General features: G+C 49.5%; 3 protein-coding genes across 3 annotated transcripts; 1 reads left to right on the forward strand and 2 right to left on the reverse strand.

Moving 5' to 3' along the window:
• Positions 1-3,218: 3,218 nt before the first annotated feature.
• On the reverse strand, positions 3,219-4,379 carry SOWAHC (sosondowah ankyrin repeat domain family member C). The gene has a single exon (XM_052648243.1). The coding sequence runs from the start codon at positions 4,377-4,379 to the stop codon at positions 3,219-3,221; it is 1,161 nt and encodes a 386-aa protein (XP_052504203.1).
• A 995-nt stretch (positions 4,380-5,374) lies between these two features.
• Positions 5,375-55,988, forward strand: SEPTIN10 (septin 10). Its single transcript, XM_052648957.1, has 11 exons — positions 5,375-5,473; positions 22,770-22,838; positions 26,767-26,884; positions 27,298-27,493; positions 29,407-29,593; positions 32,757-32,918; positions 34,337-34,433; positions 35,829-35,997; positions 44,298-44,430; positions 53,196-53,383; positions 55,238-55,988. Exons 1-11 carry the CDS (start codon positions 5,447-5,449, stop codon positions 55,251-55,253), a joined length of 1,362 nt encoding a protein of 453 aa, XP_052504917.1. The 5' UTR covers positions 5,375-5,446; the 3' UTR covers positions 55,254-55,988.
• Positions 55,989-73,457: 17,469 nt separating this feature from the next.
• Positions 73,458-233,867, reverse strand: SH3RF3 (SH3 domain containing ring finger 3). The gene is made up of 10 exons (XM_052648940.1): positions 233,346-233,867; positions 154,562-154,816; positions 142,777-142,872; positions 130,777-131,130; positions 125,041-125,114; positions 111,528-111,698; positions 109,791-110,044; positions 100,878-101,188; positions 81,187-81,515; positions 73,458-74,739 (listed from the first exon to the last, which is right to left on the reverse strand). Exons 1-10 carry the CDS (start codon positions 233,865-233,867, stop codon positions 74,571-74,573), a joined length of 2,535 nt encoding a protein of 844 aa, XP_052504900.1. The 3' UTR covers positions 73,458-74,570.
• Between the last annotated feature and the right edge of the window lie 54,491 nt (positions 233,868-288,358).

Genomic DNA, 288,358 nt, shown 5'->3' on the forward strand with positions numbered 1-288,358 from the left:
GACAATTCAGAGGGAAAATCTAGTGTGAATCTTTTATTCTGACAAAACAAACTTCATAGATTTTACTTTCTGAACTCCCAAAGTTTCATTTATTTGAAAAATAAGAGACAAGCCCTTCTGGATGCCAAGATTTCAGACATGAATAAAATAGCACCATATGTTCAGGTTGGATAAGCCAGCTGCACTTTATACACCATAACAGTAAAAGGGGCTGTGACAGACTCATTAGTCTCCACTGCAACTGGAAGAAGCACATGGACATACCTGGATTTCCTAACCAGTTTCATCTCAACAACCTCTGAGTTACTGACATACATATTTCCATTAATGGTAGGCATAACTCCACAAATACCAAACTATATAAATCACTTGCTTTTCATAATCTCAATTTGGAACTTAAAAAAAAAAAAAAAAAAGAGGAACAGAGTTAAGCAGCTGAAAATGCTGTACTTACTGCACACAAGTACCTCATGACAAGGAATGCTAGAGATTGTTCCCCCAGGAATGATTTTTCAAACTTTAAAGTACATTTTATCAGAAAAGTTAAAATCTTTAAAGTGAAAAGCAAGTTAGGCATTGATTCAGTTTCTAAAGATCTAGCAAATTATAGATTTTCTGCAATTAGGTACTAACAACAACCCACTCCAGAACTCCTGCCTGGAAAATTCCATGGACAGAGGAGCCTGGTGGGCAACAGTCCATGGGGTTGTAACAGTCAGACATGCCTGAGTGACTAAACCAACCATACACATTTAGGTATTAACACTGTTCAGGAGAACGCAGAGCTGGTTCTGCAGTGTTTTTTTTGGCTCACTTCAGCTTCACACGTCTGTAAGCCTAAGACTTGGTGACAAATTACAACTTATCCTGTACTAGATAGGAACCTATTTTTAATTTATACAAAAGTAGATTGTTTTTCACCTAAATGTATGGATAACAGTGCTTCTCAAATGTACATAGCCCACTTCCGTAATCCTAAAACAAAACTAAAGGCACATGAATGGACAATACTTTGTTTTATATGAATACTTTTCATTAGCCTTTAAACAAATTCAACTACTATCTAGAGAGGTGTGACCAATTTGTTACAAATTTCTACAATTTGGGAAATTAAAGACTTAAGAACTCTCTAAACACTGCAGTTGTGTATTGTGTATTGGTTCATTCACTCTGCAAGCTGTGAACTCACTCCGTCATCTCCGTAGGCTGCAAAATGCATGTTTCAGGAACTGTCTTTTTCTTCTTACAAGGAAAAGACCAAGGGAGAAGGAGTTTTTGGAATTAGATATCTCTCAAATTGCTTTGAATCCTGTGACAAGTGAATTTAATGTTTCTGAATTAAATTGAACAGCAATTGTAAAGATATTCACCCTAGTATATCTTAATGAAATGTAATTAAGTACACTTAAGTCTTTAATGGCAATGACTGATATTTTTCACTTATATATAAAAGGATTCAATAGCAGCATTTAAATATAGCAAATGTCCCATCTATTATCTTTCCCTTTTTTATAAAGTGCTATTTTTAACTGGGTAGATTTACTAGCCAGCTTCCCAATACCTTCACTCTATGTCTCTAATAGACTCAAAGAAACATGAAAACTAAAAAGATTCAGTATTTTAAACATTTGCAAAACACTGCTACAAAGTATTGAGATTATGAATGAATTTCCTTAGAAAACAAAAAGTGTACCTTATGTGAGAATCATTAAGTTGATTTAATAATTACTTCATAGAAGCATCAGCTAATATTTACATCAATTTTTGCTCATCACCTAAACCAGAAAACAGCTTCTGTAGGCAATTCAACTCTAAGCACAAAGAGGGTCATATCAAGTAGAGCCAATGGTTGTATAAGCCCTGGAACAAAAACTCCAAAAAATTCAGACTTTTACAAGAGCAAAACAAGTTTGTGAGAATAAGAACCAGAGGCAATTATTTTCCTAGAAGTACCATAAGTTGTTACCAGTGTTTTCTTAAAAACTTGTGTAGTTACTAAAGTGAAAGTTGCTCAGTCGAGTCTGACTCTTTGAGACCCCATGGATTATACAGTCCACAGAATTCTCCAGGCCAGAATAGTGGAGTGGGGTAGCCTTTCCCTTCTCCAGGGGATCTTTCCAACCCAGGGATCAAACCCAGGTCTCTGGCATTGCAGGTGGATTCTTCAACAGTTGAGCCACAAGGGAAGCCCAAGAATACTGGAGGGGGTAACCTATCCCTTCTCCAGCGAATCTTCCCCACCCAGGAACCAAACTGGGGCTTCCTCATTGCAGGTGGATTTTTTACCAACTGAGCTATCAGGGAAGCCCTGTAGTTATTAATAATGTACCTTAATACTGAGTGCAGGGGTATTAGAGATAGTTAAGAGGAAACCACCCAACAGATTAACTCAAAAGTGAACGTTGCCCATATCTTCAGTTCAGTAGTTAAAGCTGAAACAGCTTTTGAAGAGTTGAACACAACTTACAAGTAAGGGTTCCAACAGAATTCCCAATTGTATTCACATTATTCCCTAATTAGTATTTGTGCATGTAAACTCTGACCTGGCCATCAGTAGTATCTTAAAGCAAATGAAATTAGTAAAAACAGACGGCGGTGTGTAGTTTTGTTTACACTTACAAATACTACCAGTTTATTACTACTTCCATGTCTTGCTGCTCTTGGAAGAGTGCAAAGTGAAAGTGAGAGTCGCTCATACGTATCCGACTCTTCGGGACCCCATGGATTATAAGGTCCACGGAATTCTCCACGCCAGAATACTGGAGTGGGTAGCCTTTCCCTTCTCCAGGGGGATCTGCCCAACCCAGGGATCGAACCCTAGTCTTCTGCATTGCAGTTGGATTCTTTACCAGCTGAGCAACAAAGGGAAGCTCTTGGAAGAGTAACCACTTTTAAAAAGATACTGTAAAGTGCAACATTCCTTACTTTGCATGGCATCCGGCAATGTTTAAATCAAAGGAACCTGCAATCATCATCTCTGCACCGGATGTAGATACATTACTAGTTCTCCAAAACATCGACTCCAGGGCAGAGAGGCTACAGGGGGCAGGGGGCCGAGGTCAAGGTTGGAGGAAGCCACGGCAGCCACATTGCTGGGGAGACCCCTCGGATTAAGGACGCAGCCTTCAGCGTCTTTTCTGGTCTCACTTGCTTGTCTACACCTAGTATCCTATTCCTGACGACAAACAAATCTCAGAACTTTCTAAAAAAAATGATTTTTACCCAAATACATTGGACTTGGGTCTCAATTTGAAAGAGGACGAGTGGCCTTTAAGAGATCGGTCCTCTTCTTCGTCCTCCCCCTCCTCCAGAGGCTGCTCTGGGTCTCTGAAAGAGGGTGTGGTGTGGATGATCTGGGTTCGGAAGCGGATTTTGTTGAGTCTGGGTTTCATCCGGCCACTAGAGCTGCCTGAGGCTTTGCGATTCGGCTCCTTCGCTTTGCCAGCAGTCAACCCCTCGGCCAGGTGGTGGTGATGGTCCCCGCTGTCCTCCAGAGCGTGGGAGAGCCTGCCAGAGATGAGGTGCGAGGGCAGCACCCTCGAGAGCCTCCAGCGCCCTCCCCCGCTGCTCACCGCGCTCTCGCCTTCGTCCTCGTCCAGGGCTCCCACCAGCGTCCGGATCTCCTCGGCGGTGCTCGGGCTCAGGTACTGCGAGGCTTTCCTGCCGCTGTAATCGCGAACGTCCACATCCGCGTCGTAGGCCCCGACCAGCAACTTCACCACCTCCACGTGCCCGTGCATGGCCGCCAGATGCAGCGCGGTGTAGCCGCCGCTCGTGCGCGCGTTGATGTTCACCGGCAGCCGGTGCTGGCCCGCGAAGCGTACCAGCAGGGCCAGCAGCTCCTGCCGGCCGTGCTTGGCTGCCCAATGCAGGCAGGTAAAACCGGTGATGAAGTCGCGCTTGGCCAGCAGCCCAGGCTCACAGGCCAGCAGCCCCTCCAGGCTGTCCCAGCGGCCGTCGGCGGCTGACAGCATCCACGCGTGCTCCAGCGGGTCCAGCGTCAGCGAGCCCGCGCCCTCCTCCTCGGCCGCCGCGCCGTCCGCGCCCCCGGGGCCGCGCCGCAGCTGAGGGGAGCCTCCTGCAGCTGGGTCCCGGGGCGCGGTGCGACCCGGCCGCGGCGTGGGGGGCGCATCGCCCAGCGCTTCGGGCCGCGCACCTTCCCCCACCGGGCCACCGCGGGGTCGCCTTCCGAGCGACGCACTCGGGGTGCCTTCCACAGGGTCGAAGGGGTCCGCGCGGTTTCCCGCCGCGTCCTCTGGCTCCTTGGGGCGGCCGCGGACGCTGGCGCGCTGTTCGGGCGACCCGCCCAGGGCGCCCCCAACCGGCTGCTCCAGCTCGGCCTGCCGATCCTGAGCCCTGCACTCGGCGGGTCCCTCCATCTCGATAGCGTACCTGGTTGACTCCGGACCTACGCGGCGGGAGCTCCGCAAGTTCCTAGCGCGCGGCAGCCGCGGGACTACCAACCACCGCCCCCTGCCTCACCCGCGGACACGCCCCCGTCGGGGGACCCACCCACTTCCGGCCTCCCCGGAGGCGGCCTTACCGCTCCCGCGGTCCCCGCCCCACTCCGCCCCACCTCTTTTGGGTCCTCGAACCGGCTGCATTCAGTGCCTTTCCTTGGACACGTCTGGCCCCACCCACTTCCGGCCCCTGCACTGGCCACAATGGCCACTCCCTCCAGAGGACACGCCCTGACACGCCCACTTCCGGCCCCGTACTATCCGCAATCAGTGCTTCAGCCCCGCCCAAAGGTCTGAGGAGCCATGGCCGCTCTTCCCCGCCTCTTTTTCTAACTTAGCAATTGTGCTCCATCCTCTCCCAGGCACTGACTGGTCATCCTCTAAAATAGAGGTCCCCAACCTCTAGGATCTAGTGCCTGATGATCTTAAGTGGAACTGATATAATAATAATAGAAAGTGTACAATAAATATGTGTGTATATTTGTGTGCATAAATTATTCCGAAACCATCTTTCCCCTCCCCCATCTGTGAAAATATCTTCCATGAAAGGGTCCCTGGTGCCAAAAAGGTTCGAGACCGCTGCTCTAAAACATCTGGGCACTCTTGTGACAGACCCAATTCGAGGACGTGTCTGGGAGCCCTGACTCGCAGCCCGCCCAGGGGCCCCCAGCTCAATGGAGGCTGCTGGACCCCTCCACTTTCCCTCCTGGACTCCTGCTCCCCGTGCCATCCCGCTCAGCCCCCCACATCACTGAGGCCACAGGACCCCTCCCTTCACCTCTCCTCCCCTCCCGACCAGACCCGCCCCGGCCCCTGCGCCGTCCCGCTCAGCCCCTCACGTCACTGAGGCCGGGGACCCCTCCCCTCCGCTCCTCCCTCCTGTGCCCCCGCCCCGCCCCGCTCCATCCCGCCCTCCGCTGCTGGACGCGCGGCTCGGCCGCCCGCCGCCGCCTTGCTGGCCCCTCGCCCGCCCAGTCGCCCGGACCATGGCCTCCGAGGTGGCGCGGCACCTGGTGAGTCCGCCAGCCCTACGCCCTCGGCCAGGGACCCCCGCCCTCCCGGCTGGGCCCGCGATTCCCGCCCGCTCCCTCGGGCGGCGCCTCCCGGCTTCCCGTCTCCCCAGAGTGGAGTGTGAAGCGGGCGGTTTGTGTAACGGTCCCAAACGCGCGGGAGCGGGACTGGTGGCGGGCGCCCCACTGGACTCGGCCTCCCAGGCCTCCACAAGCCTCCCACCTTACCCAGCGTGGACATCTTTTGGATTGGAGCCTTTTTTCCCCGCCTTGGAGCCCTTGTCCGTTAAAAGAACGGATGCGACTGATGTTTTCCGTTTTCTGTCCCTCCTCTACTGGTCTCATTTCAGAGTAAGCCATGGGAGGGCCACAGAGGTGTTCTCGGCCACACCAAGCTGTTTCTTGCCCTTTTCACTCATTCTCTTGTGTCCTTGGAGTTTTCCCGACGCTACGCCGTGTGGAAGGACCACTTGTCTTTTGAAAAATTTAACTTTTGATACTGTTCATACCAGCGATTGTAATCCACGTAAACAAAAGCTCTTCTGGGACCTGAGACCAAAAAGTGAGACGTGCTGGCCTGAGCAGTCTCTAGAAGTTAAGCTGGTAGGAACCTGGGAGGGTAGGTGATGGGTCCAGAATCACACAGCCAGTTTCTCTGACAGAGCCTGGAGGAGGGTCTTTCTCCTGATTCAGCCAGGTCTCTTTCTTCTGTTTTGTTTTTAGAGAAATCTCGGCTCTCCTCTCTGACCTGCCTTGTTACATTTGTTGTGTTTGTGTGCACGTCTTTGTTTCCGAGTGAAGTTTAATCTTCAGAATTAAACATGGGATTTGTTGTCCGTTGCTGTGCTTTATTGCAGTAATGTTACCTTTAATTAAACTTTTTGAGTTAACTGTAAATTCGTGTGCAATTGTGAGAAAAAAGAGAATTCCCCAGTAACTTTGCACAATTTTCATTAATAGTAGTTGTTCAGTCGCTAAGTCGTGTCCAATTCTTTGTGACGCCATGGACTGCAGCGCACCAGGCTTCCCTGTCCTTCAACATCTTCTGGAGTTTGCTCAAATTCACGTCCACTGAATTTGATGCTATTTTACTATCTCATCCTCTGCTGCCCCCTTCTTTTGCCTTCAGTCTTTCCCAGCATCAGGGTCTTTTCCAATGAGTCCGCACTCTTCTTTAGTAGTAAAATGTTACAAAATCATAGGAAAGGCCACTACCAGCACATGGACACTGATTCTGTGGAGACAGAACTTGCCCCCACCACAGGACCCTCCCCTTGTCCTTTTGTAGCCACACCCACTTCATTTCCACTCCACCTCCTCTTTAACCCCTAACTACTATAATCTGTTATTTCTGTAATTTTTCAAGTCTGTTATATAATGGGATCACCTAGAATATAACCTTTTGGGATTGGATGTTTTTCCTTCAGTAGCATTCTCTGGAGATTGATTCAGGTTGTTCCAAGTATTAGTTTGCTCCTTTTTAATTGCTGAGTAATATTACATGGTATGGATGTAACACACTTTGAAGGACACCTACATTGTTTCCATTGTTGAGCTATTATAAATAAAGCTGCTATAAAACATTTCTGTATGTTAACACGTAACATAAGGAAAATGTTGTCTTCAGTTCTCTGGAATTCACATGGCAGTTACTAGTTTCATTAAGAAACTGCTAAACTGTTTCCCAGTTTCTGCATTTTCTATTTCCACCACCAGTGTATGTGAGATTAGTTTCTCCACATCCTCACCAGCACTTGGGGTTCCTGGTGTTTATTTTAAGACATTCTGATAGGTATGTAATTATATATTGTGGTTTTAACTTGCACTTTTCTAATGGCTTGTGATGCTAAACATCTTTTCATGTGCTTGTTTGCCATCTGTATATTTTCTTCATTGAATTTCATTTTTTATGCCCATTTTCTAACTGGATTTTCTTTTTTTACTGCTGATTTTAGAAGTTTTTAAAATATGTATTCTAGATACCATGCAAAGCAAACATATTTAGTTTTGATAAAACCCATTTTACCACCTTTTCCTCTTATGGATTGTACTTTTTTGTCAAGTCTAAGAATCCTTTGCCTAACTCTGAATACCAAAGGTTTTCTCTTATTTTTTTCCTAAGAGTCTTGTAGTTAGTTTCAAATTTAAACCCATGACCCGTTTTGTTAGTTTTTGTATAAGGTGTAAGACTTAGGTCAAGGGTCATTTTTGACTAATGGATGCTCCAACATACGTTGAAAAGGCTATCATATTCTATTGAATTGCTTTTGCACTTTTTGTCAATAACTAGTTGAGCATGTTGTGCGGATCTTTTTCTGGGGTCTCTGTTAATATGCAGTCTTGAGTCCTATAACTATATAAATAAATCTTGAAATAGAGTAGACTGATTACTCTCACTTTATTCTCAAATTTCAAAAATTTTTGGCTATTCTAGTTTCTATATCTTTCTTATAAATTTTAGAATAGTCGTCTATGTACAAAGAATTTTTCTGGGGTTTTGATAGATATTACATTAAGTCTAAAATTAAATTAAAGAAAATCGTTATTTCTACCTATGTTGAGTCTTCCAAATAATGAACATGGTGTTTCTGTCCATTTCTTTATATTTTCTCAGATTTCTTTCATCAGAATTATATAGTTTTCAGTACACAAGTCCTGCATTTGTTTTGTTAGATTTACATTTCATTTTTTATCAGTTACAAATGATACCATATTTTCATTGTCCTCATATCGTTTTAACACAGAAATACAATTGAGATGTGTATTTTTATCTTGAGTCCTTTGACCTTGCCGAATTAATTTATTCTAGGAGTAAATTCCTTGGAGTAAATTATTGTGTGCATAAAAATTATGTCATCTCAACACAGAGACAGTTTTCTTTCTTTCTTTCCAATCTGTATACCTTTTCTTTTCTGCCATATTTGAATAAGTGTGGTGACAGCAGACATTCTTGCCTTACTGTGATGTTGGCGGGAAAGAATTCAGTCCATCATCAGAGCAGCAGGCTGCTGCTGTTCTTTTGTAGATACTATTTATCAAGTTCAAGAGGGATATTTGTCTGCAGGTTTTTTTGTACTATCTTCGGTTTTATGTCAGAGTAATATTAGTTTCAGAAAAGAAACTGGGAAGTGTCCCCATCTCTTCTGTTTTCTGGAAGAGATTATGTAAAATTGGTATTCTTTAAATGTTTGGTAGGATTCTTCTGCAAAACCATCGAGGCCTGGAGATGTCTTTTTGGGGAGTTTTAAACTTACAAATTTAAATTCCTTAATAGTTACCTGTGTGTTCATGTTATTTCACACTGGGTGAGTTGTGATGGTATGTGGTTTTGCGATCCATTTCCTTCCAAATTGTTAAATTTATGTGTATAGACATGTTCATAATATTCTCTTGATCTCCTTTTGCTTTCTTTAGGGTCTACAGTGATAATCCCTATTTCATTCCTGATACTGGTAAAATTTTCATCTTCTGCCTATCTTTGTTAGTCTTGCTAGAAGTCTGTTAACTTCACTGACCTTTTCAAAGAACTATTTCTGTTTCATCGGGTTTTTTCTGTTATTTTTCTATTTTCAAAAAACTGATTTTTCTTTCCTTTGCTTGCTTTTGGTTTAGTTTGCTCTTCTTTTTCTAAGTTCTTGAGACCTTAGATCATTGACTTGAGACTTTTCCTCCTTTCTAATATATACATAAGGTATTAATGAATTTGCCTTTCAGCTGGGCTTTGGCTGTGTCCCACAGATTTTGGTATGTTTTATTTTCATTTTCATTCCACCTTTATTTTTTAAGAGTTCTGTTTTAAAACTCACTTGAAACTCTTCAGGTTTTCAGACCATTTTTTTTCATAGATGAGGATGTTAAGACTCAAAGATATATTTTACAACACAGGGAGTATAGCCAATATTTTGTAATAACTGTAAATGGAATGTAACCTTTTAAAACTGCATTCAGATTCAGGGAGGTTTAGTGGATACTCAAGGAGTCACAGCTAGTGATGATGAGATACACTTTGGCCGGATTGTGTCTGGCATGATCTCCAGCATGTCCTCTATTAGTCAGTTCAGTCGCACAGTCCTGTTCGACTCTTTGTGACCTCATGGACTGCAGCATGGCAGGCTTTCTTGTCCATCACCAACTCCCAGACCTTGCTCAAACTCATGTCCATCAAGTCGGTGATGCCATCCAACCATCTCATCCTCTGTTATCCCCTTTTCCTCCCAACTTCAGTCTTTCCCAGCATCAGGGTCTTTTCCAATGAGTCAGTTCTCATCAGGTAACCAAAGTACTGGAGTCTTAGCTTCAGCATCAGTCCTTCCAATGAATATTCAGGATTGATTTCCTTTAGGATGGACTGGTTGGTTCTCCTTGCAGTCCAAGGGACTCTCAAGAGTCCCTCTCAAGAGTCTTTTCCAACACCATAGTTCAAAAGCATCAATGCTTCGGTGCTCAGCTTTCTGTATAGTTCAACGCTTATATCCATACAGGACTACTGGAAAAACCATAGCTTTGACTGGATGCACCTTTGTCGGCAAAGTAATGTCTCTGCTTTTTAATATGCTGTCTAGGTCGGTCATAGCTTTTCTTCCAAGGAGCAAGTGTCTTTAAATTTCATGGCTGCAGTCACCATCTGCAGTGATTTTGGAGCACCCCAAAATAAAATCTCTCACTGTTTCCACTGTTTCCCCATCAATTTCCCATGAAGTGATGGGACCAGATGCCATGATCTTAGTTTTTTGAATGTTGAGTTTTAAGCCAGCTTTTTCACTCTCCTCTTTCACTTTCATCAAGAGGCTCTTTAGTTCTTCGCTTTCTGCAATAAGGGTGGTGTCATCTGCATATCTGAGGTTATTGACATTTCTCCCGGAAATCTTGATTCCAGCTTGTGCTTCATCCAGCCCAGCATTTCTCATGATGTACTCTGCATATAAGTTAAATAAGCAGAGTGACAATCTACAGCCTTGATATACTCCTTTCCTGATCTGGAAACAGCCCATTGTTCCATGTGCCATTCTAACTGTTGCTTCTTGACCTGCATACAGATTTCTCAGGAGGCAGGTCAGGTGGTCTGGTATTGCCATCTCTTGAATTTTCCAGTTTGTTGTGATCTATACAGTTAAAGACTTTGACATCATAGTCAATAAAGCAGAAGTGGATGTTTCTCTGGAATTCTCTTGCTTTTTTGATGATCTGATGGATGTTGGGAACTTGATATCTGGTTCCTCTGCCTTTTCTAAATCCAGCTTGAACATCTGGAAGTTCATGGTTCATGTACTGTTGAAGCCTGGCTTGGAGAATTTTGAGCATTACTTTGCTAGCATGTAAGATGAGTGCAACTGTGTGGTAGTTTGAACATTCTTTGGCATTGCCTTTCTTAGGGACTGGAATGAAAACTGACCTTTTCCAGTCCTGTGGCCACTGCTGAGTTTTCCAAATTTGCTGCATATTGAGTGCAGCACTTTCACAACATCATCCTTTGGGATTTGAAATAGCTCAACTGGAATTCCATCACCTCACTAGCTTTGTTTGCAGTGATGCTTCCTAAGGCCCACTTGACTTCCCAGACTTCTCATTGCAGGATGTCTGGCTCTAGGTGGGTGATCACACCATTGTGGTTATTTGGGTCATGAAGATCTTTTTTGTATCATTCTTCTGTGTATTCTTGCCACCTCTTCTTAATATCTTCTGCTTCTGTTACGTCCATACCATTTCTTTCCTTTATTGTGCCCATCTTTGCATGAAATGTTTCCTTGCTATCTCCGATTTTCTTGAAGAGATCTCTAATGTCTCCTATTCTGTTGTTTTTCTCTATTTCTTTGCATTGATCACTGAAGAAGGCTTTCTTATCTCTCCTTGCTATTCTTTGGAACTCTGCATTCAGATGCTTATATCTTTCCTTTTCTCCTTTGCCTTTAGTGTCTCTTCTTTTCTCAGCTATTTATAAGGACTTCTCAGACAACCATTTTGCCTTTTTGCATTTCTTTTTCTTGGGGATGGATGGTCTTGATCCCTGTCTCCTGTACAATGTCATGAAGCTCCATCCATAGTTCTTCAGGCATTCTATCAGCTCTAATCCCTTGAATCTATTTGTCACTTCCACTGTGTAATCCTAAGGGTCTTGATTTAGGTCATACCTGAATGGTCTAGTGGTTTTCCCTACTTTCTTCAATTGAAGTCTGAATTTTGCAGTAAGTATTAGTAATTGCTTACATTTTATGATTCAGGAGATCTTGACTGTATAGTTATGTATTGCTGACTGTGATAGTGGATCTTGTAATGACACTACCTTTTCCTGTTTCCAGAGAAACACACTCATAATTTTCTGTATCTTCAGACTGCCCTTTTAAATGGTATCCAGATCTTTCTATTTCTTGCCTGTTTCGTTTCCTGTTTAAGATGCAGTACTTCTGAATTCTTGTTTTTTTCAGTTATTATTCAGTGATGACATTTTTTATATCTCAGAAGTTTCCTGCATTTGTTTTACTTTCTCTCTTGAAGTTGTGACTTTTAATTCTCTTTTATGTCCTGGAGTTAATCACTATCTCAGTACCTTGTGTTTCTGATCTGGAGTGACATCCCTTCACTGGTCCATGTCCTACAGTTATAAGATAATGAGACCGAGTTTCCGTCCCATCTCCTCTGAAGCTTTTAACCCATGGCCTTCTGTCATTCCACTTGTTTGCCACTAGTCATGTGCTCCTTGCAATACCTAACTTATGTTCTGTATTATTACTTTTTCCATTAAAGTTTAGTGAACCTTGCATTGCCCCTTACCCCGTCAGTTAAATGATCTTTCCCTGTGGCTCAGAGGAAAGCGTCTGTTTGCAATGCAGGAGACCTGGGTTCGATTCCTGGGTTGGGAAGATCCCCTGGAGAAGGAAATGGCAACCCACTCCAGTGTTCTTGCCTGGAGAATCCCAGGGACAGAGGAGCCTGGTGGGCTACAGTCCACCGGGTCACAAAGAGTCTGACACGACTGAGCGACTTGACTTTACTTACCTAGGAAACACAGCTTGTAATATTCTTTGTATCCTCCATAACCATGATCATTTTTGAGTCATTTTATTCTTGTTGTTACACATAGTAGTTATAAATTCTCATGGGCAGAGCTGTTAGTCTGCATTTATGTTCTAATGAGGCTCCTCCTTCTTCCAAGCCTTTGAGCTTTTCCCAGGCTGACTTTGCTCCTGACATTGTTCCAAACTATAACTGTTTTATTTACCTATTTATTTTGGTGTGTGGGAAAGGAGGAAGAAGGTGTTTTAAATTTTCATATTTTACTGCAGAATAGATTTCTTTTTCTCAAGAATACTTACTGGCCTTTTATTTTTAACCATACTAAATTTAATTTTTTCTGATGGACATTTTAAGTATTCTTAATATAAAATACCTGATTCTCAAAGCTTTTCACTGAGAACTTTAATTTTTACACTTTCTTTTGATCATATCTGGGAGGAAGTCTGATTTAGATGATGCTTTAAAATTTGATTTAACACCCTTTATGTTTTGAAGATCACAGAAATAAGAAGCTCATAGGCTCAAACATAACCACGAGATTGAAAGCTATGATTTTAAATACCTTTAAGACCAATTATGATTTAGCATTCTTACAATATTTTATTACTTTTAGTAAATACGCATATTTTGCTTGAGCATTTTTCCTGTTTTTGAAATTTTTTATTTGGCAATTCCATTTATTTGAAATTAACTACTTTTTCTAAACAAGGCTGGAGATTTCTTCACTGAGGATTTAGCTGAAACAGTTTAGATACGATAGAACCCAACGTTCATTACATTATGTGATTCCTTCTAGAACTTGTCATTGTAAAAGTGAACATGTGCCTACATGTTAAAGTTGTCCAAAATTGCTTTAAGTGGCTTCTTTTTCCTTGTTTATTGTTTTGGTTAGTTTAAATAGTGTAACCTAGGCTCCAGTACTCTTGCCTGGCAAATCCCATGGACGGAGGAGCCTGGTAGGCTGTAGTCCATGGGGTCACTAGGAGTCGGACATGACTGAGCGACTTCACTTTCATTTTTCACTTTCATTCATTGGAGAGGGAAATGGCAACCCACTCCAGTGTTCTTGCCTGGAGAATCCCAGGGACAGGGGAGCCTGGTGGACTGCTGTCTCTGAGGTCGCACAGATGTGGACACGATACGACAGAAGCAACTTGGCAGCATCAGCAGCAGGCTCCGCCTTGGCTGTCTGCAGACCTTTCCTGTCAGAGACAAATGAAGATGTGTGGCTATAGGGTTTTACCGGCTTAGAGAAGCTCTGAGAAGTCCTGGGTTCTGTGGATCAGTGCCAGGTATTTTCCCAGGTACAGAATACTTTCAGACCATGTGTTTGGAGTATCTATTTTGCGAAACATTGTGACCAGATTCTCTCAATAGCCATGAGTGAGGCTATATTAGGAATTCTAGAATTTTCAGATTTCTTTCAGTCTGCTTTTTCTGACACTAGAAAAATTTAAATTATGGAATAAATTGTTGGGGAAATTTTTTAAGATGAACCAGATAGTGAGACTTAAAAAGGAAGGCAGACTCAAACAGAGCATGTGAGGGATTTTTGAAATGCAGCCTTTGGGAGAAACGAAGCAAAGGAAGATGAACCCAGGTGTTTCACCCCAGTTTTGTATCACAAGGGAAGATGCCTGGACAAAGTGGCAACTGTGCCACATGGACATGGAGGGTTGAGGCCCTGGAACCTCTGTTAGAGAAGAGGGAAAAAGATATACCCTCTTGGCCGTGTTCCATTTTAGGGCCATCCTAAATCTTCTTCTGTTTGAACAATTCTCAATACTCTGAGGCCTGAGACAGCTGACAGATGGAAACGTAAGCATATTGTAGTTTAGTAGAGGTTGCATGGTAATCATTTAGTTCACAAACCAGAAGTAGAAATCATATAAGAGGAATAGGTTTTTTTCTGGGATGTCAGACCTGAGTAATACAACTTAAGGGGGAATTAAAATTATGCCATATGTTGAAAAAATAAAATATGCCTCATGAGGAATAAGGGGTTAAGGTTGGGGGAAAGTAGAAGAGGCAACTGCTGTTTGAGATGTGGGTGAGGTGGAGAGCCAGAAAGATGGGCTGGCCCTGCAGGTTTCCTGCCAGGTGGGATGGGTTCCCCAGCCCCTCAAGCTAGTTTTAGGCAGCTCTGTTGTCTCACAACTACAGGGCTCACCAGAGATGAGGCGGGAGAGCTGTGGAACAACTTCTCTGGTCTCCTCTCATGCTGCTCTAAAAAGCCAGACCAAGGTCATCTTGCCTCTCTTTGGAGGCAGTGAGGAGGCCTTTTGTTCTCATTAGCCAGTGTGATGTGTGCAGAAAGAGTTCATAAGTAATGGAATGCTAGGTCAAAACATGTTGATAGATACCATGAATGTTCTATGAGTGGTCTGTTCTCCAGTTTTTTCATGGGCAAAAATAAGTAGAACACAGTGATATTTTCACTTAGTCGAGTATATACTTTTTAACTGGAATATTACTTTGAGTTATTAATAAACCAGGACTGCCTAGTTGTTATTCAGTCAGTCAGTTATGTCTGACTCTTTGTGACCCCATCCATGGACTGCAGCATGCCAGGCTTCCCTGTCCTTCACCATCTCCCGGAGCTTGCTCAAACTCATGTTCATTGAGTCAGTGATGCCATCCAACCATCTCATCCTCTGTTGTCCCCTTCTCCTCCTGCCTTCAATCTTTCCCAGCATCAGGGTCTTTTCAGATAAGTCAGTTCTCATCAGGTGGCCAGAGTATTGGAGTTTCAGCTTCAGCATCAGTCCTTCCAATGAATATTCAGGACTGATTTCCTTTAGGATTGACTGGTTTGATCTCCTTGCAGTCCAAGGGACTCTCAAGAGTCTTCTCCAGCACCAAAATTTGAAAGCCTCAATTCTTTGGCGCTCAGCCTTCTTTATGGTCCAACTCTAACATCCATTCAAGATTACTGGAAAAACCATAGCCTTGACAATATGGACCTTGGTTGATAAAGTCTCTGCATTTTAATAAATCCATCAGCAGAAAATTGGATTAAAGATTCACTGAGCATGGCCCTGCCCACCAGAGAAAGACCCAGTTTTCCCCTACAGCCAGTCCCTCCCATCAGGAAGCTTGCACAAGCCTCTTATCCTCATCTATCAGAGGACAGACAGAATGAAAACCACAACCACAGAAAGCTAACCAAAATGATCACATGGACCACAAAATTTGGTTAAGAGTGAAGACAGGTGGGCAGTTGATTTAGGACTGACTTGGGTGAAGAAACTGGAGTGCAGGACAGTGTGGAGAGAGCTGCGGAGGAAGATGGAAAAAGCCACATGCAGACGTGGCCTGTTTCGGGGTTTATCTGAGCAGTAGTTCTCTACCATTTTTCATTACTGACCTTTCGGGACAAAAATGAAATTTAAATCAAATTTAGTTAATAACATTTACCTAGTCTTATGAATTGATCCAGTTAATCAAGTTCTCCCTCATGAGAGGAATTCAGTACTAGAATTCCTCTAGGAGAAATGAGAGGGAGTTGGTACCAGGGAAGAAAGGAGAGGGAGTCGGTACTAAAGAAGAAACTAGGAAAAGAAGTTGTTTTCAGATAAGGTTGACTGAGCTTTGGAAGGCCACAAACCACTGAATTTTTTGGTCCCCCCCAGAACCAATTTCCACTACCTTTATGGTGGCGATACCCCCATTGAGAATGCATGATCTGGAGTAGTCTTTTTAGGAACAGGGCAATAAATGTGCTTTGTCTGCTGCTGGATTTGAAAAAAATTAGTCTAAGATTATAAATAGTATGTTATGGGTTAAATAAGGTGTTTGTCAACCTACCAGGTCTTTAAATGTAATGTCGTTTCTGTGAATCCAAGCAGCTTATTAAAATGAACTTATATATGAGATCGTGATTTGTACTAGCTTTAAATATAAAGAGTGAAGCCTTTTTGGCAAAGCACAGCACTGAGGTGAGTATTAAAGGAAGAGATAGCCATGGATGAGCACAGAGGTAATATTTTAAGCATGAAAAAGATTCATCATCTCATACTCAGCCTGTATGCTCAATCTTAGAATATCACAAGATGCCTTTCAATTGTATTTGCCAATCATGGAAAAAATAGCTGTAAAATTTAAAATATATTTTTTGAAAACTAAAGGAAACTAACCATTATTTTCAACTTCTTTAGATATAGCTTTACGTTCTTAGTGATCTAGGAATATCTAAAGACTTTGCAAACTTTATGTATTGGAGATATATTTTTGTTGGGACACCACTGGGATAACGGAAGTCTCCTGGTGCTGACTGCATCCACTGGGGTGGGTTTTGGCCTTGCGTTACCACATTTCTCCTACCGACCCCTTGAGCTGAGGACTGTTATCTCCATTCTGGGGGGTAAGGGTAAATGGTCTCAAAATTTGTGGAACAGGCTGTGTCTTGCTTTGCTTCTGCGGTGCTGGTACATCTTTGCCTGGACCTTGGTGCATGGCTCCGGCAGCTACTCAGTGCTCCAAACCTCTGTTTCTTGCTGCCATGCACAGTTAACTCCAGCAGCCTTCTTAAACCATCCATTTATACTGTCGTCATGTTAACCGTTCCCTCCTGTGACACAGGTCATTGAGACAATTTCTAGGGGCTCTCTGTTTTAGGAAAAGATAGGCTGCTTGTCATATCGTAACAGATTCTGTTGTGTGGAAAAGAATTATAACTTACAGTTTCCACATGACTCTGAGAGCCAAAAGAAACCAATAATGAACTGTAATTTGAACAGTTGGAGAAAATATTTTAATCTCATTTTGTATTTGCATATTTTGCTGTATATTTTCTTTATTGGTTCTCACAAATAATCATACATGTATCATCTTAAATCATTGTCTTCAGATAATCTAAATTTTTGTTAGCTGCTGCTTTCCCATGTATTAATTACTGTTGGAAAATTTTGTTATATCTTTAAGAATTAACTTTATATTCAGCTATAATTTATGCACAGTAACATTTACTTTTTTAGTATAAAGTTTCACGAGTTCTGATGAATGTATACCATTGTATAACCACAAACACAATGAAAACTACAGAATTTCTGCCTCATCCTCCACCCCACATCCCCTGGTGCTTGCTTCTCTGTTGTCTGCCTCCTCATCCTCTTCTGCCCCTGTGGCTTCGCCTGCACCATAGATGTGGATTCCTGTGGCCTCTGAGCTGGTTTCTTCAGTGCAGAGCAGACCCATCCACCACGTTGCTCACGTTCCTTTACTGCCGAGTGGTGTCCCATTGTGCACATGGGCCACAGTGTAATCTGTTCATCCATTTGCCACTTGAAGACCATTTGGACTGTTTCCAGTTTTTAATAAAGTTACTGTACACGTACATTCACATACAGCTTTTTATTCGAGTATTAGTTTTCATTTTCCTTGGGCTGATGATCTAGGAGTGGGATTGCTGAGTATGTTGTGTGTTTTAACTTCAGAAACTGCCAAACTGTTTTCCAAAATGTTTGTGCTAGAATTTGCATTCCCGCTAACAACTGCTCTGCATCCTTGCCAGATAATTTTTTAGGTCATTCTGGTAGGCATGCAGTGACACCTTGTGTTTTCATTTGCATTTGTTTAATGAGTAATGATGTTGATTCTCTTGCCGTGTGCTTGTCTGCCATCCCTATATCCTTGGTGAAGCGTCTGTTTCAATGTTTCCCTATTTTTAAAAAACTGAGTTATTCTGTTTCTGCTGCTACTAAGTCGCTTCAGTCATGTCCGACTCAGTGTGACCCCATGGACGGCAGCCCACCAGGCTCCCCCATCCTTGGGATTCTCCAGGCAAGAACACTGGAGTGGGTTGCCAGTTCCTTCTCCAATGCATGAAAGTGAGAAGTGAAAGTGAAGTCGCTCAGTCGTGTCTGACTCTTTGCGACCCCATGGACTGCAGCCTACCAGGCTCCTCCGTCCATGGGATTTTCCAGGCAAGAGTACTGGAGTGGGTTGCCATTGCCTTCTCTGGATTCTGTTTCTAGTTGTCCAAGTTTTTGAAAATATATAGATATTTCTTATGTAAGTCCTTTATGAGATAAATGACTTACAAATCTTTTAGCCAGATGTGTCTTTTTTCATTCTCTTAACTGTACTTTGAAGAGCAGAAATTTTTTTAGTTTATTAGGTTCAGTTTATCATTTTTTATCTTGTGCATCACGCTTCTTGTATCTAAAAAATCTTTGCCTAAGCCTAAGACCACAAAGACTTTATACTTTTTCTTCTAGAGTTTTTAGGCCTATGATCTGTTTTGAGGTAATTGGATGTGGCGTGCTTTTTTTTTTTTTTGGCCTGCAGGAGTCCAGTTCTCTTGGCACAAGCCTGTCCTCTTTCTGCTGAGCTGGTCTGCACCTTGCTGAAACTCTGCCCCCACTGCCGCCCTGACTGCTCTGGGTCATGTCCCTCTCTGGCATTTACCACACTCTGCCACCTTCTGACATCAAGGAGGACCCTCTGTGGGGGACAGAGGGCTGTGTGTGGAAGGGATGTCAGGCGCTGGAGGAGAAAGGGGAGGAAGCAGAATCCACAGAGGCTCACAAGCCATGCAGACTTGGCGAGTCTGGGCCAGCCCAGCACCTGCCAGGGCAGCCTTCACAGGGCAGAAGGGCCCAGGTCCTGCCCCCCCTGCCCCCCTACTCTGTTCAGTCCTGGGCCAGGACTGCCTGGGAAGGAGTGGTCTGGGCTCCGGTCCTGCAGGTGCTTACTGGAGGGACAATCTGAGGGGCATACCTTCTGGCTGCCACAGAAGGATGTTCACTGTACTGTTACTACAGTAATGCAATTATTAGAAAGGGTATTTTTTTTCTATAACACACAAACTATTCCTTTTCTACTTAAGGGAGGAAAGTAATTTCAAAATAAATTTCATTTATATTTTAACCCTTATATACACATTACTGTAAAGGGTATGGTTTTTTTGAGCTTAAAATCTCATTATGAATTACTATCAAGAATTTTCCTGTCTTGATGATATTTTGAGGCTGCATATCAGACTCTGTAGTTACCTTCTTTTATGTGTATTGGAGATGATGGTAAAATTGAAGTGATATTTTGATGGAACCAGGCCTACCCCACGCTGTCCTAGACCAAGTTTGTCCTCAACCAAGTCTGTCCTCTGGGGAACAGGAGGCCAACACACTGCTTCTCCTGTGTCAAGTCTTACCGATTCAGTTGGATTCTTTTTTCCCTGGTTGTAATTACCATCTACTTCAAGAATCATGTTCCACATAATCTGAATAAGGTAATTTTACTATTTGTTTTTAGGAAAACTTTAGATCAGCATATTAACATTTATTTAAGCTGAAGATTTAATAAAATGATTTTAAATAATGTATCTGTGGAACCTTTCAAAGTACTGTCTTAAACCAAAGAACCCTGACCTATTGAAACCCATAAAATAGATCCAGTTTAACTATTTTGACCTCTCTGCTCTTTTTTTTTTAACTAAACTCTAAGAAATACCAGAGGACAGTTAGAAAATTTTGGTTCTGTTCCTTGGATTGGCTTTACGAAGATAAATAGTGGGAACATGAAGGTAAAATGAAGCAATTGTAACCCAAGTCATAATTCTGTTCACCTAAAGCTCATTGTTATGCCTAGAGAGAGGCTATCAGGCAGTCACAGGACTGTTTGCTGGAGGGTCAGAAGAGCCTGGGTCCTGTTGTGAAAGAATCACCAAATGCCTTCCTGTAGCTGACTGATAGGAAGAAGGTCCCTACCACCTATGTTCAGAGGACCCCAGAACAGATTGCGTGCCACATCTGTTGTGTTGCCCACACTCCCCAAGCTGATACTTTGAAGAAGGGGAAGAACCTGATCTTCCCCCAAATGTTCTGGCATTTTTGTGTGTGTGTGATTCGTTATATACTAAAACTTCTAAACAATGTGTTAGACTTTGCTAAGAGTTAAAAGTACTGTATCCATTCTTCCTTTCTAGGATGTGGATGTATAGATTTAAATACATGTGTGTGTGTATCTATGATGCATGTATTTAACACAAAAGCTACCAACTGTCATCAGGTGTAGATAGGGACTGTTGGTCTCCCTTTTGCCTTGAAATGAGAGTGGACTGTCAATCATTTGCCTATGTTTCTGTGAGATTAGTTCTTAAGATCAAGGGCCGTGTCTTCCTCCTGATACCCTGTTGCCAGCACAGGGCTTGTACATGGTAACAAGGTAGTCAGCGGTGGAGCAGAGTGGAATTCCACTTCCAGGTTTTTAATTTAGGATTTACCACTAGAGGTGCACTGGGTCAATTCTTGTCCCCTTGTTATTTTACCTTCAATAATGTCTTTGTTAATTTATTAAAAACTTTTCATTCTAAAATCTGTTTTGGAAATCTGACTAGCCAGGTAGTACCAGTGGAAATATCAAGAACAACTATTTATAATAGTTTTATGTGACTCATTTGTACTTCCTCATCAAACCATTTATCCACAGAGATTTTAAGTAGGCTTTCTGGCAGGTGTTCAGAAACACAGGAAATGAATGAACAAAAGTGAATACTTGATATGAACTCATATAAATGACAGAAATGTAACCTTGGTCTTATTAGTCAAAGTTTAAAGTTTAATAATAAAGAAGTACAAAACCTTATTTTTTCTAAGCAAATTTTATATATCAATGATACTGCTTCCTAAGCAGCATTTCACAAAAATTTCAGTATGCTATCCATTATACTAAAAACCCAAGACTACTTACTGTAGTATTTTAAAGACTAATCTTCATTAGAGTCCTATAGTTGATAAAATTGTTAGACATGCAGCACCCACTCCCATCTGATGCTGGCAGACACAGAGGTTCTGCTGTGCTCGCTCGGTCTCCCTCTCCATGGTGCCTGGTGTCCTGACAGCAGGTTCCACCCCAGGTGGACACTCCAGGCCTCATCCTGCAGCGCCCTGCTCCACTTCTGGCCTCTTCATAACTTGACATCAAGAAATGATGAGCCCTTTGTTTCCAGCAAACTCTTCTACTGATGGTTTGCTTTATCCAGATAGGATACTCCACGTCAGTTTCAGGGCTCAGAGACGTTTTCTATCTTAAGTGCCGCCTTGCCTGACTGAGGCTGTCGTCTCCTGGGCCAGTGCAATGTCGTCGTCCCTCTTCTGTGTGTGGCTGTGACCATGGCTGTCTTCCCAGTGCTCTGGCTCCTCTGTGCTGGCTCAGACTGGGGGGTGTGCTCTTCAGCTCACGTGACACATGGTGGCAGGGGTGGGGAAAGTCAGGGCAGTGTGTGTACAGTTAAAGCCACACTAGTTCAGTTCTGGTGGGCTTTGTATCAAGGTGCTTTTCTCTTACACATACACCAGTTCCTGTGTTCACCCCAAGACCTGGCTGTCTCTTAATACACAGTGCATTCCCACTGGCCAGAGCCACTCCCAGCATAGTGCGCTCAGCTGGCTGCTCAAGGTGCCTGGTGAGATCCCAGGGCCCACCTTCAAGAGCTCATGTTACCCAGAAGTACCACGGGAATGGGTCATTAGTGTTCTGCAGAATGCAGTCCTGGCTGCCCCACGTGTTGGGGTTCAAAGTGCCACACATAGCCCTCCCTTGCCACAGCATCAGGTTCCCCTTAGTCCCACGTGTAGGCAAGCTGCTGTTCACTGCAGTGCAGCTGTTGTAGTTAAAGATGGTGCATCTGCATGTTGTGCATTTTATAGAAGTGGCACTGTCCTGGGAGGGAGGGAGGTAGCTCATGCTCTGCTGATGCGGTCCCCACCACAGATTAGGTGGGACGGACAACCACTGCAGATCACCAGTCATGAGCCACAGACACTGTACGTTCACACTCCAGGCCGCCTCTACCCCCAGGGGAGAGAACTGCCAGCTTGCAAGGGTCAGGGGAGGAGGGAACTTGGTCTGCTCTCTGTTCTCCTCCGGCACTGTTTGCGCTTTTTCTTACTATATCCATGTTACTGTTACTTTTTAAAAAGGACATGTTTTCTCCATGTCCTGTGCTGCATGCCAGGATGGAGTGCTCTTGAGGCAGCGTTACTCTGAGAACCCCACAGCTGCTTGGGCCCCACTGGCCTGGGGACGGCTATAGCAGGTGTTCTGTGATGGTAACTTTTACATTTTTGTGAGTGAAGGTGTAAGTGCAATAATGTGTATCATGTGTTGACTATCACATGGTACTGACCTCTGCAGATATACTTCCAGCAAGAAAACCTTGTGGAGATCACAAGTCAAAGCCTGGTGATAATGAAAATACTAGAATTCCTTTTTAATGTAACTATTAATATATTACTTAGATTTAGGTGTTTTGTTTTTTAAGTAACATCTGTGTTTTCTTTTTCAGCTCTTTCAGTCTCACATTACAGCAAAAACAGCTCATACATCCTCACAAGTATCTGACCATGAACAGAAAGTGAGTATGTCTCTTAAGTAGACCAGACCCACCTTGTACTACGGATGCCTCTGTGGTTTCAGGATGCGGTTAGACAGACTTGGTGGTGGTACTCACCTTGAATATGAATTAACTGTTAACATTGATCCAAGTTCAAAATCAGTAATGAACTGAATCACTGTTGAGTGGCCACAGTGTCTCTACCCTGCCTGATGTCAAGCAGATTCAGGTTCCAGCTCTGCCATAGCGGTTGGGGGAGCTGGCCCTGCTCTGGCAGGCATCCTCACAGACTTTGGTGATGACAAGGCGAGGTGCCATGGGATGGCCCTGTAGGAGCCTTCCTGAGCACAGCAGCAGATTTTCACGGTTCCAAGGGGGTTCTGAATGTACTTGCGCAGGAGGATGGGTTTTGGTAGTTTTTTATTAAAAAGTTATTTGAAAAGAGAGGAGTAAATTTAATCTGGTGAACAAGGTAAGTTTTTTTTTTTTAAAAGAAAACTGCAAACGTGAGCATAGGTGATCATGATTGGTTTCCTGTAGTTCTGTGCTCTGTAGTCTCCTCTCTTCCTCCACACATGCTGAAGTCCCCATCATTTTGATAAATGGTGATTTGTTCATTCTTGCTCTCTTACTGGTAACAGTAGCCTATCCATCTTTATTTTACCACCTCACAGACTTTCTGAATTACTCTTAACCTGCTTTCTGACACGCTGCTTTGCTCAATCTACTGTAATTGCTCGGTGACTGGTGCACTGAGTGCTCACGGTTGAGTCCTCATGTTCCCCAGCCCATCCTCTTCATTAAATTGTAGGTAAATAGTAGACAGTCATAATACCATGCTACTTGGTGACTGCAGCCTTAGACCAGCTAGTGTGCATCCTTCAGCTTGTTCTTCTGCACAGTGATTCTGGTGATGCTAAGTCCTCTGGCTTCCCATGTAAATTTTACAATGAGCTTGTCAGTTACTGTATTGACAGCACAGAGTTGGGTCTTGCTCTTTCATCCAGTCTGACAATTTCCTTTTATTTGAAAAGCTTAGACCTTCACTGTCCAGTATGGTGGCCACTAGCCACACCTGGATATTTAAATTAGTTAAAATTAAATAAAATTTGAAAGTTCCGTCCTCAGTTGCAAGTGTCATAACCAGGTGTGCCATGTCTGCATGTAGCTAGTGGTTCCTTTGGCAGCTTGGCATTGTCACGGAAGGGTCTACTGGACAGCTGGCTGGGACCACTTCCCTGTAACCTCAGGCGCAGCTAGTTTCAGTCTGCTGCCTGCCATTTATCTCCTATTTGTCCCATTTATTCTTTCTTTTTTTTTTCATTTTCCTGCTTCCTTTTTAATTAATGGCATATTTTTATGGTTGCATTTTATCTCCATTCTTGGCTTACTAGCTAAACTTCTTTTTTTTAAACAGTAATTGATGTGGGCTTTAACTTACCCCTCACTGCCTTTGAGCAGTGTGATGGCAACTCATGGACAGCGCAGAAGTCTTACAGCAGGGTGACCCCTCCCCTCCCATCTTCTGCGCTGTCATGGTCATGTATGCCGCTTCTCCATGTATCATAAGTCCTGCATCACACTGTCGTTAGTGCTTTAAACAGTCAATCTATATTTTCAAGAAGTTACAACATGCAAAATATTCTCTTCTATTTACCCATTCTTTACCTTTCTGACAATCTTCATCCTTTCTGTAGATCTGAGTTTCCATCTGTTGTCATTTTCCTTTCTCTTGAGAATTTTTAATATTTCTTATCAGGTAAGGCCCGCTTGCAGTAAAATTCTTAGATTTTGTGTAAAGATGTTTTCATTTTGCCCTCACCTGTGAGGGATATTTTTACTGGATACAGAATTCTGGGTTGTCAGGGACTTTCCTGGTGGACCAGTGGTTAAGAATTTGCCTGCCAGTACAGGGGACAGGGCTTTGATCCTTTGGTCTGAGAACTAAGCCTGCACGCCACACTACTGCAATGAGAAACCACTGCAGTGAGAAGCCCTCGCACCATGACTAGAGAGTAGCCCTACTCGCCACAACTCGAGAAAACCCAGCAACAAAGACCTAGTGTAGCCATAAAGAAATGAACAAATTTTGGAAAAATAAAGAATCCTGAGTTGTCATTTTTTTACTTTTGGCATTTTACTGATGTCGTTCTGTTGTCTTTTGGTTTACATCATTTCTTATGCCAATACTGTGATCATTTTATGTTTTACTTGTCTGTAATATGTCTTGCCACCCTTGGCTGCTTGTAGATCTTTCTCCATTCTTACTTTTAAATGGTGTGTTCTGATGTGCCTGGCTGTGGATTCCTTTGCTTTTGTTTGTTTGCAGTTTGCTGAAATTCTTGGATCTCTGAGTTCATGCTGAAACAATTAGAATATTATCAGTCACTATTACTTACAAATTTCCGTCCTCCATTCCCTGCTCCCATCTCTTTTCCATCCAGCATTCCCACTGTAGGTGTGTTAGACCATTTGGTGTTGTGCCAGTTTTTTAAGGTTCTGTTATAATTTTATCTTTCCTATGAGAGATTTTTAGCTTGGACAAAGATATTTAGCATGGATATGATATTGAACAAGTCTTTCTCCCATTGTTTAATCTGCTGTTAATACTTCCTCCCATTGTTTGATCTACCGTTAATACTATTTTATTTCTGATGTTGCATTTTTCCATTCCAGGAATTTCATTTGTCACCTTTTGTTGTCAAGAGCTTTCTTGTTTCTGATTCCGTCACGTCACCTGTCATATGTATCTCTTCTGTAGAGAAAGAGAACATTTTTCTTTTTAACATATTTGTCAGAGTTAAAGTTCTTACCAGCTAGTTCAACATGTGGCTTATATGTGGATCTTGTTCTGTTGACCGTTTTCTTCTTCCTTGACTGTGAACTGTGTTTCTTTTTCTTCTTTCTGTGTAGTACTTTGGTTATACAGTTAGGTGTTGTGGATGACACGCTGTAGAGGTGCTGGACTCTGTCTTCTTCTGAGGAATGTTGGCTCTGGTCCAGCAGGCACTAGCTGAGTCACTGGCTGGTCACACTCCTCTGTTACAGCAGGTCTACTTCAGTTGTGCCTTAAGCACGAGGGAGGATTTCTGAGTGCTGGGACATGATCCTAACTCCTAAAATGAGGCCCATGTAGGTTTTCATGTGTTTACTGAGTCCTTTAACTTATAGACTTAAATCTAAACTCTCCAGGCTGGCCATTCCAATTCCCATTTCCCTGTTCATGTGTAGGTCAGCACTCAGCCAAAGACTTGAGGGGTGTGTGTGTGCCAACTGTGGACTCCCTCCTTTCTGGAATTTCCCCTTTCAGCCGACCTGCCTGCCCTTGTCTCCACTGGCTTCTGAACCCAGTAAGACTAGTTCCCTCCTGAGCTCTGTCTGCTTGTACAGCAGTGGCTGGGTCTGCCTTCAGGGGAGAAGCTACAAGGGTGTGTCCCTCACTCCACAGTCTCTCTGCCTTTGGTTGCAGTGACCTGAGGGAACTGACTGTAACTTACCAGCAAGGAGGTTGAGTGTGATATAAGTTACTCTGCCGCGACTGTGAGCTGGAACTCCATCTGTAACTTTGTGCTGTACCTCTTTCACTTGGCATTGTAATGTGACAATTTATATCTAAAATTCATCATAAACATCTTTCATGACTTTTACACACCACACTCCATTTTGTGAATGATTATGCCATAGTTTGAGTATTTTCCTGTGTGGGGAGATCAAATATTTTAATGTTATAAATGGTGTCAGGCTGTCATCGTAGGAAGATAATAAGAAATACATGTTTTGAGGGTCTAGACACAGGTTTCTCACAAACCAGTTGTATCCTGGGGGAGGTATAATGATCAAAAAAGTCTTTAGCTTTTTTGATGAATTATGTCTGTGCTTTCCAGTGTGCCTATACTCTCTCTCAGTAAAAGTTTTAAAAACTGTTGCCATTGTTTTTGTTTTCTTGCAGCAGAAAGACAGTCCTCGCTCTTTAACCATGTCTGGCCATGTTGGTTTTGAGAGTCTGCCTGATCAGCTGGTCAACAGGTCGATCCAGCAAGGCTTCTGCTTTAATATTCTCTGTGTGGGTGAGTGCCCAGCCTGTCCAGACTTTCTCATCCTGTTCCTGTGCTCACCTCCTTCTTGTGATGGGCAGTATGGTGCCCATCTGAGCAACCTGAGAGCACGAGTACAGATTTTTCTCAGTTATTTAAGTTCTATCAGTTTTTTCTTAGCCGTGCTGCTTTAAGCTTTCTCTTTGCTCTTTAAACAGTACAGTGCCTTCTTCAGAGTTCTGAGTAACTCGGCATACAGGACTCATTTTTATGCTCAGCTTAGAATGAACCACCTTAGCGTGTACTTCTTTCAGGGACAATCCAGCCTTTGCAATATTTGAAATATTTGAGATTCATGAAACCAAATCACTGCAAGAGTTTACCATTCTGTTCTTCATCTATCCTGTGCACCTGTGAATATGAATATGTATCTGCATTTCTTTCAGGGGAGACTGGAATTGGAAAATCAACTCTGATTGACACATTGTTTAATACTAATTTTGAAGGCCATGAATCCTCACATTTTTACCCACACGTTAGACTTAAAGCACAGACGTATGAACTCCAGGAAAGTAACGTTCGACTGAAACTAACCATTGTGAATACAGTGGGATTTGGTGACCAAATAAACAAAGAAGAGAGGTACATGCTTTCCTCTAGTAATAAAACAGTTTTTTTCTTATTACAGGACATCTGCCTTCTTGCTCTGTGTGCTGATTTGACTTCAATCTGTAGAAACCCATGCCATTCTTCCCAGACTTAAATTCTTTAAATAATAAAGCAACATTTTGTTTTTGCTAACAAACTGACATTTTTCTGTCCAGTTGTCTATTTTCTTTAGAATAATTTGAATCACATTTTTATAGTGTGCATGGCAGCAAAAACAGTTTTAATTTTTTCCTGATATGACAGTTTGGTGTATATTAAGTGATTTTTACTAATTTTCAGGCAAGACCCGTTTTGTTGAGAAAAAAAAAAAAAGGCATACATGGGAAATACATAATCACCAAATCCATGGTACATGAATTTTTTTGTGAAGTTCTAACTAAATTAGCCACATTAAGCATTGCAGAAAAGGTGTGATGATTCAATTTTAATTTATATTTTGTATTAAATTAAAAAAATATTAGGTTACTATTTTTTGTCATTATTTCTCCTATGGTATTACAAAGATGATTTTGACTTAAATATGAAATTTAAGCCATAAAAGGAGGAAACAGACTGGGACAATGACTGTTCATTCTTTTTCCTTTTTGAAATTCATATATTTTCATTGTTAGAGGTAGTTTTCTAGGTCCTAAAAGTTTGCTTTAGAGGGAAAATATGTTGCAAAACTGACTCTCATTATGTTTTAACCTGTTTAGCACATTTGTGTGTTCTGCTATAGATTTCAAGAAACAATTTTTGTGGGCTTTCTGGAAGAAGTAGATTAGTGGAGGAGGCAAAGGCCCATGACACATGGCTTTTTTTTTATTTTCTATATAGGAATTATGTAAGGCTTTACTTAAATTTATCCTTAGATATTTGGTATTTTTGATGAGCTCATAATGATATATTTTACAAATATTTCATTTCCCGTTTAATGTGTGGAAATATAATTGATCTTGTACACAGAAACTTCTGTGTCTTCTCTGGTTAATTCTAGTTAATGCATCTCTAATAAGTTTGTTTAGGTTTTCTATGTATGCAATAGTATAGTCTGCAAATAATGGCATTGTTCTTCCTTTCTAATTTGTTTATAAATAAGTTTTATTGATGTAAAATTTATATACAATAAATAAGATGCATTGGTTTAAGTATACAACTTAATTTTGACAAATGTGTAGTTTTCTATCTACCACCAAGATGGTTATAGGAAATGTCTGTAGTCTTGGGTCCTCTCCTCACATGCCCACACGTCAGTTCTTCCCAGAGGGCGAGGGGCTGCTCTGCAGCCCCAGGGCAGTGCTTTCTCTTGAGGTCAGGCATTTCAGGCAGGAGGATGGATCCAGGCAAGGACTAAGCTTGTCGGCTGTGATGGGCCTTCCTCTGCTTGTAAGTAAATGAGAATAAAGTTGTGCCTCTGTCACCAGTTATGATACTTCCATGTGGGTGTGCCCTTTCCTTACTATGTTAATGCTTTCCACACCACACGAATTTAATTTCAGAAACAAGAAGTCATAGAATTTGACTTAAATAACTTTTAAGTTGCTGATACTCGTGTAGGGTTACACGCCATGTCCAGCATGGTTGCAATTAGATGCTTATCCTCCTTCAGCAGCCTGGCAGGTTTGGGGAGCCATGCCAGAGGGCTCCAGGTGTGAATGAGTGTGAGAGGCACATTCAGTGTCATTTCTATAAAATCATTTAAGGCACAGGTTGCTCTGATAGTTTCAAAGTACTGCCTATGTACCTGCACATTTGCACATTTGTTTTATTACTGAAGTTATCTATTTAGCATAGAAGTCAACTGTTTGTTCACTGGTGAAAAAACAGATTTTAAACTTTAAATTTATGCAAATGCTTTATCAAGATACCATGAATATATCATATTAAATATTTAAATACTTTTTCAGCTACCAACCAATAGTTGACTACATAGATGCTCAGTTTGAAGCTTACCTCCAAGAAGAGCTGAAGATCAAGCGCTCTCTCTTTAACTACCCCGACTCCCGCGTCCATGTGTGCCTCTACTTCATCTCCCCGACAGGCCACTCCCTGAAGACACTGGATCTCTTGACCATGAAGAGCCTGGACAGCAAGGTGGGTCTGGAGAAGAACCAATGGTTGCGTTTCAGGATTTAGAGTGGACTATTAAATATATACATCTATTTATGATATGTGCATATGTCATAACTATCTCATTCTATAAAACATTTAGCAAGTTTCAATTTTAGGATATTTTCCAGAGAAATTCAGTTTGGAAGATGAGATACAAAGAAAAAATGTTAACATAAAATTTCAGTCCTTTTTTAGTGATTAAATTACATGTCAGAATATGTGTATTCATTTTAACTACAGAATTTATTTGACATTAATTTTACTTTATGACACTATTAAATGAGAAGAAGCTCACTGATGAAGATTAAGGTCTAAAGTCTCATACAGTAAATTAACTTTAATTTGAACTGTATCCAGAAAACCTATTTTTAATTTCTGAGCCAATGAGCTATATATAAATTCAGGGAGCTGTAAGTAGTAGTATCCAGAAACTAACTCACTTCATGTTTTTTTGTTTAAAGGATAAAGACTACACTCTCACACTAAAAATGTCTCCAAGGTTCCCCTGTGACCTCTGACCTGGCTAAGCAGCCTGTGAGCTGGCACTGGGAGAGCATGGGGTCTACCAGGGCTGCCTTCTGTACAGGAGTCAGTGTGGGAGGCAGGCGGTGGGCATTTCAGTGCAGAGACCAGCACTGTGGTCCCCTGGCTGAGACAAACCTGGAGGAGCTTGGGTGAGAGTCTGTTCACCTGATGGGATATTGTAACTATTCAGCCAGTTATCTTCACAATTGAGTCTGATGTGTGGAAATCCACCCTTACTAAAGGGACATGAATGCAGGGGTGGGCAGCTCCATCTCAGGCAGACAGAGCTCCAGGCTGAGGTCTGTGTGGAGTTGTCAGGGTGACTTTCAGGGCTGCTCTACTTGATCTCCCCGTGTTCTTGGCAAGTTTCCACCACTCTGAGCTTCAGTTTCTTCACTTTTAAAATCAAAACTACGAGAGCATCTACCTCTGAAAGAGAGACGAGGGTGATTAAATCGATAGTGTGTCTTGTTCTTAAAAGATGACTCCACTGCTCTACATGGGGAATTTCCTGTGCAGGTGGTGGTATGTCCCCATCTGCGGGACATCTGCTTTCAGCCTGTGTTGTGTCCTTCAGCTCACTGATGGTGATGAGCTTGGCTGGGAATGCAAGTGCTCCACACCTGCGTTTACTCATAGTGAGCCCTCACACGCTCTCCCACCTCCAGGGACACTGGGCCGGCCCCCGTGGTTCTTAGAAGCCCAGGCAGCACCTCAGCAACAAGCACTGGGGGACTCTGAGGATCAAGGGTTGTTCCTGCAGGATCTGAGGGTACACAGTGCAGCAGGTGCAGAGGGAAGAGGACGGGAGAGAAAAGGGAGAGGGGATCAGCCTCTGTCAGGATCTGAGGGCGGGGCATCTAGGGCTTCTCCAGTTCCCTCTTTGTGGGCGACTTTAAAGCACCCCCGTGGGACCTGGGGCCTGAAGGGAGAGGTGGGTCACCTAGACTTTTTGAAAGGAGTCCTCCAGGAGGGTGGCCTGTTCCTTACCTGATGGCAGCCAGTAGCTGTGTCCTCAGGTGCTGGCTGTTTATTCTAATGGATATCTAAAACAGATGCCTCAGCAGTCAAATGTCAGTCAGATTTTCGCACTACAATGGGAAAGCTTAATGTCAGCTACATACACTGGGGTGCTTCTGCTACTGATCCTGGAATCAATTAGAAGTATAACTTGGCATAGTTTACTGAATATCTAAGTATATATGATACTGAAATCAAGAACTTGGCATCAAAGTTTTATATACTTTGACTAACTTATCTTGAAAGGTGTTTACCCAAAATTGCTGGAAAGTTTATTTCATGGTTAGTTGGAAAAATATCCCCTTTGGAACATATTTAAGACTAATAAATCCAAATGTACACACAGTAAATCAATGTGAAGCTGGAGAAGAAAAGGATGTTTAAGAATAGAAAAAGAATTATTTGTTTTTATTTCTACTCTGAAAATTATACCGACAGTTCACTCTTTTGACACACGTGACTACTCAGCCTAAAGTTTTTCACTAAAAACAAGCTAATAAATAATGAAAAACCTACAAACCCTTTAATCTGTGGTGATATCACTCCTTTGTGGATACATTAATCTTACAGAACTGGGACTTCCCTGATGGTCCAGTGACTAAGACTCTGTGCTCCCAATGCAGGGGGCCCAGGTTCATTCCCTGGTCAGGGAACTAGATCCTGCATGCTGCAATGAAGACTGAAGATCCCACATGCCACAACTCAGACCTAGCACAGCCAAATAAATAAATATAAATAAATATTTTTTAAAAATTTCACAGAACTAGCCTTGCAGGTTAGTCTTCATGTCCCTGCATCTCTTCCACCTGGCCAGTGACCGGACTTTTAAATAATGCTGAAAAACTAATTCAAGTCGTGAATGTTTTTAGTTGGTATCCATAAAACTTCCCTCTGTCAACATGTGGGTAAGATTCTGACAGTAGGGTCAGATCAGATGCATTCATTGGGAAAAGGGGCTTGCTTCAGTGAGAGGCAGAGGAGGCCTATGGCCTGACCCATAGGTCTGCTGAAATCAGTCACCAGATTACTTAGTGCTGAGATTATTAACAGATAAAAATTCTTAGTGAATTAAGCAGGTGATTTCAGCTCATCTCTTACATTCTGTTTATTTTGTGTATGATAGAATTGTAAGAGACAGAGGGGAAAATGTGAGATTTCCGAACCTGACTTCAGATGCAGGATGAATTTTCTAAGAGCTCTGCTTCTGAAAAGCAGTTATTACCAGGCCAGCATTTGCAGGAATGGCTGTGTGTCTGGTAAGAATGAAGTGGTGATTTCTACATCAGGAGCCTTCAAGCTTTTCCCTTGAAGGACCAGGTAGTACATACTTCAGGCTTCACAGGTCATGGGCCTCTGGTGCAACTGCTCACTTCTGCTGTTAGAAGAAAGAAAGTGATCACAGGAAATACATCATGTGTAATGAGTGGGCTTGGCCGTGTTCCAGGAACTCTTTACCTATGTAAACAGGCGATGAGTGGACCACAGTTTGCCTGTCCTAAGGAAGTCTGTCAGAGCTTGAGTGGTTTTGAATTCAGAAACTTTGTAATTAAAAAAAAAAAATCCTCGATCATTAGATTTTGTTTTTCTTTATTCTTAATAGGTGAACATTATACCAGTGATTGCCAAAGCAGATGCAATTTCTAAAACTGAATTACAGAAGTTTAAGATCAAGCTCATGAGTGAACTGGTCAGCAATGGTGTTCAGATATACCATTTCCCAACAGATGATGAAACTATTGCTAAGATCAATGCTTCAATGAATGTAAGCTCTTAACTGAATAATTGTTTTATATACAAAAAAAGTAACATTGCTACTACATTTGTGAGCATTTTTCTTCCCTATTTTGACCTAAATGAAGTGATACATTTGTGAGACTGGGATTCTCCTTCTGTGGAACCATTTTTTATTTCCTTAGCAAGAGTCCTTTCTGTCCTAAGGACAGGAGAAGACGGCATAGCCTCCCTCTTGAGAGACTTCACAGGGAGCTTTCTAATCTGGTATTTAAGCTCCTCCCTTACAGTGTCACAAGTACATGTGAAATATTCACATAACTTTTAATATAGAATATATTTAGTATATATTTTAATTACACATAACAGTATGATTAAAGGTAACTAAGTCCTTTGTGTTACTTAAGGCTACCAAATTTCTTAAATACTTGGTTGGATTTTGATGGATCAAAGGTTTTGGAGTTCTTGTGGAACTTCCTAACCTCCCTGAGACTGTTAACTTACCTATAAATGGGGCTCCCCATTTTCCTGAGACTGTTAACTTACCTATAAAACAGGGCTCACTGTTGCAAGGAGACAGCTTTGTTCACTGCTTGGCAGTGACATTCAGTACCTGTTCATTCCATTTCTCCTCTATTCCTTTTCTGATTTTTTCACTTTGTCCATATTAAGATACTTAAACTAAATATATAAAAAGCTAACTTGTATAAAGGAAGTGATATTAATTCCTGTGTTAAACTCTTTATATCTGATTTTTTGTGTGTGTGCCCACCTGGAATACGTTTTCAGAGGGTAACAATTAAGAGATTACACACTGTCAATCATTAAATATTAAACATAATACTGTTTACATTAGATTTTTCCCTAAATTAATTCTCAGTGTCTGACAGGACAGTCTCCTCACTGCCGTTAAATACAGCCACTGTGTCTTTTTTCACAATCTTCCTCTTGCTATGCTGTTTCTTCCTATTCTGCTTGCTCTGTCTCCAGCTTGGTTGTGTCTTCCTGCCACAGAGGTCTCTCCCTCCTCTAAATTTCTGTAACATTTGTAGTTAGCATAGTTTGGGACTTAAATACTACTTGATATTGGTGTTATGCATGTATGTATACCCTAAATATAGTTATATACTTTAGTTATATGGTATGTATGTGATTTCTTCAACATTGTCTTTTATACCCAAGATCATGAGGTAAATGATATCTGTGCTAGAATTCTTTTCTTTGTATTCTTATAGCAAAGTTGGAATGCATGTGGGGCATTCTCAGTAACTACTTTTCTCTGTAGGGCCTGAGGATGACCGTAGAACAGCTGGCATGTATTCACAGAGCAGGTTTTAAAAGCTAAGGCATAGCAGACCATTTGACTTTAACACACTTGTCATTTAGTAAATGTCCTTTTCTCTGTTGTCATTGGTATGAGATGTGATTGATATGCTGGCTCCTTTCAAGGGACACCTGCCATTTGCTGTGGTGGGAAGTATGGATGAAGTGAAAGTTGGAAATAAGATGGTCAAAGCTCGCCAGTATCCCTGGGGCGTCGTACAAGGTAAAGGAGATCTACGAGGACATGTGTACTTGTCTGACAGTCTAAAGCTGCACTTAGTGCATCCTCTGTGGTGATGCTTACTTTGGGTTCTGACTAGCTGTCAGAAGGGCTGGCTGTGTTCTGTTTTAGCCACGTCTGCAGAGCCAAATCGGAGAAGGCAATGGCACCCCACTCCAGTACTCTTGCTTGGAAAATCCCATGGATGGAGGAGCCTGGTAGGCTGCAGTCCATGGGGTTGCTGAGAGTTGGACACGACTGAGTGACTTCACTTTCACTTTTCACTTTCATGCATTGGAGAAGGAAATGGCAACCCACTCCAGTTCTTGCCTGGAGAATCCCAGGGACGGGGGAGCCTGGTGGGCTGCCGTCTATGGGGTCGCACAGAGTCGGACACGACTGAGGCGACTTAGCAGCAGCAGCACCAGCAGAGCCAAATAGAGCCTCCCCACTTCTTGTGTTAGACCAGTTAGTTACCTGTCAAGGTGTGCTAAGACACTCAGAAGGTGGGAACCACTAGTTGGGTACTTTGAACAGAATTTGAGTGTAAATAGTATTGTTTAAACATAGTACATAAATTAATTACTAGATAATTCTGGAACACAATAAACCTTATAAATTTATATATTTTTACTTATCAAAGTATTGCCAACTATTTCCCAGCCAGCCAGCCAAATGAAGGTTTTTAGCATGTATCTAACACTGCAGTGAGTGTGAAATCAACTCTCTGGTTCATTCACTCACGGTGCTAACTAACGGGGAATAGACTACCCCTGCTGATAATGGTTTCTCAGTGCTGTTTTTTTTAATTGACAAATTTTTTAATTAGTGGAAAATATTTACAAAACTTAACATTTTTAATGTTTAGAAAATATAAAAATAATTGTATTTACAACTATTGGTCACAATTAGGTACCTGACTCAGGACCACAAATGTGGCATCGTGTTGGACAAGGATTTGATAATCACAGCATGCACAGATGGTGTTGTTGAATGTGCAGAATTTACCACCTTGAAGTTTTACTGAAAAAATGTTATATACTCTTCTCAGGTGGTATGTGAAATGTCCTGAGGATGGTTTATAAACTGGTAACAAAATATTAGTGAAATTAGTGGAGCATACAGTACCAGACAGAATGTATTTCTTTCCTGTTTCCCTTGGCTACCAAATTTAAGCCAGCGCTCTGGTCTGTTAATGAGCACTGCCTATAATTTGGTGTGTGTGATACAAGAAGTGCTTCCTTGGCTACTTGGGCGAAACAGCCGTAGCTCTTTGTCAGATTGATCATTTCGCTGTTGCTTATTTCAGTATGTTTTCATTTACTTATCCATTCAGCAAATACCAATTGTGTGTCAGGATTGAAAGTCACTATTGGTATTTTCTATCTCTCTGGCTAGTGGAGAATGAAAACCACTGTGACTTTGTCAAGCTCCGGGAGATGCTCATTTGTACAAACATGGAGGATCTTCGAGACCAGACCCACACAAGGCATTATGAGCTGTACCGGCGCCACAAGCTGGAGGAGATGGGCTTCATGGACGTGGGCCCAGAGAACCAGCCACTCAGGTGAGCAGCCAGCCAAGGAAGGAGGGGGTGGCGGGGAAGATGGTACCTCTATCTGTCCAGGATGACGGGAGACTCTCCCACACATGAAAGACCACTTAATAATGATTTATTATCACGCTTTCTATGCTGCTTGAATCACTGGAAGGCTTCTTGCTCTTGGAGGTCTCCAAGTCCTCATCTGACTCAGGGAGTTAAGTAGAAGGAAGAACACAGGGTAGAATCTCAGGATTTCAGTACCTGCTGAAATGGAAACCAAAGGGAAAAACTCTCATTATTTGATTTTAATTCTGTATTTATATGAAAAAAAAAGAAAGTATATTATTATAAAAAAAGTTGCAATATGAATCATTAAATAAAACTATGAAGCTGTTTTCTTTCATCCTGATGGAAGATCTGGAATGACTAAATTTAGGAAAATTTCTTATAAAGGAAGCATGAACATTTTTGTGGGGAGTCAGAGATTAGACTAAAGATATTACCATAAGTTACAGGAACTGTTAACTGGCTCAGTGGTTAGAGCATGAAGTGTTGTTGGAACTTCTTTTGTTATTTTATATGCTGCTACACTCCTGAGGTCTTTTTTTAAAATTAAACTGTGCAAACGTGCTAAATCAGGTTTATTTTTATGTCACATTCCTGAACAATTCTGCTCAGGACCAGCACTGTTTTAAATCTGCTATGGGACCAAGGGTTCCTCGGCATCTCATTACTGACTTTGCAGCCCCTCCCTGGTGTCCTGTCTGCACCAGAGCAGACACCATGGGAGGGGGGAGCCCTGGAGCCAGCTGCCACTGCACGTGACCTTCGGGAAGGTTTAGTATCAGGTGAGGCTAAACTTAACACTTTTCCATTCTACAGATTAATGACTGTTTCAGCTCTGACAGCATAATAAACTAAGAATTCTATATATCTCACCCTCCTCACCAATTTTGGGCATGCTATAACAGACTGGTTCTAGTAAAGTGATTTTCTCTGCTGAAGAGAAATTGTCCAGCACTGGCATCCCTAGTGTTTCCCAGAGGCAGCTTCATTTCTCATTCTTCCAAGTCTGAGGTTACACAGAGGTCTCTGTGTGCACAAAGGAGAAGAGAGAGATCAGTCATCAGTCACCTGTGGATGATGTAGAAATACAGGCTCGGAATTTCTGGATATGGAGCCTAAGAATCACATTTAAGTTAAAATCTGCATCCAGCCCTTTGTCAGGTATGTCCTGCTGGTCAGTGGGTAGATGTGCACCATGGGATAGAGAGACCCTGCCTGTGGAGGGCCCCAGGGTGGGGCGGGAGGAGGACACTCCTGCCCTGTTATGATGAGCAGAAGCTGGGCATGAGGGGACCCAGGCGGGAGGCTTCTGTGGGCATCCAGGCATAAACACAGGGGCTTGGTAGTGGTGGGGGGGGTGGAGTGGTCAGATGCATGTTTACCCTTCCAGGGGAACTGGAAGGTGGACTTAATGGGACTCAGGAAGGGAGAGGTGGACCGTATAGAGGGGGACCGGGTTGTGCTGTGGCTGTACAGCAGTGTGATATAGTCCAGTCGCTTCCTTTACCATTCTCAGAAGAGCAGGTCATGTCAGTCATGATTACGGTGCTGGCCAGGGCTTGCAGGTTCAAAGGGAGAAAACCAGTAGTTTCATTCTACTGCTGGAGTGAAAGAATGAACAGACCATTTCCAGTCTTTCTTCCAGTAAAGTGAGATGTCTAATGGGCCCAACTTAGGACCTGTGCCCATGTCTTGGCAGGGTGGGCATAAGCCTGATTGGCTGTCCCACCAAGACACCTCCTGTGGGGAGAAGTAGCAATACAACAGGAGACAGGTGGTGGGCAGGCAAGGTGAACAGCCATTCTTTTAGTATTTCTTCAGTTTGGGGAGCATCTGTCCATTGGACAGGTGGAGAATGAGAAAGGAGGCTCTTCAGTGGATGGTAGGTAAGAGGGCAGGAGCAGTGGCTACAGGCTGCTAGAAGAGGATGGATGGTAGAAGCAGGAAGGATAAGGACTCCACTCGGGGAGGGGGGGGCCTGCCTGCTGCCCAGGAGCCAGTGGGCCTCTACCCTGCCCTGGCCTGCAGTCCTGACAAGATGAGATTCCCTGGGCCAGGCATGCACAGTATCTCTCCTCTTCATGCTTTCTCATTTGTGGATACACTGTTTGATAAAATTTCTGTCATTCTTTCTAGTCTGGGGTCTTAGGAAGAATTCAGGAGTGTGGTTTCAAGAACTTATATTCCATCTTTTGGGGAATCTTCCCATTTACTTCGTGTGTGTGCAACAGCAGTCACTATAATTTGGCTGGCATGTAAAATCTGTCCCTCGATATTGTATCAACTAGAAAAATGAGCCTGTCTGGATGACCTCTTCTTTTTAAGGCCCCGCTTCCTCCCTGCAGCATCTTCATTTCCTTTCACTGACTGGTTGTGCAGAGTTGTGATTCATGTCCCAGTCTACCCACGCCAATCTCGTGCTTGTCATGAGGTTCAGGTAATGGCATTGTGTGTACCCTGGAGGTCTTAATTAACTGATCTTTAATTATTTAAACTACATGAAACATGCTTTTATAAACCTCAAATCCCTAAGCTACTTTAGATGAATGTAACAGTCTTGTTGATTATCACTGCTCTAGAGTTTGGAAGATTGATTTGTGTGCTATTTTAGAGTTCCTTAAGTGTCTGGCAAAATTTCTGTGTCATACACTTTGTTTCTTTGGAACTCTCAAGAAGAAGTTCCCTTTCTGTGTTTGGCCTACAGCAGAAGTGGGGGCGCTCAGCAGTCCTGGGAGAACTGGACCCTGAGCTCACGGATGAGGTCCCAAGAGAGGGATACAGTGGTTTTCCTGACAGACGCAAGCACCTAGGGTGCTTTTTCTTCTTTGGTTTTCAGCTTTGCCTTAAATCAGTAATGTTTGCAACTAGCATATATGCCACATTAAATACAGCAGCAAGAGAGCTATTTTTCATTCCCAATCCATGGCAGTCAACAGTGGTTGCATAAGTTTCACAACACTAACTGTATAGACCATCCTTACAGATCCTCTCAGGGTTTCGTTACCACCTTTTGAAAGACAGTGTGGTTCTTTCCTTACAGTTGGCTCTGTAAGCTTCCATGTCACGGTGGGCACGTGTAACAGATGGAGAGCACATCAGAGCAGTGTTTCCCTTTACCTTCTGCTGAGGCATCATTATAGGCAGGATTTATCGGGGTTAGGAATGTGGGCTTTGGAGTAAGTCTGACCAGGTTCCAGCTCCAGCTCTGTCCTTGCTAACTCTGTCCCTCTGGGCAAATGACCTTACTCTGAGCGTCAGCACACTAACCCTGCAGGACAGTGTTGGTGTCTGTTCTTCAAGGTGCCACAGGGATTAGTGAGAGTCCAGACCAGTCCCTGCTGGCAGCAGCTATTCTCTTAAGTGTCTGGTCTTTTCTCTTTGTCAAGTGGCTTGACTTTCCTCCTGAACAACTCAAGGGCTTGTATAAATAAATTTCTGAGAACATTTTAAAAGTTAGATTTGACATGATTTAGATACATTATTTAAACCAAGTTATGTCTTTAAAAGCTATCAGACCAGTGTAGGACCACTGAAATGTGAGTGAAGGTGGCATGACTGATTTAGAGGCTTCTTTAAAATAAGACCTAAACAAACACAGGAAAAAAAACAAAACAAAAAAAAACCTCATAAGAAATAAGATGCCTCCTTGAGATCAGAGGCATTGATGTGATCATCGAGAACACTGTGTATATTTATAAACTTTGCTCCTAAAAACAATGTATAGGATTGTTCCTCCTTGGAACACATGCTGTAAGTACCACACACTCATGCTCAGCTGTGACAGCTAATATGTAACATTTCTTACTCTGATTTTCCTTCAGTTCAGTTCCGTTGCTCAGTTGTGTCCACCTCTTTGTGACCCCATGGACTGCAGCACACCAGGCTTCCCTGTCCATCACCAACTCCCAGACCTTGCTCAAACTCATGTCCATTGAGTCAGTGATGCCGTCCAACCATCTCATCCTCTGTCATCCCCTTCTCTTCCTGCCTTCAGTCTTTCCCAGCATCAGAGTCTTTTCTTTCTTTCTTTCTTTTAATTTTTATTTTTACTTTATTTTACTTTACAATACTGTATTGGTTTTGCCATACATTGACATGAATCCACCACGGGTGTACATGCGTTCCCAAACATGAACCCCCCTCCCACCTCCCTCCCCATAACATCTCTCTGGGTCATCACCGTGCACCAGCCCCAAGCATGCTGTATCCTGCGTTGGGCATAGACTGGCGATTCGATTCTTACATGATAGTATACATGTTACAATGCCATTCTCCCAAATCATCCCACCCTCTCCCTCTCACTCTGAGTCCAAAAGTCCGTTATACACATCTGTGTCTTTTTTGCTGTCTTGCATACAGGGTCATCATTGCCATCTTTCTAAATTCCATATATATGTGTTAGTATACTGTATTGGTATTTTTCTTCCTGGCTTACTTCACTCTGTATAATCGGCTCCAGTTTCATCCTCCATCTCATCAGAACTGATTCAAATGTATTCTTTTTAACGGCTGAGTAATACTCCATTGTGTATATGTACCACAGCTTTCTTATTCATTCATCTGCTGATGGACATCTAGGTTGTTTCCATGTCCTGGCTATTATAAACAGTGCTTCAATGAACATTGGGGTACATGTGTCTCTTTCAATTCTGGTTTCCTCGGTGTGTATGCCCAGCAGTGGGATTGCTGGGTCATAAGGTAGTTCTATTTGCAATTTTTTAAGGAATCTCCACACCGTTCTCCAAAGTGGCTGTACTAGTTTGCATTCCCACCAACAGTGTAGGAGGGTTCCCTTTTCTCCACACCCTCTCCAGCATTTATTGCTTGCAGATTTTTGGATTGCAGACATTCTGACTGGTGTGAAGTGGTACCTCATTGTGGTTTTGATTTGCATTTCTCTGATAATGAGTGATGTTGAGCATCTTTTCATGTGTTTGTTAGCCATCCGTATGTCTTTTTTGGAGAAATGTCTATTTAGTTCTTTGGCCCATTTTTTGATTGGGTCATTTATTTTTCTGGAATTGAGCTGCATAAGTTGCTTGTATATTTTTGAGATTAGTTGTTTGTCAGTTGCTTCATTTGCTATTATTTTCTCCCATTCCGAAGGCTGTCTTTTCACCTTGCTTATATTTTCCTTTGTTGTGCAGAAGCTTTTAATTTTAATTAGATCCCATTTGTTTATTTTTGCTTTTATTTCCAGAATTCTGGGAGGTGGATCATAGAGGATCCTGCTGTGATTTATGTCGGAGAGTGTTTTGCCTATATTCTCCTCTAGGAGTTTTATAGTTTCTGGTCTTACATTTAGATCTTTAATCCATTTTGAGTTTATTTTTGTGTGCGGTGTTAGAAAGTGATCTAGTTTCATTCTTTTACAAGTGGTTGACCAATTTTCCCAGCACCACTTGTTAAAAGAGATTGTCTTTACTCCATTGTATATTCTTGCCTCCTTTGTCAAAGATAAGGTGTCCATATGTGTGTGATTTATCTCTGGGCTTTCTGTTTTGTTCCACTGATCTGTATTTCTGTCTTTGTGCCAGTACCATACTGTCTTGATGACTGTGGCTTTGTAGTAGAGCCTGAAGTCAGGCAAGTTGATTCCTCCAGTTCCATTCTTCTTTCTCAAGATTGCTTTGGCTGTTCGAGGTTTTTTGTATTTCCATACAAATCTTGAAATTATTTGTTCTAGTTCTGTGAAAAATATGGCTGGTAGCTTGATAGGGATTGCATTGAATTTGTAAATTGCTTTGAGTAGTATACTCATTTTCAGTATATTGATTCTTCCGATCCATGAACATGGTATATTTCTCCATCTATTAGTGTCCTCTTTGATTTCTTTCATCAGTGTTTTATAGTTTTCTATATATAGGTCTTTAGTTTCTTTAGGTAGATATATTCCTAAGTATTTTATTCTTTTCATTGCAATGCAGAGTCTTTTCAAATGAATCAGTTCTTCTCATCAGGTGGCCAGAGTATTGGGAGTTTCCATTTCAGCATCAGTCCTTCCAGTGAACACCCAGGACTGATCTCCTTTAGGATGGACTGGTTGGTTCTCCTTGCAGTCCAAGGGACTCTCAAAAGTCTTCTCCAACACCACAGTTCAAAAGCATCAATTCTTTGGCGCTCAGCTTTCTTTATAGTCCAACTCTCACATCCATACATGACTACTAGAAAAACCATAGCTTTGACTAGACGGACCTTTGTCGGCAAAGTAATGTCTCTGCTTTTTAATATGCTGTCTATGTTGGCCATAGCTTTTCTTCCAAGGAGCAAGCGTCTTTTAATTTCATGGGTGCAGTCACCACCTACAGTGGTTCTGGAGCCCCCAAAAATAAAGTTCTGTTTCCATTGTTTCCCCATCTGTTTGCCATGAAGTGATGGGACTGTATACCATGATCTTCGTTTTCTGAATTTTGAGTTTTAAGCCAACTTTTTCACTCTCTTCTTTCACTTTCATCAAGAGGCTCTTTAGTTCTTCTTCGCTTTCTGCCATAAAGGTGATGTCATCTGCATATCTGAGGTTATTGATATTTCTCCCAGAAATCTTGATTTCAGCTTGTGCTTCATCTAGCCCCACATTTTGCATGATGTACTCTGCATATAAGTTTCAATAAGCAGGGTGACAATACAGCCTTGACATACTCTTTTCCCAATCTGGAAACAGTTCATTGTTCCATGTCCAATTCTAACTGTTGCTTCTTGACCTGCATACAAATTTCTCAGGAGGCAGATAAGGTGGTCTGGTATCCCCATCTCTTGAAGAATTTTCCCCAGTTTGTTGTGATTCACACAGTCAAAGGCTTCGGCATTATCAATAAAGCAGAAGTATGTTTTTCTGGAACTCTCTTGCTTTTTTGATGATCCAACGAATGTTGGCAAATTGATCTCTGATTCCTCTGCCTTTTCTAAATCCAGCCTGAACATCTGGAAGTTCACAGTTCACATACTGTTGAAGCCTGGCTTGGAAAATTTTGAGGATTACTTTGCTAGCGTGTGAGATGAGTGCAATTGTGCAGTAGTTTGAACGTTCTTTGGCTTTGCCTTTCTTTGGAATTAGAATGAAAACTGAACGATTTTCCTTAAATGTATACAGTTCTAGCCATAAAAGATTTATTTCTCTGGTTAGACAAGATTAGTAAAATTCCTAAATTTTATCACATTTTAAATCTATTTAGCTATAAAATATTTTCATAAGCAGTAAAAATTTCTAATCATGACACACCTGGAAAGCCAGTTTACTGTATTCCCTGTTAAACGTTGGGACGTTCTCTCAGTGAGCTGTGATGGAAGGGCTCAGCGCTTCTGCATGTGAGGAGGTCTGTGGTTCCTCTGAAATTTCACAGGTAAGAGAGGCGCTTACCATGGAGTTCCAGGAAGTCCCTGCTTTGTGGGCTACACTGGCCCTACTTCCCTGCAGTCTCTGATGAAGAAACCACAGTGTCAGAGAACTCTGCTGGACAGCTGGATTACAAAGATGCTGAGCTGGTGGAAGAGAGATGCAGTTGGGGTGGGAATGCCCGGGAAGCAGTATAAACAAAGAGCCATGGAATTGTGTGGAGGGAACAGGGGATTCCACCAAGGGAGACTAGAGGTGGATTCCTGGAGGGATAGGACTTGTGGGGCAGAGTGAGGGCAGGGCAGCAGGCAGTGGCTGGAGCAAGAGATGTGTGCCTGAAACCTGAGGAGGAGAGGTCTGTTTGCAGGATTCTGCAATTTCTAAAGTGCTCTCATTTTGCAGATAATATAACTAATGCAGAAGGAAAAGATAAAAGAGATCTCTGTTTTTGGTGGAAAAATCTGAGGAGTGGCAGGAAGAACAAAATGAAAGAAAGATGAACTCAAATCCTAGAGCTCAAAGATTATTATTATTATTACAACAGTGAAGGCAGAAAAGCTCAAAGATCAAGTTGGGCTGAACAATGTGTCTGTAGAAATCAAAACATGGCTGGACTGAGATGATGTTGGGGTCCCAGGCTGAACTCCCAGATCCTGGTGATCAGACATGGTGACGAATAGAGGGGAGGAGTCCTGAGAGATGGATGGAGGAACCCATGTGGGGTGAAACGAGCACTCTGGGAGTGCTGGCACAGCAGGGACCCACAGACAGACCCACGCTCCCTGAAGGAGGTGGGCTCTCCCTGCCTGCAGCCCCCTGGAGGCACACACGCGGTGACAGTCATGAGGCCTAACCTGGAAGTTTGAATGTTTGCAGGTTTCTACATCATCTTGCTAACATGAGAGTAACACAAGTAACTTTTCAGTCTTCAGGAGACCTACGAAGCCAAGAGACACGAGTTCTATGGTGAGCGCCAGAGGAAGGAAGAAGAGATGAAGCAGCTATTTGTGCAGCGTGTGAAGGAGAAAGAAGCCATCCTGAAAGAAGCTGAGAGAGAGGCAAGTGTGCTGTTTGCTGTGATTTCTATTTGGGGTGTCCTATTAACCTGGGGATCTATCTCAAGAATTAACAGGTGGTTTTGAAGATGAGCTGTTCTTTAAGAGTAGCTATTCTAACACGTAGTCTTTGGATGCAGAATTTTACCAAAAAAAAAAAAAAATCACAGGCTGAAAACAAGAAGTTTTGCCTTTGTGAACAAAGTGTCTTTGATTAGAAGTGGTTTATCGAGTGCTGGTAGAGGACTACATTACCAAGAAGGGTTTCAGCTATCTTAACTAAGAGGCAGAGATGCTTTAGCTATGGTTTGATAAGCCCTTTTGAGTTTTGAGAGTCACTCACACTGTTGTTTGCTGGGAGTGGGTGGCTCAGAGCTGTTGAGTGTGAAGTTAGGCTTTCTGGGCTAGGTGGGTGGTCCAGGTGGCCTTTGGGTGGCCTTGGCACAGAATTATCTGCAATGAATTTTGTTTGGTTCTCTTTAGTTTTGTCTGCTTGTGGTTCTTCAAGGATAAATTTTACTTTTACTTGAGTTAAGGTATCTTCTGTAGACTTAACTGTCATGGCTGCATCTAAGTAAACGGATTCTAAGTTAAGATGAGGATCAAAAAGGCAGAGCCGCAAAAAAAATTTCTGAGAGAAGACAGAAATGTTAATACAAATGAACTTGCTAATATGAGAGTTCCTGAAGAGTTATTTGTTGTTCTTGTTCAGTCACTCAGTCATGCCAACTCTTTGAGAGCCATGGACTACAGCACAGCAAGCTTCCCTGTCCTTCACCATCTTCCAGAGCTTGCTCAAACTTCTGTTCATTGAATCAGTGATGCCATCCAACAATCTCATACTCTGTTGTGCCCTTCTCCTCCTGTCTTCAATCTTTCCCAGCATCAGGGTCTTTTCCAGTGAGTCACTCTTTGCATTAGGTGGCCAAAGTATTGGAGCTTCAGCATCAGTCCTTCCAATGAATATTCAGGATTGATTTCCTTTAGTATTGACTGGTTTTATCTCCTTGCAGTACAAGGCACTCTCAGAGTCTTCTCCAACACAACAGTTCAAAAGCATCAATCCTTCGGCCCTCAGCCTTCTTTATGGTCCAACTCTCATATCCATACATGACTACTGGAAAAACCATAGCTTTGACCATACAGACTTTTGTCAGCAAAGCAATGTCTCTGCTTTTTAGGCTATCTAGGTTGGTGATAGCTTTTCTTCCAAGAAACAAGCATCTTTTAATTACACAGCTGCAATCATCATCTGCAGTGATTTTGGAGCCAAAAGAAAATGAGTTCTGTCACTGTTTCCATTGTTTCCCCATCTATATGCCATGAAGTAATGGGACTATATGCCATGATCTTAGTTTTCTGAAGTTTTAAGAAAACTTTAAAAAGTTTTAAGCCAACTTTTTCACTCTCCTCTTTCATCAAGAGGCTCTTCTTCACTTCCTGCCATAACGGTGGTGTTATCTGCATATCTGAGGTTACTGATATTTCTTCCAGCAATCTTGATTCCAGTCTTGCTTCATCCAGCCTGGCATTTCACATGATGTACTCTGCATAGAAGTTAAATAAGCAGGGTGACAATATACAGCCCTGACGTACTCCTTTCCCAATCTGAAACCAGTCTATTGTTCCATGTCCTGTTCTAACTGTTGCTTCTTGACCTGCATACAGGTTTCTCAGGAGTCAGGTAAGATGGTCTGGTATTCTCATCTCTTTAAGAATTTTCCAGTTTGTTGTGATCCACACAGTCAAAGGCTTTAGTGTAGTCAATGAAGGAGATGTTTTTCTGAAATTCTCTTGCTTTTTCTATAATCCACCAGATGTTGGCAATTTGATTTCTAGTTCCTCTGCCTTTTCTAAACCCAGCTTGAACATCTGAAAGTTCAAGGTTCACATACTGTTGAAGCCTGACTTGGAGAATTTTGAGCATTACCTTTGCTAGTGTGTGAGATGACTGCAATTGTGCAGTAGTTTGAACATTCTTTGGCATTGCTTTTCTTGGGATTGGAATGAAAACTGACCTTTTCCAGTCCTATGGTCACTGCTGAGTTTTCCAAATTTGCTGAGATATTGAATGGAGCACTTAATAGCATTATCTTTTAGGATTTGAAATAGCTCAACTGGAATTCCATCACTTCCACTAGCTTTGTTCGTAGTGATGCTTCCTAAGGCCCACTTGGCTTCACATTCCAGGATGTCTGGCTCTAGGCAAGTGATCACTCCATCCATCGTTGTTATCTGGGTCATTAAGATCTTTTTTGTCTAGTTCTTTTGTGTATTCTTGCCACCTCTTAGTATCTTCTGCTTCTATTAGGTTCATACTGTTTCTGTCCTTTATTGTGTGCATCTTTGCATGAAATGTTCCTTTGGTATCTCTAATTTTCTTGAAGAGATCTCTAGTTTTTCCCATTCTATTGTTTTCTTCTGTTTGCACTGTTCACTTAGGAAGGCTTTCTTATCTCTTCTTGCTGTTCTTTGGAACTGTGCATTCAGATGGGCAAAATGATTGTCTAAGGAGGTCTTACAAATAGCTGAGAAAAGAAGAAAAGCAAAAGGCAAAGGAGAAAAGGAAAGATATACCCATCTGAATGCAGAGTTATTTGTAATCAAATTATCCATGAGAACATGCATGCATGCTAAGTCATTTCAGTCATGTCCAACTCTTTGCGACTCCATGGACTATTCCCCACCAGGCTCCTCTATCCATAGGATTCTCCAGGCAATACTGGAGTCAGCTGCCATGCCCTTCTCCAGGGGATCTTCCCAACCATCTCTTGCCTTTCTTGCACTGGAAGGCAGGTTATTGCTAATGCCACCTCGGAAGCTTAATTTAACTATACAAACCTATTTTTAAAAATACTCTGATAGTACTTGCTATTTAAATAAACCCAATAGTAAGTAGTTTTGTAAATTTAATAATGTACAAATATATCTTGTCTATAATTTGATCTTTATTTTCAAAAAGTTCAGACAATGGGAAAGTGAATGTATAGGGTACCCATGTCCATCCCCATACCTAGATTTAGAATGGACATATCACCATCTTTAGAGTGTGTGTTTTCCTGGCTGCCTGAAGGCTGGTATAAACATAAAGGGCACTTCATGCATTCCTGAAGCTCAGGTGCCTTCTCCTCCATAACCATGGTGCCAGTATTACACCTAAGAACAGTAATAGCAATGCCACAATCTAACCTGATCATCAGTTCATAATCAAATTTCTCCAGTCATCCCAAGATTATCTTTTGTTATTCCTTTCTATTTGGTGATTTTTTTGTTTTTGAACCAGAATTCAATCTCAGGTCTAATATTGCATTTAGGTGTTCTGTTTTGTGTTGTCTCTTATTCGAGAACGGTCCCTAGCTTGAGGTTATTTTGAAATACAAACATTGAGGAAGACTGTGATGAGTAGGAAACTGTGCTGGCTTTTCTTCTGATTAGCATACATTTCTTTTGTAAGAGTTTCTCTCTCATATATCATGGGTCTCAGTTTCTCCAATGAGAAGATGTAGAAGTGGCTTACAGTTGAATTTTAATTTTTAAAAGCCCCCATAAGAATATTTGGGCTTCCCTGGTGGCTCAGATAGTAAAGAATCTGCCTACAACACAGGAGACTTGGGTTCAATCCGTGGGTTGGGAAAATCCCCTGGAGGAGGGCACGGCAACCCACTCCAGTATTCTTGCCTGGAGAATCCCCATGGACAGAGTACCCTGGCAGGCTACAGTCCTTGGGGTCACAGAGTCAGACACAGCTGAGAGACTTTCACTTCACTAACTTCTTCAAAACATCTGTTAGTTATTCATAATTATCCATGAGTTACACATTATAAAGGGCTTCCCTGGTGGGTCAGATGGTAAAGAATCTGCCTGCCAATGCAGGAGACACTGATTCGATCCCTGGGTGGGGAAGATCCCCTGGAGGAGGGCATGGCAACCCACTCCAGTATTCTTACATGGAATCCCCATGGACAGAGGAGCCTGGTGGGCTACAGTTCATGGGGTCGCAAAGATTTGGACATGACTGAGCAACTAAGCACAATTTTGCTCAAATGTGTATTACTTAAAAGCAAATTGAAAATTCAGGGTGACCAAATGGTTGAAAGAAAAAGAAGTATTATTTGTCACTAGGTGCTTTGTACATTTTTTTTTAATGATTCAAACACTGTATTGTATTAATGATGAAGTTAAGAGTTTAAAGTTGTCACAAGAGTGACAACTTATAATTATGTAAGCTTACAAATAGTAGATTAGGGGCCTGTTTTATTCATATTACAGTAATATTAAGAAGTTCCCTCATGACCAGTTTCATCCTGCAAAGCTGATAGGTTATCATCCATACTTTATAGAGTCAGGTCTGGTGAAGAAGGGCATCTGGGGTCATCAGCAGTCATGTGAGTGATGATTCACTCAAGAACCATCAGGTGAGCTTCCCTTGTGGCTCAGGGACAAAGAATCCATCTGCCAATGCAGGAAACATGGGTTCCAATCCTGATCCAGGAAGCTTCCACATGCCAAGGAACAACTAAGCCCTTGTGCCACAACTATTGAGCCTCTGCTCTAGAGCCCATGCTGTGCAACAAGAGAAGTCACTGCAGTGAGAAGTCCTCACAGCGCAACTAGAAAGCAGACCCCACTCGCAACTAGAGAAAAGCTCATGCTGCAACGAAAACCCAGCACAGCCAAAAATAAGTAAAATTTTTAAAAAAGAACCATCAATTGAAGTTCAGATGAAGAAGGACCATATAATTTATCCTCAGTGTTCATGCAGTTTTGCAGAGAGGAGGGTTTTTAGTAATGACATTGAACAACAGATGTAAACCAGGATATCTACTGGGTAAACTGGGACATTCAAAGCTAGCTCATCAGTAAGACACTGGCAGGTAACCCACAGGATTATCTAAGTCTGAATTAGCTGACCCTGTTATTAAAATACCCTTGCCAATATGGTTATAAACAAATACCTCCTAATTCACCTTATATATACATTAGGATGATTCTCATGTGGAGTACAGATTTAGCTGAAGATGCGGTGAACATTGGATAGGTAGAGCAGGAGACACACAGGACGGATGTCATGTCAAGACACTGTTTAAATGTTACCTTTTCTACATCTCTGTCCACATCATTCTAGATGTATAGCCCTTCTTACATCACAAGAAAAAGTACAGTATATATTTATCCTCCAAGTGAAGTATATAACCATCATTCAAATGCTGCTGCTGCTGCTAAGTCACTTCAGTTGTGTCCAACTCTGTGCGACCCCATAGATGGCAGCCCACCAGGCTGCCCCATCCCTGGGATTCTCCAGGCAAGAACACTACAGTGGGTTGCCATTTCTTTCTCCAATGCATGAAAGTGAAAAGTGAAAGTGAAGTCACTCAGTCGTGTCCGACTCTTCACGACCCCATGGACTGCAGCCTACCAGGCTCCTCCATCCATGGGGTTTTCCAGGCAAGAGTACTGGAGTGGAGTGCCATTGCCTTCTCCCATTCAAATGCTAGTACTTCCCAATTTTATACGTTAAGTAGGCTTCTCTGGTGGCTCAGACGGCAAAGAATTCACCTGCAATACAGGAGACCTGGGTTTGATTCTTGGGTTGGGAAGATCCCCTGGAGAACAGAATGGCAACCCACTCCAGCCATGGACAGAGGAGCCTGGCTGGCTATAGTCCATGGGGTTGCAAAGAGTTGGACACAACTGAGTGACTAACACACACACACACACACACACACACAGAATAATCTTTCCTGGTTGGGCAGTTGGCTCAGCCATCATGCCCCTACCACACAGAGCTTCACTGGAAACTGTCTTCTAACTGTAAACACCCAGTTATCTATTGGGGCTTCCCTGGTGGCTCAAACAGTAAAGAATCCACCTGCAATGTTCAAGACCCAGGTTCGATCCCTGGGTCAGGAAGATCCCCTGGAACAAGGAAATGACAACCCACTTCAGTATTCTTGCATAGAGAATCCCAGGGACAGAAAAGCCTGGCGGGCTACAGTCCACAGATTGCAAAGAATTGAACATGACTTAGCAACTAACACACACATGTCTATTTCTTAATTGTTCACTTAATATTTATGCCTCTCCTGTTTCCACAATTACTGTAGATACTTTGAAGTAAACAAGTACAGCTGCACTAAAACCCAGACCTGGAGAGTCCAGAGTGAGTATATGCAGTATATATACTAGGTGTGGCTGAGCCATGGTACTGGGTGCTTCTCAGAGACACTTCTGGGACCCCAGCAAAGTACAGAACTCAGGAAAAAGACACTGGCTAGTCTGGCAAAAAAGGAATGTTGTTTCTGGTATTCACTTTTAAAAATAGATACTTTAAAAAGGTCACTGCACAGCAGAATGTATGATGTCCTCAGAAGCTCCTTTATACAAGAGACAGCAGTGTACCATGTGGCCACAGACGCTTCAGAACATCAGCGAGTAGTTTCAACAGCACAGAAGGTCTCCTGCTTTTAACTTTTCAAGTATTTGAAAATGTGTCTGAATTAAAGGCCTTGTAGTGAAAAGTGGAACCACAAGTGAGTGTTTCATGTATGTGGAGTAGACTATTGCTGCCAAAAGCTGTGAATTCCATGTAATGTAAATAATAGTCAGATTCCGCCTACCCCCTTTTCTAGGCCATTTTTGTCTTTACAGTTTTCCTGTAATTTCTAGTCAACCTCATGAATGACATGTGAAGTACTCTACAGCTTTTCAGAATATTTAAGGATATAAAGTATGTACCCTCCATTTACGGAATCAGAGATTGGAGTCTACTCACATAATGTATAATAAACCTGCCCTGTAGCCTCCCTTTCCAAGCATTACCCTCCCTTCTGCTCTTCTTCCCAATTCATGGGGGTGCACACATGCTCAGAGAGCTGCCACTCAACCAACTCTTTGTAACTTTTAAAATTAATTTATTTTAATTGAAGGATAATTACTTTACAATATTGTGGTGGTTTTTGCCATACATTGATATGAATCAGCCATGGGTGCACATGTGTCCCCCCATCCTGAACCCCCTCCTTCCCTACCCTATCCCTCTGGCTTGTCCCAGAGCCCCGGCTTTGAATGCCCTGCTTCATGCACTGAATTTGCACTGGTCATCTATTTTACATATTTTACATGTTTCAATGCTATTCTCTCAAATCATCCCACTCTTGCTTTCTCCCACACAGTCCAAAAGTCTGTTCTTTACATCTTTGACTCTTTTGCTGCCTTGCATATAGGATCACCGTTACCATCTTTCTAAATTCCATATATGTTAATATACAGTATCTGTGTTCTCTTTCTAACTTACTTCACTCTGTATAATAGGCTCCAGTTTCATCCACCTCATTAGAACTGACTCAAATGCATTCTTTTTTATAGCTGAGTAATATTCCATTGTGTTTATGTACCACAACTTCATTATCCATTCATCTGCCGATGGACACCTAGGTTGCTTCCATGTCCTAGCTCTATGTAATATATATATATATATAAAGGCACATGCAGATGCTAAGGCACTGATCTCTCTGGAAGTGACAGTCTCAGGAATACAAGAGTCTTTGGGCCTCACCTCACCTGTTCAACACTATTCTGTCTCTGCCTAAACTCTTCTGTGAGGTTTGCTGGCTCAGTAGACAGCTGCTCTGTATCCAGAGCATTGAATTTTATTAGGAAGCAGCGTAGCTCTCTGCTGTCTCTGCCCTCAGCCTCTAGTTTTTAGCAAAGTATTTCCTCAATGATCATATGCCATCTTTTCTATAAACCAAGTCCTACTTTTTGTATACACATTAGGTTGCTGCCCAGAGCTGAAAATAGAAAATGAAACCAGACCCAGAATCCCCCCCACCTAAAAAAGTGACTTTTTGATGCAGATTCTAGATGCTGTTCTTGTGTTCTTGGCACACGGCTGATTCATAAGGAACCTGCTAAAGTCCCTAGATTTTTTTTTTTTTTTTCAGATAAACAATTAAACCAGGGAAATCTGAAATCTCTAAACTTTGGCAAAACTCATTTTAATGACTGCATCGAGTATATTTAGCATAAATGAATTTTAAAGTGTTATTTCTCTTAGAGACAAAGTTTTTTTTCCTCAATTATGGTGTAGATCCTACTACGGTGAGGGCAGCTAACCCTTAAACCACTGGGGAGTGAGCTGCATAAGCCCATTTATAGGTGGGTGTTTTCACTTACTAAGTTCACAAGACTGCGCTGTCCACACTCAGCTGAATCACAGATACAGAGCTGACTGTGACACACATCTTCAACAGTGTTTGATTTAGTTCAGATTTCAAGAAGGTGAATGACTGTGGAAAAACAACAGATTTTTAAGGTTCTTGATTTAAACTGACACTGCTTTCCACACAGGTTCACCAGTGTAACCAACAGCTATTTCACTAGTACATGGTAAATTTATTTGGAAAAGATGGACTTTTTCCCCTATTTCTGATAACTCGATTCTATAATTTATGTCCCTCACTTTTATTAAGAACAGTTTTAGAAACTTTATTTGAAGAGGCTTTTTGGTGAAAATGTGTAGAGCAACTAAAGAGAAACTCTAAGAAGAGGTCAAATGTTTAAAAAACTGAGGTTTGTTTGTGAGGCTGTTTTTGTTTTGCTCATGTGTTTTTGCATGGGAGCTCATTTCAGTTACTGTTAAAGCAGTTCCACATGTGACCATCTGCCTGGTTGCTGTACAGGCAGCCTGAGCAGGGCTGCAGCGCCAAGAGGCGTGGGTGTGTGCTGCCACACAGCATCCTCAGCAGGAATCTCACTTGGCTTCACAGCTCCAGGCCAAATTTGAGCACCTTAAAAGAGTCCACCAAGAGGAGAAGCTGAGGCTGGAAGAGAAGAGAAGACTTCTGGAAGAAGAAATCATGGCTTTCTCCAAGAAGAAAGCTACCTCTGAGATATACCAGAACCAGACCTTTATGACCCCAGGCAGTAACCTGAGGAAGGACAAGGACCGCAAGAAGTAAGCCCTTCCCCTGGTCTGACCCCTCCAGCCTCAGTGCCCCCTCTTCACGGCTCTTTGCCCTGTCTCCTTATTCCCCTCTGTCTCCTGCACTGAAACAAAAAGCTCCTTGAGAGCAGAGCCCTGGTCCTTCCCAGTATGCGGATTCCCCAGCAGCTAGAAGGGCACCTGCCACGTGTCTAGTGCTCTGTGCACATCTGAGTGAATGTTTGCATAAATGTGTGAGTGAACACAACACAAATTTGCCACAACGTGTGAGGGTCTGTGACCTGAGGGCACTGTCCACTCCAGGACATGTCCAGTAACTACTGACCTCTTGTCAGTTCTGTCGACTTTCATGCCTGACAGAAGCTATATACTTTGCTGGGGAAATTAGAGACATAAGATAATACTTGATAAAAAATTAATTCTTAGGTTTACTTCTTTTAAACAAATTCCGCTAATGATTTTGTGAGAATTTTTATTTTAATAAGGGAACCAAGCTATCGATTGGAACTCCTGTGCTTTGATGTCAGAGCTTGTGAAACGATTGGTGGACGTAAAGATGCAGAGGAAGGTAGAGAGGGACCCCGTGTGCCAGGGTGGCCTTGATAACAGGCGGAGGATGGCGCCAAGGCTTGTAGGTCTGGGGTATGTGTTAAAATCAGTGTAACCAAAGTCTTAGAAAATAAGGTGGTTTTCCCTCCCTTGTATTTTTTTAATGTATTTCTCCCCCTTGAATGTCCTCCTCACTTTGCCTGTTTGCACGCTCTGCTGAGCATCCAGCCCGCCTTGTGGCAGCTCAGATTCTCCTGGGCCTCACAAGGCAGTCTTTGGGTTTCTTTTATCACCATATTGTATTTCAAACTGGTATTATCAGAATTGTTTATAAGTCACCTTCAAAAAGTTAGGAAAATATAACATTGCCTGTGATAGCTTTCCACTTCTGAACTATGGAGAGTTAAATCCACAGGCTTTGGAGTGGATTTAATTGGCCTGTGGACGTTAGGTTTGTGGGAAGAAGGAATTCTCATGTATAATCTTTTAACATAAGCTCTTCCAGGCAGTGGATCTGTTTTGTTGGCTGATGTATCCACCCTCAGTTCCTAGAACAGTGCCTGATACCAAAAAGGCATGCCATTATTTATAGAAAAAATGAATACACTGAATTTAAAAAAATAAACCACCCCATTATCTGTGGGGGGCTGGTTCCAGGAAGACACCAAAATCCACTGCTGCTCAAGTCCCTCATATAAAATGCATAGTTTTTGCACAGAACCTATGCACATTCTCCTGTACATGTTAAATCATTTCCAGGTTTTTTCTAACACCTAATTCAATGCGAACAGAATATAAGTGCTAGGGAGATACTTGCCAGCAAGTGGCACATTCAAGTTTGGTTTTTTGGAACTTCCTGGAATTTTTTTCCCAAATACTTTCGATCCTCAGTCAGGTGTGGAACCTTCAGATCCAGAGGGCCAACTGTTTACATATAATTTATGACTTCTTTTCAGTGTGTCTTGAATTATAAAGCTAAGGGGCCTTTCACCTTCTCATCATCTCGACTTAGTCCAGTTTTACTAGACTTGAACTCCCCCACTTCATTCCATACTTGAAAAACCTTTATAGTCACCTTGTGAACATAAGGTATGGGCTGCTGTTTGCAAAATCAGGGCCAAGCCCACAGTTTAAGAGCTCAGAAAAATTTACCCTCAAGAAATGTTGGTGTTTGTTTTTTCTTTTCCAGAGTCCCACAGCTAGATATCCTATCATATACTAGATGTGTATCTGTAAAAACTTTGTAAAAGAAGTGATTTTTATTTCCTATATAGTTTTCTATTGTACCAAACAAAAGGTTTTTTTTTCTCTTTCCAGCTCCAATTTTATGTAAAACAAAGGTTCCAGATCACAGAAGGTCATCACAAGCAAAAGCTATTAAAATGTTAGAAGTATGCTTTGATTTTCTTGCTGTTTTTATTTGATGTATCATTTATGCTGTACTACTTATTATTTATCTGGCAAATGGCCACAGTTACTGCCATTTATGGGAAAATACTTTTAAGTATGAGGTCAATATATAAGCCAGACTGGATGGTATTACTTATTCACTGTTAGTAGTTTAAGATAAGTTTGTGACAAATTGAGATAATTTCCCCTGATGCCCACTGTCTGTCACTATACTGTGACAAGAGTGTCTGTTGGTGGCTTTGAAAATACAGGACTCATATATATTAGGCTCTGATTGCATATATATTCCAAGATGAATCTTTTGTGTACATACCAAAGGTATGTAAAGGTAATCTTTGGGGAATATGTTTTAAAATGTATTATGTACCTGAAACTCCAGCAGCTCAAAACTTTTAAAGTTTTGATACAATTATCCAGTTGGAAACATGATCCTAAGCTTCTGTATCAGATTACATAATATGTGCATCAGCATTGTGGTCCATATGTTGTGATATGTTTAAGAGCAGAAACACTCAGGTAAATAAGCCCTTTTCTAGTGATAAGTAACTTTAGAACTGGGTGTCCTCACACTGTGTGCATCAGTCTGTATTACATAATTGTTTAAAACTGTCTTCCAGGGTAAATAAAGTTAAATCATCTTACTAAAAATATTTAAGAAAATAGCTATGAACATCTAATATTAAAGATAAAAATGTAGGTAATTCATATTGTAAAGGATATTTGAATTCAGTGCCTTAGCATTTGAAGAACAATTTAATGGCTTCTAACTTTTTCTTAACGTTCATTAAGTTTTCACTTTTTGTACCTGAATATTCTAAATGAAACTGATATTTACTCTTGACAAATAAAATGTATCTACATATTTACTAAACTGTATTTAAATCACTTTAACTTTTCTTTTTGCATATTGATCTTAAACACTTTATCAGAACTATGTTTGAGTTATTTTAAAACAGAGGTGGATGATCAGTACTTCTCAGACAACAGAGTATTTTACATGGCAGATGTCAGATTCTGAGCAGTGTATTTTTCACGAATTTCTGTTTAAGTTGCAAAAGAAACCTTTCCTTTTGTAGCACAGCTTATCCGGACCAACACTTTAAATTCCATTTTTAATCTAAAGTTCACAAATGTCTCTTAGCCCTTTAGAACTTTAGTAACATAAGTTATAAGTATCACAGAAAAAGCTCTGCACTTTCTTCTCAGGATCAGTAATGCCCAGCCTCTGGAAGGTGGGAGCAGGAGAGCCGGTGAGTCCTCGCAGGCAGGTAGCCTGGCCTCCCGAGCCCGGCCAGTGCTGCAGCGCTGAGCCTTAGCCCAGGAGCGACGCGGCAAGCTCAGTGACCTGACGCGAGTGGGTGTTGTTTGTAGCCTATGATATCAAACTGTGTATAAACAGCTATCCTGAACCATAATAAAGTTACTTTTAAGTGCCACAGTGGTTGTTGGCATGTTACAAAAAGTTATTCAAGTTCCTAGTTGAAAAGATCATGGACAAATCTACCTCAGACCCTGAGCTGAACAGAAGGGCTGGCGCCTGTGCTGCTGGTGACTCTGCTGTGAAGGAGGCTCACCACGTGTGCATGCCCACAGTGTGAGTCCTGTATCGGCTTCATGTACCTGTGACTCCATGTAAGATTCTACTTTAGAAGAGCTGCATGGCAAAGAAAAAATACTGTTTAAACAACCACAGTACAGGCAGACCTCAGAGACAGTGCAGGCTCAGATCCAGACCACCCATCCAATATAGTGAGTATTGAAATAAAGTAAGTCACATGAACTGTTTTTGGAGTGCATACAAAAGCTATGTTTTCACTGTGCACTGTTTTTGTGAAGTGTGCAATAGCTTATATCTAAGAAAACCATTACACATACATTAGTTAATACTCAGTTGCTAAAAAATGCTAACCATCCCGAGCCCTCAGCAAGCTGTGGTAGTAACATTAAGATCTCTGATCACAGATCACCATAACAAATGTAATAATGAAAAAGTTTGAAACACTATGAGAATTACCAAAATGTGACAGACACACAAAGTGAGCAAATGCTGTGGGAAAATGGCACCAACACACCTGCTTGACTAAGGGCTGCCACATGCCTTCAATGTGTAAAGAACACACACCTGCACAATACAGTGAGGTCTGCCTGGATGAAGCTCAGCTTCTCAAAAAGCATATTAGTTCTCCATGGTTACAGAGTGAGGTATTATCCACTGATGCTTGAAGCAATAAATTTCAGGGAATAAAATAAAGCTAGACCTGTTTTATTATTTTTATTGTAAAGCATTTGAAACATAATTGTCTTTGACTGCCAACCACTAACCTTCATACCAAGGACTGAATTTTTAAGTTCTTTCACACACATTCTGATTCCAGGTTCCAAGCATTATGTGGAAGATTACTACCCCCATCTGGAAGATGAACTGTTTTAAGTCCTGTTTTCCTATTTGGACAGGAAATGGGGGCACAAACCGATGAGGCCCCTGTGGAGCAGCCTCTCTCAGAAAGGCTCCTGCCCAGGAAGCACAAGAAAACACCGAGGTGACTGGCCTTGAAGGACTGAAGCAGCTTCAGATGTAGGAGGGGAAGAAGGTGACCTGGGTACAGGGAAGCCTGGGCACCTGGGGAAGCAGCTTGGTGTGAACAGAGGATCAGGGAAACCTGGGGGGCAGGATGTGAGTGAGGGTGGGGGTTTAGAAGGAGGCAGGGAACAAACAAGGAGTTCATAAACCTAACCCATTGAGCAGGAGGAGTCACAAAGAGGTCTGACTCATGCAGTCAGATACTCATTCCAGAGTAGAGGGAAGGGTGTGATAAGGGATGAGCCAGACCATGGGCAGGAAAACTCAGACTGAAGCCCATGCCAGTAGTTCCTACCACAGCATGCACAGGAGAAGAGCCAGGTAGTGTTTAAATAACACTGAGGCAGAAAGGAATATATAGTTAAAAAAAAGTGGCATGGATCAACCTAAATGAATAATGGCTGTGTAAAGCCCTGAAAATGTCCTCTGGAGCTAGAAATACAGAGGGAACTAAAGTTCAAGACTTCAGTGGCATGCCAGTTGGGAGTGGAATGAATGGAGTAGGAGGGCCTTGTGTTAACTGGGAGCAGGCAGAGATCCCCGTACACCGTAACCATAACTGAGAGGCAGGAAGAGCACGTAAGTGTGGGGACAAAGTGCCTTTCCAGCCAGCAAAAGGAAAACTAGCCTGATAAATGATAACCCAGAAGGAAACGAAATAAAACAGATATGACAGTCAAAAAGCATTTAGTAATATGGTAGATTTAGGCCCAAACCAGTAATCACAATAAATTTTTTTTTAGGCAAAAGTTTTTTAAAATCCACTGTGTCACTTTACAAGAAAGCATTAAAGTTTTCTGTCCTGACAGGTAAAGGTACATCATGTGCATTCAACCAAAAGCTGCTGTGCAGCTGTGCTGTGCCGTTCTTAATTACTCAGTTGTGTCTGACTGTGACTCCATGGACTGTAGCCCGCTGGGGTCCTCTGGCCACGGGGATCCTCCAGGCAAGAATACTGGAGTGGGTTGCCAGGCCCTCCTTGCTGTTCAGCTATATTCTCTATAGAAGGCATCACTTCTGTAGGATGAAGACAGCCTTGCTGGGGGGCAACCTGGCCTCAGGGGCAGGAAGAAACCAACAGCTGGTGTAGGCGCCTCAGGTCTGCAGTGTGTGGGGATGATGTGGCTACAGAAGTCTGTAAAACTCATGCAACTAAACACCTTAACAACCTTAATAATGAAGCCTAATAAAAACATTCTGAGAAAGGACAAAATAATCTAATCTCGTATATAAGCAAAGATACAAAAATCCTAAACAGGTTACTAACAAACTAAATCCAGAAAAATGTATTTAAAAAGACAGTTCCTCATATCCAGGAATGCAATGATGTTTTAACAGTAGGAAATTAACCAGTGTAACTCAAAGCATGAACATTAAAAATCATATGTCATCCCTCCCTCTAGAATCAGAAAATATTGTTAAAATGTAGCATCTTCAATATTTTTAAAAAAGATAAGATTCTTAGAACACTGAATAGAAGGAAACGTCCTCAATTTGATAAAAGGGGCCCACAAACAGCAACCCAGAGCAGGCATCACACTTTAAGGCTGGAGGGAAGGAAGAGTGGCAAGACCATCCCTTCTGTTAGACACATCACTGGAGCCACCAGTCACCTCTGGAGGCAAAAAATTAAGATGACTTCAGTTCTGACAGGTGACACGGCTCTGTCTGCAGCGAGTCCACCAAAAGCAGTGGTCAGAGCACTGGGGTCAGGAGTCCACAGGGTCGCAGACACAGATGCCCACCTGATGCCTGACTGCAGCTGGCCACTGGGCAGGCTTGGTGCCTGAGACTATGTTCTCACTAAGCAGAGAGTCTCAGCTCTTGAAGCTGGGTCCTCAGCTCTGTTCCGCCTACTTTGTATGGCCTCGACAACTGCCCTTCATTAACTGGCTTGTGCTCAGGTTCTGCTTCCCCAGGCCTGTCCAACTGTGGTTCGAAGTCAAGGTCCTCCACAAGGCCAACTTGCTCTCAGGTGCCTGTACATGGCCTGTGCCTCTGTGAGGGAGTCCCAAGCAGTCTTTGCTTCAATTCCTGCCTCTGTGGAAACTGTCACTTGTGTGGGCAGAGTCATCACAGGCTGGGGTCGCCACCACAGAGCCGTGTGGTCCCAGACCTTCAGCTCTCCTGCCCGGGCTCCCAGGGAAGAGCCGACCAAACAAGTAAACCACCCCAGGGCACAGCCCACTGCACGGCCCCTCATGGCTTACTACAGCTGCTCCTCCTGAGGCCTCCCACTCCAGTAGCTCTCGAGACTCTTGGGCTTCTCTTTGAACTTTGGGAAGCAGGCAGGCTGTGCTGCTACCCCACCAGACAGATCAGCAAAGAGGGTGAAGTGAGGTCCAGGGAAGAGAGACCTGCGCTCATGGAGGTGGAACAGGAGTCAGAGTCTGGTCTGACCTGTCTCCCCCTGTGATGGTGGCCATGCCGGGCAAAGGAAACCTGGCACTTCTGAGTCTTTCCAAGCGAACAGTGAAGCTTTCTGTCCACAATACCTGTCTCTGAACATCTTATGCATCAACACAGGCTGCTGCACAGAAAGAATGCCTCCAGGAAGCAGTGAACTGAGGGTCACGTTCCTGGGCATCAGGAAATAGCTTATCAAGCCCCTCATGTCAGAGAACAGGAGCAGAAGGCAGACAGCCTCTGAATCAAAGCCAGGGCCTGCCCCAGATTTCATTTTTACTCCCCTTTCCCTATTTCCCTGTGGAATTGTTGACTACAGTGTTTAAGATGTTACTCCACACGGGAAAAATACTAGCTTTAAAAAGAGACGTGTACACCTGTGCCGGATTCATGTTGATGTATGGCAAACCAATACAATATTGTAAAGTAATTACCCTCCAATTAAAATAAATAAATTTAAATTTAAAAAAAATAAAAGAAAAAGATGCTTGCAAAGAAGAAATACAGATGGCTAATAAACATGAAAAGATGCTCAACATCACTCATTATTACAGAAATGCAAATCAAAACTATCATGAGGTATCATCTCATGCTGGTCAGAATGGCCACCATCAAAAAGTCTATAAACAATAAATGTGGGAGAGGGTGTGGAGAAAAGGGCACCTTCTTACACTGTTGGTGAGAATGCAAACTGGTACAGCCACTATGAATAACAGTGTGGAGATTCCTTAAAAAACTGGAAATGGAACTACCATATGAGCCAGCAATCGAACTGCTGGGCATACACATCAAGGAAACCAGAATTGAAAGAGACACGTGTACTCCAACGTTCATCGCAGCACTATTTACAACATCTAGGACATGAAACAGAGAAGGCAATGGCACCCCACTCCAGTACTCTTGCCTGGAAAATCCCATGGACAGAGGAGCCTGGTGGGCTGTAGTCCATGAGGTCACAAAGAGTCGGACACAACTGAGCAACTTCACTTTCACTTTTCACTTTCATGCACTGGAGAAAGAAATGGCAACCCACTCTGGTGTTCTTGCCTGGAGAATCCCAGGGACAGGGAAGCCTGGTGGGCTGCTGTCTATGGGGTCGGACACGACTGAAGTGACTTAGCAGCAGGACATGAAAGCAACCTAGACGTCCATCAGCAGACAAATGGATAAGGAAGCTGTGGTATATATACGCAATGAAATATTACTCAGCTATAATAAAAGAATGCATTTGAGTCAGTTCTAATGAGGTGGATGAAACTGGAGCCTATTACATACAGCGAAAGTAAGTCAGCAATAGAAACATTAATACAATATATTAACACATATATATGGAATTTAGAAAGATGGTAATGATGACACTATATGCAAGGCAGCAAAACAGAAACAGATGTAAAGAATAGACTTTTAGACTATGTCAGAGAAGGCAAGGGTAGGATGATTTGAGAGAATGGCACTGAAACATGTATACTACTGTATGTAAAATAGGTGGCCAGTGCAAGTTCAATGCATAAAGCAGCGCACCCAAAGCTGGTGCTCTGGGACAACCCAGAGGGATGGAATGGGGCGGGAAGGGGGTTCAGGATTGGGGGACACATGTCAATGTATGGCAAAACCCACCACAATATTGTAAAATAAAAAGCCTCCAATTAAAATAAATTAACTAATTTAAAAAAAAAGATGCTTGAAGAAGGAAACATCTTCAACACTCCAAGGAGTCTGAATGGTGGTGTTACCGAGTTCATGCTCATCCTGCTCTCAATACAACGGGTCAATAAATCAAGAGACGAGTTGTTGGGACAAGGAGTAGTGACTTTATCTGGAAAGCTAGCACACTGAGAAGACTTGTGCCCCAAAGAACCATCTTGCCTGAGTTAGAATGCAGGCCCCTTTTATACCAAAGGGGAGGGAGTAAAGTCAGACACTTCCAGATTCCCATCAGCCTCCAGAGGGAACATGTGAATTTCATCCTCCTACAGTCACTCACAGGTAGGCCTGGTCAGGAGGGTTCCTGGAAGGTATTTTAGCTTACTGCTCATTACCTGGGAGGTGGGGTTCCCAGAGATGGGCCATTATGTAGAATTTAGGCTTATAGTGAACATCCCTTTAGTGACTAACATAGAATACAAGTTAATTCTATTAAGAGGTTTTTTCCTATTACTAGAGAAACTAGGTTAAGAATAAACAAAGATCTCATCGAGAACAGTGCCAACCAATAGACAATACCTTTTCAAATGCTAAATGAAAAAAGAACCTAGAATCCCATGCCAGTAGAAATATCTTTCAAAAATATAGGCAAAAGAGAGACATTAAGACAAGCAACAGCTGAAAAATTTCACCCCTAACACACCTGGATGACATGAAATGTTAAAGAGGGTGATTCAGGCAGAGGGAAAATGACACCTAAAGGAAATTCAGATTTACACAAAGTAACTGGAAATGGTAAATATGTAACTTAAAATCTTTTTTTCTAGTTTAAAAAGTGCTTTGATATCATACTACTATGTATAAAATAGATAACCAACATGTACCTCCCACAAGGAACTATACTCAATATTTTGTAATATAAAGAAAAAGAATCTAAAAAAAAAGATATAATTTTATCTCTGAATCACTTTGCTGTACACCTAAAACACACACAATACTGTAAACCAACTATACACTTCAATATAAAAATCTTTTAAACTGCTTTAAGATAATCAATTGTTTAAAGCAAAACCAAAACAGACTATGGGCTTTTGTGACACACACAGAAGAAAAACACATGAAAACAGCAGCCTGGAGACTGAGGGCAGAATTGGCATATTTGAATAATAAAAATGCACAAAACAAGTGAAGAGGCATAATATGTATCTTTAACACCAGAATGACTTCATTATCAATGATAACTAAATATACATATTGTAAACCCAAAGCAATCACAAAATTTTAAAACAGAAGTATGCCTGGAGTCAAAAAGGAAATAAAATTCCTTTTTATTTTAGGAAAACAGAAAAATAACAAATCCAAAGCAGTCAGGAAAAGAGGGAGAAAAAAGAAATAACGAACAGATGAAAAATAGCAAGACTGTAGATTTAAATCTGATTACATTGTTGTGACCAGTCAGAACACTCCAATGTTAACAGGCAGAGACTGTCAGGTTGGATTTTAGAAGTAAAATACAGTTATACACTGTCTACTAAAACACTACTTTAAATATGAAGACAGAGTAAAAGGATGGAAAAATATATCTCCCGAAAACATGAATGAGACAAAAACTAAAATGGCAGCATAACCAAAGGGGTTAGTCGCTCAGTAGTGTCCAGCTCTTTGTAACCCCTGGACTGTAGCTCGCCAGGCTCCTCTGTCCAAGGAATTCTCCAGGCAAGAATACTGCTGTAGGTTACCGTTTTCTCCTCCAGGGAGCTTCCCATCCCAGAGATTGAACCCAGGTCTCCTGCACTGCAGCCAGATTCTTTATCCTCTGAGCTACCAGGGGGGAGCATAACCAAGACAAAGTCATTTCAGAACAAGGACCTGCATAGGGATAAAGGGGTCATTCTGAATGATAATGGGGCCGATTTACCAGGAGAATCTATCAACCGTGTGTGTTTGCACCTAATAACTAAGTAAAAGTACATGATGAAAAAACTGATAGAACTTGAGACCTGCAGATACCACAGACGTTAAAAGAATAAACCCACCCTGTAACAGGAAATGCCAACAAGGTTCTCTCAGTAATTCATACAACAAAAATCTACAAAGCTCAAGAAGACTTAAAACAACACTATCAATCAGTTTGATCTAATGGACATTTAGAGGTCACTCCAAACCCCAGGAGAGGACACACATTCTCTTCAAGAGCACACAGCACATTCACACAGAACATTTTTTACCATAAGATCAGCCTCAGTGAATAAACCTAAGAGGGCTGAAATTGTGTAAAGTATGTTCTCTGACCACAATGGAATTAAACTAGCTATCAGTAATGGAAAGAATACCCAGGAAAATACTAAATATTCAGAAATTAAATAATATACTTCAAAAAAACCTACAGCTCAAAAAGAGGCAAATTTACAAAATATTTTTAACTTAATAAACACAAAACACACACAAGAAAATCGTGCAATGCAGCTGAAGCATGTGACTGTGTTTGATGCAGGGTCTGTAAAAAGGTCAGTCAGTCAGTCACTGAGATGTGTCCAACTCTGCAACTCCATGGACTGCAGCACACCAGGCTTCCCTGTCCATCACCAACTTCCGGAGCTTGCTCAGACTCAAGTCCATCAAGTCAGTGATGCTATTCAACCATCTCATCCTCTGTCATCCCTTTCTCCTCCTGCCTTCCATCTTTCCCAGCCTCAGGGTCTTTATCAATGAGTCAGTTCTTCGCATCAGGTGGCCAAAGTATTGGAGTTTCAGCTTCAGCCATCAGTCCTTCCAATGAATATTCAGGACTGATTTCCTTGAGGATTGACTGGTTTGATCTCCTTGCAGTCCAAGGGATTCTCAAGACTCAAGAGTCTTCTCCAACACCACAATTCAAAAGCATCAATTCTTTAGCACTCAGCTTTCTTTATGGTCCAACTCTCACATCCATACATGACTACTGGGAAAACTATAGCTTTGACTAGACGGACCTTTGTTGGCAATGTCTCTATAAAGTGGTAAGTCAGGTAAATGAGGTCATATGGGTAGCCTCTAATCCAATAGGAAGAGATCGAGACACAGGCGCCCTGAGGGAGCCACGTGAGGACCCAAGGAGGGGATGGTGGTCTACACCAAGGAGAGAGGCCTCAAGAGGAACCAGCCCTGTTGACACCTTGATATCAGACCTTCAGCCTCCAGAGTTGCAGGAAATTAAACTTCTGGTGTTTAGGCCCCATTTGTGGTCCTCTGTGATGGCAGCCCTCACTCACTAAAGGGCCCCTTCTCCCAAGAATCATTCTGTGATGCCCATGTTCCAATATCCTGTGTTTTGTCTGGTTTTCTAGCTATGTTAGGTGGCAGGGTAAATCCAATTCTGTTTTTCCATTATGTCCATAAGCAAAAGTCAGAACTGGCTTTTGGTCACTCAGAAACATCTGCTCAATCTATGATCCATTCATAGAATGTCAGATTAGAAAGCAATCTGGTGAAGACTGATGTCCTCCCAAAAATAAGTCCACAGGTTTACAAGGAAAAGGTTGACTATTATAATAAGAGCCTCCCTGTGACAATGGCTTAAATAGACAGTGTTTCCTTCTCTCTCCTGTGGGCAGGTTGTCCACCGAGGCTTTGACTGGTCAGAGCCCCCACCTCCTCCTCCTCTTCCTCCATCCTGTAGAGTTTGCTCCTGTCTTCATGGCCAGAGACTGAAGTCAACACATCCACACCCCAGCTCTCAGAAAGATGGGAAGGAGGAGGGCATCCCCATTCAGGATCAGGCCTGGCTGCAGGGCAGTCTGGAAAATGCATTTAGGGGCCATCCTGCCCTCAGAGGAAGGAGGTAAAGCCACTGTCTATCAGGTGAGGCTTTTCTATCGAGAGAGAGGATAAGAAGCCCTTTCACTGAGACGCAGGAGTGAATTAACCTCCATGGAACCCAGTTTTCCTGCAGATCACGGCAGCTGTAGCTGGGCTTCCATTATAGCTCAGCTGGTCAAGAATCTGCCCACAATGTGGGAGACCTGGGTTTGATCCCTGGATTGGGAAGATCCCCTGGAGAAGGGAAAGGCTACCCAATCCAGTATTCCAGCCTAGAGAATTCCAGGGACTGCATAGTCTATGGAGTCACAGAGTTGGACACAACTGAACAACTTTCACTTTCATGACAGCTGTGTGGCTTAGGAGGCAGGAGCCCCAAGACCGTGAAGTGGCCACTTAGGGACATCCCGTGACAGTGGTCCTTAGACTAAGTAAAAGGAGAAATGAGCAGATTGGAGACACTGGGCCCAAAACAAAATGTTGAGGCTTTCTGGGAGCATAGCCTCAGCTGAGTATGATGGACAGGACTGAGTGTGGTCACTGAAGGGTTTGACCAAACTTGGTGATTTCAATTCTGGATACATTTCTGGGTCTAAACATTCTGAAAACACCCTCAAGGAATTTAAGAATAGCAGGCCCTAGCCCACCGATGGCTTGTTAGCTGTTACAGAAACAAAGTATAGAAGCTCCTGTTTGTCTGGGAGACCCAGAGGGCAGTGGATTGTGGGGGCCTCCACTACTGTTTCAAGAAAAGCCCTTCTTTCATCTGGTTTGTATGCTAGGTTTCCAGATAAGATTTCATTTGAACAAAGAGTTCTGGGGATTTGAGGATATAAAGTTTAAAACAATTTTTACAATTTTACTTGGTTGATGCAACCTGACCTTGTCTATTAATAAACGATTAATTCCAACACCTGAAAATCACCTGGTCTGAAACTGAGGGAAGCCTGCCTGCCTTTCCAGTCCTGCCTAGCCAAGCTGGGAGTCCTCTCCCACTCCTGATTCCTGAAGGCAGCTGTGTGGTCACGAACCCTTCCCCAGGCCCCACCACTGTACCTGCCTTCAGCTAGACTTTTGGGGGTGGGAGGCCCTCTCCCTGAACTCACCTTGGCAGTTTGGGACTTACTTATGTCATGTCCTGCTTATGGAGAACCCAGTCATGCTGGTTGGTCAAACACAATAAACCGCACATTTCTGGAAATACGGTTCTACAATCACTTGAATTGTGCATGAATCTCTTCCTTTGAGGAATGCGTGTCGGTGATTCTGCCGTCTTGTTATATCTACATGTGTGGCCAAGCTTTAAGCAATTGATAGATGTGGTATTTAATGCCTTGACGCCTTCATCTGAATTATAGAATACTCAACTGGGCACAGCCCTGTGGTATGTCACTAGACCTCCCTGCGGATTGACAGTGGGCCCCACAGAAGATTGTGAAGCATTTGATCAGAACTGTAGGTCCTGGGCTTCTCTGGGGGCTCAGTGGTAAAGAATCCGCCTGCCAATGCAGGAGACGCAGGCTCCATCCCTGCTCCGTGAAAATCCCACAAGCTGAGAACAACTAAGCCCGCGTGTGCAGAGACCATGCTCAGGAACAAGAGAAACCACCACACCGCAACTAGAGAGCAGTCAGTCCCCGCTCCCGGCGACTAGAGAAAATCCATGCAAGCAACGAAGTCCTATCACAACCAAAAATACATAAATTACTTAAGAAATAAATAAATAAAGAGTAGGTCCTTTGATGAGTTCGCTGAAAAAACATAACTCTGTGATGGGGCAGGCGAGCAGCTGCGAGGTCATTCCCAGTATGATTTACGTTTATTGGAAGGAATGATGCTAAAGCTGAAACTCCAGTGCTTTGGCCACCTCAAGCGAAGAGTTGACTCATTGGAAAAGACTCTGATGCTGGGAGGGATTGGGGGCAGGAGGAGAAGGGGACGACAGCGGATGAGATGGCCGGATGGCATCACTGACTCGATAGACGTGAATCTGAGTGAACTCCGGGGGTTGGTGATGGACAGGGAGACCTGGCGTGCTGCGATTCATGGGGTCGCAAGAGTCGGACACGACTGAGCGACTGGACTGAACTGAGGGCTCTGACGCACATTTAAGATGCGTATTAAAGGGCTGAGTTCAGAGGGACGTACTGGACGTGCCACAGTGTGGGTAACTTGGTGGTGTTGCAGGGCCTGCCCCTTCTTCCCGTGATCAGTCAGCGTTCAGGCCACAGAGCTGCCCTACGACGCCCCGAGGGCGGCCGCCAAACACGATCCAGCATGGAGGGTTGAAGGCCTCAGCGTCTGAAACAAGCGTCAGGACAGCGTCTACGACCGTACACAGGGCGCACCCACACCCAGGCCGAGCCCGCAGGGCGGCCCAGCTCTGCTGTCCAGGGTCCACACGCCCGGCCAGGAGAGAAGGTCCGGCCGAGTTGGGGTGAGGAATAGGGGGAGGTGTGGCGGAGGGGCCGCGGGCAGCCGGAGGCGCAGGTTCCCCCTCCCTCCTCCAGGCCCTGCCCCGCGCCGCCCCGTTTCCTCCCCTCCCCCTCCTTCGCCTGCTCAGAGGCTGCCTCCCGCGCCGCGCCTCAGCCCAGGCGTCTCCGCCGGGTGGGCGCGGACTCCGGATCCCTCTCAGTAGCCCCGAGAGGCAGCAGCGGCTCAGCTTCTGACTTTCATTCAAAACGGGTCATTGGCAGCAAAAAAGACACAGATGTGTATAACGGACTTTTGGACTCAGAGGGAGAGGGAGAGGGTGGGATGATTTGGGAGAATGGCATTGTAACATGTATACTATCATGTAAGAATCGAATCGCCAGCCTGTGTCCGACGCAGGATACAGCATGCTTGGGGCTGGTGCACGGTGATGACCCAGAGAGATGTTATGGGGAGGGAGGTGGGAGGGGGGTTCATGTTTGGGAACGCATGTACACCCGTGGTGGATTCATGTCAATGTATGCAAAACCAATACAGTATTGTAAAGTAAAATTTTAAAAAATGCAAAAAACAAAACAAAACAAAACGGGTCACTGGACTTTTACACTGAAAATTAAGTTTTAAAAAAGCCAGTTACTTAAGTGGTTACAGAAACCAGCACGCCCTGAGAGACCTCCAGACACGGCCCGCCCACCGCCCGGTCGCGCTCCCCGCGTCCTTAACCTTCTCGTGTGAAACACGGCACGAACGAAGCACAGCCGTGTGCCCGTCACTGTCACACACACACACACACACACACACACACTCACTCCCCACGCCTCCCGTTTCTTACAAGAACGCGCGCCGTCCACTCCTCGTCTGCCTCTTCAACCAGCTAACGAGAACCGCTGTAAACTTACCTCCCGGGCGGGCACAGCTGCCGGAGCCTCGAGTGCGAAACCCGTGCGTAAGCCCGAGCGTCGACATGCCGTGCGTGGGCCCCGTGCGTGAACGTACTGTGGACGTGTGTCCCGAGCGTCGACGTACCGTGCGTGGGCCGCGTGCGTGGGCCCCGTGCGTGAACGTACTGTGGACGTGTGTCCAGTGCGCCTGGGACACGGGTGCGCCGAGTCCCCTTCCCGAGCCACACCTGCGTCCCTGCGACCAAGCAGCATCCGCCTGGGATCCCCGTATTGCCTGGACCCCGTTTTTCTGATTCCGAGGGCGGCTGCACGTCTTCTCTTAAAGGGGCCGTTGGTGTTTCTTTTTGGGAACCGTCACGGCAAGAGCTGCTTAATTTTCTTATTTAGAGAAAAGGGCAGTTAGGTGCCAAAAAGCCGAGAACCTGAGGTGCCTGGCACGGGAGAGAGTCATTCTGCGAACTACAGAGCGGGCAGGGCTGTCTCCCAGCTGGGCTGCGGCTTCACCCAGGGCGTGGGGTCCCTAGGAAGGATCCTCGTCCCCACCCCCAGGTTGAGCCCCGGGGCGAGAGGCAGAGCCCGTCGTTCCGCCCCTCCCCACCCCCTAAGTCCCCGCTCGTCGCCTTCCTAGGGATCTGCGCTCTTTCCTTGATCCGTGTTCAGTCCCCACCACTGCCGGGTGCACCCCTCTCCTCGCGGGGCTGGCGTCCAGCCCAGTCCCAGCTGAACCGCCCCCTTGGTGGTCCCTCCGCGGCGCGGCCCCGGTGCTCACCTCCTTGGGGGCCTCCCGTTACCTGGAGCCTCTTCCTCAGCAGTTCCTTCGGCTCTTACCGGGACCCTTACGGACACTTCCTTATAGGAGACCCCTCTCCTTTTGCCCGACTGGCCGACTCCAGCCCTCCTGAAACTGAGGCCGGGGCCTGGCGGCTTCCCCGGGTCACTCAGGACCCGACCTGGCCCAGAAGAGACTGTGGCTTGTCCAGCTTCAGAGCCAGCCCTGGGCACCGAGTCCTTCCCACGCAGCGCCTCTCCAGCCTACCTGAAGTCCTGACAAGGACCGTGTGATCACTCTGGGCCCACCAGGTGGCCAAGAGTGGCTCCCAACTCCTGTCCGCTGGCTAGCAACCTCAGCCCATCTCTGTCATTTATAACCTGAGAGGGATTGGGACACTGGGGGCCGTGGCTCTCCATCCGCAGCACGCTTGACTCACAGCCCCTCGCTGCTGCCCTCCCAGTCCCCTTCCTGCTTTAGAGGGGGACGGTCCCTTCTGTTTCACTCAGGGGTTGGGGTCCCTGGGAAGGAACCTCGTCCCCACCCCCAGGTTGAGCCCCAGGCAAGCACCGGGGCAGGAGGCAGAGCCCATTACCTCTGCGTTTTCTTTCTGCTTTCCTTTTCTTGTTACCTCGCCCTTCCCCACAGGGGTGAAACCAGCAAAGGGAAACCTGCCAGGACTTAGATGTGGCTCCTGGAGTTGGTGGGGGGGGGGGGGCGGTGGTCGGTGGTTGATGTGTTCCTCTCTGCTGTCAGGACCCCACTAGGTGGCCTGCAGATCCTGAAGGCACTGCCCTCCCTTTGCCCTCATGCCCAACACACTCTCCATGGAGGTCCCGGCTCATTGCCCAGCCTTGCGAGTTGGTCTTGGAGGTCCACTGAGCCATGAGATCTGGGCGCTTCATTTATCTTCTGAGCTCTATTGCCCTTTCTTTGGGATTGGAATGAAAACTGACCTTTTCCAGTCCTGCTGACTTTTCCAAATTTGCTAGTATATTAAGTGTAGCACTTTAACAGCATCATCTTTTAGGATTTGAAATAGCTCAACTAGAATTTCATCACCTCCACTAGCTTTGTTCGTAGTGATGCTTTCTAAGGCCCACTTGACTTCGCATTCCAGGATGTCTGGCTCTGGGTGAGTGATCACACCATCATGGGTCATGAAGATCTTTTTTGTATAGTTCTTCTGTGTATTCTTGCCACCTCTTAATATCTTCTGCTTCTGTTAGGTCCATGCCATTTCTGTCCTTTATTGTGCCCATCTTTGCATGAAATATTCCCTTGGCATCTCTAGTTTTGTTGAAGAGAGCCCTAGTCTTTCCCATTCTATTTTTTCCTCTATTTCTTTGCGTTGATCACCGAGGAAGGCTTTCTTATCTCTCCTTGCTATTCTTTGGAACTCTGCATTCAGATGGGTATATCTTTCTTTTTCTCCTTTGCCTTTAGCTTCTCGTTTTCTCAGCTATTTGTAAGTCCTCCTCAGACAACCATTTTGCCTTTTTGCATTTCTTTTTCTTGGGGATGGTCTTGATTGCTGCCTCCTATACAATGTCACAAGCCAGGTTTCAACAGTACAGGAACCGTGAAATTACAGATGTTCAAGCTGAATTTAGAAAAGGCAGAATAACCAGAGATCAAATTGCCAACATCCGCTGGATCATCGAAAAAATAAGAGACTTCCAGAAAAACATCTACTTCTGCTTTATTGACTACGCCAAAACCTTTGATGGTGTAGATCACAACAAACTGTGGAAATTCTTCAAGAGATGGGAATACCAGATCACCTTACCTGCCTCCTGAGAAATCTGTATGCAGGTCAAGAAGCAAAAGTTAGAACTGCACATGAAACAACAAACTGGTTCCGAATTGGGAAAGGAGTACATCAAGGCTGTATGTTGTCACTCTGCTTATTTAACTTATATGCAGAGTACATCATGCAAAATGCAGGGCTCCATGAAGCACAAACTGGAATCAAGGTTTCCAGGAGAAATATCAATGAACTGAACCTCAGGTACACAGATGATACCACGTTTATGGCAGAAGGTAAAGAACCTCTTGATGAAAGTGAAAGAGGAGAGTGAAAAAGTTTGCTTAAAACTCAACATTCAGAAAACTAAGATCATGGCATCTGGTTCCATCACTTCATGGCAAATAGATGGGGAAACAATGGAAACAGAGGCTGACTTTATTTTTGCGGGCTCCAAAATCACTGCAGATGGTGACTGCACCCATGAAATTAAAAGATGCTTGCTCCTTGGAAGAAAAGCTATGACCAAACTAGACAGCATATTAAAAAGCAGAGACATTACTTTGTCAACAAAGGTCCGTCTAGTCAAAGCTATGGTTTTTCCAGTGGTCATGTATGGATGTGAGAGTCAGACTATAAAGAAAGTTAAGGGCCGAAGCATTGATAACTTTTGAACTGTGGTGTTGGAGAAGACTCTTGAGTCTTGAGAGTCCCTTGGACTGCAAGGAGATCCAACCAGTCCATCCTAAAGGAAATCAGTCCTGAATATTCATTGGAAGGACTGATGCTGAAGCTGAAACTCCAATACTTTGGCCACCTTATTGGAAGAACTGACACACTGGAAAAGACCCTGATGCTGGGAAAGATTGAACACAGGAGGAGAAGCGGATGACAGAGGATGAGATGGTTGGATGGCATCACCAACTTGATGGACATGAGTTTGAGCAAGCTCCAGGAGTTGGAAGGACAGGGAGGCCTGGTGTGCTGCAGTCTGTGGGGTCGCAAAGAGTTGGACACAACTGAGCGACTGAACTGAACTGAACTCCATTGCCCATCTGGCCAAGTGTCTTTGGTCTGGTTTCCTGGAGAGGTGAGCGGAGGCTTCATCATGGCAGTGCAGCCCTCCCCTCCCCTCCCTTCCCCACCCCCAAGTTCACTCCATTCCTGTAGAAGAGAGAAATAGCTCTTGGGGCTAAGCTCCCCTCCAGCTCAAGTGATGTGAAAGTCCGAGGTTCTGGGCAGTAGTCCAGGCCAGGAGAGCAGCTCTGAGGCCGTGGGCAGTCCTCCACCTGCTGCTGGTGACAAGCTCCCGTTTGGAAATCGGCAGCCTCCTGACACCCCTCCTGCTAGTGGCTGTCAGGCACCCCACACCCAGTATTCCAGGACAGGTTTCCTTGGCCCAGACGCCTGAGGCAGAGCCATGAGTGTGCTCGTCTAGAGGCTGATTCCGGGCGCCCTGAGCCCACAGGACCTGCATGACTCCTGGCATGATGGCTTCTCACAAGCAAGGGGCGGGGGGGCATCACCTATAGAAAGCCATTCTGCCCTTCCAGGCAGGCAAGACCCTGCAGGGCACCTAGAGACACCCACGCCCACCCAGGCTCAGCTCTGCTGGCCCAGCAGTGGACTCCTCCCTGTGCCGGGTGTGGCTGTCTGGTACACCCATACCCTCAGTGCCCTACCACCCTACCACACAGACAGGTTTCCCACTCCAAGGCTCTTGGCGGTGGCAGGGCTGTGCACCCACAGGCAGTGGAGGGGATGTGGGGGTCTTCTACCAGCTTAGCTCCCACCCAGCCCGGCCCCACCTGACTGCTCCCCCAACCAGAAACCAGACTTCTCCACGTTCAGTTTTATTTAAAGACTCGGAATCACAGGCATCATGGTTTGTCATCAGTTCGTTCCTCCAAAATCACACACATCTGTGTCTAACAGAACAACGGGTGCGTGTGTGTGACTGTGCAAAGTGCCAAGCATTTCCCAGCCAGAGCCCGCATTCAGCGCATGGCTGCCACCCCTGACTCTGCTCCTGTGGGCCTTTGGTGGCCCTGGTTAGCCCCGTGTCTCTGGTCTCAAGACCAAGGTTTGCACTGAGAACAGAGTAGATATCTATTTAAAGGAAACTTGGTGAAACCTCCACAAGGTGGCAAATCTGAACTGCAGTGACCACTGCACGTTTTGACAGTGGAAGCCTTGGGTGTGGTCTCCTCTCTACAGTGACAGGAGGGCCTCGTGGCCTGGGGTCCCCCCTCCTGTTCCTTCACTGCCATCCCTGTCAGAACATCTCCAGATGCAGCGGGGCCACTGGAAGGGCTAAAGAGACAGGCTTTTCCTAACTCCCACCAACACTGAGGCCCCTCTAGCCCCAGGAGGACCGAGGCTGTGAACACCAGGCTCCTCAGGCTCACAGGGTGCCTGCAGAAGTTCTGCCCATTTGCTGTCTCCCCAGAGATCTTTCCAACCAAGTCCTACTAGTTTTACAAAAAGGCAGCACCAGATGTATGAAAAATAGGCAGTGTACGACCTGTTAGAGATTTATAAAGTCTAACAGCTTTGCAGTAAAAAGGTGTAAGAAAGAAGCACGGGAGCAGGACCGTGGTAGCAAGGCAAGAAGCACTGTGTACACCTCGCCCGCGGGAACCGAGCGCTTCCTCAGGGACCTGGCCGACAATGACCTGGGCCAGGGCACCATGCTAAGGGTCCTGGTGGTGGTGCCTGAGGTATAGATGGGGTGAGGAGCAATCCAGACCCAAGTGAAGCCCGGAGCTGCCTTGAGAACGCTCTCCAAATGCGCTGGGCCTGTGCTCCCTGTCAGCCCCATGAGTAGAGGGCAAGAAGGGTCCTGGGAGCAAACCACCCCACAGTGTGTGGGTCCTGCCGCCTGCCTGGAAGGACTGGGGCCTCTGGTGGCTGCTCCCCTGGGGTCCCTGCACCTCTGTCCCTGGGGGGCAGGCACGGCCTCAGAAGCTCTCCACGAAGCTGCCAGGGAAGAGGCCCGTGCGGCCGTTCCTCTGCAGGGTCCCCTTGTACCAGCCATCCTCACGCTTCTTGTGCACGAAGACCACATCCCCCTCCTTCAGCTCGATCTCTGCCTCGCTCTGGGGTGGGTATGAGACCACCACACGGTACCTGGGGAAACAGACACTGGGGTGAGCGAGCAGCCCGCCCGTCTCCAGGGTTCCAGGGCCTCCCACCCGTTTTTGGACCAACGTGCCATAAAATCCACCTGGGTCTCCACTGTGGGAGCTTCTGCCTGCTGAATGCCTGGGCTCTGATCAGGAACAGACACACAGGCCTCAGCAGGTGGCCCCCTCCCCCCGAGGGCTCCCCAGATCTGAGATAGCCCTGCCTGGCCAAGGGCACAGGGTGGGTCTGCACTCCACACCTGATCGGAAAGCCTCAAGGAGGCAGCTCTGAGGACCCGCCTTCTAAAGCACCCCAGGATGAGGGCGGATGGCTGTGATCCGGCCTCCCTGCCATCCAGACCAGCAGAGCTGCTGGTCCGCACCCCTCCAGCTGGGGGCCACACAGGCATCCCACTGGTTTCCCACTGGCCCTGTGCCCACTGCCCTTCCGGGGGTAATGACCGGGCAGGGGGCTGAGGACTCCATGCACGCCCCACTCTGGGTGATCTGGTGGCCAGAAGAGCACCTGTTCTCACCGTCTGCAAACCGCAGACACCACGGGCTGGGAATGTAGGGTCAGCAAAGTCTCCGCAATGGATCCGCCAAGCGCTGGGCCTCGCCATGCTCCTCATCTCTCCCCACCCCACCCCCACCCACCAGCCCACCATCCACACCACCCTCCTGGGCTAGCACCACATGGCTCAGACGAGAAGCACTCTGGGAAGAGGACCTGTGCTTCCATCTGTCCCCACTCCCTCCAGACCTACCTCAGCCCCAAGGCTCCACCTCCCAGCTCAGCTCCGCCCACTGGTCTGGCCCACAGGTGACCCGGACAGGGACCTCCTGCTCCTGGGCTCAGTCTGGCTCACATCCCTGCTGTGGGCAGTGGCAGAGAAGGAGTGGTCGAGGCTGGGCTGGGGAGAGCCATTCTCAGCCAGGCCACCCTCTGTTCTCCTGCGAGTCCCACAAACCCCCAGGTGTCCTCCCTGGGCCAGAGGTGCAGACTGTGACACGCTTTCTCTCCAGTCACCCCCTGCCCCCATGTTCTCGGAGCTCTGGGCCCTCCCTCCCCTCTCTCTGAGGAGGGCTGCCCACCAAGAGAAAGAGGGGCAGCAGCTCGCGGCACAGTCCTGGTGTCGTGCGTCAGACACACACAGCAAGTCTGCAGAAGGGGCTCAGCAACCACTCAACTGCTGCAGGCGCCATTGCCTGGCGTGCGGGGTGGGGGGCATCCTCTGTGTCACATGAGGGGCCCTGGTGAGGACTAGGGGTCCCAGGTAGGGACTGAGGTCATCACAGCAGTGCCTACCAGACCTTGGAAATGATAAAAATATATGCTGGACACCACACCTAAAGGTCTACATGGGCCTGGGGTCCCTGCGGCGTCTGACAGATTCCCACAGACAGCACATAACAATGTACACATCTGGCAGTTCTAAAAGCCTGACGATTGTCACAACCTCACGGGGACACAGTTGAGGGTCTCGGGGAGACCCCTCCCCCGTGGGGTCCCTCCCCTTTTCCTGCCCCTAGAAGCTGCAAGCATTCCCGAGGAGCATTCGTCCTTCCTCTGACTCAAAGCCAGCACGGCAAGCTGAACTCCTTGTCTGCCTGTGAGGACTCCTGTGGTCACACAGGCACGCCTGGGTCTGGATGACCTCTCCACTTTAGGGTCAGCTGCTTGGTCCATCTGCCATCCTATCCTTGGTGTGGGGATTAAGGCAGAGATGTCTTTGGGAGCCATTATTCCACTATCATGACCCACAAGAAATCAAAGCAAGAAATTTCTAAATCCCAACAGAGCTCGACAGCTGACAGGCCAGCAGGAGGTGAGGACATACCAGCTATGTATGTGAACATGAAGGACTGTCAATCAAAGTGGGGAGACCACCACCCCCACCATGATCTCACTCACTGTCATGTACGTGATGTCACACGACACTGTCACACACGTCATCTTTTGTGTTGTTATGGTTGTCCTTGCCCTTGGTGTTCACTGGGAGGAGAAGAGGGCAACAGAGGATGAGACAGTCGGATGACATCACTGACTCAATGGACACGAGTTTGAGCAAACACTGGAGACAGAGGAGGACAGAGGAGCCTGGCGTGCTGCAGTCCATGGGTTTGCAAAGAGTCAGACATGACTTAGCAACTGAACAACAAATTTGTTGGTCCTTTCCTGGGTACTAATTCTGCTGCTTTGCAAATATAATAACCCCCAGGCACCATCATCCTCATGTTGTGTGTGGGGACTGGGACTCAAACAGCAAAGGCACTCATTTGGGTGACATGGCTGTTAAGCGGCGGATGGTGGTGCACAGGGGGAGGACGGAGAGGGAGCGCAAGCCGGAGCTCAGCCGACCCCAGCAGGACAGCCGGACAAGAGCTTTCCTGATCCCTAAGCAATGTCCAGAAACGCAACTCCCTGTACACTGCCCAGAGGCTGGGGTGCTGCAGACCACCCAAGGCTAGGTTCCTGGAAGGGCAGTACCCTGGCTCCCAAGGCCTCCTCCTGAGAGCCTGGGGGGTGCTCCCCATGGTTCCTCCACACACACCTGGGCAGTCTCCCTCAACAGCACCCTCAACCTAAAGGTCCTTCCTCTGAGATCACTGTCAGGAGAAATGGCTTGCACACAGGCGGCACCAGACAGGCCAGTGGCAGCACCCCTCATCCACACATTGGGAGTGTGGCCTGAGGCCGGGTGAGCTGCCCCAGCCTGAAGGTTACATTGCTGTCATCATGTCCTTGGCTCCAGCCTGTTGGGGGCCAGGACCTGGTGTCCTGAAGGCTGCTCAGGGCTGCACAGGGCTATGCAGGGCAAGGGCCATGTTAGGCAGTGCTGGTCACTAACGAGCTGTACAGGATGCTGGGCAGGAGGGCATCCAGGTCCCCAGGGATGACACCCAGATTAGCCGGGACTGTCAGCGAATGGGAGGAATTCCCTGAATTTTCTAGTTACTCAGAGACTCCCGAGATTTTTCACAGCAGGGTCTTTTAAGCCCCGCATGGAGTCTGGAGGTTGAGAGAGCTGAGAAGAAAAGAACTCGGAGGAGATGTGAGGGCAGCTTCAGGACCTCCAGGGCCTGTCACCCTGACTGGAGATGCTCCAGGAGCCCAGCTGTGGGCCTTGGAGAAGCCCAAACCCCTGCAGAGACCATAGCAGCTGGGCTGGTCTCGGGTAAGAAGGAAGGCTCTGATGTGGGAGAGCGGCCCCAAGGTGGAGGGAAGTGGAAGAAGAAAGGCAGGTGTGTGGTGTGTGACGTTGCGGGTGGCATGTATGTGTGTGTGTGGTGTCTGTGTTGTGTCTGGTGTACATGGTGTGTGTGTGGTGTCTGTATTGTGTCTGATGTACACGGTATGTGTGTGGTGTCTGTATTGTGTCTGATGTACATGGTGTGTGTGTGGTATCTGTATTCTGTCTGGCGTACATGGTGTGTGTGGTATCTGTAGATTTCCATGGTGTGTGTGTGGTGTCTGTATTGTGTCTGATGTACACGGTGTGTCTGTGGTGTCTGTGTTGTGTCTGGTGTACATGGTGTGTGTGTGGTGTCTGTATTGTGTCTGATGTACACGGTGTGTGTGTGGTGTCTGTATTGTGTCTGGTGTACATGGTGTGTGTGTGGTGTCTGTGTTGTGTCTGGTGTACATGGTGTGTGTGTGGTGTCTGTGTTGTGTCTGGTGTACATGGTGTGTGTGTGGTGTCTGTATTGTGTCTGGTGTACATGGTGTGTGTGTAGTGTCTGTATTGTGTCTGGTGTACATGGTGTGTGTGTGGTGTCTGAGTTGTGTCTGGTGTACATGGTGTGTCTGTGGTGTCTGTGTTGTGTCTGGTGTACATGGTATGTGTGTGGTATCTGTATTGTGTCTGGTGTACATGGTATGTGTGTGGTGTCTGTATTGTGTCTGATGTACATGGTGTGTCTGTGGTGTCTGTGTTGTGTCTGATGTATATGGTGTGTGTGTGGTATCTGTATTGTGTCTGGTGTACATGGTGTGTGTGGTATCTGTAGATTTCCATGGTGTGTGTGTGGTGTCTGTATTGTGTCTGATGTACACGGTGTGTGTGTGGTGTCTGTATTCTGTTTGGTGTACATGGTGTGTGTGTGGTGTCTGTGTTGTGTCTGGTGTACATGGTGTGTGTGTGGTGTCTGTGTTGTGTCTGGTGTACATGGTGTGTGTGTAGTGTCTGTATTGTGTCTGGTGTACATGGTGTGTGTGTGATGTCTGAGTTGTGTCTGATGTATATGGTGTGTGTGTGGTGTCTGTATTGTGTCTGATGTACACGGTGTGTGTGTGGTGTCTGTATTCTGTTTAGTGTACATGGTGTGTGTGTGGTGTCTGTATTGTGTCTGATGTACACGGTGTGTGTGTGGTGTCTGTATTGTGTCTGGTGTACATGGTGTGTGTGTGGTGTCTGTATTCTGTTTGGTGTACATGGTGTGTGTGTGGTGTCTATGTTGTGTCTGTTGTACATGGTGTGTCTGTGGTGTCTGTGTTGTGTCTGGTGTACATGGTGTGTGTGTAGTGTCTGTATTGTGTCTGGTGTACATGGTATGTGTGTGGTGTCTGTGTTGTGTCTGATGTACATGGTGTGTCTGTGGTGTCTGTGTTGAGTCTGGTGTACATGGTGTGTGTGTGGTGTCTGTATTGTGTCTGGTGTACATGGTATGTGTGTGGTGTCTGTATTGTGTCTGATGTACATGGTGTGTGTGTGGTATCTGTATTGTGTCTGGTGTACATGGTGTGTGTGGTATCTGTAGATTTCCATGGTGTGTGTGTGGTGTCTGTATTGTGTCTGATGTACATGGTGTGTCTGTGGTGTCTGTGTTGTGTCTGATGTACACGGTGTGTGTGTGGTGTCTGTATTGTGTCTGATGTACACGGTGTGTGTGTGGTGTCTGTATTCTGTTTGGTGTACATGGTGTGTGTGTGGTGTCTGTGTTGTGTCTGGTGTACATGGTGTGTGTGTGGTGTCTGTGTTGTGTCTGGTGTACATGGTGTGTGTGTAGTGTCTGTATTGTGTCTGGTGTACATGGTGTGTGTGTGGTGTCTGAGTTGTGTCTGGTGTACATGGTGTGTCTGTGGTGTCTGTGTTGTGTCTGGTGTACATGGTATGTGTGTGGTGTCTGTATTGTGTCTGATGTACATGGTGTGTCTGTGGTGTCTGTGTTGTGTCTGATGTATATGGTGTGTGTGTGGTATCTGTATTGTGTCTGGTGTACATGGTGTGTGTGTGGTGTCTGTATTCTGTTTGGTGTACATGGTGTGTGTGGTATCTGTAGATTTCCATGGTGTGTGTGTGGTGTCTGTATTGTGTCTGATGTACATGGTGTGTCTGTGGTGTCTGTGTTGTGTCTGGTGTACATGGTGTGTGTGGTGTCTGTATTGTGTCTTGTGTACATGGTGTGTGTGTGATATCTGTATTGTGTCTGGTGTACATGGTGTGTGTGTGGTGTCTGTATTGTGTCTGGTGTACATGGTGTGTGTGTGGTGTCTGTATTGTGTCTGATGTACACGGTGTGTGTGTGGTGTCTGTATTGTGTCTGGTGTACATGGTGTGTGTGTGGTGTCTATATTGTGTCTGGTGTACATGGTGTGTGTGGTATCTGTAGATTTCCATGGTGTGTGTGTGGTTTCTGTATTGTGTCTGGTGTACATGGTGTGTGTGTGGTGTCTGTATTGTGTCTGATGTACATGGTGTGTCTGTGGTGTCTGTATTTGTCTGATGTACATGGTGTCTATGGCGTACATGGTGTGTGAGGTGTGTCTCAGGCCACACGGAAGAGCTGGCATTGGTCAGTGTGGCCAAGTGGGGGAAGGATTCTGACCAGGACTATGTTCTCAGGAGATGCCCCTCCTTTTACCATTCACGCAGCTCTCGGAAGAGGAGGTGCTCAGAAAGGAAAGTACTTCCTCCCTGCAGGCTCCCGGCCTGTCTGAAGCTCTCTAAGGACTGATGAGTCAAATGGGCCTGCTCACCAAGAGGACGCTGACCTGTGGCCCTTCCACCTGATGCCTTGGTGAACTCAGTTTCCTAATCTAGAAACTCTGTGCTGAACTCTGTGAAATCGCTGGCTTTGGTGAAAAGCAGACGAATACTGGCCATGTCATATGGTTTAACCCTGAGTCAATCTCGGGTGAGGACGCCAGGCTTCCAGGAGAGTTGCCTGGGGTGGGATCACTCCAGGTTCCCGAGGGGCTGGGGGCACAGCTCATCTCTTTGGGTTCTGAACACCTCAGTTCCATCAGATTCTCCTTGTAAATCCAAACTCGGGTTGCACATGGACTCAGAATTTGAGACCTGCTTCTGTTCTACCCAAGTCTCTGGGACAGTGAGGGACACCAGGCAGGTTCACTCCCCAGGAATCCCATCGTCCCTTTCCCCAGAGTGGCTCCAGACCTCAGAGACCACTGCACCCAGGCCCGGAAGCACACAGCTCCCCCCGTTACCTCTCTCTGGGAAGTGGCTTGGGCTCAGGGCGGACAGCGATTGTGGAGAACGCGGCCGGTCGGGTGGGTGATGGGAAGCTCAGATCCAAAGAGCCCGCCTTCCTGTGCAGTGGCTCCATCCCCAAGGCACCCTGCATCTCGCCTTCGATGGGACAGGACCCAGCCCTGCTGTGGATGGACAGCAAGGACACTTCGGGCCCCACCGCACCCTGGAGCGAGGCATCCACTGCCTGGGGGTCATGGGTGGGAGAGGTGGATGGTGGGGAGCGCGACTTCCTCCTGGTGGACGCACCGGCCAGCAGCTTCAGCAGCCCACTCTTCCTGTCTTTCTAGAGACACACAAAACGAAGTTGGGTAAGTGCTTCTAGCGAGCGGTGCGGCCCTGTAAGGAGACTCTGGTCTGGTCAAGTAAAGCTGCCTAGAGGGGGGCAGTGAAGATGGAAAGCTTTCCCATCTCCCTTTCTTTCCTGAGATGTGGAAAACACGCCAGCACAGACCTAGACCTGGAAGTGCCAAACCGACAACCCCCTCCTCAGGGCCACCCCCTCCAGACTCCTGCTCTCAGGAACCCTGACCTCAGGACCCCCCATCTCAGGACCACATCCCAGCCTGGAAACATCACCAGTGGAGGGCACCATGGGTCTCCTACAGTGGGAGGGGGTGGTTATTCCACATTAGTACCGAGTATCCCGCACACTTTCAGTTGGAGGCCCTGACAGCACTGTTTGTGGTTGTACCACACGGGGAGCCGAGTTCCACGTGTGTCACGTGTGTGCATGTATGAGTGAGGGTGTGTGGAAGAGGAAGACGTGTACACGCAGAGGTGCTTCCATGGAAATGTGCTGGCCTTGGTGTCCAGTTTGGCAGCTCTCCTGGAACTGGCTGTTCTGACGCTGGATGAGGACTAGCTAGCTGGCAAGGGGTGTGGTGTGAAACAGGTGGCATTCTGAGTCTGACACAGAGCCCCAGGTCGGCGATGGCCACCACAGCGTCTGATTGGGTCATGGGGCTGGTTGGACCCCACAGTGGCCCGATGGGGACTCTTTTTTCCACCCCAGCTGTTGGGGAGTCAGCAGTGCTGAAATCGCCATAAAGCACACTTAGCAGGGATGTGTGCCTCAAGGTAAATCAATAACACTTAAGTAGGAACAAATCTGAAGTTTTTCTCTACTCCCAGCACTGCTACTGATAGAAAGGATTGGAGCTGATGTCCCGAATGCACACCACGGCTGGCATGGGCAAGCCCCAGCCCGGAGGGGAGCAGGCATGGGGGCAACGTGGCACAGGGCAGCCTTGATTAGCATCCACCAAGAGATGAGCGTGGGACACATTCAGGAGAGCTTTGGTCAGTTAGCCACCAGGGGGAGCCATGCAGCTGGCTCGGGAGTGTTGCCACCCTCCAAGTAGCCAGGTTCCTGAGGCCACCAGCAGAGGAAGGGACTGCCAGGATGACAGCCTCCTAACTGAGACCAGCACGGGGAGGGCACCGGCTCAGGTGCACAGAGGGTCCTTGGCGCTCACTTGGGGGCTCTGGAAAGGAAGCCAGGCTGGCAACAGATCCCCAAATACTGTGGGGTCTCTGGCAAAAACCCACCGGCTATCAAGTGGTCAAGTGGGATCTGGAGATGAAAACTCTAAAAGTAATCTAACAGTATATGTGTGTGCCTGTGTGAATGTGCGAGCCTCTGCATGAATGTCTGTGCCTATGTGTGAATGTGTATGCTTATGTGTGACTGTATCACTATGTGTATGTATGTATGTGTATGCAGGTATATGGGCATACGTGTGTGTTTGTGCGCATGTGTATGCATGTGTGTCTGTGTGCGTGTGTGTGCAAGCACACACAGGTGAATAAAATTAAGATCCACGTGATGGGTCCCCAGGCCTGCCAGTGGCCCCGTGGTGCCATCCACAACAGAAGGAGGGGCATCACCGGCTCAGCCCGTATCCCAAGGGGCTGAGGGCTGACTGCCCTTCCTGCTGCTCTGCTGGGCCAGCCAGGTTCTCAGAGCACAGGGACTGAATTCTGGACACTCACCAACAAACCCTGCTGGGGACGCTGGACCACGTGGGCACCAGGGCAGGGACAGGGGTTCCAGGCATGAGCTGGGTTATTGGTGGCATCATAGCCAGAGAGTCCTGCTGGGTGAGTTAGCCAGGACGTGCATGCCCAGTGGGGAGGGGCCTGCATGAGACCTGCCAGCGACCAGGGGGAGGGGCTCTCGAGCCCCGGTGAGGTCTGGCTGTGCCCATTGCTAGGTCTCACCCAGCTCAGAGCTCTGGCTGCTGCTTCATATAAAATCAAGGTGAAGGAGACACAGTTAGGACAGGCCCAGGGCAAGTAGGCAAGGCCTCTTGGGAGGTTTCTTGGCAAAGCCACAGCCTTCCCAGGAGAGTAGGTCACCAGGCCTACCACCAGGGCTGCCAGCCCTGTGTTGGGCTCCCACCACCTGCACCTGCCAACTGGGTGACAAGGACCACCGTAGGAGTAGGGGCTCAACGGGCACAGCAGCCATGCCAGGCACAGCAGACAAAGGAACAGGCGAAGCCAGGCTGTCAAGGTCCACACCTAGGTCAGCACATCCGAGAAGAGCCCAGGGGGACATTAGAAAGACAAACACTTATGCACTCACACACACACACACACACACACACACACAACCTGAGATAAAGTCGTAGCCTACTAGCAAAGAACCACCTGGAAACCAGTATTATAAAAGAGATATACATTCATTACAGGAGAACCGTAAAACATATTAAAAATAATAAAATGATAGCTTCTGTCCCTAGAGGGTTTGTTCCTTAGAACGTTAATGCAAAAGGAAATGGCCAAAGGAAAAAGAAATTTAAAGCTTAAATGAAGAACTGCTGCCAATTAAGTCAGTTAAAATTATGGAAAATTATCTCTGAAATTAAAAGAAGTCAAAGAGAACAGAATTTGATTTATAAAATGTGACATTAATTTTTTTAGGGAGTCAATTCATTTAATTAAACGAAGTAAACCTGAGTGCCACGTCTTCCTCATTAATCCACGGGGTTAGATGGCCCCACCTCTCTCACACAGATGTACCCTGTGTCCTGGCTTCTGTTCACAGGACATTTAAAGCTGCTGGTGGGCACACGCTGGATGCTGGGCAGGTGTGGTGGGCAGCACTGACGTGGACATGGTTTGGTCTGCAAGGCTTAGCCCCCGATCCCCTAGGAAAACCTCAACCTGCAGGACCAAACGCACTTGTGGGTAGGGCAGGCTCTTCCCACCACCTCCGAGCACAGGGCACAGACAGAGCCACACACGTGCACTCTGCCAGATGCCCAAAAGGACATTTCCACAAGCTGAGACAGGAGTTCAGGGTCATGGGTCAAGGGTCATGGACCATGTTCCGACTGCATCCATCCTCAGTGGCCTGGGGGCATCGCTGCCATCGGGGAAGCACAGATCTAGTCCCCCAGACAGCCAATGTTGGCTCAGGAGAGCAGGTGCAGGAGGGGCTCAGCGGTACTTCATCTTATTACATATTTTGGTATTTTCTGACTTACTATGTCAAATGTTGTTTCTTCTTAATTTGAGAGGAAACATGATGAAAGCAAAACTTGTAAAAGTTGCTCTGCTCACAGGGTACTAGACATGATGTACCAGAAAGAACTTTTGTTGTTCCACGGATGGGAAGGGAGGTGGTTTTGGAGGAGTGGGGTTGAGGTGGCCCGAAAGCTGGGCTGGTTGCCAGCCAGCTGGGCAGGTCCAGGTGAGAAGCCAGGAGGTGGGGAGGCGGGTGCGTGTGGCCTGTGAGAAGAGCAACACAGTGGACGGCTCCTCGGGGGCCTGGTTGAGAGGCTGGAGTCGCTTGGTGGACACGGGGTGGTGCTGGAGGCAGGGGCAGCGGGATCGGAGGGGAGCCGGCAGTCTGCATGCAGGATCCCAGCCACTCTCTGACCCCAACACTGCCTGTTCCATAACTGCTGGAGCAGCATGAGCGAGGGTGGGGGAGTTTGCTCTCCCTTCACCCTCCAGGCGTTACTGCCTTGCGCCTCAGGGCCTTACTCAAGTGTTTGCTGACCCACCGGGCCTCCAGCCAGTGTCCCGAGAACAGTCACATGGTCAGGGCTGACCGGCCCAAACCTGCCTCAGGTCCTGGAGCTCCTGGGACCGAGCCCCACCTTCTCCTGCCAGCCTCAGGCTTCCCCGACACATGGCCCCCAGCACTGCGGGTAACCACACACTGCAACAGTGTCCTGCGTACCCCGCTGTCCCAGAGATACCCCATGTTCAGTGAGGGCCATGGTGTGATATGGACTGGCTAGCAGCCTCCATAGCAGGAAACCTGGGTGCTATGTTGAGCTCTAGCTCAGCAGGTCTGGGCGGGGGGGCTGGGTTACCTCCCTGTGGCCCCTGGTCCATCAGACGAGCAAGTGCTGACATCCGCCACTCCTCACCGTCACAGCCTCCCAGGGCCAGGACTGGGTGGCCCGAACCCCTGGGGTGTCAGCACCCTGTGAGGGCCCTGAACTCAGGATTGGACCCTAGTGGTCCCACCTCTGCTGTGTAGCCCAGGACGCTGTCATTGCACCAAGTGGTGTCACAAAGGCCAGCACAGAGAAGGAGGCACTGCGGCCAGGGTTCTATGAAGGCAGGAGACCTGTGCACATGCGCCTGCCCCAAGGGCCCCAGGGTGCAAAGCCAGGCTGGGGCCCAACATGAGAGGGTGGGGGCAAGGGCCACGCCACCTGGCACTCCTCCCAGCAGGTGCCCCTGGGCCTCGTTTCCTCACCTGTGGAGTGGGGGTGACGACAGTCCCTGCTCGGGAGAGCTGCCTGGGGACCGGATGAAATAAGACATGCCAGACATTTGCCTGCTGTCCCTAGCACCCTCTCATCACCATGGTTACCAGAGCCGGCTGGAGACTTCTTTCTGAGGCCACCAGTCTACCCAGTGACACACGGGTGTCTCTCCACGGCTGCATCTCACTGTCTGGGCACGGAAGTGCCACGCTCAGCCAGAGGAACAGTGCCAGGACCTCGTCTCTTTGACAGCAGTCCTCACAGGATGCGAGTGTTGACGCTGTGCTTCCCACAGGCTGTGGTGACATGTGTGGCGGAGGGGGCCTCTTCCCTGTGCTGAGCTGCAGGGGCTGTGAGCAGAGCCAGAACAGGAAGGAGAAGGCCTGAATGTCTTTCCCCAACAGGAGTGTAACCTGCTGGGCCATGAAGGGCCTCACGGCTCTGAACAGAGGTGCTTCCTGGGTTCTCTGAAGCCCCTGGACTTGCCAGGCTGGGTGCAGGTAGCTTCTCAAAGCCAAGTCACGCCCTTCACCAGGGATAAGAGGCTATGGTTTAATTCAGCTGAGAAACGACGAGGTGAAGGGCGGTGGCTATGAAGCTCTGACCGGCTGCCCCACGTCCTGTGAGGTGAGGCTCCCCGACTGACAGCGCAGGACTGCTCGGGTGTCAGGCTCCCAGGGTCTGCCTGTCCCTCCCCTCCAGCAGCCCGAGGCAGATGCTGGCGATGGCCTTCTGCACCCAGGGCTACCCCTGCATCCCAATTACCCCCACCCTTGGTTCTGCAACCTGGGGGCTGACATGACCAGCTTGGAGCAGCTCTGGGAAGCTGGGGCATGATGACTCCATAGTATGTGTCTCCCCAGGGGACGAGGAGATGGAGACAGAATGACCCAGAAGCCCTTGGAGAGCTATGGAGAGGGACTCGGGGAGGGGTGCTGCCCTCCCTGGTGCCAAAATGGGCCAGCTGGGTGGGCCCTGGGAAAGCCACAGGGATCTTCAGTCACGAGTGAGGGCAGGGCCTCATGGGTCAGAACTAAGGTACTTCCTGGGCTCTGGGAAGTCCTGCAACTTCCAGGCTGGGTCCCCACTCTGAATGGCCAGGGGCCCCACACCCACTACCCCAAGGAGCAGCTGGGAGTCTGGCACCCATGGGTCGACTAGTACATATTCTAGGCCAAGTCCCCCTGGATCTGTGTCTCTGAACACCCGCAGGCTCTGAAAACTGCCATCCTGCCAGCCTCACTTTATTCATCCCAAGTGGGAACCACACCCCAAATCTAGGGTGATGAGTCCAAACAGAGGCAAGGAAGGTTCCTCTAGAAATCAGGGGAGCCCCACCCAGGACCGCATCTCTGCGGACGGACCCGAGCAAGCGGGCTGCTCTGGGGGGTGGGGACAAAGTGCCCCCAGGAGAAGGGCGGCTGTGCTGGTGGGATTGGGCCGCACAGACAGTGGTTAGGAGTGAGGGGACTGTGTGTGCTGCCCCAAGTCCCATCTCACTGGCATGTGAAGTGAAAGTGAAAGTCGTTCAGTCATGTTCGACTCTTTGCGACCCTGTGGACTATACAGTCTGTGGAATTCTTCAGGCCAAATACTGGAGTGGGTAGCCGTTCCCTTCCCCAGGGGATCTTCCCAACCCAGGGACTGAACTCAGATCTCCCACAATGCAGGCAGATTCTTTTACCATCTGAGCTACCAGGGAAGCCCTTTTATGATTTTTATATATATAAAATACCATAATCTGTTTATGATTCTTTTTAAGAATCAGAAGACTCAGGAGGAGCCTCCACTAATGCCGAGAAGCAGGTGGGTAGAGGGCAGCTCCCAGAAGGGGCTTCCCTAGGCAATGGCAGTGAGGCCAGGTGTGTGTACAGGGCAGAGCCTGTGGTCGGTCTGTTCAGACGCCGCTCTGTGTCCAGGGTCCTGCCTGGCCCCGCATTTAGCGAGCACCTGCTTTCCCATCTCCATGTGAAACTCCTTCCTCTTCTATGAATCCCAACCCCACCCCCTCCACCACCACCACCCTCCTCCTGTGGCCTGAGCAGAGATGGTGTTCAAGGTGAGGCCTCCCCCATTCTGGTGATTCACTTTTCCTGGGTCTCTCCCACGTGCACATGTTATTAAACTTCGATATCCTCCTATTGATACACCTCATTTAGTTCTTAAATCTGCCAGAAGGACCCAGAAGGGGAGAGAAATGTCTTCCCCCAACAGGAGACACCCCAGGAGAGAGCGGTCGCGGGTGAGCCCCAGTGGGAAGTGGGGTCCCAAGGCCTCCCAGAGTGGCTCCCTCAGGTTCTCTCTGGGCAGCGGGGCTGTTGGGGTGGGGTGGTGGGCTGGGCAGCCCATCCCTGGCCCTTGGTGAGCATTCCTTTCTGGGAGAGCTTGTTTCTCTCTCATCTGCTCTGTCCACTTGCACGCCTTCAGGTCTTCAGCCTCTGTATGTTATTTTCTACCCCCTCCCCTACATGGACCACTACTTGAATTTGTGCTGTAACCTAGCCCCATGGGCAGTGGTGCCTGCACCGGGGAAGTTCCCACAGGAGCCCAGCCCTGGAGCGGGGCCAGACCAGACCTCTGAGCGGTACCCTTGTCCCCAGGCAAGAAGCCACTGGGCAGGACACAGTGAGATGAGGGAGGGTTAAAACGCTGAGCTTTCACTGCATCACAGCTTTCCCTGGACTCAGCGTTCTGACCTTCTCCTTTCTCTTCGCACCCTGATGCAGGAAGGCCTGTTAACTTGGCAGAATTTATAGCTCAACACTAATGTCTTTAAGATTGCTTCTGAGGAGGTCAGGCCAGAGGGCAGATGGCAGAGGCGTGAAGTCAGAACAGCCCTCTGGCTCTAGGCTGTGTCTGGGCTGCTCTCGGCTTCCTCCACCAGGACAACCTTGCCTTGAATGTACGTTTCCAATGGGCCTCTGCTTGTTTTCTGTATAACAAATGTGGGGCCACCACAAAATATTAAATTAAATGAAATGCATTCAGATGAAATCTCTGCAAAACCTGGTATCCTCCAGAAAGGGTTCTGGAATGGAACAAGGAAGATCAAACACATCCTTATCTACTCAGGTGTGCCAAGTGCAGGTACTTCTGAAAATTTTTTTAAACAAACAGATGGGTAGAAACTACCTCATCCAACCAGAAAAACGGCGGCAGGACGGTCGCCACAGGGGAGGGGCCGTCCACACCGGAAGGGCTCTGCCAGCGGGATGCAGGATCTCGGAGGCTCAGGTAGGGATCTAAGCTGTTATTTCCACTAGCACTGACACCCAGCCCTGCCAGCTCTCAGGGACACTGGAGTTGTCTTCCTGGACTCATGTCCTTCTTAGCACAGCTGTTTCCAGGCAATGTCAGGTGACATCACCTGGGCACCAGCTCGGAGTGGCCGGCCTCAGCCCTGCAAATCCCAGACCCTGGCCTGGCTGCTCCTCCCTGAGAAGGGCCTGACTGGGCTCTTCTGCTCCTAAACTCTAAAGAGCTGCCACCACATGCACATGGCTGCTTGTCATCATCACATTAGAATGATTAGGAAAGGACAGAAATTTGGAAGAACTCAAGGTGTCAGGACCCCAGGGAACTCAGGTCACCAGGAGCCCCTCATGGCTCCTCTCTGAGCTGCTGATCTGACAGGCAGGAAGTGGCCACCTCGCAGACGGAGGGAGGGCCTCAGAGTCCACCTCGCAAGCAATCCTGGCAGGAGGATGTGGGAAAGGTTTAACTAGAGCTGCTCACGCCGAAGGGCAGGGAGGGCTGCCTATGGGTTGTGGGTGAGTTTATCTTCCACGACTTGACTCCTGGGGCCATTTCTACTAGGGGTGCCGAAAGCGGAGGCCCTGGACCCTCTCCCAGCGTGTGCCCTGGGGCAGGGACTCAGGCCAGCACAGAGAGGGGCCACAAAGCCCACATCTCTCCCTGGGATGGACTTTGTTGTTCTCCAGTCTTGCCTCAGTGGCAGTGTTTTCTTGCCATCAGCACAGAGGAGGGAGGTGCCAGTGTCCTTCACAAACTACGAGTGTCTCTCTGGCTGGAAGGCAGGCTTCTCTGCACAGGAGGCTGAGGAGCTGCCTGCAGCTCCCCTGTGTGTCTCCCTGCTGCCCTTCGATGGGCCCTGCCTCCGGGTTCCAGGGCGACCTACGGAGCACCCACTTGTTCAGCTCTGAGCCGGGGCAGGAGCCAGGGCTCACCACCAAGCAAGCGCCAACCAAGATTCTGCTGTCAGTGGGTCAAAGAGCACACGGGTGGCTGAGGGCAGCCCAGGTGTGCGGTGAGGAAAAGGGTGAGTTCTAGAAAGCAAGGATTGATGACGTGCTGCCAGGATTTCTGGTCACGGGGGAGTCGGTCTCTGGGGAGGGGGCCCTGTAGGGGTGTGAGTGTGTGAAGCACACTGCCGAGGGTTCTGGGTCCTGCAGACCACCCCCGTCAGACTCCTCCTTCACTGATGAGCAGGGGAGCTCATTTTCATTCTGTGATGAGGTCCTTGGACCCTCTGGTGGGGGTGCTGTCAGCCTGCTGAGATGGGTCCTTCCACCCCAGGGGGGCTCTGCTCCACTGACCAGAAGCAGTTCTGGGCTTGCCCACTGCCCAGACGGGCTGGTGTGACAGCCACCAACAGAAGCGGTGTCACCCAGGCTGTGTCCTTTTCCCAACATGGCTCTAATGACGCTCTGCTGCAGTGTGGCCTGGCACCTCCTCCCTTTACTGCTCTGCTGTCCCTGGTGCCACGCACCAGACATGCCCGTCCCCCCGACCGCCGCCTGACCTCTGCGCTGTGTCACACTCGGAGTCGTCACAAACGGAGCTGCTCTGCACACTCATTCTGGAGCCCATGGGGCAGGAGATCCCCTCTCTCCTAGGAAGACCTCCAGGAGTGAGTGGCTGGGTTCATGTCTCTAGGGACCGCTGGGCTCTCTTCCAGACCGTGTGTACCGTCTTCTACTAATATTCCCCCCAGCAGCGACCGGGAGCTCTCTGCTCAGCCTAACCCTTTAAATACTAGCTCTGCCTCCCATCTTCACGGAATATGGGCACCCCCATCCCCCTTCCCCCCACACATGCAATAAGGAATACAGTTTCTACATAAAAACAGGCACAGGTCTTGTAGACAAGCCCTAGCCTTGTTTTGCACACAAGTGGCTTTCTCATGTCACGTGACAGCCTTCTCTGAATGGGCAGAAAACACAGACGTAACTCATGTCCCGTGTATGCTCCCAGGGGTGACCTCAGCAAAGAGGGGCTCATGACCCATCCTGTGGCCACCAGTCAGCTCTCTCCCCAGCAAGTCCTATCAAAGTGACCACGGTGGTAGGGACAGAGGCAATGTGTGGGCTCAATATCACAGGTGTCCTCCCACCAGCACCTCCTGGCTGCGGCCACTGCCGACTGCCCAGTCTGCCAGAGACCAGCAATGAGCCCCCAACACGCCCCCCACCTCTGGATGGTCAGTGCGCCCTGGCGGCAGGCTGATTACATGGGACCACTTCCACCACGGATGGGGCAGCTTTTAGTTCCCACTGAAACAGTCACTTATTCTGGACTCATGGCTCCTCCCCCACATGCAATGCTTCCGCCAAAACTCCTGTCTGTGGACTCAGGGAATACCTTACCCAGCATCACGATACTTTACATAGCAATGCTTCTGGAAAAAATCAAACTTGATGATGGGCCCCTGCTCGTGGAATTCACTGGTCTCACCCTGCCCCTCACTGTCCACAAGCAGGCAGCCTGACAGAGTGGTACAGTGACCTCTTGAAGATCCAGTGAGTCTGGATCCAGGAGACTCCTTGGGGCATCTCAGTGTCACCATGCCCTATGCTCAGGGTCATTGGGAAATGACAACAGCTCATCCCAAGCAGGACAGCTGATGGCCCAGACCCTTCAGCATGGAGCCCTGGGTCCCCAGATCAGAAGCACAGCAGCTGAGCTGCTCGCTGGAGGCAAAGAGGCAACGGAGCGGGTGGCAGGAGAGGCAGTTACAGACATGACAACTGTGGTCGGCACAGAGATTGCCTAGTTCTGTTGGGAATGCAGCCGTGTGTGTGTACCTATAAAACACCTTTGTTTCTTCACTCTCCCATTCCTCATCATGGAACATCAGCAGTGCTGACTTTATACCTCGGCCTTGCAGTTACAAGACACCACGGAGAAGCACAAACATCATAGAGGACTCGGCATGCCCCTGTGGGGGTCAGCTCGTCCCAGTGGCTCGCAGCACAGTGATCTCACATCAGCAGAAGCAAGCCCCTTCGCTGTCTTTACTCAGAGATGAGGCTGGATCAGAGTTGGGCTCGGGGTCCGGCTAATAGGGTACACTGTGATGGCTGCTTTGTGTGGCAGGTTGGCCAGGCTGTGGGGCCAGTGGTCAGCCCCTCGTCTGGACACTGTGGGGAAGGTGTGTCCAGATGTGGTCAACTCCACAAGCTGGGGCTTCAGGAAAGCAGGCTCCTTGCAGCATGGGCCTTGATGGCCGGGTGGCTGGCGTCACCGGTCAAGTGCCTAGGGAACAAGCAAGGTTTCCTGGGAAAGACCTTCTGCCTCCAGATAGCACCTTGATTCCTGACCTCTGTCAGCCTGTCGGTGCCAAGGTCTTTGGCTTCCAGCCTCCGTGATCATCACAGGACCCAGGCTCTCGGATGAGCGTTAACTCAGGCCCTGAGGTGTGTAAATGTACCTCTCTCTATTTGCTCTGCTTCTCTGTGGAACTCTGATTGAACAAACCAATAATGAAGAAAGACTTTTGTAATCAGCAGAAGACATTAGTCCCATCTTTGTTCAGTTGCTCAGTCGTGTCCGACTCTTTGTGACCCCATGGACTGCAGCATACCAGGCTTTCTTCACCATCTTCTGGAGCTTGCTCAAACTCACATCCATTGAGTCAGTGATGCCATCCAACTATCTCATCCTCTGTCGCCCCTTTCTCCTCCTGGCTTCTATCTTTCCCAGAATTAGGATCTTTTCCAATTAGTCAGCTCTTCGCCTCATGTGGCCAAAATATTGGAGCTTGAGCTTCAGCATCAGTCCTTCTAGTGAATATTCAGGGTTGATTTCCTTTAGGATTGACTGGTTTAATCTCCTTGCGGTCCAAGGGACTCTCAAGAGTCTTTTCCAGCACTATAGTTCGAAAACATCAATTCTTCGGCACTCACCCTTCTTTATGGTCCAACTCTCACTCTCATACATGACTACTGGAAAAACCATAGCTTTAACTAGACAGACCTTTGTCAGCAAATAAATGTCTCTGCTTTTTAATATGCTGTCTAGGTTTGTCATAGCTTTTCTTCCAAGGAGCAAGCGTCTTTTAATTTCATGGCTGCAATCACCAACTGCAGTGATTTTGGAGCCCAAGAAAGTAAGTCTGACAGTGTTTCTATTGTTTCCCCATCTATTTGCCATGAAGTGATGGGACTGGATGGCATGATCTTAGTTTTCTGAATGTTGAGTTTTAAGCCAGCTTTTTCACTTTTTCCCATCTTAGAATTAAACAGAAATTTCCGGGACTTGTCTAAGGTGATAAAAAGCAAAGACATTAGAAGACAGTGGATGCAGCCAGAAATGCAGCCACAACTGCTAGTCTTACAAAGAGACCATGAAGTGATAACATTTTCTTTAAATTGACCCATCAGTTCTACTTGAGATATGGTTGGAAGGAGAGTGAATCCTCTAAGAAGATGAATGTGCTTCATTCCCAGGCCACGGGCGAACATGTCTTGTAATTTATTAAGATGTGGCCCGGAAGGAAATACAGAGCTCATAACAGTCAAGCCTGCCCCCAGAGTGACTTCGCCCTGGAGGGAAGCGCAGGTCTGCAGCTCCTGTCCTGCCCCAAAGTAGGGATGCCGCCCCTGCCTCCACACAGCTGCCCGCACAATGGCGTGTGTGACAAGATGGGAAGGCACTGCAGTTCCTGAGGGCCACCTGCTGGCCTGGCCTCCTGTGGGCACTACCTTCGGTTTATGGGCTGTGCCCAGGTTTTTCTCTTGAACTGGTTACATCAGCTGAGATTCCCTGGGCATGAAGGACTGGAAAAAAAGTCTCCCACCTCTGATGAGGACACAGCGGTCTCAGAAGACAGCACTAGTGCTGGGCTGGAATTTTGTACCAGATCATTCTAGCTGAGGTTGGATCTCTTGGGCCCATGGCCCACGGCCGCTCGGATGTACTTGGACATCCACCTTTTGTACCGCCAGCTCTCCTGGCTGCTCTGGGTGTTCAGGTGTCAAATCTCCCCCATCCTGATTAGTTACAGTAACATTTGCCCTCCTGGGAGACTTAAAAGAGGTGGCTACTACAGGTGAGTCACAAATCTTTTCCATTTGTAGAGTTTACTGCTATTTTAAAAATGAATTTGGGAGACTTCTCTTGTGGTCCAGTGGTTGAGAATCTGCCTGCCAATGCAAGGGACACAGGTTCGATTCCTGGTCTTGGAGGATCCCACATGCCCTGGGGCAATTAAGCCCATTTGCCACAACTACTGAAGCCCGAACACCTAGAAGCCCCTGCTCTGCAGTGAGAGGTCACCACAACGAGAAGCCTGAGCACCACAACATAGAGTAGCCCCACTCACTGCAACTAGAGAAAGCCTGAAGCAACAAAGGCCCAGCACAGCCAAAAAAAAAAAAAGCTTCAACACTCTAAAAAAGTGAATTTTGGTTTAATGTTTTGCAGCAAAAACCCAACTTCTGACTGGAATAGTTTTCTTGGGTGTCATCCATCCTTCAGGCTAAATGTCAGGTGTGAAACTAAGACCTTAAAAACCCCTTTACACCCGTGTTTCTTGGTGGACACAGGAAATGGAGCCTCCAGTGTGGAGATGAACAAGTACCGTTTCACAAACAGAATGCCAACTGGCCCAGGTTCATTTCAAGTAGGCAGCATCTCTTGGTTTGGCAACAGTAAGTGTCCTTTTTCTGAAACTGCAAAATCAAATCCCCTTTTAATCTTTCCTCAGGAGCTTCAGGAATAGAAGCTGTGCATCTATATCTAACCCGCAGTTCGTATGGGGTCTGGCCTTCAGTGAACTGTCAGATACCTAATGCTGCTGCTGCTGCTGCTAAGTCACTTCAGTCGTGTCCGACCCTGTGCAACCCCATAGACAGCAGCCCACCAGGCTCCTCTGTCCCTGGGATTCTCCAGGCAAGAACACTGGAGTGGGTTGCCATTTCCTTCTCCAATGCATGAAAGTGAAAAGGGAAAGTGAAGTCGCTCAGTCGTGTCTGACTCTTTGTGACCTTATGGACTGCAGCCTACCAGGCTCCTCCATCCATGGGATTTTCCAGGCAAGAGTGGCTCCTAATACTTTCATCCAAATACCTATGCTAGGCATGTATGTAAGGAGATCAAGCCAGTCAGTTCTAAAGGAAATCAACCCTGAATATTCATTGGAAGGATCGATGCTGAAGCTGAAGCTCCAGTACTTAGGCCACCTGATGTGAAGAGCCGACTCATGGGAAAAGACCCTGATGCTGGGAAAGATTGAAGGCAAGAGAAGGGGATGACAGAGGATGAGATGGTTGGATAGCATCACTGGCTCAATGGACATGAATCTGAGCAAACTCTGGGAGATAGCAAAGGACAGGGAGGCCTGGTGTGCTGCAGTGCATGGGGTCACAAAGAGCCAGACATGACTGAGTGATGGAACAATAAAGCACGAATGAGCACTTCCTCCTTCCAATGGCATGGTGGCAGGTGTCATGCTGCTACCTCACTGGTGCAGGAATCAAGCAGGGGAAGCCCCTGGAGCCCCTACGGGGGCAGCGACATGAGCCTCCACCCCTTTCACACACATCCATTCATTTGGGCCCTCCTTCTCCAAATTCAAGCTCCACTCACTGTGTAGTAGTTTTGGCTCCTGCCCTCCCCCGCCCCTCACCCCATACCCTGATGCCCTGGGCACCCAGCAGGAGAAGCTGACCAACAGGCCCGAGGAGAGGGCATGGGCACTGGCTGAGCACCAAGGCCTGGCCTCACTCCTGGGGGTTACCAGATGCCTGGCCTTGGCCCCTAGGTGTGCATCACGCCCTGAAAGCTCACCAGCACCACACTGAGCTAAGGCCCAGAAGTTGGTAGATTGAGGCTCAGCCCAGGACAAGGGCCAGGGGCCTCAGAGGGAGGCCTGGAGGTTGGCCAGGCCCTTCTGGGAGAGTGCAGAGGAGAAGGTCCCAGGCTGGCTCTGAGCTCTCCGCAGACCAGAGGGCCCTGTCCTGTCCTACTCAGAGTCTGCGACCTACCCGTGTCACCGGGGGAGGGACGCTCTGATGGCACATTCTCTCCAAAAGTAAGTTGCCTGTAAAGCCTCACTGTTCTGACAGTGGGGACATATGCTTTCAGGATGGGCTCACTGTCTGCCCGAGGAGCACTCATCTGCCTCACGCCCACCCGCCTTCTCCCACCAGCAGTCCAGTTGTAGGGAGCCAAGGTGAAGGGTTGAGGTCATGAGGCCTCCAGAGGCCTGGGGCAGTCAGCAAAGGGCCCTCCACCCACCAGGGCACCAACTCCAGCGCCGCAGCAGGCAGGTCTGCCCAGCACACATGTCCCCGGGAGGACACAGGTCTCCATGGCCCATGGGGGGCCAGACGACCGCCGGACTCCTCAGCGACTCATTTGTGGGGTGAACAGGGTTCCTGAAGCCCTTGAGAATGTGCCTCCTGGGCTGTGTGCTCAGTGAGTTTCCTGTGTAATTGAGCCCCACTGGTGATGCAGCACTGATTGCGGGCAGGATGCCCTGTGTGGGGGCCTGTCCTCCCCGCAGAGGTCAGTGTGATGTTGGGGCCTGCAGGGGATGCCGGTCCTGGTGAGGTCAGACCTAGTCCACTCCCCCACTGGGTAGGATGTTTGCAGGATGCCTCCCCCTGTCCTGCTGGTGGGGTTGGCAGAGCCGGGGGCACTGGCACAGAAAGCCAGGGCCTGTCTTGAAACTGGAAACACTTTGGCAACAACCGATACGCTGGTTACAGAGCTGGCAAAGCCCTCCTCCTAGTCCACATCTTAGAAACAGCACGGGCAGCGGCTTGCTTGGCGCATGGATGCCCAATGGGGGAAATAAATTCACAAACCAGTGGTTCTTCACTTTAGGAAAAGGTGGCTGGTTGTTTAAGAGCTTCAACTTTGGGGCTTCCCTGGTGGCTCAGTGGTAAAGAATCTGCCTGCCAATGCAGGATACTCATGTTCCATCTCTGATCTGGGAAGATTCCGCACGTCACGAGCAACTAAGCCTGTGTGTACAACTATGGAGCCTGTGCTCTAGAGCCAGGGAACTGTAGCTACTGAGCACACATGCCACAAGTGCTGAAGCCTGAATACCCTAGAGCCTGTGCTCTGCCGCAAGAGAAGCCGTGTACTGAGAAGCCTGCATACCACATCCAGAAAGTAGCCCCCATTCACTGCAACTAGAGAAAAGCCCATGCAGCAACCAAGACCCAGCACAGCCCAAAATGAAGAACCTTTTTAAAAAAAGTCCAGGGACAATTCCAAAAAAAAAAAAAAAAAAGCCTCATCTTCAAGATTTCTTCAGATTGCACATTCCTGAGTTTTCATTAAACATGTCACTGTATCCCTCCCATCATGTGTGGTGTACTTGGTCGCTCAGTTTTGTTCAACTCTTTGAGACCTCATGGACTGTAGCCCACCAGGCTCCTCTGTCGATGGGGATTCTCCAGGCAAGAATACTAGAGTGGGTTGCCATGCCCTCCAGGGGATCTTCCCAACCCAGGGATCGAACCCAGGTCTCCCGCTTTGCAGGCGGATTCTTTACCATCTGAGCCACCAGGGAAGCCGAAGAATATTGGAGTGAGTAGCCTATCCCTTCTCCAGCAGATCTTCCTGACCCAGGAATCGAACCTGGGTCTCCTACATTGCAGAAGGATTCTTTACCAGGTAAGTTACCAGGGAAGCCCCCTCACATCATATATACACACAATTTTAATCTGGGGCTGTGGTTAATAAAGGACAGTTCGCCTGCAAACTGGTCACCATGAGGTCCCTACAGTAAGCAGGCCTGCCTGCTCTGCCCTGGTCATTGGCCCAACCACAGAACCATGTGAAGTCATTCAGTCGTGTCCAACTCTTTGCGACCCCATGGACTACAACCTACCAGGCTCCTCTATCCATGGGATTATATAGGCAAGAATATTGGAATGGGTTGCCATTTCCTTCTCCAGAGGATCTTCCGACCCAGGGATGGAACCCTGGTCTCCCACATTGCAGGCAGACGCTTTATGGTCTGAGCCACCAGGGAAGCCACCGGCCTCCATCGGCCCAAACCCACCCCCAAAGGCTTAGCCCACAGAGGCCACACCTTCTGCATGAGTTTGGTCAAATGGTTCACTCTCATGGGACCCCTTCTGGCTGCACTTGAGTCATGTACAACCAGAAGGCAGATGCCCCAGGCTCAGAGTCCCCTCTTCTGGGCCGACCTCAGGGCCTCCTGCCAGCAGTTACCCTGGACTTCTTGCCCTCCAAGTCCTGCACAAGCCAAAAACATCAGCAGTCACGGTCTCATGGAGAGGGGAGGCTACCACAAGTCAGTGCACTGGGGCTGGACAGCCTGGAGACCAGAGTCCTCAGCCTGGCCCCACAGCCAATGCTCTGTGATCCCAGGCAAGTGCCTCAGCATCTCTGAACCTAGGAGGGTCATCAAGAATGAACAGTTTAATGCGAAGATCTTGAGAAGTTCTTTCCAGTTCCCAGACTCTATTACTCTGTGAAAAGGAAATACCAGGGGAAATACTAAGGAAATACCCTTCATCGACCAGGGGAAAGTTAACTTTCTTCCAGCCCATAAAGTAAAGAATTTTCTACAAGTCATGCGGGGGGAACGTTACCGGCAGTTTTTCCAACTCTGTTCAATCAACAAACATCACCAGATGCCCGCTATGCATGAGGCACCTCCAGGGTCAGTCAGGGCTCTGAGATTTCTGAAGTAAGTTTTAAATCAGGACTTAGCACAAAATAGCAACCAACCCCCACACATGCTGACCCTCCTATGTGCTGGGTCTGCTGACCCGCTGCATGTCCTTTTCCATCTAAACACACACTGGTCCAAATCCACTAAGCTGGTCTCGTGACTCCTGAAGGTCGTTTCAAACTTGGGTCACAAGAAGGACCCTCAGCATGCTGGGGCCACAGACAGTGCTGTCTGGAGCCAGCAGTCAGCCTTGGAGTGGATGCAGGGGAGGGAGGCACGTGAGTGTCCCTGGTCAGGTCTGACCCCCATCCTCCTCCCACCTGGGGCCTCCCAGCGGCTCTTGGGCTGCCTCTACTGGCTACCTTCTTTGGCCTTTGCTCAGCTGAGGCTGCCAGAGGCCTCCTCTTACTGACAGGCGCCCTGCTCCCCATTCTCACCACCCTCTGGGGTCCAGGCAGACAGCCTCACCATCTGGATCAGGTGTTGCCCCCAAGGGACCAGAGAGGATGCTGTCTACTTGAGGGGCATGCTCCAATCAAAGCTGGTTTCATACTGAAAGGTCTGAAAACATCCACAGGGACCTCCCTGGTGGTCCAGCGGCTAAGACTCCACACTCCCAATCTAGGGGGCCCGGACCCCTGGTCAGGGAACTGGATCCCTCCCACATGCCACAGTGGAGATCGAAGATCCTGAGTGCCGCAACTGGGATCCATCAGAGCCATAAATATGTGAATGAAATGAGAGTGAAAATCGCTCGGTCGTGCCAACTCTTTGCAACCCCATGGACTGTATAGTCCATGGGATTCTCCAGGCCAGAATACTTTCCCTTCTCCAGGGGATCTTCCCAACCCAGGGATCGAACCCAGGTCTCCCACATTGCAGGCGGATTCTTTACCAGCTGAGCCACCAGGGAAGCCCCTAAAGTGAAAGCTCATTCAGTTGTATCCCACTCTTTGTGACCCCAAGGACTGCAGCCTGCCAGGCTCCTCTATCCAAGGAATTCTCCAGGCCAGAATACTGGAGTGGGTAGCCGTTCCCTTCTCCAGGGGATCTTTCCAAGCCAGGGACTGAACTCAGGTCTCCTCCACTGCAGGAGAATTCTTTACTATCTGAGCCACAAGGGCAACGCAAATATGTGAATGAGTATTTTTAAAAAGCGTACACTAGAGAGAGAGAGAGAAAAAAAATACCCCAGGCTGTAGCAAAGCCAAGAGCATGAGAAAAAGCCACCTGGACAGTGAGGCCAATAAAAGGAGTGACCCCTGCTGGGGATCGGGCCCGCCGTCCAGCACAGCCTGGGAAGCACAGTGGCCTGACCACTGGACACGTCTCACTTGCCCTGAAAGACCAAAAGTGAAGAAAGGTCAAACAGCTCATCAACGATTTTTTTATACAGATCCCATGCTGAAATGACAACATTTTTGGATATTGGGTCTAGTAGATTACACCATTAAAATGAATTTCACTTTTTATCTCATTTTTAACTTTCCACAATGTGGCTACAGGAAGACGGCAAGTTACATGTGTGGTCTGAATTATGATTCCATCTGCGGCACTGACATAGAAATCTGGACTCCCGTCTTGGCTCAGCTGACCGCTAGCTGATGGTGACTGAGGCCAGCTCCCCAGACTCAGTTTCTTCCTGAAATAAGCCCACTTCCCTCACTGCTGGGGAAGAGTTGAGGGCCAGCCACACCTACGAGGAGGCCGGCGCTCTACCCGGGCCTGTGTCCCCACTGCCCTTGTGTGCGCTGTGGACGGAGCATGGAGGGGAGGATGGCAAGTGCTCACATGCGCGTGAGGTCTGTGGACGTGTTATTAGATGTCCTGACACCTGGCAGTGTCTAATCCCAGCAAAGCGAGTAGTTCACCACGGCTTTTCTCCAGAAGGAACTGAAGTGTCTTGAGGAGGGGGTGGGTGTTTTTTTGATGTGCGTGAGCACGCTGGGCTTGGATCGCCCTCCCTAAAAGGCGTCTGATGCCAAAGAAGTAGGACCACCCACTTGGCACTTACCTTCTCGTTTTTCCTCTCGTCTGGTCTGCCTCCCGCGCCGGTGGGGCTGGATGCGGTCAGGCTACCGGCGGGGCCCCCTCCGGCCTCCCCGTTGAGGTTGGCGGCGCTGACATTGGGAGGGGTGACGGCCGAGGCTGCCGAGGCGAGCGGGATGGCCGGCCGGGGGCACTGCGTCACTGGCTGGGGGCTGTGCTGCGGGGACCCCAAGGCGGGAGGCCTGAGGCTGGCGGGCAGGCGAGACGGGGAGTTCTGAGTGCGCAGGGGCGACACCGTGGCGGTCGGCCGGCCCTGGACCTGGGCCGGGTGGGCAGCTGGGACAGAGGGGTTGAGAGGGCGGGGGAAGGTCAGTCTGCAGGCAATCCTGGGGCTGCGGCCTCGCCATCCCGCCCACACCTCTGTCGAGGCCCTCGCCTTGGCCCTTCCCAGGTTCCTACAGTATGAACTGCAGTTGTCTGCCAGTACACGCCAGTTTTACAAACATCCTGTTCAACCCTTCTAGACCTGAAGCCCCTAGCGAAATGAAACGTTTCCTGCTTTACTCTCTACAAGCCTTTTCCAAATGCACATTTCTGAGTCCAGGTGAAACAAAGCCAGCTATTTGGAAGCCATCGGCTGCTTCCTCTCCTGTAAGCGCTGAGGAGCTGGGGGATGTGAGAGGTGGCCACACCCATTACATTCACCTTCTTTGACGGTGAACAAGGAATTAGTCTGTGAACAATAAAGAAGCAGGATTGGCCCCAGATAGCTATGTGCATATGAAAGAAATGCTTTCAGCAATACTGGACGCTTGTATCTTCCCATACAGAGAAGATCATTAAATCTCTTCATGTGAGAGATATAGTTTTCTCTTAATTAACAGTAATCTTTTAATATTTACATTACCTGCCTCTCCCTACAAACTTGTATGTAGCCTGGCTCCTTCTCCTCAAAGCGCTCTTGGGGTCACCTGAGATGCTGTCTCCTGGGCTCGAGTCCTAACGTTCCTACTGAATAAAACCTAACTCTCAGCTTTTAGGTTGTGCGTATTTTTTTTAGTGGACACTGGAGGAGCCTGGAAGAAGCCTGGGGAGGCCCTGGGTTACCAGGCACCACTGAATGTGAGGGGATCTCTGGACAGTGTGGCTGGGCGGTCTCCACCTGGAACTGGAAGTTATGGCCCAGCCCCTGGCTCCCATACCCAGTGGTCAAGCTGGCCAAGCATTAGCCATGATCACCGATGAAGGCTCACCATCCACCTCCCTACCCCAGCGTAAGTTTTGCGTGGTGGGATCTTCACGTTTCATTCACTAACATGTTCCAAACAGCTGGAATGGTGCCTGGCACATAGTAAGCGCTGAATAAAATTGTTTCAGAATATTTGTGTCTGAGAAAAGAGAACTCAGCTAAAACACCTGTACAGATTTCACAGAACTAAACCACTGGAGAAGAAAAGAACACTTCCCAGGAGAGGTGGGGCTCACTTCACAGCTGGTACGAGGGTTAGAATCCATGGGCCCTCAGTCGCCCGCCTGGCAGGACCCAAATGTGTGTCTGTTACTAGCTAAGCCTGCTGGTCTGTGACACCAGAGTAGACGTGGGCTGCTGGAGGAAAGACTGTGGACATGCCATTGCTCTCAGTCTGCCCCCCACTTCTCTAACCTGTCATCTCAGTAACTCTGGGCCCCTGAATCCTGCCAGCTCTCACAGGTCCACTCCACCTCCCAGGACTGGGTTCAGTGGGTGCTTTACAAAAAGCAAGTGAGTGAAAAATGATCTGCTTATTGTCACCTCTGTCCTTCCCTCACTATCAGGCCATCACGTCCTGTCGCATGGAGGAGCGGATGCTGGAAAGTCCACAACTTCAGGGCCATCTCTGTCTGGACACAACCCCTCAGCCTCCAGGCCCGGGGCATGCACTCAGTTTCTCCTGTCCGTCACTTCGCCCCCTCCTGTAGCTAACCCCGCCCTCAGGCCAGAGCTAGACTCACCTCCAAGTCCAGGTGGGGCTCCATTCCCTCCCCTACTCCAGGAGGGGTCTCAGTACAGAGCATGCCCAAGAAGGGCTCAATACTGACCACCTAGAAGGGGGCTCAGTACTGAGCACCCCCCAGCAAGGGGTTCAGTACTGACCACCCCCAGCATGGTCTCTGCCCCTAGATGTCCTCAAGGGGCTGCCTGTTGGTCTTCTGCAGGAGGTGAGAGTCAGCCAGCACCATCAGCTTCATCCCGGAGCCCAGGAGGCCAGCACGTCAACTCTCTTGTGTCCCATTTGTTTACATCCACACAATTGCTTCTTGAAGTATCAAAATTAACTACCCTCTCTGTGCCTAGAACAAGGGGCAGGAGTCCCACATGATTCCCTCTTCCAGGAGTCTCAACTCACTTCCATACCAGAAACACCACTTCTCACCCCATTCTTCCATCATGTTATCTGGACAAGAGCAACTGTGACTCCTGTCTCATCAACTTAATGGACACTTTAATGTTTTCAGAAAAAGTACTTATTGATCCAGTCATTTGTCTTCACACCAATACCACACTGATGACTGCGGCTTTATCAGTCCAGTTCAGTTCAGTCTCTCAGTCGTGTCTGACTCTTTGCGACCCCACAGACTGCAAAACACAAGGTTTCCCTGTTAATCACCAACTCCCGGAGCTTACTCAAACTTATGTCCATCGAGTCAGTGTTGCCATCCAACCGTCTCATTCTCTGTCATCTGTTTCTCCTCCTGCCTTTAATCTTTCCCAGCATCAGGGTCTTCTCCCATGAGTCGGCTCTTCATAGCAGATGGCCAAAGTATTGGAGTTTCAGCTTCAGCATCAGTCCTTCCAATGAATATTTAGGACTAATTTCCTTTAGGATGGACTGGTTGGATCTCCTTGCAGCCCAAGAGACTCTCAAGAGTCTTTTCCAACACCACAGTTAAAAGCATCAGTTCTTCAGCCCTCACTTTTCTTTATAGTCCAACTCTCACATCCATACAAGACTACTGGAAAAACCATAGCTTTGACTAGATGGACCTTTGTTGGCAAAGCAATGTCTTTACTTTTTAATATGCTGTCTATGTTGGTCATAGCTTTTCTTCCAAGGAGCAAGCGTCTTTTAATTTCATGGCTACAGTCACCATCTGCAGTGATTTTGGAGCCCTCAAAAATAAAGTCTGTTGCTGTTTCCATTGTTCTCCCATCTATTTGCCATGAAGTGATGGGACCGGATGCCATGATCTTTTCTGAATGTTGAGTTTTAAGCAAACTTTTTCACTCTCCTCTTTCACTTTCATCAAGAGGCTCTTTAGTTCTTCTTTGCTTTCTGCCGTAAGGGTGGTCTCATCTGCATATCTGAGGTTATTGATATTTCTCCTGGCAATCTTGATTCCAGCTTATGCTTCATCCAGTCCAGCATTTCTCATGATGTACTCTGCATATAAGTTAAACAAGCAGGGTGACAGTTTACAGCCTTGATGTACTCCTTTTTCTATTTGGAACCAGTCTGTTGTTCCATGTCCAGTTCTAACTTGCTTATTGACCTGCATACAGATTTCTCAGGAGGCAAGTCAGGTGGTCTGGTATTCCCATCTCTTGAAGAATTTTCCACAATTTGTTGTGATCCACACAGTCAAAGGCTTTGGTGTAGTCGATTAAGCAGAGGTAGATGTTTTTCTGGAACTCTCTCACTTTTCCAACGATCCAACAGATGTTGGCAAGTTGATCTCTGGTTCCTCTGGCTTTTCTAAATCCAGCTTGAACATCTGGAAATTCATAGTTCACGTACTGTTGAAGCCTGGCATGGAGAAATGCGGCTTTACAATGTGTCTTAAAATCAGTGTTAGCTTTCAACTTTGTTTTCCTTTTCCAGGTTTTTTTGGCCAAGGTCCTCTGCATGCCTATATGAATCTAGGTAGCAGATTGTCAGGTTCTACCAAAAAAATGGGTTAGATCTTGATTGGTACTCCACTGACTCCACAGGTCAGTTTTTGGAGAATAAACACCTTAACAACATTAAGTTTTCTTACTCCTAAATAAAGTATATCTCTGTAAATATTTAAGACTTCCTTAATTTCTCTCTTTAATTTGCAATATTTTGGAGTGTTCAAGTCTTATTCATCTTTCATCAGATTTAATCCTAAGTAATTTATGTTTTTAATGCTATCAAAATTGGTATAACTTTTTAAGTGCCAATTTCCAAAAATCATTCCTGGTACAGAGAGAAACAAAATCGACTTTTGTATGTTGACTTTGTATTCTGTAACCTTTGTGTAGATGCCTGTTCCCACCTGATATGTTTTTCCTTCTTTCTAAAGACAACTGTTTGACATTGTTCATGGTGTGTGATGCATCTTTTTAACTTCACTGTGTCTGAATAATTCTTTATTTTGCTTTCATTTATGAGAGACATTTGTTGGGTGTAGAATCCTAACTTGACAGATGCATTTCTTTCAGGACTTGTTAGGTTTTCCACTGCCTTCTCACTTGTAGTGTTCCTGACAAGAACTCTACTGTCACCCTTGTTTTTTCCCATGCTATGTATCTTTTCTTTATTGTGACTCTCAAGGTTGTCTTCATCACAGATTTTGAACAATTTGATCATACTTTGCCTTGTTGTAGTTTTCTTCATGTTCCTTGTGCTTGGGAGTCACTGAGTGCCACTGATCCATGAGTTTACAGTTTTTATCAAATTTAGAACAATTTTGGTCATTGTTTATTCAACTCATTCTTCTGTCCCACCCTTGTCTCCTTTACTTTGGGGATTTCAATTAAAAATATATTTGGCCACTTGAAATTGTCCTACTGCTCACTGATGCTCTGTTCATTTTAAAAAATCCTCTTCTATCTCTTTGTTTCATAGTTCCTACGGCTAGATCTTCAAGTTCACTACTATTTTCTAAGCAATGTCTAATCTGCCATTAATGCCATCCAGTGTGTATTCTTGATCTCACACTGTGTAGTTATTTTAGGAAGCTTGATTTCAGTCTTTAGAATATCTTCCATGTTTCTACTTACCTTTTAGAGCATATGAAATGCAATTATAACATCTTTTTTAGCATCTTTGTTCTGGGTCAGCTTTGATGACTGGTTGGTTGATCTCATCTCTGTGGGGCATGTTTTCTTGCTCTTCTGCATGCCTGGTGCTTCATTATTGCCATCAGACACAGGTGGGTGAGGTGCGGCTGCCCCAGCCAGGTGAGCTCCTCTGCACGGTGCCTGGTATCCTGGGAGCCGGCTGGTGGGAACAGGCACTTCCCAGCAGAGTGCTTGTGCTCTTGGCTCACGTTGTCCCTCACATGCCTGCTCATCAGTTCTCAGTGTTCTGAGCCAGGGACATTGCACTCTCTGGGGCTCGGTCATCCGGACCCTCATCACCATACCCTCACCCAGGGAGCCTTCTGGACTGGCCCCGTGCTGTCCCTGTGCTGACACCTGGCCTTCTCCCCAGGAGGTGAGCTGGGACCTTCCTCTGTGTTCTCATCTCTCATGGATCACCATCCCTGGTCTTCTAGTATCCAGTGTCTCACAACCACTGGTTTATATATTCCTTGTTTTTTCCAGTTGTTTCTGGTGGGAGGGTAAATCCTGACCTCCTTGCTTTATCTTGGCCATGAGCAGAAACCTAGCTTTATCCTTTACATATAAAAATCTGGTTATATCTATTATTTTAAATCCTCTTAGGAGCCCTGCTGCCCACAGGATAAAAATTGAGGTTCCTTGACCCAATGGAAGAGAAACAGCCTGATCTGCTTCCCTCAGCTTTGTCACAGGGCTCACAGCCGCCAACACGCCTGCTCTCTGGGGCTCAGAGCCTCCCTCGTGCTCCACATTGCACGCTCTGCTCTGAGCTTTAGACCTAACGTCCACCTTGCCTCTGCAGAGAAACTGTCACCAACACTGCTCCTCCTTCCCACCTCTGTCTCAGTCACACTAAAACAGTCATAATCACTCCAAGCACAAACTGTGGTCCTGCTCATCTCCATGCCTTCACGGCCAGAATTTCCCATCTGTTTGGTCCACTCAGGTACTTCCTGTCTGTCCTTTAGGAACCAAGACAGCATCACATCCTCCTGGAGGTGGTCCACAGGCCCCTCCACAGTCGCCCCCTCCTTCCTCCTTGGTCTGAGGGAGGCACCCCTCCTGTTCCCTATACCTTCACACCCCCCAAGCCTCCACCCAGTGCTTTTCAAACTCCACTGTAACCTGGGTCTCCTCATCTTCCTCTCTAAGGTGGGGGATAGAAATGGGTCCAGACCCCAGCAGAGCCCTCGTGCACCCAGCTCTCTCCTAGTGCATTTTGCTAATAAATGAATGGCTTATGTGGGGCCCTTGCCCTCTGGGCACCATGGCCAAGGCAACCAGGCGTTTGTCCATGACTGTGGTTTGGTCTGAGGACACTAACAAGGATCTCCCAGGTGCCGGAGCTGGGGTTTGCTGAGATGGGGCAGTCACTGCAGTGAGTGATCCTCTGCCTGTGCACACTGTCAGCAGTGTGTTCTTGCTCTCCAGACACAGGAGGAAGTGGAAAATGCTGTGGGGACTCCAGATACCTAATTACTGCAATGATGGGGGCATCCTGTATCCTGGCTGCGGCACATGAGTTGGGGACGAGCCCTGGGCTGGAACGCACTCAGCATGCCATTAAACCATCCTGTGCCTCACTCTCCCACACGTGAATTAAACAGATGGAAGAGCATGCCTGTTACCCATGCTGGTTACCATGGTGATTGAGGACAGAGAGTGTTGTTCTGCTCTGGCTTGCCGATTTCTTTGATTCTGCTGTTATTCCATTCCATAAATGAGATGGGCAGATCATATTCCTCCTTGAACTGGTGGGTTCCTGATATGGTGGAGTGTGGACAGGCCCTCGTAGGGCACTTGGTGCAAAGCTGGGTGGCTGGGATGGATGTACACTCCATGAGAGGCAGGCCTGCCATGGCTCTGAGCATCATGGAGCACAGAGCAGGCTGGGGAATGGATGAGGGGGTCACAAGCAGGAGGCCCTGCCTGGGAGCTCCAGGCCCAGGAGACCAGCACCTCAGTGCACGTCTCCCCAGCTGTGCAGCAGCGGACGGGCACTCCCTGGGCATGCGATCTCTAGGCCTCAGGAGCTTCATCCACAGCTGAAGGCTACAATGAGCACCATCAGCTGCCCTGAGCCATGGCCGGCTGGAAGGTAATGGCTGGGCCGAGAGGTCGGCCACAAGTAATATCGCTGCAGATTCTTCCAGGGCAGAGACAACTAGCTCTTCTCCAGGGCCCTACTGGCCAGGTGAAAAACAGACCTCACTTTTCACTAATTGAAGGGAAAAAAGAAACATATATGAAGGACTCTTGTTGTTCAGTTGCTAAGTCATGTCCAACTCTTCATGACCCCAGGGACTGCGGCACACCAGACTTCCCTGTCCTTCATCATCTCCCACATTTACAAAGTGAGTCTTAGCAAACCTACACCAAGGCAGGGCCAAGCCCACCCACAGGGCTTCCTTGGTACAGAGCCCACTGTGACTGAATGAGAACACCCAGCACGAGGCTGGACACCAGGGTGGGGCTGCTGTCGGGGACTTTCCTGGTGGCTCAGTGGATAAGAATCCACCTTCCAATGCAGGGGACACAGGTTTGATCTCTGCTCCAGGAAGATTCTACATGTAACTAAGCCCGTGTACCGCACCGACTGAGCTTGTGCTCTAGGGCCCGTGAGCTGCAACTACTGAGCCTATGTGCCACAACTACTGAAGCTGGGGCACTCTAGAGCTCCACAATAAGAGAAGCCACCACAGTGAGAAGCCCGAGCACCACAATAAAGAATTGCCTCCACTCTCTGCAACTAGAGAAAGCCGGTGCACAGTAATGAACACCCAGCACAGTCAAAAATAAATAAATTGTTGTTGCTGTTTAGTTGCTAAGTCATGTCCAACTCTTTTGCAACCCCATGGACTGTAGCCTGCCAGGCTCCTCTGTCCGCGGGATTTCCCAGACAAGAATACTGGAGTGGGTTGCCATTTCCTTCTCCAGGGAGTCTTCCTGACTGAGGGAATAAACCCTCTCTCGTGCACTGGCAGGTGGATTCTTTACCACTGAGCCCCCAGGGAAGCCCAAAATGAAATAAATAAATAATTTGGGGAAAAAAAAAAGACATTCTGAGAAAGAGATTATTTTTGAGAATGGGGTGGGAGTGGAAAGGAATTCTGAATCATTTAAATGAAACTCAGAAGCACATCCTCCCATCCTGGGTCCCTTTCACCACGCAGTGACAATGTTACTGGCTTATGCGTCGGAAAGTTACTGGCCTGGCTCCCAGGAGGACCACGTGAGTCAAGCTTAGCAGTTCTTCTTAGCTGACTGCCAAGCTTCCAAGCAAGATGCGTTTACCCTGTTCACACCTTCAGGAATCTCGCCACACTTCCTCTCGTCTCATGCTACACAGGGAGCCGCCACCTAGACTGTCCTGACTTCCGGTCGGTCTTCTACTGATGAAGCTGCATGAGGAGCAATGGCCATGACTCTTCAGCCTCAGAGCATATCAGGAAGCACCTCTGTGGATTGGTCTCATTACCAGCTCTGTCCTGGGCAGCAGGGGTGGCGGGGGGGGAGGGGGGGGGGCGGGGCTGCCTCATCAGGAGACCGCTTGGTGCCTGGCATGTAGATGCAGGTGACCCACAGTGGCTCACAGATCCACCCAAAGGTGCCAAGGTAACCTCACTGGTCCAGCCAGTCCTCTTGCTGCATGAAGTGTATAAACATCTGTGAATTTTCTAATCTATTCCAGCTACAGGACAGGCTATGAAGATATGTCAACATGTTCCCCAGGACTAGCATAAGTTCATGATTACAGGGCACCCCTCCACGGACCGCTCAAGACCTGGGCCAAAGGATGCTCGTGTGTCCCTGAGATCACCTTCCTCAAATTTTCCACCAGAGTGAGGTCCCCAGGAGGCTGCTACATACCAGTGGGGCCGGCGCTCCGGGCCTGGCTGGCTGCTGGCTGGACGGTGTGCCTCAGACAACTGCCCAGTGGGGGAGAGGCGGCCTGGTGCTGGGCCGGGACCTGGGCTGTGGTGAGGGGAAGGGCTGGCCTCAAGGCCGTGGCCGGGCTGCTCAGACTCCCACCGCCTGGGTGCATGGTTGTGGCCATCCCTTTGGCCAGGGGAGACCCTCCGACTGCATTATTCCGGGGTGGCCCAGCCCCTCCTACAGGAATCCTGAGGAATTGAACAGAATGAAGTCAGGGGAGGGCACAGACTGATAAAGAACCACTCAACCCCTTGGCTCTGAGAGCTGGAGGCCACGCCATCCAGGACAAGTCCTATAGCAGCCCCAAGATGACCTGGGCATGTGGTGCCCAGAGGCCCGGCTGAACAGCAGAGCCCCTGACAACCACACGGTCTCCCACGTGCGTATGTGACAACCAGTGAAAGAGCCATAGGAAACAGGGAAGTGATGCTAATCAAATATTTTGTTCCAGAGTCACTGCCTTGATTTAGTCTAACAAACAGCTGTGTGTCCCCAAACAGAGGCAGAAGGAACGGGCTTGGCACATCTGGCAGGCAACAGGAGGCAGGGGCCCGGCTCCTTCTGGATGACGGACTCCTGGGAGTCCAGGAAAGGGCACAGACAAGCCTCATGTTTGCGGTTTTACCCTAGACTTTCTAGAGAAAGTGATGTGGAGAGTCCAGGACACACCGTGGAGTACAGGACTCTGAGACAGGCCCTGGTGACTCCTCCCCTGCACGGGCCAGCCTGAACCATGCACCAGCACCAACTGTGTGGGGCTGAGCTGGGGAGCTCCTGGGATCCACTGTCAGGATCACATGCCTTCCATTTGTCCAAGAGCCAGGAAAACTCTCCATCTGTCTCCACTGGATCTCAGCTGTGAGGCTCGGGGAGCCACCCATGGTGGGAGCAGGCAGAGCCTCTGCTGAGCAGCTGTGGGGAGAAGGGCCTTCCTGCACAGGGCCACAGGGCCACGGGGCTCACAAGGTGGGCCTTTCCAGGAGGGCATGGGGGATGTGGCTCCCGGGCCTGCTGCTGTGAAGGTACAAGTCAGGCCGTGTCAGTGCAGTTCTGGGTGTTTACTTTGCTTGGAGTCTTATTGCCAAGAGAGCAGAAGCTGGTGGGGTGGAGAGAAGAGGGGGTGGGGTGGGGGGGTGGTCTGCAGCAGGTCTCTGCAGGTTCTGTGCTGTGAACACAGGGCTGAGGCATCCCGGGCTCCCCGGAGCAAGGCCAACCCTAAATCAAACCTGCAGGGGACGCCCCTCTCCATGAAAACATCTGACAACCCTGGGTCACCTCGAGCTAACTATTAAACTTGCTTTTGCCAGTTTATAAAAATAATGTAACAGTAAATTCATAAAATACAGGAAATGACAAGGAAAGAAAAAACTTAATTACTTATAACGCTCCACTCAATAATAATGGTTAACTTTTGGGAACATGGAATCTTTCCTTCACATGTGTGAATGGCGTGTGCTTTTTGCACACACACCCACTGTACCATACGTGTGCACACGTACATGCATGCACCTGTGCCCATGAGATCTGGCCCTGTGACGCGCCCCTGCATGGTGCTCCAGCTCCTCCCGGCCACCTTCTCCCCAGGATAGCGGGCAGCAGGAAGGCAGGCAGGGCACGGTCCCTGGTCTCCGCACGACTGCAGCCACAGGAGGCGGGTAGCGAGGGCCTCACCTGGAGACCGGTGTCACGTAGTTGCCAGGGAACACGCCCGAGAGTCCGGTGCGCAGGGCCGTGCCCTTGAACCAGCCATCCCGGCACTTCTCCAGGACGCGGTACGTGTCGCCCTTGCGCAGCTCCAGCTCGTCACTCTTCTGGGGCTTGTAGGCGTAGAGCGCCAGGTACCTGTGGGCAAGATGCAGGTGGTGAGTGGTGCCGCGGACAAAAGGGTGCCCTCGAACACTTGGTGGGCAGTCAGGGGCCAGGAGGAGCCCCTGGGGAAAGACCCCTGAAGCCATGGGCTCCACACCCTTCGCCAACCTGCAGGCTGAACTCAGAGAGGCCCTGCCAGGACCAGATGGGGGGCCGGCTCTGAGCCCATTTTGTTCTCTTTTCTCTGATTAATACCTGATGCTCTGGGCAAGAGAAGGCTTTAGGGAGAACTACGCAGCTTTGGGTGGGTTTCCTTGTTTAGTTCCACCTGCCCACTCACCCAACCATGCAAACTGGAGATTTGGAGGCCCTTTTAAAGAAAAACCAGCCCAATTAGGGACTCCTTAGATAGGTGACTAACTGAAATTCTACTTTTAAGATCAGTGACTAACTGAAATTCTACTTTCAAGATTTTCTAACAGTTTGGTGGTGTGAGCCCTAGCTGAAGGCTTAGACACTGTGCTCCTCACTTGCCAGGACTCTTTGAAATGTCCTGAGACCCTGGTGCCACCCTCAGAACCTCTGATAAGTGCTTTGCTACTTTGGGGGTTTGTGGAAGGGGTGATTTGACCTAACAGATAGAATGATTTCAGGCAAATACCCTGTTTGCAAGATTTGGGCAATAAAAGTGGTGGGGGCTTCACTCCAACAAAGAAACGAGATGCATTAAAACAATTTTTTTTGGCTGTAACCATGTGGCATGTAGGACCTTAGTTCCCTGACCAGGGATCGAACATGTGCTCCCTGCAACAGCAGCATGGAGTCTTAACTGCTAGACTGCCAGGGAAGTCCCAAGATGCATTTCTAAAGAAGTATCATCTCCTGGGCCTCCCTTCAGGACAGGCCTGGTGGGCACACTGCCCCTGCTGGGCCCCAGGAGCCTCCTTCTTTGCCTCCTAGCCTCCGGGATTGGGTGACTTCAGGGGCTACCTGCACCGTCCACCTGCCCAGTGGAGCATGAAGCTGTGGACAGAGGGCCATCCGAGGGAGAAGTACTGTCCCTGCTGGAGAGAGTAGGACCTCGGGCAGCGAGCGAGAGGCTCAGAGGTCCCAGTAGCCAGGGCAGCCCCCCTGCCACATGGCATAGTCCCCCCACACACCCAGCAAGCCTCCCCCACACCCAGCACAGCACCCACTGGCACCTACTTCCACAGTGGAGCCAACCCAGATTCTAAAAGTAAGACATGTGTTAGCAACTGCAGCAAAGACCCAGCGAGCTGTGTGTATGTGTGTGTGTCTGTCTGTGATCCAGGGAGGGGCCTTCAGATGACAGAGTGATCTCTGGGGATGAGGTGATGATCTCACTCAAAATCCTGGAATCCCTGAGCCATTCAGGGAACAAGGTTTGTTTTCATCTCTCAGGATCTTCCCATCACAGTGAGAATGAGTTATTTTCAGACTGTGGGCCTTAAGGCACCCTGATTAAGCCTTTAAATCGAAACAGTCTTCTTTCAAAATCCCACTTGTACTTTAGAGAAACACACTGTGGTTCCTAATGAGGTAATAAAGTCAGAAAACAGGCAACAGAAGTGAACTTGGCTGAAACCACCACCCGACTCCCCAAACATGGACCAACTACGGGCCCCCATTGGGTGGGGGCACCTCCCCGCCTCACTCTCGCCTCTGGGACCATGGGCTCTGCTGAGCCAAGTCGTGAGCAGGATTGCAGGCATATCTGGATTTATCCTGTGTCCTGCCTCCTCTAGAGTCATAGCAGTGGGAGGTGATGTTTCCTTCCGGTTTCAGCTGTTCATTCATTTACTAGACATCCAGTGATCTTGGCGCCCTCAGGCGCTAACCATGCAGGGAGATAGGCTTGCTTCCAAGGACCCCTTCACTCCAAGGGACGGGGCACCCTCCTCCATCATCAGTCAGAACTCTGTTTAGGAGGCACTGCCGTCACCTGTGGGACAGCGTGCAGAGCCCACCCCCCTCAGATGTCTGGAGTCCAGGCAGGGTGGGAAGCTGGAGTCTGTTATGGTCTCGCTGGAGCCCCACAGGAGCTCTGAGGCTGGGCTACTTACTCATTTCACAGCTGAGCAAACTGAGGTTCAAAAAGATGGAGTGTCTCTGTTTATGGAGCGAGTTGGAGGCAAGTAGTTGTTCTTGGCCCCAGGGCCTCGTAGGCCCCGTGGGAAGCTGGAGTGAGGCCCAGAGCAGGGGGCCCTGAGGCCTGCCGTCTTCATCTTTATTGTGCATTCATTCTCCGAGGAGCAATCTGTTCTCTGGTCTCAACAGTTCAAGTTCAGTCTTTCTGTGTGCACTGCTGGGGGGTGAAGTGTCAACCAATCTGACTTCACCTGGCACACCCCTGCCCCCAGCCTGTTCCCTTTGATGCCTCAGGGGAACCCAGATTGCCTTGCCAGCGTTTTTCCTGCATGTGGGGCTGCTTGTCTGCCTGCGGCTCGTGCGCAGGCCGGGGATGCTCCGGAGGGGCTGGCGGCTCCCAGCCTGATGTCTGCAGTTCTGTGATCCCTGTAGTGCACTGGTCACTCAGGCCTGGTCTGAGTGTGGCCACAGGGAAGGGTGCATCGTCTGTACCTCTTCTGTCCCCACCCGCTTGGCTGTGCCCGCCAGCCTGGAGGGTGCCCTCGGCTGGGCCTTGGAGCTGCAGGCCGATGCCCACAGAGCCCAGGGCGGGGAGAACCAGATAGCGCCCTCAGGATTCCCAACACTCCACCTGCCGCTCCCCTCTGCCTCCCCTCCATCCTCCTCCGCTCCCTTTCTACTCCTTCCAAAGGACTTCAGCTCTGCACATGCCTCCATAGAGGACACAGCGCCGGCTGCTCCAGAACTGGCCTGGGATTCATTTGTCTTGTTGGATTCACTCACAAGGCTGGTACTGAAGGTACTTGGTTCAGGCAAGAGTGGGAGGTCTGGTTCACAACGCTCTCCCCACAGCCGGGTGGCCGGCAGGGGGCTCTCCTGCCCATTGGAAGAGGCGTCCCCTCCTCCAGGCTGATGCAGCCCTGGGGGAGTGAGTCTAGGGGCACGTCAGCCCCTTTCCTGGCGCCCTTGGCTGGACAGCATGCAGTCTGGACACGCGACAGCTGTGGCCGCCCAGCCTCTACTTGCAGCTGTGTTCCATGAGCAGCCTGCTGGGAACAGCCGCCGCTCACCGCATAACTGCTCTTTTCTATGGAAGATCTTCACTTGCTGCTAATTGTCTATAGACTCTAATCAAGCAGTGATTAAAGAATTTTAGCGCCTTCATTAACTTCACACCCTTCTGCTTCCATATGACAGCTTGCTCATTTCTTCTGAAATAAGTGAGATTCTCTCCCATCCTCCTGCAAAGAGCCTGCTCCTGCTCCTCTAGGTGCCAGTGCCTCATGGACTCAGGCCAGCAAAACATGTGCCTGCTTGCTGACCTTAGATCAGCAGGATCGGCTGAGGAAAGGGTTTCAGATAGTGGCACAGGACACTCCTGAACTTGTCTTTTCCAAGGAACACAGCAAACCCACAACCACATTATGGGACCACCTCCTCAGAGAGGGACCTGAACACTGGATGGACAGAGCCTCCACCACTAAGGCCAGGAGGACAATAGAAAGCACAGGAAACAGAGAGACGGACTCTCCAGGAAACCCCTCCCCAGCCACCACAGTCCAGTCAGAAGGGACCCAACCCCTTGATCCTGCTCAGGAGAGACCAGCCCCCCAAATACCTGGCTTTGAAAACCAACAGAAAATACCAGGAAAACTATAAAAGCACCTGGAATGGAAAACGTGCTCTCATGGGCCTGTATGCAAACTCATTCAACCCAGAAATCAGCATAAAAATACCAAACTGAATAGTGCACAGGCCACTGAGTAATGTGGCAGCATCTGCCAAGGGTCAGGAGCCAGGGGGATGATGATGATCCCTGGGCACTGACTCACTAGCCGGAGCCATTTCAGAAATTGCAGGCTACCTTGCTTATGTCACCCAGTGGGTACAATTTTGGAATGTTCCATCTAACTTGTCATATCTTTTTGCCTTTTCATACTGGCAAAAATATCAATAGCCTCAGATATGCAGATGGCACCACCCTTATGGCAGGAAGTGAACAGGAACTAAAAAGTCTCTTGAAGGTGAAAGAGGAGAGTGGAAAAAGCTGGCTTAAAATTCAACATTCAAAAAACGAAGATCATGGCATCCGGTCCTGTCACTTTATGGCAAATAGATGGGGAAACAATAGAAACAGTGACAGACTATTTTCTTGGACTCCAAAATCATTGTGGATGGTGACTTCAGCCATGAAATTAAAAGACACTTGCTTCTTGGAAGAAAAGCTATGACAAACCTAGACGGTATATTAAAAAGCAGAGATATTACTTTGCCAACAAACGTCCATCTAGTCAAAGCTATGGTTTTTCCAGTAGCCATGTATGGATGTGAGAGTTGGACTATAGAGAAAGCCGGGTGCCGAAGAATTGATGCTTTTGAACTGTGGTGTTGGAGAAGACTCTTGAGAATCTTGGACTGTAAGACTTGAATCTCCTTGGACTGCAAGGAGATTAAACCAGTCAATCCTAAAGGAAATCAACCCTGAATATTCATTGCAAGGACTGATGCTGAAGCTCCAATACTTTGACTACCTAATGCAAAGGGCTGACTCATTAGAAAAGACCCTCATGTTGGGAAAGACTGAAGGCAGGAGGAGAAGGGGATGACAGAGGATGAGACAGTTGGATAGAATCACCGACTCAATGGACATGAGTTTGAGCAAACTCTGGGAGACAGTGAAGGACAGGGAAGCATGGTGTGTTGCAGTTCTGTTAGGCTGCGAAGAGTTGGATGCAACTGAGTGACTGAACAACAAAATCTAACCCGTCAGCATCAGTGGGCGTACCCTGATGAAGCCCACCCACCTCTGCACCTAGGTGAAGTCTCACCCTGGCTGAGTGAGAACTCTGCCCACCACTGTCCAGCAGCTGCTGTGGCTGGGCCCAAACACCAGTGTGCCTAAGCAGTAACTACAGCCCCCTACAACAGGGCGGAACACACCGCCCACAGAGGGGACCCTTGAGTGCCTGGCTCTGGTGTCCAGGTAGGCTGGTGCCTCTAGGCCCCACAGGATGTCTCCTAAACAAGGCCACTCCTTTAAGACATGGGGACACAGCTGATTTACTAACACAGACACAAACATAGAGAATCAGGCAAAATGAGGAGACAGAAGTGTATGTTGCAACTGAAAGAAAAGATAAAGCCTCAGAGAAAGAACTAAACAAAATAGAGATAAGCAATCTATCCATTAAAGAGTTAACAGTAATGGTCATCACGATGCTCACACCAAACCCACAAGAATGGACCCAGTGGACCTGACGGACACATACAGAACAGTTCATCCAAAAGCAGCAGGATGCATATTCTTCTCAAGCACACACAGAAGGTTCTCCAGGATAAATCACACCAGTTTACAAACAGTCCTCCATGAACTTACAAAGACGGAAATCATATCAAGCATCTTCTTGATCACAATTGTGGGAAACCAGAAATCAATCAAAAGAAAACTTGGAGAAAATAAAAAAAAATCAAAATTAAAGAACATGAATGGGCCACTGAAAAGAAATATCAAAGAAGAAATTTTAGAAATACCTAGAAACAAATGGAAATGGAACCACAATGATCCAAAATCTATGGATCACTGCAAAAGCAGTTCTAAGAGGGAAGTTTATAGTGATAGGAGCCTACTTCAGGAAATGAAAAATCTCAAATAATCAAACCGTACACCTAAACAGAAATGATCAACAGATCAACAGAAAACAACAGAAATGATCAGTGAAATTAAGAGTCGGTTCTTTGAAAAGGTAAATTTTCCAACTTCTAGCTAGGCTTATCAAGAAAAAAAGAGAACTGGTCCAAACAATAACATCAGAAAGGAAAAAAGGAGTTATAACTGACACCACAGAAATATAAAGGATCATAAAGACCACTGAGAACAATCATATGCCAACAACCTGGAAGAAATGAAAAGATTTCTAGAAATATATGTTCCAAGACTGAAGAAAGAGAAAATCTGAACTGACTGATTACAAGTTAGCAGACAAAGTTAGTGATCAAAATTCTCCCAAGGAAAAAAAAATCTCAAAGAAATAATCTTAGTTTCACTGATCATTTCTGTTGTTTTCATACTCTCTATTTCATTTATTTCTGCTCTGATATTTATTATTTCCTTCCTTCTATTAACACTCAGTTTTGTTTTTCCTTCTTTTTTCTAGTTCTTTAGGTGTAAGATTCAATTATTTGAAATTTTTCGTGTTTCCTGAGGTAGGGCTTCACTGACGAATTCCACAAAATATTCAAAGATTTAATATCAAATTGCAGGTTGTTTGTGACAAACATAGGTGCAAAGATCTTTAAAAATGTTAGCAAATCAAATTCAAAAATATACTAAAACGTTCACACGTTGTGACCAAGTGGACTTATTCCAGGGATGCAAGAATGGCTTAACATCTGCAAATCAGTGTGATAGATACTCTATATTAACAAACTGAAGAATAAAAACCATATATCATCTCAGTAAATATTGGAAAAAATGTTTGACAAAATTCAATATCTACTTACGATAAAAGCTCTCAACAAAGTGGATACTGAACTAACATAGTAAGAGCTATATATGATAAGCCCACAGCTAACATCAAGAGAACACACTGGTCATAGCAAACACCCTCTTCCAATAACACAAGAGACGACTCTACACACAGACATCACCACGTGGTCAATACCGCAATCAGACTGATTATATTCTTTAGGGCTGAAGATGGAGAAACTCTATACAGTCAGCAAAATCAAGACCTAGAGTTGGCTCAGATTATTAGCTCCTCACTGCAAAAGTCAGGCTTAAATTGAAGGTCATTCAGGCATGACCTAAATCAAATCCCTTATGACTATTCAGTGGGGCTGACGAACTATGATCTAATCAAGGGATTAGATCTGGTAGACAGTGTGCCTGAAGAACTATGGATGGAGGTTCATGCTTGTCCTGTACAATAACATTGTACATTGTACAGGAGGCAGTGATCTAAACCATTCCAAAGAAAAAGAAATGCAAGAAGGCGAAGTGATCATCTACAGAGGCTTTACAAATAGCTGAGGAAAGAAGAGAAGTAAAAGGCAAAGAAAGGATAAAGGGAAAGATATACCTGACTAATATCTGATAGACAGAGTGCCTGATGAACTACGGATGGAGGTTCGTGACATTGTACAGGAGACAGGGAGCAAGACCATCCCCAAGAAAAAGAAATGCAAGAAAAAAAAAAGGCTGCCTGGGGAGGCCTTACAAATAGCTGTGGAAAAAAGAGAAGCAAATAGCAAAAGAGAAAAGGAAAAATATACCCATTCGAATGCAGAGTTCCAAAGAATAGCAAGGAGAGATTAAGAAAGCCTTCCTCAGTGATCAGTACAAAGAAATAGAGGGAAACAATAGAATGGGAAAGACCAGAGATCTCTTCAAGAAAATTAGAGAGACCAAGGGAACATTTCATGCAAAGATGGGCTCAATAAAATACAGAAATGGTATGGACCTAACAGAAGCAGAAGATATCAAGAAGAGGTGGCAAGAATACACAGGAGAACAGTACAAAAAAGATCTTCATGACCCAGATAATCACGATGGTGTGATTACTCACCTAGAGCCAGACATCCTGGAATGTGAAGTCAAGTGGGCCTTAGGAAGCATCACTACGAACAAAGTTAGTGGAGGTGATGGAATTCCAGTTGAACTATTTCAAATCTTAAAGGATGATGTCTGAAAGTGTTGCACTCAGTATGCCAGGAAATTTGGAAAACTCAGCAGTGGACACAGGACTGGAAAAGGTCAGTTTTCATTCCAATCCCAATGAAAGGCAATGCCAAAGAATGCTCAAAATACCGCACAATTGCACTCATCTCAAACGCTAGTAAAGTAATGCTCAAAATTCTCCAAGCCAGGCTTCACCAATACATGAACCGTGAACTCCCTGATGTTCAAGCTGGTTTTAGAAAAGGCAGAGGAACCAGAGATCCAATTGCCAACATCTGCTGGATCATCTAATAAGCAAGAGAGTTCCAGAAAAACATCTATTTCTGCTTTATTGACTATGCCAAAGCCTTTGACTGTGTGGATCACAAGAAACTGTGGAAAATTCTGCAAGAGATGGGAATACCAGACCACCTGACCTGCCTCTTGAGAAATCTGTATGCAGGTCAGGAAGCAACAGTTAGAACTGGACATGGAACAACAGACTGGTTCCAAATAGGAAAAAGAGTATGTCAAGGCTGTGTATTGTCACCCTGCTTATTTAACTTCTATGCAGAGTACATCATGAGAAACTCTCGGCTGGATATAGTACAAGCTAGAATCAAGATTGCCGGGAGAAATATCAATAACCTCAGATATGCAGATGACACCACCCTTATGGCAGAAAGTGAAGAAGAACTAAAGAGCCTCTTGATGAAAGTGAAAGAGGAGAGTGAAAAAGTTGGCTTAAAGCTCAACATTCAGAAAGCAAAAATCATGGCTTCTGGTCCCATCACTTCATGGGAAATAGATGGGAGTGAAAACAGTGGCAGACTTTATTTTGGGGGGCTCCCAAATCACTGCAGATGGTGTTTGCAGCCATGAAATAAAAAGACACTTACTCCTTGGAAGAAAAATTATGACCAATCTAGAGAGCGTATTAAAAAGCAGAGATATTACTTTACCAACAAAGGTCCGTCTAGTCAAGGCTATCTAAGGTTTTTATAATAATCATGTATGGATGTGAGAGTTGGACTATAAAGAAAGCTGAGTGCCGAAGAATTGATGATTTTGAACTGCAGTGTTGGAGAAGACTCTTGAGAGCCACTTGGACTGCAAGGAGATCAAACCAGTCCATCCTAAAGGAAATCAGTCCTGAATGTTCATTGGAAGGACTGATGAAGCGGAAACTCCAATACTCTGGCCACCTGATGCGAAGAGCTGACTCATTAGAAAAGACCCTAATGCTGGGAAAGATTGAAGGTGAGAGAACAAAGGGATGACAGAGGATGAGCTGGTTGGATGGCATCACTGACTCAATGGACATGAGTATGAGTAAACTCCAGGAGTTGGTAATGGACAGGGAGGCCTGGTGTGTTGCAGTCCATGGGGTCTCAAAGAGTCGGACACAACTGAGCGACTGAACTGACTGACTGACTGACCCAACTGAATACAGAGTTCCAGAGAATAGCAGGGAGAGATAAGAAGGTCTTCTTATATGAACAGTGCAAAGAAATAGAAGAAAAACAATCAAATGGGAAAGATTAGAGATCTGTTCAAGAAAACTGGAAGTATAAAGGGAACATTTCATGCAAGGATGGGCACAACAAAGGACAGAAATGGCAAGGACCTAACGGAAGCAGAAGAGATTAAAAAGAGGTGGCAAGAATACACAGAAGAACTGTACAAAAAAGATCTTAATGACCCATGTTGGTGTGGTCACTCACTTAAAGCCAGACATCCTGGAGTGTTAAGTCAAGTGGGCCTTAGAAAGCATACTATAAACAAAGCTAGTGGAGGTGATGGAATTTCAGCTGAGCTATTTCAAATCCTAAAAGATGATGCTGTCAAAGTGTTGCACTCAATACATCAGCAAATTTGGAAAACTCAGCAGTAGCCACAGGACTGGAAAAGGTAAGTTTCATTCCAATCCCAAAGAAGGGCAATGCCAAAGAATGTTCAAGCTACGGTACAAGTGTGCTCATTTCACATGCTAGTAAGTTTATGCTCAAAATCCTTCAAGCTAGGCATTAGCAGTATGTGAACCAAGAACTTCCAGATGTACAAGCTGGTTTTAGAAAAGGCAGAGGAACCAGAGATCAAATCGCCAACTTTCCTTGGATCGTAGAGAAAGGAAGGGAATTCCAGAAAAGCACCTGCTTCATTGACTACACTAAAGCCTTTGACTGTGTGGATCATAACAAACTGTGGGAAATTCCTACGGAGATGGGAGTACCTGGGAGTACCTGCCTCCTAAGAAATCTGTATGTAGGTCAAGAAGCAACAGCTAGAACCAGACATGGAAAAACTGACTGGTTCAAAATTGGGAAAGGAGTAGCTCAAGGCTGTATATTGTCACCCTGCTTATTTAACTTATATGCAGACTACATCATGTGAAATGCAGGGCTGGATGAAGCACAAGCTGGAATCAAGACTGCCAGGAAAAATATCAACCACCTCAGATAGGCAGATGATACCACTCTAAAGGTAGAAAGCAAAGAGGAACTAAAGAGCCTCTTGATGAAAGTGAAAAAGCTGACTTAAAACTCAACATTAAAAAAATCTAAGATCATGTCATCAGGTCACATCACTTCATGGCAAATAGAAGGGGAAAGAGTGGAAGCAGTGACAGATTTTATTTTCTTGGGCTCCAAAATCACTGAAGATTATGACTGTAGCCACGAAACTGAAAGATGCTTGCTCCTTGAAAGGAAAGCTATGACAAACCTAGACAGCATATTACAAAGCAGAAACATCACTTTGCTGACAAAGGTCCATATAGTCAAAACATAGTCACGTACAGATGTGAGAGTTGGACCATAAAGAAGGTGAATGCCGAAGGACTGATGCTTTTGAATTATAGTACTGGAGAAGACTCTTGACAGTCCCTTGAACTGCAAGGAAATCAAACCAGTCAATTCTAAAGGAAATCAACCCTGTATATTCATTGGAAGGACCAATGCTGAAGCTCCAATATTTTGGCCACCTGATGAGAAGAGTCAACTCAATAGAAAAGACCCTGATGCTGTGAAAGACTGAAGGCAAAAGGAGAAGGGGCCAGCAGAGGATGAGATGGTTAGATACCATCACCAATTCAAAGGACATGAGTTTGAGCAAACTTCAGGAGATAGTGGAGAACAGGGGAGCCTGGTGTGTGGCAGTCCATGGAGTTGCAAAGAGTCAGAAATGACTTAGTACTGAAAAACACCAGAAACAAAACGTAATACTCAACAGTGAGAAGCTAAAAGCATTTCCTCTAATATCAGGAACGACACAAGGATGCCCACTCTTACCACTTTTTTTCAACATAATACCGGAAGTCCTAATCATAGCAATCCAACAAGAAAAAGAGAAATCCATGCAGGAAAAGAAGAAGTAAAATTGTCACTGTTTGCAGATGACATGATACTATACACAGAAAATCTAGAAGATGCCACAAAGAAACTACTAGAAATCTTCAATGAATTTTATAAAGTTGCAGCATATGATATTAATAAATAGAAATCTAGCAACAAACTATCTAAAAGAAAAATGAAGACTACAATCCCATTCACAACTGCATCAAAAAGAATACAATATCTAGGAATCAATTTAACCAAGGAGGTGAAAACAATGAACACTATAAGACACTGATGAAAGAAACTGACGAAGACACAATAAATGGAAAGATATTTTGTGCTCAAGGATTAGAACAGTAAATATTGTTAAAATGTTCATACCACCCAAGACAGTCTATAGGTTCAATGCAATCCCTATGAAAATTTCAATAGCATTTTTCATAGAACTAAAACAAATAATTCTAAAATTTGTATGAAATCACAAAAGACATCAAAGATCCAAAGAAACCCTGAGAAAAGAACAGAGCTATATTTCAAAAGATAGAGCTACAGAACACACACATTAAGGTGCAGTAGCCAGTTAAACTCATGCTGGCCACCATCCAGGTGACAACCACCATGACCAGCAGACACATTACTGCCAAAATGCTCATTATCCTTTGAAAGATGGATCGGACTCCCTTCTGTCAGCTAAACGAAGATCTCCACCCAAACAGCCATGCTCTGGGGTGAGGCAGAGGGAGTGGGCAGGGGGCTGGGGACCACACTGACCCCTCAAGCCCCAGGGTGGTGGTGGGGGTCTGGGAGAGAAATAAGTCCCTACATGCTCTGCCCCAAACTTAAGCTCCCTGTGATACGGAGGGTCCTTAGGTGGCTGAGGCCTCCAGAATGTTCTGATGGCTCTCTGGGGTGATACTCCTGGAACTCGTAACCTTCTGGGGTCCGAGGCAGAGCCGCCTTCTTGGGTAGCTGACTGGGGCACAAGAGCAGGGGGTGGGCTGCCACCAGGACCCTCAGCGTCCAGCAGGGGAGGACTGGCTGTCTCTGAACAAGGGAATAGCTCCTGAGAGCCTGCATGCCAGGCACCTTGCTAGGAATGCCAAGACGAAACCCCTGGGCTTGTCCTTGAAGAGCTCTCCTGCCCCGTCTCGTGCTCAGGAAGCGACAGGAGCCCCACTGTCTCCCACAGAACAGGCTGCTTCTTCAGAAAAGTGTCTGGCACCCAGTTTTCAAGAGTGAGATGACTGCCCGCCTGCCCCTGTGCCCTGTTCCCAGGCTGAAGCGGAGACCTGGCTGGAAGGGAGCACCTCTTGTCCAGTGTTGTCCTGAATTTCTTCCTGAAGACTCTAGACAGCACCTACTAACCTGCGTCCCCTCAGGAAGCTGTGTAAAGGGGGAGGGTCCCCAGGCCCTTGGTTGGGTCGGTTGCGGCAAGAACCCAGTTCCCACAGAGCGAGCAGGTAAGCGCGGCGCTCGGGGATTCCCATCTGCCGCCAGAAGAGGGCGCGCGTCGGGACTGGACTCTGAAGAGAAGCCGAGCCTGCACAGCGGAGGGACGCAGTCGCCTGCTGGGAATCCTACCTAAGGCAGGCAGGCTGCACTGTGAAAGCCTCGCGTGCTCCAGACCCTCAGTGTTCCGCAGCGACACAGGCTGACACTCTGGCCGCTCTGGACCCTGGGAGCTTTCCACCCTGCCACGTTGTTTGCCACATTCACATTCTCCACCTTAAATGTTCGTTCAAGTATCTGAACAGCAGTTACTTGACGGCAGCCGGCAAGGTGCTCTTCAGAACGCTCCTGAACGGTGACGTTAAATGACGTATCTTTTAGAAGCTGTCATTTAACAAGAGCAGGTTCTCTTAATAGACAAACATTTCACTTCCCAGCAGCGTTCAACTGGCTCGATTTGGTGATGACGAGCATCTCGTTTTGGGGAGTGGGGCGGCCGGAGGCTGCGTCTGGGCCGTTGGTGGCACCCGCTTCTCCGGTCATCCTCTGCCCCATGGGGCCCACGCACACCTCCTCAGGGGCCTCTGGGGCCCTTTCCTGAGTGATCAGTTGGTGTCAAGTGTCTGGACCACCCTCCTGCTCTCACTGAATGTTGGAGAAGCAGAGACGCTGATAAACCTGCCAACCCGCTCTCCAGGCTGCCGCATCAGCAGTCCTGAGAGCACAGAACCTAGTGGGTGATACACTAGAAAACCCCACACGGACACGCTAGTAGGGTGGGGGTAGGTACTGAAAGCTGGGGCCCAACACATAAACGGCAGCTCACACATTGAGAGGCAGCTGGACTCTGGGAGCTGTGCTCTGCTGTTCGGTCACTGGGGTGGATCCGGCCGAGGAGTCCTGGAAACAGACAAGAACACAGTGAGTGGACTGCAGGCTCCAGGGGGAGCCTGGCAGCCAGTGAACCCTATCCCTCCCACAGCAGCTCAGGAAACTGCTCCTGCCCACGTCTGGTTGGACAGCGGATGCAGCATTCAATGTGCAAGGAGATGGGGGTGGGGGAGAGGGCTGCCTTTATTCTCAGGACTTGCATTAGTTACTCCTGTGTTTGTCCAAGAAAAGCCAGACAAAACTTTTCATGCTTCAAGATGTAAGCTTATTTAAAACCACATCCCTGAGTGCTAAGGAAAACCAGTCTTTCCACAGTGAACACAGCAGCTAGAGCGGACAGGATGTGAAACATGGCATCTCGCCTGACCAGGTGTGCAAAGCCTCAAGGGTCCACTCTGCAAGATGACGGAGGGACGGCCCCTCGCAGGTGATCCCTGCCGAGTGCCAGGCACACGGTGAGCTGCTGAGGGGCTGGCTGAGGCAGAAGGAGCCAGTGCACCCGGTTTGCTACAGCAGCTCCAGGAAACTCAACAGGGGAGGACCCCGGGGGTCGGTCTTGCTTCTCACTGACTCTGGCCCTCTGGACTCCTCTCAGAAGGTTACAATGGCCCAGAGGGTCCAGAGCTGTCTCTTAGCTCCATTTCCTGGTCTCCTGCCAAGGAAGGCAAAACACTCATGAGTTCTGGGGATCAGGGCTGGACATATTTGGGGCTGTCATTCCCCCTCTACCAACAGGACAAGTGGATTCAGGTCAGGAATGGCGTGCAAGACAAGGAGCATTGAGTTTCCTTCCTTAGTGACTGGCAGGACAGAGATGCTGAGTGAAGGGAGTGGGGAGTGTGAGACCCAGGGGAGGTCACGGGGCTGGGCACTGGACACAGAGAGTCTGATGTGCTTGGATCCTGAGGATGACGCAGCAGGAAGCTGACCAGGGGCTGGGAAGTGGGGACACGGCCTGGACATGTGCGTTCAGGATTAGCACAGGGTCCCTGAGCCCTGAGCTCTCAGCCTGCGACCCTAGGCATGTTTCACCCTCGGGCCCTGACTTCTGCCCCGACCACAGCTCAGCGACAGGGACAGGGTGCACCCCACTCAGAACAGCAGGGCACCAGACAAAACTGTGAAGCCTGGTCCCCAAGAATCAAGCAGTGAAGACAGGGCCTGGAGGGGTGAGGAAATGGCCATCGAGGGGCCTCACCTTCCAGGTGAGTTGGAATATTAGACACAGTAATTCACAGCTGTGAGCAAGGAAATGCTGGCCTCATTCTTTCTGCAGCCATTGGAGGTCAGAGGTGAAGACTCAGCCTCGAGAAAGGGCGGAGGAAGGACAGAGGCTGAGCTGAGACTGTCTGCCGACCAGCATGCCCCACACGACAGGGAGAAGGACCTGCACAGGTGGGTGTGGACAGCTGCGTGGAGCACATCGAACGGGACTGGGTGAGGGAGCTGGACACCCAGGTTTAGCTTGTTTCTATAAAAGACACTGTGCTTCCATTGGGAAATTTACATATAGATGATAAAGCCAGTACTTATGGAGTTGGGATTTGAGTTTTTAAAAAATTGTTCAGGTTTTCCATCATTTTATTACCAACAGTGAGTGGTTCCAATACATTTTCAAAGTGAGATACACAGAATCACAGAGTTCAATTATCTGAGGTCTGTTTCAAGATCAAGCTTTGGTTGATGTGACCACATGTTTCCTGGATTCCATACATGCCACCTTTGTGGGGGGCCAGGAGGGGCCAGGAGAGGACTGTGGGGTGACCCTGCTGATCAGCCATGCTGCTGACCAAATCTGGGCACTGTGGCCACAGTGCCATGAGGGCCTCAGCTGGATGGCAAGACCCACAAGATGACTGGCTTGGATGGAGCTAGACTTACAACCCAACTCTTATCAGAGGGCTCCTGTGCAAATAAAGCCTCCTGAAACAGCTACCAGCCAACAGGCACCACATGTGAAGCCGCATGACCTGGCGTGGCTGCTGAATCCCACTGTGCCTGGAGATAGCCTTCCCCAGTGTCTCTCTGCACCTCACTGCTCTCCAGCCACTCCAGCCATGATTCACCCGGAGGAGACAAGCTCAGATGAGACTGCCTCTGCCTCCCAGCTAGAGGAGAGAGAGGCTGGTGTGGCTGAGCTCTGAGCCGCAGAGCTGAACCTACGGACCCAGCCCGTCACTCTGGATGACAGATGCTGGGGGCAGGAGGACAGGGTGCTCACCCAGCATTGGAGCCATGAGGATGCCCTACAGGAGCCACAGGGGAGCAGTGCCGGGCCCTCCCTGGACACCTGGCCCTCAGCTGAGATGGACACGACAGAGGCCACAGAGCAAATAAGTGGAGTTTCAGGGCAGACCCTCCATTAGAGCAGGGATGCAGGCATGAGAGGCCACACCTGTGATAACCTCTTTTCCCAAGGGATGAAGAACATCTGAGGTCGTTCAGTGCAGCCCCATGCCCTCCGTTGTGACCACGTGGAACAGGCTTCCTGCCGGGTCTGGGGCCTGTCTCCTAGCTGAGGGCTGGAGGCTGATTCTGCTTTGATTTTTATAGTTGGACTATAAAGAAAGCTGAGCGCCGAAGAATTGATCTTTTGAACTGTGGTGTGGAGAAGACTCTTGAGAGTCCCTTGGACTGCAAGCAGATCCAACCAGTCCATCCTAAAGGAGATCAGTCCTGGGTGTTCATTGGAAGGACTAATGTTGAAGCTGAAACTCCAATACCTCACCTGATGCGAAGAGCTGACTCATTTGAAACGACCCTGATTGATGCTGGCAGAGATTGAGGGCAGGAGGAGAGGGGACGACAGAGGATGAGATGGTTGGATGGCATCACCGACTCGATGGACATGGGTTTTGGTGGACTCTGGGAGTTGGTGATGGACAGGGAGGCCTGGCGTGCTGAGGTTCATGGGGTTGCAAAGAGTCAGACACGACTGAGCGACTGAAGTGAACTGAACTTTTAAATGATTCTGGACCTGAAGGAATTAGCGAGGGCTTGGTAGGAGTGAGGGAACTGGGCAGGGATGAAGGAAGGAAGTAAACGGCTCCAGAGCTTTCAGATAAAAATTATTGGGAACGCAGCCCTGGGACAGGCTCTTCCTGTCTCCTGGTGACGCCTAGCCAGCCCTCGCCTCGGCCCCGCCCTCGCCCACTCCCTCGCCCGCCCCGGCCCCGCCCTCTCTCCCGCCCGCCCCGGCCCCGCCTTCTCCCCCGCCCGCCCCGGCCCCGCCCCGGCTCTGGCGCCTCCTTCCCGGCCCCGCCCTGTGCCTGCCTGACCCATCATGGTAAGGTGTCGGCTGAGATGAGGCGGAATCTATTCAGTAGACTCCTAATGACCGCGTGCTGGGACTCAGCCCCGGAGGCTAGCACAGCCCGACCAGAGGAATCGCCAGCAGGGTGAGGACGTGGGTGGCACAGTCCTCGGGGCCACTAACCACGGGGGGGCCGATCCCAGTGACCCATCTGGCCTCGTTCAGCAGTGGCCCACGGAGCATTTGACAGGAGTCTAGGACGAGCCCAAGAAGGAGTGATTCTAAACCGTCAGGTTGTTACCAGGCGCCGGAGGCCGTACCGCGGCGTTTCCCGGGGACCCTGAGCAGTAGCCGGGAACCAGGCCTTTAATTTCCCACTGGGATTAATAAAAGGGAAAACGGTCTGTGGGTTGGTGGACTGCACCCCTTCTAAAAGGGGCTCCAAGTCACTTTTCTTGACGCAGACCAAGACCCTAAGAAGAAACATCTCACTTTCATTTTAGTATGTGTCCAGAAAACACTGTCATCACCCTGAGGAGCTGGGAAATGGGCACGTTCACTCATCACTTGCTACCACGCTGGAACACAGGGTGTAAAAGATTCTCAGGAACATGCTTCCCCAATAAAACTTCAGAATAAAACGTTTACAGCCAAACTCTTTGCTTAGTTCCAAGAAGAACAGCCAACAGCCTGCAGGGCCAGGGTGCCCGGAGGCAGGGTCTGGGTGGTGAGCCCAGCCGGGCAGAGCCTGGCCTGGGCTGGCCAAGCTCACACCAGCAGCTAGAGGTCAGAGGCCGAGGATCTGAAGGAAACAGTTTGTCCTGGGAGAAGGAGCCATCGTGCTGTGCCAATGGAACATCCACAGTTCTCTCCATCAGCCCCGGGAAAGCTGGCTGGCCACGCAAGACAGAGGCCGATGGGAGGCCAAGCTCACCTCAAGTGGCTCCACTCACACTTCACCTGAAGGGGCCATGACAGGTCCACAGATTCTCAACGCAGCCCTGAGCCTCTGGCTCCAGGTCCACTTGGGTCCACAGACCCACCCGAGGTCACGTCTGGCCGCTGCCGCCCCTGCCTGATCAACAAGATTCTCCTGGCTCCCAGGGTGGAAGGAAGCTGCAATAGAGACCACGAGGTTGCAAGCTCTAAAAGGCCAAAAAGCTGGCCGACCCACTTGAGTGCCGTCTGCAGAGGACACACCTCCAGCCCCTGCCTTCGTCCTGCTGGGCCACAGCTGGGCCAGGAGCTTGATAGGCCTCCCCGGGTCACTCTGAAGGGGAGGGACCCCTTAAGTGGGAAGCTTGGGAACCATTCAGTCAGGCCCTGAAAATCGCAAAACGCTAACGAGCTGGGATGAGGGAGGCAGTTACAGGACTACTTCTGACCTGTTGGATGTCGTAAGGTTTGACTTTGAGTCAACGGGTGGGGCCTTTTTCCACCAAGAAGCGTCCACCACCCATGACCACTGCCCACGAGCACTGCCTACACTGGCACCTGCCATTCATAGCCCTGTGAGTGAGGGTGCGTCGTGTCCAACTCTTTGCAACCAATGGACTGTAGCCCACCAGGCTCCTCTGCCCATAGGATCTCCCAGGCAAGCATACTTGAGTAGGTTGCCATTTCCTTCTCCAGAGGATCTTCTGACCCAGGGATGGACCCTGCCTCCTGTGTCTCCTGCACTGGCAGGTGATTCTTCACTGCTGAGCCACCAGGGAAGCCCCACAGGCCCTGCCGGCCTGCTCTTAACTCACAACAATCACACCCCTTCTTCCTCCCAACAGCTGAGTGACAAGGGTCCAGAGATGGGCGCAGCTGCTTCCCTTGACCTCTCACCCCTCCTGATGGCCTTACTGAGGGCCTGAGCCCGGTCACAATGTTTGCTTCCAGTGTAACTTAGGAACACAGGTCCCAAGACCCGGTCATCTCTGCTGCTGACCCCAACCCCTCAACTCTTAATGGACTGGCCTTTCGTGCAGCCAGCAGAACCAGTCTGGCTCTGCTAGTTGGCTGTGAGCGAAGCAAATCCCCTTGACTTCCCTGGTAGATGGAGCTGGTGCCTTGTCCCACACAGAAGGGCTCCATAGACCCATGGTCACAGGGAGCACATCAGCCAGGCTCACAACCAGATGCTGAAGACACAGGAGCGCTAATCCAGGCTTTCTCCTGCGTCAGAGGGCTCAGGGGGCTGGGACCGCACCTTCAGAGGCTGTCTCGGGCCCCTGAGAAGTCCCTCATGTCCACCAGGGCTGTGTAAGTGCTGTGGTTGAGATGGAGACTCACCTCCACTGGGACCTGGGGGCCCTGAGGCTTGGGCCCCAAAAGGCACAGGTGCCTGGCCTTCTCATGCCCGTCCAGGGACTGGGGGAGGGAAGTGAGTGGTGCTGAGGAGGGCCCCCAGGTCGCAGGCTGTGGCATTACCTGGGCAGGAGCACTGCGGGACAGGTGCACCAGGTCCCCGATCCTGGCCGCGGCCCTGGGATCGCTGGAGCTGATGAGCACGGGGGCACTGATCTCCATGGAGCGCCTGTGGCCGCTGGCCTGGGTGGACTTGTGCGTCACGCTGAGCGCCGTGAAGGAGTGCCGCTTCTTGGCGTTCTTCTTGCTGTCCACACGCCGCTGGAAGGCGCTGACTGCCCCTGTGCTGCCTGAAGTGGGACCCGGGGCCACGCTGGCCACTGCGCCGGCCTCAGAGGGCAGGGAGGCAAGGCAGCCGGACGCCGAGGCCAGGCCCAGCTTGTCCATCTCCATCAGCTGCTTGGCAGCATCATTGAGCTAAGGAGAGAGGAAGAGGAGGGTCAGTGAGCAGCAGCCGCAACCCACGTCCAGCCTTCTGCTCACGCCTCAAAGCTGCCAGTGTGTTTGGGGTACTGGAACCTTCCAACAGCACGTGCAATAGGAACAGTGTTGAGGAAACACAGTAAAGGCCAGGGTGGCATCTGGGCACTTGATTGAAAACCTGTGTTTCAATCAAAGGGGTCTGCTCCCTTTGCCCCACTGTGGCCGAACTGTGCTGCCTGGGAAACACCCAGGGGGTGGGGAGAAGTGCCCCCATGTGCTCCCCACCTCGTGGGCCAGCAGGACGCACCACCCCCGTCCATCCCCTGTGCATGCAGCCTCTGCTGCGGCAGAGCCCTGTCCCCACAGTCCGGGGACGTGGGCAGAACAAAGGCCCCCCTGAAACAGGACACACCTGTATACCAGGTGGGGAGCAGGGCCCAACAGGAACACAGCAGAGCCCAGGCCTGAGCTCAGGGCCACAGTGGGGCACCGTACCAGGGGCTGGTGCAGAGAAGGGTTGCAAGCCTTTGCTGCTGGATTTGCACAGCGAAAGGAAGGGATGGTGCGTCCACAGGCCAAGCTGACAGATCTCAGGCGCTGGAGTACAGCTGCACCGAATGGCTCAGGCACAGGGCTGTCTGCATTTCCACTGCAAACACCCGTCCTTCACAGGGTTGGGGTGGGGTCGTACAACTCACTCCAGGCCCCAAAACCTGGGATCTAAATCCAGGATCATTTCCTCTGAAATGCTGCCTTCACTGAGGCTCAGCTGTTTTGCTCTATTTTAAGGTTTTACTCATTTGCTCCTTCTACAGTGCTGAATCCCCTCCCCCTTCTTTGCGGGGGCCCTCTGACCCTGGAGGCCGGCCTCTGTACCCCCTGTTCTGCACCTAACTGCGGGGCCACCCAAAGAGCAGAAGCAGGAAGCATGGGCACCAGAACCTGGTCTAAACTACCCGCCCTGTGCCTCCACGTGGCAGGTTTCTGTATGGAAATAATGGCACTGCCGCCACCGCTGGGCTCAACTCCCCCTTAGCCCAGAGCAGCAGCCCTGGAGCCCCTCACTCAGTCCCAGGGACCCTGTGGATTCAGTGTCAGAAACCACAGTTTCAGGACCAGGAAATCCAGGGAAGGACAAGGCAGGTATGTGCACGCCCAGAGCACGTGTGCACACAGCAGGACCAGGTACGCCCTGGCCCCACAGACACAGGCCACTCAGCCACACGATCAGCAGCCCACCACATGTCTGCCCCGAGCTGACATGTCTACCACCCTGCCCCCACAAGGAGAGCTGGGCTTCAGGGTGGCCTGAGTGCCTCCCACGGGTGCTGAAAGGAGGATGAGCCGATGTCCACTGAAGAAGACAGTCTCCACAAACCGCAGGGAGAGTGACAAACGCTGCTTCCCGGTGGCGAAGCCTCTGCATTTCCTCCCACCCCTGCCGCGGGCGAGGGGACCCCAGAGGAGCACCCTCCAGAGGCAGAAAAACGGCGTGGCCTCATGCTGTTCACCGAATCTCTGTTCTATGACAATGGCAGAGGGGTCTGGCCTGAAGGTCATGTGGTGGGGGTGGGGGCGGGGGTGCGGTGAGGAAGGGGTGAGGCTGACAGATCCCTCAGGCCTGTGGGCCTGTGGGCTGCAGAGAGGAGCCTGGATTCATTCTGAGAGTAATGCCCCCTGCCCCAGGGACACAGGCAGGAGTGAGGCCTGAGTCACCTTTGTAGAGATGGTCCGGTCCGTATGTGACAGTGGACCATGGGGAGGTGACAGCGGGTGGAGGGTCGGCTGGGAGATGGTGACAAGATGGCAGGGCTGCTCCGGGAGGGCTGATACCCAGCACAGCTGAAAACTTTTCCTCTGAAAGTTTCTCTTTACCTTAGCTTTATGCTATCAACTCCAGGTAAAGGCAAAAGTTAGAAATGAATGACATGGTTGGGCATAGGGGTCAGTGGACAGAGGGACAAGGGCTGTTCCTGGAGCAGGCAGGGGGGCTGGAGTCACCTACTTCTGATGTGTGGAGCAAACTCTGGAGTCCCTAGAGTGAGCAGGCTGGCCTCCCATGGCCCCTGCCCTCTCCCCACGCCTCCCCACTGGGCCTACTGGGTCACCCTGGCCCCACAGTCTCTCAGCCACAGGCACTGGGGGCTGGCCCCTCACCCTTCCTCCTGTCCCCAAGGTGGCTTCTCTGCGGGTCCCTCTGAGCGGGAGAGTTACAGCTCCTCCCCTAGCTTCCTCCCATTTCCAGCTCCGTGTCCTCCACGGAGGACACACTCCCTCTAGACTTCACCTTCTCTCCATCTGTGTCTCTTCCCATGAAAACCTAGGTTTCAAGATGACTCTCCCAGGGCCTGGCTCACAGCAGTCGCTCAGTAAACGAGAGGCAGCTTGGATGGCCACGTGCTGAAAACCACTCTTTCGGTCCAGGGCTCAGATGTGCCAGCAGACTGAGAGGCATGGAGTCCTCAACAGCTTCACACTCAGCTCCTAACTGCTCTCACTTTGAGGCTTTGGAATAAACAAAAGCCACAGAGGAGAGCTCTGAGCCTCTCTGAGTGGGCGCAGCTCAAATTAGCTGTGTTTTCTCTCTGCAGTAACTGATGGAGTTGCAGCGGTTGCAGACAGTGGACAGAGTACACGCACGGGTCAGGTCATCAGGGACACACAGCCTCTCCTCCACACAGAAATGCTGCCAAAGGGAGCAGGAGGAACATGATGACGGGAGGGGTTTCTCCAAGTGGCCCAGAGAGTTAATCTCAGAAGTAATTCCTGGTCAAGTCTTAGAATGAATGTGGAGGCAGCAGAAACGGCAGGGCCATCTCCCCACAAATGCTCTCAGCTCTGGAGGCAAGAAGCCTGGCGGCCTGCGGCCCTTTCCAGCTGCACAGTCAGCCAAGCCGTTCCTTCTGCACTGAACACAGCCTGAATCTCAGCCAAGCCCGGCTCTGTTGTCACCTTATAAACACCTAGAATCAAATCTCTCCATGCCAAATCTGCTTCCACCTTATTGACTATGCCAAAGCCTATGACTGTGTGGATCACAATACACTGTGGAAAATTCTGAAACAGATGGGAATACCAGACCACCTGACCTGCCTCTTGAGAAACCTGTATGCACATCAGGAAGCAACAGTTAGAACTGGACATAGACCAACAGACTGGTTCTAAATAGGAAAAGGAGTATGTCAAGGCTGTATATTGTCACCCTGCTTATTTAACTTATATGCAGAGTACATCATGAGAAACGCTGGGCTGGAGGAAGCACAAACTGGAATCAAGATTGCAGGGAGAAATATCAATAACCTCAAATATGCAGATGACACCACCCTTATGGCAGAAAGTGAAGAAGAACTAAAGAACCTCTTGATGAAAGTGAAATAGGAGAGTGAAAAGGTTGGCTTAAAGTTCAACATTCAGAAAACTAAGATTATGGCATCTGGTCCCATCACTTCATGGCAAATAGATGAAACAGTGGAAACAGTGGGTGACTTTATTTTTCTGGGTTCCAAAATCACTGCAGATGGTGATTGTAGCCATGAAATTAAAAGACGCTTACTCCTTGGAAGGAAAGTTATGACCAACCTAGGTAGCATATTTAAAAGCAGACATTACTTTGCCAACAAAGGTCCGTCTAATCAAGGCTATGGTTTTTCCAGTGGTCATGTATGGATGTGAGAGTTGGACTATAAAGAAAGCTGAGCGCCGAAGAATTGATGCTTTTGAACTGTGGTGTTGGAGAAGACTCTTGAGAGTCCCTTGGACTGCAAGCAGATCCAACCAGTCCATTCTAAAGGAGATCAGTCCTGTGTGTTCATTGGAAGAACTGATGATGAAGCTGAAACTCCAATACTTTGGCCACCTGATGTGAAGAGCTGACTCATTTGAAAAGACTCTGATGCTGGGAGGGATTGGGGGCAGGAGGAGAAGGGGACGACAGAGGATGAGATGGTTGGATGCCATCACCGACTCGATGGACATGGGTTTTGGTGAACTCTGGGAGTTGGTGATGGACAGGGAGGCCTGGCGTGCTGCAGTTCATGGGGTCTCAAAGAGTCGGACACAACTGAGCGACTGAACTGAACTGAAGGAGGCCCACCCAAGGGGCAGGTAACCCCATATCCATGGCCAAGGTCCACCCTTGGGGCCACATGGAATCTGCAAAAGAGCCTTTTCCCCAACTTATTTCTCAGACACGGGTCCACCCAGACCCACTGTGAGGCTTGGGGCTGAGCGTGGGCTTTCTGGGCAACTTTAATGCTCACTGAAGTTTCTGAGTCACTGACTGGATGGGATGAGTCGGGGTGGGAGGGGGGAAGTCGAGCAAAGGCACCTGTGGAAACCATGGCCAAGGGGAGGGCAGATAGGAGGGTGCCTAGGGCGGCCTGAGGTAGGGGGTTGCTGAGGAGCCTGTGTCCCTGAGCAGAATGCAGAAGAGTAGACGGCAGCTGAGGACACAGAGATTCCAAGCCAGGGGGCATCCAGTGCGGGGGGCTCAGTTGGCTGAAAAATGGTTCCATCTTCATGTGCCTGGTTTGCAGGGACACTGCTGCCCACGCAGGGAACACATGATGGGAAGGGAGGAGAGACGCTGGCACCTGAGCAGAAACAGTCAACGCAGCACAGCTGGCAGCCATCCCCATGCTAGGCGGGCAAAAGCCCCAGGAGAGGCGTGGGCCCCACCGGCAGCCAGGCCGGGCTCCTCCCTGCATTTCAGCCCCAGGTTGCCACACTGTCATCCCGCTGGTCTATGGAAGATGGACATTCACTCATGGCAGCGCCTCTGCTTTCTTCTGGGCTCTCTTGCAGCTGGACGGCTCCAGGGAGGCTGGCAGTTCAAGGCCCAGAGGGACTGGTCTCACAGGACTTGCTAGGTCCCTGTGTACTAATAAGCAGGTGCGCTGAAAGGGTGCCAGCTAAGACCTTGGTGATGGCTGGTGGCTTAGTCCTTATAGAATAGTTTGACTTCTATGGAACACTGGCCCACAGCCAAACAACACTACGCAAATGAACTAACTGCCTCCTGTGTGCTGAGTACTACACCAGGATGAGAAGGGAAAGGAATTGTCATTGGTCTGGCCTCAAACTGGCTACCTGTGCAGCTGTAGAGACAGGATGACAGGGAATCCGAGTCATTACCTGTTAACATGTTACCTCATATGCATCACATTGTAAGATGTAACTTCACAAACAGTTCAGAAAGTGCTACAGGGGAGAATGGTCAGGAAGAGCTGGTAGCTATGCACCTACCGGCCTCTGTGGAGGACCCAGGGCCACATCCCATTGCCCGGATTGTGTCTTGGGGTGCAGACCCGAGGGACGCTGAAGTCCTCCTGTCTCTGGTGGAGCCCCGTCGGCTCCACCCCCATCGCTCCCTCACCCAGCTGCCCTGTGGTGACTGGGCGTCACCTGTAAGGGAAGCCCATTAGGTCTGCATGGAGGCACAGTCTGAACCTGGACACAGAAATGTGGGCAGAACTCATGTCCAGGTCCAGAGGGGGATCCCCTGCCCCAGCTGCCCACTGATGGTGCTCACGATGATGCTCATGAGAAACGGGACATGAAGAAGAAAAGGGAAAAACAAAACGGAGCTTCAAGCACCATCACGTCTCCCCAGCGTTCTACGGCAGGGACCCGTGAGCAGCTCTGCTCTTGTTTCTTCCCTGGGACTTTGTCAGGTCACCTCTGGTGTGGCAGAATCAGGGTGTCGTGAGAGTTAGGAGCTGAGTGAGGAAGCAGGGGTTACCCTGGCTTGGGAGATATGGAGAAGCCCCACCCCCCAGCCCACCTGGAGCGCTGGTCACAGAACAGTGTTTGGATGTGGTTGTAACCTGTCTCCATGGAGAACAATGACCCCAGAGGCTTGCACCTGGTCCTCACTTCTCTGATGGAAGCTGTTTACTCTAGGCCCTGAGCTGAGGGGTCTCAGCATGGGAGAGCCACAGCTGACCTACAGACTTCCTGTTCTGCCAAAAATACCTCTCGGGTATCCCAATTTTATCATCCTTGTTTGTCCCCAACTGCAGTTATATCAATCATTGCAATATAATTGACATACGACATTGTGCTAAAGTATACAACATAATACATAATGTATTAATACATATGTATACACAACATAATAAAGTATACAACTGCTTCCCTGGTGGCTCAGAGGTTAAAGCATCTGCCTGCAATGTGGGAGACCTGGGTTCGATCTCTGAGTTGGGAAGATCCCCTGGAGAAGGAAATGGCAACCCACTCCAGTATTCTTGCCTGGAGAATCCCATGGACGGAGAAGCCTGGTGGGCTACAGTCCACGGGGTCGCAAAGAGTCAGACAGGACTGAGCGACTTCAGTTTCACCTTTCTTTCATACAACATAATGGTTTGTCACCCTTATTTCAAAAATTCTAAACCATCACAGGTTAACAAGAAGGAGCAACAAGGACCATATTTACCCTCTCATCTGAAATGCTAAACACAGATGAAAGAAACACGGCTTTCAGACATGGAACACTGGACAGTTCAGGAGTGAAGAACCTCAAACCACAGGACATGCAGTAGAAAACATAGCTTTAGAAGGGCATCTAATCAGCCCCACACTGAGGCGCCCTAGTTCTGCCTAACAAGCTATGAGCAAGGCACGAAAAGTATCACACAGCCTCTCTGTGCATAGCTCAGTACATCCCAGGACAGGGCCTGCACACACTGGTAGGCATGCAAGAACACCCCATATCCGAGAAGCCAAATTCACAATACCGCATCCCCTCAGAGGTGCTATACATGCAAAGCGGCAGGGAATGCAGCCCATAAACCAACTGGGTCAGTATTCACAGGGCAAGAGTCATCAGCAGACCTAGAACCAGAACCAGAACCAGCCAGAACTCAGTGTCTGTGGGGAAGCACCAGGGGACACCCCGACCACACTCCCCAGATCCGAGCAGCGAGGCCAGTGTGCGCATCAGGAGACACCCCCAGGACACGAGGAAGACACCATCCATCTTCTAAAGACCAGTTCCCTGGATGCCCAGCCCACCCGTCCGTGGCACAGACGCCCTGTCCATTTGTCCGTCCATCTGTTGGGCACATGTTTCCCTTGTGCTACCCCACCGAGGCCACTTCCTGCTTCCTTCCACACAGGTGGGGCCTGAAGCCCCAGAGTGAAGCAAAACCCTCTGTAGGAAAGAATGGGGCAGGAGGGTGGTTGTTACAAGAGGCCCCAGGCAGGCTCTGGGGCCAGTTCCACCCACCCACCTGCTGGCCATGAGGGAGGCCATGGGACGGGAGAGTCTCAGGAATAGCTACCACCACGTGAACCCACCTCGAGCTTCACAGTCAGTCATCCAGATGTGGCTGCAGGCTGCTGGTTTTGAACTGATACCATTCATCAGGCCACTAGCCTGGGGGCCTGGGGGTCTGAGTGGCTGCCCAACAAGGGTCCCATCCCTTGGAGACTCCCTTTGGAGAACCCACCTGGCTGCACACCTTCCCTCATCTTCTAACAGCCTGACGGTCACACAGCCAACCCCATGTCGGCACCAGGGCCACTTCATAGAAGCTGGCAGTGCCGGTCGCTTGTAGGTAGGAAAGAAAGAAGTAGCTAGAAGAGTCCCTTTATCCGAGAGAGCCCCTCTGCTCGGAGTCGCTGCCCTGACTCCCTGGGTGGCTGAGAGAGTGGGAATGGCTGGCCAGGTCCCTCAGATGCTGTGAGGGCCTCCCACCCCTTCCAGAGGCCTCGTTGCCTAGACATGCTGCTCACAGACGCCAGCGGCCGCTAACCATTGCCTCTGGGTGGTGCTGACCACCACATGGGGCTGTGCCTGGTACCTCCTTGGGTCCTCCTGGTGCCCTCTGGACATGGCACCGTCCACACTGGCAGAGGAAGAAGCTGGGTACCAATGTATCACACAGCTGGGTGAAGCCCAGGTAGCCTGTGGGTCCAGAGTTGGACCAGGACAGCAGCCTTCCAGTACCCCCCAACATCCCCCAATGGGAGCAAGAAGTCAGAACTCCGCCCCCTCACCTCCCTACTCCTCAATGGGAGCAGGAAGTCAGAAACCTCCACCTCCAACCCCCCAATGAGAGCAGGAAGTCAGAACCCCACCTCCCAGTGCCATGCATCCCCAATATGCAGGGTTTCTTTTCCAGGAGCTGTGCCCCCCAACCAGGGACACCCCTGCAGGTCTATCCACCTGGATCCCAAATACACCTAGGGTCTGTGGAGACACTGAGGTTTGGATGGGGCTCCGGGCTCCTGTGTCTTTCTGTTTCTCCCGAGCCTGGGCGTGGACCTTCTACTAGAAGCCAAGGACCCTCCCCAGACTCCTCCCTGGAAACACTCTGCCTGCCCTGGGGCCTGAGACAAAGGTGAAGAAACAGCCAGCAGTTACTGGGTCAGCAAACCTCATGTGGGCGGGGCAGCCCGGACCTTTGAAACAGAATAGACAGCTTCAACGCTGTTTGTCTCCAGGGATGTTGGCAGCTCTGAGACCACAGATGCTGATGGACGCTCAGAATAACATGCTCTCTTCATAAGGCAAAGTGACAAGGAGACGACAGTGCTCCAGGAGCAAGAAAGGCCAAGTTCAACATCGCAATTAGTGGAGGCTCAAGCGACTTCCACAGCAATCATCGCGCCGAAGACCAAGCCTCTCACACAGGAAGCAGTTGCCATTAGCAACCATACCATTTTGGGCATTACATCTATTTGGCTAAATCAAGACTTCAGTTTTTGCCTCCATCTTCTCCCGGATCCGTAAATAGCACCAATCAGCCTCAGGGATCAGCCGAGGCCTGCAGCACCACCAGCAGACAGAGGCTTGGATCTGGTCCCAAGGTCAGAACTCTCTGGACACCCCCTGCCCGGGATGAGGCTGCCCCCACTTTCTGGGGCTCACTCAGCTTCCCCACCTCCTCATCCAGGATACAGGCATCTGCAGGTACCCCACGGCCGTGGGAGATCAGGGAGGATCCTGATCCCAGTGTGTGGGGCAGCAGAAGGGGGAGCAGGAGCCAGAGGACAGGCCCACCAGATGCACACATGGCTCCAGGTTTAGGACACAGGCTCTCGACAGACGCCACTACGGACGTGTCCATCCAGCTGCGTGGACGGATGGACACGGGCAGCTCTGATGGATATGGAGGGTCAGTGGGAGGGAGACAGGACTCCTGCAGCACCACTCTGGACACCCCCACCTCCACCCTCCAGCCCCTCACGCCCGCGTGGAGCCTCTCACACCCACGTGCAGCCCTGGGCTGCAGCCTGCAGCCCACAGCCCTCTCCTCTGGGCTATGTCCTCTCCTCCTTGAAAGCCGCCCTCACCAGTCACTGCACCTGCTCTGTGGCTGTGGTGCCCGCAGCCGCACACCTGTCCTCTGGCATGTCCACCACTGCTTGGCTGACCAGGAGCTGCCCAGCCTCCACGTCTTCCCTTGGTTCCTTGCCCCTCACAGGTCTCAACACCTCAGGTGAAGTCCCCATATCACCTCCTACTGCGTCCTGAACACTCTTTCTTGACAAACAACCTTCTGCGAAGAGGCTGAGATGAGGACAGCTGGGCACAGACCTTCAGTGCCCCCTCCTCATCTCTTGTTCCTTCTGAGACCCTCCTCTCCAGCCACCTCCTCCCTGAGGGCAGTCAGGTCAGCCCCTCTACCCCTGGAGTGTGGGCGACCCTATCTGTGATGGAGCTCCTGCTGCAACCATAGGTGGGGCTGACCTCCACCCCATCTGTGGGGACGGTGAGCCCCATCCAGTCCTTGGGGCCCTGGGGACTCAAAGACCTCCCACCTCGGCCTGGTCCAATTTGTTTTGGCTCTAAGACTCCAGGGTCACTCCTAGGCTCCTCGCGCCTCCTCAGAGTCTCCCACTCCCTGCTCACCTCTGCTTCCAGACTTCTCCCCCTCCACAGAGTGGTCTTCTTGGGATCAGCTCTTCTCACTACAGGGCAGGGGTCCCCAGGGAAGCTCCCGAGAAGTGCTGGCCCCTTGGGCAGAGGCGCAGCGGCCTCATCCCTCCAGGTGCGGATTCCAGTGACTGCCCACAAGGACATGAGGAGCCAAGTCAATTGGCCTCCAGGGGCCCAGAGCACAAAACGAGGAAACACTGGACTCCAGTTTGGGGCGTCACGATAGGCTCCTAGGAATGTCCCATGGCTGTCTCTGAGTGGCCCCTCGAGGGTCTGCCTGGGAAGAGGTTCCACTGACCAAAGACATCAAGGGCGTCTGGCTCTGCACATCTGGATGGCATTGTGTGGTTTCTGGGTCTGAAGCAGTAGGATGGAGACCACCCCAGGCAATGGAGCAACTGCACAGGTGAGGACAGGGGTCATACCAGGAGCCAGAGGGCAGAGTGTGTGCCCGCGAGTGCCCCTCATGAGGTACCAGAGAGGAGCATGTACATGCGTGTGGCTTTACTGCTGGGGAGGGTCTCAGAATTTCCTGGGCAGCTGATCCAGAGTGAGTGTGAGAACTGCAGGGGGCAGGACATTTAGGAAATAGGGGGAAAGGGCCAGAGATGTGGCTGGAAAAGCAGAGGAGGCCAAGGTACAGAGAGCCCTGGCTGCCTGCCCCAGAGAGCAGCCTTCATCCTGCAGGACCCGGAGCCCACTGGCCCACAAGGCTCAACAAAGGCAAAGCTAGCCACATCCCGGAACTCATGTGCAGTGCACCCTGAACTGGGGACTGTGGGCTCTGAGTGGGGGTGCGGGGAGCCGAGTCGAGACACGTCCACCTGCAATCACAGTCAGCTCTGAGCCTCTGCTGGCTCATCGGTAGCTTGGGGGCAGGGGGTGCAGTCCTGGTGTTCACGCTCGGGATGTGTGAGAGGCAGGACGAGGACTCCTCAGAAGGGTCCAGGGTGCAGGCACCATGAGCACTGGCTGAAATGATTTCCCAGGATGACTCGGGGGTGCATGGGTGCAGTGTGGAGTCAGGCTGGGGATGCACACACGGACATGCCTGACAAACAGCAGACACACACACAGCCCATGGCAACCAGGACTTGAAACGTCAAAGGTTGTGGACACTCCCCACTTGGCCACTGTCCGTGACACACTCACTGGATACCTACAGCACATCAGCCATCAGCCCCAGAGAACAGGCAGGAAGGCCCAAGTGTGCTCCACTCCAGGAACTGGCCGCTGACCAGCTACCCCAAACCCAGAGTCCGGGAGCCTCAACATCTATTCAGTTGCTGGCAGAGTCAGGGGCAGGGTGTAGCAGGGGAAGGGGGCAGGTGCCTCTGGGGGAAACCCAGAGAGTCTCGAAGAAAGAAATAGGGCTCAGGCTCAGTTGTAAAGAGAGAAGCAGAAGTCCACAGGGGAGCCCTGCCTCCTGCCACATGGTGAGATGAGGGAGTGACCCACAGGTCAACTCCCCCTGAATTTAGAAGACTGTGGGGCAGCTTCCTTCTCTTCAGAAGAGGGGCTCCAAGACCAGGGCACCCCGGGGTCTGATGAAGCAAACCACGAAGGGTAAGAAAAGGGTTGGGAGTCTGGCCTCACCTCTACCTGCAGGGGGTGGGGTTAGTGCACTGTTTCACCTCCAGGTACAGCAGCGGGAGGCGCTGGGGCAGGGCCTCACTTCCAGGTACAGCATGGGGCAGAGCTGGGGAGGGACCTCACCTCCAGGTACATCGGGGGGCGGGGCGGTGTGGGGGTCTCACCTCCACGTATAGCAGTGGGAATATCCCGATCTTGTCTCTCAGCTTCCCCTCCGCCCAGTTGTCATCCACTCTTCTGATTACGGTCAAGACTTCATCCTGGAAGTGGCCCACGGAGACAAGCCCAGGGACATGCACAAAAACAGACACAGAAACAGAACCAAGAGATCAGTCAGTGTCACTGATGCTAAAGAAAGACTCTGAGTGGTGACTCGTTAGGAGATCTGACATGAAAACTGTTCATCCCCACATCTTCACCCGTGATCGCTTTTCCTCTCTGGTATTGATTTTAGAGGCCAAGACCCTCCGATGGAAGTGTATGGCAATTTACAATCTAGTGAGCACTTTAAAATTCGTGTTCCTAATAATTACTTATGGATAAGATTGTTTTCAATAAATATAAATTCAACTAATCCTTTCTGTGTTTCTACCTCTATCAAAACACAAAATATGACCCAATCCAACTCATTTACTTAGAGTCATGGAAGTCTGAACAACCTGTTAAATTCTTGTCATGCCAGACAGTATCAAGGATACAGGCAGAAGGTGGACAGAGGCAGAGACAGGAGGGTCCTGAAGCAGGGAGACAGGTGGCCAGAGAGGGTGGCCCCACCTAATGCCCACACAGGTGCCCAAAGCTGATAGGATAGTCGAGGGTGGCAGAGGATGAAGAGCAAGGGGATGACCTGCCTAGTGCACCCACAGGTGCAGGGACAGCCAACAAGGTGGGGGGCGGGATGAGGAGTTGAGGGGATGACCAGCAGCAGTGAGCGTCGGGGCCCAGGCTGGTGAGGCCAGGGGAACAGAGGAACCATTCAGGGGCGACCAGGAGAGTCCTGTGCCCACAATGAACTCCACTCAGATTCAGCCAAAGGGTGGCGCCGAGATCCTGCCAATGGTGCAAAGGAAAAGACAATCGCAGGCTTCTAAGTCAGCGCTTTTGCGAAAGCAAAATAAATCAAACAACAAAAAAAGACATTTAATTTTGTGAAATTAAAAAGAAAAAATGCCAGATTAATTTTGGTTAAAAAAAAAAAAACAATATCCACGCTGTTATTTGAGACTGGTCAAGAAATTAGACCCAAAGAAATAAAAGAAAAAAATAGGAAGTACAAATACTGGAAAAAAGACCATACGATTTTCTACCTAGAAAAACAGAGTATCAATTAAAAATTAGAATAAGTAAGAACTTGAGAAAGGCTGCTAATGTTAAAATAAATACATAAAAACCATTGGTTTCCCTATCTACCACCAATAATCAGTTAGAAAATGTGATTAAAATTGGCTGATCATTAAAAAAATAAAGTTGATTCTCTAATTCACTGTATATGCCAAAATTAATTCCATAAGTATTAATGATTTAAATGTTAGGGAAAAGAAAAAAAAACCTTGAAAGTCCAAGAAGAAAATATGAATAGATGTTTAATCTTGAACTGGGGATGGTTAAGAAGTAAATAACAAAGCCTTGGCTAGAGAAAATTTAAATTCTCTACGTTAAAAACAGCAAGAACAAGACAAAAAGGCAAATACTCTAGAAAAATACTTGCAGAGAATTGGAAAGAAAGACTGAATATTCTTGCTACATGAGGACTTAGAGACACAGCAGGAAAAAGAGATAAATACCTTAAAAGGAAAACGGGGCAAGGGCAAATCACATAATTCACAAAAAGGAAGAAAAGCAAACTGCTGTTAAATACATTTTAAAATGTAATAACATTCAAAAAGTACAACTTTAGAGAGGAAAATTCCTTCTCTCCCCTTTGTTCTTTGGGTATCTATCAGATGAGCAGGGATGAACACAAGCCAGCCAGCGTGGTCAGTGTGAAGTCTACAGGCACTTGACCACTGCTGTCAGGGATATAAACTTACGGCAGCAGTTTGGCAAGTCCTATCAAATGTGAGACCCTACATACACACTGACCTGAAAGAACATATCTAGAGCCTCTTTCTTAAGAAGATCAAAGACACGCAAGAAGATTCAGCTCTGAGCATGTTCATTACAGTGTTTGCTCAACTAGAGAAAAACTAGAGACGAATGTACTAAGAGGGTTAGTTCGATAAATCATGGTATGTCCACCAATATAACGCCAGTCACCCAGTGCTGCCTAAGGAGGATGGGAAGGTGGAGAAGCTCACAGTCTGGACGTGCAGCAATTCAGAAGATGGGACCCTAGAAACAGAACCTCTCCTCCCCCACTAAAAAGCCAATTTACAGCAGCACCTTTCATGCGATACATTGTGTCTGAATATCAAAAAGGAAAAGAATCACTAAATGTCCTAAAAGGCAAAAACAGTTTGAAGACAAAGAGCAAGCATCAGAACCAGGCTTAGATATGGAAGGAATGTTGGAATTATCAAACAGGGAATTGAAAACAACCATGATTAATATGCTAAGGGCTCTAATGCATTAGGTAGGCACCATGCAAGAACAGGTAGGCACTGCAAACTGGCAGGTGGTACGTCCAAGAAAGAACTAAAAAGAAATGCTGGAGATCAAAAACACTGCAACAGAAATAATGAGTTTTAGAGGCTTTTTAGTAGATTTAACACAGCTGAGGAGACAGTCTCTGAGCGTAAGGATGTCTCAATAGAAACCTCTCAAACTGAAAAGCAAAGAGAACAAAGACAAAAAAATAAACAAAAACCGATAACAGAATGGAATATCCAAAAATTGTGGGATAACTACAAGAGGTGTAATATACACATAATGGGAATATAGAAAGGAGAAGAAAGAAAAAAGTACACAAAAGAAATATTTGACACAACAATAACTGAGGGTTCTATACCCTGCAAAATAACTCCTTCCTCATAGTGAGGGAGAAATAAAGACTTTCTGAGACAAACAAAAATTGAGGGAATTTGTTGCCAGGAGACCTGCCTTGCAAAAAATGTTTAAAGTTCCTTAGAAGAAAAGCTGCATAGGTCAAAACCTTTGAATCTACATAAAGTAAGAACATTGGAGAAGGAATAAGTGAAGGTAAAAGAAAAAATAACTCACAATAATAACAGCAACAATGAATCTGATTAAGTATACCTATGTACCTACCACATATATGTATATCTATGTATACATAAGTATATATTACATAGTATGTAAGTATATTGGAGAAGGGCATGGCAACCCACTCCAGTATTCTTGCCTGGAGAATCCCGTGGACAGAAGAGCCTGGTGGGCTGAGTGACTAACACACACACAGTTTAAGGATATATATTATGTATATTGATATACATGTTAAATGAATATCAGCAATGACACAAAGGACAAGAGGAAGGAATTAGGAATAGTTTATTATTATATGGTACCCACACTGTATAGTGTTATTTTAAAGTGGACTTGGATTAGTTGTAAATGTGTATTGCAATCTCTAGGGCAACCATTAAAAAAATTGTTTTAAAGGTACAACTGATATGCTAAGACAGGAAAGAAAATGCAATCATATAAATTGCTCAATTAAGACTATAAAAGGCAAAAGAGAGTAGAAAACAAAATAGGAACAAAAATCAAAGACAGCAAGTAGAAAACTAACAAAGGTGGTAAATATTAATCCAACAATATCAACAATCACTTTTAATAGCAATAGTCTAAATGTACAAATTGAAAGAGAATGCCATGGTGGATTAAAAATTAACAAGACCAAACCATATGTTGTCTACAAGAAACCCGCTTTAAATATAAAGATACACATAAATGAAAAATAATGAGATAAGGGAAGATATACCACACTAAAACTATTCAAAAGAAAGCTGCAATAGCTATAAATGAGAAACAATACAAATCACTAATATTAGTAATGAAAGAGGGGACATGACCACAGATACCTTGGGCATTAAAAAGATAATAAAGAAACATTATGAACAAATCTATGCCCACAGATTTAATAAACAAAATGGGCCAGTTTCTTTAAAGACACAATCTGCCGAAATTCACACAAGAAAAATACTAATAGACAATTTGAAGAAGTCTATATCTGTCAAAGAAATTGAATCAATAATTAATAAACTTCCCAAACAGAAAGCACCAGACCCAGATGGGTTCACTCGTGGATTCTACCAACATTTAAGGAAGAAATTATGCCAAATTCTCTAACAATCTCCTTCAGAAGACAGAAGCAGAGGGACTACTTCCTAACTCATTCTATGATGTCAGCATTATAACATACACCTCACTAAAGAAGATACACGGCTGGCACATGAAATGATACTCCACATCATGTGTCATCAGGGATATGCAAATTAAAACAACAGTGACATGCCACTGCACATGATTATTAATAGAATGGCCAAAATCCAGAACAATGGCAACATCAAAAGGACTGTCAAAGGATCAGTGGTCACCAGGAGTTGTGGCGGGGAGAGAGTAGTGACTTGTGCAAGCTTCCTGATGGGAGGGATTGGCTGCGGGGAGAGCAAGGCCGCACTAAGTAAATCTCTAACCCAGTTTTCTGCTGATGGGCGGGACTGTGAGCCCTCTCTACTAGCTGTTTGGCCTGAGGCGGCCTAGTCCTGGAGTCTGCAGTCTCTATGGTGAGACTACTGGCTGGGCTGGGCACGAGCAAATGACCAACTTCCTGATATCACTGAGGCTAGTTCCCCACCACTCTGCTCTGCTCCAACCCAACCCATACCAGGGACACAACCTCCACGAGGAGCACTGAGAGCCAAGTGGCACCACAGAGCCGCCAGCACCAAGTTCTATGGGTCCTGCCAACAGTCACACCTTCTCCCACCACCGACACAGGACCCAGAAAAAGATGCCTGGGTCCTCATCAGGCCTCAGATTTGCTGTCATATTTCACAGCCTAGGGCCGGGGTAGGCATCTGCTCTGCAGCCTCTTGAGAATGTGAAGAAATGCACCCCCTGGAACCCTAGCTGCGCTGGACAGGGCAGGCCCGAGTCCAGGGCACAGTGCACTGCTCACAGGGCTGCTGAGGCCTCCGCGAAGTCAGCTGAGCGGCTACGCAGGGACCTCTGGGCAGCACCACTGAAGCTGCAGACTCTCCAGCCTGGGCCAGGGAGTTGGCATCTCAGGATCTGCTGGCCGTACCTATTCTGTCTCATGCTCAACTCTGCTCTTTTAGGATGGGAGCTGCCAGAGACGCAGGAGGAGAGTGGGTGAAGGGGTCTAGGTGAGGGCCAGCAAGACTAGATGGAAACCGCTGCCAGTGGGCAGGTTGGCCGGAGCCTGGTGCCCCAGTGCTGCCCAGGGTGGAGCAACAAGTGTCCTCTTCCTGATGCCAGGACACCAGTGAAGGGCTGGAGAGTAGGACAAGGTCTGGGCCAATCTGGCCGCATCAAGGATTTTCTGGACAAAAGTTGCTCTGTGACATCTTTCCACCTTCAGACACACAACTCTGCTTCCCTTCCAGGCTCCTCGGCAAGCACTCCTCTCGTGGGTCAGTGGATCCCCTAGGCTACCTCCCTGTTCCAAGCTCAACCAGCATCGAGGGCCAGGGCCTAGAGGCAGAGCTCAGGGTGGTCCTGAGCGGCCTTGAACACACACTGGTCATATGACGAGTGGCCCTCCTTCCTGCTCAGGCTCAGCGGGCAGCACACTGGCAAAGGAGTCAGGCCCCACCTCAAGGGGCTTTAACTGCATTTCTAATTAATTCATCCAATTCTCCCGTGTTTGTAGGGCTTCCCTGTGGCTCAGTGGTAAAGAATCCTCCTGCAATGCAGGAGACACAGGTTCAATTCCTGGGTCTGGAAGATCCTCTGGAGGAGGAAATGGCAATCCACTCCAGCATTCTTGCCTGGAGAATCCTATGGACAGAGGAGCCTGGCGGGCTACAGTCCATACGGTGGCAAAGAGTCGGATACGACTGAGCAATGAAGCATGTATGCACACACTCCTGTCTGTACATGACTCCTGCCAGGGAAAAGCCAAGATGCAGATAGATGAATCTGTTAGGAAGCCCAGGCCTGAGGCTTTTCCCCCCGACCTGCCAGGAGACTGGAGTCTCTGCCTGCACTGAAGTCTCTGCCTGCACTGAAGTCCTGGACACCACAGGGTGGCTGGCTGAGTACACTGTCCCTAACACCCTGTCAAAGGGACATCTCACACACTGAGGGCCTGGCCCACACTCAGAGAGTTCCCACAGCAGCTCCAAGAAGACCAGCCCTGGGGGTTGGACCATTTCCTAAATGTGTTGTGGGGTGGATCATACATGGGGAACCTGCCCTTCCAGGGGCCTCCCAGCTCCTCGGCCCCCTCTCCCTGCAGCCACGTGGTCTCCAAGAGGCAACGAGAGGCAGAGACCAGGGAAGGCCCTTCAGAAACATCTTGAGAGCGTCATGACTGCCCTCAGGACAGAGGATACAAGGGGGCCCAGGCTGCTCACAATGGACACAGTGGCCTTGACCTGGGGGCTGAGGGCTTCCACAACCCCGCAACCCTGCCCAGATGCAGTCACCAGGACGAGATGGGCACAGGGGACCCATCTGGGGACTCAGCTCCGGTGCGTGTGTCTGTGGAGGAGGCCCAGCCTCATGGAGTGTCCTGGGCAAAGGCAGAAAGGACAGGAAGCCGCAGGCGTGGAGGTACGCCCCCGATTGGTGCCTGTTTTGAGGCTGGCTCCCACAATGCTTTTGTTCATTGAATCCTATTAACTCCATTTTATAGTCAGAGGTGAAGTAAATGATTCAAGCGAAAGTAAAAGTGTTAGTTGCTCAGTCGTGTCCAACTCTTTGTGACTCCATGGTCTGTCCCTGGAATTCTCCAGGCAAGAATACTGGAGTGGATTGCCATTCCCTCCTTGAGAGGATCTTCTGGACCCAGGGATTGAACCTGGGTATCCTGCACTGCAAGCCCATCTAGGCTACCAGGGAAGCCCTAAATGACCCAAAGTAAGAGATAAAAGTGAAGATGTCACAATTTGAATCCCATCTCGCTCAGGAGCTGAAACTCTGAATACATTTGATTTCTATCCCCAATCAGAACTTGCTTTGGGATTAATGCTGGGCCAATTCACAAAGCAGAAAATCCCCTCATTGAGGAAGGACCAGTAAACAGGAAGGAAGGAAGACCGTAGGGAAGGTTTGGTGGAGCTGCCAGCAGGAGAGGCATCTGCCGGAGTCAGGACAACAGTGGGGCTTTAAATGGGCTTGGCCGGCTCAGAGCAACCAGCCCAGCCCCACCCTGTCACATGGAGGGCACTGTCACACGGGTGCCAGTCCAGAGGAATGGGCTGGCAGAGCGGGATGATGCTCTGCTGTCACCTTGAGTCTTATCCACACATGCCCAGCTCGTTGGAGTAATTGTGCTTTTTATAGCTGCTCTACCTATAAGAAGTAATTATACATTCTCTTCTTCAATGAAACAAAGACTTTGGCTTTAGAATGACTTTAATTAATGCAATTTTAACAAGACTGTTCAAGAGCTGACATCGAAGGTAAGAATCTTGCTTTGATGCACATGCCTCATGCCTTTTAAAACCTCATCCATCCCACCACAGTGATGTTTTTTAGAGGGAAGTTAGCACCATCTGTGGATTTTACATGCTCCATCTTTCCTTGCTGAGTCCAGAAAGGAACATATCCAAACAGCAAAACACTCCCTGGAGGCAAAACCAAGCTGGTCAGAGCCATGTGGTCACTCAAGGTGGTGAGAGGGAGGCTGTTAGAACCAGTATTCCAGGCCAGTGGAGGGAAGCTCAGGCTGTCATGCAGGGTGGCAGGGATGGGGGCAGAGGGAGTGGCGGCTGGAGGGGAGACAGGAGAACGGGCAGGTGCTCAGGCAAGTAGGCTGTGCCCTAACTTAAGGGGTGTGGAGTGGGTGCTGGTGACACGCCTATGTGAACACGGTGGGGAACACAGCGGGGCCACAGTAAGGTCTTCACCAGGAAGCATGCCCTGCCATCTCCAACTCTCGTCAGTCCATGGACTGAAGAGAAAGAAAGTCCTGGAAGAGCAGCCCGAGGGATGCATGGCCCACCAGCTCCCACACCTCTGCTCCCTAATCCGGGCTCAAAGTCCCGGGAAGACCGGGGACCACCTGTCTCAAAGGCACAGCCCAGGTGCCAGGGCCCTCGTGATGCAAAGTGGCAGCAGCAACACCACAAGGCGAGGCTCAGGGACCTGAGTTCGCACCTTCTCCACGAGACGCTTTAATGCCTCTTTTGAAATACCACACACGTTACCCACTGCCTCGACCAGATACTCCGCACACCTCCTGGGTGACCCACACTGCCCGTCACTCTCAGGAACTGTTCCCTGGATTCCTGCCCTGTCTCCCCAGCCGACGTCAGGCTTGTTGGTACAGCCCAGCTCCCAGCGGGGCTTGACTCGGCACGTTTTGTTGGTTAGCAGCCAGGTGCCCCTCTGTCCTTTGTCCAGTAGGCTCTGGACATCCCCCCGGAGGTGAGGGTACCAGGCAGAGGCTGGCACACGGAGCGTGTGATGGAGGAGGAGGACAGGGAGGCCTCTCCCTTCTCTCATGGGGAGGAGACGCTGGCGGCTCCCACACTGCAGCTGTCCACTCAGGGAGCCTCCTCCACGAAGGTTGTGAGGAGGGCCCACCCCAACCCTGTCAGCCGTGATGGGTCTACGTCCTAACAAGGGCTCAATCCAACCCCCGAGGGGCAGCTCTCTTGATCCTTACAGCACAGAGCACCAGGGCCCAGGGGTCTCAGGGCAGGCTGGACAGGGGAGCTGGGCATGAGGGGAGTGGGCACCAGGGGGTCTGCTGCCTGACCTCACTTGGCAGCCCATGCTCCAACCTCAGAGGGGGATGCCTAATGCTGCGTTCAGGGAAGCTGCAGGGCCGGGTGACAATCATAATGAACACTCTGATGGAAGGGAAGTGGAGAGAGTTAAACGTGAATGAAAAGAGATCATTCACCTTTGGGCTGAACAATGGAATGACCTGCACAGAAGAGGCCAATTTTGCTCAAAGTGGAGCACAGGGTACTCATATCCTTGCACAGTGCTCAGCACCACAGGTAAGCTCAGGTCTGAGCAGAGCAGAGGCTCACAGTGAGCTGGAACCTAGCTCTGTGTTTACAACTGCATGCAGGGAGAGACTGGGGGAGGAGACACAGGACAGGACACAGGAGAGGGGCAGGTCTGTGCAGCCTCTTAGAGCTGTGGCTTTGCTAGACACCCACTGACCGGAAACCCCCTCCACAGTCGGAACCTGTCCACTCTGGCCGGGCATGATAGTAACCACTTGCGTTAGTTACCTTACAATAGGTGATACCAACAGGGAGCTTGGAACCAAGAAGTTACCACCAGCTGGAAGAATTTGGGAGAACATACCAGCCCATAATAAGCTCTACAACCTCCCAGGAACCCTGGTGCTGGAATCCATCTTGGCTGAGACAGGCACACGCCACCAGCAAGGACCCTGAGTCAGACCAAACATAGGCCAAGCAAGATGACTGGCCAGAAACACGCCAGTAACTAACCCCATTACCTTAAAACCAGAGATTGCGAGCCACATGGAGAGTGGCTCTCCTGGGGTCCTGCTGTTCTCTGCCTGAGTGCCCTTCCCAGTTAAGTCTTGTGCTTTTTCAGCACATGTATCACCTTGGACAATTCATTTCTGAGCGTTAGACAAGAGCCCACTCTCAGGCCCTGGAAGAGGCCTCCTTCCTGCAACAGCTTCAACATCAGGAAGACAGGCTTCCAGGGACCCTGGCAGGCAGTTGTGAAGATCAACAACAAATTGATGATGTTTCCAAGGTCCAGGTGCTCTGGCCCTCCCAGCCCTGGACTGGGATGAAGTGAAGAAGCCAGGAAGCAGGGATGTTCACAAGCCCTGACCCTCCTACCTCTGCACATTGACACTGCACCCTCAAGGCTGGGAGGCTGGAAGCCAGGCCCCTCCATGTCTCACTTGGTCCCCAAGACAGTTCAGTTCAGTTCAGTCACTCAGTCATGTCCGACTCTTTGCGACCCTATGGACTGCAGCACACCAGGCTTCCCTGTCCATCACTAACTCCCAAAGCTTGCTCAAGCTCATGTCCACTGAGTCAGTGATGCCATCCAACCATCTCATCCTCTGTTGTCCCCTTCTCCTCCTGCCTTCAATCTTTCCCAGCATTAGGGTCTTTTCTAATGAGTCAGTTCTTCGTATCAGGTGGCCAAAGTATTGGAGCTTCAGCTTCATCATCAGTCCTTCCAAAGAACACCCAGAACTGATCTTCTTTAGGATGGAGTGGTTGGATCTCCTTGCAGTCCAAGGGACTCTCAAGAGTCTTCTCCAACACCACAGCTCAAAAGCATCAATTCTTTGGTGCTCAGCTTTCTTTATAGTCTGGCTCTCACATCCACACATGACTACTGGAAACTCCATAGCTTTGACTAGATGGACGTTTGTTGACAAATTAATGTCTCTGCTTTTTACTTCGCTGTCTAGGATGGTCATAACTTTCCTTCCAAGGAGTGTCTTTTAATTTCATGGCTGCAGTCACCATCTGCAGTGATTTTGGACCCCCCAAAATAAAGTCTCTCACTGTTTCCATTGTCTCCGCATCTATTTGCCATGAAGTGATGGGACTGGATGCCATGATCTTAGATTTCTGAGTGTTGAGTTTTAAGCCAACTTTTCCACTCTCCTCTTTCACTTTCATCAAGAGGCTCTTCAGTTCCTCTTTGCTTTCTGCCATAAGGGTGTTGTCATCTGCATATCTGAGGTTATTGATATTTCTCCTGGCAATCTTGATTCCAGCTTGTGCTTCATCCAGCTGGCCATTTCACATGATGCACTCTGCATAGAAGTTAAATAAGCAGGGTGACAATATACAGCCTTGACGTACTCCTTTCCCAATTTGGAACCAGTCTGTTGTTCCATGTCCGCTTCTAACTGTTGCTTCTTGACCTGCATACGGATTTCTCAGGAGGCAGATTAGGTGGTCTGGTATTCCCATCTCTTTCAGTATTTTCCACAGTTTGTGGTGATCCCCACAGTCAAAGGCTTTGGCATAGTCAATAAAGCAGAAATAAATGTTTTTCTGGAACTCTTGTTTTTTGATGATCCAACAGATGTTGGCAATTTGATCTCTGGTTTCTCTGCCTTTTCTAAATCCAGCTTGAACATCTGGAAGTTCATGGTTCAGGTACTGTTGAGGCTTGGCTTGGAGAATTTTGAGCATTACTTTAATAGCATGTGAGATGAGTACAATTGTGCAGTAGTTTGAACATTCTTTGGCATTGCCTTTCTTTGGGATTGGAATGAAAACTGACCTTTTCCAGTCCTGTGGCCACTGCTGAGTTTTCCAAATTTCTGGCATGGTGAGTACAGCATTTTCACAGCATTATCTTTTAGGATTTGAAATAGCTCAACTGGAATTCCATCACCTCCACCAACTTTGTTCGTAGTGATGCTTCCTAAGGCCCACTTGACTTCGCATTCCAGGTTGTCCCCAGGACAAGCACGCAGGAAATATGGCTGGTTTGCCACTGACTGGGTCCCGAGGTCTCAGTGGAGCCTCATATGGCCCAAACACACGCATCCATCCCTAGACCCTCCAAGAAGGGCCAGGCCGTGCTGGTTTCTGGGCCCAGCTCCCACTCCAGGATCTGATAGGGGTCTCTGCCAAGGTCTCCCCAGCAAGTTCCCTCCAAGGGCCCATGAGCCCTGCACACTCATGACCTGGGTAACAGGGGTCCTGCCCCCACTACCAGAGAGTACCTATCAGTTGGGCTGGGTGCCCCCTCTTCCACCTGGCAGACCCTCAGTAAGAAGAAACCACTGCTGTCTCCAACGTGGCAGGGCCAGGATTCACATGCTCACCCAGGCTCCTGGCTGGGGCTGTGGTCGGGGGATGGCTGCATTCGAACCCAACTTACCTTGCTGAAGCTCAGACAGTCTTTGTCCTGGTCTCTGTCCTTCATCTCGAAATCATAGAGCGCTTTGCCCTGGGGCGGGGCCGGGGGCAGCGGCCGCACGCTCTGGACGAAGCCAGCAGGCAGGAGGCCATGGTACCAGAGCTCGTCAGTCCGGCGCTGCAGGACGACAGCGTCCCCTTCACCACACCTGAGTTCCCCAGGCTCTGTCCCCTCGAGGTTGAGCAGGGCTTTGCCGGCAGTTGGTGGGGGAGGGCCCTGGAAACAGAACATGCGTTACTCAGTGGCTGCCTGGCCAGTGCCTGACCTGCAGGGCCCCCAAGTCTCAGAGCCCAGGAGCGGGGATACCTCTGAGGAATACAGGGTACTCACAGCCCACCAGGTACGCACAGCCCTTGGCACAACAGCCTAACTAGACTCATCCCAGAAATATGGGCCACGCCCTGCTGGACGGGGTCTGCAGAGGGTCCCCAGATATGCCCCAGGCCTCCCTGAGGGCTGCCACGCACTGAGCTGGAAGGATGCTGAGGAGGAGCTGGGAGACCTTCATGCAGACTCTGAGAGGGATAGGGCCCCTACCCGAGCTCTGGCTCCAGAATGCTTTGCCCACTACCGTGTTGCTGACTGATCATCCCCTGGGTGCCACCCCCCGCTGCATTCCCGGCCATCACCATTCCACAGGACGGTGACTCAGAACGTGTGTCTGGGGGGTTTCAAGCTGAAAGGACAGACTTGCTGGACTGTTTCACACCCTCCTACATCACCACTGCAGGGCCTGCGGGCACGGGCTCCAGGCCAACCAGGGGGAAAGGCACCCCTAGGGCTGAGAGTGCTAATGAGGGGTCCTGGCCACCCCGCCACTCCCCATCTTGCCTGCCACGGCCCCTGGCTTCTGGAGGTCATGGTGGCCTCATCCAAAAGAGCCTGAGGCAGGTCCTTTTTAGGTCATGGGACGCCCCTGTCCTCCTGTCAACGGTCATCCAGCCCACTGCCCGTCTGATCTGCCATCTGGCCTTGAGCCACTCTTGGGCCCCCTGCTCTTGGGTAACATGGGTCCACTGAGCCCCACACCTCACCCCTGGGGCAACTGCCAACTAACCCCCGGGCTGGTTTGTGAAGGCCAGGGCACCTGAATTTCTCTCCTGCTTCTCTGCAGTGGCCAGTTCCCATGCGTCCCAGCCTCTGAGCGAGGGAAAGACAGAGGCCAGATGCCTCTGGAGCAGGGGCAGGAGCAGGCCTACCAGATGGCTCAGGCTCCTGCCACAGCCTCAGGCAGTCACGCCCATCTGGAGGTCCGAGTGCTGGGCCGGGAGCAAGCACACAACCTTACCAGCTCCAGCCACACCTGCTGAGGTGGCCACTCTGCTGTTTGGTCCTGTCAGTGGACCGGGAGGTGGCAAGAGGAGGCAGACGAGGGGAGCAGGATTGGGAGACAGGGAGACACCCACCTCACTAATCCCCTCCCACCCCTCAGACTGCCAAGACCGGCATCTCCTGCAGAACTGAGAGGAGGGGCCACCTTGAGCTTTGTGGTGGGGAGGGGGAGGTGCACTCCTGGGGGTGAAGAAAAGAAGTCAGTTGGTGCTAGGGGGCAGCTGCTGTGGGAACCTGAGCCTTTCCTCCCGGCAATGCTTGGAGCTGGTGGGTCTCGCACCTCCAGCCTCTCACCCTCTCATGCTTGATGAGATGAACGAATGAGTCCATAATGAGGTCCTGGCAGGTGGACGCAGGGCCAAGAAAAGACTCTGCAGACGTCACAGCGGTAGCCAGAGGATCCCAGAGACCAGCCCCGGGCCCAACCTGAGGAAGCCCGAGGGGGTCTCTGTAGCCTGTCCCTCTAAGCACCCCTTGGAGGAACGGCTGAGTTGAACACTGCTGCCAAGTTCCACTCCACACGCTCAAGACACCCGGGAAACAAGATGAAAGGGGAGTGAGAGGGACACACAACTGGGGTGCCTACACCGATTAACACAGCCACCCTGTGGGGCATCTGTGATAATGAAGACAGATGACGTCAGGCTCACGGCTCAGGACTCAGATGTGGAGGAGCTGCGGGATGTCACCCAGGCACGGCAGCCCCAGCTCTGTCTTCACTGGGATCGACATATAGGTGAGCTTTGCAGACGCACTGCTTGCACTCGGCTGCCCATAAGGCCCCCGAGAGACCTTCCCACACCCAGGTCTCACTGTCTAACCCCCGGAAAGACAGAGTGAAGAGTGTGGACAAAGAACTCATTCAGTCTTCAGACTCCAGGGACTCGCAGGTTCTCCCTCCACGCTGCTCCCCAGGGGGCACGTGTTACCAGTGTGGGGGCCCCCAGGACAGGCACCACCTGCTTCTACATTCGAGGCTACATCCCCGACCCTGGCCTGGTTCAGGTCACATGCTCAAAACACCTACCAAATGGCTGGCGCTGTGGGCCACCAAGACAATCTTCGGACTACAGTTGGCTTAAGGGCCTTGGGCTGGAAGGACTTCTCCCAGGATGGGAGGTCAAGAGTTGACACAGCTCTAAACCTTGTTACCACTGGCCGGGCCCAGATGACTGGAAATCCCCGTGGTCACTCAAAGAGGAGCCAGGCCAAGCAAGGGCTAGGAGCTGCAGACACAGGGCCTGCCTCCTGGGAGAGACACACCCTGGTGAGTTCCCTGGACAGCGGGTGGGCCCCAAGGGGAGAGCACGCAGCCTCAAACCAGTCAAGTGTCTCAGGGTCTCAGAAGTCAGCAGTGACGGCCAATTGTCCCCCAAGTCCACCTGCTCCTCCTGTCAGGAAGAATATTTCAAGTTTCAACTGGCGCCAAGCTCACCACTTAAGAACTTCACCTCCCAGCCCTGCTCGAGGGGAGCCCTGGCCACACGCCAAGATTCCAGTCAATGAAGGCAAGTGAGAGGGACTTGAGCCAGTTCTGGGCCGAGCTGCATTTTGCAATGACATTTAGGAGGAAATTCCATTTCTAGTCCCTCGCCTCCCAACACTTACCCAGCACCTCCCTCCCTGGGGGCGTAGCGGGGGTTGCTGCGTTTTCCACAAAGATGATACTCCAAGCAAAGGAGGAAAGGACCAGGTCCTCACGTTGGGGAGCAGGGCCCAGATGTCACGTGAAAAAAAGGAAACTGTATCCTGATTGAGCTGCCATGTTTTGAGATCTTCTCGGCAGCAGGTTAGCCTGTATCCTGCCTGGGTCTGAGGTGGGACTTACAATTTCTTTGCTCATAAGCAGTTTTAAGTCAAAGCGCTTAACATCGCCATGGAGGTCATCACACACACACTTTCCTTCCAACATGGACACTCAGATTTAGAATTACCTGAAAAGGCACATGTTACTAATGTATTTAACCAGAAAATCCCTGTCTCCTAGTCTACAAATTTCATCTGTAACGAAGCTGTCACTATATCACACTAGAGCTGGGAGGTTCTCGGGTTTCACTTTTATTGTAGGTTAAAATTTAAGCTCCTTCTTCTCTTTTTCTTATTAAAAGCTTCCTTTGGATCCTGGCTGTTTCTTCCTCTCTTTTATTTTGATGGTTGTTTCCTTCTTCATGTTTGGACACTTGTTTCTCCAAGAACTTACGGGATACCATGATACACCAGGTCCTGAAGCAGGCTCTGTGCCTCTGGGGAGTGAAACATCCCTTACCCTGAAGGTCATGAGAGCTTGCAACTAAAGACAAGTGCACAACATGTCCCCAGGCAGGTGGAGTGAGGACAACCCCAGGTTTGCAGTGCAAACACTGGGCTCCAGGCATGGACTTTTCTTCCCCACGCACCTCTATCGGGGCAGGGGTGCTCTGTAATGTGCAGTTCCCAAGGAAAGCCCAAGCTCTTCTGACAAGTATGAAAAGGTGAGGTAGAAGGTCAAGGTGAGTGCGGCCAAGGTCAGAGATGAGACTCTACTCACCCCGGGGGAGCAGGGCACCTGTTACACTGGGGAGCAGCCCCACCAAGCACGTGGGGAGCAGGCTCTGCACTCAGGCCTGGCTCACACACCAGGTCATCAAATCCACCCTCCCACATTCCCCAGGAACCTGAAGAGGATAGAACTGGTGGTACATAAGGAGCTTCTTATCTCTTAATGGAGAACCCTCTATGAAAAAATTCTCACGGACCGCTGACTGAGGCAAACAAGTGTTTCAGGAGCCTGGATGCTGTCCTAGAAAAGGCAAATGCTTTTAAGCACAGAAAACGGCCAATAAGGAGCCCAGCTCTCCAGCAGGAACACAGGTCAGAGAGTACAGTGAGGACACCGGCTGGCCTGACACCTGCACACATTGGCTCTAAATTGCATCTGACAGAAGTGATACCAGAGAAGTAGAACCCTGTGTGACACCCCCTCTCCCTCCTGCATCTCTGTGGGCACTGGCTCAGGGCCCCTTTGATTCTAGGGGACACTCTATCCTGACTCACAGTCACTGTCACCCCTTCACAGTGAGGACTGGCTCCTTCCTCCTGAGCACTGGGCTGCACCCCTTTCCACCCACCAGACACTCACATCAACCCTATGAGGCTGGCCTTATGTCATTGCCACTTTGCAGACAGGGAGCTAAAGCCCAGTGAAGTTCAGTAACGCGTCTGGGTCCCAGAGGTGGCAGAGGGGTAGACTGTCCTCTGGAGCCCAGCATATACCCACCGCTCACGCTGCTCCTGATAACATGACCACTTATCTAGCTGTAGACCCTGAGCCATGCCTGCCAGGCAACTTGATTACTGCTCACAGGAACCGTGAGAAGTAGGAAACAGTCATTACTACCACTTGACAAGTGAGAAAAACTAAGAGGCAAATCAGCTCCTAGATGTCGTGAGGCTGGTAAGAGGGGGCCAGCCCTCTTCTCTTAGCCACCACCCAAACTGGAGAGGTGAGGGGCCCTGACAATTCTCTGTTTAGTGCAGAAGGAAAAGGGAAGGTGGATTGTTGACCATTAGGCTGGGAGGGTCCAGACTTGTGTTGCATTTATCCAGTTTGGAGAATTGTTCATTTGTCCACTCTCGGGGAAAACAAGCAAACAGCAGACTGACTCTGAGAAGCTCCTAGTCATATTCTGGACAGTGGTTACCACATAAGCATATGACCAAGCCCCTAGAGGGTCTGTTTGGTGGTGTGTGCCCCAGTGCTCCCCTAGGAAATGAGGGGCTAGCTGCCTGAAACTCCCCAACAACCCCAGGTCTGTTGTGGCCTCAATCCAGGGATGCTCAGCCAGTCATATGTCCCCACGTTCCACCCGGGATCCTGCGGGAAGGTGACTCACCAGAGCCTGCTTTAGAGGGAGGGGCTTTGTGCTGGGATCTCCAGCCACATATGAAATCTCCAGCCTCGTATGAAAGGGTGTCTAGGTATCTGGGCAACAGGAAGGAAAGCAGAGGCTTCTCATTGGCTCTGTCCCTTCTCAGGAATGAGAGGCAGATGGCTTCTTTCAGGCCCTTATTTTAGCCTTCACTAACACCACCTTATTTTAAATACTTTAGAAAACATCATTGTTTCAATGCTACCAAAAAAGAGCTGGATCATAAACAAGGCTGAACGCCAAAGAACTGATGGTGCTGGAGAAGACTCCCAAGAGTCCCTTGGACTGCAAGATCAAACCAGTCAATCCTAAAGGAAATCAGTCCTGAATATTCTTTAGAAGGACTGATGTTGAAGCTGAAGCTCCAATACTTTGGCCACCTGATGGGAAGAACTGACTCATTAGAAAAGACCCTAATGCTGGGAAAGATTGAAGGCAGGAGGAGAAGGGGACAACAGAGGATGAGATGGTTGGATGGCATCACCGACTCAATGGACATGAGTTTGAGCAAACTCCGGGAGATGGTGAAGGACAGGGAGGCCTAATGTGCTGCAGTCCATGAGGTTGCAAACAGTTGAACACAACTTAGTGACTAAACAACAACAGCAAGGGAAAAATAAGGTATTTATAAATATCCAGGTTAAAAAATAATCAGTTGCCTTAGGAATCCAGCTCCGAAGACCAGAAGGGAGACCACTGTTAGAGCAGATCCCAGGCCCTGGAGGGGTCAGGGGTGACGAGGCATCAGCACGTTTAAGGGCCTGGCTGTGCAGGACATGATGTGTCCTCTCAGCTTGTCCACATCACATGACAGGCAACATACACACTGGCGAGCTCTATGGGCACAAAGACCTTCAAGACATTTCATGTTTTGATGTTATTTGGCACCATCACTACAAGATGGAAAGGGGGGACTTCCGGGGGGACTTGGCTTTGCTCCAAACATGCTCCACGTACCGGAGAACCAGCCAGCTGTGTGCCGTTGTGCCCACGGGAAGTCCCTTCTCGCCTTCACACTCTCATGTGATTTCAGAGTGGACGTAGGCAGACCCTAAGGTGTCTGCCCAGGGCCAGGGCCATACCCGGCTGCTCCACCCAGCCAGGCTCGGCCGCACTTCCCTCCCACGGCACAGGCCGCCACACAGCCCAGCCCCACGCTGATAGCAGAGGCGGGTGCACAAAGGCCGCCCTTGCCTTCTGTCAGAGGCCACACTGAGGCCTGGCTTGACTGTTCATTCCCCCATCAGAACAGCTCAGAGGAACCCAGTGGTTGCAGATCATTTATCACTCATGGCAAGAAATGTCTCAATGCATTTGTGAGAACATGATTAACATACTGTGTAAATTTAAGAGCGTGGTATGCCTCTCCACCCACACAGGCAACGAGCGGCTGCCTGTGGACCTTAGTCTGTGAGACCTGCCCAGCAGGGATGCTGATGCCCCCACCTCCTTCCCGACAGATAAAGCTGGTCCTGCCCACCAGTCCTGCCCACCATGGGCAGCCCAGCCTGCTCAGAGCAGCAGGGAAGTTAAGAAGGTGTCCTGACATGACTGAAGGCACAAAGCCTTCTGAGCAGAGGGGAGCCTGGGGCCCTGCACGCGGGGGTGGGGAGGCTCTGTCTCATTCCCACACAGCCCTGAGAGCAGGCAGGGTCAGAGGTAGCATGAAGCAACTTGGAGGGGCGGCCCTTGGTCAGAGCTGAGCTGTTGGCAAGAGGGAGGCAGCCCTGGCCAGACACTAGGCCTTCACAGCATCTGCCACAAGGCCGGCCTCGGTGGCCAAGGGCGTGAGCGCCTGTAAGACAGGGCCCGAGGACCCAGCAGGCTCAGCCCACAGAGGCACAGAGGCCAGGGCGGGCAGGACTCGGGCAGGCTGAGGGGGCTATAGGCCATAGGCCTCTGGGTACAGAGCCTCTGCTGCTGCCCTTACAGTCAGCCTCAGCCACTACAGGCCACACCAAAGCGCCCGGAGGACAGCAGACTGAACTGTCTTCTCACTGTGGCTGGAGGGAAGGTCACCATCTTGGACCCACCACCGGCTCGCAGGCGCCCGAGGCTCAGTGTGGACGGGCTCAGCCCCAGTCCTGCGTAGGCCCAGATCACCACAAGGCCATAGGGAGGGCCGGGGAGCTGCAGCCCCTTCCGGAGTCTTAACAAAAGACTCTTCAGAACTGTTAGTAGTATTTGGTCTTCTGCTGCATGTACACTGGCCACCTAACATGGGCCAGACACATTCTAGGAACGGCTATTATGACAGATTTTATTTTCTTGGGCTCCAAAATCACTGCAGACAGTGACTGAAGTAATAAAATTAAATGATGCTTGTTCCTTGGAAGAAAAGCTATGACAAACCTAGACAGCATATTAAAAAGCAGAGGCATCACTTTGCTGACAAAGGTCCATCTAATCAAAGCTATGGGTTTTCCAGCGGTCATGTATGGATGTGAGAGTTGGACTATAAAGAAAGTTGAGCGCTGAAGAATTGATGCTTTTGAACTGTGGTGTTGGAGAAGACTCTTGAGAGTCCCTTGGACTGCAAGGAGATCCAACCAGTCCATCCTAAAGGAAATCAATCCTGAATGTTCATTGGAAGGATTGATGTTGAAGCTGAAACTCCAATACTTTGGCCACCTGATGAGAAGAACTGAGTCATTTGAAAAGACCCTGATGCTGAGAAAGATTGAAGGCAGGAGGAGAAGGGGACGACAGAGGATGAGATGGTTGATGGTATCATCGACTCAATGGACAAGAATTTGGGCAAACTCTAGGAGATACTGAAGGACAGGGAAGCCTGGTTTGCTGCAGTCCATGGGGTCACAGAGTCGCACACAACTTAGCAGCTGAACAACAACAATACATCAGAAACAAAGTGGACAGAAAATGCTCCTGCCCTGAGGGGCCACACATCTTGGCATATCTCAGAAGTGGGGAGAGATGTACAAAATAAGCTATCCATACACGCAGCATGCTGAAGACAGAGAGCCCTGGACAAAGAGCAAGGCAAGAGAGTCTAAGAGTCAGTGGGTGGAGGCTTCACAGTTTAAATCAAGTTGGTGGGAGAGGCCATGGGGGGACCTGAAGCCTGCAGCTTAGGTGGACACACTCCAGGCAGGAATGACAGGCAGGGGTCTGAGAAGGTCCTGCCTTTGAGAATTCCTCTTTTCATACTCAAATTGGTTTCTTTATGAAGCAAGTGGGCTGCAGAGAGGAAAGAGGAGGAGGCAGAACTCGGGGTGGTTGGTGTTTCAGTGTCTTGATTCCAATGCTCAGGGCAGCAGAGCTTCAGGCCCACAGTCTGGCCTTTCAGTTTTTCTTCTCTCACCTTCCTGTGCTCATGAGAAAAGCTGAGGCATCCTCTTTAGATTTGGTTCAGAGTCAACCACAGACACTGAAGATTCCAAATCCCAGGCCCTTCTCCTGGGCTTGGACCATGAGCTTACCCTTGGCAGCCCCTGTGCTTGGCACATGTTTCAGGGCTCCCATCACAAACATGCCCAGGGTGCTAGTGACCAGTGGTGAGCAGCTCAGGGACCCTTCCAGAGGGTTCCCAGCCCATCACATGGAGCCCGTGCATGGTGGGTCAGTCTCAGTCTCTCTCTCTCTCTCTCTCTCTCTCTCTCTCTCTCTCTCTCTCTCTCACACACACACATACACATACCCCTCCTCGTGGGGCTGGCGATGGTGGCCTCTGTTTTGCATCTCAGAGCAGACGAGAAGTACTACCTTGTTCCACCTGTCACCCACCTGCTTCCTGGAAGACGAAGCGTTCATTTATACAACAATACGAGGAGCTTACATACTTGAAAAATCTACGGTATAAAATTCTTGATGCTTCTGAGATATGCCAAGATGAGAAAAAGAAAAAAGTAAGGATGGGGCAACATGGAGCAAGAGATAGGGCAAGGAGGAGCTTGCCATTTCTCTTTAGTTTTGCAATAACATTTGAAATCAAACCAAAATTGAGGAAAGGCAGCGTTCTTCCCACCCCTGGCAGTGCAGGTCGATCATACACATTCACTGTGACCGAAGCCGGGCACAGGACGCGCTCCTGCGCTTTCCCTCAGGGAACCTCCCGCAGCCAGAGAGGAGACAGACAGTTGGTATAGGCACATGCAGCTCATCACGCACATGCCTTGAAAACCTTTGAACTCTTGCTTCATTTGTACGAAAAGAGACACTTCTTCAGGGCCAGGAACCTTATGGTGTCCCCTTCTCAGTGCCTGGTTCCATGACTGGTGGGCCAGGAACCCATCAAACCCAAAGCTGCAGGTTCCCCAGAGAGACTCCTGGACACTGTTTGCTTTCACAGGACTTTCTTTTTCTGTTTGCTGAGCTCCACACACCACACAAGCACCTGAAGATGGGTTATGGGATCCAGCCACCAATATAACCACAACCATCAGTTGTTTTTCTATACACACTCAACAAGCAGAGTATATAAGTTTTAAAAATACTTTCTATCTTTGTTGCTACTACAGTGTGTTAGTTGTTCAGTCATGTCTGACTCTTTGCAACCCCATGGCCTGTAGCCCACCAGGCTCCTCTGTCCATGGGATTATCCAAGCAAGAATAGTGGAGTGGGTTGCCATTCCCTTCTCTAGGATTATAAATGGTACTAGGAATATATTTAACAAAAAATATGCATTCCCTTTATGGAGAATATTATGAAAGTTTATTGAAAGACCTTAGCGATCATCGAAATTAATGGAAAGAAATACTATGTTTTTGAGTAGGAGGATTTAGAAAAGCTATAATTTTCTCTTAAATTGATGCATGGTTCAAATGCATTTCCAATGGAAATCCCAGCAGGATTCTGACAAATTGATTCAAAATTCATGTGGATCAGCAAAGTTCCTCTCCCTACTAGATATCAAGACTTTAAAGACGGTATAGCAATTATTAAAACATAATGGAATTAGGGATAGACAGGCGGAGGGGACTGAGTCAGCCCAGAAACAGCACCCCACAGAGAGACGTGATCCTGAGCATGGGTGCTCAGACAGCAGGGGAAGGCCAGGCGTCTAATAAAGGGTGTTGGCAAAATTGGAGCATCCACATGGGAAAAGATAGCCCTTTGCATCATACCATATGAAATTATTTCCAGCCAGATTACAGTCTTCAACATGAAAAGCAAAACTATGAAACTTTTAGAAGCTAATCTAAGGATCTAAGGTAGGAAAAGATTTTTTAGATCAGACACAAGACACACTGACCATAAAATGTGTTCAGTTCAACAACACTAAGGAAATGTCTCTTCATCACAGGACACCAAAAAGAAAAAGATAATCCACAAGCTGGGAGAAGATACTGAGTAGTAGTCCCCAGAACATATAAATGAGTCAGTGGTTAGAGTGTCAGGGGCCATCCCTGACCTGCTCTCACCACCAAGATTGGGCAAGACACTCCACCTGGCCCTTGGTTGCCTCACCTAGGAGGCAGGCATCACCCTATCAGCAACTACTTCACTGGGAAGGATTAGAACCATCAGAGTGTCCAAACCACTGAGAACAGTGGCAGTAACCAGAGATGAACACTGTCTGCTTGTTTTCAAGGAAAAAGCAGGAAATTCCAACAGGCATTGAATAAAAGACAGACATGAATGGTCCATGAGTGCACTGGTCACTGGTCATCAGAGACCTGAAAATTAAGGCACACATGATGCCATTCCAACCCACCAGGTTGGCAAATATTGAAAAGTCTGACAATACCAAGTGCTTGTAAGGGTATAAAAACTAGTGTCTGTCTGCATGGCAGGTGAGAGCCCTGCGTGTAGGCCCAAGAGCACAGCCCAGGGATCACATACATGCAAGAACATGCTTCCTCATGGGCAGGGAATGCCTCTGGGCTTTTAGCAGGAAAAGTCTGACTTGTCCATCATGAACACTCTCCAGTGGGAATGCTGGATGTCTCACATGAGGACGTGGTGAGTCCTTGATGAGCAGAAGGTCATGGAGAAACCACAGCGGTTCTGAGCACAGAACGTGTCCGATCAACCACCCAGACCCTGTGGACATGTGCATCCATGTCCGCATCCTTGCATGGCTTCACCCAAAGGGAACGAAGGAGGGATGGCAGGGCCTCAGGTCCCGTGGGTCTGGCTGTGCAGAAACATCCCCGCCTGTCCCGCTCTCACTCTGTCAACTGCACACGTGAACCCCCTCTTGTGTACAATGCATCTCCCAACAAAAGTGCTGCTAGAAACAAAGCTTACAGACTTTCATCATAACCTAAGCACCACACACATTTTTAACCCTTTGAGCTTTTCAGCAGGAGTGGTTTGGAATGAAGGCCTAAGACGCTCCTGTTGGGATCAGGAGAGGTGTCCATGATAATTGCAGGCCCCACACATGGCTGCAGGCCTGGGGTCACTGGAGGAATGGGGGGCTGCCTGGATACTGGGTCAGGGAGGGGGCAGTAATGGCTGTTTTTAAGTTAGCTGTTTTGATTAAAGTGCTGCCATGGAAGACTGAGCCACGAGTGGCCACAGGCTGAAGCCCAGGCTGCCGGGGGGTGTTCCTGGGCAGCAGACTGGGAGGTCACAGAATAAACAACCTTCCAGCTGAGAAGAAAGGAGAACTGAGAAGAGAACGGGCTGCCTGGAGGTGGTGAGCTCCTCGCTGTCTGGGGTGCAGGCAGACGGGAAACAGCCACTCTGGGGGCTATAGTTAAAGAGGCTGAGCCACTGGGGGTGGGGAGTGGGTACCAAGGAACCAAGCAGGGCAGGGGTCCCTGATGTCCACCTCAGTCCAGAGATGCTATGACTTCTTGTCTTGCTCTGTGGAGACTGACCCACCCACTTGGGCGGTGCCAGCACTGCTCTGTACAGAAGGTCAGACTAAGCGCTGCTTCTGGGCCACATAAGGACATGTGGCCTGCTGGGTGGCCCCCACACTGACCCCTAGGGCCCGCTGAAAGGCATCACACCCTTTGTCAACCTCCAGCAAAAACAAAACCACACACAAGTTTTAAAAAGTTTCTTGACACAAGCCAAGGCCTGTCCCAAGATGGACTTTCCTTGCACAGTTGAGTATCGTATGTTCCTGTATGAACCATCATGTCACTTAGAACTGGGGACACAGAGGACCTGGGGAGGTGACATCTATCCTGCTGCTTCCAGGAGAAGATACATCAGCACATGTGCTTGAAAATGTGTGGAGTTCAAGCTCACTGGGCCGTGGGAAAGAAGATGTGATGGGACTAGAAACGGATTCTGGTTTCTGCACATCTGTCCTGTCCTCAGCATCTCCTTTACCACCAGGAGGTGTCCCCAGCTTCCATCAGGGAGCTCAGAATAAAGGTCAGCTTTGCCTTCTCAAAGCATGACCGTTAAAGAACATAATTTATAAATATTAGTTCACAGGCCATCAGCATGGTTTTCCTTCCAAGGTAAGTGGTGGCCACAACCTTCATCATTATTTTAAAATCTAAAAGATAAACTGAAACCACTTCGCACCCACAAGGAGGGCTATAACCATAAAGAGACCTCGGTGGCTGTTGGCACGAAGGTTGAGAAACAGAACACTTGTAGTTTGTAGGCGGGAATGAAAAATGCTTTGGTAACTCTGAGCAACCATCAGGCAGCTCCTCAAAAGATTCAACAGTTACCATGCTATCCAGCAATTCTGCTCCTAGATCAACGAGGACACTCGTCCACACACAATCTGGACAAGAGCATTCATGGCAGGACTCACCACAGCTATCACGAGGTGATGGCAGCCCAAGTGTTCACGGGCCGACAGGCATCAGCGAGAACCAGAGAGCCTCTCTATGTGACGTGTTACTACTCGGCGTACAAAGAAGGGGGTGCTGACACGTGTGACAGGCATGACAAAACTCTGAAAATGTGATGCTAAGGGAAAGAAGTCAAACACAAAAGGCCATATACTAATCCCATTTATATAGAGTGGTGAGAATAGGCTAATCCATAGAGACGGGAAGCAGCTGAGTGGCCCCAGGGCTGGGGAACAGGAGGGGACCAGAGGAGAGGGAGGGACTGCTTACAGGGTGTGGGGTTCCTTTCTGGGGTGACAAAAATGCTCTGGGATCAGTGCGCTGGTCGCACAACTTTGTGACTATACTAAAAACCACTTAAAAAAATAAAAATGGAAACTCAGAAACTGAAAGGTGAGCCCTCTGAGACCTTTGGGGACCTACACTGACAACAAGCTTGGACATCTGCAAGCCAGGCTGGCCGGCAATCTAGAACAGCGTCCGGACAGTCCCGCCACTGCAGGAGGGCGCGTGCAGGCAGCCTTGCCATCCAGGTTGGGTCACGCCGGACACTGCTGTGTTGGGGGCTTATTTCATGCCCCCCCCCCCCTTCCACTTATATTCTTCCTGGGGGTGGGGGTGCCGCAGACGACTAGCAGATAACCACTGTGGTTGTTCCTTTAAATCTCACGGAACACTCCTTGGGATGGTGTGTGCTCCGTGAGCCCACGTGGGTGTGTGCCCATGTATCCCCATTCATGGAGCACGCACAGAGCCTGGAGTTGGAGTCTCCCAGCCTCTTCTTCAGGGCATTCTCTCTGGCATGACTGGCCTGACGGGGACCTGCCCCTGTGTCAGCCTGGATTGAACACCTGACGACCTCCAGACCAGGACCTGATGAACCAGAGAGTCCGGATGCCCCTCAGAAGTACAGGCCCCCTTCGTCCCATGCCTCATCCACAGAGGCCAAGCCCCCACTGGGGTGCTCAGCTGGGAGCCCAGTACATGGGCAGAATAGAAGCAGCAGAGCGACTGGGAGCCCCCATCTCTGCTGACGTTTCGATGAGACTGCCTGGGGTCAGACAGACACAGACAGTAGAAGAGCCCCCTGTGCAGCCCTGACAGCCAGGTAGCACACCCCACACTGGGCTTTCCTATGAGTCTGTCTACTCATTAAATCCTCATTGAGCCAGGGAAGCGCCACCTCTTGGCCTCATCTGAACATTACAAGGCCTGAGCGTGGAACTTTCAACTGATGGCAATAAAGCTGTCAACCCAGATCTCAATGTGGTGAGCACATAGACCGCGCAAGATTGACTGCCCAGGTGGAGAGGGTCCTCATTTGCATTCTTCTCTGCTGAAAACCAAGGATTGAGCTGACAGTCCATCGCTTAATGAACTGGCGATCACGTCCCTGGGCACTCTTTGTGCTCGGTTGCTGCACCTTTTAAGTGTGATTTCTGCACTGGACTGTCCTTCCACTGCAGATTCACTCATTCGGCAGATCCAGCCTTGCTGTAGCTCTCAAGAGCCAGCACACACATTGCTCTGCAGGCCCCACCATGAAATTACTCACAGCCTTATTTAGAAATGCAAGCTTCCTCAGGACTCACGGTGTTCCTGGCTGACTTCAACTCAACTCTTCACTCCGTGCCCTGGGCTCCTGCCAGCCCTCCTGCCAGGCTGTCCTGGGAGGCAGTTCTCAGGCGTGGCTTGGCCTCCTCTTGGCCTGGCTGCCCTCATGCACAGTGGCTTTACTTGCTTGGGGGTTCCAGGCTGTTAGAAGCCGTGCCAGGTATCCTGTCTGTCTGTCCCTCACCCTATTCAGTCCCTTCCTTCTTTCCCGCCCATCCTCTTGCCTTGCTGTGCCTTCCAGTTGTCAAGGTCCCTTTTTAAGAGCCATCCACTCCTTGAAACGCGGTTTTTGCCTTGGCTTTGAATGACGACTTTCCGAGCTCAGACTTGGAGGATGTGACCCCAGCTTCCACTCCATAGTGGCCTCAAGTCCCAGCTATGTTGGGCTGTGGAAGTGGTGGGTGCTCACTGGAATCTGGGCAGGATTTTGGCTTTCTCATGGCCAGCCTCTGACGTCAGATGTAGACAAGCCCCTCCTTTCACATCTCCCGTGTTCATCCTGGCAGTTAGAGGGAGACCCTCATCCCCTCTGCTCCGGAAATCTGCCTTTCCTAAAGCTGCCCGCAGGGACCAATCTGACACTGCTGTTGTTCACTCATGTTTACCAGGTCGCTGCAACCACAAGACAGCTGTATTCAGACAGGACTCCTAATCTGGTAAAATTTCATCCTCTGTGGGTGTGTCTCATCTCTTGTAATCCATCAAGCCACTGAAGAGTGTTTGTCAAATTTCTATTTTAATAAAAACGCTACTGACACACTTTCCTTCCTTTGTTAAATGGAAACAAAGCACAATCTTATTTTTAAAATATTACAAGCAGATAATCAGGAATCAACAACTCTGTGCCCTGACTCCACTCATTTCCACTTCAAATGCTTCCAGTCCGCGGCGGCTTTGGTAGTGAAGGATGTTCAGAGGAAGAGGCAATCTGCATGCCACACTTGCTCCACCAATTTTCTAAATTAAGTGGCAAGAGAGTTAAGGAGCGGCGTTTTGATGAGAACAGCCTAATTAAAAGAGACTCAGGGGGTGTGAGGCTTGCTCCTTTACTGCCTGCATCATCTCAGGGCTGGCACAGAGCAGCAGTCCTTGATAGACGTGCTCCCGGCCTTCCTTCATGGCCACGTTTCTGTGACTTTTGACTAATGCTTGTCGGCAGTGACACGGCTCTCCTCGCTGAAGCTGGTTGATACCCACAGCCGTGTTCTGAGCACCTGTGAACAACCTCTGATGATGCCTTACATACGTCTGTCTGGTCCTGGTTAAAACCCTGCAAGATGCAACATTATCCTTGGTTCACAGGTTTGTGGCTCAGAAAGCTTATGGAAGTTGTACAGGGCCCCACAGATGATGGAGCAGTGTAGAGGTCCAAGTCTGGTCTGGCCAAAGTCCACGCCCATTGGGCACACAAGCCTGGGGACTGTGATTTTTCTCCAGAAGTGGTCTGTCTGCACGTAGGAGGCGGCTCACCACCAGAAGCACCTGCCTCCACATGGACACTTCATGGGGATTTCACACAGATAACGGTTCTGAGTCCTGTGTGATGAAGAGTGAAATTTTGACATGGGTACTGATGACCTCAAAGCTGCGGGCTGGGAGGTTCAGCTCAGGCTGGCAGGAGTCTCAGTGGCCCCAAAGGACAAGCATGGATCCCACAGGAGAGGGGCCTCCTCTTGACCGTGGAAACTGACCTTGGATTAGGAAACCCAGGGGAATCTGAGGTAGCTGAATTCTTCCTGTTCTTTGCAGGGAAGAGCCCCCGGCTCCTTGTGCTCACCTGGCCCTGAGCTGCCTCGAGGGGCTGAGGAAAGAGCCAGAGCCTGAGCCCTGCTCTCCAGCGGAGGGGCCATAGGTGGTCACACAGGGATGGGAAGCACCTCACCTCTTGACCCTCCCATGCCTCCCAGAGACAGCCACGTGGGCAGGCCCAGCAGGACCAATGCCATTAGGCCATCAGTCACCCTTACCCCAGATGCACCCAGGGCTCCCAGCCACATCCTTCCCATCCTCACCAGATGCCACACAAGGCTGCCCTCAGTGTCTTCATGAAGCCAGGACCGAGACAAAGGGTTAAGAGGGCTTTGTGGAGTGAGGAACTTCTAGACTTGGAAAGACAAGCAGGGGATCTTGGGGGCAGTGAAACTTCTCTGTGTGACATGCTAACAGCAGGCATAGGTCTTTGTCATCATCATTTGGTTGCTAAGTCATGTCCAACTCTTTGTGACCCCACGAACTGTAGTCCACCAGGCTCCTCTGTCCATGGGATTTCCCAGGCAAGAATACTGGAGTGGATTGCCATTTCCTCTTCCAACAGGCCCTTATTCAGTCCAGTTCAGTTCAGTCACTCAGTCGTGTCCGACTCTTTGCAACCCCATGAATTGAGGCACGCCAGGCCTCCCTGTTCATCACCAACTCCCGGAGTTCACTCAGACTCACGTCCATGGAGTCAGTGATGCCATCCAGCCATCTCATCCTCTGTTGTCCCCTTCTCCTCCTGCCCCCAATCCCTCCCAGCACCAGAGTCTTTGCCAATGAGTCAACTCTTCACATGAGGTGGCCAAAGTACTGGACTTTCAGCTTTAGCATCATTCCTTCCAAAGAAATCCCAGGGTTGATAACCTTCAGAATGGACTGGTTGGATCTCCTTGCAGTCCAAGGGACTCTCAAGAGTCTTCTCCAACACCACAGTTCAAATGCATCAATTCTTTGGCGCTCAGCCTTCTTCACAGTCCAACTCTCACATCCATACCTGACCACTGGAAAAACCATAGCCTTGACTAGACGGACCTCAGTCGGCAAAGTGATGTCTCTGCTTTTGAATATACTATCTAGGTTGGTCATAACTTTTCTTCCAAGGAGTAAGCGTCTTTTAATTTCATGGCTGCAATCACCACCTGCCGTGATTTTGGAGCCCCAAAAAATAAAGTCTGACACTGTTTCTACTGTTTCCCCATCTATTTCCAATGAAGTGATGGGACCAGATGCCATGATCTTCGTTTTCTGAATGTTGAGCTTTAAGCCAACTTTTTCGCTCTCCTCTTTCACTTTCATCATGAGGCTTTTTAGTTCCTCTTCACTTTCTGCCATAAGGGTGGTGTCATCTGCATATCTGAGGTTATTGATATTTCTCCCGGCAATCTTGATTCCAGCTTGTGTTTCTTCCAGTCCAGCGTTTCTCATGATGTACTCTGCATATAAGTTAAATAAGTAGGGTGACAATATACAGCCTTGACGTACTCCTTTTCCTATTTGGAACAAGTCTGTTGTTCCATGTCCAGTTCTAACTGTTGCTTCCTGACCTGCATACAGATTTCTCAAGAGGCAGGTCAGGTGGTCTGGTATTCCCATCTCTTGCAGAATTTTCCACAGTTTCTTGTGATCCACACAGTCAAAGGCTTTGGCATAGTCAATAAAGCAGAAATAGATGTTTTTCTGGAACTCTCTTGCTTTTTCAATGATCCAGCAGATGTTGGCAATTTGATCTCTGGTTCCTCTGCCTTTTCTAAAACCAGCTTGAACATCAGGAAGTTCATGGTTCACATATTGGTGAAGCCTGGCTTGGAGAATTTTGAGCATTCCTTTACTAGCATGTGAGATGAGTGCAATTATGCGGTAGTTTGAGCATTCTTTGGCATTGCCTTTCTTTGGGATTGGAATGAAAACTGACCTTTTCCAGTCCTGTGGCCACTGCTGAGTTTTCCAAATTTGCTGGCATATTGAGTGCAGCACTTTCACAGCATCATCTTTCAGGATTTGAAATAGCTCAACTGGAATTCCATCACCTCCACTAGCTTTATTCATAGTGATGCTTTCTAAGGCCCACTTGACTTCACTTTCCAAGATGTCTGGCTCTAGATGAGTGATCACATCATCATGATTATCTGGGTCGTGAAGATCTTTTTTGTACAGTTCTTCCGTGTATTCTTGCCACCTCTTCTTAATATCTTCTGCTTCTGTTAGGTCCATACCATTTCTGTCCTTTATCAAGCCCATCTTCGCATGAAATGTTCCCTTGGTATCTATAATTTTCTTGAAGAGATCTCTAGTCTTTCCCATTCTGTTGTTTTCCTCTATTTCTTTGCATTGATCGCTGAGGAAGGCTTTCTTATCTCTCCTTGCTATTCTTTGGAACTCTGCATTCAGATGCTTATATCTTTTCTTTTCTCCTTTGCTTTTCACCTCTCTTCTTTTCACAGCTATTTGTAAGGACTCCCCAGACAGCATTTTGCTTTTCTGCATTTCTTTTCCATGGGGATGGTCTTTATCCCTGTCTCCTGTACAATGTCATGAACCTCATTCCACAGTTCATCAGGCACTCTATCTATCAGATCTAGGCCCTTAAATCTATTTCTCACTTCCACTGTATAATCATAAGGGATTTGATTTAGGTCATATCTGAATGGTCTAGCGGTTTTCCCTACTTTCTTCAATTTAAGTCTGAATTTGGTAATAAGGAGTTCATGATCTGAGCCACTGTCAGCTCCTGGTCTTGTTTTTGTTGACTGTGTAGAGCTTCTCCATTTTTGGCTGCATAGAATATAATCAATCTGATTTCGGTGTTGACCATCTGGTGATGTCCATGTGTAGAGTCTTCTCTTGTGTTGTTGGAAGAGGGTGTTTGCTATGATCAGTGCATTTTCTTGGCAAAACTCTATTAGTCTTTGCCCTGCTTCATTCCTCATTCCAAGGCCAAATTTGCCTGTTACTCCAGGTGTTTCTTGACTTTCTACTTTTGCATTCCAGTCCCCTATAATGAAAAGGACGTCTTTTTTGGGTGTTAGTTCTAAAAGGTCTTGTAGGTCTTCATAGAACCGTTCAACTTCAGCTTCTTTAGCGTTACTGGTTGGGGCATAGACTTGGATAACTGTGATATTGAATGGTTTGCCTTGGAGATGAACAGAGATCATTCTCTTGTTTTTGAGATTGCATCCAAGTGCTGAATTTCGGACTCTTTTGTTGACTGTGATGGCTACTCCATTTCTTCTGAGGGAGTCCTGCCCACAGTAGTAGATATAATGGTCATCTGAGTTAAATTCACCCATTCCAGTCCATTTTAGTTTGCTGATTCCTAGAATGTCCACGTTCACTCTTGCCATCTCTTGTTTGACCACTTCCAATTTGCCTTGATTCATGGACCTGACATTCCAGGTTCCTATGCAATATTGCTCTTTACAGCATTGGACCTTGCTTCTATCACCAGTCACATCCACAACTGGGTATTGTTTTTGCTTTGGCTCCATCCCTTCACTCTTTCTGGAGTTATTTCTCCACTGATCTCCAGTAGCATATTGGGCACCTAATGACCTGGGGAGTTCCTCTTTTGGTATCCCATCATTTTGCCTTTTCATACTTTTCATGGGGTTCTCAAGGCAAAAATACTGAAGTGGCTTGTCATTCCCTTCTCCAGTGGACCACGCTCTGTCAGACCTCTCCACCATGACCCGCCCGTCTTGGGTTGCCCTGCAGGCATGGCTTGGTTTCACTGAGTTAGACAAGGCTGTGGTCCTAGTGTGATTAGATTGACTAGTTTTCTGTGAGTATGGTTTCAGTGTGTCTACCCTCTGATGCCCTCTTACAACACCTACCATCTTATTTGGGTTTCTCTTACCTTGGGGGTGGGGTATCTGATTCATGAAGGAGCAGGTTTGTCTTATGCATCTAAAGAAACTGACAAATGTATACACAACCATAAGGATGATGCAGAGTGACAGACGCGTGCAAATTAGGATACAGACACTCTTCCCCGGGGCTGGGGTGATGAGAGTGAAGAAGTTAACTGTTCTGTTTTGGTAGTGGCAGTCTGCATGCCAGCAGTGAGGAAAGGCTGAGATTCAGGCCACTGGGTGGTCCACTGACTCTGGGCACCATGTCCCTGCCCTCCTGGCCACACCCAAGCATTGTTATTGAAATCCTGAGCCTCTAGAAGATAACTGAGGATTTATCAATTTAATCATTTCAGGAAAAGCACATTCTTCTAAACAGTATTCTAAGCCCTGCTTTCTTAAACAGGCTGCATGACACACGCGGCCCCTCCTCAGGGTCCCCTGGCTGCTCGCCCAGGTTGCCTCCATCCACCTTCAGGTACCGGCTCAGGCCTGCCACCTTCTGCCTTGGGGCCCCACCCCATGGGCCCAGGTGCTCAGAGGGTCTTCTCTGCTGCCTCTTCCCTCTCCCCTGTTTCAGGGAGGAAAGTCCTGGGGCTCCATCCTCTCTGTACCCCCGAAAACCCTCCCCAAACCTCCTCTCACTGCTCCTCCTGAGGCCTCTTTGCTTCCCAAGCCCAGCACCTGCTCCTGCCCACTAGCACCTGGAAGGCCAACCCCTCTCCTCAGCTCCTGCTGCCATGGTGGGGAGGGTTACCCACCCTCGGTGTCTGAGGTTGACCACCAGAAATGGGCTTAAAGCAAACACCACTACCCATGGAGAACGTCCCTTCTGTGAGCCAGGAGACTAGATCCCCCTGAACACTGAGCTCCAGAGTATTCCCTTCTCACCCTCTTGTACTCACAAAGCTTGAGAGGCAGGTCCATGTCAGCCGAGTTGTGTGGCCTTGGACTAAGTAAGCAGCCCCTCTGGGCTTCAGTCTCTTCAGTGCATCACACACACAGAGGACACAGAGCAGCTGGCACACAGCAAGCACCCAAATGTGAGAACCAGGGATGCCCCAGCTGTGGCTGCACTCCTGGTGACACCATGACCTCCCGCAGTGACCACAAACACAGAACCCCATCCTCGAGATGTCAGGGTGCAGTCTGGCCCTGCCCAAGGAGGATGGGTCCTGATATCGGGCCACAGTCGAGGATGCTGGTGCAGACGAGGGTCCCACCCATTTCCAGGTCCCGCCTGGCTTCTCAGTGGAGGTGATGAACACAGGACACATGACCCTTCCCCGGTGGGCTTGAGCCAGGGCCCCCTCTTCCATCCCTTCTCAACCCTCCAGACAGGCCACCTGTCAGTCTCTCCTGCTTCCACCTTAGTGCATTTGGAAACAAAACCCAAGAGCTGTTGGAGGTTCCTCAACAAGATAAAAACAGAATTACCACAGGACGCAGCAATTCATGCCCCAGAATACAGCCCAAAGAGCTGAAAACAGGTGTTGAAGCAAATGCCCACACAGCAAGTTCCATGCAGCACTGCTCACCGCAGCCCAGAGGTGGAGGCAGCTCGAACGTCCACAGGTGATGGACACACAAAATGCGTGTAAGCACACAGAGTATCAGCCTTGAAAAAGAAGGAAATTCGGGGACTTCTCTGGTGGTCCAGGGGCTAAGATGCCACACTCCCAAAGCAGAGGGCCCGGGTTTGATCCCTGGTCAGAGAACTGGACCCCACGCGCTGCAGCTAAGAGTTCACATGCCATGACTAAGAGCTGGCTTGCTGCAGCAGGAAAGATCCCACCCGCTGCTCTGGAGATCGAAGCCTTGCATGTAGTATTCAAGACCCGGCACGGGCAAATAAATAAATATTATTTTAAAAGAAGAAGAAGGGAATCTTGCCACAGGCTACAACACAGATGAAAGTCATAAACATCATGCTGAAAGAGAGAAGCCAGACGCTAAAGGACACAGCCTGAATCATTCCCTAACCCCAGAGAAGGGACTTCACAGTCCGAGAGCAAGTGTTGGGGGCGGGGGTGGGGCAAGGAGAGTGACAGCTTCCGGAGTGCAGGTTCCCCCTGGGGTGACGGAAGGCCCTGGAGCCAGGCAGGGGTGACAAACGTACACCTGAAAACGGTTCTGACAGGGCATTCATGTGATAAAAGTCAGTGAAAGATAAAGGGCCAAGAACTGAACTTGCTAGAATTCTAGCCACAGGGAAGGGAGGATTGAGACCTGAGCAGCGGTGCACTCTGCCCCTCAGGCTTATACATTTTGTTTGCTAAAATCTGTGATTCTGTGTAAGATTCTGAGTTTTCAAATAAGCAAGGTGCCAGTTCTGAGTAACTGACATGTCTTTCAACCAAGGAGCACACTGCAGTCTTGCCCTGGCTGAGGTCAAGCTACGGGACTGGCCACATGGTGCCCAGGTCAGCTCCACAGCAGTGCCAAGCTCTTCCAGCCTGGAGGCACCACCATGAACAAGCATGGTTGCGGTTTACAGCAACACCAGCTCGGGGGTCTGTGCGACTCTATCCACCGCTAGGGGCTCCGTGTTAGCCCGCACCATGGCTACACCTTCTGTCCGCTGCTGACAACAGAGCAGAGCGTGAGCAAAGAAAGCCTTGTGAGGGGGTTCTTCTGTATTTCCTGTCCCTCTGACTCTTAGAATATAATAAGTGGGCAGAAAATGAGGAAGTGGCATTGGGGCGCAGGTACAGAATGGGACAGGTGCACAGAAAGACGAAGGGTCTGTCTCAGTGTGACCTGCTCATCATGCGAAGTCAGGGCTGCTCCCAAAGCCAGAAAAGACAAACACAAGCTCCCTTCGGCTCCACCAGTCAGAGGGAGCTTCCAGAGATTCCCCTCTGACTGGGTCCCAAGTCACCCCTCAACCATCCATGACCCCAGGAAGAGCTAAACCAAAGGGAAAACACCCCTGTTTCAAGTGCTGCCTCACAGAAGAGGGGGCTCTGGGCAGAGAACTGGCATTGGTCTTGACCCCTAACCCCAGCCCCTGACACCTGACCCCACTGGGTACCCCTGAAGATGCTATAGTAACAGGTTTCAGATGGCATATGTGATGCTGAATTTGGGGATGAGGGCAGTTTGCCAAAGGAAAGTTCAGTCTGTGAAAAGGTTCTTTTGTACATTCGCTTTCCCAACAGGCATATCTGAGCAATGGGAGCTAAACACCAGTGTCACTGGTGAGCAGGACGCCAGGCATGAATACTTACCTGTCTCAAGTCACAGTAAGAGAGAAATAAAGACCTCATGCTGGTTATACAGAGTCGAGAAAGACATAGCCTCCCATTTACAAGTCACAAGCACACCACAGAGACCTGTGTGCCCAGATCAGTGTCTGGAGCCAAGCGCAGACCCCGGGGTCCGAAGCACACGCGGGACCATACGGCTCTACTGCAGCCGCCAGAGCTCTTGTCCACCCTCCTCCACTGGCGTCTTCTGCCTGGGGACCAGACCTCTCTTCACTCATCCCCTCACTTCCTGTGGATCTCAGTGCAAAGCATCCACTCCCCATCCATCTGTTCCAGCTCAGTCCAGGCCCATCCCTTCTCCTTCAGGACCCCCTTGGCCTCCACTTGGGGGCCAGGCCACCCTCTAAGCCCTCATGCCTGCAGAGCCAGGAAAACACGTGACCACTTAGCTGTCTGCAGCCTTTAGACAAGTTCAGGTCTCGAGCAGACCGGCCGGCAGCTCACAAGGATGAAGGCAGTAGCTGTCAGTCACTGAGAATCGGGGAGCCGGGCGCCCCATGCACAGGGCTAGCAGGCTGCCAGCATCCCTGAGGGGATGAGGCCAGAGCCAGAGCTCTTGTTCTGATTTCCCAGGAAGGTGGGGGGCAGTGGGCACCAGGTTGAGCCGGGGGCCGGTCCTGCTAGCGTCCACGCCCTGCAGGCGGGAGGGAAGGAGGGGCCGGATGGAGGAGAAGGAGCTCCTGAGGCACGCGGACCTGCCACCCTGAGCTGTCCACGTGGAGACCAGACTCTGGCACCAGGGCCTCATTCAAGTCCTTCCCTAAAGAGGCCTCAGGGTGGCCAGCCCCCGGCTGGAGACACTTGCCCTCATGCCTACCGCCAAGCTCGTCCCTGTCCTCCGCCCCGGGTGAGCTTCCCTGCCTCCCTGCCTGCTCAGCGGCTGCACTGTGGGCCATGGTGCTCCGACTCCAAACTGTTGGCAGGGGGGCGGTGGCCCTGCTGGCTCTGAGTCCTTCCCTCCTGGAGCTGCTCTGCATGGCCTGCTCGTCACCCAGCAGTTCTGAATCTTCTTTGCAGGCTTTTAATTGAATGTTCAGCCTGGCTGTACACGCTGGGCTTTGTAAGCATTTTAATCAATAAATAAATGAGCCCGTACCACGACCACATCCTCCATCCGGTGCTGACAACACAGCAAAGAGCCTTGCATGGGGTTCTTTTGTACTTCATGTCCCTCTGATTGTGAGAGTATTCCAGGCAGAACTGGTTTAAGATTTACCAAGTGCAGGTGCCCTAAAGTCAGGGTTTCCGTGTCCCTGAACACACGGAAGCTCCCAGCCCAGCACCGGGTGTCCCCCACCCTGGTCCTCCCCAAGGAACAGTGCCTTAGGGGACGGTGCCTCTCCATCCTGGAGCATGCTCGAGGGCCAGCTCAGGAGGCCAGGTGCTGGTGGGGGCAGGCTTGGGGTTCCTCCCCAGGGGCCGGTCAGCTCTGGTCACCAGGCGGCAGAGTCTCACCTCTTCGTCCCCTTCCCCTCTGTTGTGGGCTTTCTTTCAACTGTTTTACAAAGGAGTCTCCAAGAAGGCAGGCAGAAAGCAGTCTTTCCTATGATTTACAGCACTTGAAATAATAATACTATTATGAAATTGGGACTGACTCCTCCTGGGGACTTGGCATGTCGGAGCCACACCCTGACCCCTCAAGGCTCCACCCCCGATGCCCCCACTGTGGACATGTGTCTGGGCAGCTTAACGCCCCAGCTGTCTCTCTTGCCTGGACCAGAGCTCCTTGAGGGCAGAAACTGACTGTCCCTTTCAGCTGCTCACTCAGGGCCAGCGCTCGGCATGCAGTGGACACCAGGAAGCAGGTGGCGTGGACATGGCGAGCGGTCAGACCCTGGGTGGCTCCAGGCCTCATGTGTCCTCACTTCAGCCGAACTGTTGTAACATTTGAGGCAACAGCTCCTCCCCTCGCCCACCACTAAATCCTCCTCATCGCCTGTGAGGCCCCTCTTCTGGGCACCCCACCTGTGGGCTCCACGTTGGGGTTCGGCTGAGGCCTAGTTCAGCCAGCACCTCCTCCAGGTGGGCCTCCCCGTGGGACCAGGGAGGTACTCAGCCGTTTGCTGATTGGACAAAGGAACGCAAAGGAGACAAACTCCTCCTACAGAGCACCCATCTACCTGCGGGGATGTACTGCTGAGGCTCCAAGAAGCTGCACCTACATCCTTGACTCGACAGGAGAAAGGATTCTGGCTGGAGTGACCTGTCTCCTGGGTGGGGAGGGGCACACAACAATCGCAGACCACAAACACCAACCCCCACCACCACCAACAAACAGCAAGACAAGAAGGCTGTGACACCCCCAGCCACTGGGCTAGGCTGGACTGCGGGCATGAGACGCCCAGTTCCACCGACACAGAGCAGCAAAGCTGTGTTGTGTCAAGCAACAGGACTCTGGACTGAAAAGAAACCCCCACATCCTACCCAGACCTGGGCAGGGAGGGCTCTGTCCCCAGGGATGCTGTAGAGGGATTTCAGGATGGCAGTGGCAGCGCAGGGGTGCTGAGACAGGACGCTTCCTCTTTGGTGAAACCCAGCCCCACTCTGACAGGGCACAGCCCAGGAAGACAGAGCCTGGGAAACCGGGCTGATGGGAGGAAAGGGCTCCCGGGTTGGCACGGGCTCCCTGCCTTCCATCCCCTACTGGTCAGGGGGCCAGGTGAGCAGATGGGTTGCGGGTGAGGAGATCAAGCCCTCAGGTTTCTGTCCTTGGCCTGAGCTGGTGATGCTCTGAGGCTCAGACCAGCAGAAGCAGGGCCAGGACCCACGTGCTCAGCTGTGGTGGCCTCTGACTCCACGTGGGGGGACATGGTCCAGACCTACAGGTTGTGATGCATGCTGGCAGGAAAGAGCAGACTCCAGTCAGCTGTGAGGGTCTGCAAGTCTCTGCTGCAGTGCTGGGTGTTCTTAAAGGAGGGTTTTCCTCACCAGTCCCACCAGGTCAACCCAGAGGCCACACAAACCACAGGCATGGCAGGTTTGGTGCCATTTCTGGGAGTTCTGCCCCCAGCCTTCTCCCCACCTGCCCTCCTCAGTCACTGTGAAGTGGACCCAAACCCTGACCACTCTGAGGTCCCAGCCCAGCCAGGCAGGTGGGCGCCCTGTCGTGCCCTCACCAAAACAGGTCCTGCCAGACAGCACATGCAGCTAGAAAAGTGACAGAAGGGAAGAGAAAAAAGACCAAAATAGAAGTGAGGAAAAATACAGCTAGAAGCAATGAGATAAAATATTATTTAACATAGAGAAGAATGGGACCAAGCCCAGGTGTCTAACAGGAGACTTGTTCCACAATGTAGGGAAATATCGGCAATGATCCGTTTCACAGTCATCAAATATTCTGCCTTTAAAACATTCTAAAAAAGTGAAAATATTCTAAACAAAGGATGAAGCGGAGAGCCCAGCACACAAACGTGACTGATCATGTTTGGAAACAAACGCGTGTGCAGAACAACAAAGGCTCGACGAGGTTCACTCTGCATTAGGGGAAGGACAAGTTCTATTTCCTTCTTTAAACAGTACTTTTATACATTTACACATCCTACATTTTCTGTAGTGAGCATAAATAATGCTTCTAATTAGATGCAAACATTTAAAAATACATATTACTTTCAGACTGAAAAGACATCAAATACGGCTCAGCTTTTGGTGGTTTCTCTGCAGGACTGAGACAGGAGAGTCACTGGAAATGGTGTCACTGCTGAGAGGGGTGCCGGCTCTGGAGCCGCAGACGCCCTGAATAGGCAGCTACTGGGAGTGGGGGGCTCACCTCCCCACCATGCAGGGCCTCCTAGGCTTAGCAGTGCATCCTCCATGAGCATCACGGGATGAGAGACCCCCAGGCCTCCCGGACCTGAGCCCCCACCCCCAACTCCCACAACGGAGAACCCCTCCCGTCCCGAGTGAACACGCCCCACCTGCCTTCAGGCACATGGGCCTCATCCAACCAAAGCCGGTGGAGGCAGCTGCACATGAACACTGAAACTCCAAGCAGCCTCCCTGCCCCTCGAGCATAAAGCAAACCCAGAGATTTCTCAGCTTCTTTTCTCTCCTGACAGCCTTCTGTTGCTGCTTTCCTGGCAATTCTCCACATCATCTTGACAGCGTCTTCAAAGGCTCATGTTCAATGGAGCACCCTGCTATCCCAGATTCAGGAGAACAAGAGGCTCAAACCAGGCTTCATCCGACCATCAGGAACGGTCCTGGCCACTTCCCAGGTCAGGGAGCCATGGGCTCCATGGGCACTAGATGAGCCAGGAGACAATGTCAGGTCATCACCTACTGTGCACCCAGCACTATGCACCCAGCACTCTGCACCCAACACTATATCCAGCACTCTGCCCCTAGCACTGTGTACCTAGTACTCTGCACCCAGCACTCTGCCAGCCACCCCAGGGAAATGGGAAATGGCAACAAGATAAGTAGCCACATGCACGGCCCCCTGTCTCAGCAAGTTCACCATCTGGCCAAAGAGGAAGAAAACATACACAGAAAGAATGAAGGTAATATTTAAGCCCTGAACCAGGTGAGCTATTAGAAGCTCAAGACTGCACATTGGGTTTGCAGGACCTGAAGCCAGGGAGGGTGTGTGAGCAGAGCAGTGGGCGTGGCTGGGCTCCTAGGGTCAGGGAGGCTATCAGGGACAAGGAGCTAGGGGCTAGGCAGCTACAAGGAGGAATCTGGGCTGAACTGATACGGTAAGTGACGAGTTATGGGGATGTTCATAAAGGAGACACTGAAAAAAGAGAGGCTGTGTTGGAGGGTAAGGTGGCGAGAACTGGGCCTTGGGGCTCCTAGCAGGGACCTGGGGTGTGCATATGTGCACGTGTGTGCAGGGGTGTGCTCACGTGGACACATGCTCATGTGTGTGCCTGGGGGAACTCTGAGTGTTGCAGGCCTGGATATCCAGCCTGCATACACAGTCTGGATACAAACTTCTTTTCCCATCAGTTAACTAATAAATGTTGATCAAGTGGCTGGTATGATGCATCGGTTTTGCTCTGCATCCTTATGTGTCTTTGCTGCTGAGGGAAAAACAAGAGGAGCTCCGACAATTTACAGATGAAGAAGGACCCAGCGGCCGTGGCATCTGCGTCCATGGATCTCAGAGTCAGATTCTGTACTTTAACAAGCCCTCAGCACACAGTAAGCATCTCAAGGTGGGAAGCCAGACCCAGGTTGAAAAGCCTAGGATCCAGCCCTTCGCTGGTCTGGAGGGCAGCTCAGTGGTCACCCGGCTTGACCCACCATGTGCTGGACGAGCAAACCAAGAGTTACTGGACTGAGACCTGGATGTATCATTCCGTAGAGTGTGGTTGTTTGTATACAGATTCGCCATCTAGATAATGTGTCTCAGCTGAACCTTGGCTGTGGTGGAAATGGGTGCAGCGATCAATAACCATGATGACTACGGGGCAGCCCTGGGATGTGCTCTCTGAGAGTGCTAACTGGTTTCCCAGTGTTCCCCCTTTTAAGATTTCACTGTCACCCAGTTTGGGGCTAAAAACCCCAAGCCATCATTTCCTGACTGCAGGTTCCCCACCCACCCTGCCCCCAGCACATGCTCTCAGTGTTAAGAACCTGTCACTTCTCATCATGCATGTTGTCACATGAGGCCACGGGATGGAAATCTGCATAGCTTCCAGTATGTTTCAAAACCAAACACAGAGACACCTGCATACTGGGCACATCCCAGGGCTGCCCCATGGTCATCGTGGTTACTGATCGCTGCACCCATTTCCACCACAGCCAAGGTTCAGCTGAGACACATTATCTAGATGGCGAATCTGTATACAAACAACCACACTCTACGGAATGATACACCCAGGTCTCAGTCCAGTAACTCCCTGAAATGGTGGTTTTTAAGGTTCTTTTGTGTAGAAGCAAAAGATCTGAGATCTGCTCCAGTTGAGAGTAAATAATAAGCCTGGGCGGTGACAGTGCATCATCACCAGGTGGCATGGAGCCACATGCCAAGTCGTGGGCAGCAGGGAAGGGCCTTGTTCCCGGGGATAGAGAGAGGATGAGAGAAGGGTAGGTAGGATTTCTTTTCATTTGACAGCTTGGAAAACTCCTATTTCGTCTGGATAATGCCAGCTCCTCGGTTACAATTTAACACCTATTCCAAGAACAGTTGACGACCGAATGTTAGTGACAACACGCCAGTTTCATGCGTGGCCAGATGATTCCTTTATGTCCTCAATGAGCCCACAACAAGCTTGTCAATCTGGCCACATGGGTGTGGGCTCTGCAGACGGCCCCGCCATCTGCTGTCCCGCATGCGCCCAGAAAGCGTCTTGGGAGCTGCCGAGCACGGAATAGCTCTCCAATCACTGGTCGCCTTGCTGTGTCCTCCATCACCCTTGAGGCTCAGGGACGGTGAGGAGGAAGTCGGCACCAAGAGCTTAAGGATGTCTCCTCTGGGAATGGCACCTTCCTTGCAAAACTCGCAGCAAGCAGTCAGCAATGCAGGCCCACCCTCCACAGACAGGAGGCTTCTGGTGCCAATGACATGGGGCTTCTTTGTAGGGAACCCTTATGTCTGGCTTCATCTTGTTTTCAGGAGCTGGTGTATTCATGTTAAAACCCTCCTTCCTGAACTGGGCTGAGGGACCATCCCCCATGTGTTCGTGGTCCCAACACACTAAGAACTCAGATGGCCTCTGGCCTCCAGGCCCCACTGGGACACCGACTGGAGTTTGCAAAAGCAACTGCAGTTAAGATAGCTGCCCCAGCTATTAGTTTCCTTTTCTCACAAGGCTGAGATTCAGGTTCCTTGCCTTCCCCAGGTTGCACGTGGGGATGTCTGGCTCCCTGAGTCCCTCTTGGAGCCTCATCTTTTGGGCAGAGAGCTCAGGGCCACAGACTGATGGGCTAGCATCAAAAGGAGCAACGTCACAAGGGGCCACCAGCCAAGGGGTGTGGGGATGCCCTCGATGGGGCTCCAGGGTGTGTGGGTAGGTCAGGAACCGCGTCAGCATGGGGCGGCCCCGTGACCAGCAGCAGGGAGTGGGCGCGGCATCCTGGCTGGGCAAGCACCCAGCAGAGTCCCTCTGGGAGGAGGCAGTGCAGGCAGACACTGGACAAGTCTGACGTTGTGGTCCCAGCAGCTCAGCCTTCTGGGCTCATACAGGTTGGGGGAAGCTCTGGAGGTTGGGGGGAAGCCCCTGGGAAGGGGTTCTCAGAGACTCCTGGGCAGCTCAAGACACCTCAAAAGAACCTCAAAACTGACCCAAAGAGATGCACCCCACCTCAAAAGTGACCCACAGAGATGCACCCACTTATCCACAGCCATGGTCAAGACAATCTGGAGACCCCCGTGCCACTCTTCTACCAGGGGTCAGGAATTGAGAAATGGATGCAGTGGCTAGGTAAGTCTGGGGTCCACCATATCCACACACACAGGAGACTGAGTGCTTGTCATAGGACCCAGCAGGAACCAGTGCTGGGTGACATCATCACATCCCAGGTGATGTCATCACATCCTAGGTGGTATCATCAGTCTCAGGTGATGTCACACAACCCTGGTGATGTCATTGAAGTCCCTGATGACATCATTAGTCTCCAGTGATGTCGTCACAGTCCCAGATGATATCACCACATCCAAGTGATGTCATCACATCCCAGGTGACATCATCACACTCCCAGATGATGTCAACACATTCCTGGTGGTGTCATCACAGTCCCCATGACATCATTAGTCTCCAGTGATGTCATCACAGTCCCAGATGATACCACCACATCCAAGTGATGTCATCACATCCTAGGTGACATCATCACAGTCTCAGATGTCCTCATCATGACCAAGGCTTGAGCCCAGGTGTCCTAATTTCAGAACTTGCTCACACACTGTTCTTTTGCAAATGAGCTGCTTTGTGAATCAGCACATTTTGTTACAGGGGCACATGGTTTTGCTCCTACAAAGGATTTCCTGATTCTGGGAATAATGCCAGGCCTGGGTCAGAGCCCCAGATTCCACGTCCAAGCGTCCTAGGCCTCCGGAAGTTTACAAAAAGAACTGAGAATCCCCTGAGGCAACTTTAACTGGAAAATCTGAAGGTTGAGGAATCACAGCAAAAATGAAGATTTATGATGAACTTCCTGAATTGCTTAGACACCATGCTGGCCAACTTCAAAGGAAAATCTTAGTGAACCTGGGTTCGGTTCAAGGGATGAGAAACAATCATGAAAATCCATGAAGATATTTTATAGACAGTCTTAAACTTGTCTCTCTATAAGGGGCAGCTAGTCCAAGAAAAACAGAAATTAACCAGGCTTCATCGCCAGTGGACCCTTGAAAAGGAGTAACTGATGTCCAAGTCTGTTCTCTAGACTCAGGATCTGAGTGTCCAGACTAAAATTGCCACAGAGAAATAAAAGCTCCATCTGAGCACCAAGAGAGGGTCCAGCTACAGTGGCAGCCGACACTGGTGTGAGCTGGGGACAAAGAGGTGACCGAAGGCAGGGGCCTCGCTCTGACAACAGCAGCTCTGCTCGCCTCTTTGAAAACCTTCAAGCACAGATGCTCGGACTTCAGGACGGCAGGGTCTTTTACAGGAAGGAGCCTGGAGCTCGCAGCCAGGCCTGGCGATGGAGCTCTGGGCGAGTGGAGCCAGTCCCCCCACCTTGCTGAGAGCAGGCAGGACAGGTCATGGGTCATGTCTGCAGATCATGTACAGGGTCACTATCAGCCGACATTCAGCGAGAACGACATTCCCCTCCTTGGAGGCTCAGGGCCTGTTGGGAGGAGGCCTCCAGTCCACCACTTCTCCTCGACTCTGACTTGGTATCCACCCAACATCAGCTGGGCTTCAGCAGTGGGCTGCAGTGTGGAAAGCATGTGACTTCTGCTCGAAGCCCTAGTAAGGCTGTCCAGGGCCATAGCTGGCTTTGAGGCCTGAGAACGGAGGCTCCATGCATCTCTGACTGGTTTCTAGAGGTTGAGACCCAGGGGCTGCCAACAGGGACATTTCTGGGTGCCCTTTGGGTCCCTGTCCAAAGGGGATTCTGGCAACGACATTCCTGGGTTCCCTGACTCTGCTGGCTTATCCCTGAAACAAGCATCAGGTCAAACCACTCTCCTATTGAAAAACACTTCCACACAGTGCAGGGCTCTATAAATTCAGTGTCCAGCCTCATACTTGACATTTGTCTAGGGGTATTTCTAGCATATCAGGAAGATAGAAGTGCACTCACGGGTGAAAACCAGTACTGATAGATTTGCCTAAAGACTTAACACAGTGTTTATTTTCTTAATACTGCCTGAGGTCGGAAGGGCTACCCTGCCAAGGTGGTCCTAAAATGCCAAGTGCACATTTTCTGGAGAAAGCTTTCATGTGACTTTCTCATTGTGGTCATGTGTGGTCATGCTTCTCAAATGTCTCACGCTGCCCTTACACTCCTCATCTCCAGCTCAGATTAGAATCCATTGTTTTTCAGTCTGTAAACAGTACATCCTTCAAAACAGTACAAGGAAAACAAAAACACAGCAAAGGAGGATTTGCTTAATTTTCATTTCAAGCAAACTATAGTTTCCATCAGAATTACAGGGAACCCAGGACGAACAGAACAGAAAATAACGTCCCTACAATTACCCGCCACAGGTCTGACCATCACTGGGAACAGGAGTTGGACAGACGTACCAAGGAGCATCTTGTGGCAGATACGCTGCGTCCATGCTCGGTCCAGACTGTCCGACCATCCTGAGGTTCCCACCCATACCCTCGTGCCCCAGCTCAGCCATCCACCACTCATTTATTCACGTTTGTCCACTCATCCATCCAGCTTTCCTCACTGAACTGTGACTGGCCGGGGCTCAGAGGGATGATGAGAAGAGAAGACACAGATCCGGCCCTCAGGTGGTCTGCAGTCCAGGGAGGGGACACAGCCATGCACTGTCTACCACACGAGGAATAATAAAGGATTCCCTGGCGGCCCACTGGTTAGGACTTGGAGCTCTCCCTGCCGAGGACCCAGGTTCAATTCCTGGTCAGGGAACTAAGATCTCACAAACCTGAAGCAAAACAAATAAAACACACAGAATAATAAAATTGTTGCATGAAAAGTCATAAGCAAAGTGCTGCGGGAATCCAGAAGGGCAATTAATTCATTGTTGGAACCTGAGATGACATTTAAGTTAGCTCCTTGATAATAAGAATTGGGCTGAAAAGTGAAGAGCAGGAGGGAACTGCATGCTCCCAGCCTTGACAGTCCCTTGGACAGCAAGGCGATCCAATTAGTCAACCCTAAAGGAAATCAATCTTGAATATTCATTGGAAAGACTAGTGCTGAAGCTGAAGCTCTAATACTTTGACCACCTGACATGAAGAGCCGACTCACTGGAAAAAACCCTGATGCTGGGAAAGTTTGAAGGCAAAAGGAGGAGGGGGCAACAGATGGTTGGATGGCATCATTGACTCCATGGATATGAGTTTGAGTAAACTCCAGGAGATAGTGAAAGACAGGAAGCCTGGCATTCTGCAGTTCACGGAGTCACAGAAAGTCAGACATGGCTGAGCAACTGAACAACAACTCCACTTCTACTTCCCTCCCTCTTCCCCTTCTCCGGAGCGGGGAACAGGGAGAGGCTGGTAAAAGATCGACAAGGTCTGAAGCTCTGATGCAGAACCTGGTGACTAGAGGTGACAACTCTGTGCTGTCTAACTGAAATTTGCTAAGAGGATAGAACTTCAATGCTCTCAGCAGACAAAAAAAAAAAAAAGTTAAAAGTGTGATAAGATGGATGTATTAATTAACCAGATGGGGGAACACTTAAAATATTTTCAATTAAAAAAAAAAAGACACTCCGCAAATATTCTTTCCTGTCTTCTCCCCCAATACATATATGTAAGGCATTGAAAACAGGGGAGTGTCCCACCACACAAAGAATTTTGTATCCTTTTTTCACTTAAATTGTTCTGGTATCCTTCCACTCTTTATAGTGGCCTCAGTGTTGGGACGATCTTCGTGTTTATTTATATTTGGCTTCACGGGGTCTGTGTTGCCGTGCATGAGCTTCTCACTGCAGTGACTTCTCTTGTTGTGGAGCACGAGCTCTAGAGCACACGCTCAGTAGTTGGGGCCCACAGGCTTAGATGCTCCTCTGCATGTGGGATCTTCCTGGGTCGGGAATCAATCCCGTGTCCCCTGCATGGACAGGTGGATGCCTCACCACTGAGCCACCAGGGGAGCCCTGGGATGAACTTCTTCACGAGTGAATCGCTGTTCTTTTCTCCCTTTCCTGGTAGAGTCTCAGACTGAAATTGCCAGACCAAAGCTGCTGTGTATTTTCTGCAGATGTAGACAAGCTGCTTTTCGACTTGTGGAAACAAAAACTTGCCTCATTCTCTTCGTCCTCATTGACCATTATCTGATTTTGGTTAATTTATTAGACAATGAGGCCTCTCATTCTTAGAGTTTATTACTGAGGTCACTGATTTTAAACATGAAAGTGAAAATCACTCAGTCGTGTCCAACTCTTTGCAACCCCGTGGACTGTACAGTGCATGGAATTCTCCAGGTCAGAATACTGGAGTAGGTAGCCTTTCCCTTCTCCAGGGGATCTTCCCAACACAGGGATCGAACTCAGGTCTCCTGCATTGCAGGTGGATTCTTTACCAGCTGCACTACCAGGGAAGCCTGATTTTAAACATATATTTTAGTAATTCTTCTGCTGCTCAATACAGTCCTCTGGGTCAAAGGAAAGTGAAGAGTGGGTGTGGGGGACCCAGTTGTGGCTAGAAGCGGGGCTGGGGAAGAACTCCCTGGAGGAAAGGAGCCAGAGAAGGATGGGTTCTCATGGATGCAGAGCCTCCAGAGTCCAGGGGGGATTTGCCTCAGGGAGAAGAAAAAACCCAGGAGGGCCCAGGGGAGTGTGAGCAGCTCAGGGGTGGCGGCGGGGAAGGCAGTTCCACCTGACAGTACTACCCTCGCATGAAACACTATGTGCAGGCCACCTGCCTGGGAGGCTGTCTACCTGGGAGGCCGTCTACCTGGGGAGGCCGTCTACCTGGGGAGGCCGTTTACCTGGCAGGCCGTCTACCTGGCAGGCCGTCTACCTGGGGAGGCCGTCTACCTGGGAGGCCGTCTACCTGGGGAGGCCATCTACCTGGGGAGGCTGTCTACCTGGGAGGCTGTCTGGGAGGCTGTCTACCTGGGAGGCTGTCTAACTGGGAGGCCGTCTACCTGGGAGGCCGTCTACCTGCCTGGGGAGGCCATTTACCTGGGGAGGCCGTCTACCTGGGGAGGCCGTCTACCTGGGAGGCTGTCTACCTGGGGAGGCTGTCTACCTGGGAGGCTGTCTGGGAGGCTGTCTACCTGGGAGGCTGTCTACCTGGGGAGGCCGTCTACCTGGGAGGCTAACTGGGGAGGCTGTCTACCTGGGGAGGCTGTCTACCTGGGAGGCTGTCTACGTGGGGAGGCTGTCTACATGGGGAGGCTGTCTACCTGGGAGGCTGTCTACCTGGGGAGGCTGTCTACCTGGGAGGCTGTCTACCTAGGGAGGCTGTCTACATGGGGAGGCTTTCTACCTGGGGAGGCTGTCTACATGGTGAGGCTGTCTACCTGAGGAAGCTGTCTACTTGGGAAGGATGTCTGTCTGGGGGAGATAGATGTCTACCTGGGAGGCCGTCTGTTTGGGAGGCTGTCTGTCTGGGGAGGCCCTCTCTCTGGGGAGGCTGTCTGTCTGGAAAGTTGACCTGAGAGGCAGAAGCGGCAGTGGGATGGAGAGCTTCTCAGCCATCACCACATGAAGTTCCAGGGGAATCCACACGGTCTGGATACTTGGCTGCAGCGTCGTCAGTCACAGGCTTAAAGACTCAGTTTTATCTCATCATGATCAGGAGAATACATAACAAAATCATGACACACAGAAATGGTAAATCTGCTTTAAGGCTTAATAATCTACCTGTCAGCTGTCTTCTGTTCTCCATGCAGAGGTTTATGAGATTTTAAAAAATACAGTGATAACAATGTACATGCCATTTGGTATCCTGCTTATTTTTAAGAACCAACACTCGCCTTTCAAATTAGTCTTAATAAAAATCAATCTAAATTGTATGTATAACACTGGACTCACTGTGTATAAGAGACTTTAGTGATCCCCTGCTATTAATTAATACCATGAAGCCGGTCTCCCCTGTTGGCTACTTTTCACAACACTAAAGGAAGCCTTTGTGGAGATGGTGTTTGGCTTCCGTGTGTTTTGAGGCTTGTATTCTGGTGGTGGATCCCCACGGTGACCACCGAGCCCACAACACGGTTCTTCAAGGCTCTCAGCCCACCGTGAGGGCCCCTGGGGATGACCATCACCACCACTTCCTCCAGACTGCACTCTCTCACATTCCTCGTCAACTCAATAGCTGAGGAACAGCATTTTACTGCTTTTGCAAACGTATGCCTCTCTAATTACTCAGATCACACATTTCTTCACGTTTTCAGACCACCAAGATCAAATGTTTTCCAACACTTTTGTCATTTTCTCTGTTATGAATTATTTACTTTATAGTCTTTGCTGTTTTACATAATCAGTAGATTTAAACAACTGCTTTCAACAAATTCTCCACAGATTAAGAACATTTTTGAAATACACTGTAAATATCTCTCCTGGTGTATATCTTGCCTTAATGAGATTTCTAACTTGTCTGGATTTCCTTGGTGGTCCAGTGGTTAAGACTCTTTAGAGTTTCACAGGTGGCTCAGTGGTAAAGAAACTGCCTGCCAATACAGGAGACATAAGAGGCATGGGTTTGATCCCTGGGTGGGGAAGATCCCCTGGAGGAGGGCATGGCAACCCACTCCAGCATCCTTGCCTGTAGAATCCCATGGACAGAGGAGCCTGGTGGGCTACAGTCCACGGGGTCGCAAAGAGTCAGATGTGACTGAGGGGCTAAACAACAGCAACAGCAACTTGTCTGTAACACTGTGTGTGGTTGGCCTTGAAAGCACTGCCTCCCTCTCTGAGTGGGGACTTGCTCCAGGAGTCGACTCTAGGGTCTTTCTGTGGCCTGGCCCCTGGATCCCAGCCCCGAGCTGGCTGACCCCTACTTCTCCCCATCCACCCGAGTCTAGCCGCAGTGGCTGAAGCGCCCGCCTCACCCAGCATGGGGGCCCTCTCACCTGTTCCCGAGTCTCCAGGTGACCAGGCGACCAGGTGCCTCACACCTGTCACCCTGCAGGGACTGATGTGAAAGTACAGACTCACCTGGCTCAGTGGCCGAGGAGGGTCAGAGAGGATGGGGGTCTCAGACTGGAGCCTTGGAGGCCCAGAGAGTGGCTGAGGGGAGGGAAGGGGAAGGAGGCGGAAGCACAGTCATGTTCCTGGTTCCCCGCCACTCCCGCCCCAGAACTCCTGGGTATCCCCTACAGGCTGCCGTGCCTTGAAGAAATCTCCTCCTTCACAAAATGCTTGGAGACCCAGGGGGCAGGGCTACAAGGGCGCCGCTCTGAACCTCTTCAGTCTGGATTCTGGCTTTAAAGTGATGCCTCCAAGGAGGAGGAGGTGGGGCAAAGGGATGAGGGCGGCTTCCAGACCCACATCCCATGGCGGCAAGCCATGCGCGAGTGGGAACAATGCGGCTGGGACACAGAACAGGGGCAGAGCCCCTCCAGGCTCAGGGGGTGACCAGCGGCTGCCCCCCAGGTACACATCCTGGACCAGACCCCAGGAAGGCAGGTGCAGTCCGGGGGCTTGTTCTGGCCAACGAAGGTGGGTGAAATATGTCACCTGCAGGCCCGCACAGACATGGCAGATAACCGGACAGAGCACCAACAAGCATCTGTACTTTCCACCCCAGTGTTTCCCAAACTCAGTTCCAAAGGATACTGGCTCTATGAGACATTTGTCATCAAATAAATTCAGAAAAACTATCTACTCACCTCCTGCCTGGAGGGCAACACGTTTTAGTGCTTAATGTCTCACAATAAAGGAAGAGTTTAACATTTTAAAAGTTTTCCTATGTTAACTGTCCACAGAATGTGCACTTCATGGTATTCTTGCCAACAGCCTGAGAACCACAACCCTGGTCACTACAGATGAGTCAGAGGTTGTCAACACAGCACATACATCCCAGTAGATGCATGGTAAGGTTTAACTTGGAAAAGTGCAAGTGAAAATCGCTCAATTGTGTTCAACTATTTGTGACCCCAAGGACTATACAGTCTGTGGAATTCTCCAGGCCAGAATACTGGAGTGGGTAGCCTTTCCCTTCTCCAGGGATCTTCCCAACCCAGGGATTGGACCCAGGTCTCCCACACTGAAGGCAGATTCTTTACCAGCTGAGCCACAAGGGAAGCCCAAGAATACTGGAGTGGGTAGCCTATCCCTTCTCCAGGGGATCTTCCCAACCCAGGAATTATACCAGGGTCTCCCACACCGCAGGCAGATTCTTTACCAACTGTGCTATCAAGGAAGCTCTAACTTGGAAACTGACTGATAATGACATCCCTGCTCAGGCTAATGTTAAGACCAGGACGTGTCCTCCACAGCGTGTCGACTCAGAGCAGAGGGAAGGGGCTGGTCCCCTGGGAGGTGGCAAAGCAGATCATCACTGAGTGCAGAACTGGAGAGCCTGGAGGCACCTATGGACCAACACTGACACTCACTCTTGTATGTGTTTCTGCAAAAAGAATTTGAGCTGCATGTTGGAAATAAGTGCGACCTGGTGGGCATGAGAAGAGAAAGGTCCATGAGCCATGGTGGGGCATGAGGATGACTTCTTCCCAGAGCTCTTGTTCTGTCAGTACGGCGTTGGGTCTGCCCAGCTGCTGCCCACCAACCCACTTGTGGAGGAAGAAAGAAGGAAGTGACCAAGGAGTAAGGGCTCTAGCCACTGCACCAAGCCCTCCACACACTCTCTGGAGGCTTTCCCACAGTAACCAGAGTTCACCCTCCTCCCCTGCACAGCCTCACACAGTCAGCCTCCCTCCTACTCAAGTGACCCTGCCTTCTTGCCTGAGATGCACCTGACTGGCCCCAAAGGAAAGCCAATGGGCCAGTGAACTCCCAGGAGATTCAGGAATGAAAATGAGATATTCTGTCTCCTCTAAAAGTAGATACAGGTAATGGCTGAACAAACTGTGTAGTATGTATACAAAATGGAACATGACTTGGCTCTAAAAAGTAGGGGTTCTGACACCTGTTGCAGCAAGGGTGGACCTGGAGGCCAGCAGAGATAAGTCCTGCATCATTCACTTACAAGGGGGCCTCTGCTGATGGTCCTGTCTTATTCTGCACCCAATGCTCTGCGTCTGGGGCCTGGCTGACCCCGCAGGAGGCCTCACCCAGCACTGCCCAGTCTGGAATGAGTACATGACAGTCTGGGAGAGGGCCTTTCAAATGCAGTCCCACAATCCCAGGTCTACCCTGCAACATCCCCTGCTCCACACATGGGGCCTCACACTAAGCCCTCACTGTGCCCTCATGACCAGGATCAGATGACCTGGGCAGCCACTCCATCCCTGGAACCACAGCCAGGCCCTTGCTCATAGTCCCCACTACACCTGCCCCCATCCACACCAGTGCTTCCCTGTGTGGGAACCCTCTGCTGCCGGCACAGACATCCTAAAATTAAAAGGGCAGGGTGGACACAGAACTAGCATCCTTGGATAACAGAGGCTCATCTCCCAGGACAGAACTGGTCCCCAAGCATCCTCAGATAACAGACACTCATCTCCCAAGACAGAACTGGCCCCTGAACATCTTTGGATAACAGAGGCCCGTATCCCAGGACAGAACTAGTCCCCGAGCATCCTCGGATAACAGATGCCTGTCTCCCAGGAAAGAACTAGTCTCCGGGCATCCTCAGATAACAGAGGCCAGTCTCCCAAGACAGAACTTTGGTATATGGTCAGGTAAGGGTCTCACTCCACTCTTCTGCGTGTGGACCTCTAGCTTCCCTAGCACTATCTGTTGAGGACTGCCATTTCCTCACTGGATGGTCTTGCTGAAGACCAATTAATCACATTTGTGCAAGTTTACTGCCATGCTAATCCATTGGTCTGTGGCTTCTACCCAGGCCAGCACACTGATTCCACTTCTGTAGCCTTGTGATATATTTTGAAATCTGTGAGTGAGTCTTTCAATTTTGTTCTTCTTTTTCAAGATTGATTTTTGCTATTCAGGACCTCTTGAGAGTACACACTAACTTTTGGACAGCTTGTTCTACTTCTGTAAAGAAATTCCATTGGGATTTTGATAGCAATGGTGTTGAATCTGTGGACCACTTTGGGAAGCATTGTCATCTTAGCAGTATTAAGTTTTCCAGTCCATGTACAAGCAATGACTTTCTATCTATTTGTCTCAGAAATGTTTTATAGTTTTCAGTGTGCAAGTCTTTTACTGCCTTGGATAAATCTATTCCTATTTTACTATTTTTGATGCTGTGGTGAGTAGAATTGTTTTTTAAATTTCCTTATTGGGTTGTTTTTGGGTTGAGAAGAGCATGACAACACACTCCAGTATTCTTGCCTATAGAACGCCATGGATGGAGGAGTCTGGCAGGCTACAGTCTATGGGGTTGCAAAGAGTTGGACATAAATGAGTGACTAAGCACAGCACATTGGGTTGCTCATTGCAAATGTATAGAAATACAACTGAATTCTGAGTGTTGATTTTATATTCTTCGACTTTCTTGAATTCATTTATTACTTCTAAGTACTTCTTTGGTTTACTATCATAAGCTCATGTCATCTGCAAACAAAAAAGATTACTTCTTCCTTTTAAATTTGGGTGCCTAATTTCTCTGGCTAGACTTCCATTACTTTGTTAAATAGAAATGGCTATATTATCTACTTGTGATATCAAGATATTTGTTATTAAATGATGGTGAAATTTTTAAACTTTGTACTTGGAACAATGAGGTGGAAACTATGTAGTTAAAATGTTTTGGAAACTATACTGAACCAAAACCAAATGCTGATCAAAATGTCTGGCAGTGACTGTGTGAGATACTCTAGAGACAGCCAAGACCCCAGATGCTCCAGGGGATGGTGCCTCCTCCTCTGCCACAGGTGGGGCTTGGGATGAGGGGCTGGGGCTCCATGCAGGCAATCAGGTGGATGCCAGTTGATGGCAAGTTGGAAATTATTCAAGTCCAGGTCAGTTACATGAGGACTTGAGTCCCAAAGAGCACCCCGACCAAGAAGGAAGGGCCAGTCCCCATGAAGGGTGTAAAATCAGAGAAGAAAGGAAGAGACAGCATCCAGGAGCTTACACGCTGGACAGAAGGCAGCAGGCACCTGGCTCTGGTGGAGGAAATGAGGTGACGCTCATGGGGCCTGAAGAGGCCAGCACAGGGCCCCGCCCACCCAGAAGAATGACTGTACCACTGACAGCTGTCCCCACCCTGTCCTGTGTGTCACATGCTGAGAAACATGGCCAGGGATGGGCAGCAGGGCAGTGAGAAAGGCCGGGAGGGCAAGACAGTGGTGAAGGGCCCAGTGGAGGCCAGGCAGTGAGGGGTCAGCACTGGACACCCTGCTTTTGGCCACTAGCTCCTTGACCCCTGCCTTGTCATGTCCAGGGTGGGGTTGCCTCCCAGCCTATCAGCCGCTCGTGGGAGTGTCCTGAGGGTGAATTGGGCACACGGGACAGCTCTGAGAACTCTGATGGGACAACAACGTCATGGGTGGACAGTGGGGACCAGATCTGGACTCACATCCACAGTGAGTCAAGCCCTTCCCATGGCCTGTCACCTCCTTGGTGCTCAGTACTCAGTGAGATAGGTGCTCTGTCACCTGCTCACTGTGGGTCAGGAGAGGAGCCCTGGCCTGGAGTCTGAGCCTGGCCCTTGTCCAGCTCTGGGGTTTGCCCTGCACCCAGTTTAATGGGGAAGGTCCCTGCCACCCTGGGCTCAGCTCCTCTGTCTGTGAAGGAGGGATGGGTCCAGCCCAGTGATGCCATCCAGGAGAAGGGACAGCACACCCAGAAGGGGCCCTGGCCACTGTGAGAAGTGCAGGTTCTGATGAGACTGGTGGCATCAGAAATCTGGGGATAGGAGGGGTCCCACCTCCAGAGAGAGGCATCTCAGGTTGAGAGGTCTGGGCCTGTTTGCTGAAGGTCCCGACTCTCTTCTAAAAACAAAGTCATGGCTGCATTTGCTTCCCAGACCATTATCCACCAGCTCTGCTGGGTCCAACCCCGCCCTGGCCCAGAGGTGTAGACAGCCTTTGAGGGCCCAGGTTTACAAGCAGTGAGGCTTGGCTCTGGGATGAGCCAGTAAAAGGGCCCTGCCTGCCTCCCTGCAGGCCAGACCAGCATTCGCTGCACAGACTAGGGTGATCATCTGTGTTGACTTCCATGGTTACTCAGGGTTAAAACACAGCCCCACCCCCAAAGCCTGGAATATGGGATTCCTCCAGCTACTTGTACATTTCAGTCCCCCTTAGGCTTTCTGTTCCTGTTCTGAGCTCTGATTCTGTTCACCAAACACTCATGATAGGAGGCAAAGTAAACTGCCCTGAGGTGGACATTCTAAAGATGCCTGTGGTCTGGGGAAGGCCAAGGTGACATCCTCTCTCAGTGAAAGGAGAATGAGCCCTTTCTCAATCAACTTTCATCTGGACAAACCAGCAGAGCAACTAAGGTCAAGACCAGGGAGACCTGGAGAACAGGCAGTGAGCGCAGACTAGCAGGTAACAGTCTCATGAGAGCCCAGAGGCCACCTGGCTCTCAGTGTGGTACCTGTAGCCCCAGGTCTGTGTCTATAGCAAGGGCCTCCTGGTTCTCCAAGGACACGCCGTACACTAAAAATAAGAATAAAACATGATCAAAGCTCCAAGGAAAGCCAGAATTATACCGAGTGACTGTTCCCCGAATAGTCTATAAAAATGTCTGCAAAAGCAACCCAGCAGCAGATGATGGATAAATGGAATGTGGTCCATCCATGCCATGCAATATTGCTCATCTTGAAGAGGAAGGAAACTGACACCTGCCACAGCATAGGTGAACCTGGAGGACGCGATGCTCAGGGATATAAGCCAGACCCAGGAGGACAAGTGCTGTGTGATTCCAGTCCTGTGATGTCCCCAGAGGTGTCAAGTCCATAGAGACACGAAGTAGATGGGGGCAGGAAGTAGATGGGGGCAGGAAGTAGATGGGGGCAGGAAGTAGATGGGGGACAGGAAGTAGATGGGGCAGGAAGTAGATGGGGGCAGGAAGTAGATGGGAGAGACAGGAAATAGATAGGTGGCAGGGGCTGGGGGAGCCAGGGTTTAATGGGGACCGAGCAATGGTACCCCACTCCAGTACTCTTGCCTGGAAAATCCCATGGATGGAGGGGCCTGGTAAGCTGCAGTCCATGGGGTCGCTAAGAGTCAGACACGACTGAGTGACTTCACTTTCACTTTTCACTTTCATGCACTGGAGAAGGAAATGGCAACCCACTCCAGTGTTCTCGCCTGGAGAATCCCAGGGATGGGGGAGCCTGGTGGGCTGCTGTCTATGGGGTTGCACAGAGTCAGACACGACTGAAGTGACTTAGCAGTAGCAGTAGCAAGCTTCACTTTGGGAAGATGAGAAAGTTCTGCACAGGAGGGTGTGATGGTTGCATAGTGACATGACTGTGCTCAATGCCACTGAAGCAGACACTTCACAACTTTTAAAATGGTGAAGCCTAGTTGTATTTCCCCACAATTTCCATTTACATCGAGTTCTATCAGACGATCAGTACGTGAGTGACTTTGCCCACCCAGCAAGTCTGGGGACAAGGCTCAGGCAGTCCCCACATCGGAGCCTGGCTTCCCTTCCCCAGGCTTCAGGGTTCACCTCTGCTCTTTGTTATCTCAATGGTCCAGCTGGACTGGACATGAGGCCAGGCTTAGGGCATCTTCTCTCTTGGGGTCCTGGCTTTCTCCTCTGCTACGTGGGCCTGTCCACCTTCACACAGAGCATGGCTCCAACCCCAGTTCACGGAGCTGATGGTCAGTAGACAGTGTGCCCGGCTGGGTCCCTAGAGCCCCCTTCCTCTACATTCGGGGCTAACTCAGCTCTGTGAGAAGCTGCTCGGGGATGGAGGAGGTGGTGAGGCAGCAGCACTTGCTCTGCTGGGGCCAGCACAACCCAGGGAGACAGACTCCTCCTCAAGCCTCTGCGCAGCAGCCAGCTCTGCGACCTAACTGCTGGCTCTGCAGCCCTGGCCCACCAGCCAATGCTGGGCTGGGACCAGAGCCACCAAGCCCTCTCTGGAGGCTGACATGCTCAACCTGAGGTTAATTGGTTGCCGTCACTCCCCCGTGGCCATGCCGGAGCGTGCAGCCAGCAACAGGGATGTTAAGCCCTGGGGAACAGGCACGGGAACTGGCTCGGGCGCCCTGTGACCTCCAGGCCCTGGCCAGGAAGGAGCCGAGAACACACGTGCAGCTCTGAGAGGACCCCACACGACATGTGCCCTGGGAACCTAACATCCCCCCTCAGAGGAAGGTGCCCATGGGCAGCTTCTAACTCTCCCTCGCATCCTGGAAGTAGCCGAGCAGTGTCACCCAGGAGAGGCAGCACGGGGCCTACAGGGCCAGCATCAGAGGTAAGACCCAACCTCTTGGCCACAGGGAAGGTTCACCTGCGAGGTCCTCAGCAGAGGCAGGTGGGTGGCTCCTCAGAGGATGATACACACAGGAAATCAGGCTTATCCTCTGGTTCCGTTTCCAGGAAGCCTGGGACCATGACCAGCCAGCTACGGGCCACTGGACCAGCCCATTCACTGAACATGGAATCCTCCAAAGTGCCCCCAGGATCAGTTGCTCCCTGGACCCTGGAGCCAGCCCGCTGCCCAGAGGGCTCAGGGTTCCAGGCAGAGGCACGGAAGGGGCCATGACAGCCTTCCGATCTCCTAAGGCCCGTCCCCTGGCCCTCTGCAGGCTGTCAGGCCCTCCACTTTTCCAGATGTGGCTTCACCACTTACTGCCATATTTCCTCTCGATGTAACATCGTCTGAATCTCATTAAATCCCTGTTAACGGGTGCTTCTAGCATCAATAACCAAGATGTTAAACAAAACCGAGGCTTGGAACTGGTGACTGTGTTGATGTGCAGTCCCTGGGACAGTGACTTCATGTCTCTGGGACCTTAAACCTGGAGCATGGGTCCAGCAGAAACAGCCTGAGTGTCCAGCAGAGGTGTTCAGTGAACGTTCACTGAGCTGTGCGGCTGACCCGGTCCACACTGAAGTGCCCTCGTGTCTTAAACTGCTTTGGAATCCCAGCTCGCGGCTGGGTTTGGAGGGTTCTCCATTCACACGGGCAGAAGACGGGATTCCAAACCTGAGCGAGACGTGAGGACAGACGGAAATGGCATGTGTCAGTCTGTCAAATCGGTCTCGCAAATGTGTGATATAGTTTCACTTTTAGCCACTGACCAATCTCAGTGAGTCTTACGAGACCTGCCTTATTTCTGGTTTCTATGGGTGACACACCACCTCCTACAGCAGCTGTCCCTCCATCCTGCCCACCCCCAGGAACAATCACACCCTCATCGTTCACATGACAACATCCTAACAACACACAAACAGCATCGTGCTCCTCCCAGAAACACCGTTTCACCGTGAAATTCCAAGACACACATTTCCAAGGAAGATAAGTCTGCCGCACGACATCGTTACACACATAATCATCTGTGTCACCAATATTTTCAAAATTGAAGCAGAGCCTTTTTGCTGTCACTCTTTCTTTTGCTGTCTCCATAGCAACAGGCCTCCCCACCCCCGGGAGACAAGAGAACACAGGAGACATCTTTAAATTGGCATAAATTCGAGACAAATTCTTTATTTAATCAGATACATGGCTTACGCTAATGATTACCATCCACCAGCATGGTGCAGAACTAATAACCCGTAAAACTAAGCCCCTATAAACAGTCCTCTCCGCTGGACAAAGGTGTAATTATATGCTTGGACCTCAGCCCCCACCCTTCCCTCCGAATGATCCAGAAGGGTCCTGCCCCAGCTTCAAGGGCTCATGCACAACTCCCACGGCCAGAGGCAGAGCTTCTAACCCACAGCCAGAGGCAGAGCTTCCTAACCCAAGGCAAGCTCGGGGCCAGAGCAGGGTCGAGTGGTGACCTGAGCCCCTGGGTCAGGTCTGTGCTAACAACACCCCACAGAGCCTGGAGAATAACATCTGATGCTAAGCAGGATCCAGGGGCCGGGGGCCAGCCCTCCATCCTCACACCTTCAGTCACAAAGTGCTCCACAACCTCAGTGACCTCAGAGTCCAGGAGATGCCCAGAGGGTCCCACTGCCACCAGGTCTCTAAACGCTTTCCAGAAAGTGAGTAGAGTCATCTCAGCGCTGCTGGGAGCTGAGAGAAACACGGCCTTTTACTTCTAAGTAAACACACAGCCCACAGCCTGCAGCTGGCTTCCACGGTAAACACGAGGACGGGGAAAGGTCAGCTGAGGCCCAGGAGCACTGCTCACACAGGTGTCACCTCCATAGGTGAGGTGGTGCTGGGAGGACAAGGGGAGACCCCTGCCCAGCCTGGCACAGACAGGAGACGTGGCCCTGTGGAGCCTGGTTTGAGCTGACCTGACTTGTCATCCATGCCCCCCACCCCCAACATGTGAAGGAGTTCCTCAAACCTATTCTCGCTGTGAGCTTAGACAGTCACATATGCTGCTGTAATTTAAAAGTCACGCTTCCAAAATCATTTACCTAGGAAGTAAGAAAGCCTTCAGTGTGGCCCCCATGCCCGGTTCAGAGAATGACACCCACAAAATGACCTGCAAACACAGAATGAGGTTTCTACAGAACAAAGGGCTTGGGGTCATCAGAAGTTTGCAGCCTTGGAGAGCAGGGCTGGGGAGACATTCCCCTCCCCACCCCACCCCCAGCCTCTCTGGGACAGTGAGGTTGGCACCTGACATTGCAGGGAAGGGGAGGCAAGGTGTTCACCTGCTCATCTGAGATGCAGCCATGGTGTTGAGGAGCCCTGGTCTGGATCAGAGCAACCAGAGACACATTACAAGGAAAAGTAACGAATGAACTGTGTTTTAACAAAACCCACAGGATGAATTTTAAGGGACAAGTGGCGAAACCCAAACATGGACCACATGTTCCATGCTGACCTGACAGTGACAATGTTAGGAAGTTCTTGCCGGTTCTCAGAGTGAAGGCAGCGGGAAGAAAAAGGGGTGGCAGAGGATGAGATGGTTGGATGGCATCACCAACTCAATGGACAGGAGTTTGAGCAAGCTCCAGGAGATGGTGAAGGACAGGGAAGCCTAACATGTTGCAGTTCATGGGGTCGCAAAGAGTCGGACACGACTGAGCGACTGAACAAGAGTGGAGATGCTGGCTCAGCTGGCATGCCTACAAAATCAAGGTTTTGTTTCACTGTTCATATAAGATCTTGGACACACAGACCGGAAGGAAAAGCAATCGTGCAAAACTAACTGAATTTGAACAAAAGTGACAAAGACCCCAGCTGCCCCAGACTTTCCTTTTGTCTTCTCTCCTGTACACTTGGGTTGGCGCAAGGAGGAGATCCTGGCCACGTGTGATCGGTCTTCTAACGTTTTCTCCAAGGTAGAATATTCCGATTCTCTGACATTCTCTCGAACATAGAATATTCTGATTCTCATGTTCAGAACGTCTCCCAGGCATCAATGTGTGCATGTTTGAGGGTCTCGTGGGCATTGCTGGAGGATGTGCAGGGTCTGTCCCACCGCACAGTCCATCAAAGAACCAGACTCAAGGAGGGAGGCGGACAAGAGGGACCCTCGTGAGACAGAAACTGGGGTTCCAGGCGGGAACCGAGACAGATCCAGGCGGGAACCGAGACAGATCACCTGCCCCACACTCGTGGGCACAAAGGGCAAGTCTGGGGTCCGGGCGCGTCTGCACCCTGTGGGAGAGGAACATGCTGGCCACACGATGGGAGCCCCACTTCTGAACAGAAGCGCCAAGGAACCAGACTCCGTCCTCAGTGATGAGGTCATGGGGTCATGGCTGACGCTTCCCAAGGGCCTGTCACTCTGGGCTCCAGGGCCACCACCCGGTCTGCATGTCCACGCAGGAAGCCAGCTCCTGACGGCAGTGCATCTGCCATGCAGAAAACCCCCCGCTTTCTTCACCTTCCCTTCCCGGGCTCCCCGACAGATGGCAGTGGGGATGCAGGCTGGCCCTGCTGTTGACCAGAGAAGCCCAGACCCCCACTTTGCTGGAGGGAGCGCCAGGGAAGCCCCTGTACCAGGGTCACCCAGGAAGCTGTCAGCGTCTCAGGGCAGAGGGGTGCCTGGTAACCGTAACAGCAAGTCTGGGATCCGGGCTGCAGACCCAGGCCAGGGCAGGGGCTCCGGGGTCCCCTGACCAGTCAGGACACAGGGCCAGAGCAGACCCAGGAAAACCCAGGATGGGTGAGAAGGATGAGGACAGTCCACGGGATGGGGCCTTGTTGCCACAGTTCACAGGATGGAGGAGGCTATGGGGTCTGTGAGGGTCTATCCTCCTGCAAAACCCTAACCCCCTGACCCCAGGGGACCCTCAGCAGCACCTCTACAGACGCACATCTGGAGTTTGGGTTTCATTCTGTCCTTCTGGAAACTGGAAACGGCAGTACCCCCCCAGGGCTGCCCTAAGAAAACATGGAGGCCACATGTAATACCCCGCTGGCCCCTGGACAGGGAAGCACCACAGTCTCCGCAGAGACAGATGTTGGCCCCTGCCTCCCTCTGGGACTCTGTGCCCTGGCCGAGCACCTGGCCCCACCCCCGGCTCCCCACACAGAGGCTGGCCACAAGTCCTGGGCTGGGACCACCAGGCTGCCTCCAGACACTGACCAAGTCTGGGGGCACACACGGCCAGACTCTGTGAGGCAGCCCCTCCCCACCCCCAGCTCTGAGTCTTGTCAGCTGGATCTTCAAGTAACCCCCGTTTTGTACCATTAAGGATTTATTCTCTGGGGTCATATATTTCTCTGCCACACACATGACACTGTAGCTGTGATCTCACAGGGCGAGACTGCGGGTATGTCCTACTTTATTTTTTATTTGCAATCCATGCCATCAGTGTCACTCACAGTCCCCGAAGGTCCTGAAAGTAACCATCCTGACGTCTGGACGGAGCCTGTAAGGGGCTTCTCAGGGCCACACTCCTGCAGGGAGCTGACCCCACATGCCCTGATGGTCCACTGACAGGGCAGCTCACACTAGACGCGTCCCTGCTCAGGCTGCCAGACTGGGCCGGTCCATTGTCCGTGGGACTCTGTGGAAACAAGTCAGGGTCTTTGAGCAAAGGCAGGAAGGAGGCCTTTCCTCAGGGTGAGCCAGGACAGGGCAGGGGGACGCACCCACAGACCGAGGTCAGCCTCCACTCCCTCAGAGGCGGCCTGTGATGGGCCCAGGGAATAACCACCCCAGAGGCCACCTGACATGCCCCGAGGGTGGACAGGATTTCAGAGAACCAGCTCATGACCTGGAGCAACCCAACCCCTCTTGGCCTCTGAGTAGTTTTGAACAAGACGACCAAAGAGGTCTACTGTCCACTGCTAACATACGGGGATTCCTGCTTTTAAAAAACACATGCCTGGGGGTCAGCAAACATACGTCCCTGGAATCTTCCATAAGAGCTGGCCACGTTGCCGCCCTGCTCACTGCAGGGCGGGCGCAGGCAACAGGACACCCAGAGGAGGGAATGGAGAAACGTCCAATTACCTGCCTTGGCCCCAGAGTCGAGTGGTGACAAAAAGCAGAAGAGTAACTTTAGAAGTCCAACAGCCCACAGGAGTCCAAAGGCTATTTTAAACACCTTATCAGAATTCTGGGTTAACTGAGTACCTACGAAACCAGGAATAGAAAGTGCTCAGAAAAATAAAACACCACAGAGCCATCTGGCATGGTCAGAGGCTGCCTGCGGGGAAAGACTCATCTTCCAGAAAAGGACCCAAAAATAGCTCCAACGAGGGAGAAACCGCCATGTGCGCCAGGAGAGGTGCAAACGGGAACTGAATTAAACAGCCTCCAGGGAACGTGGGCTCCCACGTACAACAGCTCCTGCCATGCCCCGCTGGGAGGGGGCAGGCGGGGACCTGGCTGGACCTCGAAATAAGCAGCAGACACTTGTCTGCAGGCCAGGTTGCCTGGATGCAGTGGGCAAGCCCTCTGTCTCTGCTGCTCCCCAACCACTCACCCGGGGCTTGGAGGACACCAAGTACCCGCCCAGCCGTCAGCCAGCGGCAGGGAGGTGAGCCTGGATGAGCCAGGATGGGCCACTGGGGCATGGGGTGCAGGAGGGGGCAGCACACAGGGGCAGGAGGGGATGGCATGTGGGGTCAGGTGGACGGCACACGTGGCCCTAGCCTGAGCGTAGGAAGCCCTCCTGTGGGTGAGAGAGCAAGAGTTCTGAGTAGGTCAGAGCCGACCTGACACTGGAGCTCCTGGGAGGGCTGGTGTGGGTGGGGGGCTCAACGCACCCCAGCCACAGCCCCCGCCCACAAACCCAGAGCCCAGGGACATTTACCAGAATGTCCCGACACGGAGGCCCTGCATGCCGAGTGCACACGGGCAGAGGAGGCTGCGTAGGGGCCTCCTCTCCTCCAGGGGCACCTGGACTCTGCACAGCCATCCCTGCTTACTGGCCAGAGACCTCAGGAGAGTCCCAAGACTGGCCGGACCCTTAGTCTGACCTAATACTGTCCCTTTAATCACCAGGAAGTTCTCATGGGAGAAAAAGGACGGTTTGGATTCCAGAATGGACAGCGCAGACTGGTCTTTCTGTGTGATCATCACAAGCAAACGCAGAGGTGGCAACATCCTGAGGGTCCATCAGCAGGGATGGTAAACACAAAGGGGTATTATCTACGCAGCAGGATGATACTCACCCTCGAAAAGTACTGGAATGCTGGTTCCTGCCACCATGGGTGAGCCTGGAAAACCTTATCTGGTAAAGAAGTCTGTCTCTGAAGGTCACTAACTGTATGGTCCCTGCACAGGAAAACCCAGAAATGGGAAACCTAGACACAGGAAGCAGAACAGTGGGGGCTCCAGAGGTGGGGGGAAGGAAGTGGAAGACTGTTTCAGGGTGACGGAAACTTCTCAATGGTGACTATGTGCTGTTCTCACATGCCTGCATGAACTAGAAGCCCCTGTGTGAATTGTAGGGAATGCTTATTCTATCTCAAGAAAACTGTTAAAAAAAAGTAAATGTAGGAGGGATGACCAGGGACGTACTTTGTGTCCCCTCAGCTTCTCTTCCAGGAGCTCGAATTGTCTACTCTGATTCCACTTCTTTTACAGTGATGCCTCTGGCGTGTCCTCTGGGATCCCAAACCCAACTGTTAGAACTACTGAGACATCTCTCTCCACAATTTCTCTGCTCGCTCACCTCTGAACCAGGCTAAGTGATTTCTCTCCAGACTGACCTCTAGGTTGTTAGCAGACCTGCATTGCTGCTGCCCGGGAGGCTGGGTACCGGGTCATAAGAGCTCACCTCGTTCCCTCTGTCTGAATTGCCCTTAATTTAAATAACAAGGCTGCCGCAGTAGAGGTGGCATCTCTCAGAGGAAGGTCGTAAATTAGCAATTCATAGAAGCAGGACACATGCGCACATGACCTGGAGTGAGTCCAGCGTGTCCGTTCACCTCTGTCAAGGTTGAAGCTCATGGGTCCCTGCTCGGACCTCCGTGGTGGCTGCCCTGGAGTCCCAGGAATGCAAACCCATCTCCAGATCTTAAAGTCAGGCCTTGAAACTGTTGCTCAGGATAGAAATCCCACCCTGCAGCTGGAATGCAAGCCGGAGCCATCTCCCGGACCTGTCCACTGTCCCCTGCCACTTCTGGATAAAACCCGACTTGAGGACCACGCTGACAGCTGCAAAAGTGACCACATGTGCACACAAGTGCCTTCATCCAAACCAGTACAAAGTGCGGCAGGCTAATGAAAATTAAATCCTAATAATCAAAGTCTTTTCCCATAGTAATAAATGCCATAAACACTCTGCATTTTGAAAATGATGGCTGCTCAAGAAAGGGGATTTTTCGAAAACTCTTTCTCCTGCTTTCCATATCTAAGCACCTCAAATAAATTTGGTTTTGGTAAGCCATGGTTTCCCCAAACATCCCCACAAGGCTGAGTGACGTGACAGGTCCCAAAAGTGGGAACAGACAGAACCAAGAAGAAGCTAAGTGGCTGGTGCCCCATGTAGGTCACTGCCATCTGCAGACTGCTCCCATGGAGCTGGCACGTGACCGTAAACCAGCTCATTCTGACCACTGTCACTGTTTCCCCATTTGGGGAACAAAGCAAGGCAGACCAGGTCAGCAGTTTCAAGCCGCTTCCTCCAAAATGGTGGCCAGGTCAGAAGAGCTGGGCCTACTCATGGACCAGAAAAACACCACATTGAAGTGTTCCCGTTAAGCAGAGCGATCTTCTGCCAAAAACAAAGAAATGAAGGTGCCCACAAGTCTGGCCTGAATAACCCAAATGATTTGTGGTAGCCCCAGCCTGGCTACTGCGTTCACCCCTCGCCTGGTGACCCTGCAGCGGAGGTCCCAGCATGGGCTTCCTCTGACATCCACACAGCTGGCCACGAGGGGGCTCATTACACCTGCCACACCACCTCCACCATCTGGACTGCATTGTCCTCAATTACCATTTCTTCATGTACAAACATGGGCAAGGCCTGCATGTCCAGCCATATGACACAAGGATAGTGCCCCCCACCAGAGGAGACCCAGAGAGCACCGAGAGACAGGGGTCTCCCCAAGCCAGGCTGCTGAGGGTGACCAGAAACAGCTCACTGGTGCAGCCGGGCCCCTCCCAAACTCAGAGATTCGCTGGTGATCCCACTTTCCTCGAAACAGGACTTAGCAGTCAGGAAAACCCAGCCCAGAGCAGAGTCCCCAGGGCCTTTGAGTCCTCGTGGATTCTCAACGGGTTAGCAAATGCCCTCTTTGTCTCTAACCACCTCCCCTTCTGTGTCAGCCAGGAACCTCCCGCTCGCGTGTCTAAGCCCATACCTCCCTGCCTTCTCTTCAAGGGCATTGTCCCTGCCTCCCCCACCCCACCAGCCTTACATGGCCCCCCTTGACTCTCAGCCTTCCCTGTTTCTCTCCAATTGCATCTGCACATTGTCCTCGGCCACCAGCCTGCTACCACAACATAGGTAGACTATTGGTGTCTGCAAAGCTTGAAATATTTCTCAAAAGATTTGCTGACTCCTGTATTAAAGCAATTATTTAAATTAATTGGAGTTATCTCCTCTGCAAAAATATTTGCTTCTAGCTGGCAAAACAGTGCCTTGCATTTTCTCATTGTGTATAGCATGGTGCTTTGCATACCACACGTGTCTCATAAAATATCTCCTGAATTAATTATTCACCTAAAAATGATTAATTTGAGCCCCAGCCTTGTGTGTGTTGCACCTACTGGTGTTCCCATCCCAGGGGTGTCAGGCCATTTGACTGGAAAAGGAAGGGACACCAGGCACAGTGAATGATTTTAAACAGTTTGCAGGTGACTTGAAATGCACATGGCTGTGGAAATGCAACAATAAGAAAAGTGTGCCCCAAGGGCCACATAATTAGGTACAATGAGAGGCGGGGAACTTGTCGTCTCATTAACCATCTGCTCACTCAGTGTCCTGAAATTCCACAGGAGAAGAATCAACATTTTGGAAGTTTACAACCTGTCAGCAACAACCTATAAAAATAAGATGCCAATTTGATTGCAATCAAGGGAGAGAGCTTCATTGTAGCTTTTGTTTAAGCTCATGTAGGCAAAATCACCCAATTACAGGAGGGTTTAAAGCAATGACAGTGTCAGAAAGTCCAGAGAGCTCCCCCTCCTTGTGGACAGACCCACAACCCTGGCTGCTCCTGGCCCCTTGAGACCACCTGCAAGGCGTGACCCCTGCCTTCCACCAACCACGAGTGTGCCTGATACCGCAGTCTGTTCCACCAGCAGCCAGCAGACCTGGACATGTGCTGTGGGGTGGGGGGCACCCTGGGGCTTGTAAGAGGCGGTCAGAACTGCTGGATGCTCTGGACAAGGAGCCAGGAGAGATGCAAACATAAAAGCTATTTTCTGGGTTTTTAATGTCAACTTTGGTTAATAATAAGACATCAAATTGATCTATTTCCAGGATCTATATTTGTGATTCACTAGAAAATCATTTGGTGGGAGAGTATGAAAAATGTAGAACACTGATATAAATAATAGGCTTTTTTATTTCACTGAATAAAACTGTGGAGAAAGTGTGGTCGTGATGGTCATTTCTCCCCAGGAGGGCGACACAGAAAGTCAGAGGGAGGGGGTGTCCAGCAGGTAACCCCCACCCGTCAGGCCACAGGGCACGTGACCCTGGTAGTTGATGTAGGGGTGCAGCCAGAGTCCCCCCCTAACTGGGCCCCACACCAGGTACCCTCATGACACCCGAGGCCTCGCTGTCACTGTGGGGCACAGACTGTTTTTCACCTAGAAGAAACTCAACCTCCAGTGAAGTCACAGGCTCCTGGGAGCCTCAGGCTTGGGCTGGAACTCGGGGTGACCCCGACATTCCCCCCAAGACCCTGGGAAGCTGGATGTACTGCTGGGGGCCTGCCTCCTCCCCTCAGAAGAAGCCTCTAGTCTTCAGACTGAAACGAGCACTTCAAATGTATTTTTGGATTCTTTTATTAAATACAAAAAGTGCTAGAATAAATGCCAGCTGCTATAAATGCCCCAGAAAAGCAAACACTTTCTCCCTCTCAGTGGCACTTGGAGGAGCAGCCTGGAATGCCAGCACCGTTTTCATTGTGTTCACGGACGTCAATAAATAACCAGATTGTAATGTTTTGCTTTTGCAACGGGGCCTCTCAGAAAGTCTCAGAAGCCAGCCGACAGCAGCCTCATGAGTGCTAGAGAAAATCTGAAGCAGAAGGAAGCACCCTGTGAGGAAGTGCCCCCCAGCAGCCAGAACCAGAGTGAACTTCCCCCTTCAGGGAGCCAAGGGCAGCTGGGTCCCTGGACACCACGTGTCACCTGCCCGTCTAGCCTTGATGTCCTCAGGAACCCAAGGGCGGCCATCCATGTCCACACCAGAGGGCATCTGTGTCCACACTGGGACCCTGTAATGCCAGGGATGCCGCCCTATCTCCTGCTGAGACACTGAAGATCAGAAGCTCAACCACAGATGAACGCCTGTAACAGCTAGACTCATGTGTCACCCCTGGACAAGCCGTGTGTCTGAAACGCAGGAAGCTCCCACCTCCTGTCCCCAGCGCATCTTCTCCCCCTAAAGCCATGAGCTAGAGCTGAGGTGAACCGGGGTGTCCTGTCTATGGTGGGGATCCCCCACTAACACCCAGAGACCCGCTGGCCTGGGGCATCGGCAGGTCTCAGCACTGCTCTGTCTCTCCAGGAAGACAGATGTCCTCCTCTCTCTGTTAGATCAACTGCCTCTTCAGACAAGGATTTAAAACAAGTTCCCAAAGAACAAACGCAGCTGCCTTCACTCTATGCTGAAGCTCTAACAATCCAATTTTTTATTGTTTAAATAAATGCACACACATTGAACTTGTCTTACAGGGGATTTTATCCACATCGATTCAGAAAGCACCATTTACCTGACGACACATCCCTGCCATGTGATTCTGGTCGATACACAGAACAGCAATAGCCCTTCAGACCCACAGCAGTCTCGGGAGAACATTCCAGATGCAACGCAGGGTCCACTAGGGGACAGGATCTAGCCGATGACCTGTGATCACCCTGCAAGTGACTCAGAGCCACACTAAGAGGACAGCACATGGGCCCTGAAGCCAGGACCTGGGTGTGATGCCGTCAGGGCACCTGGGAATAAAGGGAAACGTGGACACTTTTCATGGCTGATGAGGCCCCGTGTCCCAGGACCTTTGCCGGACGTCCCACTGGAGCTCAGCTGCCCCGATGGGCAAACATGTCCTTAAAGGTGGCATGGCCCCTGTCCCACAAACTCTGGCCGGCGGCCCTGCCCACCTCGGATGGAGAACTGGAGAGAGGGCTTCCTCAGGCGGAGGAGAGGGAATGCCCGAGCAGGGGTCTGAGGGGACACGCTCTCATAGGAAGGCTGAGTGATCCCGAGTGGAGCCTGGGAAGCAGCAGGGACAGCAAGACGGCAGGACATCAGCACCCCACCCCCACCCCCACCCCCGCCCCTGAGCTGGCCACACCCCCCGTGTCCACCCTAATCAGGGGTCACTCTGATGAACAGGGTCTGGACCTGCTCATCAGGAGATGGGAGAGAGAACCTGCTGAGGATGATTTGACCACAAGTTCCCCAGGACTCCGAAGCAAGTGACCACCTGGAGAGGGACATGGACCTGCCCAGATACCATGCTCAGCCAGTAGCGCCCTGGGTGGGACACATGGCATCCACCAGAGATCAGGCAGCCAACATGCCCAGGTTAACACAACCAAGCGTTAACCCCGTCCACGACTGCTGTGTATCTGGTTACAGATGAGAAATGGGGGACTGATATGCTAAGGAGCCCATCCCCAGCCAGTGAGGGGGGGCAGGGTCACTCGAGAGCACAACCCACAGTATGAGGCCTCAGAGACGAGACACTGATGGCCTGCGTCCTATGAGTTGTGTGACCTTGAACCAGTAACCTGCCCTTTCTGGGCCTTACCTCCATGTCTAAAACATGGAAAAACTATTCCTAACCGGGCAGAGCTTCTGTAAGGACCAAATCCTCCAGGTAGGGACATGTTGGGGGCGGGGGGGGGGGGGGGGGTGTTGCATTTTCAGAACCAGAGCTTTCCTGGCCATTATGATGGTCTGTTTTGGGATCTGGGCTCAGGACACCAGTTGCTCAGGCAGGAGAGGCAGCCTGAGCGGGAGGAGCAGAGACTGAGTTGGGGGAGGAGGGTGTAGACAGACCTGGGCTGAGGTCAGCAGGAGAATGTCTGGAGAGAGAAGCTGGTAGGTGGGCACACACCTGTAGGGCAGCCGTCCCCTGGGTCGGCCTCTCGCAGGGCTTCTGCCTCGTGCACCCCATCTTCATCTGGGTCCCCAGGCGGGGAACCTCCAACAAATGCCCACCGCCTGACGGGTCTGAGTGGGTTTGTTTGTCGCGATCACAAGAGCCTTTAAAGAACCTGGACAAGCCAGCCTCTGTTTAACAGCCCTGGGGTTTTTTGGCCCCTTGATTTTCTTTCCACAAGGAACACTTCAAGGGTGGGAGGTGGGGTGGCTCAGCCAGAAGGGCTCTGGGCTGGAGGCTAAGAGCCCTGGGATGCCAGCTTGGGGACCAGGACTCAGGGAGGTCAGGGACCCAGGATGCTTACCTGCTGCCCCGGGAGCTCCGAGTCTCTGGACCACTCTTCTCATATCATCCTCTTGCTCCCCGGTATCATGTCCAGAACCAGAGAGGGACCCTCACTCTCCCCAGAGCTGCGGTGGGATGTCACCTCCCTGCTCAGAGACACTCCACAGCCCAGCTCTCCCGCCACCACCCCAGCCAACTCCAGGCTCGTCCAGTCTCAAAGGACACCAGCCCACTCTCCTTACAGATGCTCATTCTGGTTAAAACCACATGCACACACCCAGGATTTTCACCATCTAAAAGAAAAAGCACATTTCTTTCCTCCAAAACCTCCATACACACATAAAAAGTCAATTTTCATATCTTATGCTGAGAAGATAACCCTAAACCCAAAGCTCTCAGGACTTTCCATGAAGTAATCATTTAGCTCATTTATTAATTTATATTCATTTCACTGTAACACAATTATTTTGCTCATTTAACATTTTGTGCTGCCAGAGACACCTATGAAATCTAATAAGCAGCTTCCAGAACTACACAACATGCCAATTAAATATGTTAATTAGATTTAAGTGAGCGACACAAGATTTTTAACCAAGTGAATTCCAGGAGGGAGAGCGGGCCAAGCCACTGTCTGCCTCATTCAACTGCCATAGATCGATTCTGAAACAGCACATTTGAAGTCAAAGACTTAGGGCCCAAAAGTCAACGTGATACGGTTGTCCCTGTGCTACCAAGTCTAAGCTTGCTCTGCTCACTGCACAACAGGCCAATGAATCCGAGAGATGAGGCATTGAGGCGAGGAAAACAACTTTATTGGAAAGCCAACTGACTGAGAAGATGGCAGGCTAGCGCCTCTTCTAAATAACCATCTTATGGGGTCTGGACGGCAGGTTCTTTTGTAAATCAGAGATGGAGGCGGGGAAGGTAAGGAAGCAAAGTAAAAAGCCAATCAGTCTTGCAAATATCTCCTAGAATGGCAAGCCTCCAGCAGGGGATGTGTTAATTTCTTCCTTCCTGCGATCTACAGCTAGACAGAGTTCTGAACAAAAGGGCTTTAGTTTAATGCCAGCTCAGGGACCAGGACTCTGAGAGGTCAGGGACCCAGGATGCTTATCTTCACCTGTCAGAGGGGCAGAGTCCTTTTAAGCAAGCCATTAGGTATGATTATAACAACAAGAAAAATGAAAAGCGAGTCAAAGAAACAGTTTTCAACATCGAGTCAGAATTGGCTTCTTCTCTGCACCACCTGGGTACCCTTGGGACTGGTTCCAGCACCCTGAGGATATCTAACTCCAGCAGCTCAAGTCCTCTGTACAAAATGGTGCACGCAGCCTACTCTCATCCTCGGCAGACTAGAGGTCATCTCCAGGTGACTGAGAAAATCTCAGACAGCATAAACGCTGTGCAAATAGCGGCAAATCCAAGTTTTGCTGTTTGAAACTTTCTGCAACTTTTTCAAATACGTTCAGCTGTGGTTAGTGTAACAGGACAGATGGGGTTTAGACTTAGGAAGGGAAAGTGTTTTGGTTTTAGAACATGTGCTTGTTTGTTTTGCTTGTATCTTAACATTGAAACCTGCTTGAACAACTAGGAGAAAAGACTTGGTTGTTAGGTCTGCTGGCTTCCCGAGCAAGTTAGATGCTTTGGGAGATAGAAAGACCAATCAAATGAGGCTCCTGCTCCCTAGAAACTTTCAATTTAGGACAGAAATCCTATCTAGAAGGAGAAGGACGGATTAAACAAACAAGCTTACTAGATGGTGACCTACATGCCATGAGGCAGTCAGCCAAAATAAATCAGAAGAACTGCCTTGTCTAATAGGCTTTGATACTCCTTACATCAAAATCTACCGGAGGATCAAGTGGAACAACTTCTGTGATTTTCCTCCGAGCATTCCTAGCCTGAGTCACTTTAAGAGTTTTCAGGTTCCTTTAAAGATCAGGATCTCAGCGTGGTTGGGACACTCAGGCCGCCTGGCACCGGGTCCACCTTACACACTTCAGGACCCCTGTTTGCTCCAGATCACGGCTCTAGCCTGGTAGGGTCATGCCCCCACCCCTACAGCCATGAGAATCTGACAGCCACAGTCCCCAGGAAACTAGAATCTCCACGAGAAAGCACTTACGGTCCCCAGGGTCACAGGGCTCCAAAGTCCATCCTCAGATCCTCTTGGGGGCCACAGTCTCGAGGTAAGAAACCCCTGCCCCAAACCACTTCATGTCCAATTGTTCCTGCCTGGTTGGTGACACCCATGGGTCCCACCACAAGCACCTTTATAGAAGTGAAAGAAAGCCACTTGTCCCTTTTTGTGCACCAGCCCCAGGTGGCAACTTAACCTGCCTGTCAAACAGCCCTGCCAAGGGGCCACCACTCCTGTCCTAACAGATGAGAAGAAAGGGGGTTGGGTGTGTCTCATTGGCCAACAGGGCCCCACACAGGTGACACAGTGCATTGCTTTAGATTTGGGAACAGTGAAAAGCAACCGCCTTCGGGCCACAGGGCTAGTGGGTGACAAAGCTGGGAGAAGCCTGACTGCCTAGCCCCGGGACAGGGCTCCCTCCTCAGCTCCTTGGTCTGCTCCTCGGTCATCTTCTCATCCACCCTCCACGGCCTCAGGGGGCCGTCACAGCTCACCTAGAATCCAGAGCCTCCTCCATGTGTGGTCTCATGGCCTCGCCGGCCTCACCTGAGGACTATGTCCCCACCTCTACACACAGCTGTCCCTCTCCCCTAAACAGCGTCATCTCTGCTAAAAGCATCCAGCGATGCCCAGGCTCTTGTGAACTCAATTTCAGGGCTGAGCCTGGCTTCTGCCCACATAACTGCCCTCTTTCCTGCCTCCATGGCCCTTACACATTTACCCAGAAATCATGACAACTGTTGGTCTCCAGGACAGGCAGTGTCCTTCCAATTGGACAATCTCTCTCATCGCTATTCATCCATCATCTTTCAAAGCCCTCCATCCAGCCCTCTCTGAAATGACCTCTCACCTGACTGACTTCCTTTTCTGCACTTTTACATGTTTTGAATGTCTACAATTACCATTTAACTCAAGCTTTACAAAATAACAGGCTTCCCTGGTAGCTCAGATGGTAAAGAATCTGCCTGCAATACAGGAGATCTGGGTTTGATCTCTGGGTCCAGAAGAATGAGAAAAGAATGGCTAACCACTCCAGTATTCTTGCCTGGAGAATCCCATGGACAGAAGAGCCTGGTGAACTAAAGTCCATGGGGTCACAGAGTCGGACATGACTGAGCTACTAACACTTCACAAAATAATTATGGTACAGACTGTTTTTCTCCCACTAGGCTGTGTGTTGGTTATTATCCTTTGAATTCTCAGCACCCAGCACTGTGCCAAGAAAAGAGCAGGCATCCAGGGATGCAGGTTGACTCAGTGAATTCTCCCAGTATGTTAACCAAGAGGAGACAAGCCCCAGAGGGACACCAAGAAAGTCTCATGGATATAAACAGAGGGTCAGGTGGACACGGGCTTGCTTGGCTCTTTGATGTGCTTCAGTATGAGTGATCCTGATAAGTGAAGTATCACCATAAAATGTTCAAAGGACTCTCAGGAAAAATAAATCAGCACTTATCCCATAAATAATTAAAATGCAAAACTAAAATGCATGTTAAAAACTAATCTGTTGGAATGACAGCTTAAAGTTGGTGAAAAATGAATTATTTTCTATTAAGGTCACAGTGTTAAAAACTACTCATTTAATTTTAAGTTCACCCACCTAGAAAAATCCCCTAGGGAAAGTAACTTTTCCTTTTACTGATTCTTTATCCTTAAAAATAAAGGTTCTGCTCAGAGCTTACTTTTTTTTTTTTTTTTTTTGAAGACATATTTTATTTATTTTGGCTGAGCTGGGTCTTTGTCACGGCTTTTCTCCAGCGGTGGTGAGCAGGGGCTACTCTTCGTTGTGGTTCACAGGCTTCTCCCTGACGTGGCTTCTCTTGTTGCAGAGCATAGGCTCTAGGCAAGCAAGCTCAGTAGTTGTGGGATCTTCCCAAACCAGGGACTGAACACGTGTCCCCCCTCGTCGCCAGGTGGATTTTTAACCACTGAACCATGAGGGAAGCACACAGCTCACTTTTACGCCAAAGCAAAGACCTAAGATTTCGGATTTGCTGCTCTCTGAGTTGTTGTTAAGGGGGCTAAGAGTTCACTGTGTTTGCTCAAACAGGACTCGGTCATCTGTGACTGAAGACCCGCCCCCCCCAGGACCTACCGGTTGTACAAATGGCCAGCTCCTCATCAACCATCCTGTGCAGAGGGTTCCAAGAGGAAGAAATGCTCTCCAAGCCCCCTGCCTTGGGGTCACTTCAATGGAAGTGCCTTTGACTGGGAAATGGACAAGTCAGCTCAAAGCCACTCAGAAAATGACCGAGTTTAACCACAAAGGAGGTAGCTATGGTTCAGTTCTCTGCACATTTGTGTACTTAATGGAACATGAAGTGAGATTTTTCACAAACAAATCCACATGAAACACAAACAGGTCTTCCGTCTGTGAAAGAGATGCAGCCCTTCTCCCAGTGTGGAGTGAGTTAGGACCCCACAGGCCCCGAAGGACCATCTGGGACACAGAGCAGGGGCTTGGGGGGCACCAAGGGGTGGGGCCCCCAGACAGCATCACGGGACCAAACTCCCGGAGCAAGCGTCTCCTGGACAACAGACGATGAGGAGGGAACGGCACAGCTGCTCTATGTCCAGGTGAACTTACTGTCCCACCTCAGGCAGGAGGGTCCTGACGCAGCTGTGTGCCCAGGCCCCCAGCGTCCTTCTGAGAAGGACAGAAAGGAGCAGGGCTCAGGGCACAGGAGAGGTCATTGCCTCGGCCCACGAGAGGAACTGACAGCAGAGCTCACCATTCTCCTTGAAGACGACAAAAACCCAGAATTCTAAGCAGACTGCAGACAAGACACAGATATGGCGAGGAGATGAAAAGACAGTCAACCAGACAGACGCTGGCAACCAACAAAAACCTGGTAAGCTGCTTAAGTTCTGCAAAGTTTTCAGGAAAAGAAAAGTCAGAAAGCAAGCAGGGTATCCATGAACTACCCCTCCCCCAGCCCCACCTTCCCTCGCTGGGACCCGCTAGGACCCACTCTGCTGCAGCTGCACCCAGGTCCAGCCACGGCCCCCTCCCCAGGCTCCTAGACTCGGCAAGCCGTCCTGTTCACCTTGGAGTCACTGAACCCTGAGCCCATTGCTTCCCCTGAACTGAGGAAAAGATCCTATGTCTCCGCCAGCTTGGAAATCTGCCCAGGGACTGACCTTGAGACCCTGGGGCTCCCCATCTCCGCCCTAAATAACTGCTGAATGAATGTCCCGCTGCAGGATGAACCAACCTTCAGAAAATACGGCCCAGTGGCCACAGGAAAGGCAGGAAGAGCGGGACAGCAGGTGTGAGACACCTGGGGTCCCAGGGCTCCTCAGGGACCCTACTTCCCCATGGCCACGGGACCACACACCACACCTCCTCCACCCTCAGGAAGCTTTTAAAGGCATGAGAACTGTACTTTTAATAACATCTTTTGGCCAAAATGCCATCAGAACTGTAAGGGCTTCAGGCAGTAGAAAATGAAGGCTAAGTTCTGTGTCATTAGGGAAACAGGAGCTGATGTTTCTTTCACCTCAATTCATGTATTAGCATCCCTAAGTTAAGGACCCCAGGAAAATTAAAAGTCCAGGAAACAGTGATGCCCCCGCCTTGTTCGAGCACAAGGTGATTTATGCCAGGATCTGCTCTGCCCAGAGAAGCAGAGTAGCAAGTGGACCTCTGAATAAATTGGCACCCAGGCGATGACAGGCCTCCAAAGCTCCCTCCACTGCAGGGACCCCACTGCCACCAGCACCATCACCTCCCTCAGGATCATCAGCTCTATCACATTCATGACCATTATCACCTCCATCACTTCCATCACCACTGTTACTTCCATCACCCCCATCAGCCCCATCACCTCCATCACCCCCATCACCTCCATCACTGCCATCACACCACTATCACTTACGCCATCCTGAAATCCTGGATTTCATGGGGAGGTGCTCTGAACTTAGCAAAAGCTGCTCCCCTCCTCCTGGTCACACACATACATCCCAGCCATACTTAACTCTCAGATGGACATAGAGTCATCCCACGGTGGACTCTCACCCCAGTGAAGTCAAGCTCAGGTCATTAGATCTGGCAGGGCTGCTCCGTGGAAAAAGCTAGCCCCTCCCAGGACTGGTTGGCCCAGAGGCATTGAGAAGCTGCCCTCAGTGACTGAAGAAGAGCCGCCCAGACCCTGTGGGCCCTTCTGGGAGGCGAGGAAGCTGGAGGAGGGGAGCCCATCAGGGCACAAATACCATTCACCCGTGTCCTGACACCACACAGTCTCCCCTAGGAAGGCAGAGACTCCCTCCCAAGAGGAAGGCTGACTACGCTGATGGCCTCTCACCAGGTGGCCCTGGGGGTCAAGATAGGCCCTTGCTCCTGGACGGGCAGGTTCACGGCCAGAGAGATGGACGCCCCTCCTCGCTGGGGGATCTACATGTTCAAAAGGATCCACCCTCAACTCTCACATGCAAAGCCCACCAGGTGGCCTGGACTTACCCACACAACTTCAACAGACAGTCACATCACCCCCAGTGGCTGCAGCGGCAGCCTCCCTGCCCACCTTCACATCAGGTGCACGGCACTGCCTCTGGATCCACACACCCGTGGGAGCAGCAGCTGCTGGGAAGAGAAGCTGCCTTGAATGACAGGGCAAGAGTGGGGTTCAGAGCCTGAACGGCTCAGACTCCCACGGCCACAGCTGCCCAAGCCCAGCTTGGGAGTTAGCCCAGACCTGGGACTGGGGGCCCAGAGCATGAAGTAGGTCAGAGTGACTTATGTGAAGATCCTCGGTCACCATCACAGCCCCTGGGCTTTCATCCTGGTGGATGAGAACATGCTGGGCACATCACAGGAAACCCACATTCACCAAAGAGACGCCAGAGCCCTCCAGGTCAGAGCTGCAGACCCTTTCCACAGGGAGCAAGCTGATGGGATGTATAATCCCTGTGCTATTTCAGGGAGAAATTGGCCTTTGTTATCTTTACTCGGAAATCTTCAAACAAGAGAGTATTTAAACTGAAAAGAACACACTGTGGATACTATCAAATCAGGAGCAACTGGTTGGTAACTTCCCATTATCATGGAAAGTCACACAACCCCTTACATCACTTTTCTAAAAACGTAAAAATTACAGCTTTGTGTTCACACTCAGGGACGCTGCCCAGAATCACCCGAAGGTCCCCAAACAAACACCTCGGGTCGCCTGCTTCCCTGTGAGATCCTCATATTGGATGGAGCATGGCAGTGTCTGCACCTGGCTTGGGAGCCACCAACAAGTTGGAAACACATACTCGCCCTTGGCCATGGTGAGACTTGTCGGACTTTCTACCCCAGCTCCAGAGTGTCACCAAGCCCAGCAACACCCTCAGTGGGTTCCATCTGCAAAAGGTGACTGCAAATTAGCTGTAGGAGCAGGGAGGACAGCTCGAAGCCAACAATCACTAAAGTGACAGCAAAGAGGGGAGGCCCTGCTTTTGCCCATGTGGGGCATTTCATACAGAAGCACAGGAGCTCCCAGGGCAGCTCAGGGACCCCCAGGGCATCCCTGACTCAGGGGACGGCTCAGTAACTGCCATGAGTGACCCCTAGTCACCAAGAAAAGCTAAACCAACCCAACATCCTTGGTGCAGTGAACGCAGTGAACAGAAACACTAAGAGTTAAGATAGTCTCGCAGTCTGGGGTGAGGGCGTGTCTATGTTGCATCAGTTACACACCTGGGCCTGTGCACTCTTAAACATGCACCATTATATGTGCACTCTTACATGTGTGCAGTTACATGTACAGTCTTATACGTGCACCGTTACGTGTGCTCTTACATATGAGCCATTACACATGCACTCTTACACATACACCCTTCCATGTGTGTCTTTACATGTGCACCATTACATGTGCACTCTTACATGTGTGCGTTACATATGCACCAATACATGTGCACCAATACATGTGCGCCCTTACATGTGCACCCACACGCACGTGCCATTACATGTGCACCCTTACACGTGTGTTACACGTGCACTCTTACATGTGTGTTACATTTGTACTCTTACATGTACACCATTACATACGCACTTATATGTGTGCTCTTACATGGGTGCCATTACAGGTGTAATCTTATACCGTGTGTGTTACATGTGCACTGTTACATGGAAGTCACATTGAAGCTTAATGTTATAACTCAGAATTAAATCACAGACCCAACATTCTGCTTGAAATAAATCCTAAGTAGCAAAAGATGTGTCATCAAAGCAGAGACACAACTTCAAATGCTACAGTCGTTCACCTTAGTCAACAGGGTGTGGGGCTGCTGACCAACTAGGAAGGACACCACGGGACACCCAGTCCCTGCCCAAGCCCACTCCAGCCGGAACCCAGGAACTGAATTTCCAATGAAATGCTAACTCATCATTAAATCATGGAAAAGGAGTATGTCAAGGCTGTATACTGTCACCCTGCTTATTTAACTTCTATGCAGAGTACATCATGAGAAACACTGGGCTGGAAGAAGCACAAGCTGGAATCAAGATTGCCAGGAGAAATATCAATAACTTCAGATATGCAGATGACACCACCCTTATGGCAGAAAGTGAAGAAGAACTAAAGAGCCTCTTGATGAAAGTGAAAGAGGGAGTGAAAAAGTTGGCTTAAAGCTCAACATTCAGAAAACTAATATATGGCATCTGGTCACGTCACTTCATGGCAAATAGATGGGGAAATAGTGAAAACAGTGACTGACTTTATTTTTTGGAGCTCAAAAATCACTGCAGATGGTGACTGCAGCCATGAAATTAAAAGACGCTTACTCCTTGGAAGGAAAGTTATGACCAACCTAGACAGCATATTAAAAAGCAGAGACATTACTTTGTCAACAAAGGTCTGTCTAGTCAAGGCTATGGTTTTTCCAGTAGTCATGTATGGATGTGAGAGTTGGACTATAAAAAAAGCTGAGCGCCGAAGAATTGATGCTTTTGAACTGTGGTGTTGGAGAAGACTCTTGAGAGTCCCTTGGACTGCAAGCAGATCCAACCAGTCCATCCTAAAGGAGATCAGTCCTGGGTGCTCATTGGAAGGACTGATGTTGAAGCTGAAACTCCAATATTTTAGCCACCTGATGCAAAGAGCTGACTCATTTGAAAAGACCCTGATGCTGGGAAAGATTGAACACAGGAGGAGAAGGGGACGACAGAGGATGAGATGGTTGGATGGCATCACCGACTCAATGGACATGAATTTGGGTAAACTCTGGGAGCTGGTGATGGACAGGGAGGCCTGGTGTGCTGTAATTCATGGGGTCGCAAAGAGTCGGACATGACTGAGCAACTGAACTGAACTGAACTGAGTCCTCACAGCCTGAAATATAAATCTGATAATACACAGTGCAAACCAGAAAAGGCAAAAGTCTGAGTTTCAGGTCGTGAACTTTCAAACAATCCATTAACCCGGCTTTGCCCTGGATGCCGCCCCAAGGGCAAGTCAGACCCAAACAACCCTGCCCTGCCTGGTGTCACTGAAAGGAGCTAGAGTACCCCCCACCACCATCACCCTGAAGAAACTGCAGGTGACTGAGAAGGGAAACACCCCTCCCCCATGGTGCACCTGTCACCTCAGGAAACCGACAGCCGGGCAGGTGACAGTTTCATAACCATTTATGTGTGGGACGCTGGCCCTCCTTCTACAAGAGCTGGACTTCACTCTGTCCAGGGGGTAGAACACCATGCCTGTCAGGACCCAAAGAAGAGCCCGCTGATGATGAAGCTGGTGAGGAAGGGACCCAAGTTATCAACCAGGCAGGAGACCACCACACTTGGGATTCAGAGGGTTCCTCGAGGTGCCTTCCTGCTGCCCTCGCTGTCACCACACCAAATCCCCAGAGCCTGTGTCATTGGAAGATCCTGTCACCTTGACACTTCAGAGGGGCTCCTGGTGTGGCCCACAGACCCTCCAAATCACACGGGCACAGGTCACTGGAAATGTAAAAACAGGAGACGCATGCCCTCTATCATGGTGTCTGGAGCTCTGCCAGCAGCCCGGTGCCCCCAGGGGCTCTGCAGCCACGTGTGGGCCTTGAACCATCGCTGAGGTGTGCTGGCCGGTGACAGACACAGTGAGCTTGGCGCCAGGCGTGGACAGGGAGGCAAAGCACCCTGAGAACGTATTGTGCTGAGCAGCACTCAAGTACACATGTGGGTGGAGTGGTTAAATAAGATACGTTATTAAGCCAATTTCATCTGTTGCTTTTCGACTTCTGTAATGTGACTATAGAAGATTGTAGGTTTCACAGGTGGTCTCCACCCTAGACAGGCAGACAGCACTGCCTGGAGGATACAGTCTAGAATTTGTGCCATCTGAAGGCTTTATCTGAACATGTGTAAATCCAGTAGCTTTTTGTGCATGTGTTTGAGCCGTGGAGGCACAGATGTCCAGGAGAAGATGCTGTATCTAGTCCGTTTCCATGGCCACCAGTGTGGAGCCCCGAGCAAGCACATCTGGCCCAATTTTAACACTTGGGCCGGGGGGGGGCAGCCTCAGATGGACGGCAGAGGCTGCCATGTGAGAACACTGGACAGAAGGACTCTTCTGGGGACCCAGGTTCACTAACCACATTTCCATAATGTTGGTTTCACCATTGAATGCAGAGCGCTTCCAATGCAGGAAGACCCCACAGCCCCACCTCCCCAGCACAGGGCAGGTCATCGTGTCACCCTGGCCTCTGAGGTGAGTGGCTGCCCCTGGCTCCGGCCCTGAGCGACAGCAGGCCACTCTCACCTGCCCCTCAGGTGGGAAAGGAAGACTTTTTTCCCTCAGCCCTCGCTCCACATCTGCCCCTTCTGTTCCACCAGGAAATTCTCCCACCCACCTGCCTCTTTCACTACGTGGTAAAGACTGCAGGAAGTATCCTGGCATCTCCCCAGTTGCATCCTGGTGAGGTGGAAACGATGGGAAAGAATCTGAACCCAGCTCATACCTCGCCTTCCCGCCCTGTGGAGAGGGGCTCATAGCCCCAGCCCTCCACCTAGCATGGCCCCAGAAGAGCCCAAGTTCCTACACTCCTCTGGGTCTGCAAAGAGTGGAGGCAACCACAGCGCCCAGATCGCTGAGTCGTCACAAGGACTGGTGGATTGAGTCGAATTTGTTGCTTTTGTATGAAACTTTTTCCCAAAGAATTACTTATTAAGTGAATTAATGAGCCGAGCAGTGTCAGGCTCCTAAGTAAAATGGCCGAGGATGACCCTCTGTCTCCAGCTCCCCTGGAGCCTCCTGTCCAGCTGGTCACTGACCCTCACTGGCCCTGATCACCTCCCTCCAGGACCAAGTCAGCTCCATGCACCTTGGGGCCCCAGGCCTTCAAGCCCACACTCCCTTTCCACTTGGCCAGCCCTCCGGGGGGTAGGGCTTCCAGAAATGTCCTCCCAACTCCTCCAACCTCCCCAGCCTCTGTGGTTCAGGCCAGCACTGCCCACAGCCAGTGTCTGCACCACCTGAGGACTTTGACAAGCCAACGCTGGGCTGCATCCAGATCGAATGCATCAAGACCTCTGGGCTGGGGCCACGCTGCAGTGTTTATAGGACTTCAATGTGTCACCCAAGTCCAGGAGCACCAGGTTCATAAAAGACCATGGCTGCAATCCTTTCAAGGACAGTTTCTTCCATAGAATAAAGACATCATCTATAGAATGCAAAGAGAGCTCACTGACTTTTTTTTAAAACCTAAATTAATCCATCTAGAGTATAAAACACACACATCACAAAACATCTCCATTGCATCTGACATTTTTCAGCTGGCACCCCACTTGGTCTCTTGAAACACCCACACTCTGAGCTCCAGGGGGTCAGAGACCAGACCCTGGCCTCTGCGAGGCCACAGAGCCACATGGATGCCTGGAGGAGCCTTGCAGCCCTCCTCCCCCAGGGATGCTGGTAGGAGGCACAGAGCAGACATTTGGAGCAGTGACCTGGGCTCCCATTTGTGTCTGTCGCTACAGGAGGGGGCCTGCCTCCTGGCCTGTGAGGAGCTGCGGGAACCCCTGGGCTGAAGAGCAGATGACTGTCAACATGAATATTAATAGCAGCATAATTAACAACTGAGGTTGTCTGCCAGACGCTTGACTCTGATTAAAAAGAGTCCAGGAGCCAAGGCCCAGAGGGGCACACGGTTCTCTCAGCGTTGGACGGAGAGGTCTGAACGGTCAGGTGGGTGACGGCCAGGGCAGCGCTCAGCCCAGCTGCTGGGCCCACTCCCCCCACCCGCAGAGACCCAAGCCCCCACCCCACACACCCCCACCCCCCGACCCCTGCATGAATAAGGAAGGGACTGGGAGCTGAAGCTGGAATGTGCGGATGGGTCTCAGACCAGCACTCACCTGAGCACAGCCTGCTCCACGGAGAACAGAAACAGGACTTCTGTTTTGTGTCAGAGTCACCAATCAGAACTGTTCCACAGCTGTAAATTCACCTAAAATAAGCTTCTAAACCACCATGGCCGCCGTCACTACAAATATCTGAGACTCAGGAGGACACCAACTGTTCTGTGAACAGCCACCCAACTGTCCACAGGCAGCAGCTTCAGACTGGTTCGCATCCTGCCTCCCCCATCCCAGATGCAAGCTTTAGCCTGAGACACCATTCCTTGCACACTTTTAAACGCTGTGGTTTCTGCCTGACTAATGCCGTCTTTAATTATACATCATCGAGCACCTTGCTGGATCTAATGGGGTCTATTATTCATCAAAACGGCCCCATCAGCAACCGCAGTCCCCAGAGCCAATTACTCAAGCCTCCCTCCGGGTTTCACAAGTGCCCGCCCGCCCCTGCCGACGCCTGCACACACCTCAAGCCCCAGCCTCTCACTAATCGGCCCAGAAGACCCGACCGCATGACGCCAGCTTTCCACTGATCCCATGAAGCCCAGTGACAACTGGCGGCTCTCGGGCAGCCACACATCCAGGTCCTTCATGCCATGCACTCTGCCCGGGCAGCACCCAGAAGGCCAGCGCTGCCCAAGCCCTGTGGCAGCTGGTAGCAGAGCCAGAGGGGCCTGCCGGGACTGGACACAGCGTGGGCTCAGACAGGTCTTTCCTGCCACCACTGGACAGTTCAGTCCAGCTGGATGGGCTTTCTTAGCACATGACTCACTGTGAGGAAACTAAAGGTCACCAGAAGTCAGCTAGTCCCCAAACTTTCATTCAAAGGGATGAAATGCCAACCAAATTAATAATGGTAAGTGTGTAACGTATAAAAATGACACATATATGTTCATACTTCCTATATATTAGTATATGTGTGTTTCTTGTTGTTCAGTCACTAAGTCATGTCCAACTCTTTGCAGCCCCATTGACTGCAGCCCACCAGGCTTCTCTGACCTTCACTGTCTCCCTGAGTTTGCTCAAACTCATGTCCACTGAGTCAGTGACACCATCCAACCAGCTCATCCTCTGTCACCCTCTTTTCTCCTGCCTTAAATCTTTCCCAGGATCAGGGTCTTTTCTAATGAGTCAACTCTTCGCATCAGGTGGCTAAAGTATTGGAGTTTCAGCTTCAGCATCAGTCCTTCCAATGAATATTCAAGGTTGATTTCCTTTAGGATGGACTGGTTTGATCTCCTTGCTGTCCAAGGGACTCTCAAGAGTCTTCTCCAGCACCACATTTCCAAAGCATTAATTCTTCGATGCCCAGCTTCTTCATGGTCCAATAGTCACATCCGTATCTGACAAGTGGAAAAATCATAGCTTTGACTATACAGAACTTTGTTGGCAAAATGATGTCTCTGCTTTTTAGTACATTGTCTAGGTTTGTCATAGCTTCTCTTCCAAGGAGTAAGCGCCTTTTATGTGCATGTATATGGGCTTCCCTGGTGGCTCAGAGGTTAAAGCGTCTGCCTGGAATGCTGGAGACTCAGGTTTGATCCCTGGGTTGGGAAGATCCCCTGGAGAAGGAAATGGCAACCCACTCCAGTACTCTTGCCTGGAGAATCCCATGGAGGGAGGAGCCTGGTAGGCTACAGTCCATGGGGTCGCAAAGAGTCGGACTCGACTGAGTGACTTCACTATATACATCAATCCATTTACATATATTGAAATATATTTGTCACTGAGTGAGAATGAACAGGTCAGGCTCTAATTCCAGACGATTTACCTAAACAACCGATGATTTACCTGTCATACTTGTAAGAGAAACTCAAGTTACTAAACCAAGTGCCCTAATACCTAGAAGCAGAAAGATAAAACTGGAAAGCTCACTCAGTGGACAATTAAGAAGTAAATCACTTTTGAAAGCACTGGGAACTGTGACGGTGTGAGACCTCGTACGTTCGACCCTCTTGAATAATTGATGCTGCATCTTTCTCGGGCCCCTTTATGGGGCTATGTTTAGAATTCCATTTAGTGCAGCAAGATTTTCACTCAACGTGACTCAGATGTGTTGACCAAGCAGCAGATGAAAAATAACAAATACACAAAGAGCATTTCTTTGCTGTCCAAGTACTGTAGCTTGTCCCGGGCTGGCCGGCGCAAGTGGACTGGGTTCTGCCTGCAGCATGCTGTCCATGTAGCAGCTCACTGGGCTTGCTGGGCTCCAGTCCTCCCATCGGAGCTGGATCCGGCTCGAAGGAGCAGCAGCCTATGAGGAGACTCTGAGTCACGCTGCTGCTTCCCCTGCTCTTTTTAGTCCAGTTTCGAGTGCAGGGAGAAGGGAGCCACACCACACTTCTTAAACCATTCACCGCAGCCACCACCTCTCTGACACTCTCACATTTCAAGGTGAATTAGAATTCCAACAGGACAGACATCACACGTGCATCAAGGACATCGGACTGGAAGATCTTCCAAGGAAGGCAGATCAGATACAAAGTGACCTTGGTCTCTTCGAGCACCATAAAGTTAGAGCATTTCCCCAACTGAATCCTGCTGATGTTTTATTCCAAAAATGTACCTCGAAAAAAAGCATATTAACTGCGAAAATAAAGGTTAAATACAGACTGAAGTGAAATGCACACTTGAAACAGCTCTATAATTGAGACTCAATCTCATCCTGCTCCAGCGAGCCCGCGGGCTCTTACGGGCTGGATGAGGGAACAACGGGGGTAAGTCTGTTCTGTAGAGGCAGGAGGTGTAGATGAGCCCCCCACCACTTCCTGCACAGGTGGGAGGTATAGACGAGACCCCCGACTCCTCTCCCCCCATCCCACTACCCCCATCCTGCAGAGGAGGAAGCTGTGCCCCTTCCCTCTCAGCAGAGCCCCAAGCAGCAACTCAGCACCCAGCAGGGTTATTAAGCTGCCTTCCCTAAAACAGATGACCTTCTGGGCTGTTTTTCTGTTCAATGAAGCTTGTAAGGATCAAGAATGCTACCTCAATAACAGATAAAAGTTGGAGGCAATTTAAAGGTGAAACAGATTCAAGCCCTTAGATGCTCCTCAACACTCAGCATTTCAGTCATGGGAACTGGATTTGAACCGACTTTGAACCTAGAGGTACAACATGTATGAGATACATACACACACACATAACTTAGGACACCATATTCTGACTCCACTAGCAGTCAGGTGGACCCGGGGAGCGCACCTCAGTGGTGATTTGAGGTTTCAAGATGTGTGCGGGTGATGGTACCCAGCCGACAGCCCCTGGGTTGTGTTGGTCCCCACCTGCATCACCTCCTTCACCCACTAATGTAGACAGGCTCTCCCCTGCACAAATGCAAAGGCCCAGAAGAGCCAAGCCATCTGCCCAGGGATGAACACACCCATCCTCAGTGCCAGTCCTGGTTGTCCACCAAGTCCCCACCCACCCTCCTCACATGGCCCTCAGGAGCCCAGAGACCCGCCAATACCTGAGGTGGGGTGGTAGGGCGCAGGCCAGGGGGAGGTGGGCCTGGGTCCCAAACCCTGAGGAGCAGGACTCCAGTCCTCAGGGATGGGGTGTGGGGGTGTGTGGTGTGGGGGGTTGTGGTGGGGGGTGGCCAAGTTGGGTCTGCTCCCTGACCTGAACAGTGAACACCTGGGCTCTCACAGTGTCACGGTGCCCCTGCATCTGCTTTGAGACCCCTGGTATCATCCCAGGATGGTGACAGAACAGGATGGACAAAGATACATCCCTGAGGACAGAACGGAGCCCTGGACAGACCCCAGGTGCCCGGGCCTCCACACTTACAGCCGCCAGCAACCTGTCCCCAGAGCCATGGCCAACATGAAACTCTGCCACTGGGAACCCCACCAGCACCAAACTCTGCACAGGCCCGCCCACAGGGCCCAAAACACCTTCAGGTGTGGGCAGAGTGGCCTCAGGACCCAACCGCCTGGTTTGGGACCAGAGTCTCTAATTGACTGGGTCTGTGATAGTTAGAGGTGGCTAATCAGGAAGCCAGTAGGCCGGTGTGTCCAGAGTTCATCTCCAAGGTCAGTTTCCATTTGCTAAGAAGCAGCCTCACTGAGCTGAGGTTGGAAAGCAAGGAGACACACTTACACCACCCGGCCCACCTGCACACAGCAGGCACTCAATAATGGCCACGTGTCCCAGAGGAGCTGGTTCTGCACCCAGGGCCCTTCTAAAAACATGTCCCGAAGGACTTGGCAAGACTCTTCCAACACAAAGGCTGGCGTCTGCCCTGGAGACACAGTGACCGCGGTCACCACTGCCTGCCGTCCTGGGAGCAGCCCAGCTTGCATAACCTCCAGGTCCCTTCTCTGGAGCCCCTGTGACACCCTAGAAAAAGCCACAGCCTCCCTCCCTTAGGACACAGTCATGTCCTAGCCCTAACCTTCCACAGGACGGCCAACGTGTCCACCCCATAGAGGGCTGCACCTGACTGGCCACTGTCCAGGTCAACACTCCTGCTGGGGAGGCCGGTGCTCACCAGGAGTCCACTGTCTGGATTCTCAAGCATGTTTATGCAAGCGTGCTTGTATACTTACAACTCTAATTAAATAATAGGTAAACCAAAGAAATCTAAGTGCAGAAAAAGTCACTTCTTGGAAAACCAAGGTGATGACTTAGGAAAGACTTATCAAAGAGAGATGGCTTTAAAACTGTCACTTGGCAGGAACAAAAACAGAACACATTCAGGGGGAATTATTTAAAATCTGAAAGGTGCTCCACTCAGATTATTTTGAGTCTCTTAGTCCTCAGTCGGAGAAGGCAATGGCACCCCACTCCAGTACTCTTGCCTGGAAAATTCCATGGACGGAGGAGCCTGGTAGGCTGCAGTCCATGGTGTTGCTACTAGTCGGACACAACTGAGCGGCTTCACTTTCCCTTTTCACTTTCATGGCAACCCACTCTAGTGTTCTTGCCTGGAGAATCCCAGGGACGGGGGGAGCCTGGTGGGCTGCCGTCTATGGGGTCGCAGAGTTGGACACGACTGAAGCAACACAGCAGCAGCAACAGTCCTCAGTCCATTTGAAAGAAACAAATAGGAAACCATAAATTGTGACTGTGGCTTAAACTAGAAAGGCAAGTTAGAACCCAGAGAACACTTAAAGTCTGCATCCAAAATATGGTGAATTACTGTATGTGTGTGTTTATAAGATAAAATAGCAAATAGACATCATTGGTATGGTTCATTTCGCTGCTCCCATTACTGGGTTGCTCCCATTACCCGGACTCCATCCAGAGATACTGCTGGCCAAGAGATAACACAGGTTTCCAGCTTGAACAGCCCCAAGTACCTGCAGGCAAACTAGTCAGACTCTAGCACTATGTTTTCCATCAGCAAGAGCCTTAGCCAAACCCTCCATAGGCCTTTAACTGTGATAATGCCCTTCCTTTAACCACCACAAAGTTCTGGCCAAAACCTGCCTGGCGCCCCCAGGAACCTCCTGAGAGTAGAATGGCTCTGGGCCCTAATGTCAGCTCCATCGGGGACACGCCTACCTGGTCACCCAGGATGGTGCCTGCACAGTGCAGGTGTATGCCAAATACAAGCAAGGGATTTTCCAAAAAAATCACTCAGAAAAAGACTGCAGTTGTCTGATATCTGTGCCCTACTCATTCACATTAAAAAGTACTTTCTGAATTACTCAACTGGGAACCACAAAACCCTCTCAGGAAGACCAGTGGCCCTAAAAACCTCCATCAATTCAGTTAGGGTGTTTGAGGGGTCACCTTGCAAAACTATAAAACAGAAAAAAAAAAAAAAAAAAAACTTAAGCTGAGAAACTCAGCAATTGCAGTGGCAGCACATCCCACAGGCTAAGGCGACTCTGATAGCCACACAGGATGGTGGCATCTGACAGCCATGGATGGTGGGCACCAAAACCAGAGTGTAAGAGCTCCAGGGCAGCAGATTTAACTCATTTCTAACACCTTGTCCCAGGCAGCACAGGTGAATGCAGACCCCCACCCACCAGGCTGGACGGTCCGAGTACCTCCAGTGAAAACTGCAAGTGAGGGTTTGGAAAGTGCTCCCAGAACCAAATGGAGTTAAGTCCATTCCAGCATCTACCTGTCACTAAATTAACAGACATCTAAGCAGATACCTGCTAATCCACCCACCTAATAAAACATCCACACTTCCCTGGGGACCCAAAGGAAAGTTGGAGGAGCTTCTCACTAGAAAATGGGACTGTCTTATATTTAATCACCTACTACTAAGGCATACATAGTACCCACTGATGACAAGTGCCCATCTATGAAACAGCACACGGCAACACCCGGGTCCAGACTTATTCCAGTGGACAGTCAAGTACCAGAGCCTACTTGGAAGTGATGCTCAGCTTAAGGTTTTGCCTGCGACACTCACAGGGCTGCTAACAGTCCTCTATGCAGGACATCTGGTTGCCCAAGAAGACACCCGGCGATCAACCAGTGGCTAAAAGGATAGATGATACTACAGTCCACATGGACGCTACTCTTTCTTTCCTCTCTGAAAATGATCAAATGTAATATCAGATTTAATTCGGACCCTTCCTAAGACACTAGCTTAGTCTTGGTGAGGGGGACCTGAAAGAAAGGACTGAGCTCACACAGGTAAAACAGGAAAATGAAAAAGGGAAATGTGTTCCAGAGTCTGCTGGGTTCAGACAGACCTGGACAGAATCTGTTTGCTGCACGTATCCAGACAGAAAGTCAGTTCATCATCCCCAACCCCAGGCGACAAAAAATTAATTCTTTGGAACTAAGTGTCATCACTAAAAATTATACGTTCAGCCCCTTCACAAATGTCTTTAACTGCTGCAAGTGCCATGGATTCCAGGAGCTGCCTCAAGGCCTCCCACCCTCCTGATCAGACTCCATTCACAAAACGTCCTCACTAGAAGCATCATTCAAAAATCATTTCATTCTCTGAGCCAGAGGAGTTAACCCACTTGTTTCGTAAAAAAGGGGCCTTCAGTTATAATACCTTAGACAATAACAGCAAGGCAGGAAAGAAAAGTTTGAAAATCTGTAACAAGAATACTTATAACTGGATTTAATCACAATTAAAAACCAAATTAATTAACACAATCAGGCTTCCCTGGTGGCTCAGCAGTAAAGACTGCCTGCAATGCAGGAGACACAGAAGATGCCGGTTCCATCCCTGGGTCGGGAAGATCCCCTTGAGGAGGGCATGGCAACCCACTCCAGTATTCTTGCCTGGAGAATCCCATGGACAGAGGAGCCTGGTGGGCTACAGTCCCTGGGGTCGCAAAGAGTCAGACATGACTGAAACAACTGCACATGCATGCAATTAATATCCTCAATTCTCCTTCAGCAGTGATCCCATTATAAATATTCCTTGACTATTCTTGACTTGAGAATGGTCATTCCCCCTGATTAATAGGAAAAACCCAGTTTGGCAAAGTTTGACTTTTAACTCCAAAGCTTAACTACCCAAGGGCTTAAGTTCCTAACCTCAGAGACACTGCAGTGCTGAGCAATTCGGTGGAGACCTTCCCTCACTGCAGTACTTCAGATATAAGAAGGATTCATTAAATGGCTTCTGCACCACCACACCTTTAAAAGGTCAAAACCAGAGGGGTATGGCTGTGCTTTCTAAAGTGAATATTTGTAACAGATCAACAATCCTTTTAAGCTTTTCCACATTTAAACAAAACACGAAAACAAGTGCTTTCTCATCTCTCACTTAAACCAGCATCCCATGGATTGGCTTCCCCCAGCCACAGAGCCCAAGGTGGCCGTGGTGTGAAATGACACACTCTGAGTAGCTCTTGAAACAAAACCGCCAGAACCCTCCAGATACCGTCTTTGAAACAGAAGCAGTCCACACTGTATAACGGAGCTGCACCAAAGGCAAAAGGAGAAAAACCCTCAAATAACAACCCAGTGGGAACATGGCAGGCCTGAGATCCCAGGACAGGACCCGGGCTGCCAGACAGGCCCCGTCCACCAAGGGCTGAGGCAGACATTCCTGGGCTCCAGGTTGACTTCTTCCCTCCTGCTAAAGGGGTTTGCAGTGTGTGTTCTCCTCACCCAGGCGCACACTGGCCTCTGGCAGACTCCCCCTTGCCAGACACCAGGCAGGAGGCCCCCTCCCCCTCCCAGCAGCCAGGACCTGGGAAATCAGCAGACACTAACTTCAGTCCAGGTGGGCAAGGGTGTACAGAGGGTTAATCTGGGGTCCAGGAGAAGAAGACTATGTTCAGAGAGACCAAAGGCCCAGCAAAGTTACAGGGGGAGAAACAGGTCCAGTCCAGCAAGGGACTGGATGGGGACAGGGGCAGGGAGTCCTGGCCACACCAAGTGGTAGGGGGGGGGGGCACTGACACACAAGCACAGGCCACATAACAAGTGCAGGTGGGCACAGGGATTCCAGAGGGAGAGGATGGACGTCAAGTCACAAGGAGAAGTTGGAAGGGGGTGGGATGGGAAAACCGTGATGCCCCAGAGTTGGCAAGTGGGACCCGGAGTGTTACACCTACGGAGTCGATGGAGGGAAGCCAGTCGAGAAAGAAGCACAAGGTGAAGGCCATCGCGGAACACCTCTGGTCCCCTGCCCCTCCGCACTGCCCCCGGCCCCCAACACACACACAACTCGGAGAAGGGCACACCCACCTTTGCTGGGGGCGCGCTCCTGCTGGTCGCCAGCTCGCGCAAGCTGGAGGTGGCGCCGGTAGCCGCGGGGAGGAGGACTGGGGATCCAGGGGAGCTGCCCCCGCCACCCGCGAGGGCCGAGGCCGCCCCCGAAGCGGGGCTGGGGCCCGGGCCAGGACGCGCGGGCGGACTGCTGCCGGGGCTGGCGCCAGCGCGGGGCCGCTGGCGGATGCCGTCCAGCAGGCGCACCAGCAGGATGTTGGCGGGCAGCTCGTCCACGCCGCAGCCCACCAGGATGCGGCACTCAGGGCAGCGCAGCTCGCGACGCGAGCTCACGATGCTCTCCAGGCAGCGGCGGCAGAAGGTGTGCTGGCAGGGCAGCACCTTGGCCGTCGTGTCCAGGCGTTCCAGGCACACGGAGCACTCCAGCAGGTCCAGCAGCGACGACTCGTCCATGTCCCCGCCCAGCCTGTCGCCGTCGTCTTCTCTCTGCGCCGCGGCGGCCGCCCGGGATGCGCACAGCCTGGGCGCTCCGAGCAGCATGGGGGCGGCGCCGGCGGCGACCGCGCGCACCTCTAGGTCCCGGGGCCGTTGCGGGCGCTGCCGCGGGCAGTGGGAGCCAGGGTCGCGCCTGGACGGCCGCTTGGGGACCGGGCTACACCGCGACTTCCTTCCCTGAGGCTGGCAGCGCCAAGGGGTGCCAATCGGCCTGCGCGGCAGGGACCGGAGCTCCGAGTCCCGCAAGCCCCCTCCGGACCGCCGAGCCCACCCAGTGCTTCGGAGCGCAGCGCCCGCAGATGCAGGCTACACCTGTCCCTCCTTTGCGAGTCCGGCCGGCACGGGTTCCAGCGGCGCCGCCGGGCGGGCAAGACACCCGGCGGCTCTGAGCTCTCAGCCGCCAGTCCGATCCCGGGGGAGGCGGGGGCGCGGCGTGCGCGCTCCCCCGCACTGCCTCGGTGCGCCCTGGGCCTCCCCGCGAGCCGCTGCCCAGCGGGTGCAGCCAGACCCCTCCTCGTCCTCGGCCGCGAGCACGTGCGCGGGGAGCGCGCGGAGGTCACGGTCACTGCGGGGCGCCGGGAAGGGGCAGCCGCGCCCTGGACCTGACCCGCCTGGGCGCAGGCCGGACACCAGTCCTGTTCTTAAGGCGCCTTCAGCGTCCCCAGGAACTCCAGGGCGCTCCCCAGCGCAGGCCCGGGCCTGTCCCCTCTGGCGACAGAGCCTCCTGCGCTCTCCGTGAGCCTCTGAGCGGGATGTTTCCGCCTGACGCTGCAGCGAAGGAAAGTTTGGGCGGCGCTATCCCGACCGCCTCCTCGGGCAGCGCCTGCCAGCAGCCTGGGGACGCAGCCAGCACCCGGGCATCCTCCTCGACGACGGCCGGTCCCCAGCCTGGCGGCGCGCGGAAGTGACAGCCCCAGAGCCGGGTGGGCGCGCGGGGCGCCGGGCGAGGCGGAGGGGGGAGGGCGCTGGGGTCCTCCCGGCGACGCGGGTCCGAGCCTGCGCCGCTGCCTGCCGGACCCCAGTCTCGCGCGGGCCGCCCTGGGGACGCGCTCGATCCCTCCTCCGGAGGCGCAGACGAGGGGAGCAGCGGTCTCCTTCCCGGCGCCCGCCTTCGGGCGCGTCAGAGCGACGCAAGAGCGCACGGAGGCCCGGGGGCCGCGGGGCCGCGGCCGGTGGCGCAGATTCCCTGCCGAGCGCTGCCCCCTCGTGGCCGCTCTGGGCCCCGCCGAGGCCGACACTGCCTGGTCCAGGGCTGGCCTGCGGACCCTGCACAGCCCAGGACTGGGCTACCGAAGAAAGGCGCGAGAGCCTGACTGCCGGTCAGGCTGTCTTGAGGTTTGTGAAGCTATGTGTGTCTTTTTTGACTTTTCAGGGAGAAAATAATATCTGTTGAGGCGTCAATGCCAAAAACGTTCATCTTTTTATTTAATCCTCTAAACGGCCCTATGAGATAACTTTAACCTCATTTTTGCATGCAAGGAAAATGAAGCTGATGCTTATGAAATCATTGCAGCTGGATTTTTAAAATCTTTGTGTCTCCAGAACCGAATGCATAGAAAAGATCTCAGTCCGCTGTGATACAAGTTCCCGACAAGCCACATAGTTTCACACTGGAATATCCCCAGTGCCTAGGGAAACACCAGGCACATAGTAGGTGTTCAGTAAACATTTGTGAAATTAATGGAAAAATGGTCTCCAAGTCATTGCCTAGTGGTGATTTGAATGCACATCTTGGTTCAGGGTATCCAGCCAGAATCGTATGCGTATTCGTGCATGCTAAGTCGCTTCAGTCACCTCTGACGCTGTGTGACCCCATGGACTGTATGTAGCCCACCAGGCTCCTCTGTCCATGGGATTCTCCAGGCAAGAATACTGGTTGCCATTCCCTTCTGGAGATCCTCTTGACACAAGGATCGGATCAGCATCTCTTATGTATCCTACAGTGTGAAGTAGGTTCTTTACCACTAGCATCAACTGGGCAGCCAATCCTGAGTCATATGCTCAGTCTATTATCCATGTACCTGAGCATGCATTCATCATGTAGGGTACAGCCCTGGCCCCAGAGAGTCAGCGAGAGAAAGTTCACAGCACATCCTCAGAACTTGCTGTCTGCACTGAAATGTCTCCATGAAGGGCAGCCTGGAGGGCTTCAAGGAGGAGGCCTTCAGCCTCATGAAGGAGGTGAAAGGACCCCCGAGCAGGGCATCTGCAAGGTCAAAGGTACAATGTGAGGAGCAGAGAAGACGCCTGATTGGCAGGAGAACAGGGAACAATGGGTGTGCTAGTAGAGCTCAGGCTGATGGTGGAGCAGGAGGAAGTCAGGCTTGGTGACCAGCCAGCCTGAGGATGCATGGGTCTTGGGAAGGCTTGGGTGGGCAGCCCTGAATGTGGTCTCTTGGGACAGGGAGGAATCTGACTCAGGAGAGAGAGTGTGATGACAGCAGACATGTACTTAATGCCACTGAACACCTAAAATGGGTGAGCTGGTATATTTCATCACACTGTAAAAATAAAAAAGCCTCAGCAGGGGCTCCAGGGCTGAGGACTGTGGCGTACGAGGAGGATGAGCCAGAAGCAGTTGGACATACAGCATCAGCCTCCACACAACCCACAAGGTGAGTTAACAGGAGGCCTCTACTTTGCAGGGGAGGAAACCTGGGCACAGACAGGACGAGTGAGTTGCCGAAGGTCACACAGCTGCTCAGTGGAAGAGTCAGAACCTGCATCCAAAGGGTGGAAATCTAGAGTCAGTTTCATATGTGCCCAGCTTCTCAAGCTCATGAATAAGGCAAGCACTGAGGTTTATCAGGTTGTAGGCAGCCAGGAGCCCCAGGCAGTGGATGATGAGGGAGAGCAGAGCCATGGGCACCCGGTGCCATGGGCAGCGGGGAAAAGCAACACCTGAGAGCCCCGAGACAGAGCCATGGAAGGGCAGGGAAAGAGCAGAGGGGCCTGAGGAGGGTGGGCCTCTGCTGGTGAGCATGGTAGGGGATGCAGATGTGAGCCGGGCTGACCCCAGGAAGCCTGGGGAGCCACACAGTCACACTGTCCCTGGTGCCCCGGCCTCCACAGCCAGATCACAGTCCATGCAGGTTGCCTGGGTTCTTCACGGCTGTCCACTGCTACTGAGGCAAGACCACCTGCCTTAATCCTTGATCGGGCCCCCAGAGACACAGTGCAGGTGTGGTGGGGGCTGTCGGGTCTCGAGGTCACTCTCCCCACAACACCCGAACCAAGCCCAGCACTGGGCTCTCTGTGCTGGGCGGAGGCAGAGGCTGCAAATGCCAGGCATGATCCGGGATGGCAGGACAGTTCCCTTGGCCCTGGGAGAGATGACACTGTGTGATGCCTGAGTGCCCGGAGGCATAGAGCTTTACTGGCCAGGGAACTCTTTATTGGCTGACTACTCTGTATCCTTCTCCTATAGCTTCCTGGGCTCCCCTCTCAAATAAGCCACATGCCCCCAAACCTGCCCTGAGGAACTGCTTCTGGGGAAACTGAAACCAAAGCAAGTGAAGGGTGGGCAGCCTGTAACCTTCAGCCCCCATTTCCCTGGATACCTGCTCCTCCCTTGACCTTATCCTCTCCCCCATGCAGCACAGAGACTGTCTCCCTTTCCTGAATCCATGCTCTTGCACGTTTGGATTGAAGCTCACATCCTCCCCACAAGCAAGCAGGTGCTGTGCACACCAGAGGAAAGAAACACCTCCACTGCCCAGGGAGGAACAAGGGAAGGGGTGGGAGGCACCATCGAGACCCCCAGCAAAGCACAGGGGCTGAGATAAGAGGCCAGACAGCAGGTCTTATTTTGGGCATGAGTCTGAAGTTCTGGCAGCTCCGGAGGCACAGTGATGTGAACAGAACTCTGGAGGGAAATCGGAGCCTGGCATGCAGGTCTGGGAGAGATTTTCCTGGAGGTGATGGATGAGGCCGCGGGTGAGAAGAGGAAGCTGCGTTCCTTCTTTGGATCTGGAAGGGAAGAATCTTCCTGCCTTCTGCTCTGAGGACGAGGATGAGGCCAGGGAGCCTGTGGCAGGGGGTACTCTCAGTCACTGCAACACAGTGCATCTGCAGGTGGCAAAATGCTTACAGGTGTGAAGAGTGCTTCGCAAATGACACAGAGGGGATGACAGAGCATCCGTCTTGGGCTCACAGGACATGTGCTGGTGTTTATGTCTGAAGCAGTGGCTCCACGTAGTTTCAATGTAAATATCATTAGTCCAAGGTCAGGATGTGTCCTTGCTCTGCAGAAGCCCACGTTTGCTTCCTTACCTTGGGACACCTGGACACCTGGCTGGGCAGAATGTGAGCTGCTTAAAGCAGAGGAGCCACCGCAAGGGCCGTGGAGGGAGCCTGGGGCGTCTGTGCGGGGAAGAGACACCTGAGCTACAGGCAGGTAAGAGGGAGCCGTCGCTGCTGGGGCGACTCTGACTGGACAGGAGCCACTTTCCCCAAATCTCTGGGGACATCGAGTGAAAGGCTGAGTTGGTTTCCAGTCCTCTCAACCTCTTGCCAGGATACTTTCAGACTGAAGGCTGGTGGACGGAGGGGTCACCCTGCAAGAAGCGGCAAAGTTGGTCTGAGGCTCAGGTCTCGGTGCTCGTGGATAGCCGACCCAGTAAGCACGTGGCCGAGGCTAGAAGACAGCCTCTCCCCGCCTGGCCTAACATCTGGGGACCACGGCCCGAGTGTCTGGATGATTCCAGGAGGTGCCCCCAGGAACCTTGCTGCCTGAAGGTGGCTGTGGGCAGGGACTGGCCTCAGAATATCTCAGGGTCTTCCCCGCTGTGCCAGGTATAAGAGAGAGTGACGCCAGAACCCAGGCAGGCTGAGTCCTGCCAGGTGACTGCCGTGGAAAGGGAGCCTGCCCCTCGGGGTGGGGATTCATGGGTGACACAGAGAGGGGTCCAAACCAGACTCTGGGCTTCCCTCAATTCAATCCAGTAGGGCCTTGAGTGATTATCTGAATGTGAATTTGCTCAAACTGACAGAGCAGGCCATTCAGTTAAATAAACAAGTCAGAATTGCCTCCGCTCAGCAGGAAGGACCACGGCTCGTGGGCAGGGCTTCTCCCTGCCAGCAGTTTCCATAGCACTGGGACAGAAATATTGCAAGTGCTTTCGGGAATTAAAAATAATCCTGCCATTGCCTGTGTTTTGTTCACAGCCTTCAAAAGAATTATAATAGATTTTCCTGCAATCTGGAGACATCACACTTTATTTCAGTCTGGCCCCAGAACTCAGAAGGTACTTGAAGCTGTGCGCCATCAGCTAAAGCACAGGGACACATTTAACCTGATAAAGAAACTCCCATGTTTAAATTACAGTCATAGGTGAAATGAGTGAAAATTGAATATAAAGAAAATCTTCCTGAATAATCACAGCATAATTGACATTGACTAATATTTAATATCTGAATCCATGTCTTGGCAGAAGTATGTCTTAGATCACCCAAGGGGAGGCTGTCAATTATAAATGATACTGATGTGTTTTCTAGAAAAATGTGAAATGCTTATGAAAGACATAGTGTTAATGTAGAAGAATCAATCTCACAAAGAAGAAAAATGGAGCCTTTTCTCAGGTAAAATAATGCTCGCCTCCTTCCGAGGAAAGATTAGGATTGTGTGGCTCTGCCAAGCACACTTTCTAATCTGAGCTGCGGTGAAACACGTGGACCTTCTGGGTAAAAAGCATGTTGAAGGCCTGTATGTGCCTCTGTGGACAGGACACACCGCTCACTCATGGAGGGAGGAGGGATTGAGGACCCTTCTGTGAAAATGGGGTCACAGCCTCATGTGTGCTTGGGACAAGGCTTCCCCAAGAAGTTCCCCAAAAGCAGCGGGAACTCAGACAGACTCACTGACGCCATGTCAGGGTGTCCCCCCTCCAGCCCTACACATGCTCCTGCAGCCCAGGGGCCAGGCCTGGGCCTCCGTCCACACTATCCTCTCGAGTGATACTGTGAAGTCCCTCCAGCTTCCCTTGCAGGGTGCCTGCATCCTCTTCCCCAGGCAGCAAGGGATGAGTGTGGACGCTGACCGCGGACTAGGAACGCTCGAAACCCAGACTTTGTTTTCTGCTAAAAGGCCTCCTGGAAGGCCTGGGATGGACTTCAGCATCTATGTAGGCTATCCTGAGGCATCACAGCGTGTGATCTAGTGTCTGTGCCATGTGGAAAACAGCCCAAACTTGGAGGCTTGAAACCAGGACACCATTTATCTTGCTCACGTATCTGTCCCTTGGGCCAAATGGGCCAGCTTCTCTCCCTGGCTCAGCCGTGAGGCCCACGTGCCGGGCCTACGGTGTGGTCCTTGGTGACCAGTCCCTGGGAGTGAGCAGGGCACGGGCAGTGTAGCCCCTCAGAAGTCACACAGGCCCCTCTCTGCCCCTGCTCACCCAGCGGTGGGCCAAGGAGCTCTTCGGTGTGAAGATCTGCAGACATGCAGGCCCTCTCCAGATGAGGGGCAGGACTGAGGTGTCAGAACTTATGATGGAAATGTCGATTTTCCTGGGAGAACAGCATCTCCCAGCTCAGTGGGTTTGCAGCCTCCTTCCAGAGGCAGGCCCTGAGCTGCTGGAGAAAGTGTGAACAGAGCCAGTGAGCTTTCTCTCTGGGTCAGTCAGAGCCTGCTCTGGTTGCATCCTGATATTCAAATATTCAGTGGTGGAATGGGTGTGTCATAGCATTTCCAGCTGTTAAATTCCCACAATAAAGTTGTATTTCAGTTATCAATAAAACATAAACCTTTGAGGACTTCCCTGGTGGCTCAGTGGTAAAGAATCCACCTGCCAGTGCCAGAGATTCAGGTTCAATCCCTGATCCAGGAAGATCCTACATGCCGAGGAGCAGCTGAGCCCATGGGCCACAACTACTGAGCCTGTGCTCTAGCTCGTGCTCCAGCACAAGAGCAGCCAATGCAGTGAGAAGCCCGTTCACCACAGCTAGAGAGCAGCCCCCACTCTCTGCAACTAGAGTAAAGCCTGCACAGCAACAAAGACCCGGCACAGCCAAAAATAAATCAAAATAATTTTTAAAAATTAAAAAAAAAACCATAAACTTCTGAAAGTACAGATCCACGTGTAGAAAATGAGCCACCACGTGGCAGGTAGAGGGAGGCAGGATTTCGATCATGATGAAGAATGGTGGTCTATTAACTCAGAAACACAGTGGACTGCCCGCAAAGCAGGAAGTCTCTCAGCTCAGCATGAAAATATTCAAGCAGGAACAGAGTCACCGTGTACACTTTTATTAGGGTACTGATGATTTCTGCAGTAAACAAACACCACGTTTTCTGTGCGTGGACATAGTGCAGGTCCGCTTCTGACTCATGTGGAGGGCAGCGTCCCAGGTGGTAGGGGTGATGGTGTGGGACCCACACCCTGCATGGTGCTGCCTGGCCTGCTCGGGGTTCAGAGCGCCCTGCAGCTGGAGGACTGGGCCTTAATGACTCCCATCACCTCTGCTCCAGGCTTTGCAGGTGACGCTGGTGGTAAAGAGCCTGCCAATGCAGGAGACATAAGAGACACGGGTTTGATCCCTGGATCGGGAAGATCCCCCAGAGGAGGGCACGGCAACCCAATCCAGCATTCTTGCTGGGACAATCCCATGGACAGAGGAGCCTGGTAGGCTACAGCCCATGGGATCACACAGAGTCACACGTGACTCAACAACTTAGCACACACACACCTCTGCTACCATCCTCCTGCATGAATGTTCCTGATCTCACCCGATGCAGGAAGGCGTGGATAGCTGCCTCCCAAGACCATCCCATGCCGGCCTTCCAGTGACCGCCAGCCCACGCTGACCAGCAGATCACAGATGGAGGGAACCCTGTACTGGCCACTATTAGCCAGTTATCCTGTAGGTGCCCACAGCACCAAGCCTGTGATTCTAGCAACACACGTTCTACACGCTGCTGACGCCGGGTTGGCAGAGTTAGTCTCAGTCCCAGGAATTATTCTGTGGGTTGGGGCCTAAACACGGCGTGGGAAGAATCCCTCAAGCACTCAAGCATCTCTAGGGGCCGCAGGACTGGGACATGGACACCCAGAACTCTGACAAATGCCACCTTCCCGTGTCAGGTGTTCAGGGTCAGTCAGGCCCTGTTGTAACTCCCAGCGTGCTGGTCCACTGCCCACCCACACAGAGCCAGTGCTACTTCCTGAAGGAAGTGGTGAACCCTGCTTCCAGGCACTCTAGGAGGACAACCATCCCCATAAGCCTTCATTTATCATCCACCTTCTGCCTGTTGTACAGAAGTGCCCTGTGCATCAGAGTCCTGCCTTCCCACCTATCGCAAACAAGACAGAAAAGGGTGACAGTGCAAGGACCATCCTGCGATCCTCAGGAGCAGAGAAGTACTACGTTCAGGGCCTTTTGTAAAGAACTTTCAGCACAGAGCCAAGGAAAGGCGGGCTATGGAACTCTTTGTTCAATTCTCCAAGTATGTGGTGGCAGAATTAAAGATCAAAAGTTCTTTTTATGATGATGAGAACAGAAGGACCACAGAAAAATTTTTAATTCATTCCAAGACTACTGTCTTCAGGAAAAGAAAATTGATTCAATATCCTTTTAAGTTCACCTAATTGCATCAGGATTAGCCGAAACGAATCTCTAATCTATTGATACGAGTTAAATATAATTTGCACCCACATCTATGAAGTCTTCATTTGCCTGTAAAGTACAATGGGAAGGTAAGAATCCACATTCGTGTAAATAGAAAACATACTTTTATTAATCAGCAGTGGGCTGCATTTGAAAGAAGCAATTTAATTAAATCTGCAACACAAACCATAACAGGTTGCAGGAAGCCCATTCACTCCTGGATTTCCTGTCTGCCTGCCTGGGAGCCATTGCCCGCCTGCACTTACCTGGGTGACCTGCAGTTAGACACAAATGCCATTTCAAGAAGCCATCAAGGTTCTGAATTAAATCGGATCCCCAGCGTCAGAGCCCCACACCATAGCCTCTCCTCAGGCCTCTCTGCGCCCTCTCTGCGGGGTTGGGGGGTAGCGGTGGTTGCTGGGGTGCATGCTTTGGCTGGACGCCATTTCTGCTTCCATATCTTCATCTTCATCTTTTGAACGTTGTGTCGTGCTTAGCAACCACATAAATACTACGGATGAACTGCCCAGTGTGCGCTCTTTCACATCTTCATTGAAGTGATGTTGACCACAGTAATTGGCAGAGCTCAGGGTGGAGCAGCCGCCTCCCTGCTGCCCCCTCCCCGCCCCACCCCCACCCCCATTCCCCCCTTTCGCCCGCCTCCAACACATGAGCAGTCAATTCCTTGTGGTCAGGTGCCCCTGAGGGATGCTCTCAGTGAGGAAGATACTATCACGGTTCTGAGGGCAAGACTGAGCTCCTGTCTGGCAGGAAACGTGGGGAAATTCCCTAAACTAACCTCTTCCTCTGGTTAAAATTTAGGGCATTCTCTTTGCCTCTGCTTTGCAGATTCTCTTTTTATTTCGAGGGCTTCACCTGACTGGCTGTTTAAGAAGCCCCCAGGTGGGCACAAGGAAGGCCAGCTCTGGTCCAGGCCTTATGATACTGGGCTGGAATTGCCATAGCCCTAGGTACCCAGCTCGCAGCTGCCATCTCCGCTGCCCTGGGCCCCGGCTTCCTCATACCAGGGTCCCTTCCTTCTTCATCACTTAGAGACCTTGATCCTACATAGAGAAGCCGACAAAATCCATGAGAAGGGTCCTTCTGTGCCAAATGGTCCTCTTCTGAGGACAAGCCGTGGGCCCTTCTCCTGTCCTCAAGTCTTAGGAAAGCCCTCTTGTGTTTGTCTTCGTGGTTTCACAGGCCTCAGCTCATTCTGATCTTAAACATCCCTGGCAAGATTCTGACAACATCTAGGTCACCCTCCTCAGCCCCCACCCCTCACCCCTGCGGGAGACAGAGATGAGAAGCCGCAGCCTCTTAGAAGCCGACAGGGACAGCGGGGCCATGGCCAACCTCAGTGTCTCAGGCCAGTTTGTAGAAACTTCAGGAAGGTGAGGGATGAGGAGTTTGTCTCCATCTGGCCATTCACACCGATGGCATCCTCACGCATAGCGGGAACATGAGCCTGTTGATTTCCTGAGAGATTCATGGCAGCTTTCAGAAAACGCATGAGTGGCAGGTGCCTTTTTCATGTGAAAATCTTAATTCTGCAGTCTCCAAATTTCCCCTTCTCACCAAAATAGGGACTTGCTGGATCTTTTTAACATATGAATTTGGTTGACATGAACTTGAAGCTAGAATTCCTGAGAAGTAAGGACATGCTGGCACCTGGCTGGTTCATTTTCTCTTTGTGTTCCTTTCACTGTAGATTTTCCCTTCGAAGAAGGACAAGGGGGGCGGGGTGTGGTCTTTGAGAGGTGACAGGAGAAGCCACCATCAGAGCTCACCTGTGGAGCAAGGTGACTTTCTGGGCAGCTGTACCAGGAACTTGACCTCTGAAGGGCCACAGAGCTCTGCTTTGTGGCCATTATGCCATGGTTTAAGGCTGCCCAGAGCATAAGACCAGTGCGAAAATGGTGAAACTCAATGTTTCTCAAGATCATGAGTGTGCAGTATCTTTGCTGTGAGACTCAACTGTCTACTGCACAAGGGCCCTGACATTTCTCTTAGCGTAACATCCCTAGAGCCATCCAAGTTGTCACAAACAGCAGAACTTCCTCCTTTTCATGGCTGAACAACCCTGCATTTTATGTACAGCTACCATATTTTCTTTATTCATTATCCCTTGGTGGGCACTTAGGTTGCTTCCATGTCCTCACTATTATAAATAGTACTGCAATGAACATTGCAGGGGAGGGGGATGCATGTATCTTTCCAAGTCAGTATTTTTGTTTTCTTCAGATAAATGCCTAGAAATAGAAATGCTGGATCATATGGGAGTTCTGTTTTTAATTTTTGGAGGGACCTCCATACCTTTTTTCATAGTGGCTGCACTAACTCCCATCCCCGCCAAGTGTAGGGGGTTCTCTTTTCTCTGCATCCTCGACAGCATTTGTTATTTCTTGTCTTGTTGGTGATGACTGTCCTGACAGCTGTGAGGTGATACCTCACTGTGGTTTGGACTTGCATTTCCCTGGTGATCAGGCCCTGTGACGTTGAACCTCCTTCTGTGTGCCTGTTAGCTATACATCTTTGGAAAAATGTGTATCTCGACACTCTGCCTGTTTATGTGTATTTTTTTCTTCAATTAGGTAGGTTGCTTCTTCATTTTGGTGGTGGTTTCCTCTGCTGTGCAGAAGATTTTCAGTTGGGTGTATTCCCACTTGTTTATGTTTGTTTGTTGCCTATTCTTTTGATGTTAAGTTTAAAAAGTCATCAGCAAGACTGATGTCAAGGACTTTACTGCCTGTGTTTCCTTCTAAGTGTCTTATGGCTTCATGGCTTATGTTCAAGACTGCTCAATTTTGAGCTAATTTTGTTGTGAGGTCAGACAATGTCCAGTTTCACCTCTTTGCAAGTAGCAAATTTAGGACACCACTTATTGTCAAGACTGTTCTTTCTCCATTGTATATTCTTGCCTTCTTTATCATAGATTAAGTGACCATATATGTGTGGGTTTATTTCCAGGCTCACTATTCTGTTCCATTCATCTATGTGTCTGTTTTTATGCCAGAACCGTATTGTTTTTTATTACGAGAGCTCTGTAGTATAGTTTGAAATCATGGTGTGTGATGCCTCCAGATTTGTTCTTTCTCAAGATTGATTTGGCTATTTGAGTTCTTTCCTGACCTTTTAGGATTGTTTTTCTGTTTCAGTGAAATACATCATTGGAATTTTTATAGAGACAGCCTTGAATCTGTATGTTGCTTTAGACAGTATGGACATTTAAAAATATTAACACTATGACCCTCTGAAGTTACACCACTTACTTGTTATTTGTCTGGTTTTCCACAAGATCGTGGGGAATCAGAGTACCGCCAAGCAGCTTACGTGCATGCTAAGTTGCTTCAGTTGTGTCAGACTCTGCCCAGCAGTAGTAAGAATCTAATAAATAACTGTTGGACGAATGAATGAACTAGTGCCTCAAGGAAAGAACATGACTCCCAGAAGCAGAAGTGAAGATGTGAATGGTGTTGCCAGGCAGGTAATATTTACATTCACCATGTTTCCAAGGCTGTTTCAGGTTTAATCCCCACTGAGCAGAGGGTGGGGCTGAGACCCTGGCTCTGGCATGAGCACACTGGCCCGACTTTGATGTCATAGGTCTTACCACAGGCTCACGCAGCTGTCATTGGCCAGGTTCATGGCCAGCAAGCACCACACTCCGTGGTTCCCAGTCCCTGAGGGAGGGGGCCCCTACCCTTGGGCACGTGTTTGCAGATCACTGTGTGCTGGCACCTTGGCCGTGTCCTTTGATGTTTTGTTCAGAAGAAACATGATCCCTCCGTGTGACACGTGTCCAAATGAAACACCAGGGTCCTCAGCTCAAGGCAGCCGTGGGGCCAGCTAGAGGTCCAGGCTCTGAACTCACAGTCCCCACCTTGCATGTTTTTCATCTGTTCCATTGGGTTTTCTTTGATTACTTTGTTTTGTGTCTGTCTGAGAAAAACTACTCAAGATAGAAAATTCATTAGCACTATCCTGAGCATATTGCCTGAATTTTAAATGCAAACTGATGAGTGAGACACCTGCAATGTGTCTTAAGGGCCTTCTGCTTCTCCTCTCAAAATGCCTGTCTAAAGGGGGCCTTCTGAGTTATAGGCTACAGGCCCCTGACCACTGTGGGTGTCCACCGTTGTGACATTAGTAAGATTTCCACCTAGCAGAAGGCACCTCATAAAGGCAGTAATTTAAAGGTATTTGTCGCTGACAGCATTTTGACACAGGATCGTATCTGCTCATCCCATAATCTGACAGATTAAAGAGAAAAGCCAATGTGATTCCACCTAGTGGCTGAGGGAATAAGATCCCAGAGAGGTGAAGGGACTGGCCCAGAGACACACAGCTCCTGCAGCTAGGCCAAGTCTAGACCAGTCCAGCACCTGCCCACTTGGCTACATCACCCAGGAGACAGGCAGAGGCCATTCAGAAAGCCTTAGGCTTGGAAATTCCATGAACCCATCAGAAATAACATGCGAATATTTACCAAGTCCTGTGTGTGTACCAGAACCTGCTTGTTCAACATTCACAGAGCATCTCTTGTACCGACTCCTGTTCTGGGCGCTGGAGACACAGCAGTGACCACACTTATTCTCCACGCGTACACCTGCCTCTGCAGCTAACACCTGGGGTCCCTCCTGGACATTCCTGCCCACCACCCATCACATACCAGCAGCACCTGCAGCCAGTTACAATGACCCAGCATCCCCAGACGTGGCCAAGGTCCTGAGGGTGACACTGGGCTCCAGACAGAGGGGCAGGGCTCCCCTCATCACCCACTGACCCTCCTTCCTTTAAGGCTTATCCCAGAGTCACCTCCTCGTTCATCTTGGAGCTCTGGCCACAGTTCCCAGCCCAGGCTCCCATCACAGCATCACAAGGGGGAAGGCGGGGCAGAGAGGAGGGTGTGTGGGGCAGGGGTAGGACACCCAGGACCCAGACCTTCCCCAGAGCAGCTGGGGGCAGGAAAAACCACAATGTCAGACAGCAGCTCCCTCAACAGCAGAACCCAACCTTGCCCCCCTCACCCCCCCTTCACCCCCCCACTGAGAGCATGAAGCACTTCCCTTCTGCTCAAGGCCCTTGGTCTCCACCACTTCCCACCAACTCCTTATGCTTCTCTTTGTAACCATGCAGTGTCAGAACCTCATGATTTTAAAATAGCCTCTGGACCCCCAGCAGCCCCTACTCCTTTCCAGGCCAAGGACCACAGGTGTCTGACCTTCAGCAGATCGGTCACTTCCAGCTGGTCCTGACATCTGGGGCTGCAGTGACATGGCTGGTATGGGTAGACCAGGGGTTGGGGATGAAGGCTCACGGCATCCATTCCAGAAGCATGAAAACAGGAGCAAAAACTCAGGGTTGACTTAGTTGGGGCTCTGGAAATAGTCGAAGGTCTACAGAAAGCCAGGGGACATGCAATCCAGAAAGGGTGACTAGCAAGAGTGAATGCGGAACCCCATCAGACCAGGAGCTGGAACACTGGAGACTAGCCACAGCTCGCAGGCAGAGGACAGACTCCGCTGGGGATGCCTCCTATCTCTGCGGCTGTGTCAGACTTTGGGAACCACCTTTGCTCTGTGGTCTGTGGTTGACTCCGCTCTCTGCCCTCCACCTCACGAGGGACCAGGAGCCCTGGGCCTGCGCATATCTGCTCAGTCTTTAAACCTAAGTTATAGACAGTACATGAATCCTATCAGATTCCTTTTTAATTTATTTAAACCCCAAGGCGCCTGTCTTTCAAGTCTTTTGAAATTTTACTTTGTATCCTGCTCATAAGTTAGCCCTCCCAGGTTTGTGTTCTTGGTAATTTCTAAGACATCCTGTCTATGTCTTCCCTGAAATTATTGATTAAAAAGTGTTCAGCAGAACTGGATCGATACAAAGCTTCCATGGGAGCAACCCTGGTTCTCTGGGTACATCCAGCCATCAAATGCACCCCTACATAAGTCTTACACCCCAGATGGCTATGTTGAGAAAGCTAGTTGATTTTGGCTCAAGTTAAACCTGTTTAAAAATCCATGCCAGAATTTTGCTGGAAATGGACTCACTCCAGAGGTCGTAGATTTCCATAATTTCTGCCTCTAAGATCACGACATCTGGTCCCATCACTTAATGGCAAATAGATGGGGAAACAGTGATAGACTTTATTTTCTTGGGCTCCAAAATCACTGCAGATGGTGACTGTAGCCATGAAATTAAAAGACGCTTACTCCTTGGGAGAAAAGCTATGACAAACCTAGACACAATATTAAAAAGTAGAGACGTTACTTTGGCGACAAAGGTCCATGTAGTCAAAACTACGGTTTTCCCAGTAGTCATGTATGGATGTGAGAGCTGGACCATAAAGAAAGTTGAGCACCAAAGAAGTGATGCTTTTAACTGTGGTGTTGCAGAAGACTCTTGAGAGTCCCTTGGACTGCAAGGAGATCAAATCAGTCTATATTAAAGGAAATCAGTCCTGAATATTCATTGGAGGAACCAATGCTGAAGCTAAAGCTCCATTACTTTGGCCACCTGATGTGAAGAGTCGACTCACTGGAAAAGACCCTGATGCTGGGAAAGATTGAATGCAGCAGGAGAAGAGGGCAACAGAGGATGGTCCATCACCGAATCAATGGACTTGAGTTTGAGCAAGCTCTGGGAGATGGTGAAGGACAGGGAAGCCTGGTGCTGCAGTCCATGGGGTCGCAAAGAGTCGGACATGATTGAGAGACTGAACAAATGTTTAGAGAACTAACCAAGCACTGACCCCCCAGCCCCAGCTGTCCCTTCATCTGCTGCTGTAAACAGCTCCCACCTCCAGCTGTGGCTGGATAGACTGGGACGACATGGCCGAGTAGACCGACTGTTTCCCGGAAACAAGAGATCACTGGGGGAAGGTGGGGAGGCAGGATGCCTTCCAGCTGGAGACACACGGCTATCCAGTCAAGACATGGGTAGAGGTCCCATCCCTCCACCCCAAGGTTCAGGTCATGCCCCACACTCACTCACCTCCTTCCCGCTCCTTCCTCCAGCCACAAGGAGATTTTAGTTTTTAAAGAGCTTCTGAAGTACTTGCTATGTATTTCCACTGGAGCAAACCTAACTCGACCGTGTGTGGAAGGAAAAGGCTGTATTGAGATGAGTGGGCTCTGGTCCACACTCTGCTGTTTGTTGCTGCTGCTCAGTTGCTAAGTCATGTTCGACTCTTTGCGACACCAAGGACTGCAGCATGCCAGGCTTCCATGTCCTTCACTATCTCCCTGCGTTTGCTGAAACTCATTTCCAACTCTGCCACTTACCAGCCCATAGTCTCTCTAAATTTCAGTTTCTTAATGACTTAAAATGGTAATAACATTAGCACCCACATATAGAATTGCCATAGGATTAAATGAGACAATGCTTGTCACTTAGAACGTATATTTCTCATTTCTTAGGAGCCCAGTGCGTACAGTCAGAAACCAAACCTACCCACCTTGAATGGATGTAATGGCTGGAGCAAGGGGCAGCCAACCTGTAGCCATATAGCAATGGGCATGAGTATGAGAACAACAAAATTGCTATTAACAGCTACGGCTGAATGCCTGAAACAAAGCTTCAGCTTTGTATTTGGTGAGAAAAAAAACAATTCTATTTGTTAAAGACACTAAACTAGCTTTTCAGTTACTAGCAGTTACCCCTTTCAGCCAGCCTGCCTAAGTCAAGTCACTACCTAGATGTGATTTGTCATAAGAAAGAAAATCATCTTCTTTTATGACAGCAAGCCAGGGGTTTACAGTGCATGTGTGGGGCACACGTGCCCATGTGTGTACTCAGGTGCTGGCAGGAACATTTGCGCGTTTGTTCCCCAGCCAACTTTCTGCCTCCTTATTGGGCAAGATCTCCCGGGAGTACTCCCTGCACAAAAGGAGGTGTTCCTGAGGGGCAACTGTGACTGGGGTGTGTGTGGGGGTCTCGCGTTCTGGTGTCACAAGACTTGGGCACCTGGGAAGGGGAAGGAAGACCCAGGTTCAGGGCAGGCGCTGAGGGGGCCAGGAAGCACTGGGAGGCAGGATCAAAAGCCAGGGAGTGGGTGGCTCACTTCCCACCCCCCTGGCCCCTGGGGATGTACAAGTACACCTGGAAAACCTCCAGGTCTCACATGCACAGTGTCAGGGGCGGGAGGGGGGAGATGGCAGCCCCAGAGTGGGTGGCGGCTCTCCGGTTGGCCCAGGGGTGGGGGCAGCATGGGCCGGCAGGTGGAAGCGGCTGCAGAGCAGGAGGGGCAGGACAGCGTGGGTGGTGAGCTGGGGGGGGGGGGGGGAGGCTCCGTCTGCACAGGTGGTCGCCCTGAGGCCCACAAACTGGAGAGGCTGCCAGCATCCTCCCCCGCAGCCCCCCGGCCCCATCAGAGGCTTCCGCTGCAGGGATGGCCTGAGCTAGTCACCCCAGAGAGGGCGGTGTGGGTAACGGCCTGAGGGCTGCTCATGGCTGGGGTCCGCCTTCTCCAGCCGTGGTGGTCCCATCCCAGTTGGTTCAGAGCCTCTGGCTGAGTGGGGTTGTGGGGCCTTTGTGTCGCCCTGGGTGGTGATTACATGGTGCAGACACTGGGGCAGGTTCACCAGCGTGCCAAGACTGTGCCTGACCCATGTGCAGAGGGTGCCAGAGACCCTGGGGGAGCGCCACCTCCAGCACCTGGTTGAAAGGGCCTGGAGGCGGCTTCACACCTCGAGGAGGGGGTCAGGGCCAGGGAGGAGGGGCTGAAGCCCGTCTTCTCCTCATCACTTGGCCCCGAGGGCCTGTGTGTGGAACTCTGCCCCGTCCTCCAAGGTGGCAGGACGAGGCCCAGCGCCAGGCCCCAGGGCCCAGCGGCCCTCCCTCCTGTGAGGGGACAGCGGGCTGGGTGTCCCAGGCCCTGATGACGGAGGGGTGGCCTCAGGAAACAGGGTCCCTGGGACGTGACCACTCCCCGAACTTTAACCTGTGGGATGGGGAGGGGTGCATGACACCCACAAGTTGAGACTGTGAATTAACCGCTAACACTAACTCCAGCTCTATCCCCCACACATAATGGGAGTTACTTCTTTCGCAGAACATTCATAATCACCCGAGTCACTATGAATTCTGGGATTTAAAAATTACTTTGCATTTATCAGTTATGACATCATGTACTCAAAAATCAGGTTCTCATTAGATGAGGTGAGGGACCAGGTCAGTCCTGATGGCTGGGCTGCTGGGCTGCTGGGACAACGGAAGGCCACCACATCTCCTGATCCTCAGGGCTCCTTTACCCAGTACCCCCGTTTCTTCCCCAAGCTGGGGGCTTAGAGCTATGACTGTGCTTCCTGGAGCTGCAGGGCGGGGATGCTGCATGGTGAGAGACCCTCCTCCCTCAGCCTGGCCATGAGCAAAGATCAAATGGACGCCACATGTAACCCTGGAGCCATGCAGTATGGCAGACAAGGCTGCAGAGGCAGACAGGGGACACTTAGGAAAAGACACAACCAGAGAAAAGTGTCAGCAGCCCAGGGATCTGCCGGGGAACCGGCCACACTTCAGTGACAAGAAGATGAGGATCTGGACGGTGACTGGATACCAGGGAGCCTGCCAGTGTTTACAAACACTGACTCATCCTGTGGGTGCCCAAACCTGATACAATGTTACACGTCATTTGTACCCCAACAAAACACAAATTTCGCCCTCTGAAAAAAAAAAATATAACACACAATAAGCAATCCACTGCTTATAAATGGGCAAAAGACGTTAACAGATACTTCACAAAAGAAACCACACACATGAGAAGATGCTCAGTCCAATTAGTCATGGTGCGTGAATACTCAATTGTGTTCGACTCTGCGATCCCATGGACTTAGCCCCCCAGGCTCCTCTGTCCATGGGGTTTCCCAGGTAAGAATACTGGAGTGGGTTGCCATACCCTCCTCCAAGGGATCTCCCTGACCCGGTGATCAAACCCACATCTTTTAGGTTTCCTGCGCTGGCAGGCAGGTTCTTTACCACTAGTGCCACCTAGGAAGCCCCATGGGTCATCATGGAATCGGAAATTAAAACCACCAGGAGATTCGGCTTCACACTCACTGACGTGGCTGCTGTCAGGAAGATGGACACACCGGGAGTCACATGTTCCCAGGGGAAGCAGGAAATGACACAGTCCCTGGGAACACACCTCAGCATCGTCATCTGATTTCTGAACCAGCCATTTTTCTCCCATTTACCCAACAGAAATGAAGACCTCTGACCTCTCAAATTATAATAAAGTTTATAGCAGCTGTATTCATAATCAGCAAAAACTAGAAATCACCCCAATGTGAATGGACAAAGCGGGGTACACACATATAACAGAGCACTGCTCAGCAATAAAAGGGACTATTGAAACTCAAAACACCTCCAGTAGACCCCATGGGTGTGACATTCTAGAATGAGCTTAACTGGGCTCTGCTGATATGAACAGGAGGGGCTGGGGGGGGTGGTTTGACCGGAGTGGAGGCTACACAGGTGTAGGGATGTGTCCAAACTCATCCAGCTGAAAGTTTCAGATCTGTATGTTTTTACTTTATGCAAATCATACTTCAATTAAGCAAAGACGCAAGGCAAGGACTGGGAAATCTGAGTCAGGCCCAGGCCCCCCAGGAGGGAGGGATGGCGCCTCCTGCCTTTTGAAGTTTGATAACAGATCAGCTCAATTAAGAGCAGAGGCAGGAAAGTAAGCAAAGACCTCAGGGAGGCTGGGGGTTAGAGAAGGGGGGCTGCCCCGGTGGTCTCAGCAGGACTCCAGACTCAGCAAGCACCTTGGGGAGTCCTGGAGCTAAAGGAAGGGGGGCCTGCCCTGGTCGTCCTGCCAGGAACCTAGATGCGGTGGCTGAGGGACCCACTGGGGACAGCCCACATGCGTGACAACAGGCCAGAGAATAAAGGAGACTGAGACCCCTGCCAGTTGGGTCCTGGAACTCAGAGGAAATGTGGGGTGCTGGGCTGACCCCACGGGCAGGGACTCCCAGATGCCCCAAAGCAGAATGGCGGGTTTGTGCAATCCAGGAGTCAATAATAGCCCTGAGCACATGCCCTGGCTTTCCGACTGGATTCTCCCAGCAATACTCACTTACGTAATCATGACTGAAAGGATTTAGCATATGTTATATGTCAGGCACCGAGCTGGACCCTGGGGTCCAGCAGTAACTGGAATACATAAATCCTCATGCACTTGACAGGAGAGAGCAAGCATCTAAAATGTCAGGTGGAGAACGTAAAGCAAGAAGAGAAGACGATGGACTTCGGGGGCTTGGAGGACCTTCTACTCGAGGGTGGGGACGGTTCTGGCCCATGGAGTTTGCAGAGGGTGGCAGGCGAGGTGGAGGGCTGAGGATGGAGGTTCTGAGCCAAGGGCTTCCTGGGGCCGGGAAGGTCTGTAAGGCCCGCCTGCCTGGCAGCCCAACCCTCCCCGGAGCTGAGACCAGGAAGACCGCTGTCTCCTCTTTGTGCGTTGGCTGGTCAGAGAGCACAACCATGCCGTGTGCCCAGGACAAGAAGTGCAGGGCCGGCCCCCAGCAGAGCCCAGGCTGGGTCCTCAGGGCTTCCTCACATGGCAGGCTCGCAGACCTTGCCTCCCGCTGATGGGCTCTGCCAGGCATTTCCACCAGCACTCTGGAAGCTCATACGTGGCTCCAAACAGACAGCAGCTCCCAGGGGCTGTGTTTGCTTCTACCCAACCATCTGAGTGGACATGCCCTTGTGCAGGGACTGCACTGTGTGGGGTTCTTCTCGGGCAGAACATCCGGGGACCCAGGCCAGAGCATCCTAGGGGATGGGGACCAGGAGCGGGAGCCTGTGGGGTCAGGGCCTCAGTGAGGAGGAAGCAGGGTCCCAGACACCAGCATGTTCTGGCTGAGAAAACCCAGCTGAGCTTGTTTCCGTCCGTTTTCTGGGGCTTGAGATGAGCATGAAATGAGGCGCCATATGCACCAAGGGGCCCTCTGCTCACTGGGAGAGCAGTCCAGCCAGACCAGAGGCTGGAGGGCCACTGCTGACAGCTCAGGGCAGCTCCCCAGAGAGCGGGACACTGTGACCAGGTGACAGCCAGACCCACCTCCCGTCAGTACAGCCAGAGGTCACCCTGGGAGGGGCTCAGCCCAGCCTGGCTGCTCCAGGGCACAAACCACGAGGAAGCTGGGTGAGCGTGCTGACATGCCTTTCAAATACATTTGGGGAATTTTGTATTTTGCTGTTTGTGCCCCAGAGAAAACTCAGAACTACGAATTTGCTGCTTTAGAAAATCAGACTATGCTCAAAATTTACTCCAAAAAATAAAAATGGTGACTTCGCGAAAGTATAAATATTTTAATATGTCAAAGCCGTGCTCAAAGCACCAAGACAGCCCCCTCTTCCTATAAATTATGCCATCTCTGTTTATTTTTATTAGGACTTCCCTGGTGGCTCAGGCAGTAAAGCGTCCACCTGCAATGCGGGAAACCTGGGTTCAGTCCCTGGGTCGGGAAGATCCCATGCCTGGAAAATCCCATGGACAGAGGAGCCTTGTAAAACTTAAGGTTGAAGGACTGTCTGACATTTCTCAGGAAACTGGGAGGATTCCTGGAGCATCAGAAAACCCATGTTAGTGATTATGATTCAATATTGTGATTACTGTTAGCGATTAAACTTCAAAGCTGAACCAACAGAGGTGAATAAACACATCCCTTCCTTCAATTATTTACACAGTCAATTACCATTTGTTAAGCACTTATTGTTTGACAAGCACCGCAGACCTTTTAAAAAGATGGAGAGGCCGCCTAATGGCTCTGAAAGTGGTTTAGACTGGATGCTGACCCGACCCGGTGACCAGCAGCGGGGTCCTGTGGACCCTGTGATGATGGGCGATAACCAGGAGCCAGCCTCGGCCAGTTCTCCCTGGAGTTTGTCTCCACCTTCTTGCGCCCTCCAGAAGCAATCCAGAAACTTCAGTTGCCCCTGCACCACCTCCCCTCCCAAAAGAATGTAAAATATCACAAACATGAAGTTTCTTGAGCAATTGTAATGAAAGCAGAGGGACCCTGGTGACCCAACCAGCTGCCTTTTCCTTGTATTTGAAAAGCACATTCTTTCCTATAACTTATTCTTCTCCCTCTTGGGTTATTATTTCTAAGGCTGATGTACCAAATATTGATTTGAGCCAAGAAATGTTCAGACAATATTCTAAAGCAAACATTCCGCATACTTTCCTGTGGGCTGCGGAGACCAGAGTGGGTCTGAGCCGGCGTGAGGAAGTGGAGAAATCCCCCTTGGGGAGAGAACAGGGGTGGGGTAAGCAGTCTGATGTAGGGTTTGTTCAGGACCTTAATGGGGGAGGGAGAGGTTTAAACCTAGAGCAGAAAGCAGAGCCTGGGGTTTCTGGGGAAACAGCCAGGATGGGGTGCAAGGCTGCCGGTGGGACAGCAGCTCAGGGCGGATGAGAGGTGCAGACAAGGAGCGGAGTGGCTTCCTCCACCTCCTCTGGGTCAGGAGCAGAGGGGGCCCCGCCCACACACAGCCCCCAGGCTCAGATAGCGGGGTGGGGGTAGACCGAGCTGGGGAGCAGAGGTGGTCACAGGCAACCTGCTGGAGACTTCTGTGTGAGGCACCCTACCGAGCCACACAGCCGGAAGCTCTCTTTGCAGTAGGGGCCCAGCCTCCTTCAGGGGAAGCCGGGAAGGCATGGGGGACCAGACACACGGCAGAAACCCAGGGTGGGGAGGGCTCAGAGGACCCTTCCCTGCTGCACCCTGGGTTGTCCCTGGTCATCCCTCCTCTGTGCCCAGAACCTGCTCTAAATATGCAATTCTTCACTCACAGTCCTGGTTTCAGGCCTTGGGTGCACTGCCCACAGCAGTGCTATCTAAAGGTAATGAACATGGGCCAGAGATGCAACAGAGAGAAAAGGCGAAAGTGATTTTAACACTATGTTTAATGATTTAATTATATGATTTAATACTACATTTTACTTAACCCAATGTATCCAAAATATTATTGCAACATGTAAGCAATTGTAAACCACTCAGACATTTTACAATTTTTTTCACACTTAGTCTTTGAAATCCAGTGGGTGATTAATGGCTACATCATATCTCAGCTTCAACCGGCTATTTTCAAGGACCAGGGAGCCACAGGGGCGTGTGGCTGCACAGACACCCAGGCCCACATGCACACGCACACGCACGCGCACACACACACACACACGCACGCACACACACACACTTGATTTTGCTGTTAGTCCTGAGCAAATGAAGAATAGCTCTAACGAGGGAAAAGCTGAAGTTCTGAGGAGGATTTCCTGGCCAGCGCGATCCATAGATTTTATTTAAAACCTCCATAAATTTCCGTGTCCCATAAACACTCGACAGAGAAGAGAGGCAATTTCTCAGAATCGAGGGGCCCCTTGAGAGCCTGCATAATGAGAGTCCCGTGACACTGACGGAAATAAATATGAAAACCAGTTTAATCGGATCACATGGAGCTTCTTAAATCAAAGGAAGAGGGCCTCGGTTGCCTCTTTGTTCTCAGATCCTGTGTGTCCCTCTGCACATTAACCCATGGTGGGGGCTTCTCCAAGGGGTGGGGAGGGCGGCTCCAAAGAGCACAAGCAGAGAAAAGCTCGCTGTCAGACAATGTCAGACAAGCTCCCTGCTCTGGAGAAAACACCCTAAAAATACACCCAAGTGCCCCTCTCAGAGGCAAGTTCAGCAAACCTGGAGGATGGTGGTGGGGGTGCCGAGGGAAGGACGGGATGTCAAGGTTGGCTGGACTCTGCCCTTGGCCTCCCTGCGCTGCTCTAGCTCCCTGGTTCCACCCATCCCATAATGAGCTCACAGTCTCCTAGGAAACTTTCACTTAAAAAACACCTTTGTTTGAAATTCTTGCCTTCTGGGTCCTTCAGGAAAAACGGTTTTCTTTCTTCTCCATCTTATTCACAAAGGGCACTTTTCACAAGGTGATTCTTTGAAAAGGAGACAGACAGGAAACAGTGGATAGTCCAAAAAGGAGAAACGCGACACCAGCCGGCGATTCAATCTTCTCTAAAGAAAACGGGGGAGTTGTTCAGGTCCGTTAGCCCGCTTCACTGTTTTCATGGTCCGGACACAGGAAGGCACTGTGTGTGAGGCAGACCTTGCTCCTAATCTGCTCTCCATCCACCCAGAGGGGAACCCACGGAGAAGACAAGGTGTGGATGAGGAAGGGAGGCAGCTGCGGGGAGTTTCACAGACGCACGCAGACAAGGTACCGGCGGGCTGCAGCAGATCCTCGTCCTCGAAAGCGTGGCTCACTTTCCACAATGATCAAAAGCAGTGTGCAAAGGGAACATGAACGGTCTCAGAAGGGCAGACCCCAGGGGCTGCTGGTAAGGGCAGCACGTGTGGTCCTGGTGCCGGTGGGTCAGTGTGCAGCTCCAGAAGGGCCTCAGCTGCCGCTTAACCACCAGTTATGCAGACAAAGATCTGACTGTGCGGTCACAGCTGCTCTGAACCCAGGCTCCAGGACAGCATCACACGATTGCCCAAGATGGTTAAATGTAATGTCTGCACAGCTTCACAAGTCACCTCTTCTGGGAGAAAGTCTGAGCCTAATTCTAATGCCAAAGATATAATTAAACCCTGGAGAGTAAATAAATTAATCATATCTAGCAACAGAGAGAAAAAATATTCCACCACAATGATTATATTTACAGACAAAATAAACAGCCTGAATACTTGGAAAAAGTCGGTTATCCAGAACATGTTTTATCAAATTACTTTTTGTCTGAGTTATGCGGATACACTCAGAGACCTAGGAAATCCTATTTCACTTCGGCGGGTAGGATCAGCTGACTGAGACGGTGACAATGACACCCTCCCACCACCCAGGACCAGGGTCCTGCTGGGTAGAATGGACAGTGTGTGGCCAGTGAGACTGTGGGGTTGGGGAGGGGCTCTGATCTGGACCAAGGAGCTGTTGGTTCGGTGGCTGCTGTAATCGGGACACCAAGCGGTCCTGGGGGTGACTGAGGCAGGGCCCAGGCAGTGACTGGGGGCAGAGCAGAGCATCTGGTGGGCCAAGTGTTGCCTTCCCCTCTGGGGTCGTCAGGAACCCCAACAACAGTGGGAAAAGGCCCCTCTCGCCCCAAGGAGAGCCGTGGAAGGGTCAGAGGTCATGGAGGGCCTGGATCCTGACCTTGAGTGGCTCCTCAGGCTGTCAGGCACCAGCATAGCTGTGGGGATCATGGGGCAGGGCTTCTCTGGGTGGGTGGGACCAGGGAGAGCCAAGGAGGGGGCACCCAGCTGACCCCTGCCTGCTCTAGTGCCCGACTCGGTCCAGGTGGGGTCTTGGCAGGTGCAAGGCAGGCAGGAAGGTGGGAGGGGCTGTGTGCCTCCTGTTCCCCAGCCCCCATCAACCTTCCGGACTCTGGCTGCTGCCCCCAGACCCCAGCTCAGAGCAGGCTGTGATGGTCAAGACAGGTCTGGAGCCATGGGTGAAGGGGGTGATGTTTGTCTTCTCCTGTAAGTTCAAGTGGAAATAGCCTATCCCTTTGCTTTCTTTTCTCTTGGAAAACAAAAAGCTGTATATGCTTGTAAAATTTTCACCTAATTCAAAACAAATTAAAAAAAGTAAAAACAAACAAACAAAAATCATCCATGATCTAACCACCAAAACCAAAACCTCCGTGGGTTTCTGGCACGAATGACTGCACAGACTGGCAGACTGAGGCTAGAAGATGCCTGGCCTTCACTTCCTGTAACTGTGCTCCTCCTTCCTGGACCCCAGGCCTGCTGACAGGGGAGGGTTGGTGGGAGGAGGACCCTCAGATTCCCAGTTCCAGATAACGGACCCGCTGGAAGTAACTGTGTGGTCTTCAGGCCAAGGAAACAGAACAGAAACACATTGGCACCCACAGGTGCTGCTTTCAGGCATCCAGGCTGACCTCATGAGGGGTCACGCGTCAAGGAGAGTCATCTCCCCCTCCGGGAGTCTCCCAGCTCTTGACAGCCTTTCTATCTCTCTGCTTTGGCCCCATCCCCTGAGAAGGACCTCACCCCCATCCTGACCTTGACCTTGACCCTCACGTCTATGCCTCCCATCCCAGCCCAAGTCTGGTTGCCTCTGCTTGTGGGAAACTCTCTGTCCAGGCCCCAAGCTTCAATATGAAGGCCCTTCCTCCCTGGGGTTGCCGTGCTCCTGGCTTAGCCCTCATGGTGAAGATGAACAATGAGCATCAACTGGTTCAGTGCTTTCAAAATGTTGTCCCTGTTGGATACAAAGCATAGAGCTGGCGCCCTTTCTGTCTTAATCGCAGACTTCAAACGTCACCTGTGCCTGGGGCCTGCCGTGCTCTCTTGACCCCGGAAACCCCTCAGATTTTCTATGTGTTTGTCAATAGGCCCCCTTTGCCCCCAGCCCCTCAGCCGTCCCTGCCCTTAGACCCAATGCACGTCACAGATTCCTGCAGGGTCCTCCCTCTCCTGCCCTCACAGCTCATGGGGCAGGACATATGGGGTAAAACTAACATGGAGCTGCCCCCATGTCCACTCATTCCTAACACATGAGTCCTTCCCCTATGAAGACTCTGGTAGAGTCACTTGCTTGTGCGAAAGAAAGCACCCTTTTATGTGACAGAAATACTCTGGGGTGCTTTTCATCAAAACATTACAGGTTTGCTTGCCGGACACACAAGGTGCCTGAGTTGCACAAAAAATGTCCAAACCTGAGCTGAACAGACAGGAGTCAAATACCTTCTTTCCCCTGCCCCCACCCGTCTCCCCACAGACACTTCAAAGCAGGACTTCAAAGGAGGAAGACCTGAACAACAAACCTTAATTTGTTTAGGTTCTACTGCCTTACAGTTCTGTGATGTTGTAAAAATTTTATTTTAACAGAATGAGTCAGAGACAGACAACTTCATAAATACTGTTTTCTACTTTAAAATTGGCGACATTAATTTTATTTTTTTCAATTCTATTCTAATTAAACTATAATAAGAGATAACCCCATGGTTTCTCTCCCCTTACTAACTTACTTAGGGGTGAAATAATTCTATTTTTTCCATTATATAAAATTCCATCAGAAGTGCCCTTACTGGAGGTGGACTTGGGGAAGGACCCCTTCTGATTCCTCCCGCTGGTGAGGCAACAATCTGTATGAAGACCTGAACACTCTCCTGCCTCCACTCCACGGCGGAGCAGCTTGGGACTGCCTGCATCCTTCTAGTTATCCCAGAATAGTTGCAGTGTAAACCCAGGGAAGCAGTAACAATGGGAAGAGATCCAGCTACTGCAACGTGGTGTTAGGTCTCCCGAGGGCCTTCCAACCGGATCAAGGGCTCACTCATTTTATCCTTTGATGCCTGTCTTCCAGCACCTGGCCAGGCGATATCTGGGTAACTGTGCCTGGGCACTTCTGAAATCCATTCATGTCACGAAATCATCCTCTCTACTCGAGTGCTCTTACGCAAACACGAGACTTCACTGCAATTCAAAGGTAAACTGTAGTGAAGTTTACTCTGGTATTAACTATTCCAAAAAAAAAATAACGGTTAGACAAATGAACAAGGCAAATAAAATTTAAAGAAAGAGCCTCTTAAGTGAATACATTTCATAGAGTAACTCAGAAAACAGAAGTTACATACAAATGACTAATTGTAAGCCATCCCTGGTTATTTGTTAACTCGGAAAGCTCCTGCTCCAACCTGCCCCTGGGTGGGAAGTGGGTCTCCAGGCCTGCAGATTCTGAGGACAAACTCCACCCTGTTCATCTGTGGAGCTCCTAGCTAGGGCCATTTTTAGTCCTCATGCAGGTTACACAAAGATACCCCCTCTGGGTGGAGAAAACCCCACCAGTAAGTGTGGCCCAGGAGCCCATGTGGTTGGACATGAGCCACAGCTGGACACAGGCCATGGTTCCCTCACTGGGCCTGACTGAGAAGAGGCACTTACTAAGCGTTGGTTGACTTATATAATACAGTCATTTTCCTTGAATTCCTTTACTCAGCAATATGTATTTAACATGTGGGCTAAAGAATTTAGGGCCATTATTGTGAGTAGTTCCTGATTCTGTGTGTGTCTCAAGAGCTTGTGTACATGTGAACAACTATTTTTCACATATATGTGCAATTATTACACACAATGAAATAAAACGCATTTTTAAAGTTCATTAAATTCACCGCAGAATGTGACTATTCAATAGTAGCATAGTCATGAATTCTAAAATAAAACAAATTTGCTGACTATGAAAACGGTCATTGAAAGTGAAAGTGTTAGTCACTCAGTCGTGTCCAACTCTTGGCAACCACATGGACTGTAGCCCACCAGGCTCCTCTGCCCATGGGATTTCCCAGGCAAGAATACTGGAATGGTTTGCCATTTCCTCCTTTAGAGGATCTTCCCGATTCAGGGATCAAACCTGCATCTCCTGCATTCGAGGCAGATTCTTTATCACCTGAGGCACTATGAAAATGGTCATGAAGGTTTCCATTTATGTAGATTAGACAGCTTGGATCAATCTTCCCTCCTGGGACATCTCTGAAAGCTGAATAAGCTATTTTTAAATCTTCTTAGGGCCCCGGTGAGACTTTTGAGGCTAACGTCCAGCAGATACTGAGTTCCAGGTCAGCGAGCACGGCCTGCTGAGCTGCCCTTGCACCAGAGCCATGGTTAGAATGAAGAAGGCAGGTGAGAGCTGATGCGTTGCTGGCAGCTGTTGGGGTGCAGGGGGCAAACACAGGGGGCAGTTCAACCTGCAGTCTTGAGTCTGAAGGTGTCTGGAGGCAAGAGTCCCTTTTCTTTGGAAACCTTGGTTTTTGTCCTGATTGGATGAGGCCCACCACATTATGAAGAGCAATCAGCTTTATTCAAAGTCACTGATTGAAATGTTAATTAAATTTGAAAAACACCTTCACAGCAAAATCTAGGCTCAGTTGACCGAACAACTGAGCTGATCTGACACACAAAATTAACCATCACATTCACCTCCTTCATAGCAGAAAAATGCAAATTAAAACTGCAAAGAGATACCACTGTACATGTACCAGAATGGCTAAAATGAAAGAGAGAAACCACATCAACTGTTGAAATGTGGACAAATTGGAGCTTTTAAAGCTGTTACTGGATATGAGTTAGTACAGTGCTTTAGAAAGCTGAAGGTGATCTTTCTAAAAATAAATTATTTTTAAGTTTGGCTGCTCTGGGTCTTCACTGCTGCTCAGGCGTTTCTCTAGTTGTGGCGAGCGGGGCTAGTCCCGGCTGTGGTGCTCGGGCTTTGCATTGCACTGGCTTCTCTTGTTTCAGAGCACGGGCTCTAGGGTGCTCAGGTTTCAGTGCTCGCAGCACGTGGCTTCAGTGGCTATGGCCCCCCAGGCTCTAGAGTGCATGCTCAGTAGCTGTGGTGCGTGGCCTCCATTGCTCCCTGGCTTGAGGGGTCTTCCCGGATCCAGGGCTGAATCCGCGACTCCTGCATTCGTGGGCGGATTCTTTATCACTAAGCCACAAGGGAAGCCCAGTTAAAGAGAGTTACTGAGAGCCAGTAACTCTACTTCTTGATATTCACCCCAGAGAGACACCCACAAAAACATTTCTTACAGTGGCCAAACAACCCAGTTGTCCATGAAGAGAAGAAAGAGACAGACATAAACTGTGGTATACTATTCAGTGGAGTATTACATGGTAAATGAAAATGAAAGACCCATAGGTCCAGGAACACCTTAGATACATCTTACAAAACGCATTGTTGCTGAGTGTGATAGACAAGCATGATGTAATATACTATGTATGATTTCAACAGAATAAACTTTTAAAAAATCTCTAACGTTTAGAAATGTTTCGTTAGATGGTAAAGAAAAAAAGTAAGAATGTGAGTACTATAAAAGTTAGCAGGTAAAATATAAATAGAGAGGATCTGAGATTTCATCTTGTGAAAAATGTTATATAAATAGAGTTTACAGTACACAAAATTTGGGTTTGGCTGTTACTCTCGCATGGTTCCCTGGAGTTGTGTATCAATAGCTCACTCTATTGTGTCCTGAAAAATAGTACTCTGTGATACAGACGCTCCAGGTTTCCCTTAATCACTCACCCTTTGGAGGGTATCTGTGGTTTCCAGTTTCTGACTGTTACAAGTAAAGCTGCTATGAAGTTCATACATAGGTTTTGATGTGAATATAAATCTTCACTTTTCTGGGATAAATGCCCAAGCGTGCTGTTGCTGGGTCCTGTGGTAAATGCATACCTACTTTTATAAGAAAGTGCTAAACTGTTTTCCAGAGTGTCTATCATTTTCCACCCCACCAGCAAGATGTAAGCAATCCAGCTTCAGCATTTGGTGGGGTTGCTATTTCTCTTATAGCTGTTCTGATAGGTGTGCAGTGCTAGCTCACGGAGGTTTTGATTTGCATTTCCCTAACAGTTGCTGATGTTGAACATCTTTTCCTGTGTTTATTTGCCGTCTGTTTATCCTCTTCCTTTCAATATCCCCTCCTGTTTCCTGCTTATTCTCTAGCTGGATTGTTTGTTGACTCAAGTTTTAAGAGTTCTTTATTCCAGATGCTAGTCCTTTATCAGATGTGTGGTTTATAAACATCCCCCTGTCTGGAGCCTGCCTCTTGATCCTCCTCACAGAGTCTTTCATGGAGCTCAAGGTTTTTATTGTGATGAGGTCCAATTCATAAATCTGTCCTTTACATCGAAGCCTGTGATGCACTTTGAGCTATTTTTGTGTCTGAGTCTTGGGTATGAAACAGGAGGGAAAGGGGCAGGGCACAACTTTTGAAAGAATGACATAGCCCCGAGGACACAACACAAACTGATTAGAATCAAATGGGTTCACCATGGCAGACAAATCAACTTCTACTAGACCTTGATCCTCAATTAGCAAGCTAAATGACACACCCAGAGGCACCATTGCAGTTCCAAGGCACCGTCAAAAGACCAAAAAGTGGGCAGTGGCACAATTCTGGAAATCTCTACCCCTTCCCAAAAACAGTTGAAATAATCCTCCTCCTCATTAGCCTATGAAATTCAATTCAGTTCAGTCGCTCAGTTGTGTCCAACTCTTTGTGACACCGTGGACTGCAGCATGCCAGTTCCCTGTCCATAACCAGCTCTCGGACCTTGCCCATATTCATGTCCATCAAGTCAGTGATGCCATCCAACCATCTCATCCTCTGTTGTCCCCTTCTCCTCCCGTCTTCAACTCGCCCAGCATCGGGATCTTATCCAATAAGTCATTTCTTCGCAGCAGGTGGCCAAAGTATTGGAGTTTTAACTTCAGCATCAGTCCCCCCAATGAATATTCAGGACTAATTTCCTTTAGGATTGACTGGTTGGATCTCCTTGCAGTCTAGGGGACTCTCAAGAGTCTTGTGCCACGCCACAGTTCAAAAGCATCAATTCTTTGGCACTCGGCTCTCTTTATGGTACAGCTCTACCATCCATACATGAATACTGGAAAAACCACAGCTTTGAATAGACGAGTCTTTGTCAGCAAAGCTATTGTTTGCCAACTCTGCTTTTTAATATGTTGTCTAGGTTGGTCATAGATTTTCTTCCAAGGAGCATTTCACGGCTATAGTCACCATATGCAATGATTTTGGAGCCCAAAAAAATAAAGTCGGTCACTGTTGCCATTGTTGCCCCATCTATTTGCCATGAAGTGACAGGACCAGATGCCATGATGTTAGTTTTCTGAATGTTGAGCTTTAAGCCAACTTTTTCAGTCTCCTCTTTCACTTTCATCAAAGGGCTCTTTAGTTCTTCACTTTCTGCCATAAGGGTGGTGTCATCTGCATATCTGAGGTTATTGATATTTCTCCCAGCAATCTTGATTCCAGCTTGTGCTTCATCCACCCTGGCATTTCACATGATATAGTCTGCATATAAGTTAAATAAGCAGGGTGACAATATACAGCTTCAGCATACTCCTTTCCCAATTTGGAAACTGTGTTGTTCCATGTCCAGTTCTGACTGTTGCTTCTTGACCTGCATACAGATTTCTCAGGAGGCAGGTCAGGTGGTCTGGTATTCCCATCTCTTGAATTTTCCACAGTTTGTTGTAATCCACACAGTAAAAGGCTTTGGCATAATCAATAAAGCAGAAGTTTTTGTGGAATTCTCTTGCTTTTTCTACGATCCAATGGATGTTGACAATATGATCTTTGGTTGCTCTGCCTTTTTAATATCCAGCTTGAATATCTGGATGTTCAAATTCAAGTTCACAGTTTACATACTGTTGTAGCCTGGCTTGGAGATTTTGAGCATGACTTTACTAGAGTCCCACGCCCAAGGTAAGAGAAACCCAAGTAAGATGGTAGGTGTTGCAAGAGGGCATCAGAGGGCAGACAAACTGAAACCATACTCACAGAAAACTAGCCAATCTAATCACACTAGGACCACAGCCTTGTCTAACTCAATGAAACTAAGCCATGCCTGCGGGGCAACCCAAGGTGGGCGGGTCATGGTGGAGAGGTCTGACAGAATGTGGTCCACCGGAGAAGGGAATGGCAAACCACTTCAGTATTCTTGCCTTGAGAACCCCATGAAACAGTATGAAAAGGCAAAATGATAGGATACTCAAAGAGGAACTCCCCAGGTCAGTAGGTGCCCAATATGCTACTGGAGATCAGTGGAGAAATAACTCCAGAAAAAATGAATGGATGGAGCCAAAGCAAAAACAATACCCAGCTGTGGATGTGACTGGTGATAGACCCAAGGTCTGATGCTGTAAAGAGCAATATTGCATAGGAACCTGGAATGTCAGGTCCATGAATCAAGGCAAATTGGAAGTGGTCAAACAAGAGATGGCAAGAGTGAACGTCGACATTCTAGGAATCAGTGAACTCAAATGGACTGGAATGGGTGAATTTAACTCAGATAACCATTATATATACTACTGCGGGCAGGAATCCCTCAGAAGAAATGGAGTAGCCATCACGGTCAACAAAAGAGTCTTAAATGCAGTACTTGGATGCAATCTCAAAAACGAGAGAATGATCTCTGTTTGTTTCCAAGACAAATCATTCAATATCAAGGTAATCCAAGTCTATGCCCCAACCAGTAACGCTGAAGAAGCTGAAGTTGAACGGTTCTATGAAGACCTACAAGACATTTTAGAACTAACACCCAAAAAAGATGTCTTTTTCATTATAGGGGACTGGAATGCAAAAGTAGGAAGTCAAGAAACACCTGGAGTAACACGCAAATTTGGCCTTGGAATGCGGAATGAAGCAGGGCAAAGACTAATAGAGTTTTGCCAAGAAAATGCACTGGTCATAGCAAACACCCTCTTCCAACAACACAAGAGAAGACTCTACACATGGACGTCACCAGATGCTCAACACCAAAATCAGATTGATTATATTCTTTGCAGCCAAAGATGGAGAAGCTCTATACAGTCAACAAAAACAAGACTAGAAGCTGACTGTGGCTCAGATCATGAACTCCTTATTACCAAATTCAGACTTAAATTGAAGAAAGTAGGGAAAACCGCTAGACCATTCAGGTATGACCTAAATCAAATCCCTTATGATTATACAGTGGAAGTGAGAAATAGATTTAAGGGCCTAGATCTGATAGACTGAGTGCCTGATGAACTATGGAATGAGGTTCGTGACATTGTACAGGAGACAGGGATCAAGACCATCCCCACGGAAAAGAAATGCAAAAAAGCAAAATGGCTGTCTGGGGAGGCCTTACAAATAGCTGTGAAAAGAAGAGAGGCAAAAAGCAAAGGAGAAAAGGAAAGATATAAGCATCTGAATGCAGAGTTCCAAAGAATAGCAAGAAGAGATAAGAAAGCCTTCTTCAGCGATCAATGCAAAGAAATAGAGGAAAAGAACAGAATGGGAAAGACTAGAGATCTCTTCAAGAAAATTAGAGATACCAAGGGAATATTTCATGCAAAGATGGGCTCGACAAAGGACAGAAATGGTATGGATCTAACAGAAGGAGAAGATATTAAGAAGCGGTGGCAAGAATACATAGAAGAACTGTACAAAAAAGATCTTCATGACCCAGATAATCACGATGGTGTGATCACTCATCTAGAGCCAGACATCCTGCAATGTGAAGTCAAGCGGGCCTTAGAAAGCATCACTACGAACAAAGCTAGTGGAGGTGATGGAATTCCAGTTGAGCTATTTCAAATTCTGAAAGATGATGCTGTGAAAGTGCTGCACTCAATATGCCAGCAAATTTGGAAAACTCAGCAATGGCCACAGGATTGGAAAAGGTCAGTTTTCATTCCAATCCCAAAGAAAGGCAATGCCAAAGAATGCTCAAAATACCGCACAATTGCACTCATCTCACATGCTAGTAAAGTAATGCTCAAAATTCTCCAAACCAGGCTTCACCAATACGTGAACCGTGAACTTCCAGATGTTCAAGCTGGTTTTAGAAAAGGCAGAGGAACCAGAGATCAAACTGCCAACATCCGCTGGATCATGGAAAAAGCAAGAGAGTTCCAGAAAAACATCTATTTCTGCTTTATTGACTATGCCAGAGCCTTTGACTGTGTGGATCACAAGAAATTGTGGAAAATTCTGAAAGAGATGGGAATACCAGACCACCTGACCTGCCTCTTGAGAAATCTGTATGCAGGTCAGGAAGCAACAGTTAGAACTGGACATGGAACAACAGACTGGTTCTAAATAGGAAAAGGAGTATGTCAAGGCTGTATATTGTCACCCTGCTTATTTAACTTCTATGCAGAGTACATCATGAGAAACGCTGGACTGGGAGAAACACAAGCTGGAATCAAGATTGCCGGGAGAAATATCAATAGCCTCAGATATGCAGATGACACCACCCTTATGGCAGAAAGTGAAGAGAAGCTAAAGAACCTCTTGATAAAAGTGAAAGAGGAGAGGGAAAAAGTTGGCTTAAAGCTCATGGCATCTCGTCGCATCACTTCACGGCAAATAGATGGGGAAACAGTGGAACAAGTGTCAGACTTTATTTTTTTGGGCTCCAAAATCACTGCAGATGGTAACTGCAGCCATGAAATTAAAAGACGCTTACTCCTTGGAAGAAAAGTTATGACCAACCTAGATAGCATATTCAAAAGCAGAGGCATTACTTTGCCGACTAAGGTCCGTCTAGTCAAGGCTATGGTTTTTCCTGTGGTCATGTATGGATGTGAGAGTTGGACTGTGATGAAGGCTGAGTGCCAAAGAATTGATGCGTTTGAACTGTGGTGTTGGAGAAGACTCGTGAGAGTCCCTTGGACTGCAAGGAGATCCAACCAGTCCATTCTGAAAGAGATCAGCCCTGGGATTTCTTTGGAAGGAATGATGCTAAAGCTGAAACTCCAGTACTTTGGGCACCTCATGCGAAGAGTTGACTCATTGGAAAAGACTGTGATGCTGGGAGGGATTGGGGGCAGGAGGAGAAGGGGACGACAGAGGATGAGATGGCTGGATGGCATCACGGACTCGATGGACGTCAGTCTGAGTGAACTCTGGGAGTTGGTGATGGACAGGGAGGCCTGGCATGCTGCGAGAGTGGCCTGAGAAGGAATGTGGGGGCAGGGGGACTCACCTTTGCTCCACTGATAACCCCCATCTGCTGGCTCTCTGGCCTCACCTCTCCCCCTCCAGACTCTCAGCTTGGCGCCCCCCATCCCCAGCATCCCAGGTTCCAGCTTCTGTCTGCTTGTTCCCAGCGATTGCACCCTCCAGAGAAGGGGGAGAACCTGGGTGGGGACAGGAAGAAAGTGCCACGGGTTCAGCCTTCAAGGGCGGGTCCAGACTGGAGGTGGGGGCCACGGTGTCCAGGTCATCTCCAAGGCTTTGTTCTGCCTGGAGAGTCTAGGCTTCCAGCTCACAGAAACGAGGGAGGATGGATTAAAACTGACATGGATGTGTCCGTCCACAGCCGGCTGAGGCCACAGCACTCCATCCAGGGAAGCTGCTGCCTCTCAAGGAAGGTCATGGTTGATGAGTGACCATCTGTGGGAGTCAGCACTGTCCTGGTCAGCAGGAAATGTATTTCCCAAAGGCAGTATCAGGGGTGCTCAGACGGGGTCCATCTCTTACCCCCTGGATGTGGGTCAAACATGAAACCTCCTCATCCAGGGAAAATGAGTTCCTGGTCACATGTGGGGGACCAAGAGCCTGGTGGTCATAGCCATTGGGGGACGGGCTTCCCTTTAAGCCCACAGAACCTGCAGCTCAGCTTTGACCCCCACAACCTGGGAAGGGGGGTTGATTTTCCATCCTGATCTGAGTCCCAATCAACATTGGCTTTAATCAAGGGCTCGATGATCACAAGCTGAACTTGGTATAAAGCACCTGCCTGGGCCAGTGGTGAGGAAGGGGCCCAGGTGAGGCAGCCCCAAGGCCTGAGTCTCTCAGAGCCTGGGAAGGGGCCTCGTTAGTGGGCTGCAAGGTGCTTGGGAGGGGAGGAAAGTAAGCTGTGTGTACAAAATCACCGCAGGTAAGTTTCACAAGAGGAGCCGCAGGCGGGTGGCAGGCATGGCCGAGCCCGCGGGCCTGGGGAGGGGCTCTTAGCTCAGTTGTCCTGTGTCACCTCCCCCCCAAAAAACAGTGGAGAGCAGAACAATCACTGTGCAAGCTTGCTCGGGAAAAGACCCTGAAGCAGAATCCACCAGACTGAGGTGCAGGCAGACAGGCCAGAACTTTAACCAGGAAAGAAATCTTGGAAGATCGATGGAGTTTTTAGCAAAACAGGGGGAGGTGGGCAGCTCTGGGAAGGGAACGGCAGTAATTCCGCCAGCGGAAGCCCTAAGGAACCTGCAACAAAGCCCTAAAGAGAGAAAGGAGACAGTCCAGCCTCTGTTCCCTGTGACCTTGGGGGATTTGAACACTGAGGACGCCCCACACCTGAAACACTGTGATCCAGGCAGGTGGGCAGCTGAGCCTCAAGAAACAGAGTTTTGGCAGAAGGTCAAAGCGACTGAACGAATGTGGGGGGCAAGGAAATGGGGGCGGGTACTGCTTTCAAGTGAAAGAAATTTTCTAAAGTAAAAGCTTGTTCGTGGAAGAAAATGCTCAGAGGGAAGAGGGCTTTGTTGGCTGGTGGCTAAGATGGGGCTCTCTCTCATTCATTCATGAGACTGGGCGTCCGGGGCCATTGCAGGGCCAGCAGCACTAAAACAGCCATTTGGTACTGGTTCGTTCTGGGTCCATTCAGCCCAGCCGGTGAGGCTGAGCCTCTGGCAGAAAACGTCAGAAGCACAGGGCATCCTGGGGCTGTAGGTCCGCCTCCATGTTCACTGGAGTGACCGACATGCCAGCCAGCCAGGGGGCCAAGGGTGACCGATCTCTGCAGCCAAGTGACCACAGGAGAGTCTAGGTGTCAGCATCTTGGAAAGGCCTTTCCCCATGAGCTCCGGGCCCTCATGGCAACCAGGGCAACAAGAAGCACAGAGGTGGCTGATCACAGAGCTGTCCACGCCCTGTCAGTGGGCTGTTAGGAGCTGTGCCAGTTAGGAGTATGTCTCAGTGTCATCTACTCCACAAAGGAGAGTCAGGTCTGGGAAGGTTTCAAAAACTGTTGAGGCAGAACATGGATAACAACTTGATGTGTCGACCAAAACGGTCCAAGAGCTTGAGCACCTGGGACCTTGGGACAGTCCTGCTCCTGCCCACAGCGTGCGGGCTGACCGCTCTCCAGGGCCCTCCCTTCTGGCAGGCAGGACTATTTCTTTATTCATTCACTCACTCATTCACTTATCCATTTTCTCAGTCAGTTAACACTTCCTGCTCACCAGCCTGCACCAGGCTCTGTTGGGAACTGTGATGTCCATTAGCACAGTGACAGGTTATTGCACCTCCTAACTTTAACCCTCCTAAGGACATTACAAGACCAGCTTCATTGATGTGAAATCCACTTACAAGAGAAATTTAAGGGATTTTACCTACATACCATCTGGTTAGAGAGGCAGATGGGATTTCTAGGGCAAGCTCTAAAACACAGGGTGAGTGGAGAATGAAGCCTGGTCTCCTGGCTGAGGCTGGGGGTCTTCTCCAGGAGCCCCTGAATCTGGGCCAATTGGAAACCTGGTTTACACAGACAGGACACTCTGAGATGGCAAGGGGCAGTTAGGGGGGCTTGTTCTCCTTGGAGAAGGACGCCGGGCAGTAAGTCTGAGACCCAGCCTGGGCTCGAGTGGATGCTGGATGGAGGGAGACTCCCTGAAGATGTGAGGGATGAACCATGGACCGGGCACAGAGTCAGGTCCTTGACCCCAGATGGCTAGTGTCACCTTCATAGGGACAGCCAGCTGGGAGCAAGCCACCAGGCCACCCTTGAGAGTTCTGGGGTCACCCCCAGTTTGTCCTACCTCCCACTAGGTGGTCAGAGCCTCAGTGTAACCATCAGCTCAACCCACTGACACCCAGACACAGGCTATCAGTGATGGTGGCAGACACGCTCTCTGGGCTCCTGGGCCATAGCCCCGGTGAGGACAGGAGAGACACATGGAGAAAGGGATAGTTAGGAACTCCCACTCTGGGGTCTAAAGCAGGTGGGGTCTCGGGTGGGGGTCTGCTTCCTGTCCCTGCAGGTCCCCCTCCTCTGCTTCTGGAGCCATAAGTTAAACCCACAGAACAGCGCCATCCTTGTCCACTGGAAGGACCGTGTGCCCTTCTCCCAAGCACTGGAGAGCCCACTTCAACAGCTGGCAGTGAAGAAGGAATTCATAGGGCCTGGACTCCATCTTAGGCCTGTTCATGCTGATCATGCTCGGCCACCTCTCCAATGGACGCTGAACTCTGTGTTTAGTGCCTATGGAAACGCAACAGAAGGATAAGGTCTCCTCTGGACAGGGAAACCTCGAAGATCGTATCCAGGTTACTCATCATCTAAGAGAAAACATACACTAATCACCCTTGCCTCCGGACAGGCCATAAATTTTTCTGTACCTACTGGAGTGTAACCTCGGGCTTATTGATTATTGGTCAATTGTTAACCAGTTTGAACACACAACACGTGAATGATGGGGTTATTGGGATTGTATTTACCCTTCCTTTGTTTATATAAGTCTCAAGGAATTTGGAGTGGTGGGTTCGGACACATACACACAGGGTATAAAAGATTTTCACAAATGCTGATCGGGGTCCTTGGCTAAGAGGAGACTCTGCCTTGGACCTGCCAGTATAATAAACTGCACTTCACTATCTGCATTGTCTTTCTGAGTGAGCTTGTTTCCCGGAATGTGTGGCTACAACAGCAGGATAGGAGCTTCCCTGGTGAAGTTGCTCCAGCCTCGCTCTGACCTGGGCCGTGCTCAGCCCCACATTGCCCTCCAACTGATAGAGTCTCTCCTTTCACCTACCGTCACAGAACAAGAGGGGACAGAGCTGGACTACAAGGTCGAGCCTGCAGCCCTGTGGGTGTCCCAGGCTGTGGCAGGGGGAAGCAGGACCTCGTGGGACTCAGTGCGAGTACTCCAAGCCCTTGGGCCCATAGCACTAACATAACATCATACAACAACCACATCTCAATAAAAAGGGGTCCAGGTGCCTCTCAGCAGTAATAACAACCACAGAGACTTCCACCTTCCTTGTGGAGTGAGGTGAGGCCTAAATGAGTTTGAAATGCAGTAGTTGGATGCAATCTCAAAAACAACAGAAAGATCTCTGTTCATTTCCAAGGCAAACCATTCAATATCACAGTAATCCAAGTCCATGCCCAAACCAGTAATGCTGAAGAAGTTGAAGCTGAACATTTCTATGAAGACACACAAGATCTTTCAGAACTAACACCAATAAAAGATGTCCTTTTCATTTTAGGGGGTTGGAATGCAAAAGTAGAAAGTCAAGAAACACCAGGTGTAACAGGCAAATTTGGCGTTAGAGTACAGAATGAAGCAGGGCAAAGGCTAATGAGTTCTGCCAAGAGAACACACTGGTCATAGCAAATGCCCTCTTGCAACAACACAAGAGAAAACTCTACACATGGACATCACCAGGTGGTCAATACTGAAATCAGACTGATTATATTCTTTGCAGCCAAAGATGGAGAAGTTCTATATAGTCAGCAAAAACAAGACCAGGAGCTGACTGTGGCTCAGATTATGAACTCCTTCTTATTGAAAATTCAGACTTAAATTGAAGAAAGTAGGGGAACCACTAGACTATTCAGTTCAGTTCAGTCGCTCAGTCGTGTCCAACTCTTTGCGACCCCATGAATCGCAGCATGCCAGGCCTCCCTGTCCATCACCGACTCCCAGAGTTCATTCAAACTCACGTCCATTGAGTCAGTGATGCCATCCAGCCATCTCATGCTCTGTCATCTCCTTCTCCTCCTTCCCCCAATCACTCCCAGCATCACAGTCTTTTCCAGTGAGCCAACTCTTCGCATGAGGTGGCCAAAGTACTGGAGTTTCAGCTTTAGCATCATTCCTTCCAATGAACACCCAGGACTGATCTCCTTCAGAATGGACTGGTTGGATCTCCTTGCAGTCCAAGGGACTCTCATGAGTCTTCTCCAACACCACAGTTCAAAAGCATCAGTTCTTCGGCGCTCAGCTTTCTTCACAGTCCAACTTTCACATCCATACATGACTACTGGAAAAACCATAGCCTTGATTAGACGGACCTTTGTTGGCAAAGTAATGTCTCTGCTTTTGAATATGCTGTCTAGGTTGGTCATAACTTTTCTTCCAAGGAGTAAGCGTTTTTTAATTTTATGACTGCAATCACCATCTACAGTGATTTTGGAGCCCAAAAAAATAAAGTCTGACACTGTTTCCACTGTTTCCCAATCTATTTCCCATGAAGTAATGGGACCAGATGCCATGATCTTCATTTTCTGAATGTTGAGCTTTAAGCCAACTTTTTCACTCCCCTCTTTCACTTTCATCAAGAGGCTTTTTAGTTCCTCTTCACTTTCTGCCATAAGGGTGGTGTCATCTGCATATCTGAGGTTATTGATATTTTTCCTGGCAATCTTGATTCCAGCTTGTGCTTCTTCCAGCCCAGGGTTTCTCATGATGTACTCTGCATAGAAGTTAAATAAGTAGGGTGACAACATACAGCCTTGACATACTCCTTTTCCTATTTGGAACCAGTCTGTTGTTCCATGTCCAGTTCTAACTGTTGCTTCCTGACCTGCATATAGGTTTCTCAGGAGGCAGATCAGGTGGTCTGGTATTCCCATCTCTTTCAGAATTTTCCACAGTTTCTTGTGATCCACACAGTCAAAGGCTTTGGCATAGTCAATAAAGCAAAAATAGATGTTTTTCTGGAACTCTCTTGCTTTTTCCATGATCCAGCGGATGTTGGCAATTTGATCTCTGGTTCCTCTGCCTTTTCTAAAACCAGCTTGAACATCTGGAAGTTCACGGTTCACATATTGGTGAAGCCTGGCTTGGAGAATTTTGAGCATTACTTTACTAGCGTGTGAGATGAGTGCAACTGTTCAGTAGTTTGAGCATTCTTTGGCATTGTCTTTCTTTGACCATTCAGGTATGACCTAAACCAAATCCATTATGATTATACAGTGGAAGTGACAAATAGATTCAAGGGATTAGATCTAATAGGCAGAGTGCCTGAAAAACCATGGATGGAGGTTTAAGACATTGTATGGGAGGCAGTGATCAAGACCATTCCAAGAAAAAGAAACGCGAAAAAGCAAAATGGTTGCCTGAGGGGGCCTTACTGCTGCTGCTACTGCTGCTGAGTCACTTCAGTCGTGTCCAACTCTGCGACCCCATACATGGCAGCCCACCTGGCTCCCCCTTCCCTGGGATTCTCCAGGCAAGAACACTGGAGTGGGTTGCCATTTCCTTCTCCAATCCATGAAAGTGAAAGTGAAGTCGCTCAGTCGTGTCCGACTCTTAGTGATCCCATGGACTGCAGCCTACCAGGCCCCTCCGTCCATGGTATTTTCCAGGCAAGAGTATTGGAGTGGGGTGCCACTGAGGGGGCCTTACTAATAGCTGTGAAAAGAAGAGAAGTGAAAGGCAAAGGAGAAAAGGAAAAATATACCCATTTGAATGCAGAGTTCCAAAGAATAGCAAGGAGAGATAAGAAAGATTTCCTCAGTGATCAACGCAAAGAAATAGAGAAAAATTCTATTTTGGGGGGGAAAGATTACAGATCTCTTCAAGAAAATTAGAGATACCAAGGGAACATTTCAAGCACAGATGGGCACAATAAAGGACAGAAATTGTATGGACCTAACAGAAGCAGAAGAGATTAGGAAGAAGTGGCAAGAATATAGAAGAACTATATGGAAAAGAACTTCATGACCCAGATAACCACAATGGTGTGATCACTCACCTAGAGCCAGGTATCCTGGAATGCAAAGTCAAGTGGGCCTTAGGAAGCATCATTATGAACAAAGCTAGTGGAAGCGATGGAATTCCAATTGAGCTATTTCAAATCCTGGAAGATGATGCTGTTAAAGTGCTGCACTCAACATGCCAACAGATTTGGAAACCTCAGCAATGGCCACAGGACTGGAAAAGGTCAGTTTTCATTCCAATCCCAAAGAAGAGCAATGCCAAAGAATGCTCAAACTACTGCACATTGCACTCATATTAAACTCTAGTAAAGTTATGCTCAAAATTCTCCAAGCCAGGCTTAAACAGTTCATGAACTGTGAACTTCCAGATGTTCAGCTGGATTTAGAAAAGGCAGAGGAACCAGAGATCAAATTGCCAATATCTGTTGGATCATCAAATAAACAAGAAAGTACCCCCCCCAAAATCTGCTTCTACTTTATTGATGATGCCAAAGCGTTTGACTGTGTGGATCACAGCAAACTGTGAATAATTCTTCAAGAGATGGGAATACCAGACCACCTGACCTGCCTCCTGAGAAATCTATATGCAGGTCAAGAAGCAGCAACAGTCAGAACTGGACATGGAATGATGGAGTGGTTCCAAATTGGGAAAGGAGTACGCCAAAGATGTATATTGTCACCCTGTTATTTAACTTAAATGCAGACTACATCACATGAAATGCCAGGCTGGATAAAGCACAAGCTGGAATCAAGATTGCAGGGAGAAATATCAATAACCTCAGATGTAGATGACACCACCCTTGTGGCAGAAAGCAAAGAAGAACTAAAGAGTCTCCTGATGAACGTGAAAGAGAAGAGTGAAAAAGTTGGCTTAAAACTCAACATTCAGAAAACAAAGATCATGGCATCTGGTCCCATCACTTCATGGCAAATAAAAGAAGAAATAATGGAAACAGTGAAAGACTTTATTTTGGGGGGCTCCAAAATCACTGCAGATGATGACTGCATCCATGAAATTAAAAGATGCTTGCTCCTTGGAAGGAAAGCTATGATCAACCTAGAGAGCATATTAAAAAGCAGAGACATTACTTGCCAACAAAGGTCTGTCCAGTCAAAGCTATAGTTTTTCTAGTAGTCATGTATGGATGTGAGAGTTGGACCATAAGGAAAGCTGAGCACCAAAGAATTGATGCTTTTGAACCGTGGTGTTGGAGAAGACTCTTGAGAGTCCCTTGGATTGCAAGGAGATCCAACCAGTCCATCCTAAAGAAAATCAGTCCTGAATATTCATTGGAAGGACTGATACTGAAGCTGAAGCTCCAATACTTTGGCCACCTCATGCGAAGAGTTGACTTATTGGAAAAGACCCTAATGCTGGGAAAGATTGAAGGCGGGAGGAGAAGGGGATGACAGAGGATGAGATGGCTTAATGGCATCATTGGCTCGATGGACATGAGTTTCAGTAAGCTCCGGGAGTTGGTGATGGACAGGAAATCCTAGTGTGTTGCAGTCCATGGGGTCATAAAGAGTCGGACATGACTGAGCGACTGAACTGACCTGAGGCCTAAATGAATAAGCCATCACAGCTGAAGTCATGATAACCAAATGATTCCACTTATTCGTTCTATTTGCCCCACAAGTCCCCCACACCACCCCCTGCCCCAGGAGCCACATACATGTCTCAAGGGCCCTGGACCCTCTGGGAGACAAGAGTGAAGGTTGAGTCGGCAACCTCAACGTCTGTCTCAAAGCTCCAGGCTGGGGTCAAAGGTTCTGAACTTGTGTTCAGGAGTTGGGCTACTCAGCTGACCAAGCTTGTCACCCCTTCAGAGCCCCAGAGGTAAGGACGCCCAGATCAGGTTGCCTGGACCCAGCAGAGGAAGTGGAAAGGGCTCAGAAGGGCCCCAGTGTTGACTCAGACCCTCCCTGCCTTCAACAGACCATGCTGGCCATGCTGAGTCTCTGGGGAGGACAAAGCAATATAGGGAGGGACCTGGGAGGCACATGGATGCCCTCTTTGCAGAGCTCAGAGTGACATCATACATTCCCTTGTCCCAGAGACCCTGGGCAATAACTCGTCAGTGAAAATTCCATTCTTTACAGGGAGGCCTTGAACCCAGACTGCTCTGATCTCCATACCCACTAGGACATAGGTCTGACCACAGAGAATGACCCAGGTTGTTGGGGGGGACAGGCAAGCAGGGAGGGGTGTGGGGGTCTGGGGGACAGACGTGCATGGCAGGGGAGGGCCATGTGGCCAGAGGGCAGCCTCTCCTGACTGGCCCCTCTGAGTCCAGGCCCCCCTGGACTCTGGGCCTTGCTCCCAGCCCTGATCTCCTCCTGATCACCCCCCCCCTCAACTGCACAGCACACATTACCCACATGCACCCCAAGAATCCTGTGAGGCTCACCAGCAGGCACAACAGGGACCAAGCTCAGGGTGGTCAAGCTCACACACTCAGGGTCTCACCTTGTTCCCAGCAAGACCCTCATGTCTTAACCTAAATTCTAAAGCAACGGCCACTTGGGGTGTACATGGAAAAGAAGGCTGTGTTCTCACTGATGGGAGACCTTTCCTGTCTGCCGGAGAGACTGTTGATTGCAATGACTTCATAAAAAATAAACGTAGCACTAAAGGGCTCACCAGCCCGTAAACAACGCACATCCAATTCCGTCTCCAAGACCCTGGAATTCTAGCTGGCTTGTCCTATTGTCAAGAAAACTCAGAACTGGAATATTTCCCTGTTGTTTAAAATCGGGGAACAAAGTAACTTGACTTACTTCTGAACTTCAGACTTGATCCAGTAACAATCTGGGATGGGAGTAGACAGAGCCATTAAGAATGAGTGGAGAGAGATTACCCTGCACTTTGCAATACAAACAGGCTTGAATAGACAACCGTGTGTGTCACAGGGCTGCCCCAGGGCGCACACTCCCCCGCTTCTCTGGTGATGTGTTTGTACATCGTTAAATCGTCTGTAACCCAAGTGCACTGATGCCTCTCTCAGACTGCTCAAAGTGGGCAGGTGCGCCTCTGAAGGGAACCAGCCATTTACTTGTAAGAACAGCGCTTCCTTGAGAGAGGCAAATCATTACGCTGAGAATGACATTACACTACCTTAAGCTATTGCAATTACCCCTTTATCCACTAATGTTTTCTAAAAGGAAGCAAACAAAACGCTAAACCACTTGCTTTTCGAGAGAAATCATTTGTAAAGTTAAAAACTAATCAGGCTACCACAGTGACAGCTGTTGGATGAAAAAAAATTATCCTAAAATAAAAAGTAAATCACATGGGGAAAAACTGCCTTTTTGTGCTGATGGCAAAAAATGTATTTTTATACAAATCTGCTGTGAATTTGGCCTCAGTTCAACCACGAGCTGTATGACTCAGAAGAGTAATCTGTACAGAGGTCAATCTCCCGCTGGTATCACAAGGACATGGGTCTAGACTGAGTTACTCCCCCAAGGAAGGGATAGAAATGAACGACCTTAGAGGCAGAGGATCAATTCCTGGGTCAGGAAGATTCCCTGGAGGAGGAAATGGCAACCCACTCTGGTATTCTTGCCTAAAGAATCCCATGGACAGAGGAGCCTGGCGGGCTACAGTCCATGAGGTCGCAAAGAGTCAGGCACGACTGAGCGCACACAAACAGAGGCAGGGGGATTCTGAGAACGTGTCCTCACAGGGGGCCCTGGCTGGAATCATGCGCAATGGGCCTCTGGGCCTCTCGGGCGGACACAGCGAGCAGCGCTTCTCACCCTGGCTGTGTGCAGGGCCTTGGCAGTTCAGAACAACCCCTAGACACACAATGTTCCTCTCTTTTAAAAGAAGTTTACATTTCTTTAAAGAGAAAGACAGGGTTGCCTCCGTGGATACTAGGGCAGAAAAGCGGCCGGACTCCTGGTTACTCCGGGGTCAGCTCAGAGCCAAGGTGACAGCTTCACGGGTCCAGCTGGTGACTTGGCGGGGATGAGAGTCCTTGAATTCCAGGAAAAGTCACGCCTGTTAGAGATTCTGACTTGATACACACCTTTGCTCCCTCCCTAACCTCAGGAAAATGGACAGAAGAGGGTGTTCAGCGCAGCATGATCTCTGGAGAGAGGGAGAGTGGGAGCTGAGACAGCACAGCCGGGACCACGGTAGCGCGAGGCAGCCCTGGAGGAGGAGACGCCGTGGGCACGGCCCCTCCTGCTCAGCCCGGGGAAAGCGGCAGATGCCTGACTCTCTCATCCTGAGTGGGGCTGCAGAGTCTCTGAGACTCCCTCACTCCTGCTTTGCACCACCGGGGGTAGACAGGGTGGGCAGAAGTCTCCAGGCCCATCTGTGGAGGCTTCTGGGCTAGGGGGCCAGGCCCTGTGAGGAGACCAGGCTGTAGGAATATGATGTGCCCAGCAGCCTTGGCATCCCCCTGACCTGGACCCCAGGAATGGAACGTAGCGGGTGAGGGGGACAGCAAGGGAAACCTTAAGATACTGATGACTGAGGGCCCTAGGAGGCCGTGCCATCTGGACATAAAACAGAGCCTGAGGCTGACGAATCTCAGAGCGTCGGATGAGATTTTTAATCCCCCCACATGCAAGCAGACGTCAGAGATAACCCGACATCTGGGTAGAGCGTCTGTGGTGAAACAGATAAAACCTGACAAACCTCAAGCAGAAGGCGGTCACTTGAGGTCACCAGTGTCATCACCTTCTGAGAGATGGTGCAGCGTCTGAGATTAAACAGCAGAGTCACTCGTACCACTTCTAGGGAACAGAAAGATCTTTGGGAAATTAAGAAATGACAGCAGAAGGTAAAAACCTGATGGATGGGTTTGGAAGTAAATTGGAGGAAAGTCCCCCAAAAGGAGAAAGGGGCAAAATCCAAGCAATCAACCAAAAAAGGAAAATTAGAAAACTCAGGTCCAGAGCTCGATAACTGGATGACAGGGGTTCCGTCAGGAGAAAAGGCAGGAACATGGTGCAGAAGTGGGGGCCTGCTGAACCCCCGACAATGGGTGAAAGCAGAGCCAGATGGTGGTAAAAAAAAAAAAAAAAATCACGGCATTTCAGAATCTGGGGAATCCACAGACCCTACAAACTTCCAGAGAGAAAAGCAGAAGAAGGATGAACTGCAGAGACCAGGAGCCAGATGACTGTGAGCCCCTCAACTTCAACACCAGCAGCTCAAAGGACATGATTTCTAACCTAAAATTTTACACCCATTCAAGCCACAAGTTAACAGGGTGAATGGGGACATTTTCAGACAATCAAGACCTAGAACAGTCACTGCCTAAGATTGCCTGCTGTCCCTGGTGGCTCAGAGGTTAAAGCGTCTGCTTGGAATATGGGAGACCTGGGTTCGATCCCTGGGTCGGGAAGATCCCTTGGAGAAGGAAATGGCAACCCACTCCAGTACTCTTGCCTGGAGAATCCCATGGAGGGAGGAGCCTGATAGGCTACAGTCCATGGGGTCGCAAAGAGTCAGACACGACTGAGCGACTTCACTTCACTTCATCAGGAGCCTGAGAATGTGCCCAACAGAACAAGAGGATAAAACAACAAAGTGGAAAGCCTGTGATCCAGAAAACAGGGAGTCTAAACATATAAACTAACATTTGTGAGAGGAAGTGTCTACTGACGATGTCCAAAGTTAGAAGAACTGTTAAATACATTATACCACATCCAGGTGATGGGACATTAACTAGCCTTGAAAACTCTGTTTCTAGTGACATGAAAGTAACTCTGTCGTGTCCAACTCTTTACGACCCCATGGACAATACAGCCCATGGAATTCTTTAGGCCAGAATACTGGAGTGGGTAGCCTTTCCCTTCTCCAGGGGGTCTTCCCAACCCAGGGATCGAACCTATATCTCCCTCATTGCAGGTGGAATCTTTACCAGCTGAGCCACAGAGGAAGCCCAAGAAGACTCGAGTGGGTAGCCTTATCCCTTCCCCAGTGGATCTTTCTGACCCAGGAATCGAACCAGGGTCTCCTGCATTGCAGGTGGATTCTTTACCAATTGAGCTATAATGGATTTCTAGAGGATTATGTAAAGTGAGATATGCAAAATACAGACAAAGAGGACAGGACACAGAATTGTAGGTATAGCGTGATCACAGTTATGGAACAAAACAACACTGAGAACAAGGTTGACATAATCAGCATCAAGATGTTAACCAGTGACCTTGGGTGGTGAGATTATGAACATTTTAGGTTATTCTGTGTTGCTCAAATCTTTGGCAGACTGTTCTTACAGGAAAAGATCAGCATAATTATTTTTAAGGGCTCATGTAACAAACGTCCCCCACTGAAATTTATCAGCCTATCCTTTTACCTAAGTGTATAAGTAGTATCAGATATGAATGAGAGGTCATCCACTCTGTGAAACACTCTACCAGGTATGGGGAGTGTTTCTCTTTTCTGATCTCCAGCAGCTGCTCAGCCATGTGTTGGCACCACAGTCAGATGTGGGTTGGGGGAACTGAGCACCCAGGGACCCCTCCCCAGTGCTCAGCACAGGTTATAGCAAGGGGCCAAAATACTTCTGTTAAGAACTGAATTTGTTTCTTCAGATCAGTGTTTGGCAGGTGCAGTCAGCAAGGTGAATAAAGTGTGGTCTCCTTCATCTTCTTCATGTCCACCTCATTCATTCACTCGTCCATTTATTCATTCACTCCAAAGACACAAGCTGGGTTTCTGCCATGAGCTCACACACATGGGTGCTCCGTGTGGGGCTCGGGGGTGCATGCTACCCCGACGAGCTTCCTCTGCAGCAGGAGATGCACAAACAACGGAGCACAGAGACCCAGGATCCCACATTGGCAGGGCCATGAGGCAGGGTCTCTGTGAGAATGCAGGGAGCGGGAGTATTCATTCTCAACTCCTAGTGCTTCTGCAGGAGGCGGGGGTGGGGGTGTGTGGAATCTGTGAAATACTCTCGTTACCCATTCCCTGTGTGATTCACCATTTCAGAAAAATGATCTCTTTATGAAGTTGGTGTTTAAAGAAAGAAACAGCAGACTAGTGCAGAGGTCACCTGGAGCAGTAATGTCACCTGAAACAGGAAGTCACCTGGAGCAGGAGGTCACCTGGAACAGGAAGCTGACCTGGAGTAGGAAGTCATCTCGATAAGGAAGTCACCTGGAACAGGAGGTCACCTGGAACAGGCAGGTCACCTGGACCTGGAAGGTCACCTGGAACAGACAGGTCACCTTCAACAGACAGGTCACCTGGAACTGGAAGGTCACCTGGAGAAGAAGGTCACCTGGAACTGGAAGGTCATGTGGAGCAGGAGGTCATCAGGAATAGGAAGATCACCTGGAGCAGGAGGTTACCTGGCTCGGTACCCTAAGAGCCAAGTGGGCAAGTTGCTGCATCAGGTGAATCCTCAGTTTTCTCACCTGTACACGGGGTGGTGGGCATGATGGTTGGACAGCTTGCTCTGAGAAGGCTCGCTCCAAACCATGCAAAGTGCAGGTGCTGGGGGCATGGGAAACACCAACATCCGTGTCATCGTCTCCCATCAAGGCCCGAGTCCTGTGCTCCTTCTCCAGGACCGCCCCAGTTTCCAAGGTAGTGGCGGGACTGTTCTGCCAGAACTTTCCTAGGATTTCTTCTTTCCTCCTTTGTCCTCCTCACAGGATGCTGTCGGCATCTCATTTGTAGCCTCCCCACTGGGCATGCCATCTCTGCCCTGACTCTGATGATTCTAGAAAGGTCAGACCTCCCACAGGACAGACACACTAGATTCAAGCTCCTGGCCCTGCTGACATGTGGCTGGACTTCTGTGTGGGGTCTTCGTGCTCCCAGAAGCCCTTCCTGTTGCCCCTTGTGATGAAGGGAATGCACAGGCTGGCCTCAGCTCTGCAGGCTGCCTTGAAGGGCAGGTTGGTCTCTGCTGGGACACAGGTGAGGTGGTGGTGCCAGGAGCCCAGGGTGGGTCTGAATCCGGTGGGCAGGTGAGAAACTGGCTCTGATGAAACCCTGCATTTCTTGCAGCCTGAACTCCAGCCCGTGACCTCTACCTCAGATGGAAAGTCACAGAGCCAAAGGGGCGGCATTTCTATCCATGCTCCTGCCACATTTCTCTAAGAATAAAGCAGGAAGTTGTGTGATTTAAAAACAAAACGATCCAATCTTTGCCTTCTAGAAGACATAAAAGTCTTAATCACATGGACTTCACAAGTCTTTATAAAGTGTAAGAGCTGAGAAGTACAGACATCACAGCTAATGCTTTCTGCCATCGGCCTTCCCAGGAACCTTCGTGAGTTAACACCACATGACAAGCTTTTGTGCTAAAAGAGTACAAGTCACACTTGGTGCCTAGTCTCGGAATAACACGGGTGCTTGATTTTTGGCTCACTCCGGGGTCTCCCTGCTCAGTAGGGTTGGGGGCAAAGTCATCCTGGTGATTCTGTAAACTGGTTGGCATTAGGGTTTGAGCTGCCATGTAGCTGCAGAATCCATGAGCCACCTTAGTTACAGCCGGCTTAGTTACAGTGACTATATGGAATGAACTAGACGGTTTGAAAGAGGTGGTGATCTCTAATTCAGGAAGCGGTAGCTGGCGTCACTCAGCACTTAGGCCAGGCTCAGGCCAATCCCCGTGTGTCTCACCCTAGGGGGATGGTAAGCAAACTGAGGGAGGGGTCAACTCACTCAGATGCTGCGCCTGCACTAAGGCCCTGCCACACAACCACACCTTCATGCTAGTGAAAATTTAAACTCTGTAGTCATGAGGCCAGTAAGAACATGAAATGGGTGGGTTTATTTGCAAAAATCATTTCAGAAAAGCAGAATGGCTTGAAACCTTACCCCTTAGTTGCTATTAGCATCTGAAGTTCAAAGCTGACCTAGTGGAGGACTGAGTCTGGTTGTGAGGGTACCAGATGCTGCCGCGGGGCTGACCCAGATCAGAGAGGTCATTTGTGTTTGTTTGGGCCACACAGTTGTGTTAGTTGTCAATACTGAAAACTGAGACAATTTCCTGTTTTTTTTAAATCCAGATTTGTGAGCTGCCCGTGAAGCTCTGTGCTGGCATTCTAGCCACAGTTGTCGGGGCTCCACCTACAGCCACCAAGGACAGTAGAAGCCCCCACTCCTGAGCCAGCTCCTGTGGGAGCTCCCTTAGATAAGGCAGCCCCTCTGGAAGCTGCTCCCCCCAGATGAGGCAGCCCCTCTGGAAGCTGCTCCCCCCAGATGAGGCAGCCCCTCTGGAAGACCCCCGCCAGATGAGGCAGCCTCTCTGGAAGCACCCCCAGAGACGAGGTAGTCCCTCTGGAAGCCCCCCTACAGATGAGGCAGCCCCTCTGGAAGCCCTCCCCCCCCCACAGATGAGGCAGTCTCTCTGGAAGCCCCCCACAGATGAGGCAGTCTCTCTGGAAGCCCCCCCCCACAGATGAGGTAGCCTCTCTGGAAACCCCGCTGCCCCTTGCCCCTGTGCTGGCTCTGGGGACAGTTCTGCAGTGGTAGCCGCAGGGAACCGCGAGGGTACTCCATCCACAGGAGCATTGAGATAGGGACTGGGGGGCAACTTGGCCAACCAGGGGGGATCCCTGTTAAAATGGACCCATTCGGGCTTACCTCTGTTGCCAAGTTTCTGAGGACAGGTAAGGAGGAAGGGCTGTGGACTTAAACACCACCCAGAACACGTTATCCTCGTAAACTGATGTTTTTACTGCCTTCAGCTATACTCTGAAACTTTCTCATAAATATGCTAAAGATTGCATTAATAAACTGTTATGTGTAATGCACTGAATTGACGCCGTGACCTGGTCATACTGCGGGCTCACACTCCCCAAATGTCGAGAGCTCCCACTGATAACACAGTGGCCATTTCTTGGGCCACTGTCCCATTTCCCCAAAGCCATGAATACTGGGAGATATATGAGCTTGTATACTGGAAAATGAATTTGTTGATGTTTAAATGAAGATGTCAATATTTTGTATTTCCAAATTCAGTTTTCCCCCTTCTCTTAGTTTTTCTGCTGCAAATGGGTCTTATAAGACTCATGTGTTTCCCTTTATTAGAAAAGCACACTGGTCTGTGCTATGAGACTGAATGACAACATTGCGGGTCACGGAAAAAACAGCATTTTGAACCTTTGTGCTGCTCAGGCTCCCAAGGTCATTCATGGGAGGATCAATTCTATTATATTTCTGTTTACTGCTGACATCACTGGGGGGCAGGAGTGGATGTCACAGGGGGGCAAGCAGGGGGAGCTAAGGGCATAGTTGGATGCTCACTTTGCCCCCACCCATCCCTGACCGTAGCTTCCTCTACACCATGTCTGTGCCCCCTCCCTGGAGAGGGTTCTTTTGTGAGAAGCAGTGTCCAGGGTACAAACCCTGGGCAAACGGAGAAAAGAGTAGCTAGACTTAGTTCTTTATTAGCCGCACATGTTGGGTTCGACCAAGTTCTGTTAAATAAACACAGAGCCTCATATCGGTGGATAAAATCTGGTGATGCCCGCCTCATTCGGGGTATATATGGTTATCTAGAATTATATGGGGGGTCTATGGTTATCTGTAGTCACAGGGGGTATATGATTATTTAGAGTTACATGGGATGTGTGATTATCTGCCAGAAGAAAAATTGACAACCTCAGATGATACCACCCTTATGGCAGAAAGCAAAGAGGAACTAAAGAGCCTCTTGAAGGTGAAAGAGGAGAGTGAAAAAGTTGGCTTAAAACCCAACATTCAAAAAACAAAGATCATGGCATCCGGTCCCATCACTTCATGGCAAATAGATGGGAAAACAATGGAAACAGTGACAGGCTTTATTTTCTTGGGCTCCAAAATCACTACAGATGGTGACTGCAGCCATGAAATTAAAAGACGCTTACTCCTTGGAAGAAAAGCTATGACAAACCTAGGCATTGTATTAAAAAGCAGAGGCATTATCTTGCAAACAAAGGTCCATCTAGTCGAAGCTATGGTTTTTCCTGTAGTCATGTATGGATGTGAGAGTTGGACTGTAAAGAAAGCTGAGTGCTGAAGAATTGATGCTTTTGAGCTGTGGTGTTGCAGAAGGCTCTTGAGAGTCCCTTGGACAGCAAGGAGATCCAACCAGTCAATTCTAAAGGAAATCAGTCCTGAATAATCATTGGAGGGACTGATGCTGAAGCTGAAGCTCCATTATTTTGGCCACCTGATGCAAAGAACTGACTCACTGGAAAAAACCCTCCTGATGCTGGGAAAGATTGGAGGCAGCAGGAAAAAGGGACGACAGGATTTTGATGCCAATTTAGTGTTTTGCTGTTCTTGTGCCCAAAGGCTTTGCTTGTTCGAAGTGAAGCAAGACCCCCGCCCCCTAAGAAAAGGGAGTCAATGATTTTATAGTTCCAAAGGTGTCTTTGGGCAGGAAGTCAGAGCAGGTGCAGTGGGCCGGAGCAGAGTTGTCCCCCCACCCCGCGCCGCCTCCACGCCCCCGCCCAACACTGGTGGCTGCTGCAGGGAGAAGCCTCTAGAGGGCGCAGGTGAGCCCACACGCGGGAGGCCCCGGGAGGGGACAGGCAGTCAGGGAAGAGCACGGAGTCCTGGGAGCGGAGGGAAGTGGGCTGACAGTGAGCGACCGGAGCCCAGGCAGCTCTGTGGCCGCCTGCCCTGCCAGCACCTGCTCCCTGGACACGGCCTGCAGCCACCTGTGAGCCCAGGGGCCACAACGGAACGGAGCCTGGCTTTCTTCAAGGACCATCTTCTGCTGGGATTGGAAACAGACCCCCCGGTGGGGTCCAGGTAAGGCTTATCCTTCTCTCATGGTTTCCTAAGCGATTGGGCTATGGATGAGATGGAGGTGTCACCGTCCGGGACAGCCCAGGTGCATTTTTGAAATGCGTGTCATTTTTGGGTTGCGTTTCAACAAGCTTTCCCGATTACCATGCGTCTGTGCTACTGGTTCTAAGACCTGAGAGTGTTCCTTTGTTTTCAGGGAAACACCAGACACCCCATTTTGCTACTAGCTGTGTGTCTGGTGAAAGAGCTGCATCTGTGTGCTCAGCAGGTTTGGGGGCTCAGTGCTGAGAGCCTGGGGTCTCCTGGAGCCTGGAGGTGTGCTGTTCCAGGACCGTGAGCTGTGTGCAGCAGCGGGGGTCCCCAAATGTCCCCAGAGCCACCTTCCTGGGTGGTTCTGAATCAAGGCCAAAGTTGTGGCCCCCATTTTTTGGGGTGGGTGTGGGGACAGAGAGTGACTGGGGGGAGATACTTGTCTGGTGGCTCCGGCTGTCACTCCAGATGAGTCTCCGCTCGATACCCTGACAGCTCGGGGGCAACTAGGGTTCCCACCCCAGAGCCACTGATTCCCCATCTTTCCGCCACGGTAACTGTACCTGCTTCTCCCAGGAGGTTGGAGGTGTTGGGGAGCGGGACGAGGAGGGGGGAGGGTCCGAGAGGGACGGTAAAGACAGAGGGGTGAGTGAGGAGGAGTGAAAGTCCCTCCATCCATCAGGGGAGTTTGACGGAGTCAGGGGTGGGGGTAATCGTAATGAGAGAGGAAGCTCAGCCCATCCTGTCTGAGGTTCTGAAGTTGTGCTGAGACACTTTGCAACTAAGGGTGAAACTGCAGCTGATTCAAATATTAAAGAGGGAAAAACCATGATGAACCAAAGGAGAAAAAAGAATCAATTCAGATAACAGAAATATTTCCTGCCCAACTCTGAGATCTCTAAGCCTTAATACCTTCCAAGTTACATCTTGACAGGGTCTGCCATAGAGAGGGCTACTCTGCAAAGTTGGGGAATGGGTGTTCATCCTGACGACACCCCAGGTCC

The sequence above is a fragment of the Budorcas taxicolor genome, chromosome 11, assembly GCF_023091745.1.
Source record: "Budorcas taxicolor isolate Tak-1 chromosome 11, Takin1.1, whole genome shotgun sequence".
Classification (NCBI taxonomy): domain Eukaryota; kingdom Metazoa; phylum Chordata; class Mammalia; order Artiodactyla; family Bovidae; genus Budorcas; species Budorcas taxicolor.

Coding starts and splice junctions, on each gene's coding strand:
- SOWAHC (XM_052648243.1), bottom strand. CDS start 4,379: ATGGAGGGACCCGCCGAGTGCAGGGCTCAGGATCGGCAGGCCGAGCTG.
- SEPTIN10 (XM_052648957.1), top strand. CDS start 5,447: ATGGCCTCCGAGGTGGCGCGGCACCTG. Junction 32,919..34,336: donor AGATCAATGCTTCAATGAAT/GTAAGCTCTTAA, acceptor GCTCCTTTCAAG/GGACACCTGCCATTTGCTGT. Junction 34,434..35,828: donor TCCCTGGGGCGTCGTACAAG/GTAAAGGAGATC, acceptor CTCTCTGGCTAG/TGGAGAATGAAAACCACTGT.
- SH3RF3 (XM_052648940.1), bottom strand. CDS start 233,867: ATGCTGCTCGGAGCGCCCAGGCTGTGCGCATCCCGGGCGGCCGCCGCG. Junction 131,131..142,776: donor TCCCACTGCTATACGTGGAG/GTGAGACCCCCA, acceptor CTCTCTCCTTAG/CTCAATGATGCTGCCAAGCA. Junction 74,740..81,186: donor AAGCCACTTCCCAGAGAGAG/GTAACGGGGGGA, acceptor CTGTTTCCCCAG/GTACCGTGTGGTGGTCTCAT.